The sequence below is a fragment of the Pyxicephalus adspersus genome, chromosome 6, assembly GCF_032062135.1.
Source record: "Pyxicephalus adspersus chromosome 6, UCB_Pads_2.0, whole genome shotgun sequence".
In the NCBI taxonomy this organism is placed as follows: domain Eukaryota; kingdom Metazoa; phylum Chordata; class Amphibia; order Anura; family Pyxicephalidae; genus Pyxicephalus; species Pyxicephalus adspersus.
In genome coordinates, this window is record NC_092863.1 from 46,783,378 (window position 1) to 47,005,393 (window position 222,016).

At 38.2% G+C, this 222,016-nt stretch overlaps 8 protein-coding genes and 2 long non-coding RNA genes across 11 annotated transcripts; 5 read left to right on the plus strand and 5 right to left on the minus strand.

Moving 5' to 3' along the window:
• The first annotated feature begins 20,841 nt into the window (after window positions 1-20,841).
• On the plus strand, window positions 20,842-36,273 carry YPEL1 (yippee like 1). 2 transcript variants are annotated; one of them, XM_072415645.1, is made up of 5 exons: window positions 20,842-20,997; window positions 27,140-27,418; window positions 28,137-28,180; window positions 30,052-30,160; window positions 31,417-36,273. In XM_072415645.1, exons 2-5 carry the CDS (start codon window positions 27,302-27,304, stop codon window positions 31,504-31,506), a joined length of 360 nt encoding a protein of 119 aa, XP_072271746.1. In that variant the 5' UTR covers window positions 20,842-20,997; window positions 27,140-27,301; the 3' UTR covers window positions 31,507-36,273. The 2 variants fall into 2 exon arrangements, with proteins under 2 accessions (XP_072271746.1, XP_072271747.1); XM_072415646.1 differs by lacking the exon at window positions 20,842-20,997 and adding an exon at window positions 23,842-24,722.
• Window positions 36,274-65,770: 29,497 nt separating this feature from the next.
• On the minus strand, window positions 65,771-96,648 carry PPIL2 (peptidylprolyl isomerase like 2). The gene is made up of 20 exons (XM_072415647.1): window positions 96,539-96,648; window positions 95,085-95,134; window positions 93,787-93,832; window positions 91,696-91,758; window positions 89,239-89,290; window positions 84,064-84,115; window positions 83,566-83,657; window positions 83,269-83,358; window positions 77,623-77,698; window positions 77,066-77,226; window positions 76,406-76,481; window positions 74,619-74,725; window positions 72,374-72,463; window positions 72,245-72,278; window positions 72,033-72,150; window positions 71,879-71,935; window positions 71,728-71,800; window positions 70,079-70,141; window positions 68,580-68,716; window positions 65,771-67,455 (listed from the first exon to the last, which is right to left on the minus strand). The coding sequence occupies exons 1-20, from the start codon at window positions 96,568-96,570 to the stop codon at window positions 67,365-67,367; spliced, it is 1,560 nt and encodes a 519-aa protein (XP_072271748.1). The 5' UTR covers window positions 96,571-96,648; the 3' UTR covers window positions 65,771-67,364.
• A 320-nt stretch (window positions 96,649-96,968) lies between these two features.
• LOC140333766 (uncharacterized) lies at window positions 96,969-100,180 on the plus strand. The gene is made up of 2 exons (XR_011921424.1): window positions 96,969-98,580; window positions 99,851-100,180. It is a non-coding gene; the product is annotated as an uncharacterized lncRNA (long non-coding RNA).
• A 2,881-nt stretch (window positions 100,181-103,061) lies between these two features.
• Window positions 103,062-132,200, minus strand: HIRA (histone cell cycle regulator). Its single transcript, XM_072415648.1, has 25 exons — window positions 131,994-132,200; window positions 130,718-130,780; window positions 129,574-129,684; window positions 129,362-129,452; window positions 128,351-128,445; window positions 128,166-128,261; window positions 127,900-128,060; window positions 126,786-126,953; window positions 126,339-126,452; window positions 124,002-124,072; window positions 122,829-122,934; window positions 121,276-121,491; window positions 120,232-120,317; window positions 119,953-120,141; window positions 118,735-118,893; window positions 116,569-116,764; window positions 115,328-115,432; window positions 113,955-114,103; window positions 113,680-113,841; window positions 111,522-111,580; window positions 110,818-110,923; window positions 108,961-109,083; window positions 107,973-108,136; window positions 107,704-107,792; window positions 103,062-103,931 (listed from the first exon to the last, which is right to left on the minus strand). Exons 1-25 carry the CDS (start codon window positions 132,028-132,030, stop codon window positions 103,815-103,817), a joined length of 3,033 nt encoding a protein of 1,010 aa, XP_072271749.1. The 5' UTR covers window positions 132,031-132,200; the 3' UTR covers window positions 103,062-103,814.
• A 4,119-nt stretch (window positions 132,201-136,319) lies between these two features.
• MRPL40 (mitochondrial ribosomal protein L40) lies at window positions 136,320-140,547 on the plus strand. Its single transcript, XM_072415650.1, has 4 exons — window positions 136,320-136,445; window positions 138,049-138,123; window positions 138,249-138,404; window positions 140,059-140,547. The coding sequence occupies exons 1-4, from the start codon at window positions 136,387-136,389 to the stop codon at window positions 140,369-140,371; spliced, it is 603 nt and encodes a 200-aa protein (XP_072271751.1). The 5' UTR covers window positions 136,320-136,386; the 3' UTR covers window positions 140,372-140,547.
• A 4,345-nt stretch (window positions 140,548-144,892) lies between these two features.
• Window positions 144,893-147,920, minus strand: C6H22orf39 (chromosome 6 C22orf39 homolog). Its single transcript, XM_072415651.1, has 3 exons — window positions 147,802-147,920; window positions 145,359-145,526; window positions 144,893-145,258 (listed from the first exon to the last, which is right to left on the minus strand). The coding sequence occupies exons 1-3, from the start codon at window positions 147,817-147,819 to the stop codon at window positions 145,127-145,129; spliced, it is 318 nt and encodes a 105-aa protein (XP_072271752.1). The 5' UTR covers window positions 147,820-147,920; the 3' UTR covers window positions 144,893-145,126.
• A 2,057-nt stretch (window positions 147,921-149,977) lies between these two features.
• On the minus strand, window positions 149,978-160,076 carry UFD1 (ubiquitin recognition factor in ER associated degradation 1). The gene is made up of 12 exons (XM_072415653.1): window positions 159,933-160,076; window positions 159,459-159,591; window positions 158,206-158,238; window positions 157,932-158,053; window positions 155,891-156,021; window positions 155,018-155,090; window positions 154,382-154,450; window positions 153,279-153,344; window positions 152,117-152,164; window positions 151,216-151,304; window positions 150,979-151,060; window positions 149,978-150,579 (listed from the first exon to the last, which is right to left on the minus strand). Exons 1-12 carry the CDS (start codon window positions 159,933-159,935, stop codon window positions 150,505-150,507), a joined length of 924 nt encoding a protein of 307 aa, XP_072271754.1. The 5' UTR covers window positions 159,936-160,076; the 3' UTR covers window positions 149,978-150,504.
• A 77-nt stretch (window positions 160,077-160,153) lies between these two features.
• On the plus strand, window positions 160,154-181,293 carry CDC45 (cell division cycle 45). The gene is made up of 19 exons (XM_072415652.1): window positions 160,154-160,311; window positions 166,013-166,072; window positions 166,513-166,605; window positions 167,487-167,624; window positions 167,693-167,842; window positions 168,076-168,134; window positions 168,295-168,343; window positions 169,508-169,569; window positions 170,230-170,280; window positions 172,764-172,883; window positions 173,097-173,228; window positions 173,893-173,991; window positions 176,238-176,399; window positions 176,492-176,630; window positions 176,756-176,839; window positions 178,967-179,085; window positions 179,691-179,767; window positions 180,167-180,233; window positions 181,102-181,293. The coding sequence occupies exons 1-18, from the start codon at window positions 160,261-160,263 to the stop codon at window positions 180,229-180,231; spliced, it is 1,710 nt and encodes a 569-aa protein (XP_072271753.1). The 5' UTR covers window positions 160,154-160,260; the 3' UTR covers window positions 180,232-180,233; window positions 181,102-181,293.
• A 15,009-nt stretch (window positions 181,294-196,302) lies between these two features.
• Window positions 196,303-197,108, plus strand: LOC140332537 (uncharacterized). The gene is made up of 3 exons (XR_011921159.1): window positions 196,303-196,393; window positions 196,681-196,757; window positions 196,874-197,108. It is a non-coding gene; the product is annotated as an uncharacterized lncRNA (long non-coding RNA).
• A 10,330-nt stretch (window positions 197,109-207,438) lies between these two features.
• On the minus strand, window positions 207,439-209,282 carry CLDN5 (claudin 5). Its single transcript, XM_072415654.1, has one exon. It carries the CDS (start codon window positions 209,169-209,171, stop codon window positions 208,524-208,526), a length of 648 nt encoding a protein of 215 aa, XP_072271755.1. The 5' UTR covers window positions 209,172-209,282; the 3' UTR covers window positions 207,439-208,523.
• Between the last annotated feature and the right edge of the window lie 12,734 nt (window positions 209,283-222,016).

Sequence of the window (222,016 nt, forward strand, 5' to 3'; positions counted from 1 at the left end):
TGTGTGTTTAGGGTGAAGAAAGCACAAGATAAGCTTTTTGTTGTAAACAAACCATTAATACTCCCCATGACAGGTGAACTAAGCACCAAAATGCACCTTTCTCCTAAAAGGGGTATAACTGAATATTTTAATTTTACATGTGTGACCTTCATCAATACCACTGTCCATCAATAAACTTGTTCCTCTACACATTTTTTATTTCAACAATTTGTTTTAATATAATGCAGAGAAAGATACATATAAAAACTGCGAAGTCTTTTCCATTTTGACATTTTCCCATTATAAAAGCTATAAAGTCCCACAAAAGAGGGTGTCATAAAGAGTGTGGGGGGGGGGGGGAAAGAAATCGCATAATCTATGGGTCCCAGGTATAAAATTTTGTTACGAAGGGTTGTACGAATTTGACATGATCTGGTTCAGTTTGTTTTTGGTGAAATCAAGGGCAATGATTCCTTTTACCCATTTTACCTGACTTCATGCAAAATGTGTAGCCGAACATGTTTCTGATGGACAGTGTTGTTAATGATGGTTATATGTGAAACTGTTGAGGAATTCCACTTACAGAAACACACACACACACACACACACACACACCTTCTCATTCAAGAGGTATGACCTAACGTGCTTAATGGATGCTCCAGAAATAATGTACTGTGAAATAGGTGGGGTTTATTTTATTTTTTTTTACACGGGTGACTTTAAGACACAAGTCAGTGGGTTAATAATATGAACAAAAGGCAGTTGGGAGACAAGTTTTATTGCATGTTGACCGGATGTTAATTCTGCTTTGCACAATGTATTCAGGGAGTGCAGTGTTACAAAGAGATCTCAAAAATGATACATGTGGAACAGAAGATGTCGGAGACTGTACTTAAGGATATAGGCATACCATGAAGTCAAATTACATTACATACAATCACTGTTATTACAGCAAAGAAGAGAAATGGATTACTGTGTGCAGGATCCCCCATGGGTCACACAAACAATCAGAGAACCACATAAGCAGGTTGAGCACCAGGCGCTAGAGAATTCTGAAAAGGTGTAACCCACACCATAAAGCCAAAAGAACATTATTCTTTAAAGTAATTAAAACACCAGTCAGGATGGAAACATGAACTTTTATTACCTGAATATATCTTGCTGTACAGTTATATCAATCTATAGTAGAGTATGGCAGCACTGGCCATACATTAAATGTTAATTAGTGAGAGAGGTGTTTAGTAATGAGGCGGCCACTATAAAAGGACCTCTATGAGATTAAAGCATTTTGTGAAGATTTGAGCAATTATGCTTACAACTGTTCTTGGGATGCTTTACCAGTAGCAATGGGAGAGTAGCAAGAGTAGCTTTAAAATATTCTAGGTTGTGGTGTGAATAAAATTATTAAATTGCACCTTTTTTATTCAAACGCATCATTTCATCAAATGCACTATCTCTGTCTTGAAACATGGCAGGTGCAGCATCATGCTGGGGGAATATTTTTTTCTAGCTGCCCCTTAAGTGTAAAATAAACACAGGAAATTCTAAAACATTTAATTGGTATTTTTTTATAGGAAGATCATGATTTCCAACTATAAATCTATAGCTACAGATGAATGGTTGAAAAAAAAAAAAAATTTCCTCAAGATGGATGTTTTGACTATAACATAAAAAAAACTTCCAAAGGGATGAATACATTTCATAGGAACTCTAACAATACCATAGTAATTACCATTACCACTCTTTTCCTAGTAATTAAAAGTGCTTGAAATACTTACGTATAATGTGCTAAACAGAGGGACGAGTAATACTGAGGTCATGAATACTTGTCCTAATAAGTTTTATGCTTGTCTTCTATTTTACTATTGGCCAATACACATGAGAAACCAGCCAACATCCTATAAAACTTTGGGACCTCAAGCAATGACTAAACTAATGAAGTTGTGACATGGTACTGGTATGTCGGTTGATGACTTCACAAATGCTCTACTTCATCCTATACACAATAAAGGCAAGGTTTGAGTAAGCAACTTTTCAGCCTTCCAATGCACACAGAAAGCAAGGGCACTCTACTTTCAATCCTAGCGGTATTGACAATCGATTTGGCACACGGTATTGACATCAGGCACACTTATATGGTGCATGGAGTCCCACTGCTGCTCTTGTTTCTGTATGTTCATGTGGGGGGTTGCCTTTAACAGGTCTCGGGTCCTGTCATGCTGCTCCTCTTTAGCAGCAATGCCCTCATGCAGGAATATTGGGAATGAAGTCAAGGATTACTAACTGATAGGTAAGTGTATACAATGTGTGTTCATGGCTGTGTTCTAATATTTTAGGGGTTGCAGAGCTGTATATTATTACACCTAAATACATTACACGCTCCTGCACTCTGTACACATTTTTTTTGTACTTTGTTACTAGTGAATTAGTGATATTTTCTTAAACTTTAAATTTCTAGTTAATATAGAAGACAACAATGAATATTGCTTTCCTATAAAAATCTATTACATGATTTATCTAAATCAAAATTACACCCGAGTGTGGGGTCATATTAGGTTGATCACTAACAACCAAAACCAAGTGTCATCAGCATTTGATTGTGAGCTTCACAAATCTTTTCTTACTGAAAAGTTCCTGTTAAGAAACTACTGGTATTCAAGTGCTAAAACCTGGTACAAGGAGTACAAACCCTAAATAAGAAGAATAATTGTTTTATTAGTCACTTGTCAGCCATTTTTATATACCTGAACCTTTAGAGATGGATAAACCGACATGGTATAAATTGTGGAAAATGGCAGGGAATATGATATGGCTTCATAGGTAACACAAGACAGCCATTAAGCCGTATGACTTTTCTGCATGACTATATAGTATCCTGGGAATTAGACGCTGTTTTGCAGGACCCGTACACCATTTGCAAGCAATGCTTTCTTGTGTTTTTGTATTACTTGCCCCCCATATATTTTACTAAACAAATGTTTGTTGTTGCATGAATATTTACTGTACAGCAACTAGCTCATGTTATAGATTGATATTACAACATTTGAATGGACAACAGGTTGTTGCAAACCATTTCTATGAATATAAAAATGTAATTGATCACCTAAAGAATCTGTGTGAATATTCACTTCAGGTATCCAGTCATGTGAATGTTGAATATGGGACGACTCCATATAAGCATGCATACAGTCCTTACATAGAGATGTCCATTAATGATGCACTTTGTCTCTCTGGGGCAGATATCGCTGCGTATTATATACACAAGCTCTCCTTCATGTTTTTCAGTGTTTGGTGTGATCGTTGTATATTCTTGCTCCTCCTCATAATGCAAGATATTGGTAATGTTGCTAGCACCATTGTAACAGTTATTGGGCAAATGATTTTCACAAGATCAGCACACAGTCCTTATTTAGGTGAAACCCAGAAGCCACCTTTATAACAAACTGGAGAATTGGTCACAATGACATGACACAGTAATAGATCAGTATAAGGAAAATTACATCCAAGGGCATACAAAGACATTTCCACAGATTTGCTTGCCATTAAAAAGATTGTCTTCAGAGTCAGGTCTATTAAAGAGCATTTTTCCCATGATCCCAGGAATCTAAGTACTAAACTAAACTAAATCTCATTTCATAACCTTTCCTGGAGGTGGGGACACTGAAAACAGCCTTCAGGAATTGTGTTTTCAGAAGTTTGGTGATTCAACCTTGGGCTATGAGAGCAGATAGGACTGACACAATATACCTTTATGTAGCTGATATTGAGCCCTCTGACTAGACCACCCTGAAGTATTGGAATTCTAAGGTCTTTTGAATTCATTAGGGTCAAAGGAACACAATTTGAGCCAAATATTGTTAAAGTTCATGTACAGTATAGCTATTTCTGGCTTTCTGCACAGTATTAAGGACTTCTGAAGACAACCATTTTCATTCTAATTGTGTCTTATTCTCTATATCCACAGGTTCGGTGAAGTTATGGAGTTGTGATGCCTATGGTATTATAAGAAAAAAGAGGGTGTTCAGCTGGAGTTGCAGTTAAAACCGCCGTCTCTGTGACAAAAATGGCAGAACTGCCTTCTATCTCCTGAGTTCTAATAGATCAGAAATCTGAATATAGGAGAAAAGGAAGGTATTTCCTGCTTGGAAGTTCAATGGGCATTTCATATATTTAGTTCCCTCTACCCCTAAGGGTACAGAGACAGATTTTCAGAAATCTGCTGAGAGGGGATCCAAACATCTATGTCTGTAAAAACTCTCACTGGGCAAAACTTGAAGACTTAATTTGGTAAAATTTTTGAATAGTGATGAGCTTGCAGATTTTGAAAAGTTGGGATACACATTTTGTATTTGGGATACATTTTGTACATTTCTTGTAATAACTTATCTGTCTTTTGTCTACTGTCTTTAGTAAAGTATGGCAGGGTGTACCCCTTACTGTATGATTTTAAGTAATTGTTTCTTGGATGTATATGTAGCTGAGTTACAGCCCATTCTGATACATTTTTAGGAGAATGCTTTGTTATATGTTATATGTTCTCAAAAAATGGACTCCAAATTCCAGTGCATCCACAGTAATTTTGATTGTTAAGAATGGCTGCAGGTCACTCTCAATTCTCCAGGCCACCACAAAAAAACTATTTCAAATAGGAATGTAGGTGGATCTGGTAAATGTGATGATTTACCCACTTGTCCATGAATATGCAAGCTAAGACTGAGCCCAAGTATGGTGTACAATAGAAAATAGAGTCAATTGAGTTTTAGCATGAATTTTGCTTCTGGGAAATGACCCTGTCGCTTCCACTGTATTTAACAGCGCTTCCAAATAGATTGTTTGCAATCTTGCAATGGTTCCTAATGGTTTTCCTGATCTAAGCCTGGTGGGGGCATACTGTATATCATGGTAAAATGGAAACCAGCACTTTTCTGAAGATCCTTAGTGATGATAACAATCCAAAGGGTTCACATTTAAACTGCAGGTGCAAATCTTCTCTATCAAAAATGTAATAAAGAATAGTTAGGATGTTGAGATCCACAGAAAACACATCTGGCTGAACTGATTGTGTTACAGTTGGTACAGACTGAATTTTGAATATTGGGTCACTTTTAAAAGTTAACTGGGGCCATACAGAAGGATTACAGATACAGAAAGGATTTTCAACCACTTGATGACTGTACCATCTGCAGACACCTTCAAAACTGGGTTTTTGGAGAATGAGGAACCAGCCACAAATGCTATCTACCTTAACATAGAAAAAAAAGCAAGGCAAGGGAGCACAGATGCTATAGAAGAGTGAGAGAAAAATACTTGCCTATATCCATATACATGAGCAGTTTTATTCTACCTGAAATAAAATCCAAAGGACCAGGATTACTTTAGAATAGGCACAACGTGAATGGAGACTGTCCACATCCAGCGGCATGGAGATGTAGATCAGCGGTTGCCAGCCTTTCGGACCTCACAGACCACTAAATTCAAAATTTTAAATCCCATGAACCAATATTATGACATGTTTTAAAAAGATAAATACATTCATAAAATAAGGATCTTCCTAATGGTGTCTGACAAGGACTGTGGAGGCTCTGATTCATTGATCAGCTCACAGTTAAGTATTTTTATTGCTATTATTATTAGTTGCATTATCTTTGGTATTACTAAAAAAATGCAAAATTTTTGTTTGCTTTTCTCACTCATGGGTGTATTTCATTCCAATCTAAGACCAAACAAGAAATGATAGTTATCAAAGTCAAACTATTTGATGTCATTAAATATAACAGTTAAATAAAATACACAGTTAAGGTCATACTTACCTAAAAGAGCATCTGAGAAATAAACAAATAGAATAAAACAATCGGATGAGAATCGGTATTCGCAGTGCAGAATACAGGGTGATTGTTGTTATAACTGAAACAAAACTGAAGCGTACGGTTCGGTAACCGTTGCCTTATACAACTTGAGACTACACTGACCTCACGCTGCTCCTCCCTTGTTTTTCTGTTTCTAGTACAGTTTGTGAATTTAGTGCAATGTAAAGGCAAATATTGTCATTTAGAATATAGGAATATATAAGATTATTATATTATTTTTTTATTAATAAAACATAAAAATTGCAAATAATGTCCAATTTTTTCTGTGGACCACCACTGGCCCAAAGATCACTGGGTGGCAACCACTGATATAGACATTGCTGGCTATTAGTAATTTGACAAAAAAGGGGAATGCACAGGTGTATACTTTAACCTTGTAAAGGTTAAAGTTATAATGAGGGGTCTGTACTACTATAGGCCCTGGCTAGGCACCAGGAAATATATATATATATATATATATATATATATATATATATATAATCACTATCAAATTCACATATAAAGCTGTATTTTTTTTTACAGATATGTTTAATTTGTGTACAATATTTGTTTAATACAGATATGTGTACATGTGTAGATATGTTTAATATTTGTGCACATCTATGATAATCATACACTTGTTGATCAGTGGTCTTAATCACACACAAAAGATCTTTCTCATATCCCATCTCTATAAGCAACATTAGTTTTTGAAATGGGTAAGTAACATCAGTGCCTTAGGAAAGGAAAGATAAAAGGTGTACATATCATTGTGCTAGCCTCTTATTTTAATGTTTATTTGCTAAAGACAGCAAGCATCATCCTCGGATTTATTTTTTTGTAAAAAATTGAACAATGGCATTGCAGTTTTTTGAATTACACCAACTAGTGCTCCCACTTTGAACAAATGGTTTGCTGGCATGGCAACAAGCTGTAAGTAAAAAAATGTCACATGACAGAAAGAAAAGCAGCCTCCTTTGAATGGATTAACTCTGCATTCACTGGATGAGCTTGTTGACTTCACATGTTCACGCATGTACTGGACGTGGCATTTCTTGCCCACCCACGGTTACATATCTTTGTTGCTAGAGGCTGGAGCACAGTACTTGTTACTGTTGAATCAAATCCTTATAGGCCTAGTACACACATATGACCACATCACAAACCTAATAAAGTAATCAGATTGCCCTGGAGTGTTAAGTGAATTTAACAGCAGACCAATCATAAGCAATTATTATTTGGTCTTTGGATGTTGAGTTTTTGAACATGGTAAATATTGATCTTAAGTATACAAACTGTGTTGTATATGAACCATCTGGCAAACCCAACAACAATGGGAAGGGAACATTTTCATACAGTACACATGTATGCTATATTTTTTAACTGATAGTCAATGGATGGTAAGTTGATTGCACTGGTTAGTTGATTGCAAAATTGAAGAGGAATCTGTTCATGTATCCTAGACCTTGGAGAATTGTGTAAAAATTCATAAGGACTTGTTTCCCCTACTACCCTACTTTTTTACAATCTTCAAAGCAGCTGATACAGAAACAATGTGTTAGATCTTTCTATCTTCAGTATTTTCAAGTCTGATTATATTTTTAGCTGTCATAACAACTAATTCTGTAGGTGCTGTTTTTCCTCTGATATATTACATTTCTGTTTTTTTCAGCTTTTTAGTTCCTCAGGCAGAATAGAATAGTGCATTTTTGTTTGGATAAGACCCCCTGCATTTAGGCACACTTTTAGACCTAGTTATCTGTAATTGCTTTCAAGGTGAGTTTAAAGTGGTGTGCTGCAAAACAGATTTTTTTCTGCAAATGGATCATGGTCAAGTAAGCTCATTCTGGAAAATGTGTTCAAGCTGCCATACGGTCTGCCAGATCTGTGAAAATAAAAATAGATTACATTTGAATATATTATCTGATGTACAAGTTTTGCTGGAAAAAAAATCACAATAATCTTGTGTGGAAACAGGTAACTTTATAATGAGCAGATTACAAAAAAAAAACTAAATTTAAGCTGAAAACGATCAGCCAGTGTATAAATGTGCTGTGAAAAAAAAGCAATTGGGTACCAAATAAAAGGCACTCTAAGAAATAAATGCCTATTTAGTCCATGGGAATATAAACAATCAGCAATACTTACCTTATTCCTCCCTCCTGTAGGTTCCTCCTAGCTGCACGACTGATCTTCCAGACTCCCTTGACAGCTCTTGTGATCACATGCTTCCGGTGATGTGCAATGCAAAACAGCAGCAGTGGTTTCAAGAAGAAATATAGGCACATTTAAACAGTTTTTAAGGTACTTTTTGCCGAAAGAAAATATAGTTCCAGCACAACTTTAATTGACCTCAAAGTATATGTGCTTACATTTACTTTGTCAACTAATGGCACACAACTAAGGGGAACATACCAAGCCACAGAGAAATGCCAAGAAATACCAACCTGTGTTGCTTTGTACAAGTAGGTAAATGCAAAAGTCAAGAAAAAATGGCAGCTGGAATAATAACACTCATTTTTGTACTGGATTTAAAGTATTTGTGGCAGTAGTCTACCTTTTCAATTGAGGGTAAGGCATGAACATGTCTAACTTGAATAAAATCGGGATGGAAACACAAAAATACTCTACCATTTATCTCATCTCTGAGTTCACCTCTAGGTTTTGCCCAGGACACTGTCTCCGTGGCCAAGCAAGAGGACTTCCTGATTGCTCTGGGCACTTAGGTGTGTAGTAGTTCATCGCTCAAGGCCAAAACCCCCCTGCTTTTGTATTTCCTGTGTTCTCCACAGCCCTGGTGACCTGCTGTAAGCCCCAAGTGTCTTCTGTGACCTCAAGAGGTTCCTGTGACCCCCAAGTTCCTCACTTGACCACAAAAGCCCCCTGTGACCTCTGAGTCCTAGTGTCTCCCATGACCCTAAATGCCTTCTGTGAACTGAAGTACCTCCAAGACCTCAAATGCCTCCTGTGACCTTGACTGTCTCCTATTGCCCCTTGTAATTCCTGTGAACTCAAGTGCCTCCAGTGATTTCTTCCTACTGGTTCTTTGGTTATCAACACCTGCCTGTTCCCCCTAGTACCTCACTTTTGGCTGCCTGCACAAATGTGTGGGGGGCTGCAACCTTCTTCAGTGAAACCTATCACTCCTATTCCCTCATACTCAGCCCAAGTAAACCCAAAATTTAGGAAGGCATATTCTAATAGTAAACAGAATGTTTAGTGAGTTCAAACTATGTAAAAAACAAGGTGATAGACGGTAGCAAGGTCAATCAGATATGAAACCCAAAATAAGGAAGTACAATGGATTCAACACTACATTTCCTAGCATCCTGGCATTAATAGGAAAACCATTCGTCTATGCAGCCAGGACTCGTAGTCACAGTAAGTAGGTGGTGAGCAATTGTGTAACATTGTCAACAGGAGCTTAACAAACTGATTGCTTTAAGAACTTACCTTGTTCAATTTCAGGTTTAGTTGGGCTTTGAATAGTAAACTATTTGCAGGACTAGTGTGAACATCTGTGGCTTGTTTTTCCTTAATGTGAGATTTATAATCAATAGTTTGAGATTGTGATTCATATGCTTCTAAGTGTAATGAAGTGTTTTCAGCTGTAGAAAATATGAGTGGTATAATTTGTGACCTTCTGAAAATGCTAGTTTTCTGGTTTCAAGTTGAATTAGCGATTTGTCATGCCTATACTGTTCTTGGTCTAAGTCACTGACTCAAAATATAATTAGCATTCCAGGAAGGTCAGCAGTGGCAGTGAAGTGCAATAGTGGCCCACATATTTCTCTTGTGCTTCTACATCATCAAATTTTACTTCTCCAATATGGTGCAGGATAAAATGGGTGCCTGTATAATACCATTATTACTCATCTAATGTTTAATATTTTGTAAGGTTCATCATTCTGTTGCATAAGTTGGTAGTCGCATGCTACAGTTGTCCTTCAGTTTCTGAAAATATTGGAACACAATTGAAAATGAGCAGACCTTGGCAATGACCTTTCATGTCCATCGGTTTTGTGTCTTGTCTGCTGCTTTATTGTTTGCAAAGCCCACATTTGCTTCTTCAATTGGAGACAATGTTGAGAACATTTTTTACACTATTATACAGTAAAACATTTTAGTGCTGCCACCTGGGGGCTGAAGATCAGTCACCAAAGAAAGTAGAAAATATGCCAGAAATAACCCAAATGAAAGAAAAACTCTATATGACACTTGTTTGTATTGTTTGGCATTCATATATTTACTGCAAAACACAACAACATAATTTGAGGACTGAAATGTTTAAAAAGATAGCAACTATTTCTTCAGTCATATTATAGAATTATGTACTTACTGTCTACAAGTAGTATTTTTTTAAAGGTAGAAATTTGAATAAAAATACATTTAAGTTCTAATTTTCCATGCATATCATGGCATTTCTTACTACGACACTTAAAATAATCTTATGGTAATAATGAAGATAAAGTATACAATTCACAAATCACATTATTGCAAACGTCAGTATGCAATAAATCTTTTACAAGTGTATCTCAACCAAGGTTCCTCCAGATGTTTCTAGGGGTCCCTTGAGCAATGGTCAATTTGTCCCTCTCAGGTCAGTTACCACTGACACCAATGATCTTTTTGGCAATATGTACGAATGACATTCTTCTCAATGGCCAATAAAAAAGAGGTTTTCTAATAATCACTTTTTTGACTCATGACAACCAGTTTTCTGGGACTTTGCATCCCCTAAAGAGAATCACAGAGGTGTTATGAGCTAGGAGATAAGCTAGGAACAGGAAACAAGGGAAGGGTGCTGCTTCTTGGAAGCTGTCCTGATAAATAGATGTTTCCAAACTCTTTGTCCTGCGAGAAGTAGCGACAGCTGGTGGGCAGATTAGTACACAACAGATTAGTACTAAATGGAGATTATGTGAAAGGCATCATTTAGGTGTACCTTTACTATAAAAGAATCTTTCTTTTGAGAAAATTAATTTTAGGATAAGACAGTTCTATCTTTCATTGTCCAGAGCCTAAAACAGGATTTAAAGCTTTGCATGTGTAAATCTTTGCAGCTTCGTATCGAAAAGGTGATAAGAGGAAGAGAAAGCCCCTTTTTAAATTATTTTAAGGATCAAACGATCTGAGAATATTAGGGTAGGCTGGGTATCTGTAGTGAGGCCTCTCTTGCCAAAGAGACTTTTAACATCCATAATGGTTTTCTGGCTTGGAACCTGTGTTTTACCTCTTGGTCCAAAAAAGACCAAGGAGTCAAATCAGCCAAGCCCACATGTTAACCATGGTGTAATTCTAACACTCGATATATAGGTGAAAGCCTTGACAGTTATACCAACCATTCTTTTTGAAGCTTTTAAGAAGGCTGTTTAAAGCAGAGACATAACAGAATGGTCTGCAGCAATATCACTTTCTTGTTCTGCTACTGTGGCCATAAATAAAAAGGATCTGCAGAATCAGCAATTTTATTTGAATATTTCTCAATGTTTGTCTCAGTGTATCCTGGTAATGTGCTGAAACATCTGTTACGGAAATCAACGCTGGCCCTACTGTAGGTGCTATTAGGTCAGGGATGCCCAAATGGTTTCCTTTTAATTAAGTCATCTTCTTTAGTTAAGAAAAGCAAAACACTAACTGGGTAAAACTGAACATCTCTTAAGAGTTATATAATGTCGCTGAGAATATAATTTCTTCACAATAGTTTGCCTAGCCAATCCCATACAGGGCATTTGTAAATTTGCTCTATGTTAGAAGGGACAGAAGACCTAAAAATGTGTTCTTATTACCAGTCAGCTATTATTACCAGTCAGCTGTGAGAAGCAAAAACATCAAAAGATGTTGACCCTCAGATGCATCTTTCCTGGTAATTTTATAATGAAGCTTGAGGGAGAATTTTAGCATACTGAGTAAAAATTTGGTGGAAAATCCTCTTCATAATATTTCTGTGGCAAATTTTCGGCCTGTCACTTTTAACAAGGTTATCACTCAAATTGAAGTCCTATGTGAAAGGTCCTGTTCTCCAAAAAAAAAACTTTCATTCTTCTTTACAAATATTTTCCAACACTGAGGAAAATGAAAAGTCAGCAATGGTTTCTTCCGGGGTTCTGAAATGGTTTGGGGTGACTGATAGGGGTTACCAATTCAGACCCGGTCACCACAACATTGACAGAATCCTCTATTACATTCTGAACAAAAATGTGCAAATCTATGCACTCCTTTTCTGTTCTCAATTCCCATCTGCACGTAGCCAGCCAGCTAGAGACAGCTAGTGGACAACACAACTGACTCCCAAATACAACCTAGATTTTCTGTTTATTACAGCAGAGATTGGATTAATTTCTCCAGTTTATAATCAGTGTTAGATGTGGTATATATATATTCATACGAATGACACAATTAATGCAACTCTGTAATCATTAATATATAATAATAAATGTATTTATCTAAATTCAAACAGTAAGTACCTGAATCTGATCTGATGTTTTAGCTTGCAGTCTCTGTACAGCTGAGTTGGAATGTGGAAGAAAACAGCTGTATAAAGATCCAATCTTTTTATTGGCTAACAAGAAGCATGCTGATAGGAAGATAAAACAAGTTCACGGTAGCACATGATGTTATCCATTTGGGCTTTTACGAAGCAAACTACAAAGTACTCGTCCAATGGTATCTACTCCTGGCTAGATTAGCAAAATTTAATCCAGGCACGTCTTACTTCTGCTTTCATCAATGTGGACCTGTGGGCTCCTTCTATCATGTATGGTGGACTTGTCCCTGTATTAAGTATTTTGGATTGGTGTTTACCTAATTGTTTTTACCCTTCTGGAGACAAGTCTTCATAAAGATCCATATCAGACGTTTTGGTACTTCTGAAACCACAGGGCTGTACGAAGCACCAAAATAAACTCCTCGACTTTGTCTTTACTGATGCTAAACAATCTCTTGCAAAGTGTTGGCTCTCCAGCACGCCTACTTTAGCTTAAGTGAAGCACAAGGTCACCTAGTATTTCACTAACAAGGGGACGTTTCAGAATGCTTGGACACCCTGGATTACCCACTACTTACTGAAAGACTTTAATTTGAATCTGCTTTTTCTTTGATGCTGCTCTCTCCTACCTTCATGTACGCATGACGTACCTCGCCTCTAATAATGGTCCTGGGTCCTGCCTATGTAGGGTCCCCTGTTAAATCTCTCCTCTCCCATCTTAATTTTCTCTTTTTGTCTTTTTTCTGCCTTTTTTTTTTTCTTTCCTTGTTTCCACATACACAGTGCAAATGGGTATGCAGGATGTTGCACAGGTCTTCTAACTGCCAATTATGTTACATGTGTTTGATACTTTGCATTGTTTTTGGATACCTGTTCCATTGTATTTGTAATAAATTTGTGCTGTGTATTTCTGCATCTTGTTATTTATGTTTGTTCTGTTCTTTGTTTACCCTCTTTAATTCTTTCTATAAAACTGTTTAAATTTTCCTAAAAAAAAGTATTGAAATTAAAAAAAAAAAGAAAATCACAGAGTTTTTTTTTTCTACTGTCAAAGCATAGATTACTGAGGGTCCAGGAGGATCTGAGTTCAATGGAAGTAGGTTTAGTGATAATGGCCATCAGTTTGAGGACATCAAGTGACAGAAGAATGTATTGTGCAAGAATTATCTGAACTAAAGGTGAACAGTGAAGCAGAAACTGGTTTATTTAAACCCATTTTTTTGGCTGTTTATAAATAAATTAATATTTGTTTGCTTTAGAACAAAAATCCCCCATAAATCACTCTTCAATTTGCTCCAACAGAGTAAAAAAAATCTTCCTGAGGCATTCAAATATTCCATGGATAAGCAGTCTTTTGTGTCAATGATCTGTGCATCTAGAAATGCATCCAGCTTTTCCTAAAAAGAAAAATAATAATTTGAATGTACTAAATCTACTTTCTGTGGGAGTCTAGTCCACAGACTTGACAGTGCACAATCCCTTCCTTATATAAAGATTATTTTTTTCTGCAAATACAGTTTCCCCTTCTTCTTTACAATATCCTTAAACTGAATCGTTTTGCATCAACCATTTTGTAGTTTGGTGTAATCTGCAAACACAGAAATGGTACTTGTAATCCCAGTTATACAGTAAAGGTCCCAACACTGAACTCTGGGGCACACCACTAATAACCTCAGACCAATAGGAGGACTAATGATTAATTACTACTCTCTGGGTGTGGTCTTTAAGCCAGTTTTCTATCCATTTATAGATTTAATTTTCTAAGCCTATAAATGTAAATTTACACATTAGCCCCATATGAAGGGTACTGCACCAAATGCATTTGCAAATTCCAAGTATACAATATCAACTGGTACAGGTACTGGTATAAAAAGAGATAAGATTATTTTTAACAACTTTACTCATCCTTGAAACCATGTTAACTGTCACTTATACTATTATTTTCTATATAAAAATCATTTATGTGGCCCTTTGCAACTATAGAAGTTAAACTTACAAATCTGTAGTTACTTAATAATAACTTTGCTCCCTTTTTACAGATAGGTACCATCATATTGACCTAACCATTGGTACCATGACAATGATTTGTTAGTCTCTAAAAATCAGAAACAGTGGCTTGGAAAATACAGAGCTCAGCACTTTGAGGACATGCGGGTGTAAATCATCGGGTCCTGGGGCTTTATTCACCTTGATTTTGTCCAACTATTGCTGGACCATACCAATTTTGAACCATTGTAGGTTGTTTATTACTTCTATTTTAGACTGGTTTCCTGAATATGACAATGGGTTCACTTTACTCAAACAGCTTCCCCAATCACCAGATCTCAATCCAACAGAGCACCTGGTGGAATGAGAGATTTGAATAAAGGGCAGGAGACAGATCTGCAGCATCTGTGTGATACTATCATATGAACATGGATCAAAACCCCTGATGAATGTTTACAGCACCTTGTTAAAAACAAAAATTGTTTCTTTTTTTTCAAATTCATCATGCAAAATGTTAAAGTGTTGGTATTACTTTCAAATGAGAAAAAATTACCAGTTAAAGTGGAACTGTCAGAAAAAATAAATAACACCACTTACCTTTACTTACACAGAGTCCTCGATCCCTCCACACGTGGCCTTGAGTCGGTCTCGCTCCATCCTGGAATCCTTCTTCATCCAAGTGATGAGGAAGCAGTGGGCACTGCCATCTTCTTCTGGCTATATCACCCAACCTCAGAATGCGCAGTCACGAGATTGCCTGCTGTAAAAAAAAGAGTGCACTGTGCATGTGTGAGATTGGCACTTAGATTAGCCATGTGCAGAAGGAGCAGCGCAATGCCTCCTGGGATATAGGACGTATGTATGTATGTAAATTTATATATATATATATATATATATATATATATATATATATATATATATATATATATACACAGATACACAGTAACAGTTTCCTAAATGGATGTGTAATTATCAAGACACATTGTTGTTTTATGATTTCAACAATATAAGTATGTTTGGTATATTGTATATGTCCTGCCAATGACCATCATACAAAAATAAATACATAAACATGATAAATTGATAAATGTCAAGGTTAGAAAGTGTTAGTAGAAGGATAACAGGGGTAACTATGAAGCACTGTCTCCTATTTCATGTAAACAAAATATTGTAATAAAGTTTGGTTCTTTTGCTTTTGATGAGAGGTTGCCCCTGAGAATTACATGAAATCTAAAAACAACTGTTTCACATCCTTCTTGCTTAACAAAGCAAAGGGTGTGCCCTATACGGTTTTGCGTTGTTGTATATATAATTACAAAATACAAATAAACAGAATTGAAAATAATAAGTGTTAAAAATAGATTTTGTCAAAACACAGGAAACATGTACAACAATCACTATTACATATAAATGAATGTTCTTGATGCTTGAAAAATGAAACACTAGAGGGCGATGTTCACCCATAGAAGCTGAAGCTTGTAGGCTAAGTGATCTGCATTTGTCCATTCAAAGAAAAGGCATTTTGGATGAAATCCATTCAATGTATAGAATATGTCAAAAATTAGGGGCTGTTACTACAATGGAGTAATTCTTAGGATGGCTTAATAAAAGAAAAAATGTCTTCACTGTATATTTCTTCCTGGGAATAATGTAATCTATGGGGTTACCATTGGATAGAATTGGAAACTTGTTTGATGTTTTTCATTTGTCTGATTGTATGGTACTTCTTATGTCTGAATCTGTGGGTGGACTACCCTTAGGGGTAGGTAGCCAGGTGCACATTGATCAGATACACAATATTATGTAATTGCCTTTTGCCTAGTGCATAGTTATTGTCCATCTGGCCCCTGGAGAGACATTATTATTATCATATAATACCATAGGTTCTTTAGCATAGGTATACCTACAAGCAAACCACTAGCAAACAGGATCTCTGCTCTGTTAGCAGCTCAGTTCCAGCACTAAATGCTAAAGTGACATCACTGAAAGGTTTCATTAGGCCTTGTTCTCCAGATGCAACATGTTTTATTCAGTGATGATATTGTTGGGGTAGACATGGTTGCAAATAGAAAATGACTATTATTGCACTGTCTAACATGCAGAACACAACTATAGTGCAGAACACAAAAATTACATGCTACTATTTTTAAAACTGAAAATTCAGCATTTTCTGTAATAAAAATATACCTTTCTTTTAAAATGTCAAGGCACCTGTTGATGAGTAGCCTTCTTCCAGTCTCTAGCATTTATATACATTGAACTGTTCCTTGAGCCTTATTCCTTATACAATGTTCTATAACAGGAAGGAATTATGAGAACGGTTTGTGTTGTAGCATCAAAATGAGTAGGTTAGCTCCATCATAATGAGCCACACTGTTCTTTAGAATAAGAATTCTATGAGATTTGTGTGGAACACTGAAACGCCCCGTCTTAGCAAATTTATTCTCCGTTTACCAAAGGATTCAGGGTGGGATGGCTTTTCCGGATCAGGGCGGTACACCTGACCCGTTTGGTGGACTGGTGTAGACATGCCAGTTTCAAGGGTTGGGTGGCCTTGGAGGATGCACAGTCTCCAGTAATGCTGAGAGTTGCGGCGTGGTCTCCGGTGGAGGATACGGTTGCTTTGCGCCGACACCCCCTGATCGGTGAAACGCTCAGAGTGGTGTCGAGGTATTTTCGTACGGAAGGCCTTATCTCGTTCCCCTCCCCTATGTCCCCCATCCTAGGACACCCCAACCAGCAGAAGAGACCCAGTATATAGGTCCTGGATTGACAATGGGGTTTACCGTGCTTCTCATTTCCTGCTCCATTCTGGCTGGTCCACTACGGGCCAGCTTCAACAAGACCATTCCCTCCCGAGTCTAGATAACTGGAGATCTGTACAGTTTCAGCATTTTATCAGATCTTTACCTCCGGCACAGGACTTTAACCGCCCATTAGGTGCTCTGGAGAGTCTATGTATCAAAGGGAATGCCCTGAGAGGAGTTTTATCCCACACATATAAACTACAACTTACACCTCAGGACAATGTAACACCGTATTTTGTCTCCAAATGGGAGAGAGATCTTGGGGTTAAATTTACCAAAGAACAAATTGAGTGCATGCTATACTATGGCCATAGAGCCTCTATTAGCAATCGTTACCAGGAAACTAACTACAAAGTACTTACCAGGTGGTATAGAACCCCAGACAGGCTGGCGAAACTCTCTCAGCATGCTAGTTCAGTATGTTGGAGATGTGGACAACATGTAGGTACGTTGCTGCATATATTTTGGTCCTGTCCTAGTTTGGTGGCGTTCTGGGCGGATGTTGCTGATATTGTGCAGAGGCTGACAGAGGTGTCAATAAGGGATAAACCAGAGCTTGTCTTGCTTCATGTGTCGGCGATGTCGAGGAAGTCCTACAGAAGGTCGCTGTTGCGGCATTTGTTAAATGCCGCCAAGGCATGCATACCCCCGCTATGGAGACAAAATACTCCACCTACAGTGCAGCAATGGTTGGCCAGGGTGAATGATATTCAATATATGGAGGAGCTTATGCATACAGGAGATCGTCCCACGCACGGTACTGTACGTTCCTGGTATTATTGGGATGAATTTAAGACCACTGCAGACTACTTGCGCCTCCTCCGTTCACCGCAGTGAATATATAGCGCCTCCGCTGCATACCACCCCATACTCCCTTCACCCCCTCCTCCCCCCTCCTTACTATCCTCTTTTTTATTCCTCTCTCTTCTTTGCTTCTCTTTCTCTCTCCTCCTCTTATCTATACTTTTTTTTTTATATAGTAAAACCAGCGACCATTGGCAACCTAGTATTGAAATGCTAACTGATATAACAGGAATGTTTATATGTTTATAAACTGTCTAATCACTCTTTCCCATTTATTTATCGTTCTGTGGCATGATATAAGTTCTCAAGAATTACTAGGTATGATTATTTCTGCCAAATTGAAAGACAAGTCATGTCTTTGTTTACACCCACTGTCTGTGTTCAGTGGTTTGAGTGGTGTAATTCTCTGTTTGTATTGGTTGCTAATAAAAAAAAAAAAGAAAAAAAAAAAAAGAATAAGAATTCTAATGTTTTAATGTCCACAACAATCTATGCCAAACTCATCAAAACCCTACTCAGCAGTGCTACAAAGTATAGAATTTGTGGTGTAGAATCTTCTTAGGCTAACAGGTAAGAAATCAAAGATTCAAACACATGTAATAAAGGAATAACTGATAAATAATGATTCTTATACAGATATATTCAGCAGATACAGAGGCATTTTCTGTACCATTCACGTATCAGTAAATACAAAACATGGTAAGTAAATGCTGTTATAAAGTTCCCATTGACCACCAATGAAAAAGGAACAATATCTACTAGCCACCAATGCAGTAAAGAACACACTGACCACCAATAAAGAGTTTACTTCCTCCTTCAGCTGCAAGCTGTGCAATTACACAGTGTCCAATGTTGTTTATATTAGTGACTGCTGCAATGTGTATGTTATATATTACAAAGTCCCAATTCCTGAGCTTTATATGATGTGTTGTACATTAAATTGTCCTGACCACTACTCTCTCCATACTCTGACTGTTACATTCTAAACCCTCACTACTTCCCACCACTCCACATCTCCCCTCCTATTGTGTGATTCTTCCCCCCACCTCCTAGATTGTAAGCTCTTCGGGGCATAGTCCTCCCCTCCTGTGTCACTGTCTGTTGCAACCCTTAGTTTAATGTACAGCGCCATGTAATATGTTGGTATTATAAAAATCCTGTTTTATAATAATATTATTTCTGTTACCTACATACTCCAGACCACTGCATTCCATATACTACTTTGTACAATACATAGTGGTAAGTGCACTGTATAGACCATGTTGTATGTTACAGTCATAACCCCTGCATTCTATATGCAATGGTTTGTGTCACACAGTTACACATCTTTTAATGGTTATGTTGTATAACTATTTTAATCTTAAAAAAGTTTAGACGTGTTATTAGAATTATGGAGTACCCAACAGCTATAAATGCATTTTATGACCAGGCAATTGCTTTAGGGGCATGGTTGAACAGGACAGTTGTTTCCCCGTCCTGTCTTTGTTGTACATCAGGTCATTTGCAATCCTAGCAACATCCCTGCTACTGTAATCAGTTGTTGTAACACACTGCTCAGCCAATCATGGCTCTATTGTTTGCCAACATAACACTGGGAACAGGAAAGGTCTCATTATTGTGCTAATGTTCAATTATTGTCCACTCATACAGGCTGGGCCAGCAGAGGAGACAAAAAGCAGAACCTTTGCAGACATTCTTTTCCTATATCCTACCACAATGTAAAGCTGCACTGAGCTGATCACACAAACATAAAAGCAGTTTAAAATCTGACAGTTTATTTGTTAAAGCATTCCCTGTCTGAGAAGAAAGACCTGAGCCCAGCCAGCCATGCAGCAACTGTACTATATATAGATATATGGAGAGGGAGAATTTTTTTTTTTTGCTATGTTTAAATGTGACACAAGTATTGTTAAGGGGTTTTAGGAAGCACTGATGTGGGGGTACAGTTTTACTGTAATAGCAATTATTTGAATCTGCTGTGATGTGTCCCCAGTTTTTACCAGTCTCATGAAACATGAAGTCTGTAGTTTGAGCAGTCTAACAATCTCCTATCTTATGTGTGCAACCCCCCACCATCTCCAGTACCAGCCTCTGAATAATTTGTGGGCCCCTTAGTGAGGTGTGTGGTGAGTGCTGGGCCAGGATTTGGTGAGGTTCCATCCATGCTGCCATTATTATTATATGTCATGGTGCAGTACAGGGTGTATGCAGTGCCTGTATATACTATATGGGGGTTATCAGGGAGCTGGGATCACGTGACTGCAATGTGCAGTAATCACTACAATGATAAAACCGTCACTTCATGAAAATAATGATTCGTGTCCAGATATCCGTGTTATACTGCAGTTGTATGGACCACATCTATAACACGGTGTGCAGCCCGCCATGACAGCAGACGTGTCGGAGCCCCCATACGGTATTCGCACTGCAGTGGTCCCTATACATTCATCACGCGCCTGTTGTTTATTCCCCTCCGCGCGTGCCCGCAACCCTTCCTCCACGCCGCGTGCTATCCGAGCTCGCGCCTGTTGTTCAGAACCCAAACAACAGATCAGACTCCCGCCTCCCCTTTCCTATTGGCCAGCACACAGACCTGTCAAAGAGAGCAGCCAATGTCTAACGCGGCTTTAAGGAGCATGTGCTGTCATCTTAAACCATGCCTCCCCGTTTACTTCCCTCCCCGACCGCAACCAAAACATCCTTTGTCTCGAGGCAGCCTACGCTTGCTATTGGTAGAAGATCACAGAGAAAGAACGCTGATTGGTCGTGACGCACAAGCTTCCCTTTCTTGATAGGCTCCTTACGTTGTAGTGTTCTGTGCCTCTGGATGGTTGGTGCCTAACTTTGTGATGGTTGAAGGTTAGCACGCTGTGATTGGCTAGCACTGGCAGTGTTTTTACGTAGGCTCCCCCTCTGCTTCTAAACCGCCGTTCATCGTTCTTTAGTCAGAAACAAAACAAAAGCGGCGGGAGGAGGTGGAGGAGGAGGCGGCGGGTAGTGAAGGCCGCCCGGAGAATGAGCTACGTTGATACTGAAGAAGAAATAAGAGAGGAGGGCAAGGCCAGCGGCGTGTAAGGGGAAGCAGAAGGTATAAAGGGGAGACCATTGTGTCTGAGTGGGGTGTCTGGCGCCTGAAAATAGGGGGCCAAGGAGCTTGTGTTGTGTGTAATGGGGCTGCATTGTAGGGAATGCTGTGTGTGAGGGTCAGTACCAGGCACTGTGCTTGTACTTCCATTTAACACACACACCACATATATATATATACATAAACACATACACACACATGCATAAATACACATACATAAACAAATATAGACATACGCACCCAGAGCAGTACACATTGCCTTCACATCTACAGGAAAGCATTACTAGATATGAACTCTGCCATGGCAGGGAGAATGATTTCCAGGGACAAAACTTTCCCACAGCTCCTAGCTGTCCCTGGTAATCAGCTGTGACACCAGCCTGTGCTTCATCCCCTGGAGACTTGCTGTGTTGTCATCACATAGCCCAGGCTTTTACATCATCCAGCTTTCAGCATTTTCACATATTTCTGTCCCCAGCTGCTAATACAATAAGCTGTGACTTGCATTTTCAATTCTTTTGGTGATGGCTTTGATTTTAAACATACTAAAAACTTCATAGTTATTGAGTATAAATCAGCCCTGCCATGATGCTACATATACTATAATAATAATACCACCAGACTTCCCTGTACTGCAACCTTTTACCCCAATCATCTGATACTGCCAGGTCCTGATTCTATCACATCAATTCAAATCTTATATTTCTCATAATATTATATAGCTAGGCTTATGATTCTTGTATGCTGTTTACTTTCCTTTCTGACATTTCTAAGATTCTTTGCTGTATAATATTTATTGTTCTTCCTGACTGGTAAGTCTCCTAGAATGGAGGTAATGACAGGCCAGAGCTGGCAGGATGATTGTTATAAAAGGCAAGGAATAATTACCTTCCTGCTGATTGTAATATAATAACATGCCTCTTTTTTTCTACGTGTTTACAAGGTGACAAAGCGACAACTCGCCTGTCTTGTGTTGCAGTGAAATGGTTAACAAAGCTGTAGGTTAGATTGATGTAACTGGAGAAATGCTTTGTGTACTTCACAGTCTCACCAGAGCTCTGTTTCCCAGTCATAGGGGATGTTTCTTGTGTTTTTGTCTGCAAATCATATTGTATGTGCTGAGCAGGTAGCCAGCTGATTTCCAATGACTGGATCAGGAAGATCTCTGCCCAGTTCACTGGTCTGAAAAGGATTAAAGCGATATACTTAACCTCATGCACTGCCAAGATGCCTTAAATAGTTTTTATTGTAAAGGCCTTACAGACCTCGGTGAGATCTCTGGACACACTCTGGCCCTTCTCAAACAGATCTGGGTTATTGTTTAGGATCCTTGTTTAGTTTTAGGTTTGATGCTGTTTTATTGTGAAGCATTGATTAAACAAATCTACACACGCACACTTTGTGTCATGGCCAGTCACAGCATTTGCTGGGTTACCACTATAGTTCCATGCAGCTCACCAATCTTATGTATCTGTTCTTTGCACACTTCCTGTTTCTGCTGCTGGCCATATTGATGTCATTGTGTATATAGTCATTACTCCAACGCTTTGTTTCTTTTTTTTTCTTCTTGCCTTTTTGGGCAGAGTCTGCAAGCACAGTTCTTATTAGAGTTGTGTGTATTGTAAAGTCTCCTAGGGTAATTACCCCCAAGCCAGACTTGCCTCACTGGCTGAACACTTTCTATTTTTAGACTGAAGCCAGCAGAGATTCTGAAACCAGTGGCTTTTGTGGAGCGCGTGCCTTGCTTATTGTGCTCCATGGAAAACAAAGGTCTCTATGGACTTTGTTCCAGAAATTCTGGCAAAATATATTTGCTGTCGGGAAAGGCCATTGTGTATATGTAGGGTTTTATTCTTCCCCACTGCATGCGTGATCCTGTAATGTGCACAATTGTGTAAACAAACTTTGTGGTGAATGTTTTTTTTTTTTTTTTGTTTTGTGCTGAGCTCACAGTCCTATACTCAGGGACTTTGTTTCACAAATGTTATGGTATAACTCAAACAAGGGCTTACCCATTCTAGCTTTTCTGAATTTTACAATTACTAAAGAGGGGAGAAAATAGACCCTTCAATCACACCGTACAGAAATATACCCCAGCCTTTATTTCCTTTATATAAGGGGTGTTTAAAAGACACAAACAATTGTCTGGAATGTATCTGGTATAACTGGAAAGTTTGCACAAACAAAAGCTAAAGCTTTACAGCCATGTGCTTACTCCTTTGTTTGAGGAGTAAACTATAATCAGATTGTGTTTATATCAGCTCATGATTCTTCTGTTGGAAAGCAAGCTTTCACTGTGTATATTGTGCAAACAAGCACTTTGTGAACTGTATACATGGGTTTCATAGGTATATGTACACACACAGGAGTCGCTGGTCTGTTCAATGTCAACAGTCTTGAAGGGCAGGCTTGCTTGGAAGAAAACATACATTAAAGCACATAGCATTGTTATGTCAACTGATAGACTGCAGGCTACTTATCGCATACACAGAAATCATCTGATTGTGTGGTGTTTAGCCATTCATTGACGTGTATTCCTCCTTGTCGTTTATTCCTCCTTGTCGTATGGTGAGGGGGCTAAACATTCAGTCTAGACTGTTTTACAGCTGTGTGGCTCTATTGTGTCGCTGCTCAAAGGATACTGTGCGCTATTCTGGCCACCTACTTGTGCTATGATTGTTGGAAGGAGGCTTCAGAGGGTTGACGTCATATTGGGGGGGCACTCCGGTACCAGGCACACATTTCCCCAATCTGCTCATGCTCATCTTTGTGTGTGATCTGTTTCTCTATCACAGTGGTTTTGGTCATATTATCCAGAGGTTTTTGATGCGTGTTTCCTGTATGTGTAACCTTGGAAACCCCTGCTTCAATAGTGTTATTTATACAGCCGATCTCATTCATGTATACTGCTGTAAAGAGAACTGAATGCGTTTGTTCTTTTTGCTTTAGGCATGTCAGCATGCGCTGTTTTCCAGGAACTCTCCAGTTTAAAAGATTGGTACATGGAACATCTGAAATGGAATCATTTTGCTTTTCACTGTGTAATTTCTTATATTATTTAATATCATTTTTTTTCTTTATCATTGTGTCCCGAATTTCCCCTTTTTCCTGTGCTGGTCCCATGTTGCTGTGAGTGTACAGTATAGCAAAACTGGGATATTGATGTAGTGTAGTAAATCCTGTTCTGCAATTGTCAATAAAGAGACCACACAACTTATTCAAAGTAGTAGAAACCGAGAACTGTCTCGAACCAGAAGATCCTCTGGTAAAGATAAATCAAAGTTAATGCAATACGGAAAGGACATAAGTGACCTAAGGAGTTCAACAACAGAGACAAAGTGACATTTTTATTTGAGTGCAAGGAATGGGAACAAATTATGAAAAGGTGGCATGTGTGCTCAGGGGACTATTTTATCAAATCATTAGGTCTAAACAAAATCAAATTTCCAATAAAGTACCGAGGCTAAGTTTGATTACTAGGCTGGTGTACAGTTTAAATTTGTGACAAGTACCTTTGCATCTGTGGGCAAGACCGGTAGCAACATTACACTTGGCACAAGGGGTGGTAACTGTAGATCTTATTTGATCTTTATGGGATATATTAGATTCTATGCAGAGATCAAGTCTTCATCAACTTCTGTTTAGCCTGGAGGCCTTAAGCATGTTGGAACCTTCAAGGCAGTCCTCCCAGTTCTTTTGATCCAAAGAAGACATGTCAACTGAAAAAAGTGAGTTTATATAAATCTGTGCAAAGTAGGCAATTTCATAAAGGGGAACGTTGCTTTCTTGGTACTGGCAAAATTCAATTTCCAGCTTAATCATGGCTTATATTTGGGCCTAAGCAAATTACAATTACACCTTTGCATTCAAAAACCTGATGCACGCCTGTTGGTTTTTATTTGCTGAACTACCAAGACTCTACTTCTCTTGGGTCTCTAAAACATAAAGGCTGAGTGTTCAATAGCCATTAGATTAGAACAAAGGTAGATACTTGGGCTATATACACACGTGCAATAATTGTTGTTGGAAAAGATCTTTCACGATCCCTACTAACAACTGCACGACGCATGAACGAGTGCTGTACATACACCGCCATTCTGCTCAATGGAGAGGGGGGAGAATGACGGAGTGGCACCCTGTTGCACTCTCTCCCCTTCGCTTCCATTACAATCATTCATTGTCCGTGGATCCGCCAGGACAGTCCTTCGAACGATGGACGACGAGCCCCGTAAACACTCCAGTTTCATGTCCGATATCAGCCCTAAGCCGATTATTAGATGAGAAACATTGCACGTGTGTACCCAGACCTACTCTTTTAGGATAACCTAGGAAGTGTTCACAAGGCCCAGGACTACTCTGAATTTCTCACAGGATGAGGTATATTTTTGCACTTCAAAACAATTATAACAAAAGGCTTTTAGTAGTAAATTTGACAGCAATTTGGAACAAGAGACCTTTATTGTTAATCTTTACATACCCCTTAAAAGCAGGAGTAAACGCAAAAAAAAAAAAAAACTGGCCCACCTTTACCTTTGCAGATCTGTCGATCCATCCAGATTTCCTGGATCGGGTCCTGGTGACCTCCCTTGTCCCAGTGCAGAGGAAGCTGCCATCTTCTTTGTACATCACCCAATCTTGCACTGTGCAGGAGCGAGTTTGGCTGATGTAGATGCGGTGGGGAGTGCGCAGTGAGATTCATATTTTTTTTTTCCCCCATTGAGGAAAAGGCTCTGTCACATGTGATCTATGTGTCCCAGGAGGCTCAGCGCTCCCTTTCAGTCTTAATTTTAGTCCTCCCTAAGCACCTATGAGTTTGGAATCATTTGCTTTGTGTGTGTGTTGTGAAACTCTGGTTGTGGTAATAAATTAATAATAATAATAATAATTAATTAAATAATAATTGAAGAAGTTTGTAAATACTGCAGAAAATCTATGTGTTAGACATTTCATTATCAGAAAAACATTAATTATTTCTAGCAATGCATTCATGCCAACAACAGAGGTGATTAGTAACACGAACATTAGCTGCAATTCCCATATCAAAACTATTATTAAACACAAAGTTACCCAATCATCATGCTGGTATTTAAGCCATGCGCTGTTACTGCACATTTTCAATCCATGTGTTTCTTTAAACAGTTCCACTTTTAATGCGATTACAATGAGATTTACAGAATTCCTGATTACCAAAATAATCTTCAAATATTTAGACTTGGAGTGAAAATGGCACTGTTTATAGAAAGCAATTATTGCTTATCATTGACTCTGTACCAATACAGATCTATATCATTTATTTAAATTCTTGTCCACTGTCCCATGCTGTGCAAATTATGGCCACCCACAGAGCTAAGAAGAAGGTACACTTACTGTCTGATTGAGCAGTTTTTAGTTGCTTGTCTGCAACCTGAGCTTTTGTTGGTTATCTGTAAATGGCATATGGTAGTGCTCACTTTACATGCACACTGATGTGTGGTATGTTTATGTGCCTATTCTTAGATACTAGGCCCAGATATGGTTTTGCTTTGCTTGCAAGTTGCTGTTTGTTTGGTCTTCTGTTTGCTGACAGCAGTAAGGAGAATGCAGAGCCAGTGAGCGCATTGTTATTGTTCTACAATACAGCCCAGCACTCATAGTGGTCACAGCCTAGGTCCTTCTCTACACATTTACTATTGTATGTATGTATGTATCAGGCTTTCAAAACATATTTTGATCATCACACATAAGGTATAATTCCATTTCAAGCACTGTTCCTCTTGGAAATAAATACAGACACCCAAATGACCACTGCTCAGTAAATACAGGTAAATTGATTGTATACAGTATACCTGCTGACCATTTAGTGACCAATATTCCTGCAAGTGTACTGTATATTACATATCAATATTTAGAAATTAGTTTTAGAGTGAGGTTTTATTGCTGTCTGTTTCCTCATTGGGAGGGAAATTTCCTTACTAATATGCATACAACAAAAAACTATTTCCTACAATACTTGAAACCAAAGAGGTTTTGTCCATACATTCAGTATATTGCATTAATCACTGCCAGCATGAGTGCATTTCACAAGTACTGTATTGCAATACTCCTGTATGGATATAGCATTCTTTTCTCACTCGCTCAGTCCATGTTTATTTTTCTTTTTCCCCAGGTTGACTTTCTCCCCTGGCGTCAGTGTGGGAAGTGCCACACACTCCCCAAACCAACAACGGCTTTTGCTTGCATTTTCCAGTGTTTCTTCTGTCAGCGAGTGCAGCAAAGTTGTAATTCTTCAAGTGCCAGCCCTGAGCTGAGTGAGGATCCACCAACAGACATGGTGAAAATGACAAAATCCAAAACTTTCCAGGCTTACCTGCCAAACTGTCACAGAACGTACAGCTGTATTCATTGTAGAGCACACCTAGCCAATCATGATGAATTGATATCCAAGGTATGTTCCATGGGTGTATGTTAGAGGCCCAGAAATAAAGCTCCACATTGACTACTAATAATTTCATACTTTCATTGAAAGCATGTGTACAACCAGTAATAAACAATAAAATCTGGCAGCTACCTCTTTCCTGTCGTTGCCTGTGTACACCCTACCCTTAGGTCCCAAGGGTTTGCTCCTATTTCCTAGGAGAGGGGAGGTGGGTTCCCCCTTGGAGTCATTATGCTGTCGGTGTAATTTGATTGCTATTTAAGAACATATGTTCAGGTTATTCACAGCATTGTAGTACATTTTTCTCCGAAAAGGAAAAATTGAAACTTGGCCCTGAATTTTAAGCATATGTTAGACTGAGTTGCAGGTAAAAATCAGTCTCATGCATTTAGGAACTAAATTCTGTGTTTTTTTTGTTTTTACTCAAGTAATGCGGCCTTGCCCTTTTTGTTGGCTGTTCTGCTGCTTCTGCAGTTCTTAATCAGTAAATGACACTTGACCTGTTAGTATTGTTTGTGTGTGCTTGGTGGATTAAACCCTCCTTCACATTGCTAGTCAACTAGTGTGTCATAGAAGAAAACATTTAACTGAATGATGACCAGTCAAGGAGTTACCTGTAATCTCTAACTAGTATAATTACCATCCAGTTGATCTTCCCTGCTTAAAATGATGATGACTTTACTTTTGTATGTGACTCATTTGCAATTTTTCTTTTTTTTTTTTGCAGTCATTTCAGGGAAGTCAGGGGAGAGCCTACCTCTTTAACTCTGTGTAAGTATTGTTAATCTTTTGCAATGTTATAATTGATTAAAATGGGCTTTACATTTTTCATAAAGACAGTGGTAAACCCTATTATATCCCCTGGTATATACATTGCAGCCTTGATCCATTCACTTCCGTTCAGCCCTACCCACAGTGGTTTTTCCAATGTACCTTCCTTTCCACACTTAATCATGCACAAATAAGGTCCATTTTGTCAAACACTAATAAACCTACATGTATAATTTTTGTTTTATTATTATTATGGGAGTCAACCTAGTATACAGGGGCAGTCAGACATCTAGGAAAACAAAAGGTAGAACATGCAAATACTATGTAGATAATGTCCCTGGTGGATTGTGACTTTATCCTAACTTGTGACTTTATCTCCAGTCAAGCCTACCATACTGGCCACTGTATGCACTAATTTTCATACACGTTGGTATTCTGTCACCTACAATACAGTTATTATTTATTACAGTTTTATTTCTACTTGCATTATTAGGCAGTATAGTGGCTTGTCTATTAGCAGTGTATCTTTACAGTGCTGAGTCTTCATTGTGTTTTTGTGAAAACGCTTCCTTGACAAACCAGCGAGATACCAACTGGTAAATGTCGTCCCTAAAAACCCTGCAGCATGTTTAACAGGTTGGAACATTAGAATGTACGTTCCTTGATGGACAGGGAGTTACTGGAAAAGGTTAACATGTACATAACACCTTTATTAGACTAATTAAAGATCAGTGAGCATGTAAAAAGATTCATCATATATATCCCCCAGTCAAGCGATCCATCAGAGTGAAGAATTGAGGTTGGGCACTTAAGGTTAAGCTGGTCATGAACAAAGGAGAAGAGATCCTTTTCTTCTTGGTTTGTATCCGAGCACCCACCACATTTAAACAAGTGACGGTATTAGTTGGAATGTGTGGATCACGTCCTTCTAAAAAGAATTAGCTAGATATTTTCTAGCAAATTGTGGAAAGAGTCACTTTATATGTCATACCATAAATATTAAGATTATAGCCAGCCTTACCCTTGCACACACTGCCCTTTCCTTTCCTAAAAAAGACTGTAAATATATTGAGGCAGTGTTTGCTGGTAAAGCATACACATGGCAGAGTCATACTTTCTTGTTGCAGACTGTATCTAATTACCAGTATGCACGTGAAGCCTTCGCAAAGTTTATCCAGTGTTGGGATTTGTGGATGAACTTTTTTTCTATATGTGAAAACCGAACAATACTGATTGTACTTTCCAGGCTGTACACTTTTCACATAACAGGAATTTGGACATTTCACATTGGAGTATGTATTAAAATCCTGAATCACACAAGGCTAGTGCTATTTTAGATTGGAGTGCAAAGCTCTTCTCACTCAGGTCACATCCTTATTTATAACCTTGTGAGTAGCTGTCCAGAGTGTGGGATATAAATAGGTTCCCTTGGAAAGAACGCTGCAGCGAGGTTGTAGCTGTGCTTCTCTGGAGCACCTGGTGCAGATCACATCTGCCATGATTGTATCTGTCTGTACAGTCTAAAAACAGGAATTTCTAAAGGGCTTCATGTCCACTGGTGTGTGTCCCTCTCTGGCCAAAAGTGGAAAGAATCTGAAACACTTTCAGTATTCCTTCACTTTTACCAAGAGATTATGTTGGGAATCTGGCTAAGTGGCATCACTGTGCCCTCATTGCACATGGATTACATCTATTATCCCCTCCTTAGGCCACTTGTCAAGAAATGCTCAGTATGTAGGCTTTCAAAGTGTGTGTGTGTGTGTGTGTGTAATATATATAAATAATAATATTTTTATTTAATGTTCTGACTTTTATATGTTATATGTATTTCAGAGATTTTATATTTATCAGAGGTTGTTTTTGTTCTGCAGGGTAAATGTTGGTTGTGGTCCAGCAGAAGAAAGAGTTCTTTTAACTGGTTTGCATGCCGTTGCTGATATTTACTGTGAGAACTGTAAAACTACACTTGGCTGGAAATATGTAAGTTGTGTACCTTTTTTTTTTTTTTTTTGCATATTAGGTGACTGTTCAGCTTTTGCTTAAGGGCTAGGTGCACCTTTTTAATAAGTTCAGTTCTGCAGCACAATTTTAAACAGACTTAAATAGCAGAAACCTGTGCAAAGTCTCATTTTTCTCACTTCAAGGCTGCGGTCGTGATCATTTGCTCTAATGCTGTTAGCCAAATGTGGTGTGTGTGCTTACAGTCTGACCATAGGTATTATTCTCTAACGCCAACTCCCATTATTCCCTATAGGACCACACCTGATGCATGAGCAGGCTGGCAGCACCAGTAAGGGATTTGCTTTATGACTAGGCTATAATAGGTTCTGTTAACTTTACAGAGATTTTCCTTTGTGTTTGGAAAACTGGATCTGGGAGACCTAATGTTGATTGTATTTCTCTAAAACTGAGGTGCAATTTAGCCCTGTCTGCAGCCCTGTATCCTACTCTCTCTCTGTACATAAAAGCTCCAGTCCTAAAACTAAACGATTATCCTGTCATTCAGGTGTCGGTGGCCATAACTGCAGTAATCTGCAGAGGTTCTGACATTTGTCAGCTGAATGGCAGCAGGGGTGTGGCTTGGACAGGAGATTAAGGACCTATGTATAGCCTGGACCTAGGATCAAAGGGGATAAAACAGCCATTCATTTAAAGCGTTCGCAAAGCTAGTTGGAGAAACAAGAAGATGCTCTCACTATCTGGTCAGGTTCACTTTAGTTCACAGCTGGCCAACTTCCAGGAGGCAACTGGAACCTAACTTATGCTTCTTTTATTATCGGCTAAGTAATGTTTCATTTCTCTTTTATAATACCAATTAGCTGCTAAAATATACTTTAGGTAATTGTTATGGTAGGTTTCATACAAATATAATCCGGTCCTTCATAAAATACATTTTAACTGGGAAATGTGTTTAAATGGTGGCATAGTGTGTACTTTATTAGAATATGCTAGGACTGAATATTGGGCTGGCATTGCTTATTTAAAATGTCAACTCCAGGGCTGTCATCACTTACCTTGTATTCTGATTCTTACTGAAAACAAGGATGCAGTCAATGAAAAGGCTGGAAAGTTTTCCAGCAGTATTCCGGCACTTGCCAAATAATGAACAAAATTACATGTCTTGTTTTCTTTAAAAACAAATCCATCCATGACAGCTCTACTTTTCCTACACTGACAGGCTCATTTTCAAGTTCTTGTGTTTCTTTGCTTACATTTCTTTTTCTTGCTTCCTTTAGGAACATGCCTTTGAAAGCAGTCAAAAATACAAGGAAGGAAAGTTTATCATTGAACTGGCTCACATGATAAAAGACAATGGCTGGGAGTGAGCTGTCTGCACAGTTCTCCATTTTGGGTTGTGTCGGTGTGAATCATACATTACAGGCAATGTAAAACTGAACTGTGGAGTTTCATACTGACCAACCGAATATATCACTGAACTTTATGTATAAAAAAAAAAAAAAAAAAGTAACCTCATGGACTGTTAGAGTAGCTGATGGGCACGTTGTGGCTGGACTTGAATTCCGAATAGAAGATTTCTGCTCCTGTTGTACCTTCCCCTTCCCCCACGTTGAAGTTTCTTATGTGTGATCGGATATTAGGGTGATACTGCTGCCATACACTGGATGAGATTTCACCACTCACAAGTCCTACACACCAGATTCACCTGTATTGGCTTGCCATACATCTTTGTGCATGCCTATGTTCTGTTATTTCTCCAACTGTTTGGTATACCAGGTTCACAGCTGAAGAAACCAATGTGCATCCAGAAAAAAATGAATACTAACCCAGCACAGCTTACAGCATGGAACTAATTGCAGGGCAATGTGTTCCATATCCAAGAAAAAGAGGGGTTTCCAGAACAGAAGGCATGGTAGACGAGACATAACCACAGTGTTGTCTGCGTTCAATGCATGCTTAAAACCTCTGTGCTGCTCTAAGGGGTATTTTTCCAAAGTGTAGAGGAGTGGGTAGATGGCTCACTTCCAATATTTTTCATTTTGGTTTACATCTACTTAGATATTACCAAGATTGTTCAGCCTTGGTGGTGGGTTTGTCCCAATGATGTTCACAAAATGATACAATAATTTCTTCTAATTAGAGATTCAAAAACAATGTTTTAAGACATGAGCTCAACTTTTTTTTAAAGTGGCCTAACAGCTGGGCCAAATGGCAAACCCTGTTTGGGAGGATGAAGGTTTGCTCAGTCAGTTGTGTAACCAGTGCTATGTTGTTAAAGTGTGTTATGGCTGGCTCCATAACCCATTGTAGGCTTCATGCACTGGGTGAAGAGGGCATTTGAAATGTCATGAAATCTGCTCCCACCTTTTTTGCACACTCACATTATAGGGAATCTTTCTGGGGGAAAGTCCCTTCCTGTTTGTATAGTACTATATTCCCTGTGTTGTGTTTTTTTTCTAAGAATGTTTAATTTAACTCTTTGGGGTGTGGGTGGTTTGCTGGTTAAATCATTTCCAAAGTTTGTTGGGTTTTATTGTATTTTTAAAAAAGTAATGAAAGTATACAATCTATGAACATAAATGTTACCTTAATGAATTGTTACATGTGCACATCTGCAGCTGCTGTGAAAGTAAGAAGGAAATTGTATAATCTGGGCATACTTAGCCTTTCACCTTTCTCCCTTAATGGGGATCACTGCTTCTTTACCCATAATGCAATCCATATTCATTTCTTGTAACATATGGGTGTCCTTTGCACAGCTATTAGTATTAGGCTTTCGTGATTGATGTAGTCTTCAATCCTAGTCAAGGCTGGCCATAGACAGACAGATCTTGTTTATATAAAAAATCTGCTCTTCTTTGTTGCCAATGCCAAGTCCACAGCAATATTTTTTTTCCTTTTTCTAGACCATGCCTGGGAAAAAAACTGATTCAACGATTTTCCACCATGCTAGGAGAGCTTCGCCTCTAATCTAAGTTACTCTTTTCATATAGATTAATTAATGCTATTTTTTGTTTTTTTTTCTCTGAATTCCTCATGCCTGAATATCAGTAATGGTCTCATCACTAGCAAATATGTTCTATGTATAAATGACATCTGATTAACTTTTTATATAATAATTACCTTCCAGAGGAATGGGGGTGACATCAACAAAAACTAATCTGACATTTTGCAGGACCATTTATTTTTTCTATATGACACTACCACTACTGTAAGCACTTTGACTTTAATAATACAATGGGAAGCCTTGCAATAGTAAAGATTCTATCCCCCTTCTACCCCAAGATGTGTTCTATGTACTGCTATAGCTTCTTCAGTGTACTAACTGATGCAATGCTGCTGCTTGTCGCATTATTTAGTAGTAGTCTGGACTGCACTTTATACTTATGGTAAACTTCAACAACTTCTTTAGCTTAGATTTAACAGAGTTCTTCGCTGAGATCTATAAAGAAAGAAAGAGACATACTTTTCAGCTTAATTCTATTTTTTCTTAAAGGTTGTGGTTGTAAATGAATTACATAATTATACAGTTGGAGATTTAATATTTCAGCCAAAGTTATCAATCGACTTTGCTGTATTCCTAGAGATTATTGAAATCCCATTTTTTAGGCCTCTGCAATGCTAGTGAAGAGGTTAGTTATGCCTGCAATAGGTGGCTGCATTTAACAAGGCCACGTTTAACCCTTTACCTTCACAGGGTTTGTTTTCAAATTGCATGAACTGTGCAACAAATTTCATAAAGTCTATTAGTGAGATTAGCTGGCTTGATTCTAGAATTTTGCTATGCACTTTGCTATATATCCAATGAATTGTGCTTTAACTTTTGCATACGTTCAGATGATCTTTGGCCTCTAAATTTGTTTTGAAATAAAACTTAAAGAAAAAGGTCTCCAGCCACCATCAGAAGCCTTTTTTTCACAAAAACAAAGTGCCCACTTCAGTACTTAAATACCATATAAGTAAAGCCTCCCGGATGTGGCTAAGGTGAAATATAGGACAGTCTGGTTACTGATCCTGATTTGTTTTTGTTTGTTTTTCAGCAGTTTGCATAAAACTTGAAATATATATATATTAAAATAAAAAAGACAAAAAAGCATTTTCCATCTAACCAATTTTGTACATAATGTGGGTAATATTTAAAAAAATTGTGTTTATGGTAAGGTTGCCGTTTTTTCTCCTTGTTTTGTTTATTTTCCATACTTTTTTTTTATGATTGTTGTAGCTACTTTAACACATTTCTGTTTGTAGCTGTGTGTATATTGTTTTTATAAGCTGTTTGAGGATAAAAAAAAAAAAAAAGTTATTATGGAAGCTATTTTTTTTTTCTGCTCCCACATTTTCATTTTCAGGTGTTCCAGTGCTTAAACTGTCCCTATACTCTGGTAGATAGAAGACAGCTCTAAAGGAATGGCCTTAATTAAATGACGTTATGGGTGAAGCTCCTAGTCGTCAATATTATATGTTCCCATGCCAGTGAGAATTCTGATGTTGTACAACATTTGCCCAGTACTTGATGTGACTAAAATAAACCATTTTTTTGCAGAAAAATTCTGGACCTTAATATACAACAAAATATGAATGATTACATAGACTTGCAATATAATTATTTACAGTAAGAAAACAAAGCTTTCTTTCTCAATCTTTACTTGTTCAAGCTAAAAGCTCAGTTCTCTTTGGTATTGCCATTGTTCTTTTGTACCCTGTAACTGCACATACCAGGGGACATGTGTGTTTTTTTTGTGTTCTTGTGAACCTATTTCCTGTATATGGTGCTGGTCTTCTCAGTATTGAACCTCCTGAGACTAGGATGGCATGCTCACAAATACATGTAATTGAAGAGGTTAAACATAGCCTTGTAAATTCCATGTGAAAAGATGGCTCACCTTTTGGTCAACATAACCAGCTAGAAGAAGCCTATCCATAATTTCATCCATTTTTTGCGTTGAATAGAAAATTGTTGGTCGCAATTCATTCAAATGTGTGGAAATTTAGGATGTATTATTCTCTGCTGGAGGGGATGACCTGGCATTGCTGGGAAGAGTTTAGAAGGGTCCAACTATCCTAAAGTGATTTTTCAGTTATAAGGAAAGTCTGATGGGCTATGTATATAGTTGGTTTCTTTCATCTTTTTTTCAAATCCAGCAGCAAGATCTCCCAGGTATAGTTTTTTCCTTTTCCTGCCCATCTTGATGTAGTCTTTCTGCCACTTTGGGGTGCACAGTACAGGGGTCCCAGGGAGGTGTAAAAATGGTTTAGTGGTTTTAATCTCCAGCATCTACCACAAGCTAAAATATCACTTTTGGCCAAGCTGGCCTTTTAAAGAAGAACCCCCCCCCCCCAAAGCTTAGTTGTACAGTGTTTGGGGTACCTTTGTAAAGTTATACTTTGCTTTAGATCCCTGCTGTAAAGTTAGTGTAGCACCTCCTCCCAACTCATGCTGATGTGTGATAACATTTCACACTGTGGGATTTCCTATTGAAGTTAATGAGACTGACACAGCAGCTGAAGCAGCAATTGAAACTTCTTAGCTATAGTCAGCAGGTAAGTAGAACTTTACAAAGCACTCCTTATCCAAAATACTGTATATGTGTTCCCATTAGTTTGTCTAAGGAGTTTATTAATGTGACTGGCAAGTGGTAAAAAGGCCACATTTTTGTCACCCTGCAGTATAGGTAATGGGTTATATTTTGGCCATTCTTGTCCTAAGCAACAGCAAGTCATAACTGAAAGGAACTTTTCCCAGCAAGAGAGGTGAATTTCAATCAGCAGAGAATAATGTGACCAATGGTTTAGGAAAGATGCAGTCCTTTTTCCTTTGTGTGCATATAGTGAACTTTAACCCCTTCAGTGTTGAGTTTGCTGAGCAAGACTGTTGGAAGTTCACCCCTGGGATTATATATATAAAACTAGTTTTTGCAGATAGAAGCACTGTTCTGAATGGGACTTGCTACCCACAATGTGATGCCTAGTGCTGACACCTCACACTTTACATTTTTTATTTACACACAACTTTTTTTGTTTTGAAATGTCATAGCTTTGCTGTTCTGTCTTAGCTATATTGTACAACACTTGTGCGATTGTTTCACGTTGTTGTATTCTATTTGAGATATCACAATAAAAGGCTTTAATCAGCACAGTGATCTTTTCTGTTTATTTCCATATGCGAGAGAATCCATACTGGGAGAATCTTGGTATAAAAAAAATATATTCCTAAATGTGGGGACAGTGTATACCACTATTTGAGTTCTTGACAATTGTTTAGGCCTATTTGGATATCTGTGGTAACCTAATGCATATGAGATAATGTGCATTATGTCATTACATTTTATTTTTTTAACGTAATGCACTAAGCCATGCTTTATGGTGGAGTGTTACAATGCAGGTGTGTTGAGGTACCATTCAAAATGGCAAAGCAACAGACAAGTACATATAAATAGTAATATATAAATAATTGTGCGTATAGATAGTAGAAATGGTCATCAAAAACGGAAGGATAACAGGGATACATTTTAAAACCATACAGGCGGCAGGGATATGGGCCGAAGGGCCTCTGCAAGGAGACCGCCAGCCCCAAACATGCTCACAAGAACAACAAGGCTCAAAGCTCTCTTGATGGTCCACATGTATTTTGTATCTAGAGCAACTATATTTGAGCACTAAAGAAAAGTAAAAATAAAGAGGAGGGGATGGTATCAAAATTAGGGAAAAGCCATCTCATTTCTACAGTACTAGAATGGAAGCCCTCAATTTAGCATATTCAATCTACAGAGATCAGACAGCCAGGAATTCGGTATATTTGTCAACTTCTTTTATCATAATTCCACTGAGCCTTTTAAAGCAGTGTGTCAAAGCTAAGAGAAGGAGTCCCCAAGGAGCATGCAAAAGTGAATTTATTAGCAAAAAACAAATCTCAATACCTCTCCCGGTGCCTAGAATGTTGGGGATAGGCTCATGCAGTAGGACTTCCAGGGGCTTTTGACAAATATTAAGGTTTACACAGTGGACTATCCCTGGACAGTCTTTTATAGTCTAGATGGTTAAAGGTACCACCTACAGGGGACCCTAAATAGGACGACTAAGGGATCATTTTGGCATCAAAAGGGAAGAGCTTCCTTTTGCTGCATGAGATAAAGTTATACAGTTGGATTTATTTATATCTTTTAACAACTGGGCCATCATGAGTGTTGTAAAATAAGTGTAAGACTTCATGCAATCAAACATCAGAAAGGAATACACATCCCTAAACCCCTTATCCATCTGTCATTGAAGGGGGGGACATGTAGTGATGGGGAGCAGGGGGCAAACGAACAGATAAGAGGCCTCCTGGGTATTTGAAGCTGCCACCTAATAATTGAAAAGTACAGAAACACCCACGTTGGCTCTCAATCTGGTGCTGTATGGAACAATGTGGTACACTCTAGGGCACCATACTTAAGCCCCATATGAAAAACAAAGGTGTAGATTGAAGGGAGTGAGGAATATGCAACGACACTTCAATTTTGAAAACCCTGTAAAGTGTGAGTGGTAAGTCCTTTTTTCTGAATTTAGTCGGCCAAACCAGGAGGTGCTTCCATTCGTCTAATAAAGATGTTAACTGTTTAAAAGGTGGTTAAAAAAATTAGCATGATATAACTTGGAATATGTAGGGGTCAGGTGAATACTCAAATATGGGGAGATTTTTGGCCAAGTGGAATTAAACGTTTTTCTCACTCTAGCAAGAGTTAAAGATATATTTATTGCTTGGGGTTTAGAGTGACTCACCTTCGGGCCTGATATTTAAACAAATGAATGTAGAACATAGGTCAAAGAGGGGAGAGATATGGAGGGAGGTAAAATGAAGGAGGATATTGTCCTCTAATAAAGAAAGTTTATTATCAAAGCCAGCCACTTTAATAGACCTTATATCGGAATGCTGTGAAATATTTTGGGCCAGAGGTTCCAATGTTAACACAAATAAGATTATGGATAGCCCTGGTGCATGCCGCTTCAAATGGGAAACTGATCTGACTAGAAACCCAGAGTAGTGGCCAGCTGCACTGGGATTGAAGTAAATGGCATGTAACCAGGTATGGGACACAGCCCCAGCAGACTATCATTTGAGAAAGTGCCAGTGGTTTTAATCTCAGATAATTTTTCCTAAAAAAGATTTTTTTTAAAAATTAATTTAATACATTATAATAAAAGTAATCTGTAGAACATATATTGGTAAAAGGTACAAGGTGAAACATTATAAAACTAAATCTTATCTAACAAAATTCCTGGAATTTTGGGTATTCATCCTACAAATAAAATGGTTGCCCTGTTTACAATATAAATAAAGACTGGCACATGGGAAGTAAAATGGCTTTTTAGCCAAGTGGATTTGTTTCCCAAACTTGACTATGATTTATCTGCAAAATCGTCTGAAAAAGGAAGTATATGGGATGTATGGAGGATAGATGTTTGTGAGGGTGTTTTTTTATTTTATACAGTATTTATATAGCGCCATCATATTACACAGCGCTGTACAGAGTCCATAGTTGTGTCACTAACTGTCCCTCAAAGGAGCTCACAATCTAATGTCCCTACTATAGTCATATGTCATTAATGTAGTCTAGGTCAATTTAGGGGGAGCCAATGAACCTAACTGCATGTTTTTGGGATGTGGGAGGAAACCGGAGTACCCGGAGGAAACACACGCAGACACGGGGAGAACCTGCAAACTCCATGCAGATAGTGTCCTGGCTGGGACTCGAACCTGGGCCCTAGTGCTGCAAAAGCCGGAGTGCTAACCCCTGAGCCACCGTGTTTCAACTAAGTTTTCCCCTGGTCCTCGTGATAGTGGTTAAACCCAGGCACAGAGTATGATTGACAAGTTAGGACAAAAAGACTGAGGAGAAGGAAGTAGGAAGATTAAAACTATTTTTTGCCTTAATTTTGCTCCTAGGCATAGTGGGAAACAGGTCACATTGGGAAATGTCATCACATAAACATTCCTCTTCGCTCATAAAATAAAAATAAACCTGACAGGTATGAAATACTAGAAGTACATGATCCTATCTTGGTTGCCAGAGATAATCCAGAATGCTATTAAACCACCGTAAAGCTTAATATTGTTGTATTCACCATATAGAAGTTGCAAGATGCACAACTATAATTGAGTTGGTGGATTCCTAACATAAATTATGTGAGGCTATCCTACACAAAAACCCAAATAAAAAGCAGATCAGTTGATTTTTGCTATATTCTTTGTCTGATGTGCATTCCTATGGTGGAGAGCATCACTTATCCTGCCTGCTCCACACTCCATAGAACAAAAAGAACATTGTGTTTACAGTGCTCTTTGGTACATCTGTTGCTGGAAATGATCTTACATCTGACAATCATCTGTATAGGGCTTAATGGAGAGGTTGTGACAATTCATATGAAGGTGACATTCAGGTTTGTTCTAGATGCTAAGCTACATAATTGCTTTTCTCATTAATTGTTCACATACAGCTTCTACATTGGTGCTTTTATCTGTATCACTTGTCTTGTTCAAACATATATTCCAAATCTACCTACCTGTCCCAAGGACGTGACTGAATGGTATTGTAAACATACAATACTACATGCAGCCACTGCAATAAATTGTTATTGTCACTCCCATTGCAATAAAAGATATCTGAGGCTTGTGTTCACTTACATGTTACTTTTTTTCTTTTATTCTGTTTATTGCAAACTGTGGCCATTTAAAGCAAGTATGTAATATATAGAGGTATGGACAGCCAAAGTAAGGCTATGTACACACGTCAGATGGTTCTCGTCTGATACGAGCTGTCGGGCTTGTCTTGGACGAGAATCTGACGTCGTTCATGGATCTGCCAGAATGAAAATTAAGGGAGGAGAGCGCTGTAGGGTGCCGTATGCTTGTTCTCCCCCTCCCAACTCCATAGAACAGAATAGTGTTGTATGTACAGTGCTTGGTCGTTCATCTTTCGGGCATTTGTCATTAGAAATGGTTGTAAAAAATGTTTTCCAACAACAATAATCAAGCATGTATATGTAGCGTAACATGCACATTTAACTTTACACCTAAAAGTCAATTTTGGCCCCTTTTTAACTTTCTTCTAAAGCCCTCCATTAGTCTTTTTATGTGATATATCAGGGGTCCCCAACCCCCAGTCCTCTGGCAGGTGCACCGACCATGTTTCCTGTACACCTTGCAAGCTCAGGGCGGTAAACGGGTTGTGTCTCTGCAGTGGGCGGGTTCTGGCATTATGACATCACTCTGGGGGGGAAGTTTCTTCCCTTTTGAGTGACACACGGCTCCCCACGCATGCGCGGTCTGGAGTCTGCTAATTTAGTGGTCTGCAAGCTCCAAAAGGTTGGGGACCACAGTGATATATGACCCCTGTAGCTTTAAGGAGGCTTGAGAGGTGAGAGAAGCAGAGCCATGCATGACTTTTACAGAAGTCAAGATCTGCATATGCTAATATATCTAAATTAACTGATATTTCGATTTTTTTTTAATCATTTCCAAAAATAATAGTATAATAATTCAGCTAAATTAAAGATATATCACTTTCTGGATTATCATTTCCTATCACTTGTTCCTCCTGGATACTTGTATGTAGATTTAAATGATTTGCAGATAAAAGCTCAGCTGAAGAAATCATACAAGTAAATGACATGCTTTAAGACTTCTGATTGATTGCCTTTTGCAGTTATTTCCTGTCTATTTGCACTAGACACTATTAAGAGACACAGGCACGGCCATATTACACCATATTAGGTGCAGGATCATTTTGTATTCTTTTAATTGAAGCTGCAGATTTAAACACTTTGAAAACAATGTTTGAATTTTTATTAACGTGTTAAAGTTTTTGACAACTTGGCATTGGATTTAGATTTCTTGTAAGCCTTGGGTAAAGAACATAACACAACACTATGGCCCTTTGGCACAGCTGGGGTTAAGCTTAAATTCAGTGTTGTGCCCAGACATTGCATGTTGCTGTCTGCAAGCCTGCCATCCCATTTCCTGAGATCTCTAGAACCTAAATAGCAGGAAACCAGTCCTCAGGAAACAATGGCTGCTCCCCTCCAGAGCCTCAGACTTTCTGATTAGTCAGAGATATGGAGGATAACAGAATTGTTATTGTTACTTCATGCAGTTACTGGGTATTCTTACATGCCCCCTGTTTATATGTCACACCTGCAATATGTGTTTCAGGAAATCATTGTAGCTCAATGTCGGGGATGTCACAGAAACAAGAATAAAGCTGCATACACACCTGCAATTTTTCTCGTTGGAAAGGATCCTTCACGATGCATGAACGATGCTGTACATACAGCACCGTTCATGCTCTATGGAGAGGGGAGGGGGAGAGCGACGGAGCGGCACCCTGCTGCGCGCTCTCCCCTTCCCTTTCATTAGGATCGGTCGTCGTCCATCGTCCATGGATCCGCCAGGACGGTCGTCGGACGACGACCGACTGTACACACGGCAGATTTTCGCCCGATAATTGGCCGATACCGATTATCGGGCAAGAAAAATTTGCCGTGTGTACGCAGCTTTAACCATTGGTCTGGCAGGTGAGAAAGACAATGGTAATAAACAATACAGAACAATGGTCTTGTCCTATGCCTTGTAAAGTCTATCATTACATACTTAACTGATAATATACCCAAACATTTTACTGCTGACTGCAAGGTAGGAAGACTAGCACCATAAATCATTCAGAGGTATGAGGAAATAAAAAGAAATGTTAAAGGTTAACTGTGCAGAGACAAACACAGGACCAGCATTGGTCACACCAGTTCTTTGCCCTATCCTATTGTCTTGAAATAGAATGAGCTCCTAAAGCTTCGTAACACACTTAAGCTAGACTTAAATAATTTTTTTTAACCCAACACATGACATGTCATGATAATTTCCAGTGACACTAGAATGAACAGATGCTGTACACACAATGTTGCTCGGTTTTATGAAGAGGGGAGGGCAGGGCTGCCATTATCATTTCTGGGCCCCTCCCCAATGGGGCTAGTCCAAACAGCAAGGGAATCTGGTGCAAGTGTTGGGTTTGGGATAACCAGCTAGGTGCAAAAGAAAGGTCTGGGCTAACCACAATGCGAGCCAGGTGACCCTTTACTTGCATCCTTGCTGATTATCCCAAACCCAGAACTTGACTCCCTTGCTGCTTAGCCTAGACCCTCTATTTCCATCTGGTTAGCTAGGAAGGGACCAAGTGCAAGTGGAGCAGCAGGCTAGCCAGGAGAGGAGTCCGGTAAAAGTAGGGGTTAGGCTCCATTTGCATAGGAGCTCCCATGCTGGCTAGACCTGACACTTCACTTGGACGTGGCTCAATTGCTGGCTAACCCATATTCCACACTAGAACCTGGCTCCCTCCCTAGCTAGCCAGTTACAAAAAGGAGGGTCCATGCTAACCAGAAAGGAAGCCAGGTGCAGGCCCGTGCTAGCCAGCAACAAATAAAAAGATATGGGATCATGAAAAACTAAATTCAGCCCTAAGATTTTTCATAACTGGGCATAAAATAAAAAAAATGGGTTGGCAGGTTTTGAAATTATTTAAATCTACCCTTAGGTAAAGAAAAACAACACACAACAGTACCAATGAGCCTTTATTTTACCAAAGGCCAGTATATACCCACTATAGAGGCTTGAGAAACTCTTCCCTTTTCTTGCCTTGCAACTCACACCCAGCTGTTCCAGACTGGAAGTAAATGAGTTTGGAACCCTGCTGGAGACCCCACATGGTTACTTCCACTGTTTGGTACTTGTAAAGGCTATAAAGTAGACCAACTCGATACTAAAAACAGCTGGCCTTGGAAGCTTTATTGTTCAGCTGAAAGTGGAGGGCCTGAGCAAGACCAGCAAAGGAGTCAATTACCACCTGTGCTGGCAGTATATTCTGGCGTCCAAGCTCATAAACTACCAACTAGTGGCTACCGGGAGAGGAACATTGTCTGGTAGCAACTGGTCCCCAATCAAAGGTTGTTTATATCAAAGTACCATAGTACCCTTTGTCCTCCCTAATGGCTGGCCTGAGAGAGCGGAGAAGATTTCTCCGTAGTGTCTCACCCATTGAAAATGACAATGGCTCTCCCTGGTCAGTTGTTAAGTGATCTATCACAGCAGATAGCTAAAGGATATTGGGAGACTAAAGTACACAATTCACAATCATTCAATGTCTTGGGCAACAATTATATAGTATGTGTATCTAGCTTTAAAGACATTGGTCATTTTTACATTTTCAGGCTGGTCAAAGATCCTGAGGACAACTTAACTTCTGATACCTTTTAATATGACAACAACTATATTCAACACTTGTGCAAATATTAAAACATCATTGCTTATATACATATGGACTTTCTTAGTTACTATGGACTACTATACTATGGGTTACTATTATGGACTTTCTTAATTATATACATATGGACTTTCTAATCTAGTACCGATAAAAGACTGCAGATAGGAAGCAGATTTTAAACACTTTGTTACAGTGGTATGTTTTTAAAGTCCTCGCACCTTGAGATCTCCTTACGTTGCTGCCTTTCCTAGATCTCAGACTCCACTGCTGCCAAACTGACAAATTAGTGATAGAGCTATAGTTCATTTAACCATGGAATACTGACACAGTTTAATTTATTCTGGGTATTTAGGCACCCAATTCTAACACCTGCATGTCAGAGCAAAAATTAGGATTTATCAGACCAAACAACATCTCTACATTTTTTACCAATCAATGTTTACTATCCTATGACCAGCATTGCTTCTTTGTTTTCAGCTGAGAGCAGATGAATCCAATGTGGTCATTTGCTGCTTTATGATTCAACGTGCTATACGTTTAGAAATACTCCATTGTTACAAAGTTGTTTAACCTGCTGTGAATGCTCTGGAGTCTGGCTAATTTTTTTTCCTGTGTCTGGTGTTATTACATATAAAAAGGCAAGTCATTGGACATTTGTGTTTTGGTACCACACTCTATTCACTCAAGAGTTCATCTAGCACTATCAATCATTCCTTAAGCCCAGTACAAAAGTGCAATAGTTTTTGCTGGAAACAATCTTTAGTAATTATTTTCAGGCACAGTAGAATAAAGAGGTGTGCAGAAAACTCTCATCCCCTATAGGAAATCCCATCGGTCCCGTTGCAAAGGATTGCTAACTATCAAGAAACAGCTATACAGACCCCAGAGTTTTACCTGTGGTAAGCAATAGAAATCTAGTGTCAGCACACAGCTCTAATTTTCTCAGATCATCATTCTTCTTTATTTTAATGTCTAAAAGCCAACAGCAGCTTAACCTCCTGAACATGTCTGCATCCATCACTATCAAACTTCTGCAACATGTTTCTCCATTTGGATGTGTGTATCAATGGGCTAGAGTACCTAAAAATGTAGCCATTGGGTGTACATAATCTTTTCAAAACCGGGCACTATGATCTGGCACAACTGTCAATGATATACTATAATCAATCAAATATTTCCATGTCTATTAGCTCTTTGTGATTTTTTTCCTTATGTTCTATCAGTTTATTACTAAGATCTAAGACTAAGTTTTGGATGCTTTCTCTATGTATCATCCTTCTTTATTTTACATTTGGGTTTTGTATTTACAAAATGAAGTATACATGTGTGCTCTTCCCACACAGACACAGTTATTCATAATATGCTAGAATTAATTTATCAAACTGGCTGATATGTTGGTTGTCCCATTGAAAGCAATGGGATTCTTATTCTCGTTTCAAAACTGCAATGGAAAAATGCCATTTGGAAGCTGGACTAGTCACTGGACACACAGAGAGTTCTAACTGTGTAATGAGTCCGGCTCGAAAGACATTATATTCCTTGGTACTGCCATGTGCACATCTCGCAGTGTGGATCGCTATCCTCTGCCTTTCTATTTATGCACAGCGGTGACTCATTCCCATCAGTGTTTTCATATTACAAATTATCTGGGAGAAGGAGATGGCAGCTCTTCTACAGTGTTTTAGGCGTATGGTGTTGAATATCTTCCCGTGCTCTCAATATTCTTTGGGGGATAAGCTGTGTAAGAATATTTTTTCCATTGTTTCATTCTTGCTGTACGCAATATGTTTTCCACAACAGCTGCATTCCACATGTGTTTGGAGTCAGGAGAAGCATCTGTGCTCAGCAATGTCCTTTCCTGCCTGGAAATCACCTTACTGCCTGCTAGACTCTATAGATACTAAAAACCATCATTATTGCTATAGAGTGGAACCCCTTTGTTTTCAGACATAATTTATATTGTCACACTGTCGACTAGTGTACACTAATAAAATAATAATTTTTTTAAAAGTCCCTGATGAGATTCTATTCTGTCCTAAAAAACAGCAATTATAAAACTATAGGAATATTACACCAGTTACATGAAACAACCTGTGCCTGGAGATCAATGAGGCATCTGCTAGTAAAGTGTCATTGAGCACAAGGTACTGATCTGCCTGCCTTCAATCCTTTGTAACCTACTGCTAGGATCGGGTAGAACCTGTAACAAACCCCCTTGGGCCTGCATAGGTTCCTATCACAGTAAGATAACTTACTAGCTCAGGCAGCCAGCTTGAGTTTGGCCTCTGCTCATTTGGAACACACCGTGTCCAGTTTCCTACACAAATGGACCTATTAAAGACATATATTGTTGCAGAATATTTGTAAATGGGCACATGAATATTTCAACACAAATCCCATTATCCCCTGCTTACATTTATTATAAATAGGGGAATGGTTAAAAAACAGTCCTCTGTGGGCCATGCACATACTCACCAACAGAGATATCACCTTCTTCAACAATCTGTAACAGTCTACATAATGACAGATCCTTTTTACATCTGGTCTTGTATGTTACCACTTTGGCTCTGGGACTACATTCACCATTGAAACATATTGGTCATGCCAGCTTTTTTTTCCACCCACATGTGGGAGGTATCTGAGTTTGGTGTTGGTCACAGATGTTAATTGCCATCGCTTAGAGCCCACACTCCACTCTCTAGCTTCTGCCAAATACCACCAACTGTTAAAAATGATGAGCTTAGGCAGCCAAGCATAACTCTGTCCTGCCAGCTTAGTTGGAACAGTCCGTGTCCCTGCATCTGGAACAACACACAGATTTAGTGATGATACTGTATTACAACCAGATATAGGAACAATGCTGAATAAATCTCAAGCAGACCTCCAACATACACAGTTTACTGATTAATTGAATCAGTGACAGACTTGAAGCTTTAGTGCCAGTACTAAAGACAGTTGTCTGGGAAATACATGTGTACAAGTAACTGTGACAGATGTATTTCTTGCTTTAACACTGAACTCAATTTGTAGGACTGGCACAAACAACACAAATCTGGTTCTCTTCTTCTTAATAGAATTCCATAGCTCAACTGCCCATAGTGAGCAATATATGGCCAAGATTGAAACCCCACTATGGAGTTGTCGCTCATGTCTAGCCATGAACAGAACATGTCTCCACTGACAGGGCTTAGCTAATGTTAGAGTAGGCTAATATTGTAAGTGTTAAATTACCACATTATAATGGGAAACTCCAACCACTCAATTACATGAATGGCTATACATGTTTACCAGTTTAAAACCCAACCAAAGCCTTTGCTGTTGAATAAAAAAGGGAACAATATCTGGGTTTAATTCAATATTCAGTACTCCATCTCAATCAGCCATTTGGAAACTGGTCTATATGGAGACATTCATCCTTCACAAGGAAATGCATGTGTACCATGGGGTTGTCAGACATATTTTTGTAGTGTTATTAGTTGATTATCTGTATGTTCCAGTAAAAGGCATTTTGTGTTTTTTATGATAATAAGTCCATTTTTTAGAGACAGATAAGTCAGAGAGATATTGGGGTTGCAGTCTGGCCTGTTTGGTGTGGAAGTAAGGAAGTACACGTCACATCTGAGGGTAAAACAAGGCAACTTCTTTGCTGGTAGTGTTCAATCTGCTACAGAAAGAAGTTTGTGCTTGTTGGTCAGGAGAGAATAGGGCTAGGGAATGCCCAATGATTGGAAATACTGTTCATTGTTGTTGAGTGAGGTCTTGTACAGCAGGGGTTCCCAACCCCAGGTAGTGGGCCGCAGCCTTGTGATAGCTGGGCCGCGACAGCATGGAGACCAGCCATCCCCAACCTGTGGTCCGGGGACTTTGCTTGGGTGGGGGCACCAGCCAGAGCCGCAAACCATGTCCCTCTTATGTATCGCAGACTCAGGGAGGTGAGGGTTGTGTCTCTGGATGGGTTCTGGCAGCATGAAGTTTCTTCCCCTTTGAGTGACACAGTCTGGTGTCTGTAAGTTTAGTGGTCTGTAGGTCTGAAAAGGTTGGGGACCACTGTTGTACAGGACAGGACAACTGCGTGTCATGGTAACCTTACAATTTAGTGAAGGTACAGACCCAAAGCAGGTAACAAATCTGTAGTACAAGACTACAAAGTGATAAAAGGGTGAGATTTTTTCAATTGGTCTTTAAAACATAATACATGTAATGGGTTAACATTTTCATCCAAGCCTATCAAGCTGCAGAGAACCAATGTTGTGGATGAGGCATGAGGCACATTAAAAGTATATTGTTTAATGCTTGCAGGCTAGGATAGAAATAAAATGTGACACCATAATACCAAGGACAGCCAACTGCCTCTGTACATTGATGCCATGGCCTCCTGACAAAAACCATAGCTGGTAATACATGGGCAGCCATGCGTGCATGGAAGAGAATAGAGGCTGTGCCATGCACGTGGAATGCGATCAATATACAGCAGATCAGTGATCTTGTGTACAGTGGGACATTCAGTCTGCTAATCTCAGTTCTATGTGCATAAAAGCCTTGATTATTTTTAAGAGTTCCTGCAATTATGGAAAAATGTACATTTTACATGGAAAAGTCTATATTCTTATAATATTACTTCAATCCATAACACAGATAACCATCAATTGTAGTTTTATGGAAACATCAACACAAGAAGAAATCTGTCTCAATGAATAAAATGTCAAGTTATGGAAATGGTAACTTGGGAAGTTCTGTGGCATTGCTGAGACATTTTCAGAAGGAATATTGTTCTTGCATCCTCTTTCTGTCCTTAGGCAGACTACCGCCAGGCACTTCTAACCCTTCTGTGATGCTAAAAAGCCAACATTTGGCTGTTGTAGGGTTATGAAACCGTATATTCATGGGGCAGACTCTAATGCAGAAATCTAGACTGCTCTGTGTCATTATTTGCTGTAATGGGTTAATGATTTTATGGGATTGTAAGTTAATAACCAGATGGAAACTCTGTGGGTGGAGTGAGGACCAGCAATATAGAGGAACATGGAAAAAGAAACAGTAAATGTAGCAGCACAGAACAACATGTAAGATGAGACATCACAGCTTTACCATACAGAGCCTAGGAAATACACAGGGCATGGGGTGAATAGGAGACCTATAGAAAACAAGACACAGAGGGCCTAAAGAAGGAGGCTGGCAGCAGTCTGACAAGCAGCAGGCACTATTTTAGGAAGCTGATGTCACAGCTCAGCCTGAGGAGGATGTCAGCAGTGTGTGAGTCAGTGCAGTTGATTCAGATGCTGGAAGAAGAATGGATGCAAAACAGGCTAGCTGCTGAAAATCTGATAGAATGTCATCAGAGCGAAAGATGGGGACAGGGAAAAAGGGTGACGTTCTACACAAACCTGACGCAACACCTCCTCCAATCCAGAACCAAGTATACTGACTTCATGTCATGTTTATAAATAACAGACTGAGTAATGGGTCACTTTGCATGCAGTGCAAGCTAACACTTAGTAATGCAGACTAATACTTCATGCTATATGGCCCGACTGCCAGCTGGATAAAGGGAGAGAAGCAGGATTCTTAATAGGCTCACTGACAAAATGGTGCTTTTTGGATTTCAGCCATGAATTTTGATTTTTTCCCTGTGTAGTTCTGGCTTTGTCCCAAGCCGGTTGCTGCCTAGATAAGGTTGCCTGTATAACCAGCTGTTCGGCCTAATTTGTAGATGCATATCCAGTTTGTGTTCTTGTGATATGGCACATTAAAAAACCCTTTATAAAGCAATCTTTGAACATTTCTAGATTGTAGAGCAACATATGGCTTCCGCTTACATTTGGAATGCCCCCTCAAATTAAACATGAGTGTTTATAGAAGGACAGACAGACTTTCAAAGAAGGGGCCCTTGGTGTTCAGTGTCTGTATGTACAAAGAATAGACTAACAATAAAAATCTTACTGAGAGGTCCTTTTAAGAGAATACTGGCAATCCTCCAAGTCTGTGTGAGGAAATCAGGGGGCTTGCCATTAAATTCCACACTGCAGTTTTCTTACTAATAGCACCAGTCACTCCACACTTAAAGTGACTTACCAAACATCTAACAGCAGACGCCTAACTTCTTCCCAAAAGCATTTACTCACCTTGCCTTCTCCTTGTGCTGCTTGGTTCGGCTGCCAGGACTGGGGAAACCATGTGGGATCCCTAAAGTGGCATGTTGGAGCCTACACAAGGCTATGGCCTACTTGGCCCTTTAGGACAGCACCGGGTAAATCATAATATATCTAGAGTTGTCATCTAGAAGAAGGGGTCTTATGCTCACCCCTGCCGGAAAGTTCCTGGTATTTTACTTTGCTCCTGGTTTGTTCCATTGTGGTGCAAAAGTATGAAAGGTGAGAGAAAGGTATGAATTAACTGCAACGTCAGAAACTGACTCACATACAATTTCCAATTTAAAATGTTTAAGAGGCAATAGATCAACATGATCTCAGGGAACTTATATTGGCAATAACAGTCCTCGGAATAATATTCTGTAGGTGTCTAACAAGGTAATCAGCTAAACCACCCCTATGGTGATAAGAAATATAGTTCTTTGAGCTAAATGATAGCAGCAGCTAATGGTAGTGATTGGACTGACTGGCCATTGCATGGAAACAAAGCTTCCTGCAGCATGAGCACAAAGCCCCAACCATTGCTGTCCTGTGACCGGACACCACACACAGGAGAATCTGCTGGAGCCTGGAAATGCTGAGTATAGGGGGGAAGGCAGAACAAACACAACAGGAGAGATTACATAGAAATCCTCTTTTTGGGGATAGGGAGAAGTAATATTATAGTGAGTTGTTGGATATATAGAGAACTTTCTACACTGCCAAAAAAAGGTCTCAGATCTATCAGTGGTAGTGTTAATTCTCTCAGGGTGCACAGCAGATGAACAAAAGACAAGACCAGGCAGAGAATTTGGATGGCATTAGCATGTAATCACAGGGGAGAAATATTTCACAGTGTCCTTATGTCAGCCATCATCATCAGCTGTTCTCAGAACTACTTTCTAAATGTCCTTCCCACTGTCCTTTGTATATAACTGGCAAAGTCCCCACCAATACCTATTACAAATAAAAGCAGTCACAAGTTAAAGTAATGTTTTGAAAAAAAAACATTTTTTGAATAAGACAAAAAACTTTACAGCAAACGAAAGCTGGCTTTACTTTTATATATAACAATATAACAAAGAAGAACCAAAATTATGCATGGTGAACATGTTAGTAATGATTTGCTGAAAGAAAATGAAAATTGTCACACAATTAATTGTGTGAATATTCACTTCAATTATCCAAACATATGAAAAGCACATCCCTTTTTATGCATTTCTTCCATATCTGACTAGATTAATACTGTTAAAGCAGAACTATAGCCACCTCCCCTTGCTTTTTGGGCAGAGAGAGATCCAATGAAGCAGTCATGATAGCTAGGTATGGTTTCAAACAACAGAAAACCTTTAAAGTGTTCATGTTGGCCACCACCCTCCAATTTTGTATTTTATTAAATATTTCAAATTATTACCATAGTATTAGGATCAACATGACTGATATAGTTTGACATCTTTAAATAGACCATCATGCATTGGCTAGTTTTATGTGTAACTGTATTTTACAGTTTCCCCTAAAGTGGAATGAAACCAAAAACAAAAAAACACACTCACCTTCAATCCCACAGAGCAGTCTATCTGTCGGGAGGTTTCTTCAATTGGGTCCTGGGTTGTTCTGGTTTCTGTCCTTGGCCCGGTGCAAAGGGAGTGCCAGCCGCCATCTTCTCTTTACCTCCTACATCACCCAATCTAGCACTACACAGGCGTGGGATCAGGTGACGCAGATTGGGGAAAAAACTTGCCCATCTCACTGTGTATGCATGAGGTCGGCAATTTTTTTCTCTATTGATGAAAGGGCTCCTTTCATCTTGGGCATGAGCAGAAGGAGCAGCCAAGAGCCTCCCGGGATCCGTGACATAAGTATCCTGAAAGGCTCTGCGCTCCCATTCATTCTTGATCGCCTATGCAATCAAGAATTAAAGTGGGGGTGCTGCACCCTTATTTTGGTACAAAAATAAAAGGGTGTTGCACTTAAAAAAACACAAACACACATTTTTTTCTTTAAATAAAAGGGTTGTCTACCCTTTTATGTAAAGAAAAAATGATGAGTTTAGGTACGCTTTCACAAGGAATGCTCAGTTTGCATCGTGTCTATGCAGGTGGAAGTTCTCCTGAGGGAAATAGTTACCAGACAGTTTTTTCTAACCTATAAGGCTTTCTGGATTTGACAGCTGACAAATCTGAAACTTTCTATTGTCATGGCTGTCTTGAAACTGTCAGGACTGAACCTTTATATTGTTATATATAAACATTTCTTGTGATGTTAATGAGTGACAACCGATAACCATATCATTGAAATTGTAGTCAGAAAATCCAATTGTGACATGGTCTTTTCATGCAATGACTTCCAAGTACAGATATGTACTTGTATTGGTCAAGCATGGATGTCTATGCAATGTGCAAAGACCCCGGTGCCTTTTTATTTCAGAGTAACAGTAGCAACTGCTTAGCAAAACTTAATCCCAACTCAACCTAAGCAAATCTGAGATGCTATTTTAGTTGGCCCATGTATAGAACAAGGCAGCTGTGCAAGGTCAGATCAGTCGTGCCCTCTAATTAATGGCATCCATTGTTGTTTTATGGACCACTCTGTGAGCCCTGAAGAACAGATGATCCACATTGCACTATCCACTGGAACAAAAAGAGGAGGAAAATTGAGCAGCTGAGACGCAATAATGATTTGTAAGAGTTAGAGGTTTGCTTTCATTCTTACAATTAGTCAGTAATGATTAACCTCAACTTATTGCTCCAAATCCATTATCTGTGAATGTGATTACATATTGTTCATTGTAAAACTGCAGATGTCCTTTTTCAGTTGTAGCTGTGCAGTAAAACATGCAAAGTGGAGGTAAAGGAAGTAAAGTACTTTTTTTAACCATAAATGGATGCATACATTCCTGTTGGTTAATGGAATGCATGAGAAACAAAACATAAAATCAAACCAAAGCCATTATTAATTTTATGTTTCTAAGCTGATGTTTTATGTCTTTTTCATGTGATTGAGTATTGTTTAAGATGTAACCATTTAATACTTGAATACAAGATTCCTAGAACACCATGGGTGTTAATAAAGAGACAACACAGCAGACGCTACTTACTGTAGTGCACATTTTACATGCCTGAAACCTAACAAATCTAAGGACTTTCTCCTGATGCATTTGGTTCTACTTGGTAATGTACATTTTAGATTGAACTATTGAACTCTGTAAACAAAATATTTACAGGTATATACCACAAAATATTTTTGTTTGCAATCATTTTTATCACATAAGATAAACCATTTTTCAAGATAAGATAAAAGATATAGAAAATATAAAACAACAACGAAAGCACCTTTTTCACATGGGGGAACCCCTTGAAATAACTTTTAGGTCTTCAGGAAACCCCTCCTATAATTACTATATACACAGCTCACAGTAAATTGGCATGGTGGACTGTGGAAATGCCTCTTACATTACTGGCCCGTGGGAAGAATGTCACCTTTACAGGTAGCCAAAACGATCATTGGTGTCCGTTATACAGACCTGATAGACACAAATTGCTCAAGAAACCTCTGGAGGAATCCTGGCTGTAAAACACTGCAACAGACCAATTCCTCTGAAAATGAGGCCTGGACTTGGCTTCAGAGGTTGAGGGTTATCCATAGTCAAAAATAGCCTAGTGTAAGGATGCATCTGAGACACATTGTGCATGATCATTTCTACTGAATGTGTACCTTATTTGTAGACCAGGCTTTATATCTTTTGGGTAGAAGAGCCTTCTGAATAATAAAATACATGGCCTAAATAAAACATCACACAAGTCTGCAGAAACACAATAACAAGGATCCTGCTCTATCTCTAAGACAACATGTAGGGATGTAAATGATTAAATAGTGTCTTGAGTCCTTCAAGCCTGTAGATTACAAAACCAATGATCTGAAAGTTGTTACTAAACATTTACAAACGATCACCTCTATACATAAACATCTGATAAATAACTTTCAATTTCTTTTTCTTTTTATACATCTTCATGTTTAGAAACCTGAGCTTAAAAAAATGCTTTATGAATATTCCAAACTTTAGGAGAAAAACTAGAACTGTCATAGAACATAAGGCATCGTAGAAAAAGCAGCACCATACAAATCAACATTAATAACGGTAATATTGGGGTTTACTGAAGTGTCCAATGATCTATAAAGGGTCTGTTTCTTTAAGTTAACTTAAAAACACCCCTGGGGATCAGTTTATCTAAAACTTTTAAAGGGTCTGGTCCCCTAAAATAACCCTGTTTTTAAAAATCAATTGCAAGTTTTTATTGTTGTAATATTTTAGCAAGTTGATGATTAAGTTCATATAACAGTGATCACCTTACACCATCTATTTTACTGGACACTACTTGAAACGCTACTTTGGAAACAGCCTGGTACTTTTTTCTAGAGAATTTTGTGACTCCTTTTAAAAAGAAAACATGAAGCCTTTTGAATGTGATAACATTTCTTCAAAAATCAACCTTGCAAATATTTCCATTTCTAGCTGGTAAAATAACTGAAAACTAAATTTGATAAGTCATACATCAGCTAAAGCAGTGGGAGGACCCTACTTTCCAGGTTTATGGGTAGGAAGACATTGACAAAGGTAGAAATATTCACAGTGATCACCTTGGTTAAAATGGAGATGGTGATGCTGGTCATAGGGTTAGTGGAAAACCTTCATTATATATACCCATATAAAACAGTACTGAATGCTGGATAAAAAATAGTATGCATGCTGCATTTCAACTCTTGGCAATAAAACAGTTGAATCCATTCTCTAGAGTGTCCTTTAACATAATTTAATGATCCAAGCTAATAATTCCAGCTTTTTCCAGAGAGTAAGAAGAAACACCTCCTCCATTCACAATACCACCTGGGAAAGGTCTAAGAACAATGCTACAGGTTTGTTCTGCTGTTCTCTCTGCAAGGGCCCTGCATTGCCCACTTTAAACAGAATTTGCAGTTATAATAAAATATTAAAGGTACATTATGTCAGGTTATTTGTGTTTTTAGTTTGTTCATTGATTGGGGCAGGGTCCTTTCCTCCTCCTGTGTCACTGTCTGTATCTGTCATTTGCAATAAAAATAAATTCAATTCTAAATAAACTGCAATGTGTATGTTAGAATACTGGGACAGGGTTTTTTTTTGCTAATGGTTTATACATTCTCCTAATACTTGGAATACAAAGACAAATTCAATATATATATGTACATAGAGCCATATACATATATATATAACTCTTTTTTGCATCCTTCTGTATCTACACATGCCTATACTGTACTATGGCCAGACTCTCAAATAGTGATTATTTGACCTCAAAGGGTCAGTGCCCTAGCTGTAAGTAATAGGTTTTTATTCACCCCATCAGTTTCTTCACAAAAATACATTTACAAACAACCTTTGCAGAGTAAGTAGAGTAATTTGTTTTTTTTTTAATGAAACATCAAGGCTTGGGTTATTTATACATCACAATCTTAAATATCACATTCTTTTATATTTACTTGCTTGCTGTTTTACATTTTAAAAATTCTATTTAATTTACAAAATTGCAATTTTTCCAACCTGATCCATAAACTGAATGACCAAGCATTGCTGCCTAATTACTCCATGTCTGCTCTAGTTCCAGGCTCTCCGTAGGACTGGTTTTCTAAGCCCCTGGGCTCATCATGCCTTCAGTTTGTTCACACAGGATACCTCTGTTTTTTGACAGACACACAGCTTTATGACTTGTCTGACAGGCCTGGACACTTATTCCCCAGATGTCCTTTTAAACCACCTGCCTCAGAAGGAGCTCTGTGATGGACAGCACCACTAGCTTTCACCAGGGCACTGACTTTCCACAGGCTCTTCCTTTGTGTGAAAAACACTGGGCTACTTGTCTTGTTCTGTCAGAATCCCTTTCCCTGCCAGACCTGACCACTCCCAGAGTAATTTAACACATATGCACTTAGTCTGTGCTCCCTAAACTGTACAATTATTGAATATTTACCACTTATCTTATATCCTAGATTTAATTAGTATATTTTCCTATAGGACAGAATGAACCATGACTATTTATAATAAATCCTTCCTTTATTTATAAAGTGTCACAGTGTTACCTGCATGTAATAAAAAGTACAACTCACAAAGTGACATCACCATAACACAGGAGGAGTAACAGAGCTTACAATCTAAGAGGTGGGGGCATAGTATACAAAAGGTACGGGCACTGGAATTATGGTAAAATATTGATGGTTGAGAGAGATAGTTAGAGATTGGGAGAGAGGAGGATAACTTGGCGAGATTAAAGAGGTGGGTTTAGGTGTTTTTAGGGAGAAATCTTGATGGGACAAATGAATTCATTTTAGAGAGTAGAGGAGGCTCCAAAGAAGTCTCAGTGCTGTGTATGGGAGTGCCAAAGTCATTGCTAGGTCACGGGTTAAGCAGAGAGAGTGTTTAGGGGTCTATTTATGTATAAAGTAGGACATTTAAGTGGGACAGGAGCAGTGGGGGGAGTTTAAGGCAATAAACAATAGCTTGAATTTAAATCTGTGTTAAATGGAAACCAATGGAGAGATCTTCGGAGCAGCAGCGGATGAGATGTAGTAAGGAAGATACCTGCAGGTCTAGCTGTGTCATTTAGGACCCATTGGAAAGACAAAAGCCTAGTTTGTAGAATACCACCCAAGAGGATGTTGAAGAAGTTGTGGTCAGAGATAATGATAATGTACCAGGGCTTGGTGGTCTCTGAGAATAGAATTTGGAGATGTTGCACATGTGTAAGTAACAGCACCTAGCAGACTACATTAACAGTGACATCTAATCATATTCAGCGTTTATGGATCACTGGCTTAAACTGGACACATACAGCTACACTTATTACAGTACATAACAATACAACAGTAATGATGTCACTTCTGAAAAAAAGTAATCATCGTCTGTATTTTGCCAAATGCTTGTTTACTGATAGATGTATAACCAGGGATTATGCTGGAATGGGAAACAATATATAGTCACTTGTAATTTAATTAGGACATTTCTTAATCTTGTGACACATTTTTTGTTGTTTTTATACTTCAGTTATCACAAGTTAGACTTTAGAATTGGGTAATGTAATAAATAACAAATACAATACTTTGCCAAGCGTGGCATATGTAAGCTGGCTGGGCACATCTGCATCTAAAGTTAATGTGAGTACAGATTACACTAGGAATACTCACTGTGCAAAAAAATTACAAACCCTATAATGAAGAAGGGAATGTTGTTGTAAAGATAAACTAAACAGAAAGGTCACATTATCTATAAGGTAATTACCACTTTATTAATGTCAATAGCAGATAAAAATCCTTTAAAGTATGCAAGTTGCGGGGGATCCTGATATCAATGTAATAATATCAATATGAGAATGACAGTGATACATAAACAAGATGTAGGTTACTCCATTTCCCTACACGTTTTGGAGGTAACTGCTTCCTCAGGGGGCATATAAAGAAATAAGCATTTGAAGGCACTGTAAATTAGTGAATAACTCTGTGAAGTATACAATGTATCTATCAACAAGAAGTGAAAACTATACCATGGCATTGGCTTTAGAGATATTTGCCCAAGAATGACCTGCAGGAATAAACCTGTCCATCTGGTATTGCTGGGCATCCTCTGGTATATGTTACAGAAGTAAATAAAAAGCAATATCCTCCTCTGTGATATATTACATAAGTACACAAATGGCAATAGCCTCCTTTTTACTAATGAACAAGGAGGAATCAGTATCTAATTCCCCTAACCTTCTGTGCAGGACAATGAGTGACCATATCTGGTTCTCATTAATGACTATGTGTACTTTTGTGTCTGTACATCTACTATACTTCATACTTAGAATATAGATAGAAGTATTTTGCAGTGTCACAGTACCACACAGTAGGTTTTACAGCTATATAACTGAGAAGGAACAGCACAGGAGTGTTTGCAAGGATTCATTCTATCATATAGCAGTCAGGTTAAGCAGTACAGGAAGGGGAAAAAAGGGCCGATAGGGACCTCCCCAAGTGTGAGCCACAGACACTGGTTAGCTCCAGCTGCAAGGGTGGGCACTGGCCACAAAGCAACAAAGACTCACTGATAGGTACATAACAAAATGGCATACACTGTCTGACCTTATAAAAGTAAAAGGGGTACAATTATTTTTTATTGGGGTTTCTAAAACTTGACTGTCTGGTTCCAAACCTGGTGGACAACAACCTAGATTAAAAGATGACTCATAAACTTTGTGTTTCTGCAGCTCTCAGCATAATATTGTAATAGAATACATGCTATTGTCATTAAAATGACACACACCTTTACTGTACTATTGCATTATTTTTTATATGCTTGCAGTCTGCTGTGTGTCCATTTCTGATCATAAGTAATGCTATAATTAGTTATTTACAAAGACATGACACATCTTTCAAAGCATAAAAATGAAGGTGGAGTATGCACAGTTCAAGACTGGGTAGGGGGCCAGTTGGTGAACAAGTGCATGGCATATGCCAATACCATATTATAAAAAAATAGCTCAAAATGCATTAGCCATCTTTGTGTTTTGTCTATAAAAGTGCTGTATTTTGGTGGCTTTTAGAAATATCTGCTCAAAGATGGTGACTGGGACTTTAACAAACTGTGCTTGCTTTTCCTGCATATTTCTGTGAATTATAAAATGCCAACCAATAACGGACTGGCACATAGAGATGTGCGAGTGTTTTTACTGGCGTTACCCTATATAGCTCCTTGTACCCCGTCATGGTCTGTTGTTTCCAGCCTCATATTTGCTAGTGTGAAAAAGCCTAAAATGGCATGTGAACTCAGAAAGTGACTTAAGGTTCGCTTACCCTCTACTAAAAACAAAAATAGGTGTATGCTCCGAGTCCGTCATTTAGATTTCAGCTTTAGTAGTGACCTACAAACCTGTAACATGCATGTACCCAGTAATATGCATGCCAATCCTTTTCACTTTATGGTTCGGATGGTTCAGATCCTCACAAATTTCCATTTTTGCGGGTTTGCCTTAAAAGTGGAAACTCTTCTATCAACATTAAAAATATACCCTTCAGCCCACAATGTAAAAACAATCCCAAAAGACTGAACCACAAGCTCTTTATTGTATTTTCTAAGTAAGTACCGTATTTTTCGGCCTATAAGACGCTCCGGCCTATAAGACGCACCCAATTTTAAAGGAGAAAAACCTAGAAAAAAAAGATTCTGAACAAAATACTAAAAAATCACTCTGTGTCAATGTATCGCCTTCTAATCACTCTGTGTCAATGTATCCCCTTCTAATCACTCTGACACAGAGTGATCAGAAGGGGATACATTGACACAGAGTGATTAGAAGGGGATACATTGACACAATGTATCCCCTTCTGATCACCCTGTGCCAAAAAATCATACTCACCCGATACCGCGATCCCGCGATGCTGTGGGCTTCTTCTTCTCCTCGCTCTCCTCCTGGCTGCAGCGCGTGTCTCCTCCTCCTCTGAGCGAGGAGAAGCCGACACGCATACCCCAGCGATCCCATAAGCAGGCTGATCCAGCCTGCTTACCGGATCGCGAGGGCACGTGTGCCGGCTTCTCCTCGCTCAGAGGAGGAGGAGGAGACACGCGCTGCAGCCGGGAGGAGAGCCAGGAGAAGCCGGCACCCGTGCCCTCGCGATCCGGTAAGCAGGCTGGATCAGCCTGCTTATGGGATCGCTGGGGTATGCGTGTCGGCTTCTCCTCGCTCAGAGGAGGAGGAGACACGCGCTGCAGCCGGGAGGAGAGCGAGGAGAAGAAGCACGCAGCATCGCGGGATCGCGGTATCGGATGAGTATGATTTTTTTTAATTATATTTAACATGTATTCGGTGTATAAGACGCACCCACTTTTCCCCCCCAGTTTTGGGGAAGAAAAAGTGCGTCTTATACGCCGAAAAATACGGTATTTGCCAGTCAAAATAACTCGGCCACACTCGGAGCATCTCTATCAAGCAGTAAAATAACACAGACTTTTAATGAAAATAATTAAAGGTAATTTTCTAGCAACCCAAAACCATGTGAAAAAGCAGAACAGGTTTATTAATTGCTGATAACTATTCTTCATAGTAAGTGATAAATGACATGAGACAGCTCAGCAGTTTTCATTATATTCTTCATTGCTTTGGCCAGGAGTGTATGTGTCATGGCTTGTCCAGCTCCCTACCCTGCAGGGTTACTGATTAGCCGGTTATAGCACAATGGAATGCTTTACTTAGAATCATGCAGCGCAAAGAAAACCAAAATTTACTGCCAGACTACTTATATGTATAAGCCAGTGACTGTCAGACTTATTGGTACTTCCTAGACTCCATGTGAATATATCAGTCTGTAAGCACCAAAGACATTGCATATTCACAAAATAAACCAGTTTCAAATATTATCACAGCAAGATGCTTGCAGGAACATTAATTTGCCACAACCAAACACATTTATAATGCAGCAGTACAGCAAAGAAGTCAAGCAACAAAAATTACAGGTCCATCAATATTTTTTGGTGATATAGATTTATGGTCAAAATTTCTTTGCCAATATATTGTTGAATTGTACATTTCTTAATAGAATCAATCATAAAAAGTATAGGCCTGCCATTGCTGACCTACTTCTAAAATCACTTACTACCTGGTTGTGTGTTACTTAGTAACCTGTTACCTGGCTGTGTAGTACTTTTTGAGACAGTGGGCCAGATTTATTAAAGCTCTCCAAGGCTGGAGAAGATACACTTTCATCAGTGAAGCTGGGTGACACAGCAAACTTGGAATGGATTTGATCCGGGACTGAAAAAATTTGCTAACAAATATCTAAATACTTTTAGGAAATCAATTCCAGGTTTGCTGGATCACCCAGATTCAATGATAAAAGTGTATCCTCTCCAGCCTTGGAGAACTTTAATAATTCAGACGCACTGATCCAAATCAAGTGTGCAAATAAAGCTGTATCAACCAATGTTATAATTGTCACATAGAACAATTAAAATTTTTAGAAACATTAGAAATGACAGATTAATTATTTTCCCCATATGTTGCTCCATTTAAGACTGCTATCTTATGTCTAGTGTTAAAATTCAAACAACTATTATAAATTCAGTGAGGGAAAGAAGTATTTGATCCCCTGCTGATTTTGTACGTTTGCTCTCTGACAAAGAAATGACCAGTCTATATTTGTAATAGTAGGTTTATTGTAGCTGTGAGAAACAGAAGAACAACAAAAGAACCCTCAAAAACCCAGTGCTCAAAAGTCAGAGCTTGATGTACATTGTAATGAGTGAAATAAGTATTTTATCCCCCATCAACCAGCAAGATTTCAGGCTCCCAGGTGTCTTCATTGTATGCAGGTAATGAGCTGAGATCAGGTGCACCCTCTGTAAGGGAGTGCTCCTATTCCAAACTTGTTACAGTACCTGTTATAAAGACACCTGTCCACAGAAGCAATCAATCAATCAGATTCCAATCTAGCCACCATGGTCAAAACCAAAGAGCTGTCTAAGGATGTAAGGGACAAGATTGAAGACCTACACAAGGCTGGACTGGGCTACAAGACTATCACCAAGCAGCTTGGTGAGAAGGTGACAACAGTTGGTGCGATAATTTGCAAATGGAAATAACACAAAAAAACTGTCAATCTCCCTCAGTCTGGAGCTCCATGCAAGATCTCCCCTTGTGGAGTTGCAATGATCATGAGAATGGTGACGAAGCAGCCCAGAAATACACAGGGGGAACTTGTCAATGATCTCAGGGCAGCTGGACCAAAGTCACCAAAAAACAATTGGTAGCACACTGCGCCGTGAAGGCCTGAAGTCTTGCAGAGCCAGCTGCAGGCCTATCTGCAAGATCTTGCAAGATCCCCCTGCTCAAGACAGCAAATGTACAGGCCTATCTGCAGTTTGCCAACAAACATCTGAATGATCCAGAGGAGAACTGGAGAGAAGTGTTGTGAGAGATGAGACCAAAATTGAGCTCTTTGGCATTAACTCAACTCGCCATGTTTGGAGGAGGAGGAATGCTGCCTATGACCCCAAGAACACCATCCCCACTGTCAAACATGGAGGTGGACACATTATGCTTTGGGGTTTTTTTTCTGCTAAGGGGACACAAACACCTTCACCGCATGAAAGGGACAATGGACGGGGCCATGTAACGTCCCGTCAAATCTTGGGTGAGCACCTCCTTGGCATTGAAAATCGTGGAAGGGTATTCCAGCATGACAATGACCCAAAACACACAGCCAAGGCAACAAAGGAGTAGCTCAAGAAGAAGCACATGAAGGTCCTGGAGTGGCCTAGTCAGTCTCCAGACTGGGTGATAGGGGATCAAATATTTATTTCACTCATTACAATGCACATCAAGCTCTGACTTTTGAGCACTGTGTTTTTGAGGGTTTTTTTTGTTGTTATTCTGTCTCTCACACCTACAATAAACCTATTATTACAATTATAGACTGGTCATTTCTTTGTCAGTGGGCGAACATACAAAATCAGCAGGGGATCAAATACTTCTTTCCCTCACTGTGTATATATCTTCCACATACAAGCACCCCCCTCAAATCAACTCCAGGCCTTTTGTCTGCTTAATTGATAATGACATAAGGAAGGAATTGCACACACCAGCCCATGAAATAGCCTTTGTCCAATTACTTTTGAGGCTCTGAAATGAAGTGATTGTGTGATTTATTAAAGCTCTCCAAGGCTGGGGATGATACACTTTCATCAGTGAACCTGGGTGATCCAACAAACCAGGAATGGATTTCTTAAAAGTTATTTACTATCTGCCAGCAAATGTTTTGAATCCTGTACCAGATCCATTTTAGGTTTGCTGGATTTCCCAGCTTTACTGATGAAAAAGTAATGAATCAGGACCACTGAATTAAAGCTGAAAGTCTGCAGTTCAACTGCATCTGAGTTGTTTCATTTAAAATTAATTGTGGTAATGTACAGAACCTAAATTGGAAAAAAGTTGTCTCTGCCCAAATATGTATGGACCTAAATGTGTGTATAGATACCAACACACACACACACATTTAAAAAATGCAGTGTTTTTAAGGTATAGAATGTGAGCAGCTGTCTGTACAGATAACTGTCTGTGATACAACACTAGAAGGGTCTAATGGAAGATGACACCTCCGTTCTTCAGATAAAATCTGTGCTCCCTCTACTGCTTGGGTGACAAACTCAACTCTGTAACAACTATTTACTAGCAGAAAATATTAAACATACACAAAGGTGCACATCCTGTAACCTGTCGGACATCCAAAGGTGATATTATGGTCCGGAAATGTCAGTTACTGTGGGCTATGTTTGGAGACATCTGGATTTTCTAAAGGGAATGCAACTGGAGTTTGCAACACTGCTGCTGTGCATTGCTTGGTTTAAAACTACAAAGCAAAATTAGGACTATCTTATTCTAAGAGAACAATTACAAACATATTAATGACAGAATATAAAACAGCTCTACATTCTACATTAGTCATTTCAGTCCATAATAATGCTTTATGTGCTTTACCTCTTTAGGTAAGCAGTAGTTTGTTAGTTTCCAAGTCAGTGATTTCACATTTAAACTCTGTGTCCAGGACTTCACCTCAAATTCAAATTTCTAGAATCTAAATAAAGATAAATGCCACCTAATGGCTGACTGTAATTCTGTGGTGCACCGTTACTGCTCATTATTAAGATCACCTATTTACTACCTAGTTAATATTCTTCTATGCATGGGGACTTTATAGATTACAGCTCTCCCATGACACTAAAGTTTATGTAAACACTTGGTATGTGGATATCGATGTAAGATAAGGTCTTCTTAACGCTGCCGGAACAGTTGGGTGTCCATGTATTTAGAATACAGATTTATCAAACAAATTCACTGCAATTTTACTGATTGCCAATTATTAGTAAAGGTAACTCTAGGGGTATTTCTGTTGATGTTAGATTGAGTGGTTATATAAAAAAAAGATGTGAAATGCGGCGCTCTTTCTGGTAATGCACATTATTAACATTTCTGAATAGTGACACATATTAATTTAAGTCTATCACATTCTATAGAACAGTGAAAATATAACACTTAATATTAATTTAGTGGCACATATAATAAATTACTTTGCCTCTTCAAAGCCTAATGCCCCCTGCCTGAGGTATGCCATAATAACTCCTATTCATTAAACATTGTGAAAGAAAACGTAAAAAGGAAAACAGAACTCTTTCTGCAGTTTAAAATTGTTAAGAGTGTTAAAGTGGGCTTATCTGTAACCTTACAACTCCGCATAAATACTAACATGCCACAATATGGAGCGACAGTATAGTTTCAAGAATTAAATGGTACCTTTTATCATCAAACACTTGAGTTTCTGGGTGTCATTTCAAAATTGCATTTAGCTTGGTGCCATTTAAACCTCTAAGTAGCTTCAATGGGTCCCAGGGGTGTTTGTTGCCAAAACTACTGGTTATTAACAGTCAAAGCTAGGCTCTTTGCCTCCCCATTGTAGTTATATGGAGAATAAAAGGATATAATCTCTGATGGCAGTGGATATGTAACCGTTTTGGCAACGTAGGGTTTCTCAACTTCAGGAAGACGCTCCCCATTTCCAACTTGGGAGTCTCTTCCCAAAAAGCTGTCTGTCTGAACTTGTTCCTCCTCCATTATTTCAGGTTGTCCTGAAGCCTGTGTTGGATAGTATTTTGTGGTTTCACATTCTTTTTGCGTTTACCTTACTATCTAGTTGGTGTCTATTGCATGATATGAATGTGCTGCACATGTTTGCATTACTTAACCAAAGTTAACAATTGAATGTAAAAGTTTAACTGTCAGTCTGCATATTTGTATATCAGCACTTACCATTTAATCTACTTTCTAAAGGTACTGATCTTTCTGAAGAGTGTTCATGGGGCTTTAAATGATGGCCCTTGGCATACAGATGCACTTGATAAACCCACAACAGGGATGTCAGGAATATTTGATAGGACTAACCTGGGGGTAGGGGAATGCTCTGGAAGAAATTAAGCATATGCTACATGGGAGACTAGAAAAAGCAGTTCTCAGTTTTCACACCTAAGTTAAGGCTCCACAGTGGAGAGGGACAGAAATCTCAGAGGAAAGTGTCCTGCTACTCTCTAGGACAGGAAATATATATTTACCTGCATCTAGCAGAAATATTTAAAACGGCATGTTCGCTGCTTAAGGTCAGCCATAACACCTCAACACTACAACATTAGTGTAGACATGGAGAAAAAGCATCAGTAAGCAGTTCTAGTATGCCGGGTATGGTATTTGTTGGGTGCTGAAATGTTTTCTTTCTGCCCGACAGCCATTCAACCTATAAACTGTCCAAGCTCCAAGACAATTGCACGTGCCAAGGGTTATTGAGTGCACAAAATGTAGTAATGTGGATGCAAATTGCATGGCAGAGAATACATGAAAAATAGGTAAGCACAGAAGTGGCAAAGCAGAGAAGAGGGTAGAGACACAGTAGGGTACTTCTGGCTGGAAAGATCATCAGGTATGTTAAACCTATTGTGAAGTTTTATAAACAAATAAGTAATATGTTGAATAATGATTTATGGTTTTACAGCCTTTTATTCAAAGCTTTCATTCTTCTTATATATGAGAATGATTTAAAGTAGGTAACTTCCTAAAGAGAAAGTCTGACCAAAACTAACATCAAACCAGCAATCTTGATCATCTGCTGCCTTTTAATGTACCATAAGGAACCATAGAGGGAAGATCAAACTTTGGTTAAGTGAAAGTTATCTGCATATTATTAACAGCAGCAGGGGAAAAAGAAATTCCATCAGCAAAACAAAAGCTATATGAGAAAAAAAACAAGTTGTACACAATTTTTATGATAAACAGAAAGGTCAATGTGTTCTGTCCTTAGCAATGGGAATGTTATAAGTCATTAAGCCGTTCACTTGCTGTAAGTGATTCAATACCATCTATGAGTCATGTGATGACGTACAGGACAATCTGTAATGCTTACAGTAATGTTATCAAGGTAATGGTTAATCGTATAACTGGTTACTATTAGGTCATGAATCATATGGTACAAAAAAAAAAAATAAACGTGAAAGGGCTACATGATAAAGCGTGTTTATATTTGCACCAACAGATTAAGCTAAAAACAAAATATGCCGTTATCAAACATCAGCTTTAAAATCACTGAACAATTTACAAAACAAGACAATAATTCTCAAATGTTGTACACCAATATAAAAATACAATTTTTATTGATCAAGAATAACAATGTACAGATTTCTTGCACAACAGTAAGAAAACAAAGCAATATCCTTTTCACGGTGTTTCAGTAAATGGCCTAGCACAACCTGTACAAAAGACATCCTCATCATGGCAATTACTGTACCCATATGAAGATGAGTAATACATCGTGAAACACGGAAAAACAAATGGGGATATGAACAAAAATAAATTATGTTCTTACAATAGTTAAATCAGAAACAAGCATATATTACATTGTTATTTTATTCAGCTTATGTATTTAAAACGCTTTGAATGTTGAAATATTACAGTAGCACAAAAAGTGCCCACAACTGGGAAAAGCTCACATACCCGGGGTATTTACAGTATAAGGACAGCAAGTAACTAGCTCACTTGACGTGCTGCTGCGCCACCTTGGACTATAATATTGGAGAAGAGAGTTCTTCTTTTGTAATCCCCAACTAGATCACTTTGGAGCATACATACAGTTCTTGTCTTCTTTATGGCTAAAAATCCACTCAGTTCATATTCTTTAAAATTGTATACAAAAACTATCCTACTGCCAGAGATATTATTAAAAGCTCTCTAACCAGGACTGGGGCCTCTTGACAGACATTCATATTTGTGTGATATTTCCTGCAGAGGTCACAGACTATTTGTAGTCTATGCACGTACCTGATCAATCACAAATTCTTCCATATCAAGCGGATGATCCTGGTTTACAAAATTAACCTTACCCTCAGGAATAGTTTCTAGATATAACATTATTGGCAACCAAAGGGCTTTAAAGATAGCAGTGTGCGGAGTATTCAAGCATTGCCTGAATAAAAATAATATCTCCATATAACAACGATATATACCAAATGAATGTAAAAATTAGATCTCTTATAGATTTGAGACTACGAGGAATAGGCCAAAACACTGCCACTTACTGGACACAGAAGCAACATTTTCTACAGGCCATTAAGCCTTTCTGGTGATGGTCATGGATAAAAAGGGGTATCTAAGATTTTTGTATTTCAAATACTTCAGCTCCACCATTACATAATCAATGTGATTGATAGGGTGAAGGTGAGGTAATGTGTAAAGCTGCGTACACACTGCCAATTTTTGTCGTTGGAAAGGATCTTTCACGATCCTTTCCAACGACAAGGGAGTGCACGATGCATGAACGGTGCTGTACATACAGCACCGTTCATGCTCTATGGAGAGGGGAGGGGGAGAGCGACGGAGCGCCACCCTGCTGCGCGCTCTCCCCTTCCCTTTCATTACGATCGGCTGTCGTCCATCGTCCGTGGATCCGGCAGGTCGGTCGTCCGGACGATGGACGACACCGACTGTACACACGGCAGATTTTCGCCCGATAATTGGCCGATGCCGATTATCGGGCGATAAAAATCTGACGTGTGTACGTAGCTTTACTTATTTAATACCCTCTGCATTCCTACTAAAGATGTGTAAATAAAAAATTGTAGTAAATTGTAGCAAACCGGAGTTGGGACATGCCCTCAAAATTTTACAAAAAAAAAAAAGTCTATATTACAGTACAGGGTGGGTGACAAATCCCTAAAGTCTACCAAGAGCTAAAATCTCCAAACCCTCTAGTAACTTTTTCCTTTTTACTGGTAGAAGGACCACTGTCGTCATCTACAGCAGAACGTTTCCTATGGACAAAAAGCAAAGAAGAATTATAGGAAAAAGCTTGCTTAGAGACTTGACAAGAAAACACTTTAGACTTTAGGGGAGAAGCCTAAAGGAAAAAAACTGGACAATGACAAAACAGAAAGAGTGTGAAGGCATAAGATTAGGCAAATATTTACAAAGCATGAAGCAAACGGTACTCAGGGACCCGTAAAGCTAAAATAAATATCTTAAGTTTGAAGAAGAACTTGCCCCCCAAATACTTTATTACTATTCATACTAAAACACACTGATAAAAAAAGTTTAAGTTGTTCAAATGCTCCCAGACTGATAGCACAGTAAGCCTGAATTGTTCACACCAGTGCTTTGCATATTTGTATATGTGACTCATGGGTATACCTTAAAAAGCAAGCAAGATGTTTGCATTCTACACCTAGGTTGCAAGATACTGTGTCTGTACAACTGCTCAGACAGAAAACACAGAACACTAATCCTAAGGAAGCGACAACTAGTCGGGGAATATCTCAACTTATCTTTAACATGTTTATTAAATAAGAGGCAGTGCAAAGAGCAAAGAGCATTATGTGCCAGCTCCAGAAACACCATGACAACCAGTCAAATTTCAGTTTACCATCACCAAAAGGTCAAACCTGAATGAATGCCATGAAATGAATGCTATGAAGTACTGCACTTTGCACTTCTCAAATAAATACACTGAGTAGACAGGACAAAAACAAACAGGAAATTTCTAACTTCTATAATTTCAATTATAAAGACAGGAACTTTCAGGAAAGGCCTATTTACAGAGATTTCATCATTTTCATTGCTTTCAGTTTCAATGCCACTTTTAATATGTCAGTATATCATCTTCCTGCTATGGACAAATCCACCCTAAATTCCTCTGGAGTAAGCCGTCTGTCTTACACAACACTATAAGAATAGAATAGAAGTCCTATACAAACTGTGCAATGCTGCAAACTTGTCTATTAATAAAACTTTTGGTTGATATTGTATACCAAATTAAACAATCTGAAGTTTCATCTGGAAATATAATATCTTCACATAAGCTAGGTGTATGAAATTGTGTATAATAAATATTTCATTTCTGAAATATTTCATTTCGGTTTTCCACATGCCATATACTTACGCTGCTGCCATATTGATATATTTTCCAACACCAGACCGGTAGGTTTTAGGCTCCACTTTTTGCTCTTTTTTTGGCAGCACATGTTTTTCCTTTAATTCCTCTTCCTCCTTCTTAGCTTTTTCTCTTTCTAAAGCAACCTATGAAAGATGAAATATTTCACAAATTAGTCAGTGATTTGACTTAACAAGCATTTTACCAAAAAAGTTTATGGATGGGTTTACCATGCCATGTCACCAGAAAATCACTTTCTAAATAAGCTGACAAAACAAGGTAAAATCCAGAGCTGAAACACAGCCTCACTGATAGCCTTTAGTTTAACAAAAAAGACCTGACACCTTTTTCATTGTATTTGTGTTCACCCTGTCTTTTACATTGTGCTGACTCCGCACCTACATACAATAGTACATATTGTATCATGAAAGCAAACCTTGTGCTTTCCTGTTTTAGACACGCTCTGTTAGAATATACTGGGAAATAGGGACCATGCAGGGAACTGTCCGAAATCAAGGTACACAACAAAATTATTTATGTAGGTATTGTTGTAGTCATTATTGTTTAGGTATGAGAATTCTTGATTGTCACACTTACACTGTGCTGTAAATAGACAGCCCAATATTCTTTAATGAGCTGCCAACCCATTATATATATATATATATATATATATATATATATATATATATATATATAGATATGCTATGTGGTGCACCAACATGCAGGTCCATTGTGGTGTATTGTGGCACCATTCAAAATCAATGACATCACAATGCATATGTAACAGTAATGTGAAGTTAAAGCAGAACTAAACTAAAAATTAAAAAATTGCACTGGAGAAGTCCTCGATCGTTCCTGCGTCGTCCTGGAATTACCCTTCATCTCAGCCTTCTTCTGGCTATGGCATCTGATCTCGCACTGCGCAGGTGCGATATCGGGTGATGGAGCCTGCTGAGGGGAAAAAAAAAAGAGTGCCCATCTCTGTGCGCATGCGTGATATTGGCATTTCCTCTCAGTGTAGGAGAAAAGCGCAAAAGAAGCAGCCAAGAGCCTCCCGAGGTGTGGGACGTTGGTATCCCAGGAGGCTCTGCGCTCCCATTCAAAATGGCAGAGGCCTAATATATTAGAAGTAAGTATCAACTATGGTGTTGAAGCAGCGTCCTAAAAACTATTATTTGACCAGGATCCCTTCATCCTTCTAATGAAAGGCTAAGAAGTGTTAAAATAAAAACCTTTGCTTTCTCGTTAAGGATATTGGACTGAACTAAATGAAAACAACTCTGTAAGACACCTATATAAGCTGCTGCTGAGTTTTTTTAAAGTTATTTTTAGAGTATGAACTCAATTTTATTTGCATTTTATTCTGAACTATTTCTTGTTCACGTGTACAGAAAATGTAATTTATTAACACATTTAAATACAGGCAGAATTTATTATCATAAGGTATATATAAAGCAAGGAAGCCAGAAAATGAACATTATTAGGTACAAGGCAATAGAGATTCTTACCTGTGCATCAGCCTCCTCATATGGGTCTACAAAGACTGTGGCACTTTCTATCCGGATATCCTCCTGGGGAATGAACAGAATAAAAAAAAAATTACTACTGTACTACCAGTGTTTCCTAATGCAGTCAGAAACATAACCAACATAAAGCTTTTACTGCTAAAATATTTTCTTTGATCATTTTTAGTGGTAGTATTTTCCCCTTAAGACAGGCATATCCAAAGTCCGGCCCCCGGGCCAATTGCAGAGCTTGTTCAGATTTCCACTGGCCCACGGCCTCTGTCATGAAATCAATAATATGCGGCCCACCAGCACTGTTGACCACAGTATAAAATACACGCGTACAAAAAAGCTATTTTTTATTTCATTAGAATTGATCAACCGCCTTGTTATTATCATCCCGCTGCTTGTCGGGCATAATCGGCAGAACGGGAGTCCACATGTGTGCACAGGGAATCTCCTACATCATTATAGTGGGCATGTGCTGTGCAGGACCAGCACGGACCACACCCACTCTGGTTCCAAGAACGTGCTCTGCACAGAAAAACTGCACTGACACTGGACTCCGTGCACAGGGAATCCCTTGCGTCACCCTGGTGGGCATGTGCTGTGCGGGACAGGCGCAGACCATGCCCACACTAACCCTAAAGGTAATGGTTCAAAGAATGTAAGGCTGAATGGTTGGCCCCCACACATTTTCACCTCACCAAATCCGTCCCTCTTTGCAAAAAGTTTGAGCACCCCTGCCTTAAGACGTTTTATTTTCTTTCAACAGAAGCAGCAGCGTAAGTGGTAAGCTTTTGTATACAACTCAAAACAAAGCACATTTAAGAGATAACGAGATATGACCTTACAACAGTTTCCACTTTATGACTTGTGGATAAACAAACTGAAAGCTTTTTACTTTGGAAAAAATGTGACTATGAAATGGCAGTGGTAGTTTGGCAAGAAAATAATATACATATTGTAATGTAATGGTTAAAGTTTTACAAAAAAAAAAAATATATACATTTATCAGCTTTACAAATTAACCTCTTTCAATATATAAAAGTATCCCTGTCACCAACAGGGCCAGTCCTGTAAAAGAAGTCTATCTAATTCAACCTTCCAGTGACCTGTGCTCCGAAACAATGCTTTATGGTTTCCTGGATAGTGCAGGTATACTTCTGGTATGGTCAAATACCTGTTCCTTCTGCCAGTTTACATTACCTATGAGCCAGTGGTGGAATGAAAGTGCAATGTGACCAATGTGCAGTAGGAGGAGCAGGTATCTTAAACACCCAAGTGTGGAATACCTATAGCGGCCAGGAAACAATGAAGCTCTAAAAATCTTAACTATAGACACAAGGGTAAGACAGTGGACTGGGGGGGTTCTAAAGCCTTCTCTACTAGATTCAGATTCTGACTGTGCTGTGGTTTGAGAATTCCTCTTACATCCTGTCTGTTAAAACTTTGGCATAAAAGCACAGCAATTTTGAAATGTTTCTGTGGTTTCCAGTGATGAAACTTATACCTTACATTAAAAAAAACACCCAGGTATCTCTTTATTGCAGTGCAATATTCTTGTTATCCTGTATTCTTACTGAATATTTAAAACTCAAAAACTAAAAGTAAAAGCACAAACCGAGAAATAAATACACACAAATTTTTACCTTTGGTCTGTCGGTCTTGGGATTACTCTCCACATTTTCCATTGCAGTCAATGTGTCAAACCCTCCAACGACTCTGCAGGTAAATAAAAGAAAAAGTGAATATGGAGCTATAAAACAGATAAGTGAATCAAACTGAAATCTATTTACTTACCGACCAAAAACTGTGTGTTTATTGTCTAGGTAAGTGCAGGAACGGAAGGTAATGAAACTGAAAAACAAAAGTAAAATATATTAAGACCTGATCTAATACCTTTGAAGAAAATGAAAATAAAATTACATCACTGACATTTATTTTAATCACTTACAACTGAGATTTGTTGGTGTTTGGCCCACTATTTGCCATACTGAGAACTCCCCTGCCTGTGTGAGATAGGTTTGGCTTAATCTCATCTTTAAATGGCTTTCCCCAATATGATTCTCCGCCTGAGAAGACACCACAGTTAAATCGCAGGGTAGGATGCAGAAAAAGTAAATGACAAGCACAAAGTGACATATCAATGCAAAAGGCTTATCTTACCTGTTCCTGTGCCAGTGGGGTCTCCTCCTTGTATCTATAAAAAATTCAGGACATTTAAACAAACAAAAATAAAAAAACAATGTCTTGCAATATATTACTGGAAGGCTCAAGCAGTATTGTGGTACTTACCACAAAATTTCGAATAGACCGGTGGAAGATTGTTCCATCATAGTAATTCTTTTTGCACAGCTTAATAAAATTCTCACAAGTCTTTGGTGTCTGAAAAAAGAAAATAATCTGTTAAAGTTAGGGGATACACAGGCACTATTCCACCATTGTATGTAGTACAAGCAGTAATCAGACTTCAACTTTTACCTTTGTAACACTGGTTAAGAATGCAAGCTATCCCCAGAGGCCAACTTTATTACTAGAACAACTTTTTGTTTTTAAATGTAAGTAAAGGTTTGTGTGCTCACAATAATTTGGAACTATGGAAGTGTATATGCATTTTCAGTTATTACTGAAATTTTTACTTGCAAAATAATGGATCCTTCAGATATTTAAAAGTGCCAATATAGATGGGATGGTCTTGTGTACAAAGGCAGAAGTCTATCAGCCATTTATTTGCTGTTCCATAGGGTCTGTTACACACTCCCCTGGCTACAATGATATGCTTAGTAAGAACTGCAATACTTTGAGAACCATATTTTGTTGCAATATGCTTCACCATTCTACAGTGCTTTTTGTTTAAATTATGCTGTCTCCATATTTTATTTGCAGAAACAACATAATGCTTTGCCTCAGTACACATCCTTTAGTTCGCTGTAGACAGTTGTAGACTGACCTCCACTGCACAGCTAGAAATGTGAACCTATTTCAGAGAAGGACAATGCATATGTATAAAGCCTGTTTAGACTTAACAAGAAAAATTGGGCACTAGATACTATTCACAAAGTTACTATTGCTAGTGTCTTGCTTTACAGTATCATGTTGCTCAGGAGGAGATGGAGTTTAGTGTATGTCTGAAATTCAGAAAGCAAGTGTGACTACAGAGAATGACAGACAAGAATGCATTTTCCCAGGAAATTTACTAGACTGCCAGAACTCACCACTAGTTTTCAACCTCAGAAAAAAATTATAATTATGGATGATGCTCAAAAACTATGTTTTCCAACTTGTGGGGCCACTTAGTGCAATGCTACGTTTAAGGCATTTAAATGTTTGCTTATATTTTTGGGTACCACTACTTTGAGATAAAAAAAAAAATAAAAAAATAAAAGAGCAAACTGTCTGAAACTTATCGCTATTTTACCCAATGTTGATGCCAAAAGAAAGCCAGTTTTAGGTTCCTCTGCCACAACTTAAAGCACAACTCGTTGGTGTTGTCATTATGCCAGAACCCACTCACTCTCCCATCGCAGGTCTGAGCCTGAAATGGAACAGCCCTGAGCCTGCGATTTGTACGGGAGACGTAGTCCACGGCTCTAGCCGGTGCGCCCCCCCAGCGGGGTCCTTCTCCTGTCCTCGCTGGGGGGCACACTGGCCAGAGCCACGGACCACCGGTTGGTGACCACTGGTTTAGAGCAGAAACAAAATCCACCAATAACCTTAGTTATTTGACAAAAAAGAAACATTGCACCCCCTCAGTATCCCAATATTCCACATAATTGGGTAATCAGATGCCCAAGGGAAGGCTGCTAAATCAAGGGTTGCCATTGTCCAAGATACCAGGATTCCAAAACATTTGGCTACACAACATTCTGTATGAGCACCTTAAAACTGGCATGAGACCAGAAGAAATGTTTAAAGTTTTGCTTTAAATTGCCTTGTAAAATTATTTTTAGCTTTTTTATTACAAGGAAATACAAATATTTAAAAGAGTTGGCATAACCATTCATAGATGAACAGATCTGAAGTCTCAGCTGATATTCCGTCATTTTTCAGGTCACATAAAATGGGTCAGGACTTCTTTAAATATTTAACACTTTATATTTCTCCCTCGACCACCTCTCCTTCAGTTAACAGCTAAAAAGACCTACCCGAATCTCTGTTACCACAGTAACAAAAAGGGAAAAAATTATCTGGCAGCTGATAAGGTGTTGCTATGGCAGCTACCCGGTCTCTTATTTAAGCTGAAGGTAAAAAAAAACATTTCCAGTTATTTTACAGTAAACGCTTGATCATTCCTTCTAATGTTTTTGTTTTTAATTATACTGCACTCTTATCCGTGTTTCAGCAATCAGAACATCAGTCACAAAAGTGTACAATATGTAAAAATGCAGCATACTGATACTTATCTCAGGCTAGACGTACCCATCCGCCCACATAATGAATCATACCTGGAGATTAACAATCATCATGCACATATCTGTGTGTGTTGCCTCACTCAATTACACTTGTCTAACTACTTTATTTATGATTATAAATCACTCACCTTGTCACAGTAAAGCTCCAGGTTGAGGTCTCCTTTGTTAGTATGCAGGCGAACATAGCCCTTCTTCTTCACATACTGGTAACGTACGGTGTCCTCAGCAATGGCCGCTGCATCATAAAAGGGGCAGAGGGTTAAAAAAAACAAAAAACTTCTGGAGTCCCTAAACCAAGAATTGTGTGCTGCATGGACAATGTTACAGTGATTAACCGAGCTCTTAAAAAGAAGTCTTTTTAACTAAATTCTTCACCAAACTGGACAAAAAGAAAAAAAAATAAGGTCAGGTAAGATGTAAGGGCAGGTTACAGACCTGCCTCAGGATTAAATGACCCTGCGTGGCTCCTGGCGGCTGGCACCTTGCCACGCCGTCACTCACATTACAGTGTTGGTTTTAAAAGTGCCAACATCTGCAGATTTGACAGCTGGCAGAAGTGAGCAGTACTGGTATTCATTTTCTATGGGGTCACAGTGGGGGGGGGGGGGGGGGGGGGCTACTTGTAGAGTTTCCAGCAAAGCAAAACTGGCATGTGTAACCGCACTGCAATCTCATGGCCAATGTGAACCCAGGGAAGCCAAATTTCATAGATACAGAGTGGCATTTCATGTGTTCCTGCAATTTCCAAAAAAAAGCCATCAAATCCATGCAGTCAACAAAAGACCTGCTTTAATAAAGTGTATTTTGTATAAATGGACCGCATTGCCATCTTTCACATAAGCTAGTGTTATACTCAAAATATGGTAAGGTCCATTCAAAACATAAAATTAATTGTGGGTAGAACTCTGCAAGCGAGACATACATGGTAATTAGGAAGGGGGAAAGGAAAAAAGGATAATGCTAGGCTGGGAGATTCTCTAATGAAATATGAAGGAGACCTAAAAAAAAGTAAAACTAAGATAATGCTTCTAGAAGACTAAATCTTCTATCCTTAATAGAAAGTCTATTGTGCATATAGGGGATTCTAAGAACTAAATTTAAACACTACACTGGGTCAGAAGGACATCAAATGTAATATTCATAGTTAAGAGTTCTTATATGTGCATAATGCCATTTACAGTTTCTATTCACAATTTGGAGGGAGGGAGTAGCCTTACAGAAAGCAGGTAATAATCGCTGTGCTATGGCAACAAAGTGTCTATAAAACAGCTTTTTTGAGCCGATATTGATCCAGAGAAAATGGACAGGAGGACAGTTTCAGGAAAGGGTAATAAAGATCATTACATATGGAAAAGAAAGTATGCAGATATGCTGAATAGAAGGATATTCCCACAAGATATTTAGGTAATTCCCTTATTAGCTACTCCTATTTACAACAAAATGGATAGTCACTCCAGTATGACCACCTGGTAATCTTCTTATTATTCCTTTATGGTTCTAAACAGATAGTGCTAGTATCATGATATCAGCATAGCCAGCAGTATGTGTAAAGGGATTCTACAGAATGCCAATGTCAATACGGGCACAAGAAATGACACACCTGCATACAGTAATGATGCATGCTAGTATGCATTGGCAACAATTTTTACTTTTCTGCCACTGCCTACACCATAACATTTTCCAGTCCAATCTCACAATGTAAGACAATGATGTGCCAGCCAGCACTTTAAGAATGCAGGCAGAATTTATGAAGTTGATGCGAGTCATGCATGTCCCCTGCAATGTGAAGGGCAAATAGTGCCGTTAGGAACTAATCTGCCACCATACACACAAACATCTGCAGAACTTGGCTTACAGTACACAGGGATACAAATAGTGGATAATAAAAAAGGAAAAAATACAGAGGGGATCTTACCAGCCTCATGGGTAGTTTCAGGAGTCATGGCTGTAGAGGTAAAAGATGCACTGACAGCTCCTGTAGAATAATGTGCCTGAAATAAAGAATATACAAATCTGGTTTAACAGAGCTACCATGCTATTAGAAACCTCTATCATTAAAGGAGATAATGTGATTTCCCTATTCCATATGTAGCCCTTGGATCAGCTATGCTTAATGAAGTTTAGCTTACCTGTGGCAGCACAGGACTAGTGTGAGACACAGAGTCAAAGGGTACACATGCAGCATGACCAAAGTGCCACAAAAAAAGCTAGAGGTGTTCAGAAGCATATTTTTCTAACATCTAGGCTATAATGTTTATTATAGGGCCACAATATTAGGAACTCACCACCTACAAATTCAAAAAAAATGATTTTTTTGCCTCCAGCTGTTCGTATCTATAAATGCCAGCATAGCTTAAGAAAAAGAAAAATCCTATTTCTGAACCATAGGAATGCATGCAGTAACTACTTGGTCTGTGTTTAAGAGGCCTGTAGGTGTTGCCTATAAACACCAATAATTGATGTAAGACAGCAACAGCTTGAAATGGTTCCAGTTAGAATATTATGCAGCATGACACTTGTTGTATTAAAAATATAAATGAAAAACCTAGAATGTTTATTACTAAACAGTACTCACTGAATTTAGTTTATCAGTTGCCTTTTTTGCAGGGCCTTTCATAGTGGCAGCCAGAATTTCATCTCCCTTGAACTCCTTGTACAGCTCACTCAGCGTCTCCCGGGTTTCCATGTTGGCATTTTTCAGGTGGTATTGTGGATCTTGGCGTGCTTTCTCCTCATCTAATTTATAGATCATAACATTAGAGAACAAGACTCAACAATACTTCACATTTTACCTTTGGGTGTACAATAAACGTTTATGTTCACAACAAACTCCAACAACCAAAATATTTATACTGTTTTATCAAAAATGCATGTAGTTTAGGTTTTACATATGACAATCAACCTGTCACAAACCCTGACGAGGAATATTTACCTAGATGGATTATAATTACTTAAAGAAAACACAATAGGAACAGTGACTTCTTTGTTCACATCTTTAGATTTACAGCTGTATTAGGGGGAGAATTTGTTGTACTTTTATGTGATGTAAAGCCCAACTCACTATGTAAATAAAGATTTATCACAAAACACTAAGATAACTAGTCCATTCATAAGAGAAATAACTACACTTACCTGGGTCTATGACCTTTAGGTTGTTCTTGACATGGTAGAAATTTGAGACATTGAATTTGTCCAGATGTGTGGGATCCTAGGAGAAAGAATAAACAGATGCTGAATATGTATGCCATTTACCATTTCCTAATCAATAAACTGATCTTTAATGCAAAGAATAAAATAGGAAGAATCTATTGTTCACATTTCTGTCTGACCAACACCTGAAATATACTTACACATACATTTTATGTTAAACATCAACTGTCAATTTCTTCAAACACATTTGGCCAAAGTATTAAATGCCACAGAACTGGGGTGAAATAAAAAGGAAATAGTTGCAATGTCTTCAATAGTTCTTGGACAAAAAACTAACACAAATTCATGTTACATAGTAGGTCAGGTTGAAAAAAAAAACATTCCATCAAGTTCAACCACTAGGGAAATAAACATAACCCAGATATAAAACCCTATGGACATTGTTGGTCCAGAGGAAGGCAAAAAACCCTGGTACAATTTGCTTCAACAGGGGAAAAAAATCCTTCCTGATTCCATGAGGCAACTGGATGTTCCCTGGATCAACAGTCTCTGTTATCTTTACTTTAAAGCCTTATTACCCAGTTAAATTCTGTTCTTCTAGAAAAGCATCCAGCTTTTTTTTAAAGCAATCTATAGTAGTTGCTGAATCTACTTCCTGAGGGAGCCGATTCCACATTTTCACAGACCTTACAGTGAAGAATCCCTTCCTTATCCAGAGCTTAAACTTCTTTTCCTCCAGATGCAAAGAGTGCCCCTTTGTTTTTTGTAATGATCTCAAAGTGAGACTGTACACACGGCAGATTTTCGCCCGATAATTGGCCGATGCCGATTATCGGGCGATAAAAATCTGACGTGTGTACGTAGCTTTAGTGGCAGATTGCCAGACCCCAGCCCTATGGGGGGAGACTCTAAAGACCTGAATTTTTTTTTAAGTGGTTACTACAATAGGACTAAATTTGGAAAATCTATATAAAAAAATATACTAAAGTCAAAACATTTTTATTTCTATTGCCTGCACTATTAGAAGGGAACCGGGAAATAATTTCCCTTTCTCTGCTCCAGTTTTAGTTAATTAGAGCCTGACAATTTTCCAAAGTCAGGAATAAAGTGTTTACCAAGAGAAGTGCACAAATAATCTTCCAAGTAAGGGCATTCAGGTTAATACTGGCAGTCACATTCATACAGCTAGGATACTGACTTAATTTGGGAAAATGTCTTGATAAAATGCAACATATCGAAGAATTAATGAGAATTCAGAGTAGAATATAAAGTGCATACACCCATCAGTAGGTGACAAAAAACACTAAGAGGTAAAGTGGAACAAAACTGATTCTCTCATTGAATTAGTTTCTATTAATGGATTTATTTGGCAGCAGGTAAGCAGTCAGTTCTTAAAGTGGATCCTGGGGAAGCAGGAAATATATGTAATCATAAGAAGTGACTTTAACAAGTGGTGCTGGATAGAGGACTGGATCATAGCTTTGTCAAATGGTGTTTTCCATACACAATGGGTAGTCCAAGGCTCATTAATGCATGCAAGGGAGGGGCTATGGTTGAAGAACGTTAGACTGTCTGGTCTGATCCCCCCCCCTCCTGAAGAACCACTAAGGCACAAATTGAAGAAAAACCCCAACGCTGGCCATGGGAGAAAAAAGTCAAAACATGAGGTGCATAGCAGCTTGTTATGTAGCATCAAACCAGTCAGTGCACCCATGCTGACCCCGGTCATTCACCAATATTGGACAATATTGAACAGCTTTCAGGGAATATGAAGTACACATGGCAATTAGACAACAAATCTGGCCATTTGCATCCATCAGGGTTTCATTGCCCACAATTGAATGGGCTGAAAATTCAAACCCTGATCAAAAAACTCTTCTCTAGCCAAGTGCTATTTTCCTGTATGGGTTACACAGCATGTTTGATTGTCAATAGAACAATTACAAGGATATCCGCTTCCCTTATAAGTTCTTGTTACCACTCATTCGTTAATGTCATTAACTATTTGTTTAGATCTATCAAATACTATAGCACTTCAAAGATACCGTAATAATACATACATTCTGCTCATTACATATACAATCTAGTAGGAAATGACACAAAAGAAATAAAGAACTGCGAAATGTTATAGACAAATAAGCAGTATAATCCAGACATTTTCATGTGCCCTAAAGTCAGTGTATTTTGAAGTACTTGGTTGTTGCTGTTATGGGTCATAAAATATCACCAACTGCTCAGAAGAATAAAAAAGTTTTTATAACTTTTTTATAATAATTGCTCATAGGTCTGTCATGCCTATTATAAGCTTACTGCTTAGTGAGTTAATGAAACAAGCACGTATTCAGCAATATAAGAACTTCTAAACTGCGTGTTTGTTATAGGACAGGAAGTATGTAGGAGTTATAGAATGAGTGTAATCATAATGGATTTGCAACATATTGATGCTTGATGATGGCTGCTCAGGTATCAAACTCTGACACGGGAAGCAAAGAGTTAAACGTCAGCATGGTAAAAGCTCAATATTTTAGATTGGGTCTTACACAGTACTTTCCGTCTTTGTTTCTGGTGACCAATTGTTATGAAAGGCGGTATGTAATGTATGATGAAAATTAAATGAACCTAACGCTTTTCCCTGAATGAAAAAATACAGGTTTACTTTAAGCATTCAGCATTGGCAGACAGGTGAGAAAAAAAATCTCCTAACATAAAGCAGCAGCATAGGAAAAGTTTTCCTACAAATTTGAGGGCTTATTTTGAAGTGCACACAAATGCAATTCGCAAATTGTACAGAAAGCTTTAGCAGGGCTTCCAGTGTTAATTCTGACTCTCTTAACTAGGTTGGGGCACAATAAGTTGCCTGAACAAAATACTTGTGCTCCTAACCCACTGGTTTTATCCATGTAATAGGGTCTGTTCTAGGCATAAGCAACATAAACAACTTTCTTAGCACCCCACCAAGTGGGGGGCACAGCATGAATACCCACACACACCTGCCATCGTAATTCCTGTATAACAGAGCCGCTGGTCCCCATATATTCAAATGAAGTAGCACAGAAAAACATGGGATCATAGCCATAACCATGTTATAATAGCTGCTCTAGTACTGGCAAAATTTTGGTCTACAAATGACAAAATCATACTGCATAGACGAAGTTGCCAGGCAATAGAACAAATAACCTACGGTTATTATACCAAACTTTGCTTTTCTTTTCTGCAGGGGCCAGGTAGTTGAGGTTGGGAGTTCTTCTTTCATCCGCATACTTGTGCTGATTCAGTGATTTAGAACAGACAGCCTGGTAACTAGCTTTGTTATTGTGCCTCCTCATGTCATACAAGTTCTTTTAAATGCTCATGTATCTCTCCCTAACTCACAAATTATAATTAAACAGTTACATGTCTCACCTCCCACACTTCTAGCCAGAGCTGACTGTATTATATAAAACTTACTCCAATATGAATGGCTGCACAGCCTCAAAGATTCAGTTTTTAGCGAGTTCCTAGAAATGCAAATTACAAAGCGTGTGGCTATGTGCCATATTCTCACCAAGTTTATATTAATCATTTCCACAGAAAACAAAGCTGGAACTATTTCAAATCTTACTCCAGTAACTAAATACCTTATTCTACCTTCTCGAACTGAAAAATAAATATAGATATGCAAAAAGGTACCTGATATGGCTGTAATAATTGCCACACACATTTGCCTATGCAAACTGTATATATACCAAAGCCAGAGAATGGTGTACACATCACAGAGCCATCTGAAGTCTATGGGTGGCATTAGTTACTAGTCATATGTTTAGATGCTTTAATTTAGGTCTTACAGTGCTATGGGTAACAAGTAAACCTTTTAGAGATTTTAGCATGTAGTTTGGTAAAATTTTGCATTGTAGCATTCTAAACAGTTTTAAAGTGAATCTGTGTCTACACATGCAAGATGAACAAGTTGAGTTATCTGCTGTCCCCTTTGGGTGTGTACACGAACAAAAAGAGCAATACCAAGTACTTCCAGGCAGGGTGGAGCATGTGACCAACTCCTCTTTATTCTTTATCCTGGGAGATAGCGCTGTTTTTTGAGTGCTCAGACAGGCAAGCAAAAGTTTCCTGCACTGTGCATGCTTCAAGTTGCAGCCAGCTTACTGCTTCTTCACAGCACTTAGCCATGAGATTAAACAGAAGGAAAATGCAGTCCTCCCAACAATGCTATACTTTATTCCAGAAAATGTTTTACTAAAAACAACAAAGCTTGAAAGTTTAAATAACTGAAATTAACAAAATCAATGGAAGGAGAAGACAGAGGAGAGACGGTAGAGGGAAAAAAAAGAAAATTATCTCTTCACTAGACCTTTTTTAATAAGAGGTCATGTATGCTGCCATTGTTGACTTGGTTTGAAAAAAAGCTTGCCTGGCTGTTTGTCTGATCCTCTGTGTAATACCTTCTGAATCACTGACCCACAAAGAGTATACAGCTCACCCAATTGTCACACAGTTATCTGCATGAATGTTTTAGGTAGGTGACAAACACGATCTATCTAGTTATAAAATCACCAAATCTTACTCCACATCTCCTGAGACTAGCAGTCAGAGGCAGTGTCTTAGATCTCACACTGCAGATATACATAACCTAAGAGGCTGTATGCACAGGAATGCCTTGGCACAGTCATGTACCAGGAAAAGAAATGGCTTTTTATTAAGTGGGTTTCAAAACACTGTCGTTTTTTTTTTTTTTAGAAATTGCTTAAGCACAATTAACATGCTCAATGCTTTTCTAGAAGTACAGAATATAACTGGGTATTAGGGATTTAAAGTGAAGATACCAGAGAGTGTTGATTCAGGGAACATCCTATTGCCTCATGGAATCAGGAAGGATTTTTTTCCCCTGTTAAAGCAAACTATATCAACTGTGTCTTATAGGGTTTTAAATCTGGGATATGCTTATTTCCCTAGTATTTGAACTTGGACTTGTATCTTTTTTTTCAACCTAACCTACTATGTAACATCCCTTAAGGTTTTTTATATCAGTGGTCGCCAAACTTTTCGAACCATTAAATTTACCGGGTGTCACTCAAAAGGGAAGAAACTTCCCCTTTATTGACGTCATAATGGCAGAACCCGCCCACTCCCCCACTGCAGGTCTGAGCCTGCAATAGGAGAGTGGGCGGGTTTTGTCTAGAGATACAACCTGCTCACCGCCCTGAGCCTCGGTTTTGTACAGGGGACATGGTCTGTGGACCGCGCAATGGACCATCGGTTGGCGACCGCTGCCATATATCATAACATTTTTTCATTTCAGGCGCATAATAACCGAGAATGTGTTGTGTTGAACTTTTTTTTTCATTTCTCCCCTTGTGTGCTCCTTTAAAAATAGTACACAAAAGTAGAAAAGTATTTACAGTGTTTAGCATTAGCCAAAAAATTGTCATGCATTAAAGTACTAAACTACCAGAATTAAGGTAAATATTTAGGGTGGAATGTGTATGCACAGCTTGTTTAAATATCTGAGAAAACATTATTTACACAGTTCTCTGCTTTTTTTTCCCTAGAAAATAACCATGAAGAAATAGTGTATTTATGTGAAACAAGGTCACAGCTTTTGAACCCTCAGGACTGGATAATACAAGTTCCTACCTGTAAAGTTATAATGTCCTGGCGGGTGAAAGGTTCATCGGTTAACAGGTCTTTGTAGCTCTTCGGCTTAATGTTTAATTGTTCAACAGCCTGGGTGGGAAAATTGTACACTTTGTGTTAATGCAAAGGCAGAAGTATAGCCAATATACCCTTAAAGCGAATTGTAGCATTTTTACAAGCAAGCTTATATTTACAAACACTGTACTCCATGAAAGCTACAAAGCTAGCATTTCATCATGAAGTGGTTACACATTAACTCAAACATTCAGAGCTTGCAATGTTTATATATTGTCCTACCTCATAGGAGAAAACATTTCCGGTTTGAGCAACAGCCACGATGTGTGAATTATTGGTGAATACAGAGAAGAGGACAGGGCAGTGATACTTGCCTAAAGAGGGAAAGACATAAATAAACAACAACAAAGTGAGGTACCTCTGCTATTACAGATGCATTGTGATAGGATAAAGAAATATACTTTTTTTTAAGCTACCAAAATAATTAAAAAAATATAATAAAATATTAATAATATAAAAAAAAGTGAAATATAGGAGAAACCACACACTAACATTTTGTGCCTAATAAATCACTGAAAATGTAAGCACAAGTCAAACAGGAAACACAATTTAACTTTACATTTGCCAATATTTCACTGCATGCACCTCTCTGCAAGATGCTAAGAAGCACAAATATTGGAAACCCTGTGTGGCACTTGCAGTTTATTTCAGTGACAGGTTCCCTTGTAAGGATGAAAACATGAATAAATAAAATCAATGTATTATTAATTATTAACTTACCATCCTGGTTCTTGGCAAAGTTCAGCTTAATAAGAGATTTTGCCTCTAATTTCTGAAAGAAAGAATTAACCATTCTGAAATATAACATATAAAACCACAAGGCAATTTTATTCACCTAAAAAAACTATTTAAATTAAAAAATTGTGTAGTACCAATGGAATCCTGGGTTAGGTAGAGATAAATTCCAAACCATTCCTTGTGGACATTGTAACAAAGAGATATCCTTGTGTATAACTGATTAACTGCATAATTTGCAAGTAGGAAGAGCAGGCTGGAGTGACAATAATATATTAGTGGCAGTATTATACATTGGAATGGTAACAAAAAAAAAAAATATGTGATTTAGCTGCCTGCTATTTAGATGGAAAAAAAAAAAAAAAATTGAAAAAATTATTATGAGATTTTCCATCTTTGAGGCTAAATGTGTAAAATCAGACTCCCTGTGCCATTTGCTGGGCAGCTTAGCAGATTGTGGCAGGCTTCAGAAACAACAAAAAAGTAGATTTTCACAGCTAGAGCTGCATCGCTATGGAAAACTGATAATGACTGAAGCAAACTTATTCAGAATTACTATTTCTGAACTACAAGCAGGTAAATCAGGCATGGGTAAACTATGACCCACTGGGCTTTTTAATCTGGCCCCCTAAATATTGGTACCAATTTGTCCACTGGCAAAAAAAGGTGACCAACAGCACAGAACAGAAATTAAATGTAAGCTTTATTTTAGTTTATGGCTTTTACATGTCATTTATATCAGTTAGTACAAATTCTCTGCATCAATCTGGACCGGCCGGACTTTAAAATTTTAAAACTCATTGTGGCCCCTGGACCAAGTGAGGTAAATGTTACCAATGCATCTCTATTTTCGGACATGGAAAACCCCTATAAAGTTTAAGTAATATGCTTAGATTTAGATTTTCCTGATTTCTTCATTGCCAATTCATTAGCGTGCCTTCAATGTTTTTAATGAAATGCAGCAAGTTCATGGCTAATGTGAGAGATTGGCAGAGGGCTGTACATTGCTTCCTCAAGTCATCTCAGCACCTTGACTTATGCAGACTGGAAAGCCTCACATGTGATGCTGAGCTTTACATTTGAAAGGACGGAAATCTAATAAATAAATTTAGGGTGGACAGTTATAGCATGGCAAATGATAAAAGGGCTGAATGATGCTGGGTGTCCATCAGCACAGGATGGGAACCTGTACAACTGTGCAGGATGGAAGGTAAGGCTGGAGATCATCTGGAGAACAACAAATAACTATTCCAACCAGGTAAATCAATCTAAATATTATGTAATGTTTATTGACAAAAAAAATGTTCAATAAGCAATCCTCTTCTCCCACCATCCACCTATATCTCCCTACTCCTCTAGGACCATTTTCTGCTGTATGGTAATCCTCCGCACTCCCTTCATCCATATTCATTCCTCCCAGTGATGCAGCAGATCACTGTTTGTTTTTATAGGCACATTTTTTCTAATTTTTAGAACTTTTCTGGCAACATACAGGTTAATAAGATTCCGGGTGGAGTGTCTATGACCTACTTTCTATAAGGAGCCTGTGTGAGGGGATGGTGACACGCTATCCCCTGCAGGGCTTGTGTGAGTATATATGCAAGTCTCCATCTTCTTTAAAAGGTTACCTAAGCAGCAGCAGCAGCAGAAAAAAGATATTAAGTGTACACTGAAGTCAAAATTTATAAAACGGACAGGTGCCCTGAAGGGAATTCTTTACGCTTGAAATGCGTCCCGGTGCTGTAATGGATCCTTCTGTATAGTTTCAGGTATCAGTAAGGCATGGACTCAACACACCTGGTAAATCTTGCCATTTATGAAATAATCCTACTGAGCCATAAATGATGAGGTTTGCACAACACTGCCCTAATGTCTGCGGGGGATAAATTAAACATTTATTACCCCCACCAACATGTACAAGACACGCTTATGCATGCTGATAGCATGCTAGATATCTAAAGTATGCAGACAGCCCAAGCAGAGGATGTACAACCCAATACTTAGGATGTGGGTCAGAATAGATTTTGTGAAATAGAACATGCACTTATAAATACAGACCAGTATTTATAAAGCGCTATTTAAAACCTACACACTGTACTTGACAGTAACACTGAAAGTTAGAAAATAAATATCTCAAGTTTAAACCTGCTATTTCAAAGCTCAAATAAGCATCTAAAAAAAAAAGCAGCTTAGCAGTCAAATTAGGTAATTTATTTCTTTGTTTAACTACTTATTTTATTGAAAAGCAGCAGGTGAAAACTAGATGGGGATATAATAATTTTTCTGTAAATTCAAAAGTCTTCCTCTGTCCAGACCTTGCAAAATACTTGTAAAACAGGCCAATGCTTGACACTTTTTTCTTGATAAGCCTTTTACAACACAAAGGCATAAAAAGGTTTAGGAATAACAGAATTTGGCTTGTTTTACAGTAATAAGATTTTTTTAAAAAAACTTTCAATTTTAAAGTTTTACTTAAAAATCATATGGTCCCTAGTATGTTCTAGAATGTATGAAATCTAACTTTAGATAATAAACAACACAACAGATTCCACCTTGCCATTATTTAGGAAAAATAGAGAAGCCATGTGTGAAAAACTAAAAACACCCTACATTTCAATAGCTTGTAGAACCACAAAAAAACAGCAACAGCTTAAAGTCATAAGGGAATAAACAAATTCATCAGTCGCTCAACATTAAAACATTGCTTCAATTATTTAAAGTTTGTGGCCATTTGTGTATGCCTAGCTCTCTTAAGTTACGGCCACAGCATTTCCATTGGTTTGAGGTCTGGACATTGACTGGGTCATTCTATTGTAGATTTGCTGGTGTGCTTGGATGGTCCTGTTGCATGATCCAATTTTGGCAAAGCTTTAGCAGGTTGCACCGATAGTCTCACAATAATTTTGTATGCAGAAGAGTTCATGGTCGACTCAAAGACTTTAATGTGCCCAGGTCCTGTAGCTGCAAAATGAGCACATATCATCTCTCAATCACCATGTTTGACAGTTGTTATGAGGTGTTTGTGCTGATATGTTTGTTTTTTGTAAAACGTGATGCTGTGAATTATGGTCAAACGTCTCCACCTTGGTCCTGTCTGTTTCAGAAGTCTCACATTTTCTTCAGAAGCAACTTTGCAAACTAAGTCGTACTGCCATTTTTTTTCTCCTGGCAACTCTCAGAAACAAGCCAAACTTGTTCAGTCTTCCTCTAATTGTATGGTTATGAACGTTAATGCTAAACATGCTAATTGTGGCCTGTGGATTCTGAGATGTAGGTCTTGGGGGTTTTTTTCATGGCATTGCAGTCTGACCTTGGAGCGAATATGTTGGGTAATCAATTCCTGGAAAGATTGGTTAATTCCTGTGAATCTTTGTCAATGTAGAATTGTGGACTTCAAATTGTTTAGAAATGGCTTAACCCTTCCCAGATTGATGAGCAACAACATGTGCTTTTCTGAGGTCATTGCTGAAGTCTTTATTCATTGGCATTGTATGTTAATTCCTATGGCTAGTGGTAAGGGTGTACTTAATTTTTCACACTCTGCTTCTGCATTTTAACTTCGTCTTTGGTAAATAAACAACGTAACAGTGTAACATTTTATGCGTTGTTCAAATAAGGCTGCATTTACCCAATATTAAGACTTGGGATAATAAATTTTTTTAATGTCTAGATTCACAATATTACAACTGAGAGGGTGTACTTGCTTATTCTTATGATTATATGTTTAAGCGCCAAAAGAGTTGGCTAGCTCAAACTACAAAACTTGAAAAGTACATCTGAAAAATTAACTATGTTCCCTCTTCCTTTACAGGCTCTCCTGTGGGTAGAACTGATTATATGGTAACAGGGTCACTGTAATAAACAATCCATCCCACCAGCAGGCAGAGCTCTTTTCGCTTTTTCTCCTTTCTCCAGCATCACTATCAGCTTTGTTTGTCTCAAACTAAGACACCATAGATGGGGCACAACAAAAGCAGATGAATGAATGGGCAAGGCAAACTTGGACTGCTGTATTTTGTCTTCAAATGTTTGGGTTGCCTTTAGGTAGAGCATTTATTTTTGGTGCAGATTTTATGTGAATAAATTGGCATATTATATGTAGGTGCCAAATTCTAACAAGAAAACTCCCACCGCCACAATCCATCGGGGCTGTTAAACCTGCAATGTAGCATGCTTCTAAAAAGCATCATAGCAGATTTAGTATAATTAATGACCCAATATCACAATCACCGTCTAAAACTTCCTTCAGCTCTAGCACATTCAGACATATGTTATAAACACATTCAACTCAGCTGAATTGTCATGAGATGAGTCACCTTTCCATCACTATTATTATCAGTAAATACATTATTATGGATTGTGGGAAATGCTGCCTAAGTGATACACAAAGGAAAAGCAATGAGTGCCTGATCATCAACTCACGGCCATCTAGTGGTAAAAAGGTGAACTTTTTAAACGTTTTAACTTTTTGGACAAAAGTCTGTCTACAAAGCAGTCTACCTTGCTGTCATGAGTATTACACCAGGGCTAGAAAAATCGATATTCAACAGCTTTTTCGTTTGCTCATCAGATATTCAAATGCAGTTACTTATTGGTCACATAACTATGTTGGGGCAATTTACATTTTTGAGGTTGGTGATGGCTCTATACATCGCATGTTACAGTAATACAGCTATATTAGCTTGATACTGGTTTGGAGTGCCCCAATACTTACTGGTAAAAATCCACACGGGTAGGCATAATGTGAACATCCACAATAACTGATGGCATTTTGTGGCAGAAGGGAATTACTGTGGGAGATGGCCCCTGGACTGGCAAGTGTTTCAGCAGAAGCAGTTTTTGTGGAGTTTAGCATTAAACATTCCAAATGGACAATCATGATTGCTTGCAATTGCATATCTAAATACAACTCCATGTATCCAGCTAAAAACAGTAAAATCTTGTTTCACTGAAGTGGAATTCCAGACAGCGATTTGTGAGTGGGAAAGACATTGGGGAGGGTCAATATTACTTATTTGTATTTCAATGAAAGCTCCAGGGAAACCAGAAAGATATTTACCTTCACACCAAACCCTAAACTATAAATTCCTAATTTGTTTTTGCCATTGTTAACTGGAATCAACACCCCTGCAACCAAAAGAAGACATTAGAGTAACATACCTCTCCTGTTATGGGGTTAGTGCCAAATTTCTTTATCCATGGGACAATACTCCTGGAAAAATTAACATCAAATAAAATTTCCTAATAATTAATAGGAATTACACAAATTACAATGGAACATGTTAAAAAATGCATCAGACAACTGTGATCCATAAAAAAGAAAATATTTGCAGAATGTAGTTTGGTGCAGGCCTGATAAGGCACATCTATGTTATAAATGTTAGACAACAGGCTGGGGTTTGAGGATTATGTGTTAAAGGATACCTGCCTTAAGAGATCTTTGGGAGCAGCCATTACCGAGCTTCTTCTAAAAATGAAAGTTACCCGTCTGTAATTCTATTCATCTGGCTAGAATGATTCAGTGACTCACCTGAGACAGGTATGTAGATAAGCAGTGTCAAAACACCTAATCTGCAAACTCATTATAGGTTATTTACAACACAGCATAATGGTCAGAGCATCACCAGTGCAACCACAAACTATTTTTAAAAGGTGAACATTAAAGGTTCCATTGTCTTCCTGGCATGTGAGCATTGATCTTAAGTAAAACTGTACTAGATTTTAAATACGTTAATATCCTACCTAGGGGCACATGATACAAGAAACTTGAAATGACTGGTTTAGGTATTTTTATCCCTCTCTGATTCAGTTTTACTGTGTGATAGAAGCCTAACTTGAGTGAAAATTGTTTTCAGGGGTGGTGAAGGGTTTGGACTATTTGGAAATTTTTACTGAAGTTTGAAAACTACATTTCTAAATTAACAAATCAGAGAAACAAAGGAGAATTCCCATGCCTTTTGGTATTTCAGGTTCCCTCATGTTCTTATTAACAAGCCCACTACTGTGTCCTTAGGTATCCTTAGGTACCCTTTGCTGTCAACAAATTTATTGAGGTTATGGAACTGCCTCACAACTTCATAGAAGCAATATTATTCAGTGACAAAGCATTTCGATTGAAGCAAGCATGCATGCATGCCTCCGTCCCTACTTGTGTGTCGGCCGTGCATTGTGGGATAAAGATAATTAGCAGGAAGTGGAGGACCGACAAAAGGGATGTAGGTGGTACTGGCCTACCACAATTCTGCAGCAACAAGAATGCAGCCTATACTGATCAGAGTTACTCATTGCACCTCCTGCTCAAGTAATTTTTTTCACACCTAAGCCGGTCACAGAATATGAATGGCTGATGCCATTGCTGATCTCTCTTGAAAATAATAGTTGTCTGTTATACTGATTCATACAGCCTAATTTATTAAAGACTGGAAAAGGTAGAATATCATGGGTGAACCTGGGCAATCATGCAAACCTGGAATTAATCAGGTGCAGAACTGAAAATATTTACCAATAGCAAATTATTTTTAAGTTTTGCACCTTCTCCAGTCTTGAAGAGCTTTCATAAAATCAGGCCCATAGTCTTTGGCAGTTTCTGAGTCACCAACTTGCAAAAATAATACACATGAATATCTCTGAATTTCCCAGCTCCAAACTTCTAATAACTCATTATTATGATAAGGAGTCTCACTGACCAATAGGAAAGAAAGAAGAAGACGACAGGAAGGGCAAACTGTGATACAGAGCAAAACCATTCCCGTCATAATTCCCTGGAATCTGAGCAAGTTTTTGTGTAGCTACCCAATGCCAGTATTTACATTTGTGGCAGTTCTCAGATGCTCAAACTCAAGATGGTTTGGAAGTTTACATATAAATGGTTGTAGAATAGGCAGAGAAATGTACACAACACCTGGGGCAAACCCACTCACCACTACATGTGCAAAGCAATGTATAAAAAGCCGACTGCAATATGGGTATTTTGTAACATGCAGACCCTAAGTGCATGCCAGTCTGCATATGCATTGTATTTGTTGAACCCATGGTTTGTCACCCATACCATCTTTATTAGGATAAAAAGCTGACTCCAGTGGATTAAAGAGAACTCAGCTAATATCAATTTTAAATTACACAAACATTATAAGTTCAAATTGTCAGTAATACATTCTTTAAAGTAAACCTTTCCTTCATTTTAGTAAAAACTGAAAGGATACCTAAAAGCATTCACCACAAACAGCATATTTCCCCATTTTGGATATCATAAATATAATACCAATTAAATAGTACTTACAATATACTGAACCTAAAATGGCTTAATTATGTACATGGTTTCTTCTTGGAATCTACAATACAATTAGGCTTTGGATACTGTAGAAGCTCAGGAAATACTTTCACACATTTAATAATGCTGACACATATAAAAACGGAAAATGGAGGAGTGGCAGAGGGAGCTATTGTTCTATTGTGGAATTGCTGTATAGATATCTGTATTGGTGGGGTCTGTATTTGATCTGGCTAATGTCCAGACTGAAGGTTACATGTTTAAACCAGGCTAAACATTCACTCAAGAATTGTACAATGTTCAGATAGCTGGTTAAGATTTCTTTATTGATTTTGAAATGTACTTACAGGAGATCAAATACTATTCCATCTGGAGTGCACACTGGATATTCAAACGGTTGTAAGGACAAGCTGAAAAACAATGAGAAACAATATGAAATCCAATTAACCTAATATTCTAAAAAATATAATTTCCAAAACGTGACATTTTTTATTTTTAGACTATTTTGTATTTAATAGGAGAAAACGTGGCCAGTTCCTATTTTTGACATCTGTTTCTTTTGGGGAGGTTTACCTTTACTTTCTTTCCTGGAGATTCAACATTTATTATCATATTTTGTATTTCCTATCACTTTTTGTCTTGGTGACCAGAGAAGATGAATCTCCTCAAAATAGGTCTAACAGTCTAACCATAGCAGGATTTAAAGAATTTTTTAAAAAAATTTAAAAAAGATTCCCCATAATAACCCCTATATTTACATAATATACTCCTCATAATACAAGAGAGTACTGTTGTTTCATCCAGCTCCACAATGGTCTGTATGCTGCTCTCTTGCTATTACTACTATTTTTACTATTTCTATTTACTATTTTAAAGGATTTGCTTGAAAACTCCCTCAGCCCCTGTATACTGACCTCTTATTAGGCTCCCGTTAAAAAATTCAGGACAGGCTAGGTCATTTGAAGACTGGGGAGTCTAATTGCATCAAACTCTTATTGCATCTCCTTTTGCTCCAATACAATTCACACTCTCAAAAATGCTTATAAAGTATTTCTTTATGATACCTAACAACATGGTTTACTGACATGAAACATTCCAAATCTGGAAATTGTTTTTGTGTGATGTACTAGGAGATGTGCTGCATAGTTCCTGCCCAAACTGCCTGTCTTTTGGGCTTCTATATTTTGATATAAATATCCATATATACGTACATATATATGTTAGAATTCTTACCATGAAGGCTGGTTGTGGTGTGTGTTGTTACCAATTGCTAAGGACGTTTGTTGGATTCCAACATATTTATATATATGTATAATATATCAAACTATACATATTTCATGACAAATATTCGATCCTAATAACATTATCATGAACTGTCCTATATTTTCAGAAATACATTTTTTTGAACTTTTGGGGATGCTCTGATCCAGCTGTCTCCCACTAATTCACACAGCATTACTTAGAATGTAAGTAATTTGGACTTGTACAATTTTAATTTAAATAGGTTTTTGTGAAAAAAGTAAAAACAATTATGGGTTGTGTTATATCATTGTCTTACTTTAATTAGTGACAAAAGCTTATTCTTTTTAGATATTTCTGATCTCATTGTCCTCTGTAGAAGCCAAGGGGCGAAACATGTTGAGAGTCTGAGATCTTATTTGTTAATTTATTTATGACATCTTGATATATGTATAAGAATTACTATGTACAATCTGTGTTATTTATGTATTATAAAGCAAGAATCAGTTGACCTATGTTGGAAATAGGACTAAACACTGTATGAATAAACTACGCTTCTTTTATATAAATTTGCCTGCAAAAGCCTGCTTACTTCTCTCCTGTGATTCTAATACAGATTTATACAGACTGGGCAAGTATTAATCTCAAGGTAACATAGGAGTCCAGCTTAGTAAACCTCCTTCTTTGCTAATTTACTACCTCACCTACTTGATAAATGCCTGGACCAAGATTCCTAGTAGGTATTGTAACTATTTCAAGATACTGCCCTTCCTGAACCGCACTGGTATTTACTTGCCTTTACATAATAAACTAAAAACTAACCAGTATTTTAACGGACACTCAGGTAAAAATTATGGCTGTCTGAAGTCCTTGGATCCAGTATAAATATGTAAGCATTTATTTATGGAAACCTGAGATGCAAGTGGACAGAGCAAAAAGATAACATGACTTGGGGGCACCAAGAAGATCATGGGGAAAAGATCGTTGTCACAGAAAATGGAAGCTCAGAGGTTCAATAAATGTTGAGCTTCTGGTGGGATTCAGGTCTAGGATCCATGCAATGTAAGTAAAAAGTGTAAATGCTTTAATCTATTGTTTAAAAAAAAAAAAAAAAGGAACAGTGTCCATGAAATTAAAATTCTACTCTACTTCAGAAAGCAGCATTTGTATGACGATGTGTTATAAATAATGCTCCTTACCCGCAGTGATCAAAAGGTAAACGTCTGAAGTTTGTCTTTGGAATTTCTGCAAAGCAAAAAGGCAAAACATTTATGGATTTCCTTTCTGTGCTTACTTTTACCAAACAAAGGTTTTAGCCAAGTTTCAAAGTGTAATGTTTTATTGAGAAATGCTGTTCACAAATATTTTTTAAAAGCTTTAATTAACTGAAAAGTACTATAATCGGATGAGGGATTGTGTGATTCTGGGCATTGCTTATTCAATCGTGAGTTGTAGCTGAGCTCCGGATATTTACCATTTAATCCAGTTGTGTTATACCTTGTAAATAACGTGCACCTCGTGCCTTGACTATTGACATTCAGACAAAAATATCTGCTATGTGTTCACATTAGAAGACAGCCTGTCAAACGTTTCTTATCACAGTCAAAAGATGAATTCATATGCCTCTGATTTGATCTTTGAAAATTTCTCCACAATTTCTATAGCTACAGGGAAGAACGAGGACTTCTTAAAATCCATTTTACTGCTTGTGCATTTTTTATATATACTACTACTGGAAGAAGCGAGGGCAGATGTAGGACCTAATCATGTAAAACTAAATGCAAGCATTTGACTAAAATCTGGCTTGCAACCCCATATCAAGGTACACTAATTACTTCCAGCAACATCTTAAACTATAATAACATATAGCAAACCTAAACGGAGGATTTAAAAAGACTGCGACATCCATTTTTTGCATAAAGCTAATATGTGCTTACTACTTCTTAGGATTTAGTGTTGATTTAGTGTTAGGATTTGGGGGGGGGGGGGAGGGAGTCCCCAAAACCTACCCTGAATAGGTCCGAGCTCTGCCTTTGTCCACATGTACGTTGAACAGGTTTAGTACTCTTTCAGACATGCGGTTTAAAACAGCATGGTAATCCACTCCTGGGTTCCCCTATGTTCCCCAGGGAAGTTTTTAGAATAAAGCACAGCTTTTGATGAATGCTTTGTCATGAGGTTAAGGTAATGGTGCAGTGAAAGGGACTATGGGCCATCTTAGGTCTTCTAGCAACAATTCCAGCTCACTGTAGTTGGAAGGCATCCCCAATCACGTCAATGGAAGCAGCTGGCTGTTCAAGGGCAGGCAAAAGCTATATGCTGCATCCAGGAATCATGCTGCAAACCACTGTAATAGGAATGCAACTGCTTGCACAAAATAGTTTCCAACCACTTCCATACAATTGAATTGAGAGCTGTTAGTGGTGCAGTTTACTATAAATCTGAAGGAGGCATTTAAATATAATTACCACACACTGAGATTCTATACAGATTATACCTGCTTTCTTCCCTCCATAAAAGTGTGTATATTCAGCACAGGTGATATACCTGGAAAAAAAAACATAGGACATTTATTATCACATTTCAAATATGAAGCAACAAGTTTAGTACACAGGGCATGCACACTTGGTGATTTTGGCAAAAATTCACCCCCACTACTGAGTTTCATGATCCTTTCCCACGACTAAGCACTGCACGATGCATGAACGAGTGCTGTACATACAGCACCGTTCTGCTCTATGCAGAGGGGAGGGGTGAGCGACAGAGCGGCTAGCACGTGTGTAGCTAACTTAAGTCTAGCTACACACGTGCAATAGCGATCATTAGAACACGATTGACTAACTACAGATCAACGATTATTTTGAACGACGGTATAGTGCACGTATGCATGTACGGTGTTCAAGTACAATCCACCAATAATGTACACGCACTAGATACGATCGTTTAAACGATGTAGGAAGTGTACTGGACATATGTATATATATATATATATATATATATATATATATATATATATCTATATAATACACCGATATATTTAGGCATACCTAAACTCAGAATTTTCACCTTACATTAAAGGGTAGACAACCCTTTTATGTAAGGTACAAAGTCTGTTTTTTTTTTTTTGTTTTTTTTTTTTAAAGAAAGGGGTGCAGCAGCGTCCCCTAATCAATGGAGCGCCGAGCCCCCTGGGATACCTTCATCACTCATCCTGGGAGGCTCTTGGGTGCTCCTTCTGCACATGCCCGAGTATCTCAGGCATACGCAGGAGCCCTTTTGTCAAAAGGGAAAAAAATTGCCGATTTTATGCATGCCCAGTGGGATCCGCAAGCTTTTTCCAATCTATGTCACCTAAGCTTGCGCCTGGGTTGGATGATGTGGAAATAAGAACCCGGAAAAGAAGGAGAAGTTGGGGGATACTGGGATGACGCAGGACCCGATGGAAGAGACCCCTTGGAATGATTGACCGCTGCAGGATTGAAGGTAAGAGTATTTGTTTTTTGTTTTTGGGGACTTTTCAGTTTATTTCTTCTTTAAGTAGTCAAAAGTAAAAACCAAACCAGCCGAACATTCCTCAACCTCTCCTGTCTTTGACACAGCTATGTATTGCTTACCATTACTTTTTAGGAAACCATGATCATAAATATAAACAGAGGGCAGAACCTCACCACTGGGGACAGGCAGCAGTAAAAACCTGACAGGGGCTCTAACCTTCCACATAGCTAAATCCCATGTGCAGGATGACATTACAATGCAGGGTCAGTGTGGAGATTTAGCTGTATGGATCCTCACTGGGTTACATTGGATCCCCCCTCATACACTGACATATTGGGGCAATCACCATTCTGCCATGATAGCCCCCATACACCCCGATATATATAGGGGCGTGCACCCTATACACCTCAATGTACGGTACCGGAAGCTGTTATGACACCGGGCCGCGGTACTCACATCTTATCCTTCTGATGCTGCCGCTTCCCCATTGTTGCTGTATGACAGAGAACCTCACACACACACAACAACTCCAACCGCTCCTCGCCACTACAAGACACAGGAAGTGATGTACCGGGAAACAGGAAGTGGGCAGTGCACTAGATGTGACGTGCCGGGGAACTCGAATTGCCCTATCCCCGGGTTCTGAGGGGTGATGTGGGCGCTGTGTCTGTGTTACTCAGTGACCCCGGGGTTCAGGGGCAGAACAGAGAGTGCTCATTGCAGAAACATTGGGGGCAGGGTGTGTAATACGTGCTGAGGGTGCAATGTCTGCTGGGCCTTACACTGTCAGCGTTACATGGGGCGGATATGAGGGGCTGGGTGGGGGTCTGTGTTGGTAACAAGGTAAAATAAAGATCAAGGTTGGGGTGAACAAATGGCAGGGGTGCTGGCCGGACACTAGTGTATGGTGGGGGAGGGGAAACATCTGTACAGGGTGACTGCTGATGGGGGTGCTATATCTGTGCTACTGAGTGACAAAGACTGTGTTAGGTGAGGGGTATTGGGGGCAGTGTTGGCTGAGACCCCTGGGACAGGGAGGTCAGTGCTGCAAGGGTAGAGGACAGATTTATTATTATTAATAAACAAGATTTATATGGTGCCAACATATCACATAGCGCTGTACACTAAATTGGGGTGCAATGCCAGAGACACTAACAATAACGCAGGGGGAATAAAGGATTACAAGGTATACATTGCTAGCATTATGGCTTGAAATGGGGGGGTGTAAACTTTAATTATCTCAGGGTAACGGGGTGAAGTGTCAGGGCTACATGATAATTGGTTGGGCATGGCTACAAGAAGTCATGGCGCTGCTGGTACAGTCCATGTACTTGGGTGGATGAGGCTAAAAATGCTCTTTATGTGTCTTCCTAACATCAGCTTTCATTTGTGACCGGACATTGTTCGTTCCTTCCTTTTGAAATCTGCCTTCCAGTCGCATTTCCTCCTGTATCTAATTTACTGATGAAGGTTGGTTATATAAACTTCAAGCCCCGCCGTGCACACCTGTTGACATCCCAATGATACAATGGGTGCTATGTGAGAAACAACCAACACATCGCTGTATTCCAAATGTGTTCCTTTTTCCTCCTATGTTACATACACCACTTTTTTAGCTCCTACAGACATTGAGGACTTCCAATATTTTTCAGTTGTGACCAAGAATGTCACCAGAAAGAAAACTAATCTTACTCAAAATGAGTCCACCACGGGACTTGTCTGCTTCCCCTCTTATTTCTATAATGCCGCCCCTTTCAATCAGTCTCTCCCCTGGTTGCCTATCATACAAAGGATAAAGTTTAACATCCTCTTCCTTATCTCTCTATGATTTAGCTCCCTCTTACATTACTACATCTATTAACCTACTAACAACATTCTTCTTTCATCTTCTTTGATTATTTCTCATTTTCACATACAAGATTTTTCTTCTTTTCTCTGGAACGTACTTCCAAAATCTGGCATTTACTCACCCTTCAAATGCATCCTAAAAACGAATATAATTTGACCTATTATTAGCCAGTCACCAACCTACTGCCATACCATCCTGCAATGAGAATAAAATCTATGCCTCCACCATGTACAAATTTTTCTAACTTCCTGTATCTGTTGTTTTTCCCCCTTATTGTCCTAGACCAGTGTTTCACAACCAGGGTCCCTCCAGAGGAATCCAGATGGGTGATATATATCTTCCCACTGATCATCACACTACTGTACTGTGAGCAGCGGATAGAGTAATTATACAGGGGTTTCCTGAAGACCTGAAAGTTATTTCAAGGTTTTCCCCATGTTAAAAATGTTAAGAAAGTCTCCTAGAATGTCACCTTAAACAAGAATAGCTTGCAGTACCCCTATGTATTATTATTAAACAGGATTTATATAGCACCAACACATTACGCACCGCTGTACATTACATAGGGGCTGCAAATGACAGACGAATACAGACAGGAGGAGAGGACCCTGCCCCGAAAAGCTTACAATCCAGGAGTATCATTTCCTAGGTGAGTCGATTTTTAACTATCTCCCTAATTGTGTGTACAACTGTTATGCATGTGTGTTAATGCATCTTTACACCTCTACATAACCACTTTACAAGATTAGCTAATAAACTTTCTTCTACATCTCCATTAGTGATGTGTATGTCTGTACTATGTGTTGTACAATGCCACAGAAGATGATGGTGCTTTATAAATCAACATTTGGTTAGTATATAAAAAGCTTTTACACATTTTTTTTCCATGTCTGCTGTTATGACCAGAGGCACATAAAAGGATGCAAAATATGACTGTACACATTTCACATACGTGATTTTAGGGATAATGTACCCTTGGTCTGTGCAGTGTTAAGGTTTGAGGGTTCTTGATAAGTGCAGTATCTAAATAATAATTTGTTGTGCTGCTATTGGAGAATAAAGAACTCCATTGTCATCTTATCTAGATTTATTCCAGAGACCATATTTTACTACTGCTACCATGGGCTCCATTTACTAAATTGTAAATCTGACATTCACTTATGGGAATCAATTGCTGTCATTGAATTACATGAACCATTTGAGGATTGTACCTGGGAATGTTTGAGGGAATGTCAGATTCCTTGTTTTATAGATAGAACCCCATGCCCTGGAGCTGGCTATGTTTAGAACCAAAATTCAAGGGGATATCAAGAAAAAAAAATGCATCAAGGAAACATTGCTTGAAGTAATTTTTTGGGGGTAATGTATATCACAATGTTTAAGAATTTGGGGAGAAGGGAACTCTGGAACATATATTTTGGTACTGTCCCATTATTCAGAGTTATTGGGACTGTGTTCATAAACTGCTTAAGGATGTAATCCAGCAACAGATTTTACTGGATCCGCTTAACCAACTACTGGGGCTGCCCTTCACAGGTCTCCCCAAACTTGCTAGTAAACTTACTACCCATATCCTAGTAACGGGTCGCACCCTGATTTCAGCCAGGTGGAAATCCAACCTGGCTCCCTCCATGGAGGATTTATATACTCGTATCCAAGATGTTCATTTAATGGAATATCTTACAGCTATTCTTCAAAACAAAGTGGAAAAATGTGAACTGATTTGGGAACCATAGGACACTTATTATTCTCATTTACAGGTCTAGAGAACAGTTGTGAACACTTGAACCTGGAATATTCTACTACTATTGCCCATTCACCCCCTCCTTTCCCTCTTCTCTATTCCCTATTGTTATTATTGTAATTTATTTTTTTTTCTTTGTGTGTTCTGTGATTGTTGTATTTTTGTCTGTTTCCAGCAATACTGGATGGGATTCTGTTACTTATCCTGGACTCTACATTATTTGAACGTAGCACTTGCTACTTTGGACATGGACATATACTTTGCTTGGACTGCTCTTGTTCATCTATGTTTTCTACATGTTTTGTTTTATTTATATTGATCTTGTACCTGTATTGCTGTTTCTTTTTTGTTCATGTTTACAAAAACTCAACAAAAATTCAATTAAAAAAAAACATTTTAAATGTTTAACCTACCAAATGAGATTAGGGCAACAAATATTCCCAATTGGTATTTTTTATGTTATAATCTGGGTTTGGGTTGGTATTAAAGAGGATTGTGAAAACTATATTTCTGCTTTTAAATATTTAAATTTGGTAGAAAGCCCCAGAAGACAAAATGTAACAGTATTTAGATTTTATTGATCATTAACTAGAAATATTGTGAATTTGATTCAATAAACTTTAAAACCAGAGTACAGTAAATGTACAACGTCATTACAAAGTATACATTTTAGCAATACTGAAAGAGGTCATGTGCAGCAGATATGTCCCCATAAAGGGGTTTCTCTTCTCTTTTCTATTCTGTCTGATTGTTATTTCCTGTACAGTTAGTGAAGGGAAAAAATTAAGCAAAAAGTTAAGGCAGACATTCTGAACCTTACTTAGGCTTCTAGAAAATAGTCAGCAATATATTCTTCCCACTTTCCTTGGCCATTGTTTTTGTATGCTACATTGACAGTTTAAATAAGATACTTCATTATCTAGCCTTGAAGAGGATAGATGATGATGGATGTCTTCCAGCAAGGAAATGAATCAGGCTCTATCTGACTTTCTGCATCTTCTAATATACATTATAAAAAGTGTACAGATAAGCATTTTCAGCAGAGTAGGCAGGCATGTACAGCTGTGTTCAGCTACAAGACTGAAGATCTACCCTAAGTAACTGCAACAGGACATATTTGTGGAATTTACTTACATTTGAGCAAATTAACTCTGACAGAGCTCATTCTAGATTGCCCTTTAAATTTAATACACCAGTATAGATAGTTTTTGGAGTCATATCAAAATAAAAAATGAATATATAAGATATCTTCTCTCCTGCTGTATGTTTTCTAGGTCCTCCTTCCGCAGAAAGCATCCAGTGTTGTAGACAGATGGTTTGCAAACAAGTGCGCATACAACTTGAATGTTTTATATTGCCGAGCCCCAATGCCTTCAGCTCCTCAGCACATTCTGCAGATCCAAGAAACAAGCAGAAGGCTGGGTGGAAGTGCTGCTGTTCTCTGTGCAAGAGCAGTGATCCAACATGGTATCCATCCTTTGTCAGCATTTTGGTACATTACCAAGCGTGTTTTGCCAAAGAGAATTTGAAAGAGAAATTTGACATCACAATTGCGACAAGGTAACAAGAAAAACATTTAAAAACAATCACTGCCTGTGGAGTGAGATCGTTTTACAGAGGTGTCCGCCTGACTGGTGAGGGATGAAGGAACAAGCACTGACCATAACCTCCTGAGCAGTAATCCTGAGTGTGGCTTGGGGTAAAAAATAAAAAAAAAACTTGCTGAAATCGGTAACCTTGAGCCACACTCAGGGTAGCTAAAAACAAAAAAAAACTTTCCTGGTCCCATCAGCATCCTCCAGTGTCCTGCCTGTGTCCACTTCCTCCAATCCGCCCCCCTGCGAGTGCACTGAAGTTCCCTGAGAGTTCCTAGTGATACTGGTGCAGCCATCGGTGTGTGCGGAGACGTGGTGGGAAATTCAAATTATTTTGTATTAGATTCAATACAAAATAACTATTGACTCCAGTACAAAGTAATCATTATATTATACAGGTTCACATTCAAAAATCTGGCAACCCCTGGACCTGACAAGTGCAGAATTTCCGAAAAATCCGGATTTTTGAATTGCCTTTAATTATATTATGATATCGCCATCTAGCTGCAATTGACAGAACTGCATCTGAATGGAATCCGCTTCTTCCTCCGTGAGAATGCAAGGGCTTTTTGTGTGTGTGTGATATGCTACTGTACAATTATTTTTCTAGGTTTCAGTATTTTTTTTGATTTATTTATGCACCTTTCTTTTACCAGATTTTTTTTTTTAATTAATTTAAAGCTTATTATTAAATTTATTACATTTAATAAATATTGGGCATATTTCAGTGAGTTATGTCTAAGAATTACAGGCCTACATAATAAAATAAGTTTTCATGAAAAACAATGTACCGCTTTTTTACAAATAAATCTAGACAGAAATGAACCGCTGAGGTTAATCAAACCCCCTCCACTCACAGTCCAACCACATGGAGGACAGTCCTGTTTCTTTTGAGTCCCCGCTCATAAACATAAGGGATAAGCCTTTGTACCTTAAGAATATTTTTGAGTTAGGGGCTGGCACAATCAATGTTGGGGGTCATGTGTTCTTCTGCACCCCTGCTTCTTGTGTATGTCCTAACCCCATGTATGAAGGAAAAATGTGGATCCGAGAATGGCTATCCAAGATGTTCTTGTCTCGATATTTCCAGAGGAAGTGGAAATGGTCTGCAAAGCACATTAGGGATTGTAATTTAGACCAAGTTTATAGGAGGGGGTTTGTTTAATTGCCCTCTTCAGACATTCTATATTATGTACTTTTCTTACATTTTTTAATGGTGCTTGTGTTTAATAAAAATGTTCTTAAGTTTTAATTTGTACTTGGAAATCAAAAGCCTAAAAAAATTCCTATTATTGGTATTGGAGCCATTTTTTAGGCCTATCAAATCTGGGATGTGGCATTTTGCAGAAGTTTAAGTGGGTGCAGGGGAGCAACAATAGTAAGTAAAACTTCTTTTTAAAAATGGTACCCCAAACAAAAAGAAGCAATAAACCATTGATGAAAAAGCAGAGAATAACCTGAACTGGGAACTTTATGGCATTAAACTAGTGGGGCATTAAGGTAGTAAGGTTTACTAATTAGCGTTGAGAGAATTGGACTTAATTCTAAAATTCTGTGAACAAAGAGAATCTGAAGTTGATTTCAGTTGTCTATAACTTAGGCAAAAACAAATTACTCATTACTATTCACAAAGGAACATGGAAGAAACCTTACACCTTCAGAATATCAGTTAAAACAGAATTGACGAGGGATTATTTAGATAAAAATGCAGTTTGTAATTAATATATCCAAGCCAAGTTAAATCTTTCATTATCCTGGAAAACCCCTTAATTAGCATGCAAGACAAACAGGCCCAGAAAATGTCCTTTTAATACAAAAACAGTCATCCCTATCATGTCTTTACAACTTGTGAACGTAACAGTTTGAAAAAAAAAAATGCAAATTATTTTGTTTTAACTTGGTAATTAGAAAAGGAATGGAAAACCCTGTTGCTTACAAACATTTGAAAATTAAAAACTGAATGAGTACAGAATAGTCTATTGGATTACTTAGACACAGTATTCATTATGATAGCATCCTACATTCAGCAGACATGTAGGTTTTTGGGCATGGACGTCCAAAAATTTATGACAAGTTAGCAAAGTCTAATACAAAAATAGTCTGTGATGGGGCAGCATTCTTCGTATTCAAAGGTGAAATCTGGCTGCAAAATGAAGCTCTATTGCAGCCAACATTGTAATTTTTAATTTATATAGTGCAAGATCTTGGCTAAGCAATGGGACACAACCCTTATTACAGATAGGGTAGCGCAATTCAAGTGTTTATAACATACTGTGCTTTTCTTGCAAACGACGACTATTATCCTCTCATTCAATTTCTAATGTTTTAACAGAAACTCTTCCAACGAATTTGAAAGACAGAAGAGATACAGGGCTTCTAGCTGGTGCTCAGTAGGATAGAGCAGATTGTGTAATTCCAATGTCCATGCGTCTTCTCTTCAGCACCATTGTTTTTCACAGTGGCTGCCTTGCTGTTCATCTTCCTAAACGTTCAGGCATTTTACACAAGGGAGAACCAAAAAGGAGGATCTGAATTGAACCAAACTTATTTGTCTCTTAAACTGTCCAGTTGCTCTTGATACTCTGTGAAAAGTCGCTGAAATCGAAGATTCTGTCCAATAAGTGGGAGAAGTTCCTTCAGCAGCTCTCTCTTCCGATAACCCTGGACAACAAATAAAGTAACGTTAAAAGTCACAGCAAAAAAAAAGACTTTGGGGGTGTTTTATCTAAATTTCATATTGTATGAAATACACAATAGTTCACTTATCTAAATCAGATTTCTAGAAAACTTAAAAATATAAGTATTGCTGATAGGCGGTAGCTCGTCATAACGTACAAATATGTATAACATACATACGCTCTGAATGCGCCCTACTTCAGAACCACCAACTCGGCGATTCCTGACGCTACTCTGACCGTCTTCTGTTACATTATCTGGCCCTTCCTTCAGTCACTGTTTGTACACTGGAATTACATCATATCGGCTTGATTCTTGCCCTCTTACAGACGCCAATAGTAGGCACTGCACTGCACACAAAATACCCCTCAGCAAAATAATTCAATACTTATATATTAAAATATTCAGGGCAAAATAATGCAATAATGCAGAGACTCAGGATGACAGGAACTGAACACAGCATAGAAAATGTCCAGATGCTCCTGGAGCAACAATGGAAAGGAGAGCTCCTGGCATAATAATCAACAGTTGAATTCTGATTGTCCATGGTTCTTCCAATTAAAGAAGCCTGTTAGCCCTAAGAGCCCCTAGCGTTAAAACCTCACGTCCTAGAATCTAGTGTAAGCTGTAAAGCCACTGCATAATCATAGATTTAATATCTGCCAGAGCTCTTAACAATTGCCCCACCCAAGGGAAGATGCCTGCTAAATCCCCATTAAGGTTGAAAAAGTGTGGCAGGGGAAAACCTAGAACCAACTACTAGGACAGTTGTGCAGAAATGAGGACTCAAAGATAGGAGGAACTGGTCCAAATTTGTGGTAAATTTCCCAAGGCAGTGGAATAGGGCATAGGGTGTCCCATATACTGCTAAGTCCAGCAGTAATAACTTGCATGGAGGCTAGGACGTAGGTTTTACTGTACTGGGGAAAGGAAGATGGCCAGCCAGTCAGAACCCAGACTTACAGTTAGGTCCATAAATATTTGGACAGAGATAACTTTTTTCTCATTTTGGTTCTGTACATTACCACAATTAATTTTAAATGAAACAAGTCAGGTGCAGTCGAACTGCAGACTTTCAGCTTTAATTCAGTGGGTTGGGAACAAAAGAATTGTATAAAAATGTGAGTTACATTTTTTTTTTTTTTTTTTACACACTCACTTCATTTGCAAAAACAGAAAAAACCCATCTGAGAAATTGCTACAAAATTAGGAGTGGCAAAATCCACAGTTTTGTACATCATGAGAAAGAAACAAAGCACTGATGAACTCAGCAACGCCAAAAGACCTGGACGTCCAGGGAAGACAACAGTGGTGGATGATGGCAGAATCATTTCCATGGTGAAGAGAAACCCCTTCACAACAGCCAACCAAGTGAACAACACTCTCCAGGAAGTAGGCATATCGATATCCAATTCTACCATAAAGAGAAGACTGCATGAAAGTAAATACAGAGGGTGCGCTGCAAGGTGCAAGCCACTCATAAAAATAGAAAGGCTAGATTGGACTTTACAAAAAAAACATCTAAAAAAGCCAGCACAGTTCTGGAAAAACATTCTTTGGACAGATGAAACCAAGATCAACCTTTACCAGAATGATGGCAAGAAAAAAGTATGGAGAAGGTGTGGAACAGCTCATGATCCAAAGCATAGCACATCATCTGTAAAAACATGGCGGAGGCAGCGTGATGGCTTGGGCGTGCATGGCTGCCAGTGACACTGGGACACTAGTGTTTATCCATGATGTGACACAGGACAATAGCAGCCGAATGAGATGTTCAGAGGCATACTGTTTGCTCAAATCCAGCTAAATGCAGTCATATTGATTAGGAGGCGTTTCATAATACACACGGACAATGACCCAAAACACACAGGAGTTTATTAAAGCAAAGAAGTGAAATAATCTTGAATGGCCAAGTCAGTCACCTGATCTGAACCCGGATTGAGCATGCATTTCACTTGTTGAAGACTGAACTTCAGACATAAAGGCAAACAAACAGCAACTGAAAGCTGCTGCAGTAAAGGCCTGGCAGAGCATTAAAAAGGAGGAAACCCAGCATCTGGTGATGTCCATGAGTTCAAGACTTCAGGCTGCCATTGTCAGCAAAGGGTTTTCCACCAAGTATTAGAAATGAACATTTTATTTTCAGCTTTTTATTTGTCCAATTACTTTTGAGCCCCTGAAATGAAGTGATTGTGTAAAAGAAGGCTTTAGTTACATTTTTATGCAATCTTTTTGTTCAGCCCACTGAATTAAAGCTAAAAGTCTGCAGTTCAACTGCATCTGAGTTGTTTCATTTAAAATTTATTGTGGTAATGAATATAACCAAAATTAGAAAAAGTTCATCTTTGTCCAAATATTTATGGACCTAACTGTAAATTGAGCTCACAGGTAGAATTCCTTATAACAGGCAAATCCTGTACTAAAACAGTAAACCATCAGTTATGGTTAGCCAATTCCAGATCCACTGGTGGCACAGTCTAGTAAACTCTTTTTGAAAGGGCAACATGTCCAGTAAACATCTGGAAGTAACAGTTGTGTATCCACAGTTTTTATCTCTGAAAAGGAAAGATTAAAAAAGTGAGTGCACTGGAAAGGTCTAAGTGCATTCTAGAACTTTACACATTAGGCCCAAAACAGTATGCTGATTTTCCAACTTCAGGGAAGTGGGCAAACCAACATTAAGAGCCAAGGCTGTCTCTTTAAAATCGGAAGTAATGAAACAGACTGGGAGTCCTCCAACTGAGCTGGGCTAAAGCACTATAAAATCACGTTAAACTATATTAATAGTGTCAGCTGCTGAAAATAGGAGACTTACTTAGACATACTTTATGATAGGGTAGAGTTTGTAGTAATACAAACCTGAGTGCAGGAATCGCCAACTATAGAAATACGTGAGAAGGGGGTCTCAGAACCATTAGAGAAAAAAGGGCTGGGGCCGTCAATTATAGCTAGATTATCAGACAGATTTGCAGTCATGTAACAGTAAGGCAATACAGCATGAATCAAGTCCTCAAGTACACACACAGCAAATAAACAGAATATTGAAATTCCACGCAAAAAAGAAACTGGGAGATGCTTCCTCTGTACTGAATGGAGGTAAAGAAAGCATTATGATTGCAACACTGCACCTAATAAATATAATCGAAGCTTAATGCCACAGGAATAACCCATTATGCAATACAACCAGTGGGGAAACCAGCATGCAAAACATAAATAAGGTAGCTCTGGGTCTAGAAAGAATCCTTTTAAGTCAGTGTTGACTGCTGCTTAAAGAGAATAAAGGACAAAGAAATGCTGCTTGAATAGTAAAAGAGTCAGCTTAGATGAAGAATAAAGGATAAAGAAATGCTAGAAAATAGGACAGAATCCTAAAAACTAAATAATTGGGAAACTATGCAACACCAAATTTGATTGTTGTTACATAATATAGATTCAGTCATCACCAAACTTCAAACTGAAATGTGTAAATGTTTAGTAAAGGACATAAAGGGCTAGGGTATAAAGAAATACTTAAAATTCACCATTACACATGGTCACCTGACATAGATAAGCCAAGTTGGTTCACTGAATGACCATATTGTATGTATACACTATTGACAGTAAGGGTAAAATATTTATTCTATTAGCAGCACTCCACTCTAAACAATCACATTTCTGTATTTCTTTGTATTCTTTGTTGTTGATCAAAAGCCATTGTTTGGAAAATATTAAAGATGTGATGTGTATATTTTAATGGGACACTTATGTAAACACTTACCAAGATTCTTGATTCCCATTGGCTGCCAGATGACTGATGGACTGGGCCCAGAAGATCCTGACAAACCTCCCGCAGCCTCTGCTCAAAACCTGAATAGTGCCACATCATCATAAAACAACTTTAAAAATCAAAACTTTTTACTGTTCAAATCACATCATTATAGCCTCATTAGGACACATATCTTTGGTTGAACTGTATTTAAAGCATTTCATTTACTTAAATAGGTCAAACTCCTATTGTTGGTATTAGACTGCTGTAGTGTGGCTCACCTTCATTAACAAGGAAGCGTGCATAGATGAGCAGCCAGTATCGGTACTCCTGGCTGGACTGTAGCATGAGGGCAGCTGCAATCTGATTCTCCAGGTAAGCCATGGTAGTCTCCTGCTGTACCTGATGAGGCATTGTGAAAAGACGAGCAGCCTGTCTGCCTGCACTATATTGGGCACAAAAGGTGAAAATCAAACAAATACCAAAAGCAAATTTGATATGCTAATACATTTTTTGTCTCCAATCTCTCCTATTTTCTTAGGCTAGTCATACATGAACAGACATTCTTTAAAAAATTAGAGATAATGAGACTCTGTCGGTCTCTAAATTCTTTTCTGCTAGGTCCAATGTGATCTGCCTCTTCTCTGATTTACTGCCAGGCCCACTCACAGCACTACCTAAGGTTGCCAATGGCTATAAGTAGCAAACCCACAAGGAAACAACATTCACTTTTCTCCATACATAAAATGGAAGGAATCACTGCCTGCAAGCACAGATTTTTCTAGTAAGTTGAATGCGTCTCTATACAATCATTAATTCTCTTGATGGTTAGAATAATGTATTTCCTTCCACTAAGTTGTCCATATTATTTACTGCCTTCCGATTATGATGTAAATATATTTTTATTTAAAACATACTGGTTTGTTAAAACCACCAAGTTGCTGAAAGTATCGTTTTTGTCACTAAACTTTACCAATAATGGACCAGATAATATTTTGTCAGCTTGGCGAATCATGTGACTATCTAGTTCCAGGTTTTATTCTTGTTCTAATATTTTTTATAGTTTGACTGTGCACATGGATTACTGGCAAAAATAAGGGCACAAACCTGCTTTTTGTTAAAGCACTTGTCAAGGCTACCACTGACTTTTACACCCAGTTGATAAAAGCTGTGATCTCATTCAGACTAGACAGAACAACAATATTAAATCTTCTCATGTTCCTGGTCAGCTAAATATTACACGTGAATATGCTTTAAAGGCAGACTTACTTAGACACTCGTCCTTGAATTATGGCTAGTGGTCCGGAGCACAATATGGCATCCTGTGAGGACATACAGTTCCTATAATCGGCGCACTGCGCCAAGGAATCTTGCTTGTCAGATACCAAATTCCTGTTGCAGAAAAGAAAAATGTAACATTTTTGTTGTTTCTTAAAAAAATAAGATCATAATTGGGTACAATGTGAAACAAAACTGTACTTTTTAACATTACAAAACCCCCAATCCAAATCGGAGTGGATAGGCCAAAGTGAACACAAAGTTTAAACAATGAACTCTTGGAAAAAATTTCCCAAGTTTAACATCATTCATCAAACACGGTGGTAAAATATAAACCTTACTTTTCTTACCTGTTGTCAGATTTCGCTATAACTCTTGTGGGCTAAATGCTTACTGCAAGGAGGTGCAATGTGTGTGGGGCAGACAACTTTTTTTGCCCCACAACCATCAGCAAATTGCTTGATGCTTTCTGTGTAGTAGCAGTCCAGCTGCTGAGAATTTAGGTTATAGTTTTTCCACTTTGACTACGATATGCCAGCCCTAAATAGTGTGTGTATATATAATAATAATAATTGTAATATATATATATATATATAAATATATATATATATTACAATTATTATGCTGGATTCCAAGTCATATGATTGGGAATGATGAATTTAAACCATCAGTAATGTAAAAAAAAAAAAGGATAATTATAATAGACTATAAATGTTTAAACCAGAGCTTTGTTATGTATTATTTATAAAGCAGCGGTCGCTAACCGGTGGGGATATTTTGTTGGTCCGCAGCTCTGGCCGGTGCACCCCTGATCGGGGTCAGGAGAAGGACCCTGCTGGGAGACACACCGTCCAGAGCCACGGGCCACATCCCCAGTACAGATCCCAGGCTCAGGGAAGTGGGCGGGCTATGCCACAACCCACCCACTCTCTCATTGCAGATTCAGATCTGTGATGGGAGAGTGGGCGTGGTTATGTCATAATGATATCACTCTGGGGGTTTCTCCCCCTTTAAGTGACACCCGGGCTCCCCCGGCATGCGCGGTCAAGAGCCGGTGATTTTAGTGGTCCGCCGGACCGAAAAGGTTGGCGACCACTGTTTAAAGGATGTGACATCTTTAAGAGACCTGTGTTGAAAAAAAATCATTCTTCGAATATGTTTTATAATCCTTAATAGGAATTTAGACATCATTAAAAAAAAAAAAAAAAAAAAAAAAAAAAAAACACAACTCTAATCTGTGCAGCAACCGTTCCTATCCTGGGATATGGGGTGCCTTATGATTTTTATTCAACACATGGAATCAAGAAGGAAAAGTTTCCGGAATTTTTTTTCCTGTTGGAGCAAACTGTATCAGGGTTTTTTTTGCCTTCCTTTGGACCAACCATGACCATGGGGTTTTATATCTGGGATAAGTTTATTTTCCTAGTGGTTGAACTTGATGGACTTGTCTCTTTTTTCAACCTGACTAACTATTTAATAGAAAACAGTTATAGTATGCAACAAAAATTGCAGAACATGGGAGCAGAGCTACCCTTATACTCACTATACCTGCATGCATTTGCACTAAGGGACACAGTTATAAAGCATAAGAATAACCCTACTCTGGCCATACCACTGGTACTGTTTTATGTGTGTGTTTTATTTTTTATTTTTATTTTTTTGATATGATGTGCATAAAAAAATATCATCATCACCCTTTTTTTAATTTTTTTTTTACAAAATAATTATTTAACTTTCATTCAGTAGTGTATCTGTCCAGAATTTTTTAATATAACAAAGGTCAGGCAACCTTTAAGTAACATATAATGTACAGAGTATTGATGCATTAATTTACAGCTTTGATCTTACCATGTGGAGAGTGCAGGATTAAAGCAATATGCTTTGCCATTGGACAAGCTCAGCACAGGTATACCTCTCTGGGTAAGCAACGTCTGAGTAACGGTCATATCATTTCCTATAATGAAAACATGAATAAGCCTATGTTATAAAAGAAGGCAGAGTTAACCCAAAAAAGTTATTTTAGTTGTAGCTGGATACTTTATCATCCCTCAGCTTGTCATAACTATAAGGACTGCAACAGGAAGATCTAACAGAGCTTTCCTACTAGTAGGAAAAAATGCCTGTAATTTATCAGGAGAGAAGTTCAAAAGCACAAGGATTTTATAGTTTTCTTTAAAGAGTACATACTGAACTTTTATAGGCTCCAAAAAAACTGCCATAATTCGAATGGTAGTTCCCAACCCATTACAGACTCCCATTTGCGCATGTATAGGTGTTTAACAAAAGGTAGTTCTGTGTTTAAGGTCGAAAAGATTTCTGAGATAAGTCTCCTGCAAAAGGGACCTGCGCATACCTGTTCAAATGGAGTGGGGGGCTGACAAAATAACAATTCTTGTCATGGATGAGTGTAGTGTCGAATTTGAAAATCACTATACATATAGTGGCAGGTATATTTGTGAAATGAGATTTTAATGATTTGACATAATAACCTGTAATAATGAGAGTTTAAAAAAAAAAAAAAAAAAAATAAATATTTTCACATTATTTATTACCTGATAAAATAGGCTGTAAAGACTCATCCTTTACAACAACTACCTGGTTCTGGACATCCCTATAAAGAAAGGAAAATATATCAACTATCAACTGTGCAGTAAATACCACCCGTATAAAGAACTATACTCCCATCAGCCTACCATTTTTGGCAAGTATCTAATTTCCAAGCAAAAAAAATTGGCAGCATACAATATAAACTTACATTAAAAATAGAATATTGTCACTGGGCCCCTCCCCCAGACCTCTTCAGGGCTGGTGCCACTGAAGTTTTGGAATGGTGTATTAAAGGATGGTTTTGTGTACGAGCATCTTGCTTGTCACCATTTAGTTTGGCAAATTACACAGTAGTGTTCCCACCCTGGACAACTTTTAACCAATGGGAACACTCCAAGCTAAATACCTAACGGTGTATGTAGGTTACACAGTGTGGAGTGTTCTCACTTGGCGATAGTTATCAGCAGCAGGGAACACTTCCTACAGTGTAACTCTCCATTATAGAATGGGTGAGTCAGAATAGTGGAGAGAGCCTGTACTTGAGAATGCACACGGTAGAAAAGAGGAGGTAAGAAGACTTAGAAATAAAGATGTTGCTGAACTCTGTGGGGTAACAGTGTATTTTATGTATATTTTGTATTACACCATTCTTTGTATTTTAAAAAAATAAAGTTGAGTTCTGTATTCAAAGTAGACTATTTTCTTGAGTCCATCAATGTACACAGAAGTCCTTAGGTTATACGGCTGCCTACAGGAGGAGGCCAGCCCAGGATAAAATATTCTTTTGCCTTGAATTTATAGCAAGCAAAATCAAGAGTAAGGCTTTAGATGCAGGGGGACATATGTCCCTCAATTTCATTTGTGACCAGTGTAAGTGATAGCACCTGATGCTCAGCCCAACTCATGGAACGAGTCTTCGGAGACAGGGAAAGTGCCAAGGACCAATGCCAGTAACTGTGGACAAGGAAAGCACTCCATGGCTTATTAACAGAATGAGGTCTGGAAAGCATCTTATGTGGAACACAGTGCCAAAGCTTACAGTCTGACCATGCAACGTCAGGTTATGCAGTCCAGACATGGCAGTGAAAAATTTAAGAGTGAGGATTAGCAACACTGGAAAGCCATATTCCACATTTTACAAAAAATACTGCATCCTACTATGTTGGCCTACAATTTCTTTGTTTGCTATAGCCAAATCCTCTTGTAGATAAAACTTTCCTCAATGGACAAGAAAGATCTTTTCTAATAAATGCCACCATCACTATTCCAATAATTACAATTTCCTTTAAAGTAAAACTGCTCAGACGATGCAGTATTTATATATCCTGAACAAGCAGTAAAAGCACCATCAAACAAATCATGTCTGATCATTGAAATCATAGGCACTGGAAAGGAATTTGTTTTCAGAGTTCACTGAAATCTTACGCCTTTTATTTTGTAGGCATTGCAGATTTTGTCAGGATGCAAAGGTCCAAAATGTAAACAAGCAGCAAAAACTTTCTAAATCATCATAACTGGACTGTATACCGAATAGCTTTTGTTGTGATCTAGGAGGATTTTTAAGGTGAAAATGAAGTTGAAATTCCCCCTCTGTTCTAACATAACAGACTGGATACCACTACACCAATATTACTTCTAGAAACAGAATCCAGAAAATAGCTGATTTAGGTTTACTTTTCCCACTGTCATTCTTTGATGCATATAAAACACTAAATAGGCTTGTTGTTAAATAAACAAAGTTAGGAAAACTGTGTGACAGATGAACTAAAATACCAAAAAAATGCATTTTTTTTACTTATTTATAACAAGATTTGACTGAATATGCAAAATGGCTGCTACCAAAACAAATCTAAAGTGAACACAGATGGCATTTATTTAGGCAGTTAGGAGTTGGTATTTTTATTGTATGTATTGCCAGACTATATTTCAGATTTAAGGAGACAAAGTTTCATAGTATAAGCATCTGGAAAATTCAGGGATGGTTTGTTTTAAAACTCCTATAATGTTGATTAAAATTATGTAAATAATTTTATGTCCACAGTTTGGGTGAAGATGCACTGTAAAACTTTAAAGTGCAGTTTTTAGTACAACTATATATAAAAAAAGTTTAGCTTTTCAATTTCCAGATAAGTTGCTGAAACTAATTAAACCCATCATACTTACCAGACAGACAGAGCAGCAGCGGCAGTAAGTGCCATGACATAATAACCTGTACATTGCAAATTGGAAATTGGGGAGGACAAGATGATCGGTGGGAAAACTCTTCTTCCACTACTAGAAAACATGGACAACATTCGCTTTTCACAGGCCACACAGATTACTTCACTGCAGAATGAGAGGGAGGGAAAAAAATAAATAAAAAAGACTTAAAATAAGAATGTGTGCGTGTAAATAATTACAAATATTATAAAAAAATAAATAAAATAAAAAACACTCACTTGCTACCAGCTGCTGCAAGGATTCGGCTTGCCAGTACAGTCTCCCACTCTTTTCCTTCCCGATTACATTTAAGCTGGCTCAGCTTTGATCCTGCCACTACCCGAACATCATTTTCTACTTCAACATACATTGAGGGATCTGAGCTTACCTGGAAAGTGAGGGAATGGGTGAACCAGGAATTAAATACATCCAACTTTCAATTATTAAATCAAATCCAAACAAGTTTACAATAGACCAGTACTGATTTAAGTGTTTATATACAGTTAAATCTTAACTTACTATATGTATTTTCCAAGTGAAAAAGGTGGCATGAGCACCTACTTTGATTTACAATTGGCCTTCTGTAATTCTAAGAAAAACAAGACCCAGACTGGGACCTGGGAAGGGAGCACTTCTAGTCATTATTCTCTGTCAACAATACAGTCTAAAAAGGAGGGAAAAGGGTGATTCTAAAAGTGTTTCTGTTCCATTATTGTCAAGCCACTGAAGTATACTGAGAAAGGAGGTCTGGACTTTAACACACAGAGTTTAACAAACAGAATTAAAAATATGCATTTTAACTATTTGGCCATTTCTTAGCATGTTAGCATTGAGCCAACCATAGGCATGCCTGATCTCCAACAATAGCAATCAAATGATAGAACCAAACTTGGGCAGCTGACAACCACCAAACACACATGCACCTGTGTTAATTCCAACATTAAGAGCATTTTCCAAGAATGTGGACAGACCAGGTATGTCTATTCTGCAAAGAATGCTTATCCCTGCATTCTATTTTCTATTTGTACAATCTTGTCACAAATAATGCACAGGAGTGAAATCATCCTGATTTGTTGTATTAACATGGTTTAGGACTCTAAACCTGGAAGAAGACCAAGAGAAGATGAAAGTGATGATTAGGAGAGGAGCATGAACAAAACAATGAGTGTTTTCTGCATGCCAAGTATGCTGACAATACTTGGCAAGAACTTCTGGGGACCAAACATTTTTAAACAGTTTAGTATTAGGTTAAGGAAGACACTACATAAACCTGTGGTTCAAGAAGAAAACCCCTATAATTAATAGCATTCTGACTTAGGACCTTGTAAAATATGACAAAAAGTCACAGCTTTTTTATAGAGAGACTGCTGATCCAGAGAACACCTAATTGCCTCACAGGATCAGGAAGGAATTATGTTTCCCCTATTGGAGCAGGTTGAACCATGCTTAAAAAGGGTTTCATGCCTTCCTCTGGATCAGTTATGTCTATAGGGGTTTATCTGGGGTATGCAGGATTTTAGTATGTTTATTTCCCTAGTGGTGTAACTTGATTGAGTTAAAGTTATATAGTTAGGTTGAAAAAAAGACATATGAGCTTTACAAAATGACTTACCTGTACAGTAAATGATTTCTGAATGGCTGGCGTTGGCAGCCTGAGTGTTAATGCTGGCGTAGTTACACATGTTAATTCCTTCTCAGAAGTCGTTGCCACTTGCGACTAGATAAGCAAAAATATGTGTAAATTAATCCAGGTTTGCACAAACTGCAGTATCTATAAAGTTAAATGTTTAAAATTAAATCCTATAGAAATGAAAGTAAATTATGAAGTTATGTTTTTAAAAATACATTTTATAACTTTAGGGAGTCTATTAATAAAGCAGTGAATCTGACATTCACTAAAACATTCACTGGTGAAGAATAATTTACTGGCAATGAAATACATGGATGTATTTCCCACCAGGGACTGTTTCTGTGAATGTAAAATTCACTGCTTTTTAAACAGACCCCTAGGAATTACTGTGTTGCGCAATCAGCGTTAATGTGTGCATGAGAATCACAATTTCTGAGTTTATGTGTGGGAATTCTTTTTACAAATTTTATATTAGAAGTCATAAATATTAAAACTAATTTTACTTCTATCAGAAGGGAGTTGACAACCTCCTACAATAGACTGCAAATTTCTCCTATGCCTATCTCCTAGAAAGTTTGGAGCTTTTAAATTCCAGGTTTACTGCACAGACACCAGAGAATGAATGTTCTCAGATGCCCCCCCCCCCCCCCCCGATATCCGATTATAATTTAGGTGGACCTGGGTTGCCAAGAGGAGTGTGTAAGCCTAGAAAACCACATCACTTCCATCCAACCGACTGGTTGTGGACAAGCTCTCAATTACAATACAGGACTATTGGTCCTGCAATAATAAGGGATGACATCAGTGTCTGCAACAACAAGCAAGTGTGGAAGGCAATGCAAGGATATCACCTCAACTCCAGCCAGGAAGTTTATTTTTTTTTCCTTTTATGCTTTGGATGGAAAAGAGATGGGTTTTAAATTACTATATCCTTTTTAAGTTTCCTTCTCACTACTTGTGGTCTGACACTCACCACCTGAAAAGCAAGTGACCAGCAAGTTACCAATCGAGTCATAGACAATAATTAAAAACATGGCAGAGTTTGACCCTAAATACATTCTTCTAATAGTATGCTGCATTGTGGGGATCGCTTGGGCTGGAGCTGGGCTTTGTCTGTGTTACAGGGTGAACAAAGCTATTTACTAATTCGTAAATAGAAAACACAGTTTTTGACATATGAAATTGAACTTGCCACTTGCACTGGCTAAAAAACAATCAGTAACCTGCACTGCAAGAGAGACGGACATAAGCCGAGAGTCTTTCCTAGGTCGTCCCTTCTTTCTTTTTTCACCAAGGTCAGTGTCTGTTTCAGCCTTCCGCTTTGAAAGAGATTTGGTTACAATCTTTTCTTCACTGTCACTGCTGCTCTCCAAGAGGTCACGCTGCTTTGCTTCTTTAGTAGCATTCTGGTCTTTCATTCTGTTAAAAAAGGAGAAGCAAAGTCATATATGTCATTGAACAAAAAGGTGTCTATTAACATTCCGATTACCATCTCCTAATCCTTCTGGATAAGTTGGTTATGGTATTGTTAAAATATGTCTGGTACTTCACAAATATACTGCCAGGGATTCCTCTTAGATTACAATGAGATCAACTAGTTATCTAAAAAATGGCACCAGAACAGTCTGTGGAAAGCTTTTTTTTTAATTAAATAAACAGCGGTAGCCAAAGGGAAGGAATCTGCAGGGTGCTTTAATGTTCTCCTGTACACATGGGTGCACCGCACTAAATCACATTTCCCAAGATCTTGGGAGTGTGTAGCAGTGCTGTGGGTAGTGACTGTGACATCTGTATATTCACAGGCAGTATTGCTAGATCTAATAAATTGACCATGTAATGCTGCTGGAAGCTGAGTAAACAAGTTAGACACATGCACAGATGCCATATACTGTGCTGTAGCCACGCATAACCACAACTATGCCGGTATTAGAAAACAGAAACCTATTACTGCAGGCACCACTGACATGACTGAGAAGATAAAGTGGGTGGGAAAAAAAGTATATTTTTTTCATATCTATAGCTAGGCTCCATTTTCCAGTGCTTGAGAAGTTTTAGTTTAAACTTGGATACACTAAAAGGCTCATACACTGATAAACATAAAAGCCACATTTCCTCATTACCCTATATGTGTCTAGATTTCACCTTTAAAGCGGACCTAAACATTTTCATCTTGGGTTTATGGATGACACAAGCCCAGGTTATACTGATCGGTCTAGGATTTACTTTGTTTAAAGTTTCTAAACCTCCTAAACTTTCAAACTACTGCTTTGACCCCTACCCCTGGGCTCTCTAACGCCGCTGCAATGAAGAGGCTGCTCATGGGACATAAAGGCTCATGGGAAATTTAAATCATCAGTCAAAGAGGGAAAAAAAGCACTAGACTTGCTAACCATTGAAATATAAAAAACCTGTTGTACTATGATTATATATTTTGTAACTTACATACTCTTTCACTCTTTTTTTATTGAATGTTTCACACCCTGCTGTACCAAGATTGTTTATTTTGTATTGTATATTTTCTTTAGTTTCTTATTAAAAATATATTGACCCATAAACGTTCTGACCAATCAAAGCAATGGAAGTGGTTTTAAACCACTCCCACTGCTCTTATTGGTCACAGGTTTAGTGCTTTTTTTCCTCCTATCATTGATGATACTTCGCACTTTCCAGCATCACCAGCGTCTGCATATGTCAGATGCAGAGGGAGTAAGTTTAGCTCCTCAGCAGGAAGACTGCACATATGAATGGAAGATTTTTTATTGGAGGTCATCGGGCATCATGGCTGGGGGTGACAACACAGATTAGAATAACATTTTGGATGAGGGCAACAACGCAAAAGGGGGAGACAACTAACTGCACAGGTGGGGGTGACAATGCAGAACAGGGTAACATTGTGGATGAGGGTGACAACGCAGATTAGGGTGACAAAAGGTTCCACAGATGAGGATGATGGTGAGAATACTGTGCAGGGGTCTGATATGGCAATTGGATGGGGTCCCCAATCTGGGTTTTGTGGTGGATGACCTAATCTTTGACATCAGCACCAACCACAGAAGACAACACACCGACTAATTGGTCAGGGAGCCTGGGCGGAGAAGGACTACATGGCAAGGCAATTCGCCACACACAGGATGGCCACTTCCATACATAAAATAATTGTCCATTTTTTATGGATGCAAATTGGCACAGCCAGCACGACTAGGGGGACTGACATTCCTGGGCAAGAAGGTAAGAATAGATATTTATTATTAGGTCTGATGTTAAGAGTTTAGGTCCGCTTTCAGGCAGAAGTTAGTGTAGCAGACACAACATGGTGCTTGTACAGGCAACTATTTCCTGATGGCCAACTTTTAAAACTAAAACATTTATTACCAAGTTAATATACATACTTCTCTACAACACTCTGGTTTGTGTGAGAAACCCCTGTTGTGCCTGAGGTGGCTTTTGATCGCTCAGTAAATCGAGAGTCAAGTGCTTTCATGGGTTCAATCTTAGGCTGAGTTGAGACACCTGGGAGGGCCGTAGGAGTAGCAGAGGAAGCATTTCCACTACAAGAGATTGATAAAAATGGATTTAATGACAATATTCAACAATACGGAAAAATACATTTCATTCCTTTCAAGAAAGATGAAGAAACTGTACATTGTAAACTGCTTCTTACCACAGCATCTGGTGGAGTGGCAATGTTTACAGTTATCATGAAAAACAGAGCTGGTATTTTCAGTATTGTGCACCAATGCTTCACGTGTGGGTGCAAGTTATCTTTTGTCGCCCCAAATAAAAGCACATTGGCCAAGAGCACATACTTGACCAGCACATCCACTGTATAAGCTCCCCCCCCCCCTCTTCCCATCTCTTTCATAGATAAAACTGGGCAGAGCTAAAATGAGGGGAACAATGTAAAACTGCATGCACTCACAAGATTGTTTTGCCGGGAACGAACACCCCAGGTGACAACAGTGCTTCTATTAAAGGTAAAATGTCACCAAGAAACAAGAGACAGGAAGAAGGGATGAATCATTAGAAATTTAAATTATAGTTTAAATTAATTTAGACATACAAAACTTTTGTAAGATTAGCTTTAACAAGCCAACTCCAGGACTTCATTCTGTCACATTTGCACATTTGTATAGGCTGCTTACTCACTGAACTAGGTGTAATGGCCTGAACCTTTCATTCATTGAAATGTAGTTCTTTCAGTTATGAAAACACATCAGCAAATGTAAGCATTACCTAGGGCAGGTAACATGCAAATATAACCTACATATGGATGCACACTCCTTTAGACAGATAGCCACCCACCACCTACATTAGCGCACTCTCAATATTAGGGCAGGGTAATTTGATGTTACCAAACAGCCATGTACAGCACCCTGCTGCTAGTCCCTTCCACAGCATTAATCTGCCTACACTGCAGAGAAAAAAAACAGAGACACTGTGGTGCTGGTTTAAATAGCGTAACAAAATTGGAGGGGATTTATATAAAATACCATTAGTGTGTTAATGAGTAAAAAAAAGTTAAGTCAAGAAGGGCACATGTTTAAACCTCAGAGTCCACATAAACATATGAAAACTAGAACACATAAAAACTTAAATTTTAAACACACCTCTCTTTGTTTGGAGTTTCTTCTGCAGATTTTGCATTTCCCATAGGCTCTAGGCTTGACTTGGCCCCCTGTGAACTAGCTGTGTTTGAATCCACAGATAAAAGTTGCTGGTTGCTCTGAGAGGAGAGCATGGACCCTGCCAATGATCCTGATATTGGGATACTATTGAAAAACGCAGTAGAAAAATCTCTGAAAAGAAACATGAAGGTATACAAAAAATTAGGTTAAGTCTCACAGTCAACAATTTTAAGACTTACTGTATCAGTAACATTTATTTACCCAGTATCCAGCTGGGCAATACACAATGGGGTTATTCTTCGGCGACCATCTGCTGTCCGTGTTTCCACTTGTTTCTTTAAAAGATTCTAAAAGATTCACACGCAAAATTTTCACTTATAGACAATACTGCTTTCACTTTTTTTTTTAGTTCTGCTGCAGCCATTTCTTTTCCCTCTAGCATAAGCGCTCTGCCATAGCCAGACCCCTGATAATGACAAAGGTGAACTATGCCTGCACAAACACCTATGATCTGCACTGGAAGCACAAATGACAGGGTGACAAGGCAAGAGAGCAACTGAAGTATGGAGAAAACCATGCTACCTCATAATAAGTACTTTGGATAACCTTAATGGGTTAAATATAATTTTAATGAATGCTATAGATTAAAAAATATTGTAAACAACTTAAAAAAAAAAAAAAACAATAATACAAATTTGATATTTTTGATATTTCACTTAATTAAAATGTAATTCACATTCATTTTCCATTTCAATTATCCTTATATTAAAAGATTAAAATACATTTTAAAAACAAAAGTAATTCCTAAAGTAACCCTACTGTGTCCTGCATAACAATGCAACTGGTGGAAGCACCCACAGCTCTCAGAAGAAAAACAAAAATGCATGTAATGAATATAGGGAACAGAAGGAGCCCTTTATATTTATATATTCACATACACACACATGCAGTACATATCGGATGCAAATGTTTAGAAGGCTGCAAGAATTTGAATGTAAAATTACCAACACTAATCCAAGCAACCATCAATTGAAAAGGGATGTCAGCTCTGACTTATTCTATATGTAAAATTGAATTTTACCTGCTGAGTTCTGTAAACAACTGTTTATTTCCCCCCAACATAAGGATTAAGGGGGGGGGGGGGGGTACAACATGTGGATGAGCCTGTAGTTGCAACTGCTGAATGGAAGACTATACAGTGTTCATCTCCTATATGTTATATCTTTTGATCTAATATCACTTTTACATTTGTATAAAATTGTAAACATTTCATTTCTTTGCAGCCATCAGCTGACAATACTGTACCTTCCTAATGTCTTCCAGGCTCTCTCCGTTTACCATGCTGGCTACTTTTGGGGCCTGGGTCTCCCTGTGTGCAGCAGCACCATGTTCTCCATCCTGCCGTGCCTGCTGCTTTTGCTGAAATTTCAGCATTTCAGGGTTTTCTATGATTGTGTTAGAAATCTGTGACCCTGTTGTAATGGCAAGACTTTTCCCGTAAATGCTTTGGAGGATGTTATTCTGCAATTTAAAAAAAAAAAAAAAAAAAAAAAAAAAAACAATGACTGATCAATATATTAATAAAACCCTGATCTGATAAAAAAATATATGGAGAAAGAGACAGGGTTTATTGGCTAAATAGAATAATTATGTATTTACAACAATCAGATTCATACATAATTACAAAGACCATTTATTAAGATATCCTAAATCTCTGACTTTTCGTGTACTGCTAGTAATCCAATTAAACGTTCAAAGTTCCATTTACCTGATGTGTTTCGCCTAGATAGGCTTCTTCAGGGGTAGGTATGGATTAAAGTGCTCATAGGTTAGTAGGTTATATGCTTATGCAGAGTGAAAACAGGAAAATATACAAAAAACACATCAGGAGTAATCATAACAAAATACATCTGATGACAATATATTGAAATATATATATATATATATATATATATATATATATATATATTACACAAATACATAACATTATCCTTTAAGTTACTATAAAGGACTGTAGCCCACTAATATACAATATCCAATCTTAATGTGTGCACTAGCTTACATATTTTGTCAAATCGAACTCTGCATACTTTATCATAAAATGTGCATAGGGTACTATACATGGCTACAGACACAACATATACGCGTTTAATGGATCTTTACATACACAACATACATGTTTATGGATGTATAAACACATTTTGTATCACTTTTGAAACGTATTATGAATATCTAGTCTAGTCCTATATTATGAATAAACTAAGAAAGAATGTACAATATCCTTTATTTCCATATATTGTCAGATGTATTTTGTTATGATTACTCATGATGTGTTTTTTGTATATTTTCTTGTTTTCATTATACATAAGCATATAACCTACTGGAACTTACCTTGCCCTCTTTAATCCATACCTACCCCTGAAGAAGCCTATCAAGGCGAAAAGGGTCGGGTAAATGGAACTTTGAACATTTAATTGGATCACTAGTGGTACACGAAAAGTCACTCTGTACAACTCTGATATCTCAACTGTGCTGCCACAACAGAGATTTAAGATATCCTAATAAATGGTCTTTGTAATTATGTATGAATCCAATTGTTGCAAATACATAATTAACCTATTTAGCCATTAAAACCTATCTCTTTTTCGCCCCTTTAACACATTATTACTTACCCAACAGGGTGGCTAGACTTGCTTTTTGACACACAAATCAATAGGATAGGGGTACCTCATTTGTTTCATATGACAATATATAAAATTTAGGTAACAATTGTAAACAGAGTATATTTTCTATAGGAAAGAGGATAGATGATATTATAAAGAATTTTATGCATGCAGAAATATGGAACATTTTATTACCTTCTCATCTTCGCTCAGTGGATCACCCAGCTCATCTTGTGAAAAATCCAAGTATGCAACAGATCCATCCATTGAACACACCAGTATGCCCAACCCATTCAGAGTCCTGTAAATAATCCAGGGGACAAGCTGTTATGATTTAAAAGTGAAGTGGTTGGAAAACAGAGCATAGTGGATGGAAGGATAAAAGCTTCTGTCACTTATCCAGAGTTTAATTTGTGAATAAAACCCAAGGGGCAGCAGTGACTGGAAGGAACATTTTCTAACACTAACACATAGCTGTGTTAGATGAATAATAGAAATAAATATATTCATCACAATACTTTTACATGACATGTAAACAACATACTAAAAAAAATAGAAAAAAATGTGTGTGGAAATGCTCAAACATTAGCATTAGTACATGGGAACCCAAAATCTATTTTTGTGTTATAAATAATCTGCTTTTTACAAGTCCTCACTAGACAGAAAAGAATGGTTTCCAATCATGATTATAGAATTAGTAGGCATGTCACCATGTACATTTTTTGGCAGCTAATGGTGCATTTTCACTAGTATAGTTATCAGTTTTTTTCTAAACTTAAGCATCCATCCTGAAAAAAAATATTTGAATGGCTATAGTGCAGCACGGTGGGGCAGAGGTAGCACTCTTGCCTTTGCAGCACTAGGTCCCATGTTGGAATCTCGGCTAGGACACTATCTGCATGGAGTTTGCAGGTTCTCCCCGTGTCTGCGTTGGTTTTTCCTTCGGGTACTCCGGTTTCCTCCCACATCCCAAAAACATGCAGTGAGGTTAATTGGCTTCCCCCCAAAATTGACCTCAGACCATATAAATGACACACGACCATGGTAGGGTAATATGACGGCGCTATAGAAATACTGTGTAATAATAATATTAATAAAACTAATATTATAGCTGTATTTTTTAGTGTCAGTAAGCTGTAAGTGTCAAGAACCTCACTCCCTGTCAATTTTGCATGTTCTATCATTTAGAAAAAGAAGCACCCATGTAATTAGGAAATATAGAAGTCACAGAAAAGCCTTTAATGTGTGCAGGCTAATCAGATCCTTTAATGAAATTCCATATTATGTGTAGTATAATACATCCAGACAAATGAAGCAAAAAAAATGCATAAAACTTTAGTAATGTAGTAAACAAAGGAAAATAATTACCATGAGATGTCCATAATAGATTTGTCAAACAGATCATGGATTACCACCAATGGTCTCTTAAGGTAGGTGAGCTACAGAACAAAAAAAAATTCCTTGTTAATAATAAAGTATTTTTCTGTCAAAAATTATTAGGGTATATTATTAGGGTATTAAAAAATATATGGTATAGTCCCGAATAAAAGGCACAAGTTTTCAAAAGGGTGTTTTGTTTTTTTAATTTAAAGCTCACAAAATGCAGTGATAAAATTAGGAAGAAAAGGGATTGTACAATAGAGAAATGTAAAGTCCCGTATGACTTGTATAACTTGTGATAATACAAGCTCAACTTTATCCACATTATGGTATCGACTTGAGGGACGAATGAATGCAAGATTCAACAATGTATTAATTTAAAGTTGAGACATTTTCCAGGGAATCTTCTTTGCTCGTGATTTATTCACACAGAAGTCTATTTAATCAGTATATGGTACCATAACTATGTAACGAATGTGAATTTCTGTGCCACATTTCAAGTTATTCCCCGCAAGTAAACAATAGTTCAACAACAAGTCTTCCGGATACTCCCAATAGTATAGGCTCATTAGTGAAATATTAGACATTAAAGTAAAATAGTTCAAGAATTATTAATATTAAACTGCATTTATATAGCGCCAACATATTAAGGAGCGCTGTACATTGAATAGGGGTTGCAAATGACAAACAAATACACACAGTGACACTGGAGGAGAGGACCCTGCCCTGAAGAGCTTACAATCCAGTAGGTGGGAAAATTAACACACAATAGGAGGGGAGATATTTAGTGGTGAGAAATATTAACGGTTTCAAAAGACAGAAGATGGGTAAGCAAGTTTGAAAAAATGGGTTTTGAGTGCTCTTTTAAAAGAGCAGAAAGTAGGAGTAAGCTGAATAGGACGGGGAAGACCGTTCCAGAGAATTGGGGCAGCTTTAGAAAAGTCGTGTGTGTGATGAGGTTATGAGTGAGGAAGTCATTAGTAGGTCATCGGAGGAGTGGAGAGAGCGGCTGGGGGAGTATTTTTTTTACCAGGTCAGAAATGTAAGGGGGACAAGAACTGTGGAGGAATTTGAAGGCAAAGCACAGGAGCTTGAATTAAACTGGTGAAATGAAAGCCAGTGTAGAGATCTGCAAAGAAATGCAGCAGAAGAGGAGCGGTGGGAAGGATGGATGAGTCTGGCTGCAGCATTCATAATAGATTGTAGAGGAGAGTCGGGTTAGTGGGATATCAGAGAGGAGGAGGTTGCAGTAGTCCAGACGAGAGATAAGAGCACGTACAAGGAGTTTGGTGGTCTCGGGACAGGTAGGGGCGGATTTTGGAGATGTTGCATATATGAAAGTGACAGGACCTTGAAATGTTCTGAATTGAGGGTAAATGAGGGGGCAGAATCAAAGGTGACACCAAACCAACGTGCCTGAGGGGAGGGCCGAATAACAGTGTTATTAACCGTTAGGATTATGTCAGGGGGAAATTTGGAATTTGAGGGGGGGATGATGATGAATTCAGTTTTAGCCAGGTTGAGTTTCAGGAATCGGTCAGACATCCATGATGAGATGGCTGACAGGCAGCATGAAACCTTATTCAGCACTGAGGGAGACAAGTCAGGAGTGGACAGCTAGATTTGAGTGTCATCAGCATACAGATGGCACTGTAATCCAAAGGAGGATATGAGACTACCGAGAGAGGAGGTGTACAGAGAAAAGAGGACCGGTCCAAGGACTGACCCCTGGGGGACACCAGCAGGTAGGAGAGTGGGAGAGGAGGAACTACCATTGAAAGAAACTTGAAAGGAGTGGTCAGACAGATAGGAAGCAAACCAAGAGAGAGCAGTGTCACGGATACCAATGGAGCGCATGATTTGTATTAGAAGGGGGTGATCAACAGTGTGAAAAGCAGATGAAAGATCACAGAAAAGGAGGAGGGAAAGTTGCCTTGAGACTTAGCTTTGATGAGGTTATTGGCCACTATAGCATAGGCTGTTTCAGTGAAGTGGGCAGCTCCAAATCCAGACTGGAGAGGGTCAAGGTGAGAGTTGGTACTTAGGTAATCAGTGACTCTTGTAGACAAGGCATTCAAGAAGTTTGGAGACATATAGGAGAAGGGAGATGGAATGGAAGTTAGAGGGTAGGGAGGGGTCCAGTGAGGGTTTCTTCAGGATAGGGAGAATTATGGCATGTCTGAAAGTGGAGGGGTATATACCAGTAGAAAGGGAAAGGTTGATTAGTTCGGTTAGGGGTGGGCCAGGGAGGAGGAATAGAACATGGAATGATGAAATTAAAATCCAAAAGAAAAAAAAAAAAAGGAAAAGAAAGGTTTGACTCACCCACACTGAAAGAGAACGGTCTTTGCTACCCACAGCACAGCAGCAGTATGGACAACTAGCCTTATTGGAGCTCCCATTCTTCTGTTTCTTTTTAAAGATTTTTGGATTAAATTTCTAGAAATTATAATAGTCAGATTAGCTTTACTTAGTCAACAGGACAAAAATATTAATTACATCACAAGAACAAATGAGACCCATACACATAAACACCATATTCTGCATCTACTAGAAAATGTTATATGCTGCTATGCACAATAGTGATACTTTAATTTCAATATTTCAAAAGTAGGAAACGTAACGGTATACTTTTCCAAAGTTTTTCACCGATAAGTAGCAAATTATAAAACTTAACAGACAGTGTAATTACAAATCAATAAAAACTGGGTATGTATAATAGCTATTTAGCAAAATAATAACGTTTTCTATGTGAAGTACAGTTGATCTTACCACAACAGTGACTGCTTTTCGATGTCCCACAAAGTCCATGTTGGTTTTCCAATCATCACGCTCAATAATCTGAGCTGTTGGCCCAGAGTTGTTCATTGCATGAGCCGATACCAGGTAATGTCCATCTGGGGACCAACTAAGACGCAAGACATGGGTGGTCCCTCCACACTGTGGGAAAGGTTTGGAGTTCCAAGAGTTAGTTATATGCTGGGCTCAATCACAGTCGTTACAGTAGTATATATGGGCAGCAGGGTGGCTCAGGGGTTAGCACTCCAGCCTTTGCAGGGCTAGATGCCAGGTTTAAATCCCAGCCAGGACACTATCTGCATAGAATTTGCAGTCCCCCCCACCCCCCCCTCGTGTCTGCGTGGGTTTCCTCCCACATCCCAAAAACATGCAGTTAGGTTAATTGGCTTCCCCCTAAAAAATTTACCTTAAACTACATTATTGACATATGACTATGGTAGGGATATTAGATTGTGAGCTTCATTAAGGGACAGCTAGTGACATGACTATGGTCTTTGTACAGCGCTGCATAATATGATGGCGCTATATAAATACTGTGTAATAATATTATTAATAATATATATTAGTCAAACAACTTAATAAAAATCAGTAACTTTCTTGTAAAAAAATCTTGCAATTTAAATAGCGTTGTAATTGACTGACCAGCCATTAAAGCATACCTAAACTCAGAAATTTCAGAAAAAAAAAAAAAGGCGCAGCACCGTCGCCTGGAGAATGAATGGGAGCGCAAAGCCTCCCTGGAGGCTCTTGGGTTCTCCTTCTGCGCATGCCCGAGGATCTTTATGCGCAAAGAGAAAATGTTGCCGATCTCAAGCATGCAAAATGAGATCTGCAAGTTTTATTTTCCATCCTATGTGACCTGATCTCGCACCTGGGTCAGGTGACGTAGGATGAAGAACCAGGAAGAAGAGGAGAAGATGGTGGCGCCTGGAGCGCGGCTCCAGGACGACGCAGGACCTGATGCAAGACACCCCCAGATGGATCAGACTGGCCTGCGGGATTGATGGTAAGTGTATTTTTTTTTTTCAGTTTTCAGTTTAATTTCTTTGTAAGGTCATGTATGCTGGTCCCACTAAATGAATTGTACCTCATCAAATGGTTTAGTGATGCTGGTTTCTAGCTGCCAGTCCATGGTTCGCCAGACCTTCAGGCTGTGGTCATCAGCTTGTGAAGCAATGTACTTTCCTACAGGGTCCCATGTAAGTCCCTTTACTAGTCCTGAGTGGCCCCTCAATGTGGCAATAATCTCTACGTTACAAAAGAAAAAAATCAGTTTATGAGGCTTCAGTGAATCTGTAAGTATCATTGCATAACTGATCTTTCAGAAATGTACAGGAAGTATTTTGCACTTACCTGGAAACTTCAATGCATTCCAAATAACCACTGTGTTATCCACACTACAAGAAGCTAACCAGGCATCATGAGGAGACCATGCCACATCCATTACATCTAGGAAAGAGGTTTATAATGGAGTTACTGAAAACAAAATAGAAACACAAGAATATAATAGAAAGAAATTGTGTTCACAATATACTTACCTCCAGAATGATTCCTGAGAATGGTGAGGCAGCGCCATTGCTCAACATTTGCAAGTTTACTACTGGAGCCAAAAACAGTACTGGGTCCAATATATCTAAGATAAGAGTAAATAAACAGTACAGTCAATGTTTGTACATGAAATGCTTACATTTGCTTTAATTTTAACATGACATTGTATGGCAGCCGCCACATGTTACCTTCTAACCGCTGTTTATGTATCAAATAGAAATGGAGTTCTACAAGCTTAAAAACTTTTTAGGAGACTGTTTCCAAATGTGCATAACTCAGTATTATCTGGCAACTAAAGACCATTTAAGTTTTTGAGAACCTAAATTTAGTTTTATTTGTAGAAACAATATTATGTAATTTTTTTGTATCCAATATCCCTTTAGAGAACAAATATATTGTACTATTTATTTTGTAATTTCCACATTTAAGTGCACTTAAAAGAATTATTTACCAATTGGTATTTGTAGGGATCTAATTTTCCACTTTTAGGTCTTTAAAAGAGAGGTCTTTATAAAACTTTACCTCTCAGTGATAGTTATGTATGTTATTAGCTATGACTCCTGTCAGAAAAGAAATGTCAGTCTATAAAGACCTCATGAATGTGATAACAGACATTCTAACTGGTATGCTAAAAGGTAAAATAATGAGGGTCCAGTCGGACTGGCCAGATGCATTGTGCCCCATTAAGGCAGCCCTTGTTTTTGGAATGAGTTGCTAGAAGACTGCTACACTTAACTAACTCACAGGTGTTCATATCTTTACACTGCAATGAAGTATGTTAGGGTCCTATAACATTTTTAGCTTACTTTCAGGTGCGCCTGACAACAACTGGGAGTTGTATAACTTTTATGAATCTTATCTGTGTCGAGCTCTAGCAGGAGATAGGATGGCCTTACAAATAAAACACCCTCAGAGGTGGAGGAGAACAAGATGCCCAATTGTGACGGATTGTTTTTAAAGGGCTCACCGATAATAGGTACAGGTTGGAATGCTTTACTCACCCAGATTTCTTCCACACCATAATAAGTTTGTCATCTCCTCCAGATGCTAAATATGCTCCATTGTTGGACCATCGAACACAGTTCACACAAGCTAAGGTAAAAAAAAAATGAAAAGATGAATCCAATTCCTTTACGCATGAAGATGGAGTTCCACACAACCTTAAAGCTTCCTACTGCAGGATACAAAGTTGTAAAGCGATGTAATTTGGTACCTAGGTGGTTGTCCATCTGGCACAACATCTTGGGAATACTTTCATTCTTCTCATCTTCCTCCTTAACAACAGGTGGCATATTCCATATGACAACTTTTCCAGAGTCTTGCCCTAGAAAGACATTAAAAGCGAAAACTGCTGAACATGCTGAATAAACATCAAAACTTTGGTTGGGAAATACTTTATTAGTGACTAGCAGAAATACAAGATAACCAATAAGTATCACTAACAAGGGTATTTACATCAAAGAGTGAATGCCTCTGTTATTCTGCGGTGCGACATGCATTTTACACACCATTGTTAAAATGCAGGCTGCAATGTGGAGCGTGTCCATCTACTTTGCCTAAAGTGGAACTAAACTAAAAACAAAAAAATTACACTTACCTTTAATCCGGCAGGTCCCTCGACGGCACAGGTCCTTACCGCTATTCGGTCCCGCGTCGTCCTGGAATTACTCTTTGTCTCGCCACAGAGGAAGTGCCAGGCGTGGCCATCTTTGATCTTTACTTCCATCTTCTTCTTGTCTCCTTTCTTCATCACCCGATCTCGCACTGCACAGGTGTTAGATCAGGTGACGTAGCCGCTGTGAAGGGGGAAAAAAAACAAGAGACGATCTCATTGTGCATGCATGAGATCAGCATCTCTTTCTCCTAGGAGAAAAAATGCCCCTTCTATGCATGCCTGAGAATAGGGCAAGCGCAGAAAAAGCAGCCAGAGCCTTCCAGGATGCAAGACCTTTGCTCTGCACGACCTTTAAGTCTTGCTCGCAGGGGCGGTGCTAAAAGGGTGTTGGACTTAAAAAAAAAAAAAAAAACATTTTTATCTTACATAGAAAGGTTGTCTACCCTTCTATGTAAAGTAAAAAATGTTGAGTTTAGGTACGCTTTAATGCTAAAGAGAACTTCATGACTAGAGGAGAGGCAAGTCACACATTTTGACAGGTCACATGACAAGGCTCGTTTAATAGTACAAAAGCAAGCAGAGCCTAAAACACACTAACTTTTATTATTTAATTTAATTTTTTTTTTGCTGAAACAATATTATAAAAATATGAACTGTCAGTGGTATTAGATAAATGTTTAAGAAAAAAAAAAACACAAATATCACATATATACTAAAAATAAAGAATAGGTATTTACTATACCCTGTCCTCCAGTAGCAAACTTTGTGCCATCAGGGTGGATGTCCACTGAAAATATTGGCTTTCCTATGATGATAAAAAAGAATAAACATTACAGACTGATGTGATATGTAAACATTTATATTTTTAATAAGTAAATACCCCTCATACAGGTGTACAGGTTCTCCCATCCCATTCTTATCATGTCTGTAGTCAAATACAGACCTCAGCTGAAGTGAGGAGCCCCTTTTAAACTGGTGGATATCTGCTGTGCCTGGTGGTGCAGTGCTTACATTACCGTACCTGCCTTTTAGTGTTCAGTTTTATGTAAAAGCTCTTTAGAGACATAGGCTACGTACAGATGTTCTTGTCTGATAATCGGCTCAGGGCTGATCAGACAAGAATCTGTGGTGTGTACAGTGCTTGTCGTCCATCGTCCGAACGACCGTCCTGGCGTATCCATGAACGACTGACGATGAACAGTTGCAATGCAAGTAAAGGGGGAGAGAGCGCAGTGGGGTGCTGCTCCATCGTTCTCCCTCCTCCCCTCTCCATAGAGCAGAACAGTGCAGTATGCACAGCATTCGTTCATGCATCGAGCAGTCATTTGTCTTTGGAAAGGATCGTGAAACCTTTTTCCAATAAATCTATTTTATCAGGGGGTTCCCCAAGACCTCTTCAATATTTTAGAGGTAAAAAGGTTGAGAAAGTTTGCTGTACAAACTATGCACTGCAGCACAGAGGCTGAGAAATCCCCCCAGAGCCTGGCTGTCTGAGCAATGGAGAGGAAATGGGGGGTTTACAAAGTTCCTGCTATAAATAAAGTAATTGAACAGGCTGCTAAGTATCATCGCCTATTTCTATACCAAATCCAAGTGACAACACTATATATAACAGACAAATGGTGATATGGAGGTGTCAGCTCTGCCATGGCAATGTTGCATCACGTTCAGCAGGTGATTGCATTTCAATGGCTGCACAATGGAGTCCCCAGAGGAGTCACAGAGATGCTCAGGTGACAGAAGCTCCATTATAAATTGCTTACAATGCACTGACACTGCAGGAAATACAAATAAGAACAAAGAGAAGCTGCTGATTGTATTCCCTGCTCCATTCCCAACCTCGCTCCAATACTCCCGGCTGTACAGGTAGAAATTACACCTCCAGCAACTATCTCACTCTCACAAATAGAAAAACTGCACTAAACGTGCTATGCAAACGCTAGGTTTTATTTTCTGCATCCCCTCTAACTTCAGGGGCCCCTTGGGGCCACACACTCTCCCGCCCGCTCCTCCCTCACCATTGTGGTTAACCCAGGCGGGTTTCAGGAGCTTCATTGTCCCGCAGTGTGCCACAGCAGGGTGTCACCTCCGGACGCCCATTGAGACCCGGGGCTGTTTTCCCCCCACACAGCACTCTGTGCAGGCTTCTCCCCGCCTCAGAGCCGCCACTCAGCGCCGCTCCATCCCGCTCCAGCACCCGCACCAAGACCGGAAGCCCGCGGGATGTAAGGTTTAAATCCGTCCTGCTGGAAACACGGACCTGATGCTAGGCGTTCCTTGTGCAGAGCGCATCATGTGGAGGAACTGTCACAGTGATGGACAGCGAGTGACAGAGACACACTACTGTATGCTGACACAAACTACACACTGCTGTATGCTGACACAAACTACACACTGCTGTATACTGACACAAACTACACACTGCACTGGGCTGCTCTGTGTTTTATCTAAACATGGGAGGTAGAACAGCCCTACAGGAGTGTCAGGGAACAGAGCTTTCAAGGAAGACTTGTGAGAAAGTCACATTCTGCAAATGCTGATTGCTTGTCAGCCATGCATGTGTTAAGTCCTGGAACAAGTAAAGCAGGAAATACTTTCCTCATCAGCATACTTGTTTCAAGACATAAGTAATAAAAGCAGTGATCTGCCATAACAGCTGGGGAACTAGAACTTTCAGGAAGAAGTCAGCAGTGGCACCCCACATATATATGGAATCTGAAACCTCATCAGTAACTAAAGCTGGACATATAATACTTCCCCAGCCGCTCTCTCTGCTTCTCCAATTACTTACTAATGACTTCCTCACTCATAACCTCATCACACGCATGGCTCCAAGACTTTTCCAGAGCTGCCCCGACTCTCCGGAAAGGTCTTCCTCATCCTTTGGCTTGCTCCTACTTTCTGCTCAGTTAAAATAGCACTCAAAACCCATCTTCTGTATTTTGTAACCATTCACTACTTTCCACCACTCCATATCCCCCCTTCAATTGTGTGATACTTCCCCTACCTCCTAGATTGTAAGCTCTTTGGGGCAGGGTCCTCTCCTCCTCCTGTATCACTGTCTGTATTCGTCTGTCATTTCAACCCCTATTTAATGTACAGCGCTGCGTAACATGTTGGCGCTATATAAATCCTGTTTATTAATAATAATATTATTATTATTATTATTATTATTATTATTAATAATAATAATAATAATATATGTGCTGGAGTGCTTGTACAGTTTGTGACCAGTGATTTCTAGGTCTAGTCAAAATAAAGTTCTCTACTTCCTGTCTGTTGCCATTTACACTGTTATCTTACAAGAGCAGGATAACAGAATGGCTTCCTCCTGGGAACTTAGGGCGATGTAGTTTGGGTGGATGTTCTGCATGTGCAGGAAGAGATGCAGCTCACCCCACAGGTGCCCACTGGCTGGTGAGTGGAGAGGCCTTTTGGAAAATACAGAAACTCGGTTATCCGGCATCCACAGGGAACGGCCGATTCCGGAGAAGTGTAGTTTCCAGTTAACTGAGGTCAATTCCTTTTTCCTTTTCCCAGCCATTCAGCCCTAGTTTTGAATGAAGAGGCTTGTCCCCATTCACCTCTAGTGCTGAATGGCTGAGAGAAGGGAAACCCTGATGACCCTTGAGCCGTCATCAGGTTTCCTTTTCTCAGCCAATCACGAACTGGACAGCTCTGCTCTGCTCTCCTGACAGCTGGGCTCTCCTGATTGCTCCCACAGCCCTAGCGGAGTTGTGGTATATGTTTTTGGATGCAGAACACATGCCACAGCTTCACTAGGGCTACAGGAGCAATCAAGAAAGCGGAGCTGTCGGGTGCCGGTTATTATCTGAGTTTTCTTGTTGTCTGAGTTCCGGATAACCGGGGTTCTACTGTACCAGTGAGGGTAACCTTACACAGACGTTAAAATGAAAACTCTTTAAAATGTTGTGAAAAGCCTATATCATTAGTAGAGGGTTTTAAAATGTTGAATAAATCCTTCACAAAGGGAACTGAATAACACTTTCCAAAGGGCTTACCAGTACCAGAGGACATTTGCAGTGTCATTTAACTGAGACTTTGAATTAATATTATTAATATTATTAATTAAAAATTTGAAAGTTACCAACAACTGACAAAGCTCGCAGGTGGAATAATAAAACAAAACAACGGAAACACTTTCTGAGTATAAAAGTCTATTGGCTTTCGTGTTGTAAACCATTGTATTTGCTTTGAAGCATTTGGGTTGCTTTAAAAACATAAAGAAGACTGCATATGAATTGGTACTTGGGGATTTGAATCAGCATTAAGCAAGTTATGAAAATGTTTAGTATGTTAGTCTGCCTGCCTATTTCTCTCATAAGAGAATAAGCCAACTCTTACTACTAAACTACACCTTCCCTCTTCTATTATGTCATGATAAATGTTGCCTATGTAGAGCATTTCATTGTACAAACTGTATAAATTATTTGAGCAGAATAATTTTCCTTCCCAGCCAGCACAACCACCACATCAGGACCTCCGCCTGAATAGTGCTCATTTCAAGCAATCCAGATGTCCCAACCCAGCTCAATCAATACATCTGGCATTTCATTATTGTATAAAATGTTTAACTGATGTGTTGGCTGAGCTAGAACAACATTTCTTTCTACTTTAATGATATCAACCACCACAATTCCTTCTCTTCTTCGTGTTTTTGAGAAAGTTATAAATGTATCCCTAATGGGGATTTAAGGAAAGGAAAAAAATGACTTATAACAATAGTAAGCAGTATACAGTATACACCCTACTAGTTTTATAGACTAAAGGAATTTGCAAGTCCCCGTGTCACACGAGTAGTACAAGTACAGCCTCCAAGTGGGTGAGCAAAATCTAAAGGGAAATGAAATGAAATAAAATAGAAATGTGTATATTTGTATGTCTACAGTGAGGGTATGTTTATGTGCAGCAAATAAAGATTGTGGGCTGTGTATAGTATTGGATGGGATGACATCAGTTCATATGCTTGTGTGTGAGAATGGGTGTACATGTGGGGGGGATGGTTCTGAAGAGGGGAAGATAAGGATGGAAATTGTTCCTAATTCATAGTAGGCAGAGTTTTCAACCCGCTGATCTTTAATAGGAAAACTGTTAGGTACTACAGGGCAGACAGGCATTGGCCATTTCTGGGTATAGCAGCCCATACTCCTCAAGAGCCTGGCATGTTTTCTCATGGTTGATCTGTGATTATCATTGTGCTCCCATTTCTCAACATAGGACTAGGACTATAATAATAATAAAAAAAAGTATTATTTATTAAAATATTATTTCAGTAATTGTATAGAATCAGAAACTCTTCTAAGACAAATCTACAATATAAATGCAACTTGCAGCACAGTTTCTGATACCAGATAGGTAAATATATTAAGAAATATATGTCTTCTTTCATATGACAAATTGCCACCAGAAAAGATTATATAAATTTATATAAATATTGTTATATATATATTTATATTAATACACGTTATTACACATATCATTCATTGTATATATAACCCATTGTATTGCTGATGTACAGGACATAGGTATTTATAAATCTCCAGTGATTACAAATTTCAGCCTGAATATTAATCACTGATGGTAAAACTCAGTCCCGCAGGCCAAATCTGACCCACACTGTAATTATATTTGGCCTGCGGAAAAATACTAAATGTCTACTAGAGCTGGCCCGTCGGTAGACAGTGCATGCACCGCTAATACTACAAATCTTAAAATGCTCTGCTGGCGCGTTAGTCAGGACCCACAAGCTCCCGCCTCTGTTGACATTCATTAGCGACCTTCCTCAATTGTAGATATTTTTTCAATAATTATCAAGGTCGGTCTATGACTTTGTCCAATTTTTTTATGTTGGTTCACTCTATATTTGAGTTTGACACCCCTGCATTATTGGGACAAATGGCTGGTAGCGTATGTATTACGGTAAATCTGACCTGCATTTAACCCCCTTTAAGCCAGTTTTTTAATCTCATACACTTGAATGAATATGCAAAACACATTGTACCATGGGGCAATCTTGGCACAGGCCACAAATCACCAGCACAAGTATCGCTAAATGTTTTCCTGCCAGTATCTTGGAATCATTCCCCTTCCCTATTGAGTTTTGATAAGTTTCAATGAGGTAAGTAGAAGGCTCTCCTGTATGACCCTTTTAATATCAGCCTTAAAGGAAAAAAAATAAATGTGACTTTTGATGGTAAGCAGTACACATCTGGCTAGTTTAATAAAAAGAATTAGCAAGTACCAGTGTCACCCTGCACTGGGAGTCACCTATATAAGGGCCGGAACTGAGTCGTACGGGCACAGTTTCCGGGCGGTGGCTGAGAAGGGTTGCACAGCGCCTGCACATTGGAGGTGACAGGAGTCAGACAGAGAACGCTGGAGCATCAGACCATGAATGTGGCGGCGTGCAGCGCTCTGCTCCGGGTGTGCAGACAGGGCAGCAGGAACTGGTAAGTGGGTGTCATTATACATGGCGGGGACATTGTGCTGTGTGTGGCCCGGCTTCATTTATTGCTTTGTGTGATATAGAATGGCCGCACCATGCATGAGTCCGGGCTGTCGCTGCTCATACAGACTCCGGGCCGGAATAAAACTTTTTTTTTTTTTTGCAACCAAAAATCAGGACTGTTACCATACTGCTCCACGAGAATTCCTTAAATAATGGGTTCATTCATAATGTATTAATTTGTGGCTTTACTAGGCTTGTGCTGTAGCTAGGCCGGGTGTGGGTGACATTCCTCATGTTGGGGCACTGCCATCCATTCTTATTGGCACCCAATGGGTTCTACAATGCACATGTAGTTTTAATATTAGAATTATACACACATAGGATGGAGGTGAAGATTAGCGTTGCATGAACAATGATCAGTCCGAAGTCCTAATACAATTGTCTATAATGAGCGGCTCCAAAGCGTTATAGCAGAGGGACAATTTCCCTGAGGTCCTGATAATGAAATCTTCTCTGGGATGCCGTCTGGCTTGTAGCTTCCTAGTCTGCCCTGATCAGCACCCCCATGACTCCAGGAAGATCCCCTCAGCTCTCCCATATTTAAACACTTGAAAATTATACTCCCCCAAAAGGGTGCCACAGTTGCCCAAAGGCTACAAAAATACTGTAGCAGAGCAGTGATTGGTTGTTTCCTGTGCCTATACAGGTACCACCTATGTCGCAACAAGTATCAAACCATCACTACTGTGGAGAACCAAGCTCTAGAACAATCTGTAAAGCTCAAACATAACACTTCATTACTTGACCCTTCCTTAAACACATAGAACAGTTACTGGGGAGCAAATGGTGACATATTGGTTACACTGCTAATGTGCAGCCATAAAAAAGGCCATCATGCAGGGTCACAGTCAATTTCCCGTTGCCCAGTACCTGTTTTGTAAAATATAAATCTTCCTGTAGTAGTCTCGTTATGTTATCCAGTATTTCTATAGCACTGTCATTACACAGCGCTTTACGAAGTCCATAGTCATGTCACTGGTTGTCCCTCACGATCTAATGCCCCACCATAGTCACAGCTATATCTGTAAAATGTCCATATTCTCTAACATCACGCATAGCATTTCCAGTCAGTCTTCTGAATTACAAATACAGAGTATTATATGTATCGGGAAGTGTCAGAGGGCACAGGTCCCCTATGTCTAGAAAGTGGGCCATCAGTGCCCTTAATGGTTAAATTGTTGTCTTAGGAGTGCTGCTATAAATATGCACACATAATATAAGGGCATACTAGGTATTGTAAAGATTACACATACCAATAGCTGCACAGATGTGGGCTCTAAGCTCTGAAAGATTTTTAATGTGTAGAAAAAGGCACCACACTGATGAATTTAAACATTGTAAACACCCTGCAGTTTTCTCTAGTGGAACTAGTGTGGAACTAGAGAATGTTTGCATGGGCAGTTAGATATTTGAGTATTGTTCTATACAGGCTTTTTTTGTCTTTCTGTACCCTTTTTTGTTTGCATCATATCTGATAATCTGACATCGCATGGGCAATGCTTTGGTATATTGAATCTAATAATTTTTTTTTTTTTTCCTTGCAGCCCCCCCTGGGTATGGAGACGAGAGAGCCACTGGCAGACCTCTCTGCTTGGACTACGTACCACTCTTCCCATGAGGTATATAGGTGGCAGCTTAATCAGCCTCTTAGTTTTAGACCATTTTATTGATGTCACACAGATAGTTTTTGAAATATGTTATGAAAGCATCATACGAAGTAAATATATGCTTCTTGAAATTTTAGGGCAGAACCAAGAAAGAAGAAAAAGGTTGATCCTAAACGGGATCAAATCGTAAGGGAACGCCTGAAGAAAAGGCTGAAAAAGCTAGAACGAATCCCAGCAGAATTTATTCCAATTGAAGACTTCATGCCTTCTTCAAAGGTTATGGAAGAAAGCAGGTAGGATGATTGGTATTTTATTCAGTGTTTGTTTTAAGATCAGTGTTACCCTCAGATTGAATAATTTGTGATAAATTTAAATCGTGTAAACAAGTCTTACAAAGTACGATTAACACTATATTGATGGCATGTATGGTCCAAATTTCAGCTGGAGTCTTGTAATCGCTCTGTTCCTTAGAAATGGTCTAGAGTCTGACAATCATGTGTTTCTGTTACAAGACGTGATATGTAGCCTCTTTTACCTTGTTTTTTAATTGTGTTGGTAAGTCTTTCTTTGTAAAATTCTTTTGTTTTTGGGCATTTGGTGACATTAAACTTCTGGAGTCCTCCGTGGGTTCTGTGACCTCAATGTACTTCTTAGGGTGGGTGTGCAATTCTTGTAATTACTCCAGTCCCCTAGTTCTTAGTGAATGGAATTACTCTGCTTTCGCTTGTACTCATTTTGACTTTGTGATTAGGATTGTGGCTTATGTTTGTATCGGTGTAGGTGCTTCATGTCCAGCTGTGGGACACATGATAAACACAACCCCAATAGACAAATCAAGAATGTAATATTTTGTGGCTGGAATTATGTGGAACTCCTAGACCTGGATGTTAATTTGTCCTATGTTTTGAAAACATACAGCAGTCTAATATAGTAGAAAATAAATGTCTCTGCTTACGTCCCAAACCCTTTACAGCAAGGTGTCAAACTCGCGCATAGGCAGAAAGACCGCTGGTCTAGAGACGCAAGTGATGCCTGGAGTTGTAGTAGCGGCATTGTACTTGAATTGCAGCTGGCCCGCCGTTTCTACGGATTGCGGATTTATATTAAGAATTCTTTTGGGGGCCAAAAATGGACATCCTTGGGCCAAAGTTTTGACACCCCTGCCTTACAGTTTCTTAAAGTTTTAGGCAAATTTGTGTTAAATTTATATGAATTTATAGTCTCTCCTTTTTTGAGCAAATTGCACATTTTGAGAGGAATTTTAAAGAGATGCTGTTTACCTTCCTAATGTTTTTTGGAAAATGTGTTAGGCCATATGGAGAATGAAATGGAAAATTTGAAATCCCTCTGATCAGTAAATGCCTTTGCAGGATTTTTTATGGAGATAAGGCTAAATATCTATTGTTTCTATTTAAATAATGTATTTTATTCCCCCCAAACTACCGTTTAGCATTCTAGCACATTCTAATGGTTAATTTGACCATTTTGGGTTGTTGTAGGGGAACCGACATTGTAACAAGTTTGCTACCAAAGAGAACAAAACGGCAGATCCCACAGTCTGTTTCAGCTGGCGATAGAGCTCACTAGTGATGTGCAAAAACTACTCTGCAAGCATGCTGGGGAAGCTGAGCTTTTAGATCTTAACCTCCTACTATCCTAGAAGTGTTGGATTTCTATTATCAGCTCGGTAGCAAGGTTTGTCAATAGCAAATTGATCAATAATTGGGCATACAAGTATGTAAATTTTTTTAGCTTTTCCCAGTGTTTAGTCAGAGGGAAGGTTCTTTTTACATAAACATCATATGATACAGAATTTTGTTAGGTAACGTTTACAATTGTTTAGCTTTTTGCTTTGATCTAAATACATGCTGTCAAGGACCTGTTAAAATTATCAGGGTCTACTATGCTAGTTCGTAAAAAAGTAAATTGTGTTTATTTCTGTGACAGGATTAGGTCAACCCCAAAGCTGTCTGAAGAAGAACAGGAGAGACGAGCATTATTGCTAAAGAAATGGGCAAGTGTAAAGTTGGAAGAACACAAAGCGGAGCAGAGGAGTATTGAAATGCTTCTGGAAGCTCAAAGAAAAGCTCTGGATGAGTTACGCCTTGAATCAGAGGAGCTTTATCAAGCAGCAGTGTGCTGTGATCCAGGCTTGTTTCCCCTGGAAAAACAGGGACCTTTAAATAGTGCACCTATACCGAAATACAGAGCTCCAGATGGCAAATTCAATGACATTACAAAGTTGTATGTACAACAGTGAGATAAAAGTACAGCTGTGATTTGTAATAGTCTTCTAGCCTTTCATGCAGCGGAGGATGAATACTACATCATGACATCACAATGGACTCGGGAGGATGTAGTACACAGGGTTTTATTAAAAACATGTAATTGTAATTCCGTAACATAACAGTTTGATAAAGTTATGCATAAAACATATTTTTTTTTTTTTTTTTTTTATGAAACAACCAACTATGAATAGCAGAGCAGCCAACGAGGTAAGTATTTACAAAATTCTTCCACGTTTTATGGGAGAATTCTATCACCTCTGCCTTGGATTTATTCTACAACTCCTTGAGTGAGTTTCTGAATTTCTTGAAGTTGTTCCAATATAAGCTCAAAAAAAGAGAGATCCTTGCATAGATCCATCAGTGTCAAATCATGCAAACCATTTGGGACCACTGGTGCAGGGTTTTTTATTTTATTTTTATTTTTTTTTTAGTTGTAGCTATAAAGAGGCCAGTAAATACTCCTGTGTGGACTCTCCCTAAAACGTTAACAGCTTGCTTATATATGCTGTATGTGTGTTTTGTTTTTTCTTCCGAACTTACAAATAAAAAAAACATTACGGCATAAATTGGGTAATCACAGGTGCTTGATAACTGCAATCATTTGTTTACCATCCTAAAAACACTGCTCTATAAAAATCCTGTCCCGATCCCATTTATTTTTTTTTCAAACTACCACCACTGCTGTAGGTGTAGGTATGCCAACTGCCTAACCTATGTGGCATTGCACTGGCCTTCTGCACTGGTTTCTAAAGTGTACATTGTTGTCATGTGGAAAGAGGGAGTGACTTTGGAGGTCTATGGCAGTAGTACATTAATACTGTGGATTCCTTTTTTCACTGATCTGGCCTACATGCCTATTGTATTTATTTTGGTAATTTGTGTCCCACTACAACTTGAAATACTTTTAACGTTTTCAATTTTGTGTACCTCAGTACCCCAAAGTGCTGTCTTTGTGAACACTGACTTTTTGGGGGCATGATAATTGGTGGTAAAAAGCATTATTCTGTGAATGTGATTTCAAAGAATTGTGTATGAGATTGCCATTATAATTAGAGATCACCTTCGAGTTTGCAACTGTGATATTATCCTGTATATATAAATCCTAAGAACAAGATGATTCATGTGAAACATGGTTCTGACCGGTTACAGGTTCCACGGGATCAGAGCATTCAAAATGCTTCAAAGAACCATCCCTCCCACCTTGCTAAAGAACTAACAAACATCACAGAGGAAGCACACTATCCTAGGAGATTGGAGGAAAAGGAATCATCAGGTTATAAATAAAGGAAACACCACCTCCTGACTTGGAATGGATTCCATAATAAATTTCTGAGTTTGTCCTAAAAGTAAATATTCTCCTCAACTGTTAACTGTACACATGACATGTGCTGTTTATTCATAATTGCAACAGTTTAGCATTAACCATGTATCTCAATGTGGTTTATTCTAAAAAGTACCCAGAAAAGTAAACTGAAACCTAACAGATCACATACACTAGTTACAGATGGTCACTAGATGGCAGCAACTTCCTATTTGCGCCAAAACCATGCCTGACTTCAAGGATTTCTAGAGGATTTTTTTTTAAACAATGCCCCAGAAGGAAAGAAACTAAAAAGGAAAAATTGTGTGAAGTGGGCATCCAAGAGTGGTTTGAAAGAGCAATGGCTGAGTTACACCAGAACAACTTAGGGTCTCGAGGTTGGATTGTAAAACCTCTAAGATCTTTAAATCTCAGCAAGGCCCTCAAACCTGCCTAACAAGTGAATTATTAGCAAGTCTAGTGTCTAAAAACTACATGTACCTTCACAGTTTGTAGTGGCTGACCATTTCTCCAGTTGTTTATGAAGAAAATCCAACACTGCTGTTTATTGCCAATGCTAAAGGCCTCCAAATATTTTATGATATATAACCCTACTTAGGGAACAGAGTTGATATTTCCCACTTAGCATCAGTGCACCAAGATAAGTTCCCTAAGATGGGGAGTGCAAAATTTATTTCCTGACTGGAAGGAGGACTAGAGGTTCCTCTGCCATGTTCTGGAAAACAGAACCGGGGTCAATCTATCAAGTGGGGAGCCACAAGGCTAACTCTGCATTGTTCCATAGTAATCTTTTTTGGGATCTTCCGCAATAGAATATTCAGCGGAAATACAATGGGGTGCTGAGAAGTTCCTGGCTTTGCCCAGAAAGAAAAGAGAGCCAGAGTTATGAAATAACACATTTATTCAACATATTCCCTCAAGACTTTTGCACTTGGTACAGCGTAGTTGCAGCTTTTCTAGAACGTTCAAATAAAAATCCTTTGGTTGGGCCGTAAACCAGCTCTCAGCAGCATCTTTGACATCAGAAATGTCCTCAAAACGTTGCCCCTTCAGGTGTTTCTTCAAATTCGGTAACAGATAATAGTCCAAAGGGGCCAGGTCAAGTGAGTAGGGGGGATAGTGGACCAATTGGAAAGCCAGGGTGTTCAATTTGGCAGCCACAATGTTCGACTTGTGCGTGGGTGCATTGTCCTGCCAAATAAGAACCCCTTTGGTCAACTTTCCACAGCGTTTCATCTCGATTGCCTCCTTCAGCTGGTCCAGGAGGTTAGCATAATACTGTCCCGGTGATACTAGAGCCCTGAGGTAGGTAGTCCACTAACAGAATACCATCTTTGTCCCAGAAAACGGATGCCATTACATTTTTGGCCGATTTCTGGGATCGGAACTTCTTTGGCCGCGGGCCCCGCTGTAGCACCATTCCTTTGACTGTTCCGTAGTTTCAGGATCATAGATGTGGAGCCAGGTTTCATCCTCAGTCACTAACCTAGCCAAAAAGTCCTGTTCAGCTTCAAAATGGGCCAAAACGGCTTTGGATGCTTCAACTCGTTCTATGTTTTTTTTTCGGATATTTACCAGTCCTCAATAATCAGCTCATGGACAGCATTCCAGGTTGCCGGGTCAGTTGAGGTTGGGTGGCGCCCACTGTGGTGCTCATCTTTAACAGTGAAATTCCCAGATTTCGAAACAAGATATAAGGTATATGACAGTCCTGTAGGAATGACACCTCTCCCCCAGTGTTTGTGACATCTCTGCGTGAATGTCCTTTGCTGACTTTCCCTGGAGAAACAAAAACTTCATGATGGCCCTAACTCCAATGACCTGAAACTTGCTTGTGCCTTTGCCACCACAGCTTCTCATTAGAAGAAAAAACAGTTTCAAGAATTGCAAAGACCTGATATTTACACATTTATATACTTGGATATTAAGCTGTCATATGCCCCGACACTTATTTTTCTATTTCATCTGGAAGGGGGCAAAGCCAGGAACTTCTCAGCACCTCCTCGTACATAAGCCAGCTGAAAGTCCTTCCATTTCTTGGGTTCAGGGAGAAGGATTTCATTACTTGCCTTCTGGTACAAAGCAAAATGTATATTTGGGGGGGACCCCCTCATATTTGTACAAGCAGTTGAAACACTTCTGATTTCAAAATCCATTCTTGCTTGATTCCTGTGTAGTTGTCTGCAGTGAATTATTTGCCTTTGATGTAAACTGCTGTTATTGAGGCCAAGTTTGCTTTTGGCCAAATAATTTTTGTAGCTATTTGTATTTGGTACCCCCTGTCTGAGGTGGACCTGACTTCCATTACTGGCAATTGATATTTCATTGCAGCCTTGCCAGCCTCACAAACTTTAATACCTTCTTGTCTGTAAACAATAATTGCATATTTGACGGAGTCCAATGATAACCCAGAAAGTGGATGGATTGCTTTGGGGGGCAGATCTGACCTTTCACAATTCATGGTCATCACTCAGTGCCGGAGAAGTTCTTTCATAAGTTCTGTGCTACTTCTGAGGGAACAGTAGGATTGCCCAGACTATGAGTCCCAACATAATTTTTTTCCCTCTTTGAAACCTCGACCAGAGTGGCATTGTGTTTAGGGCACTTGACCAAAAATCAGGCTGTCTCCTCATTGAAAAGAAATTGTCCTTTTACCTTTCTTGTTTCTGATAACTTTTTGGATTCCACATTAAGGCTGAAAGACATAAGTAGGAGACTGTGATGTCACCACTTTTCCACCCACCACACTGGGAAACAGAAGAACGATCCTATTATACCAGGTAAAGATTAGCTCCAAAACCAAAAGATGACAGATTAGAGAAAAGAATGAACACCAGGTAATGCCACCGAATGACTCACCACTGTGAATTTGGTGTCTAAATCATAAGCCCTGGACATTATAGCATAGGTAGGAGCCACCAATGCAGCAGACCACACAGAGACCTCGACAGAATCACTAACACTGTAAATGTGCATGTGAGAGGGAAAGCCATCACGGTACAGTGTTCCTCCTCATCAGGGTGGGTAGGAGTTTAGAGATGAGAAGTGAACAGATCTGAATACATTGCTGGGGAGTTTAGCACAACAAAGGATTTTTTGAGCTTACTAGGTTTATGGCAGATCATCAGGTATTGTTCTGTATTTGTGGTGTATTTACTGAGTCAAACTTGAAGAGAGGTACCAAATATTTTTATTATCTTTTACTGACCTACAATGGAAACATTTATAGAATCAAAAATCACTTTTTTATTTCTGCAGTTTTTCACAAAATGTTGGTGGCCTTAGCTTCCTCAATAAAACAGATTCTTCTTTATAATAGAGGCAGAAACCATACAAATTGGTGTATCTGGTCTCATAGTTGTTACACTGTCACAGGAATAGAATGGAACGGAACCAGTCTATAAAATTAGTCATCTAGTTTTGGATTCTCTCTATCCAGGGGAAGGTGCCAGTCAGCAGGAGGATGCTTCCTCATCATCCACACTGGATTGCTCCGTTTTTCTTTTAGCCGAGCCTTTTCACTCTGTATTAGAGCTTCCTGGAGATATTACATCAAAGAATAGTAGACCCTTAGTAAAACCTAAAATATACACATCATTTCAAGAATACAGCAAGCATGAACACATATAATATTCCACCTTGTCTGTCTCTCTCTTTGTCTTCTCCCATTCTTTGCACACCGTATAGTCTTCTTTCCACTGTTGGCAGTCCGGTTTTTCTCCATGAGTGTAGTAGTAATGGAAGCGATGCCTTAGGCTCTTACAGTGTTTCCATTCATCCCAGTAGTCATCACAGGCTCGGGGAGGCTGATGTAAGAAAGAAAAATATTATTCCTATGGTGCATACCGAAAAGATATTACTTATATATTACACTGAAGTATATTTGAGGGGAGGTTACAAAGTTCACCAAATTGATGTCAAAGACTGGTGGACAGATTTTCCAAATTTTTCACCTTTTTCCACAAATCACCACTACAGCTCCTGATATTTTTGTTGAATAATTAAAGCAGAAATTTTCCTTATATTTTTATTCAGGCATATTACCCGTATCTGTAGGCACCATTCAAATATAGACATTTGTCAGACAATGCTAAGCTTTTCAGGGGTGCAAAATGTCAACCACATGACAGGTAGTCTCCGAGTTAATATAGCTAAATGTAAAGTTATGCACTTGGGAGCTTACAACATGCATGCTTCATACTGTCTAGAGGGAATACATTTGGGGGAGTCGAAAATGGAAAAGGATCTGGGGGTTCTAGTAGATCATAGACCTTAATAACAGCATGCAATGCCAAGCTGCAATATCTAAAGCTAGCAAAGTACTTTCTTGTGGAATAGAGGAATAGACTGCAGAGATGGAGACATTATCCTACCCCTGTACAAAGCATTGGTCAGACCACATCTGGAATATGCAGTCCAGTTTTAGGCACCAGTTCACAAAAAGGACATTGTGGAATTGGAGAGAGTGCAGAGAAGGGCTACTAAACTAATAAAAGGAATGGAGGAGCTCGGCTATGAGGAGAGATTAGCTGAACTGAATCTATTCTCCCTTGAGAAGAGACGTTTAAGGGGGGATATGATCACCCTGAATTAATATAAATGGGTCATATAGTGAATTCTCTTCCCAATTATTCACTTTGAGATCATTACAAAGAACAAGAGGGCACTCTTTGCGTCTGGGGGAAAAGAAGTTTAGGCTGCAGGTAAGGAAGGGATTCTTTACTGTAAGGTCTGTGAAAATGTGGAATCGGCTCCCTCAGGAAGTATTTTCAGCAACTACTATAGATTGTTTTAAGAAAAACCTGGATGTTTTTCTAGAAGCACAGAATATAACTGGGTATTAAGGCTTTACAGTAAAAATAACAGTGACTGTTGATCCAGGGAACATCCGATTGCCTCATGGAATCCGGAAGGAATTTTTTCCCCTGTTGAAGAAAGTTGTACCAGGGTTTTTTGCCTTTCTCTGGACCAACTATGTCTTATGGGGTTTTATATCTGGGATATGTTTATTTCCCTAATGGTTGAACTTGATGGACTTATGTATTTTATTTAACCTAACCTACTATGTAACTATGTATTGTTCTATTAAAAGTCAATGTATATGCACATATGTCTTTCCCTTTGAATCAAATTCACAGTAACCATACCACTTCAAAATATACTCTTACAGAGGTAAACTGAAATAAATCCATTTTTTTTTGCATAATGTATAAATTATGTCCACTCTAGCTTCATTAGCACTCCTTTAGGATAATTCACACTTATGGTCTAGTAGCTCTGATATTACAGATAATTGGTGTGCCGCGTTGCCATTTACGTGAAGGGCTGCAGTTATGTGTTTGGTAAATCCAGCCTTATTGTTTCTCTTTACAAACACAATACACTGCAGAGTGAATATGTAAAGCAGCCACATTAAGGTTTTACCTGCTTAGATACTAATAAACACAATATTTATAGCACCAATGGCATGGATGAACTGACTGTCCATGGCAACTAGAAGTAACTGTGGATACTATCCACATTTTTAAGTCCATATCTGGGCCTAACTTAAACCCATCATCTAGAACTCATGAGGCTTTTTTCTTAGCTTATAAGATAAATTCCCCTAAATCTGCAGTCCGGATCCCTTGATTAACCTGTGAACTGATCCACTTCTACATTCTGCTCCTATGGATCCTAAAAGGTCCCCACCACTCAGCAACCAATGGGATGCGTCAGACAGGAAGAGATGAGAACACCAAAATAAGGACCCTGTGTGTTATAAATAAAGGAGGACACTGGGATCAGGAGAGTGATGTGGCCATGGATTTATAGAAGTACAAAGGAAATTTACATTTTTCCCCATGGTGTTTATCTAAGGTAGGGGGGTACACATTTGCTTGGAGATTAGTTTTACATTCTGAATGGGTTTACTTTTATTACACTGACAAAGACAAAACATCTCTAGGTATTGTCATGTAATAGCAGAACTAGTACACCCACATGACTCCTCAGCAAATGGTCCCTGTTATATGGCACATAGCAGAGTGTCTACATTTGTCCTTCAGCCTGCACACTGCCATTCACTATACACAGACTCACCCTCCACTGTTCAGCCATGCTTCCTCATATCCCGCCCACTTCACACTCCAACCAATCACATCATGATCTCAATCACCAATAGGAGAAAACTAGTTTAAAGAGGGGAGGGGCCAGCTCCAATGTACATATAGACACTTCCTGTTTGACGTCAGAGGTCTGTAGGAATAATAAACCCATGACAACAGAACACCTTGCATGAGCGCGCATTATCTGAGATTTCCAGCCACCGTGCGCAAGACCGTGCGCGTTCCCGCAGCTCCCTTAACTAGACCAGTGCGCTGATTACCTGGCCCCGCCCACCTCATCATCATCGAGCACAACGCAGATTACATGACCCCGCCCACCTCTTTATTATCGCGCATAGCGCAGATTACATGACCCCGCCCACTTTCCCACTTCAGAACAGATTACCTGGTTTTGCCCGCCCCTCATTCGAAGCGCAGATTGCTTTAACCCGCCCACCCGTCCCGCAGCACAGCTACAGCTCATCTTCATTCATTATAAATGTGTAGTATAGCATCCCCATTGCTTTAGTATAGGAATCATGTACCTCTCATTTCTACTGTCTGTTTTTAAAAAAAGCAATTTATTTATTTCCAATTATAGTTTATTTCAATTGTTAGTAGGAGCAAAATTTTTAGACTTTCTCAAATTAATAAAATTAAAAGTCCCATTGAATGTATAATTTAGGGCCCATTCATCTCACAAGAGCTGGGATAAGTTCTGGTGCTACAGAAATGCTTTTCCTGCACATAAGCACATTCTAGATTGTAAGCTCTTTAGGACAGGCTCCTCTTCTCCTCCTGTACCTGTCATTTGAAACCTCTATTTAATGTACATCACTACATAATGTTATAAATCCTGTTTATGATTATTATTATTAATAATAAAATAATATTTATAAAGGATGGCATGAAAAGCAGCACACATTGCAGTGCACACATAAGGCAGACTTTCCATACAACTTAAAATGTACCTAAACTCAGAAATTTCACTTGACATAAAAGAGTAGACAACCCTTTTATGTAAGGTAAAAATTCTGTTTGTTTAGGTTTTTTTTTTTTTTTTAGGTGCAACATCCTTTTGTTTATAAAAAAAAAAGGGTGCAGCACTGTCCCCTAATTCTCGATTGCCTAGGCGATCGAGAATGAATGGGAGCACAGAGACTCCATGGATACCTACATCAGGGATCCCGGGAGGCTCTTGGGTGCTTCTTCTGCACATGCCTGAGCATCTCGGGCATTCGCAGAAGGAGCCTTTTCGTAAAAGGGGAAAAAAATTTTCCTACCACCCAAGCACAGTGAGATCGGCAAGCTTTTTTTCCCAAACTGCGTCACCCGATCTGGCGCCTGGGTCGGGTGACGTAGGAAGAACCCGGAAGAAGAGGTAACGATGGAGGCGCCCAGAGCGCCAGCACAAAGACGGATACTGGCACAACGCGGGACCCGATGGAAGAAACCTCTGGACTGATCGACTGTGCTGCGGGATTGAAGGTATTTTTTTTTTTTAGGCATTTTTGAAATTTATCTCCTTTATTTGTCTTCTTGACCATTGTAACCAAGACAGAAAATTAGAGAAAACTCAACATTTTGAGCAGTCAACAGAGCAACAAGCGGGGTACCAGTTCTGGAGAACAACTCTTGAAGATGAAATTGTTACAATCAGTTAAAAGGAAATTTTCAAACCTAAAAAACTTCTGAATAGTATATTTGCCACTAGTCAAAATCAAGGATATTATTGCTTCTGTTCCTTAAAAAAGAAAAAAACAGAACTATAGAGGGTTGAATTAAAGTAAAAGTAAAGTGAAGTTGTAAGTGAAAGTAAGGCATAGAAAGCTCAGGTCCCCTCCACTCATAGACAAGGCTGTTTCCTAAACTTGAGTTGTGTAATTTCAGAAATGGATGCATAGAAATACAGTTCTTTGACAAGATAATGTTATTCAGGAATTTCATTTGTTTATGAATGTTGATTTTCTTGTAGTTCAGCTTTAAAACAACAATAGAATCCAGGTAGAAATCTTATACCTTTTTGCTGTTTACAAAGTGTAGCTCACTGTAGCTCAAAACACAAAACAAATACATTTGGGCAATTTAGGATAAATTGGTTCCTGACCAAATATTGATCCTTCAATGATGCCTTTTATTTAGAGAACAGCGAAAAAAAAAATGGTACCAACTTACCACAAAGAAAACCTCTATTTATTGTTTTTATTTTATTTTTATTTTTTTCATAACACCAACTGGCTGATGTTTACCAACATAAGAGAAGGGGTTAAAAAATGCACTTTTATCAAAAGCAATCTGCAAGAAAAAACTGGACTCTACAATTCTAGATAAACAGAAGAGTATAGAAACATGTAGAAATCCACTTGTGGACATTTCCAAATAAAATATCTGTTAGCTTTAAATAAATCTTAGTTTTCTTGTCCTGATTATGTTTTAAAGTTGAATGTTTTACTGTTTTCTGAATTTTAGCTGTGCAGCTTATATTAGAACTGCTAAATAATTTAAGAGCTCTTTCCAAGTAAATGGATAGTTGATCCTTGGTATATCACTTGTCATAGTCTCTTCACTGTCCTGAAGTCTTTAAATATTAAGACAAACTCTCCTTTCCTTAGATCGCCAAGATATTTTTAATGTCTAGTTGACAGCATGAAAACCAAATGTGCTGAAATATCTCTTAATTTTCCACTTTTGAAATCTCTTATGGCTTCCTGCCTTTCTTCCTCAGGGACTGTCCTTCTCCAGAGAATGCAATAAAGCGATTAATAGTATCATCCTATATCACACAAGGGAAACAAAAAAAAAAACCCTTAGCAGTCTGGTAGAGTTTACAGAAGCATTAAATAACATAATCACTCTTAATTTGTTGTAACTATTAATTTTTGTTAGTTGAGGTTATCCAACAGAGGTTAGTTAACTATATTCTATCTAAAAAAGCCATTTTTGATGAAAGCCACATCAATGGGCCACCTGGTTTCAAATAGCTCCTTTTACAGTTTTATCTTTACAATGAAAAATGCCTGCTCAAGCACAGTTGGAGCTAATGGTAACATCAAGTTTTTATATAAAAAGTACATTTTGAATTTAATTTAGAAAACTTGATATTTTATCTTCCTTTGTTACAGCATATGATAAATAAAAAGCAAAAAAAAAACTTTTGGTAATACACACTTACTTCTTCTACTTTCTTTGTTTGTGGCCGTGAATTTCTGATAAAAGTAATTGTGCCAATCTTGAAATCATAGTTTGGAATTCCTCTGCAATAGTATAAAAACAACAAAGTGAAATCAGAGAATAAGCTTTGACAAGAATGTGTTCGCTCAAACCTGATAAGAAAGTAGGACTTTTACTATATACTTTATTCACAAGTTCTAGTCCACTGACTAATGAGTCTACCAAGTCAGATACTTACCTTCGTATATCTCCAGGCTTCAGTGGTGAGGGACTAGGATCAATCCCCTTCTTCTTTCCGTCTAACCTATTTCCAGACCCAGAAAATGCCTGTATGTGGATAAAAAAATAAACACGGGGTATTAGAAGTAAAAAATGGATACATAAATAAATATGGCTTTCACATAGAGTCTTTATAGACTGTATTCAACATTGTAATGGTGTAAAAGAGTTGCTGTGTATACATTTTTAGAAATTGTGTACCGGCAAAATCTAGATTTTCTGTGCTCACACTCTATTTTCGAAGCAATAAATCTTACATTTACTGAAAAATTCTCTAGTGGAGCATCTTTCAGGTCTATGTGTTGCAATGACAGTAATTGATTCTCCACCAACAAATGTTTCAGAGAATGTCAGATTTTTGCTTTATAAATAGACCCCTATGAGTCACCGGGTCTCCTATACAATAAAGCTACTTTACCATAAAGGAAAACTGTGACAGGCTCAGCTTGTTTTCCCAACAATATAATGAACCCTGCATGATCTTAAATTTTGAGCATGAAACCAACCCCACACAACATCAGTGTATCCTGTATTATAAGACATTGGTGCACACTGGATTATGTGAAAAAAAAAAAGTAGTAGATAGAAGGAAACACAGAAAGATGTAGAACCAAGTAAAGAGCTAAGAATTGCCTAATCTTTTTTTAACCTAACAAACTTGTAGCATTCCAAAGCTAGGGTTCATTTTTGCCACACAATCACACCAGCACTATGCTTTCTGAAGATATACTGTGCAGAATATAATAGGCATCATAGCAAGGAATTCCCCACCACTCTGCTACAGACTATGAGAAGAAAGATTTTCTACATCCATGCCGGAAAAAAAAAACCTCAAGAAGTGTTCTCAAATCAAGACTCACCCTGAATCCTATATCTGCCACGTACTCACTGTGATCTGTCTCAATGTCCTAGGAAAAAAAAAGAACATTTATTAAAATACAGCTTTATAGAATTTCTATTTAAGCACTGCAAATATATATGTAATTTTGTTCCAGGACCAGGGTCATGCTATGCTTGACATCGGTTCATTTACACAAATAAAATTGTACAGGATGTCAGCAACAGTTCTCATACATTCTGCTTTTTAATGTATCAGCAGAGAATGTTAGAAATGCTACTGATGCAATTGGTTTATGGATGTTGCTTAAGTAGTGATATTGGATTCCTTTTTATAAATGAAAGTAGAGCTGTGTTGCATTACTGTAATAAATATCAAGAAAGAAATATATTATAAAAGGATCTTTACAAACCAACAACATAGAAGTGTAAAATTCCAGTGAACGATCAGGGTAGTGTCTTTACCACAGCCTGGTGCATAACCTTCCTTATTGTCACATTGGGCCTGATTTATTAGAGCTCCTTAAGGCAGGAGAAGATTCACTTTCATCAGTGAAGCTGGGTAAACCAGCAATTTGCTGGATTACCCAGCCTCACTGATGAAAGTGTATCCTCCCCCGCTTTGGCAAGTTACAATAAGGAAGGTTATGCACCTGGGCTGTGGTAAAGACACTACCCTTCTTTTAAAGGAAAGCCAGATTCCCGGCAGTTCTGATGTCTGGCACTTGTCTCTAAGCTCAGGCCTCACACATTCCTTTTGCCCATTACTATGAGGGACGACCTTAACAGCCAATAGAAATGTGCAGGTGACAGGGCAGGTATGAGTGTGCACTTTAGCTGCCTACACTTTTAATCTGCAACACTGGATGTATAATTAATAAATTTTTAAAATATAATTAATTAACACTGGATGTACAATTAATATCTAAAGAGGAAGCTGTAAAAATACTATCTAACTATCCAACTGTCTTTGTAAAGGTAATGAAGTATTTTGTTCTTTCTATATAGCAAAACTGGCAACAGGGGATTTGTTTTCTCTTATCTTCTAAATTTTTTGTACTGAAATTTCCTAAACAATATTGTAAGGTATAAGGCATTCACAGTAACATATTTTACAAATTTAGATTTTAAACATGCATTTAGTATCTAGGCCAATCTTCATTTACTGAAGGATTTTATTCTTACAGTTGGTTCTTCTTGATGTGTTTGCCTTTCCGGCTCCTTGTATCCTAGTGGGGCATCAAAATCCACCTGAAAAACAATATATTGCTAGTATGCATTTACTTTATAAAATTTTCACTTAATGCATCAACACACTAATAAAGTTTTATATCCATATGACATTACTAAATAAAGTAAACACTTTATGCAATAGTAATGTAGGAGTGAATATTTAAAAAGATGCTCCAGCTTTTAAAAAAAAAAAACAGCACTACAGACAATAAAAAGGTGAACATTAAAGAGGACATAGAGAAGCACAATAATGATATCATCCCAAATAGAACTTGGCCTCAACATGACCATTTATGGATCAATAAAGTTCTATTTGGGATGAAATCATCAGTAGTGTGTCCTAGAGTCCTGTTACATGTGCTAGTAATTGGCACTAGGATGACCCACGGACTCAAACGCCGGTCAGTAATGGAGCTACACATTGGGGTTTTGAAGCATGAACTTTCAGGTCTTCATTAAAAAAAATAAAATAAAGTTGGGATAAAACATGCAAGGATTTTAGAGGATAATAAAAACTTTTGGCTTCATCCTATAGCTTTAGTCCCAAGCTTGATCGATGTACAATCAAGAATAATGCACTTTTTTTTACCCAGGCCTGCTTCCTAATCTTGACAGACGCTCCTCCACGGGGATGCTTGTGGACTTTGCCTTTGGACTCTCCAGGGTGATGCTCTGGTCAACCAGTCACCTACTCAATACCCTTTGAGCCTCTATGTCTGTTAATCCCCTTCTCTACCTATTGTTATATATACTTTAATCTGTTTTTGTGATGACTGTTAAAACCAATAAAGACCACTGTTAAAGAAAACTTTTGGCTTGCCAATACCACTGAGAAGAATGGCAATGGCATCCAACACCCATTTCACAGTGCTTGAAGAAAACCTTAGGCCAGTCTAGGTAAATTCAAAATTTTACATATTCCTAAAGAGCAACAAGTCCCCAAAGCTGACAGCACTGTGGCACTATTTATCCTCAAATTTCTCAGCAATTGGTTTAAGTTGCATAATTTTTTGTCCTTATAACAAGGTCAAGTAAATGGAATATTTTTAACTTACATTCATGTCACACTCAATGATGGATACTGCTTTGTCTGGTTTTGTTTCCATAACTCGAAGTTCATAAATCTGTAACCAGAGCCAATTCATGTTAGTAACAGATACAAAAAGTACTTTCTAATAATTTACATTTTGTTTGAAGTTACAAAAAATTCTAAACGATAACATTTTCCTAAAATATACTATATCTTTGTTTAACTATTTCCCATCTTAAATGTTGCTTTATTTATTCATTCATGTTTACTGGGGCTGGCCAAAATTTTTTTATACAAGGAAAATGTATAGGGTTGTAATAATTAAAGCAATTCTAACCTAGCCTAAAGTGCCCATAAGGTAACAACAGAGTTGTTTGTCCAGGCTTCTGCAGATCCATGTTGCAGCCCTTAGATCCACATCTACAAATGTACACAAACATGCAAGTATGATATACACAGGGCAATAATCAATAGCACCTAGTCTGTTTTAGCTATGTGTATGATATATCTCTATTACCTATAAAAACTGCACTGCAGTGATCTTTGCTAAATGATATACTAGGAATTTAGAAATTATTCTAGGAATGTCAAATAATCCATTCTGCTAATGCAAGAAAACATGTATACATACATTTCACAAAGTTCGCTGGATTTATATTACCTTCTCATTGTAATTTATAGCGATTACATCTCCAGTTGTAAGACAAGCAAAATTTCTCAGCGCATTCTCCAATCTTAACAAGAAGTCAAGGTACTTTATAGATTTTAAATAAAAGCTGTTAAGACAGAAATATGGGAGTTGACATTCATAAGATGTTCTTAAGAATGTTTAACCCCCTTAAAACGTTGATGCCTATTTTTATTAGAGTAACAAAGTTCTCGGCTGCAGAGGTATGCTTCAGTTACTTACTGGAAACAAGGAACCACATTTTCACCAGCAAGAGGAACCTGGAATGGCACCATGATCTGTAATTTATTGTAGGATGCATTCCAAGCAGTATATAAATAGGATTCAAGCCAGTGGCCATTCAGATATGATACTCTGTTTCTCAACCAGGGTTCCTCCAGAGGTTGCTGGGGGTTCCTTGAGCAATAAGTAATTTGTGCCCCTCAGGTCAGGTCTGACATCAATGTTTGCTTGCCTATCCATTAAGGTGGCATTTTTTCCACTGGTCAGCAATGTAAGAGGCATTCTTTCTACTGACCACTTGGGTATTGAACTGTAGGTTGTGGATATAGTAATTACAGCAGGTGTTCCTTAAGAACTGAAAGGTATTACCGGAGGTTCCCTCATGGTATCAAGGTTGAGAAAGGCTGCTCTTTACCTTTCAGTACCAATGATTCTCTTTAGTAGGGGGCTGTATTAAAAATGAAGGGACAAAAAGCAGCTGACAAATATTTGTATTGTACAAACTCTTCCATACAAACATGCATGCAAGAAATTTGAATTGTAGTTTATCTGGCCTTACAAAAATTGCTTTTTAGCATATATTCAACAATTGATGTTTTTTTTTTTTAGGTTTTTGTAGGATACACAGCCTTGGGGTTTGTGATATCCAGGAAATCAGGACTCTGTGGTTGGAATTTAGAGTATGTGGCCACTTGGAGATTGACACTTTCCACTTGTACCAGACCTCCTTCTTCTAATAGTAAATTCTGCATCATCTGAAAAGGAAAGAAAATGGATAAGTTACATTATCTTTAGTCCGTTTTTTCAGTGGACAAAATGCCAAGTTACATTGTTAGCAGACATATCCGTTCACAGGCATGTAAATCAACCAGCTAGATGTAGAGATTTAAATTACTTCTAAAGCTGCTTAATATTTAAACAGAAGTGATAAGGCGCTGATCAGGTACAGTGACAACTGCCACTGTAACTATATCTAGATGTAGTAACTGTATAGCCGCATCAACTGCTGATTGCACAGTCCCAAAAAGATCAAGCAGCACTTATAGTACTCTATCAGCAAAACAAATATCAAATATATATTTCAATTGTGCATATAGTTGTCACTCACCTTCATGGGTGTATATACATCAGACAAGCAACAAATCACACATTTGAAACACATATATAGGTACTGCCTTGTCTGACAATGGATTTGTAGTTCTGTATAGTCAATCTTGGGATCTACACACATTTCTGCACTAAACAGCCACACAAAGTGACACATAGGAACTATTCCCAACTGTTGCCAGATGACACCTTGGAAGTGGAGTAGTTACCAGCCAGGGAGGTGCCAGAGAGGAGGTTGGTGATGTCTAAAACCCACCTACGACAACCTTCAGCAGGTAGCTCTGGCTAAAAATGTGCTATTCACTGGGAACCATTACACTAAGCAACAGTGTGGACACATCCTTTGCTCCTAATGCAACAATTCACCTTTCTGGTTCAGTAATTCACTTTCCTTTTTCTGTATTTAGGCTCATCACTGATTAATAAATCACCATTTTTGCTGTCCAGTGACTAGGAAGCAGTATTGACCAAGAGGTACAGGAGTGATCCTACTAGCAAGCAGAAGTGTGTGGATCAAAGAAATGGCGTAAAAATGTAATATCCTAAAAACAGACAAGTGTAAGCCATCTATCTAGCAGTTTTCCAGGAGCTTCTGGTTAATAAAACTACATTTTTTATTTACTATTGTGCATTTTCACTGAAGTTGTATTTTGTTGTAATGTATTCTGTAGATAATTTGTAAAAGGTTATTAGCTTATTAAACCTTAGGCTACACAAAAACTTCAAACTAAATTGAATAGACAAGCTCCTAAGAGTTAGTTGTACATTTATCAAATTAGATCAGGAGTCTGTGTTTTACTGGCTTACAGTAAGGTGCAGCATGACACAAACCCATTTATCTGTTTTCCAGTTAGAGGCTAGCAATACAAATAATGCCCTCAGGAACCACTGTATGTCAGCAATAGAACCAGGATGTACACAGTCTGTCTACCAATATCATTGGGATTTACCTATAATAAGTGTTACTGTGATAGAAGCCAGTGTTATAATGCATCATGGCTGAAGATTACAATAACAAATTCAATAAATGTAGAGTTAAGAAGATTAAATTCGAACTGGTAAGTAAAAAAAAAAAAAAAAAAAAAAAGATACTTTTCGGAAGCACCCACTATTTTGCTTCAATATAAACTATGTACAAAATATGTATTACCTGTAAACCAAGGAATGGATGAAAAGTGAAAGCTTAACCCCCCATAATGATCCATGGTGTACCTTGTGTAACTTTTTAATGATGCTCAGTAGATACAAGAATCCACCAACGAGAAGCAATGAAAGCTAATGTCTGTAGAACAAAGCAGTCTAAACACCACAAGCAGTATTACAGGAGGAGTAGTACAGCAAAAACTAAATGCTTTACTAAGCATATTAGGCAACTTGGCTCAATACAATATTTCAAGGCAGCATTTTGGGAGCACTAAGCAGTTATGAGGATCTCGAACTGGGTGGAACCATTATATACATGACCTAAAGCTAGGAAAATTCTATATGTCAGCCAAACATTGGTTGCTGGAAAATGTGCCTTAAAGATAATTCAAATAGATAGAAAATCCCCACTTACCCAGTGTGGAAGGTAGCAAATCCCTTCATCTGCTACGAACTCAAGAACACCGCAATGTGTCATTCTGTCTGAATTCTTATTTGTTAACTTGAAAAGCATTGGGTATGTGATGTTCAATCTGCCTGTAGACAAATCAGATGACAAATGAGCAACATTTTTTTTTATCAGTCATTACTAACATAAACGTTTTTTTTTCTAAAAACTTTAAAAGATCTATTTAGTTCTGAATATTAAAAAAATGAAAGCCCTAAGTAAACCTGAAAGTGACACTTACTTAGTTGATCCAGTGCAGATGGAGGCATGATAACTGAAAAATACAATAGTTACAATAAAAATCATGGTTACAATGTACAAAAGTTACAATTTATAACTTTAATTATTCAGAGATGTTTAAAAGCAGAAGTTACATTATGGAAATTCTTCCTGCAGAACATACATGGTGATGTGCAATGTATGTTTATTGCTGGATACAGGGTGATAAGCTCTGAGAATATATATATATAATTAGTTCAATATCTGCATTATTGTTAACTATAACTTTAAAAATTTGGCATCTGGTGGGGCTTTATTGAAGAAAGGGGCAGGTGTACTCTTACCTGCCTGATTGTTGTTAAAATTCACTGAGCTGAGCATCACTAGACTTGGCAATAAAAAGCACGGCTCCAAGACTTTTCCAGAGCTGCCCCAACTCTCTGGAATGGTTTTCCTCCTCCTATTCAGCTTGTTCCTGCTTTCTGCTCATTTAAAGGAACACTCAAAGCCCATTTTTTCAAACTTGCCTACCCATCTTCTTCTGTCTTTTGAAACCGTCATTACTTTCCACCACTCCATGTCTCCCATCCTATTGTGTGATATTTCCCCCACCTTCTAGATTGTAAGCTCTTTGGGGCAGGTTCCTCCACTCCTCCCGTGACACTGTCTGTATTAGTCTGTCATTTGCAACCCCTATTTAATGTACAGCGCTGCATAATATGTTATAAATCCTGTTTATTATTATTATATTATTTATATTATTATAATAATTATAAAAGATTGCATGAAAAGCTGCACACATTGCAGTGCACACATATATTATGTTGGCACTTTATAAATCCTGTTTAAAAATAATAATAATAATAATAATAATAATAATGAGGTTTTGTTTTATTTTCATTTTTTTTTAAAGCAGAACTAAACCCATGGGATATTCACCTGTCTCTTTTCCATCACAGGCGGCATCACCTTCTCCCTTCTTTCCTCTCACATTCCGATCTTCCACTTCCAGGGACTGAATGCCAATCAAGATGGACAAAGATCGGAATGCAAAAAAGATGAAGGGAAACGATGGTGATGCTGGAACGGAATTGGGACAATTTAGTTTAAAACAAAAAGAAGATTATGCAATATGAAACAAAACCTCTTTCACACCAACATCGATGGTTGAATCATCGAGCCTTAGAATGTAATAGAGAAGAAGGTCACTTCCTGACTCTGTAGATGAGGATCCCTCTGCTGTGTTACAGTCTACACATTAATATTTGTACTTACTCTTCCCTCCTTTCTCCACATCGGAGCGGTCATTGGGCCCGGCCAACATGGACACAGAGTAGCAGCGGTACTGAGTTGAGAAGCGGTTCTGGAACACCCTGGGTATGGGGTGGTCAAACATATTGAAGGAAAACTGAAAGACAATGTAAATCCATGTGAACTGAGTGTAGTGATGATGCGGCACCAAAACCCACAATTACACTGACTTATGTCTATAGCAGGGCAGCAATCACTGGCTATACCCAATGGCACACTGACCCCTGGCATTGCTCCAATCACAGGGCGCCCAGCTGCACATGTGTCACCTTTATCCTTCATATGGGGGACACATTACTTAGTCACCCATAACACCTCTCACCCATCATCTGATATCACAACAAATATTCAATACAAGTTTCTTGTTTAGGAAACCCTTTATAAGACCGGAGGCTTGCTGCCTTAGGCTGGCAGGGTGGTTTCATATCTATTTCTTACCATGGTGCTGCCGGTTCCGAGACTTTACAACAATATCCCACTGAGTCACTCCTCAACCGGAAGCGTCTCTATTGAAGCCAAGGCAATACACAGCTTGGCGCAGCCGCAGAAGGAGAACACTTAGCGTCACTACACTACAACTCCCGGCATCACCTACGGCTCGCCCGGAAATGACAGCTAGGACTTTACAGAGTTCTCATTGGCTGGCTTGCCTCTATGGGTAGCTGTCAATGGCTGGGGTTTGCTTTTACGTCAGGAAGTAGCTGGCTCTGTGATAGGAGAGAACTTTAGCGCCAGTTTCGAGGACAGACACCCGCCAGCCGCAAAAATGTTTGTCAGCGACCTTCGTAAGGAATTCTACGATGTTATAGTGCACCAGGTGAGGGCCGGGCACAGGGGGTGTGCTGTGACTTGTTGGGGCTTTTATCCCTCTCTATTGTATTGCAGAACATATGGGGAGTGAATGTAATAGGACGTGTATAGAGATTTATAGTGAATGTAATAGGACGTGTATAGAGCTTTAGAGTGAATGAGTCCTGGGGGGGAGTGGATGTAATAGGACGTGTATAGAGCTTTAAAGTGAATGAGTCCTGGGAGGGGAGTGAATGTATTAGGACATGTATGGAGCTTTAGAGTGAATGAGTCCTGGGGGGGTGTGAATGTAATAGGACATGTATAGAGCTTTATAGTGAATGAGTCCTGGGGGGGAGTGAATGTAATAGGACGTGTATAGAGCTTTAGAGTGAATGTAATAGGATGTGTATAGAGCTTGATAGTGAATGAGTCCTGGGGGGAATGAATGTATTAGGACATGTATGAGGGGCAAATTATTAGTAATGAGACCCCAGTGTGAGCTCCGAGCAGTCGGTGTATGTGGCTGTGTTGTGGGCCTATCGCCATGAATGGTTCCAATAGGCCCCGTGTACACAATGCTCCCCATAGGGATGGAAGCCTGACCCCCTCCTCTTATGTGCGGGGACGATAAGGAAAGTGTGTGAATGTTTTTTAGTTATGTGTGGATATGAATGAGGGTCCAGAGGAAAGGAATGTGCACATATCACAATGTCATCGCATAAAAATACGCATTCTATGTGCTGAAAGGTGTGATTGCATGGCTAATACAATGCATGAGTATGGTATATATCCAATTAATATTATTAGTAGTAGTATTAATATTAATAAACAGGATTTATATAGCGCCAACATATTACGCAGTGCTGTACATTTCAATAGGGGTTGCAAATAATAGACAGAAACAGACAATGACACAGGAGGAGAGGACCCTGCCCCGAAGAGCTTACAATCTAGGAGATGGGGGAAGTAACACACCATAGAAGGGGGATATGTAGTGGTGGGAAGCAGTGACAGTTTAGGAGACAGAAGACGAAGGGTAGGCAAGTTTGAAAAAATGGGTTTTGAGTGCTCCTTTAAATGAGCAGAAAGTAGGATCAAGCTGAATAGGATGAGGAAGACCATTCTAGAGGGTCAGGGTGGCTCTAGAAAAGTTGTGCGTGGGATGAGTGAGGAAAACGTTAGGACGTCATTGGAGGAGCAGAGAGAGTGGCTGGGGGAGTATTTTTTTACTAGGTGAGAAAGGTAAGTGGGCCAAGAACTGTTGAGGGATTTAAAGGCAAAGCACAGGAGCTTGAATTTGGTTCTCGGGTGAAATGGCAGACAATGAAGAGAACTGAAAAGGGAGGTGGCAGAAGAAGAGCGATGTGCAATTTGACTCCACATGGATGGTCATTATATTGTGTTGGGTGTCCCTTTAGTAATGCAATGTTGTCTTTACTTTGAGTCTCCAGGATCAGTTCTGGGAAATCTTTTTATTGCCTCATCATAAAGTGAGCAGCCAAAATAATACATTTTGGAGTTTTTTTTTCTTCGCACAGGGCATCCTGCTGCAGTTTTTTCTACAAATAAAGGATCTGCACATCCAGACATCAAATAGTCTAAAAGAAAATATAGATTCACCATAGTGGACAGGGATCAGAATAGGCACTTTGCTCTGCAGCTGTGTAGCCCTTACTCTCATGGTCAGAAACCTTGCTGTCCCATCTCTGTATACAGCTAGTCCTCGGGTTACATACGAGATAGGGACTGTAGGTTCTTAAGTTAAATTTGTATGTAAATTGGAACAGGTACATTATTTTAGTATTAAATTAGGACAGATGTTTGTGTCAACATATTATTAGGCAGTGTGGTGTCAGTTACAGTATAAAATCCTCACTGTGAGTTCATCACAAACAAAGCAAAAAAAAAAATCTTTATGGCTCCTAGACACTCATTAAACTTCTGAGGCAATCTGTGCTTTGATATGCAAAAGTAAACAACTGCAGAGTTTCTTGGTCATTAAAGAGTTACAAGAGGTTACAGAACAGCAAAAGATTTCTTCTGCAAGTCATGCGAACTGACCCCTCCCCCATCAAGTCTCTGTCCTGCACACAAGAGCAGATATGCCCCGTTTGTATCTAGAAGTCATTTGTATGTCGAATGTCCTTAACTCGGGGACTACCTGTATATACAAAGAAGCAGTCTACCCCCAGTGAACAGAACAGCTGTGGCAGTGAGAGCATTGGCTTTCATTCAGTAAAACTCCTTGCCTCTTTTACTGCTCTTTCCTTTCTTGGCAATTCACTGGCCAATCACATAGTATAGAACTCTAATAGACCCAGGATAGACGGTGCATCAGTGAACCAGGGAGCCTCCACTCTCATAATGGCAGCACTGGAACTGCAGCAGAGCCATTTTGTTCTTTGGGCATAAACTGTTTTTTGTTTTTTTTTATCGGCAGTCGCCAACCAGTGGTGAGAACATTTTGGTGGTCCACAAAAATGTGGAAGTTATTTGAAATTTTAATGTTTTAATAATATTAATGAAACAAAAATACAAAGTAAAGTATTCAAATACATTCTTATAGTCTGAATAGGAGTTTTTGGCTTTTAATTTGCACAAACCGTACTAGACAGAAAAACAGTGTAGTCTTAAGTTGTATGAGGTATTATCAAAAAGTTTGACTTTGATAACTTTGAAAAAGCAAACAAATATTTTGCATTTCTTTAGTAATAAGTTTATGCAGCTAATGATAATAGTACCAACAGTAATACTTCACTTAACCGTGAGCTGATCAATGAATCAGAGCCTCCACAGACCATTAGGAAGATCATTATTTTACAAATGTATTTGTCTTTTTAAAACAATTCAAATAAACATGATCCACAGGATTTAAAATTATGAATTTAGTGGTCCAAAGGGTCCAAAAGGTTGGCAACCGCTGCTTTATATGAAACCGGTACAGCAGGAATAAATCCTATTTAGTACTATTAGAAACAGGTCTCGCTGGTGGCTGGGGTTGACTTTTGGAGATGTTCTGGTCATTCATTTAGCCCTCACAATCTGGCTTTGTCCAAGCTGCTCAGTTTCTTATGCATTGCTTCTTCTAGAACATCACGGTCAAGACCTGACCATTCATTTGTAGCATAAAATATATTCTTCTCTTGATAGTTGCCAGTTTAAGGAAATATTTAGCATTATTCCCTTTACCTGTCAGTGGTTTTGGCGCCAGACTACATGCATTAATCCTAGCTGGCACCCCATAGTGGTACTGCCATCATTTGGAGGGCAAGCTGGTGTTGAATTATTGCTTGCAGTGTACCAGCTTGGGTTAAGCATATGCTCATATCAGATTTTGTTTAAATTAAACAAGGACAAAAATGTAAGTTGGCTTAGTAATTATTGATAAGTTGGATCCTGGTAGTGCCCTGTGAGATGTAGATAAAGTTGTTTTTTTTTGTTTTTTTTTATGTAGTCTGTGTTTCACTTTCTTTTATCAACCCTGACATTTGGTAATATAAAGACATCCATTATCCATTTTATGATTGTAAACAACAGCAAAGTTCTTATATCCTCAATGTTGTATTGTTAGGCTACATACACATGTCTTTCACAATCCTTACCAGTGACAAATGACTGCATGATTCATGAATGAGTGCTGTACATACAGCACCATTCTGCTCTATGGAGAGGGAAGAACAACAGAGCGTCACCCTGCTGCGCTCTCTCCCCTTCACTTCCATTAAGATTGTTAGACATCTGTGGATCCGCCAGGACCATCGTTTGTACGATGGACAATGAGCACTGTACACACGCAAGATTCTATGTACATAGTTTTAGCCTAAGACTACTTACACTATCTGAACTTTTGGATCTCAAGAGACAGCCCATGTAATATAGATCTTTCCAAATCATTGTATGGTTGTCTTTTGGAGACAGAATCATAATCTCTGTCTCTGTACCTAAACTCGGAATTTTCACTTTACATAAAAGGGTAGAGGACCTTTTTATGTAAGATAAAAATTCTTTGGTTTTTTTTTTTTTAGGTGCAACACCCTTTTAAAAAAAAAAAAAAAAAAATGCAGCACCACCCACTAATTTTCGGGCGCCTAGGCGGTCGAGAATGAATGGGAGCGCAAAGCCTCCCAGGATATCTGCGTCGGGCATCCCGGAAGGCTCTTGGCGCTTCTGCGCATGCCTGGGCGCTTTTGCTCAGAGAAATATTTGCCCATCTCACGCATGCGCAGTGAGATCGGCAAATTTTAATTTTCATCCTACGTCACCCGATCTTGCGCCTAGGTCGGGTGATGTAGGATGAAGAACCCGAAGAGAAGACAAACATGACAGTGCCGGCTCCGGGACGGATGCCAAGATGACGCAGCTCCCGATGCTGGACACCCCAAGAGTGATTATATTGCGCTGCGGGATTGAAGGTAAATGTGTTTTATTTATTTTTTTTACTTTTGAGTATGGTTCTGTTTTAACTGTCCAGAATAATCTACCCTGGTCTGTTCAAAGGTGCAGTCGCTGCTTTTGACCTCACTGGCATTTAGGGAGTTTTTTTTTTCTATTTTACTCCTGTACGACCTGAGCTATGCAATATTCCTTTCTTGTGTTTCTTCCTATCCCCAGATGTTTGCTTTAGGTAGAAATCTGCAATTTTGACAGTTTTTAAAAAAGGATGAAGGGGTTATTGTTTGTACATTTATCAAAGAATAATTCCCTTTATGTGACCGACGGCTACTAAATGCAACTGCACAAATAGCAATTGGCATTTATTAGCAGACAATTTCAGTAACACAATAAACTAGGAAATATACCTTATAATGATTTTCATCCAGGACTAATATACCCACCCAATTTGTATCTTTAAGTGTCTGCAATGATTTATCTTTTAAAGCGATGAGTAACAAGGAAAGTCAGGGGTCAGCAAACTCCGGCCTTCAGGCCAGATACCAAGCCAGTAATCTGTTCCGGCCTAACACCCCCCTGGTCGATCAGGCCTTATCCCGGCCAGCAGAGGTTGGCAACCTGTGGCTCTTGAGCCTCCTTGTTATGCCTCCCTTCCCTATTTACCGCGGCCAACGTTAACACTTCCGGGGTAAGGGGACATTCCCTTTCCTCTGTATGCATTGTGGAGGAGAGGGATTTCCCTTCAGGGGTGTTCGTGGTGGGGGCGGAGCCATCAGCAAGAGAGAGAGTCCGGCCTAGTGTGTCTTCTTGACCTCCTAAAATGGCCTAGTAGCCAATAAATTCCAGTTTTGATAGGGACCGCATCTTGGGGCTGTCGATAGGCTTTTGTTCAATTTCAGTAGGTTTTCACGCAGGTCAGAAAGACGGAAAAAGCACAATCAATAATATTTTTATTCCTATTATTGTTAAACTTTATAAAGCACCAAGGGGATTATACAGCACTGTACTTTAAATAGCAATTCTGAATGATCTTGAAAGCATTTACAGCTAAGGCCATTAACACAAGGTGAAACTCCATCAAACCATTTGCTAAATATCAGAAGAGTATTGGAGTATTCTACCAAATTATTTTGGTTACATCCTTCATAGCTGCACAGAGCATGAATACCTAAATACAAACGCCTGCATGATGCATGAAAGAGAAAAGTGTAATCACATTCCTAATCATATTAGCGAATAAATCTACTGCCTCATAATCAACAGAATAAAATATTTTTGTATAGAAATCACACTGAATATAAAGGAGTACCTACTTATAATCTTTTTGTTTTCAGCGTGTGCTTCTCCTCGTCGCACCTGACGTGGATGCACTGTGTGCATGTAAAATACTTCAGGTAAGGTGGTTTATTTTATTTTTTTTAATAAAGGGACACTGAAATGTTAAAAGCAGCTCATTGCCAGTTTAAAAAAAAGTTTAATTATGGTTAACCATTTGTCACTTGCTAATAAGAAAACCTTCAGTTACAAAATTACTTAAACAGTTTACTGAGATTGACAATTGGAAGCATTTATAGTTTTCATACTTTGTTCCATGCTTTTTTTTATTTACTGTTTTTTTTGTAATGGATTCGATTGTTCTCCCCAGTCCCTTTTTATCTGGTTATTTTGATAATTTAACTCCTTTTTTACTTCAAACGCTAGTGCAAATTTTTTGTAAATCAGATAACCCAATTTTCTGCAAGGATACTACTATTTTTTTCATTAAAATTATTTGTTTAGATAAACTGAGTTCAGTATGATGCAGCTAAACCCGAATACAATTTCTCTTTACTAGTCTTTATTTCAGTGTGACCACGTTCAGTATACGCTGGTTCCAGTATCTGGTTGGCAGGAGCTTGAAATAGTTTTCCTTGAACACAAAGAGCAGGTAAAGCTGAACACAAAAGTTTTTCTGTCTGCTTCTTTCAAAGTTGTTTTTCTTAGCCCTGTCTGCACAGAATTAAAGTAACTTTAAATAGCTGATTGTAATGTACGAGCTGAAGAACGTATGTTACCTTGAATTTTTTTTTTTCCTACATATTGGCAAAAGAAATACAAAAGATGGTGTAGAGTCTATTGTTGTTCTGAGTGTTTGTAACCTGGATCAGCAACTAGACAGGAAAATTATCAAGAGAAGCTGAGATTTGGCCACTTTGAATAATGTTTTTGTGCCTGTGGCTGTTACCTTCTTTTGCTTCTGTTTGGTTTTTAGTTAAAGCGTACCTAAACTCAGAATTTTCATTTTACCTAAAAGGGCAGACAACCCTTTTATGTAGGGTAAAAATTCTGTTTTTTTTTTTTTGTTTTTTTGTTTTTTTTTTTAAAGGATGCAACACCTAGGCTGTTGAGAATGAATGGGAGTGCAAAGCCTCTTGGGATATCTTCATCAGGCATCCTGGGAGGCTCTTGGGCACTCCTTCTGCCCGAGATGCTTGGGCATGCGCAGAAGAGACTTTTCGTGTGGAAAAAACATTGCCAATCTCACGCATGCGCAGTGAAATTGGCAAATTTTTCTTGCGAAGACGAAGATGGCAGGACACCCCCAGAGTCATCAGACTGCCCTGCGGGGTTGTAGGGCAGTCTGATGACTCTGGGGGTGTCCTGCATCGGGTCCCGCCAGATAAGTGTGTTTTTTTTTTTTTTTTTTTTTTTGTTTAGTTATTCTTCTTTAATGAAGCATCTGCATAAAAATTTATTCATCATACAACACAAAACTTGTAGCTAAGTGAAATAGAGGGTGAGTTGAATTATGATCTGTTTGTTTTGCAGTTTCGTTACTTTGTACTTATAAATTGTGGTGGAAATATCGATCTTTTGGAGACTCTGCAGCCACAAGACGAGGCCGTCTTCTTTATTTGTGACACCCACAGGCCGGTAGATGTGGTGAATGTTTACAATGATACCCAGGTATGTGTGCAGTACTGAGACATGTAATAGTTTTATACATTCCTACAATAATACAACTTTCCATGCAGATAAAGTTGTTAATCAAACAAGATGATGACCTGGAAATCCCAGCATATGATGACATTTTCCGTGATGATGAAGAGGATGAGGATGGAGAGGATTCTGGTAATGAAAGTGATGGCTCTGAACCTTCAGGAAAGAGGAGACGATTTGATGAGGTACATTACTTTAAAGTTTGGGACTCATGGCTACTAGTATGAGAACTAGAGGAGAAAGGAATTTGTAGTAATCCTAATCGTGACCTTTCCTGTGCTTTCTAACATTTCTGGGCTATGTTGGCAAAGTTGGCAAAAAATCCTCCTGTTTTTATACCTCTGTATTGTAAATTGACAGCGTTTTCCTCTTACTGGACTACATAACTTTACTAAGTATATCATTTTTTTTTTTGTAGGGAGCTGTAGAAAGAAGAATTGAGAGGAGACGACAGAGGAGAGAGTGGGAGGCACGCAGGTAAACTCCCTTAACATATTGTCAATAATAGTTGTCTTATCAGATTAGAAGAGTTAATTTATATATACTATATGTACTTTATCCTTTGCCAGAGTATAGTTGAATTTTTTTTTTTTTCTTTTCCTTTTTTTTTTTTTTTTTTTTTTTTTTTTTTTTGCAGAAGGGAGATCCTGTTTGACTATGAACAGTATGAATACCATGGAACATCGGTAAAGTGGATTGTGGGATATTTGCATTGGTTTACCTTTTTACTGCATGTTAGAGACCTGCACTTGACCTAACCTTACTCTTAGGCTTCCACTTGTAATCTGGCCTGAAGAATTGGCATCTCGCAATAGTTTGTAAATATCTGGGAGTAATATCTTGTTTAGCTGTCAGGACCAATATATAAATATGCAAGCATACACAGTTGAAAAGACTTTTTATTTGTAGTATCTCTATTGTCGGTGTTCTAATGCATATAGTTTTCAGGTGCATTCTGCTTCCATTTGACATTTTGTGATATGCTCCCTCTGAAATAATTTACAGAATAATGGCTCAGCAATCAAAACTCATTAAACAACTTAATGAAGCAGCGTTGTCCTAACCCATTATTACATACCTGGGTAATTCAAGCTGGGGCTATGTTGATGAAACCTGAATAAGCATGGTTAATCCTAAGTAAAAAGTGCAGAATTGACAGATGAAATGACATTAGAAAATCAAATATTTTCTTTCTAAGCCTTCTACTAGATTGCTCATCATAGTAAAAATTTAAAGAAAGACTACAGTGATTGTGGCTGTGATGGGAGCTCTTGAGATTTGAATATATTTTCAACTTTCTGAATATTTGCCGACCTGCTGGGTTGGTTGATCTTTATTTTTATTTTTTTTTCATTAAATCATGAGATTTAATTGTCCAGGATTGTGGCTTTTGGGGAAAAAATACTGTGGAAACCTCCCACTATTCATGGTAAAACTGCCATTGTGAATTCCAGGTCTTGCTAGATCAGAAAGCCATAATGTGGACCTATTCTGCTTCCTTCCTAGTGACTATTGCTGCCCTAATAGCTTGTGTTCACCCTGGCTATTACGGGATTGCATATTGTCAGGATGTATCTAAACTCATTTGTGACTCCAGAAATGAGATGGCCTAAAAAAAATTAGAAGGCCTGGAAATTTAGATTAATGAATACCGGTACCTTGTCAGTATAACAGCTGGAAAACTAGCATCTTTACTAGGAGATGGAAAGAAGAAACTCTCATGTTTATTCCAGTAACTTACGTTATTCCCTAATCATAGGTACATAATTAAAGTATAGAAAAATATCTGCACTGCCAGATGTGAAGGTAAATCTTTAATAACTATTTTTTCCTTTTAATTCTATTTTTAGTCTGCAATGATGATGTTTGAGCTGGCCTGGATTATGTCAAAGGATTCAAATGACATGTTGTGGTATGTTAAAAAAAATTTGACCTAATAAAGTACTGATAAGATTGAGGGATTTTTTTTTCCTGTAAAGCATAAAAAAATTGATGCAATAGGTTACAGTAGTGCTACAAAGATCCATTAACAGTGTGCTGGAGGTTTGAACAGCAACCAGCTCTGCATTTCCCACCATAGAAAACAAGCTTAACAAATAAGCATAATTTGCATTGTGAAAAAACTACATTCAAAATGCTTTTTCAAACTGTAAACTCTAGTGAAGGGTTCAGAGTTTGTAATGCTCTATATGGATTACATATTGATTAACATTTCATACAGCTGTCTGCTGCAGGAATTTACAAAATATTAAAATACATTACAACACTCCGTTTTCCTCCTGAAGTAGTGGGCGGGTTCCACAAAACCCGTCAAGGATAGAGCATTAAAATGAATGTACTCAATGAGTGTTGTAATGTTTTGTAAATTTTTGGAAAATAAATAATTAGGTTTGTTATATTATTTCAAACTGATTGCCTTTAAAGTCCCATTACTTTCTGCAAATTCAAATAAATTGTTTATTGGATGTGGCATATTTTGTAAGCATTGTACTGGATATCATCCCTTGTTTTTGCATATTGTCTACAATAAATGTAGGGTGTTTACAAATTTGTTTACAATTTTGTCTTTTAGGTGGGCTATTGTTGGCTTGACTGATCAATGGGTTCAAGACAGAATTACTCAGTAAGTGTTCCTATATTACATTTCTACCTGTACTCTTCAGTTTTATTCTGAATGTTGGAGGGTTCATCACGGCTACCAAGCACCATATAACCTACCTGTAGAAAATAGAAAATTCACAATACAGATGGCGTCTTAAATTACATTACGTTACTAATATATTCAGGCAGGATTACTAACTCTGTTTTGAATTGATTATGTAATTGCTTAAATATTTTTTTTTCTGTTCTGGTCTTATTGTAACTGCAAATAAGATCCTTTCCTCGATCTTTTTTTTTTTTTTTTTTTCCCAAAAAAGTCAACATGGACAAAAAAATTTTTTTCCCCCCCCCACACACACACACACACACACACCTTCCCTAAAAATTCTTCTTCCCATGAAAACTCCAAATTATCCCCCCCCCCCATTACATTTAGTCAGATGGACAAAGGTTTCCAGGAGAAAAAAATGATGTAAATCTGCCTAGTGGGAACATATACAGCACAGGAAAAAATTGGCATAGGTTAATTTAACTTTTTATAATCTATACAATACTAAAAACTTGGCTTTTAATGCTTTTAGTCTACTGTTTTGTGACTTACATTTTTTGCATGTGTACAATTTGTAATTTTGAAGATTGTTTTTATTATAGTTATGTAAATAAAACCCAGAGAGAGATTTAGCCACTGAAATTGCTTCAGGAATTGTTTCAGGAACTGGCTACCCTGGGATGCATTTGTTTTCAATGGTTTATCTGAGTCATGCATTTACTTGTGACAAGTCTCAGATCCCTTTCTTGGATATTGCAATTAACCTCCCTAGCGGTATTCCCGAGTGTGACTCGGGGTGGAAAAAATTGCAAAAAGCGGTAATCCCGAGTCACACTCGGGGTACCTTTGAGGGTCCCTCTTACCTTATCCCCGCGCTCCAGCGGCGATCTCACGATCCCGCTGTGATGGCGGGGCGCTTCTCCGTCGGGGGGCGTGGCCGGGCGGGAAATTTAAAAGCAGATTACGGAGTAATCTGCTTTTAAATACCGCCCGGGTCCCCACCACCCCGATGCACGCATCTGCAGTTAGATGCGATGCACCGTGCAGGATTTCTGCTTGGTGCATCGCATCTAACTGCAGATGCGATCACCAATAGTAAATCCAGAGGGTGATGCCAGCGGAGATTTCCCGCTGGCAGCACCCCCTGAATCTACTGCTGTCCTGCTCGCATCTCCCGGAGGCTGATCTCCGGGTGATGCGAGCAGGAGAGTGAGCAGCGGGGACATCATCCCCTACTCCCGGAGGCTGATCTCACCCTCCGGGAGTAGGGGATGATGTCCCCGCTGCTCACTCTCCTGCTCGCATCACCCAGAGATCAGCCTCCGGGAGATGCGAGCAGGGGAATGAAGTAGGGCGGGTACATCCCCACCGCATCACCCGGCAAGATGTGTGACATCTTCCGGATGATGCGGTGGAGTGATGGATTCTGGGGGCGGGAAATTTAAAAGCAGATTACTATGTAATCTGCTTTTAAATTTTTTTTTTTTTTAAGTAAAAACACATCAAAACATATAATAAAAGTATAAATACATATTGTAGTGCACCAAGCATCATTGCCCAGTGCCCTGATTTACATTTTGCACGCTATTAGCCCTGACCTTTTAATGACTTTTTAATCACTTCCTGAATTGAAGTAAAATTTTTTTTCTAAAATCTGCATATAATTTATATTATTATTAATCAATAATATTGCACCCTTGTTTGGAAAATTTCAGAAGGAAATTTTTGATAAAATTTTTTTTTTTGGATAAATTACATTGTTTTGGGCTAATATTTCATTATTTTTTATAATAATGATTTATAATTATCTATTATTTTATAAATTATGATTCTAATATAATAAATAAAAATAATAATTATACCCGGGAGTTAATCCTAAGAATTACAGGCCCACAATATAAACAAAAATTTCTACGCAAAAAATAATAGGATCACTTTTTGCATCAAAAAATGACAGAATTAGAACGCTAGGGGGGTTAATAAAGAAAATAACAGTACTTTACTGTCTACCCTGTTGCATACACACGTGCAATTATAGTCATTGGAAAGAATCTTTCACGATCCCTTCCAAGGACTAAGGACTGCACGATACATGAACTAGTGCTGTACATGCAGCACTATTCTGCTCTATGAAGAGGGGAGGGGGAGAATGACGGAGCGGTGCCCTGCTGCGCGCTTCTCCCCTTTGCATCCTCAGCATATCGACTCTTCACGCATCACATCGATCAAGCCCAGGATGTGATGCAGAAGCACGCTGGGGTGTTAAACTCTGTCTTTTGTTTTGTGATATTGTTTGTGGTAAAATAACTTAAAAGTCTACTTTTAGTTTATTTTTTTTTTGTGATGTACAGTCTGCCCCCCTTTGCTTTTTTAAATGTGTATGGCTTCAGTTCTCGGATGGATGAAAAGATAGATACTCACAACCTTAGCAAATATCCTGCACTCTTGTTTTAAAGGATGAAATATGTAACGGATGTGGGAACTCTGCAGCGCCATGTCTCTAGACACAACCACCGCAATGAGGATGAAGAAAACACTCTCTCTATTGACTGCATGAGGATCGCCTTCGAATATGAGTATCCTGATAAAATTTTAGATATTCAACACAAACCAAATAGTTCCATGCCCAGTCTTTTAGCTATGAGAGTGTCCAAAAAGATCCTGGACAGGATGTGTATGGCACACATGAGTTCACATACATGGGGCACAAATCATGCTTCTTAAAACAATTTTTTGGAGGGATTTTTGATTCCTCTGGTCAAAATTATTTTCTTTAACCATGGAATCAGTGTGCGTCTTTCATTGTATCAACATTGGTCTTTGTATGAAAGCATTTGTAACTCTTGTTACACTACTTCTGCACTCAAACTTTGGTCTGTTCAAGGCCAGAAAAGACTTCAAGAGTTCCTAGCTGACATGGGGTAATGTATTAGTAATCACTTTCATTTTTATCTCTGCATGTACTCTTAAAAATATAGCTTGCTGTTGTTCATAATACTAGCCAAAGCAAAGACAAGGCTTTGAAGGTTGCTGTTTATTTATTGGGAATCCTAGATTGGATTTCTATACCCATAGGGTTTTGCCTTCCATATGACATTGTACCCATATCTGTTCTGTTTTTTGGTCTATGTGCCTGCACTCCAGTGTGTGTCATTGTATGTCTCCCATAATTGTTGAATAAAACTGGTATTTCTAAAGAAAGTACAACAATAATGTACATTCTCAGGTATGCTATGTTTACTGTAAGGTATAGGTAGTCATAGATGTGAGTTGCTCAGGTGATACTGTGAAGATTAAATTGACTTTCTCTGGACCAGTAAAATGCAACAAACAATTTGTGGTTTAAATGTTTTTCTGGTACTGCTTTTTTTTTTTTTTTTAAAAAAGCTCAAACTGAATTTATCAAATAAGGAATTTCTTGCACAAAAAAGGATTAAGATGTAGCATTAATAATTATCCTAATGACTTTGGTCCTGGATAAAGATTGATTGGAACCATTTAGAAGAAATCTTGTACACAATAGAAACCTTCACTCCTTAGTGAGTGATTAACTTCACATTTTTTTTATGTTTTTTTTTTTCCTAGACTGCCATTGAAGCAAGTAAAACAAAAATTTAACTCCATGGACATATCCTTAAAAGAAAATCTCCGGGAAATGATAGAAGAATCTTCCAACAAATTTGGGTAATTTTAAATACACTTACTGTTTTTCTAAAGCACTAAGAAATGAATGGGCCATGGTTCTTATTGGTATAATTTATTATATATTGTGATTTGGTTTCCAGACAGCATTTCTTAGGAATTAATAGTGCATGCATTTCCATTCTTTCTTGGGCATAAATGGACAAATTTGCTCCCCTATATTATAGTAGTATATAAGATATTCCATTCATACTAAAATGCACACATACCTTTTCAACTCAAAGTCCTTTAATTGTGCCCTGAGTCTGTAAATTTGTTGTGAATATATGCAGGATTAACAAATTTCAAAGAAAGTTGCTGTAATCTCAAAAAAAGTCTATCTGCTCAATTGCATAAAAAAGTACTGAAATTTACCTTTAGAAAGCAACCATTTTCATTGGGAAAGTACTCTAGAGTTCATAAAATAACCAGTTGTTTGCCATTCCACCTCCTACAGGACAGAGTAATTGTATACAGTACAAATGTAAATGTGTCTGTAAAGTCCTCCTCCTGTTGGTGCTACTCTATCTCACAAGTCCTCTCCCCAAATTGTTATACCTTCATGGCATACAGATCCTCTTTGACAAACTGTTATGACCCTCCCCTCCTCAACATTTTATTTATCTCTGACTACTATCTGCTGGCCACCACTAACTTTCTCCTGCTTCTTTGTGGCATGCTAGTCTAAATATCAAATAGCCAATATTAATATCTTTTCCTTCTGTACTGAGTTCAATGAATGGCTGTATTTTATGTACAACGGTCCCAGTGGCTCAGCATATATAGAAAGGTTAATTCAAGAAAAGGATAAAATTACAGATGCATACTGACCTTTAAACACGGCTGATGGGGACAAATTATTCTGAGACTAATAAAGCAGAATATTTAAATAATTTTAGGGAATATAAATTTTTTTAACTAAAGGGGAAAAAAGTTATTTGGGTTTTATTCTGTTTATTAGCAGTTATTTACTTTAACTTTTTTATCTAAATTTTTATTAAAAGTTTTTCATGCTTACAAAAATAAACGGACATAGTAATATAGCATTACAAGCCATTTATTTATCTGGTTGGCAGTTTTCTCTTTAATTAGGGAATTTGTGTTTTCTGCTCACTTTTAGACACTGACACACGTTACTGTATAGAATAAATACACAATTTCATCTAAAGATCTGTGTAGTCTAGCAGCAATTATATATTTCCAACATATGCAATATTTAATATTTTACTGACTTGATTTAACATTTTTACCATAATATGTACAAAACCACTTTAAAGGTTATTTATTATGACTAAAAATGTGTAATTGTGCTTTGATATAAGCAATATTTCCTTAATTCATGTTTATGTTCATTAGTTAATGTTTTAAAAAGATTAGATGTCGGATTCAATAAAAACATTAACGGAAGTGTACATCTGTTGAAATGTTTGAGTGTTTTGAATCTATGGTTGATCAGTAAATTGTTTGGGAATGAATGTTTTTGGCCTGATCCATTTGCAATTCCCATTCGAACCCTCCTCTTGGACAGACTAATGTAAAGCAATGGAAGTCTTTTCTTACAACCAGACATTTACAATAACTCCACTCTGCCTGCTATAGTAAACTATGTAGAGTGCTCATGATGGCTGCTGGTTGTTAGAAGTCCTTCCCACTCATTACCTGTCAGAGCAGGCAGAGTTCAGGAGCACTTGAAGAGTCTGGTTAATAGGTATATGGTGGTTGTCAGGTAAATGATCCATACTGGGGAGATATCTATTGCTTATCTAATGGTACACCTATCCACCAGTGTATCCTAATTATATATGTATATAAATTTATTTTCCTGTACTTGCAGTGTGTTTTAAATAGATAAAACATTAGAAAATGTGCTTTATTCAGACTTTACAAAATGATATTGCCCTGACCTACACTATGACTCTAAACAAATTCTTGAGCCTCTGTTCTTATCAGAGTCAACTGAGTGTACTTCTCTATGCGCCAGTATGAAATGGAGGACAGTTTCTGCTTCTTGCTGTTCTGCATAGACATATAGCCGACCTAAGTAAAATAATTGTATTAGGGGAGGTGTCATGCCAGAAATTGCTACAAAAATGTAACTTTGCATCCAACGTCTACTTTATAGCTAGATTGTGCCTTTATTATACCTTTCTCATTTAAGGATTTTTTACAAAACTCATTTTGCTTGCTGCTTTCCTTGGTAAATAAGGTGATTTGGTGAACAAGGTTTGATTTGTTTCTTCATCTAACAGAATGAAAGACATCAGAGTGCAGACCTTCAGCGCGCAGTTTGGATTTAAGAATAAATTTCTGGCCAGTGATGTTGTGTTCGCTGTAATTTCACTATTGGAAAACGCAGAGAAGGATGAGAGCGGGACTGATAACTTTATTAAGGCTTTGGATAGCTTGTCCAGGTACGTGAAATTAAATTAATACATTTTATGTTTTGTGTGCAGTGATAGATTCTCTAACTTGAATTTGCTGCCTATATTTATTATTTTAATAGGAGCAACCTGGACAAATTACACACTGGTCTGGAGCTCGCCAAGAAGCTTTTACGTGCCATTCAGCAGACTGTGGCTAGTTGTATTTGCACAAATCTCATCCTGTCACAGGGCCCTTTCTTGTACTGCTATCTCATGGAGGTTCGTAAGGGAGCTTTTATCTCCTTTTATTTATTTTTTTTCCACTTTATTTGCTGCTTGTGAAATAGTTTTTATTTCTATTGTCTAGTCTGCAGTTGTCACTAAAACTGTTATTGTGCACACAGGGAACACCGGATGTGAAGATGTTTTCCAAGCCTGTTTCCTTGTGCCTGCTCTGTAAATACTTGCTGAAATCCTTTGTCAGTTCAGTAAGTAAACAAATGAAAGAATTTGTAAACTTTGGATTTGGGGGCTTCAAAAGACTCTAGCTTTCACTAGGGGGTGGAGCATCTCCCCTTTCTGTCTTGATCACCCCGGCTAAGAAGAACTTGAAAGAAGAAGATGGTGGCACCCAGAAAAGGCAGATGAAAGATACCAGGACGACGCGGGACCCGAACATGCAAACCTCCTGATAGATCGACGTAACTGCGGTTTTAAAGGTAAGTGTGTTTCTACTTCCGCCTTAAAGAACCAGTCCATAATACTGGCTTTATGGGCCTTAAAGCTCTCCAAGACTGGAGAAGATCAATTTCATCCGTAAACCTGGGTGATCCACCAAACCTGGAATGGATTTCCAAAAAGTACTTTGCTATTTGTTAGCAAATGTTTTTAATCCTGGGCCAGATCAATTCCAGGTTTGCTTGATATCCCAGGTTTACTGATAATGTTCCTCTCATTGGGGAAGTTTTTATCTGAAACTACATTGGAGCAAACATTTTCAGATTAGAGATCTGATATTTTAAAGCCTGGGCAGACAAGGTGTGCATAAAGCATTCTGCCCAAAACCTGTTTGAAAGGGCAACTTCAGGCAGATGTGCTGACTGCAACATGGTGACAGGATGATAGAGAGCAGTGATAACTTTATAAGCATGGTGCTGTTTATTTATCATCCAGTTATTAGGCTGATGTAAGTTCTAGACGAACCTATGCTTCTATGACTGTAAAGATCATTGATCTAGCAGTGCCTTTGTCACTTAAATTTTCTACAGAGAATTAAAAATCTTTTGGCCTTAAAAACCATTTATTGTATGAATGTTACCTGGTTTAAAAAAAAAAAGCACACTGTAATATTTTAAAAATGACATTTGAATTTATAGTTTTGATTACAGGTCAAAGGATACATTGGCTGAAGTATTGTTTCGAAAGGTATATGCAATGTCTCATATTTGTTTTGGTTGTAACAGGATATACAACACAGTGTGTTGTAAACTCCCTAAAGTAGGTGCCAGTTTTAAGTTTTGAGGAGGATAGAGGTCTTTCCTGGCCCCATGATTAATTGATGTAGGCCAGCACTACAAATCTTTCTTCTACAAATGTCTTCCCTGAAGATTGCCATTGTTCCTTCCTCCAGACATGAATTTCTCATCTTTAATGCCTTCACTGTATTTTCTTTCTGCTGACAGAGCAACCATATTTCCTGTAACCTCTGGGGACATCCTCCTGTCATCTGTACACGCGCTTAGGGTTGAGAAGTTCTTTCTGCACTCTGTTAGGGTTCAATTTAAAGTCCTCTATTTCTGTTTTCTTTAACTGCAAGACGAGCTTTCATTTGTTCTTTTGTTATGGTTCCACCTTTTTAGTTTATAATTTTAATTCTGGTCTTATGCAGTAGCTAGTAACCCAATAATAATTATTATTGGGTTACTAGCTACTGCATAAGACCAGAATTCTAAATGTGAAATGCTTACGGTTACCTTCCCAATACTAACTCCCAGATAGTGTATACACTAGGCTTGATTTATGAAAGCTCTCCAAGGCTGGAGAGGATTCACTTTCATCTTTGAACCTGGGTGATCCAGCAAACCTGTAATGGATCTGGTCCAGGATTAAAAACATTTGCTAACAAATAGCAAATGACTTTGAAGAAATCCATTTCAGGTTTGTTGGATCACCCAGCTTCACTGATGAAAGTGTATCCTCTCCAGCCTTGGAGAGCTTTCATAAATCAGGCCCACTATTGGAGTTTAGATATGGTGTTTGTGTCCTGTCATACATGAAATTCAATTTTGCACCTGAAGTATCTAGCATGCAGCAGTCATTCCAGTGGTATTTACTAGATGCCTACCTATACATGGATCTTGAATTTAAACTGAGTCATGACAGAATTCATAAGTATCACTGCTAGTGAACCTGGGACTGCTGGCTTGGTTCTGTTATTGCAATAACAAAGCATAGTCCTATAGCTTGGTATATATTGTCAACCTTTGTCCTGTCTGGGGTTACTCTGTATTTTAACTGTACTATAACAAACTATAACGACTATAACAAATTCATTTTATATTTACATTTAAAGTAAATATAGTAAGGTAAATCTTTTACAAATGGCTTTATTTCAGACAAAAAATAAGCGCTGTAAAATGCTTCCACTGGTCCTGGCAGCTCCTCTGGATGTTGAGAAAGGAACTGTGATCATGGTCGGAATTCCTCCAGAAGTGGAGAGCTCTGACAAGAAAAAGTAAGTTTGTATGATTTGAGGGAAGGGGTTAATTGGACATGATGGGAGGTCAGATGCAGTGTGCTTTGCTTTTCTTTGCATTCAGTGATGTGGGTAATGGAGCCTGCACATTAATCGTTTCGTAATGTCTCCTCTACACAACGTAGTTTGAACAGTGGGAATGGCATGTACTTTTCACTCCTATCATACTATGTTAAGAAATATTTTATTTTACCAGAGCATGACAATTTGAAGGTTTTAGTTTCTGTTGCACTTTCCTTTTAAGTGTGAAAATTTGTATTATGGCAAGATGTGTATTCTCAGCTCATTCTATTTGTGCACCTTCTCTGCTAGCCAGGAGGTGGCGCAATTTCACATTAGTGTGTGTGCTCAGTGTTATGAATGTTAAGGCTGTAAAGCCGTATGAAAATATAAAGCTTTTCTACTATATATGATAGGGATAGAAATTGCTATTCTAAATTTCCAGTTTTTAAATCTGTTCTTTTCAGGGTTGGCTTAGGGGTGTGTGTGTGTGTGTGTGTGTGTGTGTGTAATAAATGTATAAAACACAATGTGAATTCACCTGTTGCCATTCCTACAACTGCAATGTTTCATTTTGATTACAGTTTCTTTGGTCGGGCATTTGAGAAAGCTGCAGAAAGCACCAGTTCTCGGACTCTTCACAATCAGTTTGATATGTCCGGTATGTTATTACTATATCGGCCTCTTTGGGAACACAAATGAAAAGCTTGTGTTTATTTTTAAATCCTGCTTTTGTTTAAAAAAGGCCCTACCTGTTATTGTCGGTCTGCAGCCAGCTGCACAGTAGCTATAACAGTGGGCTTTAATGAGGTCAAACCGTGCAAGTTCACTGTGACCTGTGTCCCTCTCAACATGCTTTGAGTGTTTGGAATTTCGCCAGTTGGACTATGTCCCCCCTTCCCCCTCCAACTGCTTAACAAGGGGAAAATGGTACTTCCAAGTTGGTCTAAGAGAACTCTAATCTGTTAATGATGTGTATTTTCCACATGTCAGGACTAGAACAGTTCAGTATTCCATTTTCCAGAAAAATTGGTGACTTGTGATTTTTATTTTTTACTAGTCATTGAACTGCGAACAGAAGACCGTAGCAAGTTCTTGGATGCTCTCATCTCCCTTCTGTCATAAAGGTATGTTGTAAAGTCAAAACAAAAGTTAAAAAGTACTTTTGTAACTTATTGTTCATTGCCTAAATTCTAACTTTTCCTGTGTAAGTGACATGGTAAATTCTTAACCCCGCTGTGAATTTTGAGACTAATAAACATCTCATCCAGTTTTGGAAAATTTATTATACTGGTATTTAGGTTCTGGAATGATACCTGTGGATAGGATTTGGGTTGTTTTTTTATCTATATCTCCCAAAGGATCCTTAGACTCTTCTGCCAGTGAAAACTTATTTTTTCTGGCAATTTCTGTAATGCCTCTCCCATCTGAGCAAATAATGAGCTATAATAGTAGGGAATCACCAATGCAATCTCTGTTGTAAAAACTGAAATATTGGTTTGAATATATGGGATGGACAAATGCATTGGGAGTACAGTAAAAGGAATCCCGATTTGGTATAGTAAAATGCAGGATGTTACACAGAAGGTACTGCTGCATAAGGTATATATTTATTTAGACTATAGAATGCCTTTTAATATTCATGGATGTAGCCTACAGTGCATATACCCATTCCTTGGCACACGCAGTATTACAGACGCTAAAAATCTCATTTAATCTAACCATACAGCACTGACCTTGCAGCTGCAATTAGTACTTTATTAGACTTCTTTTATTGTATATGTAAATATGATGTGTAAATGTATATTTTATGGCTTCAAAGTGCTTAATGAAAAGACTAACCAGATTGCTCACTTGTCATGAGTAAAATGAGTCAAACTGGTCTCGGGTCATTTTCCAGATGAGCTCCACTGATTTATGCAGTAGATTTTATTTGAGAGGCCATGGCTGTCAGGGTATAGGTGCTGGTGCTAATTCTTCTCTCTCTCATTCCAGGAATTTGTGTCATTCCATAGGACCCTCCTGACCTTCACCACATCTTCCTCCTTTTTTGTAAATGTACTTTTTTTTTATCCATGTTTTTTACATGTGTTTTAATGTATAAATGTAAATTATGCAGCTCGATTATGTTTTATCTATTGTACTTCAAATTAATTTCTGTAAGTGTAAATAAAAACAATTTCTAGCTATTGTGTTATGATTTTATTTTATAAAAATGATTAGTACAAAGTAATTTACTTTCCCATCCGTCCTATTCATGTTCTTTAACAAATGATAGTATATAAGAATGGTCTCCTGTCCACCATGTAATACTCGATAGAGATTGAAATTTCTGTGCTGACACTACATAATCTCCCTGTCTCCTGTCTTGGGACAATAAATTGGAGGATGAAGACGTCATGTGGATAACACGCAGAATAAAATCCCAATATACTAAATATTTCTCCTCTTTCATTATGAAACCCTCTGATGAGGACCAGATATTAGAATAAATCCCCCCAATTGTATCACTGTATAAAAACCTGAAAGAATTTGCGCTTTAGACCACCTATTAAAAAGTGGTCTAAAATGGCACAAGGAGTTTACAGCTGGTTCAATGAACATACTTCAACACAAATGCTGTTCTTATCACAAAGGGTTTTTTGTTTTTTTTGTATCTTTAATTTTGCTAAGAAAAACAAATAGAAACCCTAATTACATGCTGTCCCTGCCTTTATTCATTTTAGAAACTGATCCCGCAGAAAGTCTTAATACTCCTGGTGAATTTCAAGGGCCCTGGCCTATTAAAACCATTGGCTCAGCATCACTGCCTGTACACTAGAATTTTGAAAAGAATAGGTCTTGATAGCAATAGCAGCCTCCAATTTACTGCGCACACTACAGTGTTCTCCCCAGAAATTTTTTTCAGCCGGGTGGTGGGAAGCTGTAGCCGGGTGGTAAAAAAGGGGGTGTGGCAAAACACGGCAAATTTAGTGCTCCAAGTTGTTTATGGCTCGGGTATCCAGTAACTTCTTATTGTTTCAGTGTTCTACCCTAGTTGTACTTTCCCCTGAAACAGCAACCCCAAACTTCACAACCCATTTGTGACCCCCATATCTTGAAATTCTTTGAACCTGGGGGGCTGCAATTGTAATAACTAGTATCTATGAGGGTCCCCTGTACACCCTGAAAATTACAAGTCATTGTGACATACAGCTTAGGAGATATGGAGGTTTGTACACAGAGAGCTGTGAGGATGCAGAATGACATGCACACTTTATACACACTGGATACATTTCACAGGCAGAGCTCGTGCTATGAGATGGGGGCGGGGCTGCCTGTGTCTCCTTCACATGAAGGCTGAGCTGTGTGCTCGGACGGCAGCAATCATTTGAATGGATGACACAGAGCACAGAGCAGTCTCACTGAGATCCGTACATCCGAGGATGAGAGCTGCCCAGAGCTGGGCGGGGTATTCAAATCAGCCGGGCGGAGCAACCGGCTAAAAACGTCTGGGGAGAACTATGCACTAGCTTCATGCCCTTTAAATTGTTTTCCTACAAAATTTTTTTGTACAATTCAATGAAATTATGTTGGGTGTTAAAAAACCTTATTCATCAGCGTTTTTAAGGGTGCTAGATATTCTGGGTTTATTTAGGTTGTTATAACCCCACCTTTTTCATCTTCTGCTTGTTTGTGTAATTCGTATTTAAAAGGATTACTTGCTCCTTACCTCATCAAATACACCTAGATTAGATTACAGTCACTCTCAAAGCTTGATATTAAAACACAATTGGAGTAAGTGTGAAGGCCAACTGTGGGGCTTTTTAATATACAAAACTACCTGTCACTTGAACCTGAACTTATGGCAACTGTATTGCTCTGCTATCCTGCCCTGCTTAAGACAAGGTAATTTAGGAGCACAACAAAGGTTCCAAAAAGACTGCCTACGATGCTACCTTGTTGCCAAGTCTTTAAAAAAAAAAAAGAAACAGATTTCTGAGACAACGCTGTGCAGCAGAGGGGTCTGGGTGTTCAAGTGTTCTTTAACCTACTTAGTATCCCACACCTTATTTTTATATATCAAATTTGTTCTTCTGAGTTTCAAAATAAGTTAACCTTTCATGCAGAGATATTATATGAAAATGGCTGTAATGCTATGGTGACAGTACATGGTGCAAACTATTTGACATACAAATAAATACTCATTTAAAAGAAATGTATGATATATAACACTTAATTTCTTTCATCTGGCAGGCGACTGAAATTATTTTGGTTAATATTGCCTCTAAGACAGGACCAGCAAAACAGATCTCTGGATGTTGCTTTCTGACCTAAACTGTTTTTCCTGTCTGTAGTCTCTATGCAGGTCACTGTTTGGTTCCCTTTACAAGCCCTGTAGTCAGGAAGGTTACTGTACTTTTGCTAGAATCCATGCTTGGTGAGTTATCCTTTCTTTTTAGTTGTGAACATTCCAAAGCTTGGGACTTGAGTTCCCTGGGACAGAAGCACTTCTGTGGTTCACAGTATAAAATTCCCATCAGCCATAGGGCTGGAAGTTGAATATTCACATGGAGGAACTAATTTTCAAGCACAGCACTCCAGCTAGTGGCTCTATTAGACCTGCAGTCAAATTTACCCCATTGGTAAAAATCATGAGCTGCACTGTAAAATGACCCAATCTTCTTGCTACTCTAATCTCTGTATGACTACAAACCAGCAGACTGGAAATGTAATAGGTTTTTTTTTTTTTAAACTTGTCTATTCAGAGCCATACCACATAGTTCACCTGGGAGTCTTAGCTGGTTCTAAATAGTGCTACTGAATTTAGTTCCTTTCAAATAATTTTTTTTAACATAATGTTTATAGAAACAATAGGCATACCAAACATGCATCGTAAGTGCACATGTGATCATTTCAACCATTATCTTGAATGATATCTGTAATGCAGTCTAAATGCAGCGTACGGGGATGGTAGGCATGCAAGCACAGTCACCCCTGGTTCCTGTATCTTAGTCATGTGTGAGTAACTTACTGGTTTACTATTAATGTCATAGTGCAGGCTAACAGAATGTCATTACTATATTATCCAATAACAGAATGACATCACCAGGTTTCAGTGACAATCCACTTATGTCATTTTTATGTCAGCTTATAATACAATGTCCTCAATGTTTCAGTTCAAGTGATGTCAGATATCATTTGTATCTTAGTCAGAGGATGGAAGGTAACCAAATACATTATGATTTCCTGTTTTATGATTATATACACACACTATAAATTTTATTAATTTTCACTGAACCCTACAAATGCCACTTCTGTTTGATAAATAACCCTTGTAACCTGTTCAGAATGATAAATCAACAACTTTCCCCTGCCTAGATCTCATCTCATCAATTTACAGTTAACCTTAAATAATAGCTCCGGAATCATTTTGGTGTGTGTGTTGATAGCTAAAAATCATTAAAAATCATTTCTATTGACAAAGGTTTTACATGTGCACATAGTTATCACAGGAAGGCTCACCAGGAGTGCTGGGGTGCCCAGAAGTGTTTAGCTTTTCAAGTTCATTCAGGAGAGGGAAGGATCAACGTATTGATTTTTCACCAGTCCTCCTTCATCCAGCTGGCAGAAAATCCAGTTGGACCAAGCAGGGCAGGTGAACATTGCCACTCTGTAGTGACAACATGGCTTTGGAACTGCCTAGATTACTTTTACACTACAACCAGGCTAGCTGTACAATTTAAAAAACAGTTTAGAACAGTGACCTGACCTGTCATTATCTAAATTTCTATAGTCTTGATGAGTTTTTTTTAATTGCATTACATCTTTAAATCATTCCTAATCACAAGTTTCTGATGACAGTGTACATACTTTTTTTTATAATTGCCATCCATAACACATGGGGGACATATCTATGAAACCATAAAAATTACATTTACTAAAAATCCTGCTGTAAGTGCATACATTTCTGTAATTTAAAACACATGCACCAGCAAAATTCACTTGTAGTAAATATTTGGTGTATAAGAAATTCACTGTTTTATCCTATTTCTGAAAACTTGATTCTCTCTATTCTGTACTTGCTTTAGGATCTAGCATTTTAGATTGTGGCGCATGTTAGCCATCAATCTCTTTTAAACAAACCAGGCTCCTACAAGGTGCTCTAAACAAAGGAATATTATGAAGATAGATTGGTTTACGTTCTAGGAATATTACAATGAAAAACAAAGTTACAGTTTCATACTAGCATTGATGGAATTTCCAGTTCCATGTTTGTGTAAGATTCCTGGAACCATCACCAATCTGGCAGTGGAAGGCATGGGTTGCAGAATAAAAACAAACTAATTAAGTTGCATGAATGGCTTGCTGCCCTTTTTTTTGGCAGAACACAACCTGTGGGACTTCTGCCATACTGACAGGGCTAAAACAATAAAGATTAGTCCTGTTTTGCTACTCATACACAGCAGAGCATGGTACAAGATCCTAACCGTAAACCTGCATTTTTGGCTCACCTAAGCATGCATGGTTATATAATAAATTAAGGAAAGAAAAGAATGACATCTCTGGCAATTGGTTATCCTTGAGTGTAAAACCTTGACAAACTGAATGAATATACATTGACAGTCAACTCATTACTGAAATCCATAATTCATGGAAGTCTGCAGAACTTCTGATTGCCTATAGACTCCACTACCTGTCTGACATTGCATTGGTGTTATCCTATTTGCTCAATTTTAGCCTAAAAAGGACAAGTTCCTTGTTATGATTTACATATAGTCAAGTATAAAAATGTTATTAAGGTATAAAACTGGTTTATGTAATCATAATGTGAAAAACACAATGAATGGGTGTCAGCTAGGGCATTTAGAATCCTCATTAACATGTAATGTGCCAAGCGCCAGCTCAGGCGGATTGTACTGGTACCTGAGAGTTTGTATCACTAATCCGTGCGGTGCTGGAACGTGCGTCCACTGCTTATCTGACTGGAATTTCTGTTCATTTGGACATTTCACAGCAGGCCTAGTGGAAAGTGGCAGCCACCTGCCACCGAGCCAGAAGAAATTCACTCTGACAACTACAGACAGCACTGTTTATATTACAAGGAAAGATTCTGGCAGGGGAGCTAAAGAAAACTTAAGCAAAGCATGTGTGTATATGAAGGAATTTACAGTACTGTAATTCTAAGCCAACAATTCACATCTTCCCAGTGCCCAGCCAGATGGCAAAGGACATACAAAAATGCAATGTATTTCATGGAATAATGTCTTGGGGGTCTATTTATAAAGCAGTGATTCTGACATTCACTGGTGGAGAATCAATTACTGCCATTGAAACACATGTACCTGGAAGATTTTCAACCAGGGAATATTTCAGTGAATGCTTCACTGCTTCAGTTTACTGCTTTCTAAATAGCTGTAAAAATTTATTTTCTTTTATTTTCCTCATTGTTTTTATCACAGAAGGATAATAAATTACAGAACACATATTTAAGTGAACTGTAAGGTAGCAAGAGAATATATATTGTGAAATCAAACAGAACTAACATAGACCTAACCCCTGAAGACCCCGGGAGGAGGGTTAGGGAAGGGCCTGTTTGTAGATGCTTGAAGTACACCAGTTACATCAGCATTGAACACAAAGCTAATCACAAAGGACCACAATTTCCATGAAGGTACCCACAAAAGAAACACACTGAGTTGTATAAATATTCTAGAGTAAATTGTGTCCCGTTTCTTATGAAAACATTTTTAGGAACACAAAAATGTAATGCAGCAGCTCATTATGTCACATATGTATTCATTATTCCATTTACATGTAAACCTCAGTTTTACGCTCATCAGCTGGTTTAAACTAAAGGCACAAAAATAATACATGTGATAATGCACAGTGACATATATAATAAATTCTTATTTTTAGGCAGTATAAATACCACAATATGACATTGTAAAAGCTTTTTATAGTCCCTGTACAGCAGAACTTAGACTAATGGGTTGAAAAGTAGCCCAAGGAGCCAGATGAGCAGGGAGACCATTGATAGATGAAAAGGTGATGGTAGATGGAGAGTAAATTCGATATCATGTGAGTCTAGTAGCAATGTTTCCAGTTCATAAAAACCACCAAATTATGTCAGAATAGGATGGATAGCTATTCCTTCTAGACCAGGTAAATGATTGAAAATTTCCTGATATTAATAATAATATTAATTTTTTTTTCAACATGACTTACTATGTACACAGTATTTATAACGTGCCGACATATTACGCAGCCCTTTACAAATCTATAAATCATGTCACTAGCTGTCCCTTTAAAGGGTTCACAATCTATTGTCCCTACCATTGTCATATGTCTTTAATACAGTCTAAGGTGAATTCGGGGGCAAGCCAAATAACCTAACTGCATGGTTTTGGAATGTGAGAGAAAGATGGAGTACTCAGAGCAAACAAAGGGAGAACCTGCAAACTCCATGCAGATAGTATCCTAGCTGAGAATTGGGATCTAGCACTGCAAAGCCCAGAGTGCTAACCGTGCTAAGCCACCATGCTGCCCTGTCATCTATCATTTAGCTGGTATACCTGCTGCGTACCCATCAATCAGCCCAAATAACCTAATCCCAATAGCTGGGTATTCTGAATCACTATCTTTTGATTTACATTGTGGGAAATGTTTGGGGGAGAGGGTGGTAGGTGTATGGGGGGATTAATAAGGAATGCCCTAATTTTCATTTACACTAGATTCAACCTATCAATTCAATGTAACGCATCTAATGTCTAATCTATTTAACTAAACTTTACCTAGTGTATGGTGACCTTTAAAATAGCTGTGCCACCATAACTAATGTTGCAGCTATTATACTCCTTTTTATGGTCCTAGCTTCTATTGTGTCGACAAAGAAAAATATTCCTAGATATTTTCTGGCTGCAGCCAGGACAGTGATCCCAAGACACTGACACTCTCATAATCCTCCATCCCTTCAGGAATGGTTTGGAGAGCTTGACCATATTCAATATATTGAGAAGCTGGTTGCTGAGGAGAATGACCAAAACAAATGATACCATCTCACTTAGATGGCTTGGACAGTATTTAAAGACTCCCCCTAATTTGGGGCATTTCTGGTGAAGTTACATGCCTCTTGTAGCGTCCCCTGCAGGAGGAGGACATGGTGGACCTTCTCACCTGTTCTTCTATCCTTTTCTATCTCCATTTTTTTATTCTTCCTCTTTCTCCTCTGCTATTGGATTAGATAGACCACCTTCTGGATGCCCATAACTGACGTCAGCATATGCTGCATGTGGAATGGCTTTATATGATGTGATATTGTTTTGACATCCTATAAGTTGTATCCTTGTTGATCTATGAACTTAGCATTATTCTATTCTTTGTATTTCCCTGAAAAACCTAATGCAAGATTTTACAACCAAAAAATAGCTATAGCACACATCAAATACAAACAACCACAAATGCATTGTTGGCTGTGAAGAATTAGAATTGAGTCTAAAAGGGTCTTTAAGGTTTTTATTTCTGTCTGTGTTTCCATTTAAAAAGAGTTAAAAAATAATAAAAAGTGTGATTAACCAAGTAAATTTAGGTAGTGATTTACAGATTTACAGACCCAATTTTTGTAGTTTCTCATTTCCATGCCAGTTGATTTTCAAGTTCAGGTTCTCGCGCATGACACTGTTAGATCTTTCATTCCATTTAGGTGACTTATTTATCTATCTTTATCCTTGTGCGCACAGCATAAACTTGTTTTCATTTAATTTTGTTTGAAGTAGGTTTAATTTCCTTGATTTGGCATTTTTGAGCACTGAGAGAGCATCCTCCTCAGAAGGGTTATAGGTTACATAAACAGGGCTAAACTATGTGTAACTTTCTCTACTTCCAAGACTGGCATCAATCTCTTGTGTGAATGACAGTTACTGAGTCACAGTGTTTAGTCACCGAGGAAATATTCCCAGTGTAGTGTTTCCCTTATCCCATTCCCACCACTTCTTATCACTATACTGCTGATTGTGCTCCTGCCTCCTTCTCCTTAATGTCCCCACATGAATCAAACAAGGGGGCCACATAGGTAGCATTGTTCATGGAGTACTGCATTCATAGCTCCGCTGTAACATTGAAATGTGTTTCCTTTGCTACATAAAAATTCCAGTATGAGCAGTGTTAGCTGAAATTCTTGAGAGCTGAGAGAGATGGATCTGTGCATTACTTCTAATAATCACTGAGTTTATATGATAACATGAAAGAGTAATCAAAAGTGCTTTTAATCCAAATTTTCCCAGCTTTGGTCATACCGTCAGACTCCTAAAAATAACAAGTAACCCCAAATGGATAAGACAAGCCTCATACAGACACCTAATAATTATTGCTAGTGATTATTTTGGGTGACATTTTTAGGAATGATCACTGTACAGGCCAAGAAGATGAGCAAATGAGAGGTGCCCAGCTGCAGAGCTTCCAATAGTTTGCGTTAGTCATTTACGTAGTAATCTGGCATGGCAAATCACTAAATGGCATTGTGATACACATATACCATAAGCATTGATAAAAACACACTCTCTTGGGGAGGTTTAGATGTATCCCACATAATGACAGGTACATTGTCTTGCCAAGGTGTACCCATTGCCATTGGAACAGCTGTAATAAATGTGTTTTTTTCATTGGCTTCCTCCTGCAAGCCCTGACACTTCGCCCCACTGGGGGAACATAGTACCAATGCATACACCCTGTATAGTGGTTGAATCTGATCTCCTAGAACATCTTCTTTTCCACACTTCCCTCCCCCTAACTAACCACTGAGAAGAAATAAAAATCGAACCCTCATTTTTTGGCCATATTGTGTTCCAGCCTGGTCTTCTATCTTCCTCTGTTTACTTGCTGGTCGGGCCTGTCATTGGGTGTCCATGTCACTGTTTGCCTGACATGAACAGTTTATATTGTCTGTCTACGGTGAGGTCTGTTTCTGGATGGATCAGTACATAAAGTCTTCAACATGGCAGGACAAGGACAGCACAGGTGGGGGATCAGCAGTCCCCTGACCGGTGGAGCTATCAAGAGGCCCAGTCATTGGATTTAGGTAAGTATCTCTTCCTTCCCAGGGTAAAACCTGGTTTAATCCTATCGACTGGGTTAAGCTGTGTACACACTAGATAATTGTTGCCTGGGACAAATGATCAAACAAATTTTATTCTCTAATTCTTCCCTTCTGGATCAACATCAGAGAATGGACAACCACTCTACTTTCTGCACTTGTTCTCCTTGTGGCCCTCTCCATCGAACAGAACAGAGCTGTGCTGGAAACTATCAGGAGAGATTGTTTCCAAGGACAGACATCTAACATGTGTACATAGCCCTAGATTGGGTTGGGAGAAAGGATGGGTAAATTTGAGTTTTTATTGGAGATGAGCTCTAAAGGCAATAGCAGAGGCTTAAGAGTGCTGTAGTCACTTTGCATTTTAAAGAGAATGTAACCTTAGTGATAAATACCTAAAATAATACTTAACGTGGAACGAAATCCTTTTCACATGCCACCATCTTCTTCCTTTTTCTCTTCCATCTTGATTGGCTCAACTGGGATGATGGAACACCAGAGCAGACACATTCAGTCCTTGCAACCGCAAAGGAAACCGGGATCCAAACCAGTATTCCAGCTTCCTATATGATTTGGACAGATGAAGAGGATAATCAGGCAAGTGAGTGTATTTTACTGCAGAAGGAACATCATTTGTCCCTTTCTGCAAAAGTTCTGCCCGGCTTCAAATGTATTAAGTTGAACTTTATTTGCACTTAAATTTACTAGTTACAATTTTACCACCCGGGAAGAGGATTGGCATTTGCATATTCTATTCTTTGCAATTTTATATAATGGCTGTCCATGGGAGATAAAGGCTTTAATAAGCTTTACAGATCACAAAAAAGTTATGCAGTATAAATAAATAAGCACAGGATGGGTGGTTATAAATAAAAGAGGGAACAGAATTTCCCTGAAGTTGCTGCGTTAACATATGCTATGTAGCAAGATATGAAAATATTTGGTGTTCTTTGATGTTGAAATAATACCAGGATATTCTGAGTCTGGGAGCTCTGCAGGAGCTTCTGGGCTTTGAGTCTGTCTCTTGTTCAGAGATAACATCCACTGTGTTTAGAGAACTGTTTTTGTTCCTGCACACAGAAGCAATGAGGCTCTGCTAATGTTCTGGTTAAAGGTTATCACATATATAGGTGCAGATTTGACATGGAGACAGAACAATACAAGGTTCACATGCATTTTACAGATTCAACAAATTGTCAAGAAGAACTATATGTTGAAAACAAAGCTGACACAGTGCCAAGAACAGTGATACACTATAAGGATTGATGGCTGTTACAGTAATCTCCTGCGTTGGAATACCCATGTAACAAACTCTTGGAAAAGTATAAAGAAACGTTTTCAGATTAATTCATAATGGTTAGCGAAATATAAAAAGTAACCTTTTTAGTGTAATTTAAGAGATTTTAACAAAATTTCACCATTTTAGAGAAATTCTTTGAAGTTAAAGGTGGAAGGTAAATTAAAATTGGTTTTACTGGTTTCCTTAGGGTTAACTATGCCGAACATGCTCATTGCTTCATATCTTTTTTCACAGAATATTAATACATAAACTCAAAAACAGTAAAATAAAACATTGTCATAGTTCTCAAATAATAAGTAATAGAAATTAAATATTATAAACTTCCCTTAATATGCCCCCCTCCAAATTCCCTAAGCAGTGCAATTAGAAAAAAATTGAGTTTACACATCTTCAGCCCCTTACAGGTGAGCAATAACCTTCCATGAGAACATTCTTTAGTGATCATTTCCAGGGAACGTAGAATGAATAAACACTGTAAAGACTGCTCTTTTCTATAAAGAAATGGGGGGAGAGGACAAAGAGGAGGCATCCCGCAGCATCCTGCTGGTTGTTTAGTGACTCTGAAGAACAGATTACTAAACATCTACTGGGGGGAGGTGTATATCATCATAGATCATGTCGGCATCCCAGCCAGAACACTATCTGCATGGAGTTTGCAGGTTCTCCCCGTGTCTGCCTGGGTTTCCTCCGGGTACTCCGGTTTCCTCCCATATCCCAAAAACATGCATTTATATGGCTTCCCCCTAAATTGACCTTAGACTACATTAATGACATATGACTATAGTAGGGACGTTAGATTGTGAGCTCCTTTGAGGGACAGTTAGTGACATGTATATGGACTTTGTACAGCGCTGTGTAATATGATGGCACTATATAAATACTGTGTAGTTATAATAATATTATTATTATTAATATTATTAATAATAATAATAATATTATTAATAATAATAATAATAATAATAATCAAAAGATATAAAGAACTGTCCATAGCGATATGAGTAAATAGATCTGTGTGTTACTGCTGCTCAGAAAAATAAAGTCATCTGGATTGTGAGAATGAGCGTTCTGGTGTGATCTAAGCATTTTGTGCTTTTCACTTGTTATAAGATGGACGATTCGGAATACATTGTACAAACTACTAGCCATGAAAAACTCTGAAATCTGTTCCAATAAAGCTGTGATCAGGAACCTTTCTGACAGCAAGGCCCAGTAACATAGGATAAAATTTTGCCATGGCCCCTGCTTCCTGTCGTCACACTATCACTAGCTGCAGAACAGTGTAAAGAGAGCCGCCCCTGCCCCCTACCTTCTGTGGCCCCAGCCAAGGACTGACACCGGTCTGGGACCCGGAAGCTGGAGACCTCTGCAATAAGGCTCACACCCAGGTGCTGTCCATTACAAATCAATACAAGTACAGTACTTGGAGCTGCTTGCACATTTTTTATTTAAAAGTTCATTATATACCAATGATTTCCATATATTAATGTACAACAAAACAAAACATCAGAGTCTGAATGGTAGCAATGGCCAGCACCTCTGTATTGCTTTGCTCCAGGTTTAGAGGAACTACAGTAATTTACAATTTTTTTAGCCAAGAATTTAAGTTTGCAGTCTGTTCTAAAAAGCATTGGTATATCTGCAACACAATAAATGCAAACCATACAGCTACTGTAGGCACAAAACCTTTGGCCCCATAGCAGCACCTCTCTTTTAGGATCAACACTTATACACACAACATTTTCTTGTTGTGTATAAATGAGCTAATATGATTGTCCTTCTGGTCATGACCTTATTATGGAGCGAATAACTATAGAGGCAAAACAACAAAAACAAGTCTTTTTTCATTGCCTAAGGCACAATCTTATATACATCCCCCCTCTCACAGTATTAGGGGCTTAGTGCAGACTGGCCTTGTGATGGTTTAGTGCAGGGAAAAATGGTATATGGCTAATGAGTTAGTATAAGTATAAGTCAGTTTGGTACCTCTAATAGACCTGTATAGGCAGCATTTAGTATCTTGCAATGCTATTGTTTTGGGTGCACATCAGTTGTTGAACTATTATAAAATTGTTGCTGCATAACTTAAGAGCCTTACCATGATTCCAGCTAACACAATTGTAATGACCCAATATAAAGCACATCCATTCTTCTATAATAGTGCTCTAAAACCCTATAATATAATTGTAGAGGAGCCAATCTGTACACAGAATATTGTGCATGAGTAAAAGTACAAACATGTAAATGCATGTATATTCGTTGCATTACCTACTCCAGCAGTACAGCATTTCAGTATTGTTTCTTTTGCTGTCAGTGCATTTCAGAAACAATCAAGCAGTCATTTGTAGAATCTTTAATTTATCATTAATAGAAAAATATATGAGCAATTGTGTTCCTTTATCCACTATATCGACACATAAAATACAAAATCAGCATTCTTTAATTCTTTTCTGCACACCAAAAGCTTCAATCTGCATGGATAATCATGACTGGTCCAATGCAAACCGTAATAAAAATGTATATTTTATCTTCCTAGCAATCTCTTCCTGCTCATATGAATTTAATTTTACTAAATTAGACCAGCACAAGGTTCTCACAAAAACACAGGTGTGCATATCTGTATTAAATTGTGATTTGTAGATACAAATTATGTATTACTGACGTTTTGTTATTACATCTGTTGCTGACTAGACAATTTAACTATTTTCCAATGTCTTGGAATGTGGCCCAAACTATTGGAAAAATATGTTTTTTTGTTGTAAAAACAGTTATGTGGTAAAGTTCATCATTTAATATAACATATGAAAATATTTTTCTAGTGACAGTTCCCCTTTAAATAATCATTTTACATGTGTTTATGGTTGTATTTCTCCATGGTCCACCTGTCAAAACTATATAGATTTCACAGGCAACTGTAAAGGACAAAAAAAACATATCTGTTACTGATAGCGGTGGGGAGTTTGTAGAGGGCCTAAAATCTGTTTGCATAAAACTGGCATGATGGAAAAATGTAATGTATACTAATCAAAATAATAAAGCTTTAGATTAGCCATAGATTAAAAAGAAAAGTGTAAGAGTGAGATATCACAGCAGGCCGAAGAGTGTTTGCATGGCTGCCAATGATTCTTATCAAGTGTTCTGTTTAACATATCTGCAGAAGGGTGATTTACAGGTAAAAACACTACTGAAAATGTCATCACTTACTTAGTAATAAAGTTTTTACTGACATGTTTTTATTAAAAGTAATACATACCCCATCACAAATGTTTTGGTCTTCTGCCACAAAGTTAAGTGCGATCTCATTGCATCAGTGGTGTGAATTACACAATAAGATTTTACACATTACTAGTAACATCATATAATGTATACCCAATAGCAGAGAATTAAAACAAGCCTGTCAAATGTCAAGAAAGATCACAGGGTTGTAAAACAGAATGTAGACATAGTTCTGAAGTGTTTATATCTTTTCTGCCATTGCTGTGTAATCAGTATTTGGCTCCTTCTAGTTATATCTTTGACTTTATCAGTAGTATGTTCTGCTAAATTACACTAATAATTCTGGTATTTGAAGAACTTACCAGTGACAGGATCACAAGGGGGAATTATCAAGAGAACAGAGACAACACTTACAGTACAGTTGCTCACCAGCTAACCTTCTCATCCATCTGGAAGATCAGTGTGCTCCCTTTGTGTAGTTATTTTATACATGTTCTCAGATTATATTTGTTTATATTTAATAATAATTTTGTACTAGATAAAATGTATGGGATACTTATCTGGGCATGCCTCCCTGCCCTCTGGCGCCAGTTGATGCCACCTATATTAACCCAGTGGTTTGCCAGAATCAATGAACTCCAGCTTGTGGTAGACCTCACCTCTTCCCTACATCTAGGCTAGAAAGTATTACTGGATGGCGTTTGCGCTCTCCAGAGAAGACTGAAGATGCTAAGTCCATGGTTGAACCATTTACGGATTTCTTGAGCAGTGTCCCTCTCTCCTATATCTGCCCAAATCCCCTTTCCATGGAGATTTCCCCTTTTTCCTTTCTGATAATAGTGGATAGGGTTACTATGAACCTTTCTTTCCATGGACCAGGTGGCCATGGATCCCTTGCTTGGCCAACACCAAAATCAGCTTTTAATAAAAGCCACCTGTCTGATAAACTAACACACATTTTCCTGGAGCCAATGACATACAAAATGTCTTGGGCACTATTTACACCCCACCTAAGCCCTTCCCAGACAAGCCATGAGAGACTGTGTCACAATTGTCTTTGACTTTTTAGTTTTGTGTGTGTTGGTTTTTACCTTGAGCTCAATGAAATTTAAATGTACAAAATGTATGGGTTATTTATATTTTGAGGGGACTATTTGTCCCTGAATTATGTAAGTGTAATTATTATTAATAAACTTCTATAAAAGAATTTGTATTGTGTTCATTATTAAAACTTTGGTTGTATATATAATTTATATATTTATAAATAAATTAATTTTTACCCATCTTTTGGGATGAATTCAAGTTCATACATATTAATGTTTTAACTGATAAGGGAGAATGTTGTTTTCTGGCTGGTTATGGAATGAAGTCTAAGTAGTGCATTATAAAGCCAAAATTACCATATCCAGTATAAATTGACTGCTAAATGATGACATGAACCAGAAGCTCTACAAATACCCAAAAAAGTGGCTGAACTTTGGAACCCACAACAGAGATCACAGTGTCTGTACTTCTTGTGAAAATGATGCCTCGTATCATGAAGCAATACGGTAGAAGCCTGTTGACTTCCCTAAAATTGTGTTAACCTAAGCAACAGCTTTTTTGGCTTTACACAAATCCATTCCTACTGAACGTGTACTTGGGGGTGATGAGATAAATCAGCAGTGTCCATATCAGAGCTCTCCATTTCGGGGCCAGCTGTGGTTAGTGGACAGTATATGTATACGTTTCTTTTAAATACCTTGTTCAAATGTTCAAACCTGTATATTTCTCTGGCTTTTTCTTACAAATCGGTTCCAATGTATGACTGCAAAATATTTAAATTTAACTTGACAAAAATAAAAAAAAAATCTGTGACCCAAGTATGAATGACTGGTCTGGGGGAAAAGTACTGGGGAACAGGACATTTACATATTTTCATAAGCGTGTTCTCAGATACAAAGGTTCACTGCTTGCTACAAAATACATTATTTCATTTTTACTTACACAGTGTTCCTTTGAAAGCAAGTTTAGCAAGGTTGGCATATTCCAGGATAAAGAAATGGCTTCGAGCTAGATACATTCAAGGTTAGTTTCATTTGGGCTCAGTGACTTGTTTCACAGAATTCATCTAGTTTCTCTTCATCATTGTTTTTAGAAGAGGATGCTGTTTTTTAACTTGGTTTTATTTGTATTCTAAACAGGAAAAGGATATATCCATCAGAAGAATCGTATTACAAATAGTATTACAAATAGCATCCTCTAAACGCCAACAATATGGGAACACGACCAGACAAGACATCCGGAAAGTCAATCCAGAAATGATGGCAACTTAAGTGAGGAGTGACCTCCAACTATAGGAGGAAGGAGGGCTTCAACACACAAGTACAGATAACAAAAAAACTATATTACAAGGCTTTTATTTATAAACATCTACTGCTCAATGACAGGGTCCTCTCCTCCTGTATGACTGTCTGTATTAGTCTGTCATTTGCAATCCCTATTTAATGTACAGCGCTGCGTAATATGTTGGCGCTATATAAATCCTGTTTATTAATAATAATAATAATAATAATAATAATAATGACCAGACTTTGTGCTCCATACAGATACTGCCATTAACATAACATGCAATCACTGTGCTATCAGTGACCATGTAATTATAACATATTCATTACGAACAATCACATTGTTTGTACCCTAACAGAAGTCTCTGCTTTAAAAAGATATATACAGTCTGCAATAATCTTTAAATACACAGGTAAATCCTATCATCATAGGGTTTAACATAATCATAATCATAGATTAGAATAAAGATTTTTAAAACATAATTATATTATATGATTATGTTTTAGAAATCTTGTGAATTTTGTCAATGTGAAAATAACATAAGATTATTTATTACCTGTGCTTGCTGAGATACACTATATTTTCTTTTTGACTATGAAAGAAAAGGAGAAGCAAAGAAGGCTTTTTGAAGGGCATGTAATATTAGCTGATAATGCAATACTTTATTAAAAAACTAAACAATGTATGACTTAGAGTACAATTAAACACAATACAAAATATGTATAGTTCACAATTATTTATCATACAATGAATCAAGCTTGATGGCACACTGATAGTTGGTATATTTATTAAGTGCAAATACATATATTATATCCCCTTCCCAACGAGTTTCGCCCTTTTTGGGCTTCCTCAGGGGATATGGAGGGTAAGATGGTAGCTATGAAAATATAAATAGTTGCCATAATTGAATATGGTACATATACAATAAATGACTCTGTTCACAAGGATTATTGCGATAACATTAAAAGAAGGTAATGTGTAATATCAAAGTCTTAGTAGAAGCTAGAATATGGTTTCAAAAACATAATACCTATAGTATATATCAAGGGACACTCAATGTTCAAGCTTGATTTTGCTTCTCCTTTTCTTTCATGTGTGTATTAACTAAGGCTGGCCACCACTCTAGGACTACATATCATTTTGAAATACCTCTCTCTTATGATACCTCTTTATACTATTAATTTCTTTTTAATTATGTTTTATATTAGAGCAGTGCTTACTTCCTTTTAGTGTCGTGTATATGGGTTTGTTAAAATGTAATTTTATCCACAACTAAAATATTGTAGATCCTAGAGAGTTAAACAACCTAACTTTTTTGGTGAGGTCTTAATTTTCTGCTTTTGTGATCCCCAGTTGGACAGGAACTTCTGCCATTATTTTTAATGGAAAACTGAACAACACTTTACCAGTGCACTAAAAAAATTGATTGATGTACCTGGATATCATATCCTGGAAGCACATGTCTCATTTCAGAACAGTCAGATATTTCACCTCCCCTCATTTCTGGTAAAACATTGCATAGGGCCATATAGCCTGGTGCTCTGTGTTTTTTAAGGTTCCTCAGTTCACTTTAGTGATATGTTCTTTGGACATTATATTTAAAAAGTTTATGCTGTATAGGTTCAAATATATCGAGAAAAAAAATTACGCATAGCCATTTTCTGTAATTTGTCTGAGAGCTGGCTGCTTTGTAACTACTATTCTGTTTTTTATTAGACAGAGCCTGGACAAAGGAGCTAGTTTGGCTGATGTACCACTTCTGTCTCTTGTAAAAGGCAATTTACAGACTTGCTTTGGGTAGCCAAGCAACTTGGAAGCTTCCTGCAATCTCCATGACGAGGGTGACGCTAGCAGAGAGAGCAGTTATTGTTTATTTCCCCTTTACTGTATGGTGGGCAAGTAAGGAGGACCATCCCCCCATTGTCTATTTACCTATAAAGTGTCTTCTATGGTGGACTCAACATGACACACTGGTTCTCAACTAGACTGAGACAGGGCCATATCCACTAAATTAGGCTTGTCTTGATAGCAACACAGGTTTGTACAAGATAATATTTTCGTTGATGCAGCTAGTTGAGAAGCATGACTGTCCATTAATGAACTATGGCCAATGGAGTAATTACATTTTAGGGCCCCTAGGCTGGACCTCCTGATCTAAACACAATACGTGCCTAATTGTCTTCTTATAACTTTCAAATAAAAAATAATTATCATTAATAGTGTTAACAATCAACTTCTTTGCAGTTAATTGATTGACAAGGCTTTTTTGTTGACTGGTTATCCACCGAATAGTAAAATTTGTGATCAATATTTCAATAGGATATATTAGTGAATGGTACATTGAATATTCATAGTCTATTGCAAGGATCAATTTAAATTTATTATAATTATGATCATATTTTCAAAAGTAAAATAGAGTATGCCTAGCATAACTTTGTAAGGTAATAATTTGCTGCTTAGTAGATTCCTATAGACTTTAGCTATGTTCAGTTTTTTATATTGAGGCTTATCTTTTTCTCATTCTTCTAAATAATAAAACTTAACTAAGTTTTAGAAATGCAGATTGATACAAAAGTTATCCCAGGCATGTCCATTTCCTTTGACATCGTTAATCTAGTTGGCATTTATCTAGTACAGATGGTGTAAATAGGTATACACTTTTAGATAGTCAGCTATTTTCTGTATTGATTCCTGGAAGCCCTCATTGCCTTGTCTCTGTGAACTCCCTGATGACTTTTCTGCTGAGAATGAGCTCAGGGTCTCATTATTCTCTTTATTCAAATGTAGGGAACATTTCCTGTCTGTAAAGTGGAAGCGTACCTCCAACGTGAGTGGGGTCTGAGAGGTCACAGTTTAGATCCATAACTTAGAAACGCTTCATTTATCAGAACAATGTTTCTGGGGGTCCCACAGCACTCCTCCGCCCAGCCCTCTTCTTTAGCAGCCCAGTGGGAGAGCTGCACTTTCAGGAACCAACATGCTGTGTGCTGGGAAAGTTGTCGGAGAACCTTTATTCTTTACTAACAATGAATTAAGGTGGTAGGTGGTACAGGAAAATGACTAATGACTATGACGAATAGTGCACATCAGGATAACTTTTATATTGGGTAAAATCAGTAAAAATGTGAGTTTGCAATATACATTTGTATTATTTTTACAGTCCATATTGGTGTGAAATATTTAAAATTCTGAATGCCAATGATGTGACATGAGTGCAGGTGTGCCTGGGTATACAGTTGTTGTGACTCAACAGAGGCTATTAAATAATGTTTTCACCCTAGAATTCCCCTTTTCCACTCCACTGCATTCCACTTTTTTTCACATTAATTTATTTAGATGTGTTAAAATACCTTTTACACACCAAGTTATTAAAAATTGTACATTTTTGGTCGATATTTGGTGAATCTTTGCTGAGAATATTTAAAAATAGACCTTGGTGTTGGATTCTGTGTTCCAAGGGTACCGGATGATTTTCTTTGGTAATTTATGTTTACAAATCTCTCAAAAAAAAAGAGAAAATACAGTATGCTTGTCTGATATTTCAAATGAAAGGATGTCTACAAACGCCTATTGGAGTATTTTTTTTTATTCCCTTTTTTTATTATCTTTGAAGAGACTGATCTCCGTTCCGGCATTTTTTCTTATCAATGACACAAACTCCTTTAAAAAATTGAAATAAAGAAGCATTTAAACTTCTGGTTTATAATGATGCCGGAGTCATCTTTGAATAGGTTTACCCTCCCTTCCTGTTCTTGTGACATACTAGGAAATGAGGAAGATCGGATTATAACGTATATTTTCTTCAAGATATGAGTTTTGAAAAACCTTTGAGAATGAAGTATGAATCTGTGTTATTATCATTATTATTCTGGCATTACTATTATGATGTGTCAATGATGAGAAACAATGCAGAACTGGAGGTCAGGCTTTTCAATTTTACTTTTTGAATGGGTATTTCAGGTTAGTGAATCACTAGGAAATAAAACACAGATTCACATTTGGATTTGGGTGCATTGAGAAGAGGAAAAGCAAAGATACTCTTTAATCTATGTTCTGCAGTTTGGGGGGAAACCAATAAAAGTACCAATTTAGTCTTTGTGGGTGGAAAGTACACTTCATGCAGAAAGACTACTAAATAACTATTTCTTAGTTTGCTGCCCATTAAAAATTGTATATCTAGAGTAAAATATGCATTCTTGATTCTTCTTTAGAAATAAAGTTCAGGAAAATAGGTCGTTCAGTAAGTGAATTGAATCTCTGTAACACAGTAAAATACTGTATGAAGTGATTTTACACTACTAATAACACAATTGGGTGTACTTTTTTGAGACATTTACACTTTTCCAATCCAGAACAAGGAAGTGAAGTGTGAGCTCCATTACTGGAGACTTTTTTTCCTTTACACAGGATATTCAGTTATGTTGTACTAATTTGGCTTCAAAGTCCCAAACAGGTGCTGCATAGACCACATTACTTTATAAATACGTTTTTTTTTAATCTGAACCCCTAGACATCCATATTAATCCTAAAGAATAGCACTCCATCCTCTGCAGAATCCAAGCTGAATCTAGTGGTCCATCTTGTTCATGTGCTGTGCTCCTATACAGATTTTTGGATTCTAATAGAACAGGACCGAGGTCTACCAACTGTACACTGCTACTTCTAGTTATGTCTTCATTTTTAAAACAAATATTTTTAAATATATTTTAAATACATTGTCAGGATGATCTGCTGAAGTTCAAATTGAGAATCTGAATGTTCAAGAAAGGGATTTTCCTGCACAACCATCTTCAGGGTTTACAAAAAATTATTAGAAATATCCAGTGAGCAGCAAAACTCAGGGCCAGATCGGTTGGAGCTAATAGAAAGGCAACAGCAACTTAAAATTACCACTCATTACAACCGAGGTATGCAGAAAAACATCTCTCCCTTACCATGTATCAGCTGTTCAGTCTGGGGTGGTGGTGTAATGGTGTAGGGATGTTTCTTTGCAAACTTTGGACCCCTTAGTACCAATTAAACATTGTTTAAATACCACATATTACTTTAACATTTGTACTGACCATGTCCATCCATTTATGACCTCAGTGTACCCATCCGCTGAGAGCTCATAACAGGATAATGCACCAAATCATCACAAACTGTTTTCTTGAACATGACAATGAGTTCCCTGTACTCAAATGGCTTCACCAGACCTCAAAACAACAGAGCAATGTTAAGATGTAGTGGAATAGGAGATTTGCATCAAGCATGTGCAATCAACAAATCTGTAGCAACAGGTATTATCATGCCATATGGACCATAATCCCTGAAGAATGTTCCCAGAGCCTTGCTGAATCCATGACACAAAAATATAATTGTTCTGAAAAAAATGGGTCCACCTGGTTACTACCAATATATACATTTATATGTGAACATTTAAAAATGTAAATTTAAAAACATGTTCCCTAAACTTTCATAGTTTACCTTTCAATCAACTTGTTTATAAGGGTTATCGTAAACCCCAGTTACCATGCTGTGCTTTATTATTGTCATTTCTGTGCTAGGTAATATATATCAGAGAATAATACCAGGCAACAAATAATGACAGTAACTCATTTCCCAAATGTCCCAGAAGGGGCTTTTTTTTTGTACACTGTAAAGGTTCACTTGAATCCTACTGACAATATCTGTGTTTGCTGTGGCTTGAATTATTCCTGCAGATTTAGCCCAACATGCTTAGCATGTTCACACAGCAGGTACAGCAGGCTAATCCTGGATTGGCTGGTCATGCTGCTTTGTGTTCAGAAGTGCTAGCTGCTCAGTCATAAGTTATTCAGCCGTAAGTGTTTGTATTTGATCACAGCTTGAACTGCTTTACAAGGAAAATACGGTAAAAGACTAGATCAAACTGGCTTAGTAAGAAGAAAATTACTAAAATAAAATTGTGTGTACTAAGTATTAGTAAGAAGTTAGTCATTCGGAGTGTGGGGTAGGCATAACAAAATGTAACTGCAAATACACATTATGCCGAGTGATAAACCTCAGGGTTTTTATCTTTTATTAACACTTAAAGTCATTAATTATTTTGAACGACAAAAAGTTATAATTCAGTCCACCAGTATAAGTACATACTGCAAAGGCTACTGAAAATGTAAAAGACATGAATTAAGAAACGTCGTTCTATTTAATTGAAAGACATATGAAGGCTAAAGAAGCACAGTCACTGTTATAGGCTTAGGCCGCAGAAGAGTAACACTGATGTAAAATTTCCATCCTCAGCCTGTTGATTGGACAATGAAAGAGCAGTGGCATACTAATGAGGTTATTTCTCTGATCACTCTGCCCTGTTAGATACTATTAGCATGCTTCATGTCAGCACATTTGCATGCAGCACTCCTGATTGGCTCCCAGTGCTGCTCTTTCTTCACTCGATAGAGTTCTGCTGTACAGGGTACTAAGAGGGACTTATATCTAATTTAGGCACAGGTCAACTGTATCTAAATTGCATGTAAAGATAAACATTTTGCTTGGTTTTGCTTAGGACCCCATCAAGTTTTTTTATGGATATTTCCCTTTATATCTTACAGGAAAGAGAGGAGAGACCTATACAAATTAAGGCACATTTTCTCTTAGGCTACATACACAATGATATTTCACAATCCTTTCCAATGACAAAAGACTGAATGAACACTGTACACACAGCTCTATTGAGAAGGGAGGGGGAGAATGACGAAGCAAAACCCCGTTGCACCCTCTCCTTTTCACTTGTATTACGATTGTTCGTTAATCATGGATCCGCCAGGACAGATCCATGAACGACGTCAGATGAGTACTGTACACCGGCAGGATTCTCGTCCGATACTAGCCCTAAAGCGATAATTGGACGAGAATTATCTGACGTGTGTAAGTGTGTTGTCACTGGAGCAGCTGCCCCAAATGGAGGATTTCTCCTTTATTACTGTTTCAGGGTTTAAGGTTTTTCTTCACATTCAGCCAATGGTCAGCAGGACAAAAAGACAATAAATCTTCTATGTTCCCACACAGCCAACAATAGAAACAATATAGATGTCCTATCTTCTGACCATCCTATTCCAGGTATTTACAGCTGGGCACAGCATTGTGGTGCAGTGGGTGCTCAATATAGCATTCAGGTTGCATATAGAAAATCCAGATAAAGCACCAACCCAAGAACACAATGCGAGAAGTTAGTTAGAACACCTAGCTCCTGTCTGAACAAACCCAAACCATTTGGAAGCTGAAGTTATCTCTGACAGATCTGAGAAAAGTTATGTGAAATTAAATATTCAAAATGTTTGTGTTTCCATGAAGAAGGAGCAAAAATATCACTCCGCCTACCTTTCAACACTCTCTTTGCTTAGAAAGAGTTCAAGGGGTGAGCAAAGTATTCAGTCAATGTGTTTTAAATGTATCAAGATTTGGTTGAATTATAGTCATGTACCATGTAATAAATCCCCTGTACAGCGGCACTCCAGGAAAATATAGATGATGTAAATCATATTGGTTTATGTGGCTGCTAATCCTCTTTGGTTTGTATTCACTTTATACAACATGCAATGGGCTGCTTTGAAGAACCCTAAAGGAAAATTCTTTGCCAGTTCTTATAAAAGCGTTCAAGCATTTGTTAATCCCAGGTTGGTAAATACAAGCGTTCATCGGACAACAGTTTCCATCAGCTCTAATTGTTTTTTTTATTTTCTATTAGACACCATTATTCTTATATATCTGTATGTGAGTACATTGGGCAGTTTTCACTCCTTGTCGCTGGTATCAACACAAGAACAATATCAGCTTTGGTGTTAGATGACCCCAGGTCAGGATGAAGCCTATGATCGTCACTGTACAAGATTCCTGTGCTGGTCTCAGTTATTCTAACAATGATAAGGTATCCTTAAACATACAGTAGAATTGCTGTCATCAGGGGGAACAACACATCTACAGATTACAAAACAATGTTTCCTGCAGAATCTCACACCACAATTTGAAGTTTGCCAATCCAAATACTGAGTAATAAAGCAGCCACCTAGCACTTGCTGAATTATTTGCCTTAAAGTGCCCTGATCACCCAGAAAGTATTCTCCTAATTCTTTCCTGGTATTAGGAATTCCTACAGCACCAACAAGATACACGGAGTCATGTCACAAGAGCTCACCATGTCCTCTAATCTCCTAAAAAATAGGGCCAATCTATGGGGCAAGCCAATTAACCTAACAGTGTAGTTTTAGGATGTGGGAGGAAACACATTAACACAGGAAGAACATATAAACTCTATGCAGATACTGTCATAGCCAAACCTGGGACCCTAATGCTGCAAGGGAAGAATGCTAGCCACCATGCTGTACTGTAAGCATTATATCACAGCATGCTCTGTAAAACATTGGCCAACCCTTTGTACTATTTCCCCTTTCAACAATGATATAGTACAGGGGGCTACAACTGGATGTAATTGATTAGATTGTTGAAATCTAAAGACGATAGTACAAAGATTTTACAATTGTATTGTATCAAGTCTGGCAAGCCTTATTCTCTAAGAGCAGCCCCCTATATAGCTTTAACGCCAAACTATTAGTCATGTCTGACTTTCTGTGGAAAGACAACTGGAATAGAAACTGAAATGGTAACTTTGTACTGGCGTATCATCTGGCTCATGACGTCATTTTGGACTTGGAGGATCAGCCTGTATATGAGACATCAATGCCTCCCCCACCTCACTGATATCAATATGAATGGCCTTCTTCTCATTTCCAGAGCCCCCAATTCACCTACCTTCCCTTTACTTCTTATGAATATGCAGTATAATAACTGTTTTGTGTTTTATATACATTTATACAAATGTGACAATTTTGGTGCATGTTTTTTTTTTGTTTCTTATGTAAAGAGTGGGATAAACTTTCATTTTTCATCGTACTCAACACAAAAATGTAGCATGTATATAGAAAGTTGCATTTTTTTTTTACAAATGATAAACAATGTATTTTGCTTGGTTGGTTGGTACTAAAGTTTATTTAGTGAATATTTTACACTTCAAGTAAATGAAAATGTATGACGAGTCATTTAGAAATTATACCAGCAGGTACTAAAAATGCATGGTCCCCATGGTAAATCTAAAATAAAAAAGTTTAATTTTTTTTTTGCATGTGCTACCAACACTTTCTTACTTACTTCAATACCAGCAAAGTTATCAAAGGTATTCCCTTACTTGATACAATTATTTGCCAAGTCTCTCTTCATGTTGCTCCTCTGTAATCATGGAGGAATGGTTATTCTGTACCAGTGGACTTCTGCTTCATACATTACTATCTAGAGGACAGGACAAAAGGATGACTTTATCTGCATGTTACTGACCTTTGTGACCCGTCATGGACTGGGATATGTCTTGGATGAGCATCTGATCCTTAACTGCAATATAGTCCTATGTAATCAACTTTTGGGTACATTTAGAAGTATTTATTATAAGCCTATTATTTCTCAGAGGAACTGCCAGGTCACACTGTCCTAATAAGGTACAAAAAGGAAATTTGTCCCTGTGGTACATTAGTTGTAAAACTTAGGTGATGAAGTTCATATATCAGCCCCTTTGTTTTCCAGGAGGCAAGATTGTTTAGAATGAAGCAATGTTCAGTTTTGTGTGATCTTTAATATTTGCTTTTGGCAATACTTCTATGTTTACAAACAACCATTTACAGCTGACATTTGTTACATATTTGCAAGCAGAATCATTGCCAAAAAGTTTTCTGTGGCCTCCTCTCCTCTGTGGACTACTCTTTCTGGATCTGTAGTGTGGATGCAGTGCACAAGGGTTCATTCACTGTTGTTATAAAGATGGTATATAAATATATATATATATATATATATATATATATATATATATATTTAAAACATACATTATGTGTTTTTTAAAGCAACAATTCCTTAAGGCACAAAAGCACTAAGGGCTCTTTACAAAACAGTGAATCAGACATTCTCTCAAACATTCCCTGGTGGGAAGTCTTCCAGGTCCAATGGCAGTAATTGATTTATACAAGGGAATGTTTGAGGGAATGTTAGATCCCTGCTTTATAAATAAATATTTTTTAAAAGCAGGTCTTATTTGTGATACCATAAATATGTATGTCAATAAAATGTATGCAATGTAATACATATGTAATACCTTTTACATACTAAGCAATGTATATAATTCACTATAATATCTGCATACTGCAAATCATTGGAGTAAATAGTAACCTCATAATCTTGGTATAATTTTATATTTATACGCCTTAAATACTTTATAGAATTAGTTGCGCCATGGAAGATAATAATACACAAATAACAAAAAACATTTTTTTTATGTCTGTATATCAAAATTAAAAAAAACTTAAAAAAGAAAAAATGGATATACTTGTATTGTGGGCGATCTATATCAAACCAGAAACACGCCTTTGTTTTCTTACAAAATGACATTTATTAAGTTTGAAAATACAAAGAAACTTTGGTAGACCTTTTTTTTGCAAAATGTATAGTTAAATAAATGTTTTTACTTAATAGAGAATTACAATACAGCATATAAAACACATTACAATGTAAAACTGCAACAGGGTACCAAAACGATCATCTGAGCACTGTGGAAAAATATCCAGTTCATCAAAAAATTTGTTCCAACAATGAAGCAATTCTGAAATCTGCAAATTACAGTTTTCCATGGAATGCACAGAAGAACAAGACATGTACTATGTCCCCTGGATATGGGAAAGGGGGTATTTGGGTTTTTTTTTTTACTTTGTAATGGCCATGCATGTAAGATATGACTTGAAAAAAAAAATTGAAATTGACTGTACTAAATCACATTGCAATCTTTCCAGATTCACCTGGAGCAAAGAGCTACGATTCATTTGCTAAATACTGATCACAGCATAACCTTGAATGTGGATGTATAATGCTCATACACAATTCATGGACTCAAGCCTAAAGTATAAGGGATGATGATAGAACTTTGGATCAACACAAACCTGAACAAGACTTTTAATAAAAAAATGCCTTATAACAAATCTAACACTGAAATGTTCTACTTTAGGCTGAATAGAAATCGTCATCACATAGAAGCCCCCCTTTGCTGGTAAATGTAAACTAATGATTATCTTTTATTCCTTTCACAATACTTCTCAGTCCAGTCACATGACAAGTAAAGTCCATGGCATTTTCCAGCTTAATAAAAGGCACCAGGATTGTTCTGAATGAACATCAATGTTAGGAATTGCCCTGTATGGCACCATTGTGAGATGGGTGAGCCCCAGAAGTATTGGTGCTGTGCAATACATGAACACATGGGAGACCAGATGTACAGGGTGAAGGGTTGTCTGCTGGAAATATACACAGGAAAAGTCCAGTTATCAGGAAACATGTGCAGTATAAATACATAATAAGGATCCACTAGGACAGCTGATGTAGAGTCACTGATATTAGCCATCTGGGTCTCTGGAGGATGCCAATATGCCCTGAATCAGGCAGGGTCCATGCCCTCTGTTCTTATACATAATTCTTTTTGTCATAGTCCCCGTTGGATGTCGGTCTTCTAGAGGCAGAGTATTTGATAGGTGGGGTGAACTGGCCTTTCATTGGACAGGAGAGGCAGAGGAGCACGCCCCCTAGGAGCAGGAGAGCGGTAGCAGCCCAGCCCACATACAGGGCAGCCCCCATCTCCCTCTTTTTGGAAGCAGGGACATGGGGATCGTAGAACTCCCGGATGACGATGTTGGCGGTCCAGCAGAGGGGAACAAGGACCAGCAGTCCAGTCACAATGTAGATGATTCCTCCAGCAAACAAAACTCGGTTTTTCAATTTGCTGCCCTGGTAGCAGATGGTGCACTGAGCCCCCACGATGGTCACCATCAGTCCGATCAGACCCAATATAGAAGCCATGACGGTGAGAGCCCTGCCAGCCTGGAGCTCCGGGGACAGGGCTAGGATGGAGTCATACACCTTGCATTGCATCTGCCCCGTACTCTGCACCACACAGGACATCCACAGCCCTTCCCAGAAGAACTGAGCCACAACGATATTCTGCTCTATAAAGGCGGACACCTGCCACATGGGGAGGGCACATGCCAGGATCACCCCGATCCAGCCGATAATACTGATAGACATGCCGAATATCTCCAGAGCGATGGAACTCATCTCTGATGCTTGCTGGGCTCAGGGATATAAAGAAATAAAATAGAGCTGGTATCAGTCTTCACCGCTTATTCTCCAGCTACACTCCGCGATTCTCCTCCGTGTGCGGACTGCTCCAACGCCTGGACCTCCTAATAAGTAGCGAGACGAGTCACGCCCCGCCCCTGGGAGATGCAGCCAGCCAATCACGGACTACAGCATCCCGCATCAGCCAATAGAAATCCGGGGGCTGATTCTAGTGGAAAGCGGTCAGGAGATGCTGGAGAGGAGCCAGGAGTAGGGAGCACCTGCTGCAGGAAGGACCCCGGCCAAATACACAAGACGGGGGGAAGAAAGGAAAACACTGGCGGTAATGGAGATGTGGCAGCGAACGTTGTGTTCCTTTTCCTTTCTGCAGCCACACAGGAAAAGGACAGCCAGCACAATAGGCGTACATTGGGATCACAGCACCAAATATAATATATGTCCATTGATTCATTATACATTACTAGTCTTACTGATTGTAAAATAAAAATGTCATGGTATTATAAGAGTCGGCTCTGACCCATCGTGGACCATTCCCAAGCCTTTACCTTCAGCATTATACCAGGTGTGTTTAGTGAGATCAGTATGGGGGCTGCCATTGTGTCATTACTCAGCACTCCTGATCATTGTAAACTGAAAAACTTCAAAAAGTATATAATAGTCATGTGAAAAAGTAAGTGGAAATTGTTATATTTAAAGAAGGGTCGCCAATTTACTTTCTTTTATTGTGGGCACCCAGGTGTAAGTCAACAATGCACTTGTTGGATTGAATTAAATTGTGGATGAGGATTGTGGATGTGGATTATCTGATTATTTAAACATAATTCCTATGTAACCCAGTACAGACCTAACAACCAAAGCTCAGTGAGTACCTGTCTGTGGGCAGGCTGCAAACACCTGTCTGTAAGCTGGCATGGGATTCAGGGCTGGACTCTTGGGTGCATGTCCCTGGGATCATCCTTATATATTGCAGAATATCTAGCAGAGGGTTATCACTTCATCTTGCATTGTTCTTCATAGTTTGATCACTCTCAGACATTTTGTGGTGGCTCCTGACTGGCTACAAGTATGCGGTCAGTCATTGGGCTTGAATTATTAAAGCTCACCAAGAGAGGATACACTTTTATCAGTAAAGCTGGGTAATCCAGCAAACCTGGAATGGATTTACTAAAAGTCATGTGCTATTTGTTAGCAATTTTTGCAATCCTGGATTAGATCCATTCCAGGTTTACTGGATCACCCATCTTTTGTGTCCTGTCCAGCCTTGGAGAGCTTTAAAAAATCAGCCCCATTGTCTCCCATGCCAGTGCTTAACTATTCCCATAATTTCAGCAAATAGGATTTATACAAAAAGTAACTATCAGCCTCCCAAAACTGCCCCAGAAGTAGATGCCCCAGTATTTCTTCCAATCCCTTTCATGCCTTGCACACTTATTCCTTCCCTAACACATAACATTACCTTTATAGACAAACCACAAAATTGTAGATTTAACCTTATGCTGCAGGTCCCCCGCCTGTCTCTCTGCAGCCCCTCTTTGCAGTCAGGGGGAGGCAAACTAATTCTCCATCATTTATCTGTATGTGCCTCTGGAGCATTTAGAGCATGGCTGTGAATGGCTCCTAGTATTTTACTTTGAAGTCACGTACGTGTTCACTGGTTTTGGCCATGTGCTGGCATGCAAAAGAAATGGGCAGGCAGATCCAAGGGTCTGTGGTGCCATTTGCAGAAGTTGAGCAGACAAGTATGTTATTAAGTGCACATGCAGAAAAATGAGGTGTCTCTGGCAGCTTTTTACCAGGAAATTATGAAAAACTACAGACAACACAAATTGGCTAAATTTGTTGCATTTTTCAGATTGTAGATTGCTGGCATCACTAATTTGAAGAAGCAAACCTTGACCTTTATTCAAACAGTGCTCACAGATAAAGGTGACTTAAATAAATGGCAAAGACATGATGAATTTATTTTTATGTGAAAAAAGTACACCCCTATACATTCCTCCACTTCAAATCCAATAAACTTGTTTAGCTTGGGGATCTTTTGCCATCTTGATTGGGAGTTTTCAAGGCTTTATTGATCCAAATCACACAAGCAAACCCACCAAGGACTGGTTGAAAAATAAGAAAATGAGGGATATAGGCTGGGGTTGTGGGTGAGTTTCATGGAAAAAAATCAAAAACCAAACAAAAACAAAACCAGAAGCATTTTGCAAATAAAGTAATTTTACGTGGAGTGGTATAAAATGTAGATTTGTGCAAAGAAAAGGTATTACTGCTAGAAGGCCAATACAAATGTTTCAGAATAAGGGTATACTCACATTTTCTACAATGCACTATTACATAAATAAAGATAAATCCTTGAATAAAGATCCAATGTTTACCTGTTCAGTGTTGAAAAATGTCAGCAATTCTCATGGCTGTGCTTGCTTCATTTTATTTTTACTTGACCGGCTGATTTCTTGCTCTAGGTCAGTGCTTTAGGTTATTGGTAAGAAACAGCCAAGCCACAAGCATTTTCAGAAGGAAAATAATATTGGTCACCATTTCCCTTATTTATCAAAGCATATGTATTCCTAACTAGTAAACTTTTCTCATTTGGTCCCTTTTAGTCTGTTAAATTTATAAAAACATTTTGATGTCTGATTGATAAGTGCAAAAAGATTGGTTGTTCCTGACAAAAATCTTATCAGCTAACAACTTTCTGTGCTCTCTGTCTTTGCAGAATTCTCATTAATTGTAATGTTTCAGCTAACTTTGAGAACTGCTCATCATCTCCCCTGTGTGTTATAAAAAACAGGAAAATGGGAGGTGTTTTGCAGTCCTTTTTCATAGATATAGCATAGAGCATTGTCACTCTTCGACAGAAAGTGTGTTACTGTAGGTAAAAGGAATATAAAAAAATAAAAAAAATAAAATAAAAAAATGCAGCCACCATATCTAAGCCCTGGTAAACTTCTGCCAATGCATAACTGTTAGGCAGGGATATGTGGACTAAAATATACAGCAGGGATAATGCATGGCTGATTTGTCACCCCGGTGCAAGTTATTGTGTGATCATCACTAATACAAGGACAAATGTTCTTTTTCTGGACCAGCAGCGGCAAAGCCAGGCTTCAGCTACCTGGTTTGCCATCTCTCATGGAAATATGACCTTCACATTTTTTACAGTAGAGTTTAAATCAGGACATCAAATTTGTGGGAGTAGGCACGGGTGAGACCATCTTTGTTTTTTTTTTTACTGTGTGAAATTGAGAAGATCTGTCAGTTGTTAGTAGGAAAGCCAGTGATAGGCAATAAAGAGTGTTCTATATATATATTATATATTATGTATAACACTGCTTTTGTCATAACTTGTATTATATAACATTTGTATGATTGCTTTAGCTAGGGACTAAACAAGTGACCAGTAGGAAGTGACTCATTTCACAGATATTAATCTCAGATTATGCACCAAGTACATGTGATTAGTTTAACTATCTCACAGCAAGTTTATCAGCTTTGAGACAAAATCATTCTGCTATACAAACAACATAAGAATGCTACCAGTAGCGGACAGTGAAAAATTCACAGCTTTTATGTACATCCCTGACTGTTCAAATGGCTAAAATTTGTGTATGCTAAAGCTAGGTACACACTTGCAATAATTATCGTTGGAAAACGAACGACTAACGAATATGCACGATTTTTTTGAACAATTGTATTGTGCACAATTCTGAACATGTTGTAACAATACGATCGTTTAAATATAATACACCAATAGTGTACACGCGCTTGATACGATCGTTTGAACGATGCAGGAAGTGACATGTAAAGGAGAAAGTGTACTGCAGAAACATCCACGATCACTGAACGACCGTACACATAATAGATAGCGAACGATCGTTGCTCAATCAGATCCCCCGGAACAGTCATTAGTTTCCAGCAAGATTCCTTGTTCATTGGCGTCGTTGACCAGTCCTTTTTTTTGTTAACAATTATTGAACGATCTGTCGGGGATCGTTCGTTTCCACCAACAATAATTGCATGTGTGTACGCAGCCTAAGTCTTCCGGTCTGTAGTGTGGGAAAGTTATACATCATTCGTTCGTTCGTTTCCAGCCACAATCCTCGTTCGTTGGCGTAGTTGGTCAGTTTTTGTGCACTTTTTTGTTAACCATTATCGGACGATCAGTCGCTAGTCGTTAGTTTCCAATGATAATTATTGCAAGTGTGTACGCAGCTTTAAAAACGGCTGTGCCCATGATGGATTTAGCATTACCTTGTAACGCTGATATGTCATGGATTTTTTGTCAGACAAAAACAAAAACTTTGCAATAATGTTATTTTCTGTGAAAGTGTTATTTTCAGGCTCACATCGTTTGCAGTGAATTTTAAAAAATAGATTCCATATCACAGCATGTTTCCGTGTACATTATCCTGCCAAATAATGTGGCATTGAAATGTTATGAAAATGAAAAATGACCGGCTCTTATTTTCACTCCCGGAAAAATATGTGATTATATTTCAGATATATTTTCAGAAACTTTCTCCAGAAACTCCAGTAATTATTTCTTTAGAAGAAACACCCAGAATATGTGTTTTTCAATGTGACCATAACCAGCATGAAGACATCTGGAAAAGCCAAACATTAAAAAGTATAAAGAATTAAAGACATGGGAAGGAGGCCTCAGGGGTGGTGACTTGGGGGAGATGAGTTAGGTTGTAATAGTGAAAACATTTGTGTGTACTTTTTTATATTGATTTTTTTTTATATTGTGGTTCTGCAGAATGTTAATTCCACTTCATTTTACCTGTCCACCTCTATGTAGTCACACGAGTGCAATCCTCAAGGTGCAGTATTCAGCAGCTTTGGACCTGGTCCATACAACCATACATAAGTGAATATTTATCTGCTCCCCATACAACATACTTGAGGCAGTCCACTAATTACAGAAAGTAACATGAAAGTAATGAAGACTGCAGAAATACAGGATGACAGCCCTGAGATTCAAATTGGATGGCTGCTGTTACCTAAAATCCAAAGCAGGTAACTTCCTATAAAGAACTGCAGAGGATATTCTGTGTTACTGCAGGTGTGCATCTTTCATCCCAGGTCTGCATATCACTGAATCACCAATCATTATCAGGGAACCAAATGTGGAAGGCAAAAGTAGTCTGGCAGGTAGAATAGCCCTGATTTAATGAGCAAACTCAAATGTTTCACAGCTTCTTTCTCAGCGACAACATAATATAGTATATTACCTGCTAATATCTATTAGCCTTTTGTTAGTTTGCAGCTCCCTTTCATATGATGCTCCATGATCAGTAGCAAGAAGTGACCTATCACAAATAAATTGCATGTAGCCACTCTGTTGAATTTTTATGTATGTAAAGGCACAGTGAGGAGAAACCCAGCATTCTGAGTTGTTATCGAAGTAAAATTTAGGGGTAGTTCTTTTATTAAAATTTAGTACACGTTGGAGAGATTTCCTTTCATATATTGTTGTGTTTTAAGACAAAAAGTGAAAGTAAATTTCCCTAGCAGGGTGCTCTCTGCTCTGCTCAAAACTAACATTTTTAACAACAACATTAAAGCTAGAAGAACTCATTTGTTTTTTTTTAAGAAGTTTATAGAAATGTATAGCATGTTAATACTGATAGCATGAATGCTTGTTAACAGAGCTGTATTTCAGATAAGACATGCATTGCCACATTCTCATTGGACCAAAATTACCTTTTTTTGATCCATATAAATATGTTTCATTTTAATACAAAACAGATGGAACAACCTTTGTATAAATCAAGAAAATCATTTTGAATTGCTGTGCCACATCCCAGTATTCAAATTCAAACACAAACAATACATAAAAACATCACATTGGGACTTTTAAGGCATCCAGAAATATCATGAAACACCAATTTTGTTCAAATACAGAATAATACATTTTAATAATTAAATAAATACCAATATCATTTACAAATACTAATATTCATTTAAATCAATTATTCAATTTTAAAGAATCTTATCTCTTATACATGTGACCCCAAAAAAGATACTCGACACATTTTGCAGACTAAATTGGCCCGCTTCCTCAGGACTGTAATGGGACAAAGCACCTAGATAACAAACAGTTCATCCGTTTAATTTGTCACCAGTAGGATCCAACCCATCCAACACTCTCCAAGGTACAAATACCAGGGAAATGACAGCCGGACAGAGCATGAACCGAATACCACCAAGGATTCATTTCATAGACTAACTTCCAAGTAGACAGCCAAATTGAATCTTCAATTAAACACCATTCCATCGTTTCTTTAAAAAGTGCCTTTACTGCTTAGGAGGTTTTGCTGGAAGTTAGCCTATAAAATGAATCCTTTGTGGTGTCCTATTCATGCATCACAAGCCTCTGTTTTGCTTCATTTGTTTTCTGTAGATCTGTGCATTTTCCACTGCTTCACTGCTACTTGAACCTTACTCTACAAGACATTAATCAGGAGCAACAGCTTTGACATGAGGAAGCAAAGCTCTGCTTTAGCCAAGCTAGCAGCCTCCACACAGAGACATATGATTTATTAAAGCTCTCCAAGACTGGAGAATTTAGACTATCATAAGTGAACTTGGGTAATCCAACAAACCTGGAATGGATTTCATGAAATAAAAGCTTTAAATCCTGGACCAAATCCATTCCAGGTTTGCTGGATCACTCAGGTTCACCCATCAGCTGCAGGTAATATCTTAGAATAGTCCTTTGCTCACATATTCCAAAGTTCTATTAACCATTATTTTATATATCTAAAGTATATCTAATGACAAAACTTTTTTGCTTTGATGGGATATGGGACCCAGTAGTTCTAAACTGCTGTCAGCTCTGCTTTTTACCATCTATGGTTATTATTATTATTATTATTATTAATAAACAGGATTTATATAGCGCCAACATATTACGCCATGCTGTACATTAAATAGGGATTGCAAATGACAGACTAATACAGACAGTGATACAGGAGGAGAGAACCCTGCCCCGAAGAGTTTACAATCTAGTAGGTGGGGGAATTTCACACACAATAGGATGGTTAATTTCCAATCTGAAGGATGTCACCTTGGTGAGATATCACGAAAATAAGTGTTCCCTTTGGAGGATTTCCCCCTTATTCGTGTTGTTGTGGCAACTAGAAATTTTGGTTTTACCCTTACTTTTATCCCCAGTGTCATTGGTGATCAGGACAATTAGAGAAAGGAAGGAAACAGGAGGAACTCGAATTAAGGTCTCTCTTCCTTTCTCTAGCTATTTTTTTCTGCTTTTTTCAGCATTTTTTATGATTCCTGAAGTAGTTGCTTCTTCCTGCCACTTCCTGTCCTGTTACTTCCTGACCAATCAATCTATTTTTTTATGCTGAGTCTTCTTATTCAGAGAACATATTAGTGATTATTAAAACAAACTCAGTAGAAGTAAACTCTTTTATGGCTAATAAACAAAAAAGTCCATTCTACAACTTTTGCAGATTAATTAAATTGTGAATACAACAATCACCCAGCTTCACTGATGAAAGCGTATCCTCTCCATCCCTGGAGAGCTTTATTAAATCAGACCTATAGTATTCAGTACATCCACTGGTAATCATTACATGAGCACTAAAGACCAATGCAGCCGATTGATATTGAGGTCTTTTTCAGACTTTCGCTTGTGTTGGATTTTTGGTTGGAGCTTTACCAAATTTCTAAATGACAGGTTTTCTACAATATGAACTCGTGCTGTTTATTTGTTTAAATTATGAGCTGTGTGGAAAGCAGAGAAGACATATATCACCTAATGTTTTTCTTGCACACAAATCTTTTTATAGTTTTCTCTGATTTTACCCAGCTGCTGGTCTGCAGGGGATTATCCTTTCTAACGTAAAAGTATGAACATTTTATAAATGACCTAATTCCATCAGGACAGGTACTCACTCACATCTGAATGGGTATTTTCCTGCACCCATAGTGGCCCAATAATAGCCAGAGCAGCCCATGTGGCTGGGGTTTTAAAACAATTTAAACTGTTTAAATTTGTGTGATGATGTTAGGCATACAGGAGGAGAATTTGTAAATGTCACAGATCCCCTTTGCTGGCTGTGCAGCAAGGAGAATTTGTTTACTTGTCTTAGTGTCATTTCAGACCTGCCATTGACCACAGCCTTTTACCACAGGCTTCATTCAGTGGTTGGGAATACCTTTGTGCATTATTATTACTATTAATATTATTAATAAACAGGATTTATATAGCACCAACATATTACGCAGCGACGTACATTAAATAGGGGTTGCCAGACGTGTACAGACAGTGACACAGGAGGAGAGGGCCCTGCCCCGAAAAGCTTACAATCTAGTAGGTGGGGGAAGTCTCACACATTAGGAGGGGAGACAGGGGTGCATGTGTCTACATGTGGTTGTGGTGGATTGAGGCGCAGTTCCACAAAATGACAAGTTATTTTTGAAGGAAGAACCACAGCCATAACTGGATGAAAACACCTTCCCCTGGGGTGCAGTTTGTTTGCACCCAGGAGCTACCATGTAATGCCATAGTTATTCTCTTGTTCAATGGGCAAAACTCATGTTGGAATATAGAAGTACTAGAAGTACTAGAAGTTTTTTTTCTGTCTGTTTTCCCTGGGAAGATTCATGCTCTCTATTTTGGTGACTATTGTCATTGGACAAAAAGTGATCAAATCCATAAATTTTCAATTGTCACTGGAACCAGAATAGAGGGAAATTAATAGAGGGAAATCCATTCACTTCCTCTTGTGTTGTTAAGATAACAAGTGATAGAAATCTTCCCATGGGGACACATACAACTAAAAAATAAATACAATACTTTTCTCAACTTAATGGGAATGGTTGGGAACCATTTTGTGCACACGTTTGCATGTGGTTGTAATGCATTGTGGTGCAGTTCCTGAAAGCAAAAAGGAGCTTCTGGCCTTATGAATGCCTTTCATCCTCTGGAGGAAGAACCGTACCTCAAACCTTACACAAACCTAATGTTCAACTGCATGACAAAGCGGTCGTCATGGTCTGCGGTTGACAGCATAGTAGTTGAAAAGGCATGGCTAGGAGCCGCTACTACCTGTGGTTTTCAACCGCAAGTCTGGAAGGGCCCTAGCCACAACATTTGCATTATCTTTATTGTCTTTTGTTTCTAAAGCACCAACATAACAAAGCATCGTACAATAAATATGGCTGTGTGACAAACCTGTGCACATATTGAATACAAACTGTGAAAGTGCTGGTAAGTTGCATTTTTCTTTTTTATTAGATTTATACTTATTGCAATGTTATATTATTAATACAAATAACAAGGCTTACATCATTTTAGTTCACAATATACATTCCTTCATTTAACAATGTGTAGTTGTTTTAGCTGCTTGCACCTGGATACTGTAATCTGAGGTCAAAATAGTGATAATAAACAGACGTGGTTTACTAAAAATTGGGGATATTGACAAATTGACCAAAGAGAAGCAGTGGTGCTGAAAGGGGAAGAGGTCAAGACACTGTTAAAGTATGGGAAGGGGGATTTTGATTTTTTTAACATAGGGGGAAAACTGGTTGAGAAGTTAGATGAATGTGGCCCTCAAAACAACAGTTTGCCTGCCTGTCCTGGATAAAGTCTCATTAGTCATCCAGTTTTCAATTAAATAGTATTAAATGCATAGTAAATTGTTAATAATACAGAGCTGGATCTGCACAGGTCTACATTCAAACAAATCACAAGTAAAAGCGCAATCATTTTTGCACAAAACCTTTGCCACAAACCTTTTGATAAATCAACCCCAATATATTTTATCATTCTTTCAGACTGAATCAAGGGATGGGTATATCTGAATGTCACAAAACCTTTACTTTGTCCCCTCACACATAAAGACTCAATGACAAGTAAAAGATAAGCATGTGAATTCCACACATTTTATCTGAGATCCAGAATTTCTTCCATAGGGCTAAAAATCCATTAGCACTTGGCATTAACACTTGCAAGGGGTCTGTGGGTATCTGAATGTGGACATGCTTTATGTTCTAAGATGTCAAAGAAAAGTACCACTTAAAGCCCAATTAAAATCAACAAAATAAATTCCAAGTGCATCAAACCATGAAGTGTGAAAACTCACTGTTTGTTTTCTTTGAAACGTTTTAGTAGAAAAGGCAGCTGAAGGTATATGGCTGCTTTCTAAAGAAAACATACAAGGTTTGCATACTATTTTAATGCAACTGGAATGCATTTGGCTATTTTAAAGGACAACTGTACCTTTGGCGCTTTAAGACATATCCCCACCTGAAGAAATGTGCAGCTTTTCGAGTCTGATTTATGAAGGTTTGCATGGTCAAGATCACCGAATTAAGGATGAAGGTATTTCTCCAGCTGAAACACACCTAAGGGGGTGGATGGATCCTTTAATATAAACGTTAATTTGTGCTTTAGGTTATGCATGTACTAATGTATAAGGGTGATACAGGTATTATTCTCCCTATAAAAGGGTCACATGATTAGTGTTTCACAACAATTCTGGATAGTATTTACATTGGTCATTTAGCAGTAAAAGATAAACAATACACCAGCCCTTTATCATCTTACTGAATGTTCTCGGAACAGGAATTGTTGGGCTTAACCAGGAAGGAATATGTTAGCGTCTGGATCAAAGATTCAAAATGTTTTAGAAGCTGAGTTTTCTTGTTTAGATTTTCAGTTCTCATGTTCCATATCCATGTCTTATCTGTATAATAAATAGGTAAAAGGTCCAGGTACCACACAACATTTTATATATCTCTAATTGGTCTATGAAACACATTCAATGGTATTTTTTTTTAGCTGGTGGGAGAGAACTGTGAGATGCTGTACCAGTTTGTAGTGACCTTGGACAGCCTGTGGTTGTGATAAACAATAATGATGTGGAGGATTTGCTATGCTTATAAAATCCGAATGAAAATACAGTTCTGTGCCAGATTTTTGTATTTTGGAAAACAGGAGGTGCCCTTCGAGTAGAGTCCGGTGTTGTTAGGTACAAGGAGGGACCAAATGCTGGGTGGAAAAAATACTTAAGTGAAACATGGAATAAAATCTGAGCCAAGTGAGCAGAAACTTTAACAGAAAGGAAAAGCACTTGAAATAGTGGCAATAATAATATGGGAACAGGGACTGAATGTGCCCACATTTCCTATTTAGATGCCAGTTAAATTTTCATCATGAAGAAGAGATGGTTGGATGATAAGTACTGGTATTACTTGTGTTACTCTGCAATCTAGAACAAGCAGTGTAACTCAACTGGGTTTTAGCTCAATTTAAACAAATACGTATGCATTTAATAATGCAAACCTGTCATGTGCCAGTGTAATTTAAATAGGCATTTATAGAAACACACATGGGAACTGCACATATGGTTGAGATGTATCTTACCATTGGCTTCCTATAGGAAATGTATAGGAGTGGTGGTGAGTGGTTCAGTATCATGAAATGTTGAAACGTTGGTGGAACCAGTGCAGTGGGTGGGGGGTTGAATGGCTGACTAGGTTAAAAGCAGCCTGGGAATCGGATTCTTACCAGTTGCTTTTTCTTTTAGTTACTCTGTCATGTATCTATGCAATTTAAACTAATATATGATAAAACAAAGTTGCAAAGTAATATGGAGTCACAGTAAAGCTACGTACACATGTCAAATTTTTCTCGTCCGATAATCGGCTCAGGGCGGATATCGGGCGGGAATCTGATCCTGGCGGATTCACGGACAATGAACGACGAGCGATCTTAATGCAAGGGAGTTTCTTTTTCCTTCTCTAATGTTCCTAATCTTAGCTAATTCTTTGATTTGGCACATTGTTTTGTTTTATTGTTGCTGACATTGGGATTTGGATACACTTCTTACTTGCAAACATCTAGTGGTCACCAAGTTGGAGAACAATGAGATCTGGACACTTGCTGCTCAGTTGGGCCTAAGTGTGATACACAGTCCCCATCTCATTTTTATATTAGTGACATTTATTGGTGACAGGAAAACAAGGCTACCAAATTCAGACTGCACAGGAAAGGGGGGGGGGGGGAGCTAATACATTTTTAAGATACAGAGAAGGAGATGTTGTCTGCTTGAAAGCAATATGACGATAAAGCAGAACCATTATCTTTCGATGTGCCAGCAGGAAGTAAGCACAATGATAATGACAACAACAACATTTGGGGAAGGGAGAATAGAGCAGTTCTGACTACTTGTTCAGACAGGATTGTAAGCATAGTATATATATACATACTATTTCCAAAATCTTTAGTGTATAATAAATATTGAAGAAAGTGTAGCCATTCTCTTAGACTACAAACACACGACAGATGATTTTTGTCCGATAATCGCCTCAGGGCTAGTATCAGATGAGAATCTGGTGTGTGTACAACAACGTTCATGGATCTGTCATGGCGGAACCACGAACAGTGAATGACGAACGATCGTAATACTAGTGAAGGGGAAAGAGAGCAGGGTGGTGTCGCTCTGTCGCTCTCCCCCCTCCCCTCTCCATAGAGCAAAAGGCTATATGTACAGCGCTTATTCAGTCTTTTGTCGTTGGAAGAGATCGTGAAAGATCCTTTCCAGCAACAACTGAATGTGTGAATGTAGCCTTAGACTTTTGCTGTGAAAGCAAAATGGACATGTGTATAAAGGTTTAAATTAAAGCTAAATAAGGATATCATTAAGCTACGTCACAGCTTTCGCCAAGCAGATGACTTAAAGGACAACCCCTGATGTCTGTCTACTCTCCACTGCAACACCACTGAAAATAACTTTGCCTGGAAAAAAAACAGCAGTACATTTAAAAGCAACAGCAGCAGCAGC

Coding starts and splice junctions, on each gene's coding strand:
- YPEL1 (XM_072415645.1), top strand. CDS start 27,302: ATGGTGAAAATGACAAAATCCAAAACTTTCCAGGCTTACCTGCCAAAC. Junction 27,419..28,136: donor ATGATGAATTGATATCCAAG/GTATGTTCCATG, acceptor TTTTTTTTGCAG/TCATTTCAGGGAAGTCAGGG. Junction 28,181..30,051: donor GCCTACCTCTTTAACTCTGT/GTAAGTATTGTT, acceptor TTTGTTCTGCAG/GGTAAATGTTGGTTGTGGTC.
- PPIL2 (XM_072415647.1), bottom strand. CDS start 96,570: ATGGGGAAGCGGCAGCATCAGAAGGATAAGAT. Junction 71,801..71,878: donor AAACACACAGTTTTTGGTCG/GTAAGTAAATAG, acceptor ATTTACCTGCAG/AGTCGTTGGAGGGTTTGACA. Junction 70,142..71,727: donor CCAAGACCGACAGACCAAAG/GTAAAAATTTGT, acceptor TTCATTCCCCAG/GAGGATATCCGGATAGAAAG.
- HIRA (XM_072415648.1), bottom strand. CDS start 132,030: ATGAAGCTCCTGAAACCCGCCTGGGTTAACCACAATG. Junction 122,935..124,001: donor TCTATTATGGACATCTCATG/GTAATTATTTTC, acceptor GATTATTTACAG/GACTCTGAATGGGTTGGGCA. Junction 109,084..110,817: donor AATCCTGCACTCTCCACATG/GTAAGATCAAAG, acceptor TTTCTGCAACAG/GAATTTGGTATCTGACAAGC.
- MRPL40 (XM_072415650.1), top strand. CDS start 136,387: ATGAATGTGGCGGCGTGCAGCGCTCTGCTCCGGGTGTGCAGACAGGGC. Junction 138,124..138,248: donor CGTACCACTCTTCCCATGAG/GTATATAGGTGG, acceptor TTGAAATTTTAG/GGCAGAACCAAGAAAGAAGA. Junction 138,405..140,058: donor AAGGTTATGGAAGAAAGCAG/GTAGGATGATTG, acceptor TTTCTGTGACAG/GATTAGGTCAACCCCAAAGC.
- C6H22orf39 (XM_072415651.1), bottom strand. Junction 145,259..145,358: donor CAAAGAGAGAGACAGACAAG/GTGGAATATTAT, acceptor TAATATCTCCAG/GAAGCTCTAATACAGAGTGA.
- UFD1 (XM_072415653.1), bottom strand. Junction 158,054..158,205: donor ATCTGCACTGGATCAACTAA/GTAAGTGTCACT, acceptor ATTTGTCTACAG/GCAGATTGAACATCACATAC. Junction 154,451..155,017: donor CTATAAATTACAATGAGAAG/GTAATATAAATC, acceptor CTCTGGTTACAG/ATTTATGAACTTCGAGTTAT.
- CDC45 (XM_072415652.1), top strand. CDS start 160,261: ATGTTTGTCAGCGACCTTCGTAAGGAATTCTACGATGTTATAGTGCAC. Junction 167,625..167,692: donor ATGTTTACAATGATACCCAG/GTATGTGTGCAG, acceptor CTTTCCATGCAG/ATAAAGTTGTTAATCAAACA. Junction 176,631..176,755: donor TGTACTGCTATCTCATGGAG/GTTCGTAAGGGA, acceptor TTGTGCACACAG/GGAACACCGGATGTGAAGAT.
- CLDN5 (XM_072415654.1), bottom strand. CDS start 209,171: ATGAGTTCCATCGCTCTGGAGATATTCGGCATGTCTATCAGTATTATC.